Here is a 288358-nt window from a genome sequence, read left to right on the forward strand (position 1 = left end):
ACAGAGAAAAATGTTTGGAATAGAAATAAAAACAATTTTTTTGCCTGGAGACACAAAGCCTTAATATTTTTGAATTGTGACATTATTTTCATGGCAATTAAGCACTAATTAAGTATTAAACAAAACTGATTAAACAAAACAAAAACAGATACAACTTGTGTAGAAACAATTTTTTATTGCTTCAATTGCTAATAAATTTCAGAAATAATGACAAAGAATCTGTAAGTAACGCATTGAATTAAACATGAAATTTTAAAGTAGAAAGACTGAAATAGAATTTTCTTGTAAAAAAAAAACAAACTCTGATAAATGTAATGCATCCTTGCTGAATAAAAGTAATTACTTTAAAAACTAAAAAATGAATCCCACAAGGAAATGAGGAATGCATGCTTGCATTGCGTCATGAAGTGCATTTAATTCAGTATTTCTGCTTGATTTCAAACCGACCTGTCTCTTTTCACACCCTCAGAATTGATCTTATGCATTGCTATCCATTAAACGCCCCACTTGTGTAGAAAGAATCCTTTGTGTTCACATATCTGCATGTGCATAAGGGCCTAAATAATGCATTATTGACAGAAAGAATTTAACAACTGTTGGTTTTTGTGTGTATGTTTTTATGTAAGTGTGCATATATGCAAAATACTCAGAGTTTACTACTCATCACAACAACCACCACAACAAAATTATCATCAAAATAACATCAATCTCTCTCTCTCTCTCTCTCTCTCTATCTCTTTCTCTCAACCACACACACACACACACACACACACACACACTGAACTGGGCCGCTGAGTGCATAACACTCTTGTTTGTTCTGGTTCATGTCACATCAGTTCATTCTTTTCCCAACAGACTAAAACACACACACACACACACACACACACACACACACACACACACACACACACACACACATGCATGGCTGTGTGCTGCAGGAATAATCCATCATTCTCAGGTGAGCGCGGGTTCAGCACTCTTTCTTTTACATGCTTTATACATACAAGCTCCTGGACTGCATTAGCAGATCAGACTTAATCCTTCTGTCTAGGAAAGAGAAATCACAAATGAGATCGTATAGTTTAACATTTAGAGTACAGTTAATACATTTATAATGCTACAAAGGATTTCTATTTCAAATAAATCCTGCTCTTATGAACTTTGTATTCATCAAAAAATTTCCACAAAAATATGAAGCAGCACAACTGTTTTCAACATTGATAATAATCAGAAATGTTTCTTGAGCAGCAAATCATCATATTAGAATATGATTTCTAAAGATCATGTGACACTGGAGACTGGAGAAATGATGCTGAAAATGTAGCTTTGATCACAGGAATAATTAAAAGCAAAAAAAGGCTTTTTATGTAAATTCTCAAAACTTTTGAACAGTAGTGTGTTAACAGGGTAACTTATTTTGACTAGCGTGATTGTTATGCTAATGTTTGTCTTTGCTAATGTCTGCTAAAATTCTTCTTGTGGCCATGCTGAGAATGTGACATGTTTTACTGATGTGTTATAAATTTCAAAACAGAAGAAACACAAAATTAGTGTAGCTGACAACACTTACGTTCACATGTATTTATTTTACATTATGTTTTATGTTGCATTATGTGCTTTAGTATGTTGTTGGCTTTAGAATGAATATCACTAACCAACCCTGCCTCTCTCTTTCTCTCTCTCTTTCTTTCTTTCTTTCTTTCTTTGTCTCTCGCTCATTTAAAATCTGAGAGCAGTTTCAAATAGTTGCCTCATCCTTGAATGACTGCACCAGAGAACCTGTCCTTAAATAACCTCTCAAACACACACACTGCCTTTTCTTTTCATCCTTCCCCACCATCCTCTTCATCATTTCGTCTTTTTCATCTTTTTCTTCTGTCAGTCTTTCTGGAGTTTAATGATTTCACTCGCCGTAGCATTTAGATTTTAGAGCGTGTGTTTCCTCTGCTAGATTCCTTCACTTTGACACACACACACACACACACACACACACACACACACACACACACACACACACACACACACACAGCTCATTAGTTTTGGGCTTGAGCTGCTGTTAATTAAATAAATTCTGGGTTATTGTGTGTGTGTGTGTGTGTGTGTGTGTGTGTGTAATTGTGTGTGTGTGTGTGTGTAGAGGATTGTGTAATGTAGAGGGCGTCCCTGCCTGTGGAGAGAAGCGAATCACACACACGCACGCGCGGTCTGTCTCTGCTTGCAGTTCAGGGCTGATAATTAGCGCAGAAGGAGGAATATTTTACATCTGTTGGCAAACACACACACACAAACTTTCGTAAAGGCCCCTAAATTGGCTGGGATCAAGCATTCCCTTGGTTTAAACAGACTTTCTGCAACAAAACAGCTGCACACACACCAATACAGTATAGCGGTTTCCTAGTTAGGATACACACACTGATGTGGGAGGTGACGTTGGTTAGACATTCTGTGATCTCATACACACACACATAATAGTGTTTAGTTTTTTAATTGCAGAGAGACACACGTGGATGTACAGTATTCAGATGCCCTGAAGCTGGATGAGTCTCTTTTAAACTCACCTAAATCTCACCGCAGCTAACAGGGAACGTTCTCAGAGTATTCCAAGGTTATCTGGTCTTTAATAATGTTCTCAAATCATTAGCACAAAAACATTATTTATGCATCATACATGGAATGTTTTTTTTTTTTTTTATTAAACATTTTTGTTGGACATTTTCAAAAATGTTAGACATTTTTTAAACTCGTTTCAGAATGTTCAGTGATCATTCAAAAGTAACATTCCAAGATGTTTGCAAAATGATACATTGAAACGTTCCATTAACATTCCAAAAACGCTTTTTGAAACATTTTTTAAAAATGTGAACGTTCAGAGAACATTTGTAAATAATGTTTTTATAACTTAATGCAAACATTAGCCAAATGTTCTTATAATGTATGTTTTGTGAGATAATCATAACTCTTTATCTCACACAGGTTTTTTTTTTTATTCAATTCTGAGAGGAAAAAAAAATCAGAATTGCAAGATGCAATTCAGACTTTTTTTCTTCCCAAAATGTATGAGTTTGCAGCTCGTAAATTTACATTCTATTTTTTTTTTTCATTTTCTGTCACGGAATAAAAACCGAAAAACTTTTTATATCTAGCACTTGTTTTTATCCCATGGCAGAAACAAGCTTCCATACCCATCCTCCCTCTCTACACCCACTTATTCATTACTAAGGGGATAAGATACATTATTATTATGAGATACTGGAACTGTAAACACATGAAAAAATATTTTAACCATTATGAATAATTTCTCTCTCTCTCTCATTGCAAGTTCTCACTCTATTTTTAAAACAGTATCAAAGCTGATTCGTCCACGTACAGTATCAAGAGAATCTGTTTGTGATCATGTTCTATCACACACATACACACACACACACACACACATCTGTGGTTATTCATGTCTGTGGTTATATATATATATATATCTATATATATATATATATATATATATATATGAAGGTCAGTGCAAGGTAACTCTGCTGTAAGTGTGTGAATAAGACAGACCACATCCTATCCCAGATGACATTCAGAAAACATTAGATTGATGCAAAAGAGATTTTCACAATATTACAGTTTTTACAGTTGTCACACACACACAAACATATATATTTCACAATTTTTTTTACAGTTTTCACAGTATTTACTGTTTTTTTTTTTCTTTAAAAAACAATAAAATCGTACCAACCCCAAAGTCAATTTTAATTTCTGAATCATAGTGTATTAAATTTAAAAGTAAAATTATTTTTATATTATTACAATTATAAATACAAAAATTTTTTTATTGTAGCCTTGTTGAGCATTTTTTAAAAACACTTTTTTCATCTCGTCAGATCTCGTCAACCCCAAACTTTTGAACAGTAGTGTATAAAATAAAAAAAAAATTATATATAATTTATTACAATAAAAAATTTAAATGATAAATCTTCCATTAAAAATAATTTTTTTATTTATTTAATTCTATTATTTTGTTTAGAATAGTTATGTCACTTATCGTTTTATGATAATAGTTTAATATTTTTTTATAATATATATTTATATATAATATATATTTATTATAATTATTTTTACAACTCTGTGATTGACCGAGAAAATAAAATGCTGTGCATGTTTCTGTGCATGTCTTCGCCTCAGTCCATGCTTTAAATTTTCTCAAATCCTCATGAAGTTTCTCTTTGTCATGTGAGAACAGATTGTGATCTTTTGAAGTTTCTGCAGTGGAATCTCGGCCTGTCATCTCCTCTGTTCCTCTAACACACATTCTCTCTCTAGTCTTTTTCTCCAGCACAAGAGATGATTGATCAGGATGGAGAGACAGACAGAGCGTGTATCAGATTCTCCACAGCAGAGGTTTGACAGCAAACACCGCAGGCGCACACGCACACGCACACGCACAAACACACACTCTTGTTTCAATCACAGACGATGGCCAAGTGCTGAGACTTTCATCAGAAGATTCATCACGTGTGTGAGTGTGAGTTCATGTTTCCTGACACACTGTGATAACCAAGGTCATCCTGACAGGCCTGCTGGGAATGCCCTCCATCTACATATCCGTCTGCTTGCATGACAGAACCGTTCTGATCCGAGACAAAATCATTCATACCTTATACCAATTCAGTCTAACCATAGATCACCTGAGTGTCAGGAGAGATCACCTGACTGTCAGGTACACCGAGCATGAGAGATGATAACGAGGTGGTGACGATGTCAGTGTGTCTGTTGGGTTTATTCAGCTGTCCGTCTCATCAGAGCACACGCCAAACACAACCCATCAAACTTTTCCCATGCATGAAATAACAATATTAATATTATAAAAAAAATTTATAAAATAAAAAAAACTAAAAAAATTAGAATAAAAACAAAAAAAACCTAAATAACAATAAAAAAAACCTAAAAAAAAAAATTAAAAAAAAACAAAAAAAAAATATTACAATAATAATAATAAAACCTTAGCCTAGTAATATTAAAAATTAATATAATAAAAAAATAAAATCCTTCATAAAAAACAAAAAATTAGAAAATGAGAATTGAAAATTAAAAATATAAAAATAAAAGTTTTTCTAAAATTCTTAATATTAGTAAGTACTATAATCCTGCAGTAGTAATAAATAAGTAGAAAACAAGATGTTTTAATTAATTAGTAAAAACTTTAAAAGTATCTAAATAATACAAAAATACACTGATAAGTTCTTAATGAGTGCACATTTTAAAGGAATATTAACAAATGTACATTTCACCCCCTGTTGTTTGGTTCTGCCACGCATTCTGCCATTTGAAGCATTACAGACAAACAGAGATGGTTTCTAAACAATCTGAATGGATTTTTATTTGTCCACATCCTCTGTTGAGTCTCTTATATAAATCCATGCGTGTGTGTGTGATCTGTGAGAGACGGGGATTAAGATTGAGATTAGGCACCGCTGGATTAATCTGACCCTAATGCAGCGCTGACCATGTGATCATGAGAGACGATCACACACAACCAATGCTGTACTACCATATTACTACAAACTCTCTCCTGACACTGATTTCAGTGGCCAAAATATTTAACTTAAAATGCACAATGTACTGAACAAAAATACTTTCCGTTTTCAGAAATTGCTAGTAAAACATACTCCAATTATCGTTGTTTTATTTACAATTTAGAAAAATCATATTTTGTCATTTCACAACTTAAAATATAAAAATGATATATAATTTACATTTTAAAATATTAATTACTACTCTCTGAAATGTTTCTCAATTCAAAAATTTTTCCATATCAAAAACAATTTGTTAATTACTAAAACTTATTAAATAAAAAAAAAAAAAAAATAAACTTTAAAATAAAAAAACTAAAAACTTTAATAAAAAAGCAATACAAACTAAAAATATTAAAATAGCAACAACCCTTAATAAAATAAGTTTGGTAAAATAACTAAAGTTGCCTTAGCAACAACCCTTAATAAAATAAGTTTGGTAAAATAACTAAAACTGAAACTAAAATAAATAGATAGAAACATTAAAAACATAAAAACAAAAAAAGACAAAAGCATATAATAAAATGATTAAAAAAAAATAAAAAATAAAACTGGAAATATACAATTCTAAATATTAATAAGTAATATTAGAGTATCTAAATAATAAGTTGTTTCAATAAAATCTGTTTTTGGACTTACAAGAAAGTTTTGTTTTATTTTTAGTTTTCTGAATCATACATAAAATGTAAAAAAAAAAAAAAAAAAAAAAATTCTTATTAAAAGAGTACAAAGGTAGAAAGCAGTACCATATGAAGCTAAACAGTACATCTTTTACATATTAGTACCTTGCACGTACATATTAGTGCTTAAAACTTTCTTCCTGGGAGTTATCATTGTATCAGATACTCTCTGTAATTTCTCTACTGAGAAAGTGTGATAAATTGTAAAAATGATATTAGATTCTAGACATTTAACAAACAGGAGAATCCAGTTGTGGCTCCCTCTTGTGGTTTCTACTGCAAAATTAAACTCTAAGATTAAAAACTTGAAAGATGCAGACAAAGTTACTATATATGATCAGAATGAAGCCTTTTACAGCCAGAATCCTTGTCCTGGTTGATCACATGACCGTCTCTCTGTCAGTATTGAATGGTGATTGACTGGCATTAGTGTATCACACACATATCCTATGCTCAGAACTGACCGCCGTCCCAGAGAGAAAGTGTGTCTCTGACACTCTGTCTTGTGTTTCTGCTGACACAGATCCATACAGCACATGCTGACGCTGTGTGTGTGTGTGTGTGTGTGTTCTGGACAGCAGTAACCTCACCCCGTCATTGATAGCATTGATAAATCAAAGACAGATTTGTTTCCACGGTAACAGTCTCATGCGGTCAGACACGTTGACAGATTCCACACACTGATGAATGAAACACACAAACACTGTGTTTGTTTGAGGTGGAAGTGTTTGTCTTTAGGAAGAGAATGTCACAAGTAACATCTCTTTAAATATCAGTTGTTTCTTATAAATAGCTAAAATCTACCGTTTCTCAAATATTTCCACAGTAATCTCATATACGTCTCCTCTAGAGTTTCATAATGTCTCAAACTGTGCTCAAATTGCCAAGATCACGAAAACCTTAAAGTCAGAGATCTCAATATTAACATATTTAAATATATCATCAATATTAATACATATGTATAAAATTATTAAATTAAAAACCAAAGCAACAATATATTTAAGTAGATGCCAAAGCAACATTTCTCATTTTCATTCAGTTAAGTTTTTATCTAATATTTATATTTTATTTCGGCTTTACTTTAATTAACAAAAATATTTTTATATAGTTTGTTAACAATAACAACAGTGAGAGTAAAATAATTTGTTACAAAAGATTTCTGTTTCAAAGAAATGCTTTCTATTCATCAAATAATTCTGAAAAATATATCAGTTTCCACATAAAATATGAAGCAGCACAACTGTTTTCAACATTGATAATAATAATTTGAGCAGCAAATCAGCATATTAGAATGATTTCTGAAGGATCATGTGACACTGAAGACTGGAGTAATGATGCTGAAAATTCAGCTTTGATCAATAAATTACATTTTAATATATATTCATACAGACAACCATTATGTTAAATTGTAATAATATTTTAAAATTTTTATGTATTTTTGATCAAATAATGCAGCCTTAGTGAGCAGAAGAGACTTCTTTTAAAAACATGAAATAATCTTTCTGATCCCAAATGTGTAGACGTATGATCGCAGATCACTTATATAAAACAATACATGTAACATCACAATGTCATATCAGTAAATGTGTGTGCATGTGTCTGTCTGAGGGGTTAAAAGTGATTGAATAGTCCACGTTAAACACGTGCCTTTCTAATTAGCTGACAGATTTTATTGAGCGCTAAAGTCGATCAGCAATTGACAAGCCGTTTCAGCTGCTGCTTTGCACAGAATTACCACTTTACACACACACACACACCATTCATTACAGAACTGCAGATGAAGGAGGGATGTGCGGATGAGTGTTATCTGTGAGACTGACTGAGGTTTCTGTTTGAGATTGTGCTAAAAGCTGCGGTAAGGTCAGAGGCTCTTTATTGACCCTGAGGACACACACACACATCTCAGCTGTCCTTTCTACTCTCTGTGTGTGTGTACTGAGTTTAAATGAATTATTTTTTATGAAATCATAAATCCTTTTCACATAGTATTGATCAGAAGTCAATGTTAAGCTGTCCCGGGTTACCAAGCTCTCTCTAGGTTACTGTCTGTGTCATAGCTGAGATTTGAGAACAAATCATCCAGAAATGATCATTCTGTCATCATTTACTCACTCTTGTAAAGCACAAAATGAGATGATCAACAAAAATTACTTCTTGGTAACACTTTATAATAACTGCACACTATTAATCATTAATTAAGCATTAGTAAACAGATAATTCATAATAAAGGAATAATTCACAAAAAATGAAAATTTGCTGAAAATATACTCCCTCTCAGACAATCCTGTAGATGAAGTATTTGAGTTTGTTTCTTCGTCAGATTTGGAAAAATGTAGCAATAACTGTTTTCTATTTGAATATACTTTAAAATGTAAATATATAGATAAATATATATAAATATTCCTGTGATCAAAGCTGAATTTAATAATCATTTACTCCAGTCTCAGGTACACGTATTCATGAAATCATTCTAATATGCATTTTACTGAAAGAAACATTTCTGATTTTATCAAACGTTGGAATATTTTTGTGGAAACATCCCATTGGATTACAACTTCACACTTTAATTTATTTGAAATAATATTTTGTAACATTATAAATGTCTTTACTGTCACTTTGTCTTTGCTGAAAAGAAGTTTTAATTTCTTTAAAAATAATAGTGTACATTACAACTTCACACTTTACTTACTGTTCTGGACTATAATTGCATTGTGGGTAGTTGTTGTGCTTTAGTGTCTTTAGGGTTTGTGCTAGTAACTGAATAGTCAAAATCAAATGACAGAGGTTGCACAGGCTGAGTGTGTGTGTGTGTGTGTGTGTGTGAGAGAGAGAGAGAGAGAGAGAGAGAGAGAGAGAGAGAGAGAATGACATTGGGAGTGTAAAAAGGTGTTGAGGGGAATCAAAGCAGGGCTTCAAAGCTGACCAGAGCGTTCATGGGTAATCTGAAATACACTGCACTAGTAAACCGCCGCACTCTAATGCACAGTTAAAAGTGAGAGAGAGGCGATGTTAAATAAAGAGGAGTGGAGAGAGGTGTTGTGGTTAACTGTTAGTTTGTAAATCATGTCGAAACACATCTTTTTATGTGTGTATGGCAATAAATGCTCAAAGATTTTGAGATGCAACTGCCGTGTAAACAAACTTATCTTCAGCTGAGACTGTGATAGAGGGAGATGATGTTAATAAATATCATCAACAAGTCAGTGCTGAGTATTATGATATGCTTTTAACAGTATAAAGCATAAATCTGTATTTAAAACGCTTATGTAAGTCTATTCATGCTCTAAGATGATGAATTGGACTGTTTCCACATTAATAAACACTGCAGTTATTATACAGTTGTTATTTTGTTAATGAATAATTCACAAAAAATGAAAATTTGCTGAAATTACTCCCTCTCAGACAAGGCTGTAGATTTATTTGAGTTTGTTTCTTCTAAAAACAGATTTTGTAAAAATGTAGCACTGCTTTTCTATTTGAATATACTTTAAAATGTAAATATATAGATAAATATATATAAATATTCCTGTGATCAAAGCTGAATTTTCACAAACAATACTCCAGAAATCATTCTAACATGATCCTTCACAAATCAATAAAAAATTCTGATTATTATCAGCGTTGGAATATTTTTGTGGAAACATACATTTTCAGGATTCTTTGGCAAAGTTCAAAAGAAGGAAACTTTTTGGCAAAGTGTTCTTTACTGTCAAACAGATCAGTTTAATTGATAATATAAATTTATTTTGTAAAAACATTATATAACACCAAAACTCTTTCAACAGTCACTTTGTCTTTGCTGAAAAGAATGTTTATTTGTTTCTTTAAAAATACAGTGTACATTACAACTTCACACTTACTAAAATCCATTTCATGGACTCATAATTGCATTGTGGGTAGTTGTTGTGCTTTGGCTCTAGTTTTTTTAGGGTTTTTGCTACCTAGTAACTGAATAGTCAAAACCATGCTGACACACAGAGGTTTATTATAATACTGAGTGTGTGTGTGTGTGTGTGCTGAGTCAAGCGAGAGAAGGTATAGAGAGAGAGAGAGAGAGAGATCCAGGAATGCAACACGCAGTGTGTCAATAAATGGAGGGGAATCAAAGCATGGCTTCACCAGCTGATCACTAAACCACTCATGGGTAATCTGCCAGGAGGCACTAAACACTAGTTCAAAGCGCCGCAAAGTACCAGCCAGTTAAAAGTGAGAGAGGGAGTAATCAATAAATTAAAAGAGGAGTGGAACAGAGTGTGTTGTGTAACAGAAAAGGACACTGTTAGTGTGTGTGTTTTGTCGAAACACATCTTGTTTAACGGTGTGTCCCGAAAGGATTGCTGCGCAATAAATGCTCAGCGGAAGGGATTTTGGAGATTCAGGAGGTGGGCGTGGGGCAGGCTTATACAGGCAATCAGCTGAGGCATGGAGCATGGTACCCAGGGTGGAGTGGATGGAGTTAGGAGCCATGGAAGCCCGGAGCAGTAGGAGCCAGATGGATATTGTAGAGGCCAGCCAGGAAAGCGCCCATGGTGGAGTCGACGGTTGGGAGGAGCCATGGTGGAGGAGGGGCCGACACAGACCAGGGGGCCGACTGACGGAGACTGAGCCGATGGCAGAGGAGTCCAAGACGGAGCCGAGCAACCGCAGAGCCAGGGTGAGGATCCGGAGGGCCAAGGCGGAGCCTCAGCGACCCATGCGGAGACGGGGGACCGGAAGACCGCTGCGGAGCCGGAGTGACTGAGGATGGATTTGAGCCGAAGGGAAGGAGGAGTGACAGAGCCGGAGGGATGGAGCGACGAGGCGAAGCCAGAGGAATGGAGTCCCGAGGCTGGCGCATGGTCGACGACTGACCAAACGTGGCTAGCCGGAGGACGAGGGAGCCCGGTGGAGCAGGTGGGGATGACCGGGCCACGTTGGAGACAAGGGAGCTAGGAGCCAAGGCGGAGCCGCCGGGTCGAAGGACCGAGGAGGAGTCCAGGACTCGAGGCTGGAGGCGGAGCAGGGAATCCAACACGGCCAGGTGGAGTGGGTGATGGAAGTCCTGCGGGAAACTAACTTCCGCGCCCACATGGCGCGGACTGAGGGTGAGCTGCGGGACTGACTGGCACCAGCGCGGGATGAGGACGAGGAACTGGCTTCTAGGACGAGATGAGAGAGGGAGGATGGGAGGAAAGACAGAAGGATCTGGACTGGACGGAACCAGCGGAAAAACAGAAGGATCGAGGCTGGGTGGAACCAGCGGAGAACCAGAAGGGTCAGGGCTGGGTGGAACAGCGGAAAAACAGGAGGATCAGGGCTGGACGGAACCAGCGGGAGAGGAGCAGAGGAACTGAACATGTCTAGGAGAGGCGGGAGAGGGAGGTTGGGAGGGAACACAGGATTGTCAGGGCTGGGCGAACCAGCGTTTCAGGATGGATCAGGGCTGGGCGGAACCAGCGGAAAAACCGAAGGGGTCGGGTGAATAACCTCCCCAAACCAGTCTATTAGATCCATAAAGTTTTTCTGTATACTTCCCAGAAACCGCATGCAGCTCACCCTCAGTCGCAGGAGTGTGGGCGGGGCGCTCCTCCACGCCCTCGATCTCCACCGATCGTCCCACGATGCACGGGGTTGCCGGCTCACACACCTGGTCAGTCGCACTCTCGAGTTCCTCCTCCCTGTCGGCGATAGGCTCGGGCTCTGCGGCTGCGGCGGTCTCGCGAGCTCCGTGCAGCGGGGTGATGGCTGGCTGGTCTCTGGGTCGGGAGTGGGGCTGGAGATCTCCTCCTCAGCGGGGCAGACGGTGAACGGAGATCCGTTTTGCTCCAGCACCCACTCCACGAACACGGCCGAAATCCTCTCTGGGACCGTTCGCTGGGAGGCGTGCCTTACACCGCTCGCATCAGGCCAGCATAGTAAAACGCACAGAGCGAGCGGTTCGGGAAGTCTGTAAGGCACGCCAGATCGAAAAAGTCCCTGGTATGGTCCTCCAGCGAACGGTCCAGTTGCTCCAGGTATAAGAGTCGGACGCCTGGGATCTCCATTCCGAGAGGGGGCAAACACACAACAAAAAAAAAAAAACACGAAAAGAAAAAAAACGCCGCTAAACTGTATTTGGTCCGCTATTCTGTCAACACCCGGGCTGGCGTGATGAGTCAAGCGCTCGAAGAAGAAGGTATAACAGGGTATTTTTAATAAATCCAGGTAAATCAAACACGCAACACTCAATAATCAACAATCAACATGAACATCAACATGAACACCATCACCTATAACACTAACCACTCAACATGAACAATAGCCGGGACGAGGAGGAAACTAAACAAACAGGGCTTTTAAACACCAGGAAAGTACTCAGAACTCCTTAACCATGCTGAAATCACTGGAATGCATAACTTTCAGAGGCTGCTTGATTTATTATAATACCATATGTGTGTAGTTTCGCTTTGAGCCATTTACACACAAATACCAAAAAAAAGTAATTCTTTTTTCAATTTTTTAAAAAATACAAAAAAAATTAATAAAAATCTTTTTACTTAAAAAAATTATTTGCCTTTTTTATGAATTGTTTTTTTTTTTTTTTCTTCTTCTTCTTCAATTGAGGATGTCCTTGCATGTCCTCAAAGGAAGTTTTTGTCAGATTTAGCTCACTTTGTTCCCTGATTATCGCAAACTAAACCCACACACACATCTTTGTAGGTCACTCAGTATTAACTCACATGAGACCTCCCTGTGTCTACTATATTTACATAAACATACAGCACATTAATATATTCACAGAAAATGCACAAGACAACATTGCATGGAAGCTGGGAATGAAGGAAATGCTGGCGCTGTGTACGTTCAGTTAATAAAGAATGATCAAACAAGTGCATTTCTACATTGACATTATGGAGTGACGCCCGCTGAGATTTAATATTAATGCACAAACACTTTCTCTCTCACTCTGCCATTGTTTCACTCCTTTCTTTCTCATTTTTTGAACAGATTTTTAATCTAACACCCCCTCCAACCCCAAACACCCTCCACACACACACACACACACACACACACACACACTTCTCTTGAGTCTCTTGGGTGCTGGATCTCGCGTTCTCTCTGTTTTGCGTTTTGTTAAAGTTTTGTCATGAAGTACAGAAATATTCAGTCTTTTATCCTCCAGCTGAACAGCTGCAGAATTCAAATGAGCATCAGCTTCGATGAAACGCTTGTTCCATCACTCTTTTGTTCTGCATAATTCAGTTCATTTTCAGAATGCACACTTCACCAACAGTCCTGTCAAATAACAGTTAGTCATACAGTACAGCTAAAGGTTTTAATAATGCATTGAGAATACGTTCATAATGCATTATATATATATGTACTGGCTAAAGCAGGGGTCACCTACAGTTTTTAGGCCAAGGACCCCATGGTGCATTGAAAGATGGAGCATGTTGCATATTATATTTGAATGCATATGCATGCTTTATTTTGATCACAAAGCCATTAAATAATCATTAAAATTACTAAAAGTTTTAACTAAATTTAAAGTGAAAAAAGAAAACATAAAAATGAAGTTTAATTCGAAATGTTAACAAAAACTATAACAGCATATCAATGATGATTAAATAACATTAGTTTGTTGAGCTGTCAGTCATGTGACATCATTCTAATTGACACAAACAGGTGGATTCTAGTGTTTCCATGGAGACCGAGTCAGAATCAGATTGGAATCGGATTCAGATTCTGACTCTGTCACCATGGCACCACTAGAACCCACCTGTTTGTGCCAGTTAAAGATGATGTCACATGACCGACAGCTCAACAAACAGGTGGGTTCTAGTGTCGCTATGGTGACAGAGTGTGAATGAAGAAGTCATGTTAGTGATGGGAACATGACAGAGGTGTAAATGTGTGTGTGTGCGATGTACAGACTCGCTAGAGCATCAAACTGACCCTAACTGGGGTTTCTCAGAGTCTCGATCATTGAAGTAAAAATGTATTATTCTCTAAAAATTCTTATTTTCTAATAATTAAAATAAGACAGTATGCAAATAGGCAATGCAATAACATGCACATACTGTATGTTAAGTGTGTATTCTTTTGTGCAACACATTTATAACTGGGTCAAATTTAAATGTTATTTTAGTATTTAATTTTCTAGCATATGATGCTCATGCACATTTAAATGTGTTTTTTTTTAGGCTCATCAGTTATTATCCTCTATTTTGCCTCTAACATAAATTACATGTATTATCATTTAGATGCAGATTTGAACATCTGGATCAGACATTGAACTTAATTTTTCAGAGATGGAGTAATATTATCATGAGAGAGGAAGAGAGCAGTGACTGTCCCAGGAGGAGATCTGTTTCATTTTTTATTTATCCAGATTAATATTTTGTTAAGCGAGAGAAAGACAGATGTGTGCCTGAAGCTTGTATTTTTAATTTTGTTAATTAGTTTATTTAGTATGTAATATGTTTGCCATTTAGTATGTAATGTGTTTATATTTCACAATTCAGACTTTTTTCTCACATTAAACTTGTAATTACGAGTGTAGCCTAATTGTCAGTTTTTTTCATTATGTTTGGATTAAAAAAAATAAAAAGTAATTGTGACTTTCATAACAATTTTTTTTTTCCTTACAGTAAACTCATACTCTATTCCTCAAAATTGCAAGTTATAAACATGTTACAATTCTGACTTTTTTTCTATTATAAATAATGCGACTACTTATCTCACAATTAATTTTTCTTTACAATAAACTCATAATTGAGAGTTTACATCTAGATAATCTTTCTTTTTTTCTTGCAATTTTGACCTTTTTCTTGAATTCAAAGTTTACATCTAGTGATTTTAATTATTTTCTTCAGAATTCTGAGTTTATAGCTTGCAAATGTTTTTTTTTTCAGAATTTTTCAGCTTACATCTCACAATTTCAACTTTTCTCACAAATGTGAAGAAAAAAAGTCAGAATTGTGATATAAAAAAATCAGAGCAGTGATATGAAAAGGTCACAATTACCTATTTACATTTCTATTCGTGGCAGAAATAATCTCCATAGACCTTTGACCTCCCGACCAGGCAAATCTAAGCACAGTTTGAGAAGCTGTTTCAATCTCTTCTGAAACTCTCTTTTTCTCAGGAGAAACATCTGAAGAGCAGGAGACTTCAGCTTCTTCATGTGCTCTCTTTGTAATCGTGTTGCTGCTGAGGAGAAACAAAGGAGCAGAAAGAGCTGTTTGAATATCATGCTGTGATGATGATGATGATGTCTGCTGATATGTTATTCATGGCTCTGTGATTCATGTGTCCCTCAATAACATTTATTCAGCGCTGTATGTGCATGTGGAGACAGATGGTGTCGGCTCTGGATGTTGCCAGGAATGCTGCGTGAGTGTTTTTTGGAAATGTTTTGAGGGACGTGTCAGTAGAGCACTGCTCAATGCTCACCCTCCAGACACACAGCCATCTGCTCGTCCAGACACGTACGGATCTAGAACCGGCTGGATCCACATTCTAAACAATCCAGAAAAATACCAATTTAAATACAATTCACAAATTAACAAAACAACTCAACACACCTAAACCCCTGAAAACCAGCTAAATAAAAGAATGTTAATTTAAAATAATAAAATAATTGACAATAGAGTGCACAATCCATTTTACTTTTGTAATTTGACATATTTCCCAGTTAAACAGGGTATATAAAAAATAAAAATGTAGAAAAGGATTTATTCCGCATTGTTAATCCATGATGTATCCATGATTTTCAGTTGTTCATTCAGGATTGTTCAGGATTTTTTTACATTTTTAATAACATTTTATAAAGATTGCAAAATTGATTTATAATGGATTTAATATTTTAAAGTTGCGTAACTATATATTTTTTCAACATTTTAATATATATTAACATTATATATATATATATATATATATATATATATATATGATATATATATATATATATGTCTATATATATATATATATATATATATATTATTTTTGTGTGTGTGTGTGTACAGTATATATATGTAGTATATATAATTTAATTTAAATTATTTAATTTGTTTTTGTGTGTATATATATTTATATATATTATTTAAAAAATATTTAATTCTAAATCAATTCAGTTGTGTGTGTGTACTTGTGTGTGTCTATAATAATTTCTGAGGTGGAGCATGTTGATAAAAGTTTAAGAAATTAAACAGTCAAATCTGAGTTCATACTGATTTGGTGCTTAAAATCCTTTTGAGTACTTGTCTGTGACTCAAAACCTAGTGAGTTGTCAGGAGTGTTAGTCATCATTGTCGTGATGGTTTGAAAACACCTGTGATGCCCAACCGCAGTGTAGGTCAGCAGCTCTGTAGGGTTTGAGACACATGTAGCCTGCGTGGGACGGTTATTGTGTGTTGTTGTGTGTGTGTGTGTGTTTGTGTTTGTGTGTGTATGTATGTGTGTTTGTGTTCCTGGTAATTGAACAAACATTAGCAATGAAAAATTGATGACAGAATTGGAAAATAGCATTGTACTGCTCATTACGGATTAACCATCACAACAATAAGAAGAAAACCTTTTAGAATAATATTTTTTAGAATAATAATTTTAGAATATTTTTAGAATTTTAGAATTCATTTTTAGAATAAAAGTAGCTGAACTGAGCAGGATGTTTTTAAAGGTGCCATGAACTGATTTTTTAAATATATGTATTTAATAATGTTCTGTTTGGTCCACTTCTACTGTTGATGAACTTTTTGTTTTTACATCAAAATCAGTCATAATTTAGCAATAAATTCTCTAAATAAATGCCTCTGGTCTTCGAACTCTCAGTTTTAAGGGGCATGTCTCCTTTAAGACTTCAATGTAAACTCCAAAAAGATCAAATTAGATTTCTCAATTCATGACCCATTTAAGTTTTGTTGGAGTTCCATGTTTCCATCGTGTTACTCTTTTATTTCAGAAGTTGAAGGACAAATGTTGAGGATATAGTGGTGTTTGTGGTGTGAGGTTTATTGATTGTTGTGCTGTCCTGTCTATAGCAGAAATATTTATCTGGTTAATTCATTTGAGTCTCTGGTGTGTGTGTGTGTGTGTGTGTGTGTGTGTGTGTGTGTGTGTGTGTGTGTGTGTGTGTGTGTGTTAATGCTAACAAGCCAGTCTAATCAATAACTGCTTAATCAGCCGTTCACGCTGGAGCTGAGATCAGGAGGTCGTGAGAAAGTGCAGGTCTGACCCTGATCCACACATCTGTCTCTCTCTCTCTCAGAGTCTGTCCATCTTTTGCAGTGGATGTTTGTTGCTTTTTCAATTTCTCCCAGTTTTTGTAATTTACTGTGCTCTTGGGGTGTTATTATATTTGGTCTCAATCACATTTTCTTGTAAAATAATGTGAGCTCTTTCTTTAGGAAAGCCGCACTGTAAAAGAAATGACCCTCTGACCTGATCTGACAGTATTCCGATTGAAAAGAAAATTTAATCTTGGAAAAAGACACAAAGTGCGTTATTAAAAAAATGCTAAAGATAAGACGTGCTAGGCTGCAGTGACACAAACACACTGAATATGAGTGTGTGTTGAGCGGGATCAAGGCAACACATCAGTCTACATTAAGTGTTAATCTGTTTCCTGTCAACAGTCCTGTACGTCACACGAGAGGCCGGATTGAAGAAGTACAGTGTGTGTGTGTGTGTGTGTGTGTGTGTGTTTGATGTGTTAATGTGCTGCACTGCTGAGAGTAACCATATAGACTCCATACCACAGAGACAGACAGATTGTTTGGATCAGCATAATAATGTACTACCCATACTATTTCTGTAGTATGTAGTCTGAATGAATATTGCAAATATGGAGATTTTATATAGTTTAATTTTAATTCCTTTAAAAAAAAAAATCTCAATTTAAAAAGTGAAATAAATCACTAACTTTTAAAATGGAGAATTATTAATTATTATATTTATTTTAATATTGCATTTATTTTTATAAAATACAATAATTTATTTCCTAATTATAAAATTGTTTAATTATTCATTTTTAAATGATTTTTAAATGCAATTATATTCATATGCAATTAATGATTTTGCTATTATTCCATCCACCTACCATAAATACATATAAAATAATTAATACAAAAAATAATGAATAATAATTACTAATTTAATTAATAAAACAACTAAAATAATACATTTATAAAATAATTAATAATTAAATAATAAATAATTAAAGCATTTTAAATATGTCCATATATTATGTATATAACATGTATTATTCAGATTGATTGAATAATAAAATAATTAATAATACAAATATAATAAAATAATTAAACTATTTTAAATATGTCTTCATATATTTGTTCTAAGTGTTTATTTGCATTCGTATTTTTTAATTATTAAGCTGTTTTTCATTAATTTATTTTTTCCTATTAAATAATTTGTTTATTAAATAAAATCTTTTTTAATTATTAACTTCAATATTTTTATTTCTTATTTAGTTTATTGTTTATAAAATCTTATTTTATAACTTATCCTTAGTTGTTCAAATATAGATTTTTAGATTAAAGAAAAAAACTGGACATGGTTTCATAAAAGAAGCTGGTGAATGCTTTTACTGTTACATTTATGTATTATTTTATTATTCCATCTACCTAATATTTTTGTCAGTTTGAAAATTATTATAATTATCATCCAGCAATATGAAATGATTTTGTTTTCATTTGAAGTCTATGTACTGCGCAGTAAGTAAAATACTAATAGTACACGAGAGAGAGAGTTTAAAGCGCACACCTCACAGCAGCACACACATGCAAACGAGCGCTGGCCAATTAAATAGTCCTTCTGATTGGGTTTGTGCTGCATCGATTTAAAATAGCAGCGCACATGCAAGACTTCACACACACACACACACACACACACACACACACACACACACACACACACAAGGCTAAAGACAATTCAGTTTCTGCCCCTGAAGGAAGATTATTATATTCATAACTAGCTCTGTATTAGTTGTTGACTTCAGGGAGTTTTAAAATGAATTACAGTCTGTGTGTTTGTTGTTCTGGATGAGCTTAACGGATGTTGTTTTCTTTAAATGAGTTCTAAGTGTGGTTTGGGATAATGGCCACTGTGTGTGTGTGTGTGTGTGTGTGTGTGTGTGTGTGTGTGTGTGTGTGTGCAGTTTTTACAGTGAAGAAACATTTCTTGGAGCACTTTTAAAATGCCATGATAATGAATGTAACCTTGAATCAATGTTATATACATCACACAAATGCCAGTCAGCTTGTGTGTTTGTGTCATTCACGCCGCTGGTGTATCCAGCATCAAGGGGAAACTCTCTCTCTCTCTCTCTCTCTCTCTCTCTCTCCTCATTAAGGCGTATGGATCACAGTGCAGGCCTGTCCTCGTCCCCTCTGCGGTGGTGTTTGTGTCTCTGATGTGGTCATTCACTGGACTCGATCCCTGGCTCACTCACTGGAACCAACACTGAAGCAAAATCCCACGCACACTTGTCCTTTGACTCTGTGCGGTTTGGAATACAATACTGGTTCATTTATTTATTTTGTCCTATTTCCTATTCATTGCTTATTTTACTAGTAAAACAAATAAAATATTATTCTACAAATGTGCTGTATATGCTTTTTTATTTTATTTTTTGCAATAAAATATGAAACATAAAATAAACATTATTTATAATTTATATAAATATAATATATATATATATATATTATATATATATATATATTCTTATATATATATACTTTAAAAATATTTTTATTTATCTTTTATTTAAATCCGTTTGTCTTTAGGATTTTTAATTATAAAAGCAAATTTTATCATTAATTGTTTTAGATTGTTTAGATTTTTTTATTTAGAGAAAAACATTAAAAGTGATTCATTTACATTTTATTAGTAATAGTAGTAGTACTAGTATTTGACTGGACTATCTAAAGACATTTTAACACAAAAATCATATTTCTGTTTGAAACATAAACTGTGCAGTGAGCAAATAGTTTTCATTCCAAACAAAGTTTTATGTTTTATTAAAACTCATTACATTCATCAGGGTATTTTTCACACAGGAGTGTGTGTCTGTGTGTGTTATACTGATGTTTCTTTAATGGCGCTCATAAAGATCATAAATGTTCCCTGAAAAATATTTGTGTGTGTGTGTGTCATAATTGTGTCATCCAGCACAGCAAGTCCAAAAACCTTGATATTTGCCCGTCCTCCAGTCAAACCTCAACCCAAAAACACCCTTAAAAACACCCTTTCTTCTCTCTCGGCCTGTCCTGCACCCATGGGGTTTCTCTGTACTGGTTTCTGTTTTCCTCTAAATGTCATCCCTTCATCCTTCACTCTTGTCATTCTGTCCATTTTGCCTCTGCAGTAGTTTCATCTTTTATTTTGATTTTATTCAAATATAATGTCATATTCTTACCGTCTAGTCATGTAGATGTACTGGCACATGAAACATGACGCAATCCACAGATGGGTACAAACTAGGCTTTAAAAAGTACAAGAAAAAATAAACTTAAATATTTTAATTAATTAAATATAAAAATGTAAAAAATACAAAATAAATAAAAAGTTTTAAATATATTTTTAATTCATTCATTCATTTTCAGCAAAGTGCATAAAAAGCTTAATTTTCTATTTACTTTATATAATACTTACAATTTTTGCAACCCAATCACAAAATGTGGTGCATATCTAAATGCAGTTTTATTTTTGTGCTCATTTTTCAGTAGGTTAGTTATAAACAATTACATATATAGTAATAATTAATTTTATATAATATTTGCAATTTTTAATTTTACAATAAACACATATAAACAATAATATTTTTAAAAAATTTATATATTTTATATAATATTTGCAATTTTTGTAATGTGATTACAAAATGTGCTAAATGCACATATATATATATATATATATATTTATTTATTATATTATACACACACACAAATACAAATTTTCAAGATTTTTTCTTTTTATTTTATTGTTTACTGTTCAATAAACAAATAACAAATATATGTTTTTACACTATAATGCGTGTAAAAATTGAGAAAATAAAATAAGGTCATTTACTTGTATATCTCATAGTGTCAGGATTCATGTCTTATTCCTTTAAATAATAAGAGTCAAGAGACACAATTTATGGAACGTGTCAAAATCAATGCTTCAGTCTCAGTGCTTGTGTGTGTAAGCAGTTTGATGTGTGAAGTGAGAGTCTCCTATTGACCTTATCTGTGTGTGTCGGTGTACGTATATGTATTTGTGTCACACTTGACGGATCATTCTATTTCTTGAGCAGGTTATAAGGATGACCTTTGACCTTTCTGATCCTCTCTTCTTGTGTTTTTGAGGACACGCATGCATGCGCATCAGTCAATATGTCTTAATGCTGGAGGTCAGAAGACAAAGCATTCCTCCATATGAAGTATTTTCATCTGTCTGTATATTTATGACTCTCACAGATTTTGATATTTGTAAGCGCAGCTCTACCCTTCACGCAGACAGACAGGCGGATCAAACAATCTCCCACAGACCCGAGCAAACGCTCCAGCTGAGATATTGACATGAACTGATCAAACTCCCTGCACAGACACATACTGAGAGACGCTGCAGTGCATTTGACTCCATACAGTTCAACTCAAACTAATATAAACATTATACAGAACAACAAAAGGCTTCAAACTGACATGTATGTTCCTTTAGGAGAGCTTCAAGTTCTATTCAATCTCTTTTGACATTCTCTCTGTTTAGAAGAACACTGAAGTTTACTTCTTGCTGCACAAGGAATAATAATAATAATAATAATAATGAAAGAAAATACACACTTATCTTGTTGTGTTTTTTTAATTCTCTTATTCTTTGAAACTGTAAACATTTGCATTTGATTAAGTGTTTTTCCCCCAGTCAGAACAAAAGTTGAAAATGAAAAGCTATATAAATATAGAATTTTTTTTGAGTGTTTTTGAGTTCCAGCGCCCCATCTAGCGGTGAACAATGTAATTGCAGCGCCACAAAATCTCCTCATTAGTGTCTCTCAGCTTATAAACAACGAGACACGTCATTGACCAAAACTAGAAATTATTGAGTTTGTAGCATTTCATTGTTTGCTATTTAATTAAAAACTGTCTTGGCAGCTATATATCACGGTATATCACAGAGAAAGTTATTCACCCAGTGCATACTTTATTTTGAGTAATATTGTGATTTCATAATTTGGCCACTGGATGGCAGCAGATCGCCACACTTCAGATCCTTCAGTGAGTTTTTCTGAGTACACCTGAAAGTGTTCTACACTTAGTATTCTGTGTTATTTTATGTATTTTAATGTCTTGTCAGTAATTAAACTTACTGTAGTTATTTTTTTTAAATAATCTTACTTATAAAATATTGTGTTATTTTACTTTATGTCAGGAAAGGGGGGGGGGGCAAACCAGATAAAAAGTTGTTAAATAGTAACATATCTTTAATAGTAATTGTTATTTACATATTTTGATTACAGATTGTGTAAAAGGGAAATATTTATTTCTGTATGTATGTGTATCATCTCATTTTATTTCATTAAATTAGCATATATCACGTATATATCAACAATTTTGGATCTTTCTAGATATCTGCATCAGTCGACTACTAGCCAGTAACAACAGAAGATGATAGAGAGACTACTGGTTTGCTTACTATGACATAAAAATAAATTAATACGTCAAAGCCGCTTGGACTGTTTTTATTCTAGCTTTTATTTGTCCTTTTCAGAGTTTGATAGCTTTGGAATGGAAAAGAGCAGCGTGAACATTCCGACAAACATCTCATTTTGTGTTCTACAGAACAACGAAGCTAAAATCGCTTATGAAGGACACGAAAGAGAGTAAATAATGACATAATAGGGGTTTCGTTTCAGCGGAAGTGTTCCCGTCGAGCCGACCCCAAACAAGCCCGCTTTCATCCCTGTAGCTCGTGATTCCAGTCAGAGAGCGGCGCTGTGTTCGCATCCCGATGGATTCTCGGGACGGGACTCGACACACAGACACACACATCATCAGCAGGAGCGTTCACTGTCTGTCTGTCGCCAGCGTGTGCATCTGAACGGATTCTTGCCCTTTTTTACCAGGGATCTGCGGCCATACGGAGCCAGTACGTCAAAATGTGTGGCTGAAGAACACACCTCGGGATTACTGTGGTCTAAATCCCCCCTTTCGTCCTCCTGTGTCTGTCCAAGCTGAGGATTTGCTCCGGCCAGCGCCGCGATCATGTCGGGGAAAATAGAAAGCAAGCACGGTAAGCGCGAACCGGCCCGTTGAGTCTGTAGGCCCGGTTCGATCGCACTTTAACAGCTCCTCACTCTTTAATCGATGCATTTAATGCTCTTTTTAAGTATGCACCAAATGCACGGGTCTCTAATGTTTATTTCGACCTATAAATAGGGGGTGGAATAAATAAATCAGTGTCCGTTAGCACGCGCTAGCGCCCGCTGGGGAGCCAGAGCTCGCGCTGCCGCCCGGGACATTTAACCGGGATCATCCCGGTGCTTTTCAACCGAGAGACGCATGCAAACGAGCAGAAACAGTTCTGGCCGCCTGTCTGTGTAATTAAAGATGCTTTTATCAATGCTTGCTCACGTGCAAACAGTGGAGACTCTCTCCAGCCTGCTGCGGGTGTCAGTCTCGTGAGCTCAGGCTGACTGATTTCACACAGACACAGAAATAATGCAGTGTGTAATGCACAGGTTTATTTAATTTTCATGCATTTTACTCTTGTTTAGTGGCTGATTAGGTTGCTCAAATGCTCTTAAAACCATTTAAAGTGTTCATATGTGCATTTTATATTTGTTGTATTCTTGCATTAAAGTTTTGTGAAATTATTCTTTAAAGAACAGTTTATAAATAACATGTGTTTGAATATTACTATATTAGTTAAAATTGGCATGCATGTATAAATTATGTTTAATATGTTGAATTTGTCCGTCTTTTTGGCTTTCTTTGGACAGAGTTGGATGCTGTCATGTTGCATGTTAAGTTTAGGTGTATGACAACACAGACTGGAGACTGTGTGTGTGTGTCTATCTGGTTGTGGTGAGTCTAGTAACGGAAAGCGACAGGAGGTTTCTTTCGGCGGTGGGAAGGAAACTCAATCTCCCTGATCACCTCACCCTAAACAGCTGTCCTGCCCACCCGCACCGGGTCAGGGTTTAGGGTGAGGCTGCAGGGGAAGTTATGTTGTTGTTCAGTGGCTATTGCTGTAATAAAAAGCTCATTTTCGGTTTATAACTGTTACTAAGAATAAACAATGCAGTGTATCAGTTACTGTATCATTGAGCAATGCAGTTATTTTAAATGATTGGTTGCTGGTTGGGTTGACATTGGAAGCAGATGGTATAATTTCAAAAGAATATTATTTAATTAAAACATTTTTTTCATGCATTTATCTAATTGCAACTGTTTAATACTTGAATATATATTGAGATGTAATTTATTTCTGTGATGCGCAGCTGTATTTTCAGCATCATTCCTCCAGTCTTCAGTGTCACATGATCTTCAGAAATCATTCTAATATGCTGATTTGCTGCTCAAGAAGCATTTCTGATTATCATCAATGTTGAAATTAGTTGTGCTGCTTCATATTTCTGTGGAAACTGTGATAACAATATAAAAGTATTAACTGTTACTTTTGATCAATTTAAAGGAATAAAATATCAGTTTATATAAAAAGAAAGAAACACTGACCGCAAACTTTTGACCGGTAGGTCAATCCTAACACTAATAATGTCCATTAAAGTTTTGATATTGGTCCATAACTATTAATTTCTATGGTTGAGCTGATTTCTTAGTGAAATGGGAGTGATCTCCTGGTGGGAAAGTAAAGAATGCGTATCTCGAGGCGTTACGAACCTGAACAGTCCTTTGTGACACACCCGAAAGGCACATTTTAGAATGTGTTTGAGCCTTATGCATCGTGTCAGGGCACTTCTTATTTGAGAATGAACCTAATTTGAACAATATACAGGCATGATTTTGCGTTTCAGAGAGGTTTTGTGAAGCCGCATTCTTTGCATGTTTTGTTCAGGTCCACGTTGTGTCCTGTCTTGTAGCGACCTGTAGGAAGTCTATGGGTATGTGTGCGCTCACCCATGTGCTTGAATACACCCGCTTTGTTTGTTTTGGAGGTTTGTGTGTTTGGTTACCGGGTCGCCTGTTTGTCTTTTGTGCGTTCTGTTGGTCAGGCGAATCGATGGATGGTTTTGGATAAATCTAAAGCCAGCCCGACTCAACAAGATCAGAGTGTGCAGACTGACTCTGAAAGAGTGTACTGACGTAATCCTCGGTATCAACATGTTTCTCTGTCGCCGTGGATACGCTGACCTGATGTAATAATGGCACTGTCATTCATGCCGAAATATTAAAGCCGTTCAGCTGCTTTGAACTAGCCTCCCTCTGTGCCTCTCTCTTTTTCTCTGCGGTGCTCAACAAAACCAGGAAGCTGATTTGACCTCCCTCAACTTCCTTACAACAGTGAGAAAATGAACTTTGGGAGGAAAACGAGTGTGTGAGAAATCTTGAGATCGTGCGCTCATGTCTTGCAGGGATGGAAGAACTTAAAGGAACAGTTCAGTGAAAATGAAAGTTTTGTCATTAATGTGTCTGTGTGGCTTTCTCGGAAGCCCGTTTCCATCACTGAATAAATAATTAAAAAGGCAACTGAGATTTTTATATACAATTCTCATTTTGGGTTTTCTCACAATTCTGACTTTTTTTCTCAGATTTAGATGATATAAAGTCACAATTGTGTGTTGTAAAGTCGGAATTGTGTGATGTGAAGTTGTAATTGCATGTTATGAAGTCAGAATTGTGTGATATAAAGTTGTAATTGCATGTTATGAAGTCAGAATTGCAAGGTATACAGTAGTCAACATTTGAAGTGGATCAAAACCGTTCATCAAAGTTGTCCTAAAACCAAAACAATACCCCTTCTTGTCTTAGGACAACTTTGATGAACTTTTTTGATCCCCTTCAAATGTTGACTACTGTATACCTGAACATAAGCTTAGACTTTTTCTTCAGATATCTCAAAATATGTGAGAAATAAACCCATAATTGGTTCAGAACATTATGACAGTTTTTTTTTATCTTCAATAATTAAAATAAGATTTCAGTAGAAATTATGTCATTTCTTTAACGTGCCCTTTTATATTTGAGCAGTTCTGAGCAATCGTCTGTGTGTGTTTTCATGTGGTTGAGAGATTGTGACATTCGCAAAATAACTCTATTGTAATAATGTGTCATGTATTTGGTGGGTGTTTTGGATGTATTTATGAATAGTTGCATCCTGCCGTTTGTAAATCCCCGATAACAAAATTCTTTATAAGTGCATGCAGATGTGTAGTGCATTCAGTCGGGGTGTGTATGTGTTTAATTATGAATCGTTGCATTGCTATGTGAATCCCAGACAACAAAAGTGTGTGTGAATGCTTGCTCACATGCACATGCTTGAGTCTTAAATGCAGTCTAGCAGTAAACTGAGAGATAACATACTACTGAGACATTCAGACACAACAGATCCAGACTAGTGCATGTCTGGGCAGGATGAGAAAATTGTGTGTGTGTGTGTATATATATACAGTACAGACCAAAAGTTTGGAAACATTACTATTTTTAATGTTTTTGAAAGAAGTCTCTTCTGCTCATCAAGCCTGCATTTATTTGATCAAAAATACAGAAAAAAAACAGTAATATTGTGAAAATATTATTACAACTTAAAATAATAGTTTTCCATTTGAATATACTTTAAAAAAAAAAATTTATTCCTGTGATGCAAAGCTGAATTTTCAGCATCATTACTCCAGCCTTCAGTGTCACATGTAACATCCAGTCTATCACATGATCATTTAGAAATCATTCTAATATTCTGATTTATTATGAGTGTTGGAAACAGTTCTGCTGTCTAATATATTTGATGAATAAAAGGTTAAAAAGAACTGCATTTATTCAAAAAAAAAAAAATTCTAATAATATATATTCTAATAATATATTTTCTTTTCTATCACTTTTTATCAATTTAACACATCCTTGCTGAATAAAAGTATTGATTTATTAAAGAAAGAAAAAAAAATAACTGACCCCAAATTACTGACCAGTAGTGTAAATTGTTATTACAAAATATTTATATTTTAAAAAAATAGCTTCTTTTTTATTTTTATTTTTTTACATTTTATTCATCAAAGTATCCTAAAAAAGTATCACATGTTCTGAAAAAATATTAAAGCAGCAGAACTGTTTCCAACTTTGATAATGAATCATCATATTAGAATGATTTCTAAAGGATCATGCGATAATGATCCTAAAAATTCAGCTTTGCATCACAGAAATAAATGATAATTTAAAGTATAATACATTTAAAAACATTTATTTTAAATTGTAAAAATATATCACAATATTATGTTTTTTTTCTGTATTTTTGATCAAATAAATGCAGGCTTGATGAGCAGAAGAAACTTCTTTCAAAAACATTGGTCTGTACTGTGTGTGTATATATATATATATATATATATATATATATTATATATATATATATATATATATATATATATATATATATATATATATATATATATATATATATATATATTCTTCATGACCATTTTGTTGGCAAGTCAACATTGCAAGTCAAGTTTTAATGTGAATATTTAAGTGGTTTTTGTGAAACAATTTCAGTGGTTTTGCAAATCAGTCTAAATCGAGGTCTAAGTTAATTTTTAACGTCTTCTTTTTAAAGTCTTCATTCTAAAAGGGCTTTGGAGTAAAATTTTTCAATGTAAAAAAGTTTTCAATGCCGATCTAAAATAAAATGAGTTTTAAATGAATCTAATAACTCAAAAGGCTTTATTTGGCTGTAGTTTTGAATCCCTGATGGGTTTTGCTTCAGCGTGCTCCATTCTTCGATTGGCCAGAATAAGTGCAGAATTATTTTAAGTCGTCTCTGGCCACTTGTTTTTCATCCTGAAACTGTAATTTGGGGTTTTAGAGAAATGAGTGCAGTAGATTACTAGAATGAAAAACATGCTCTTACTATCCTGAGCTTCAGTAATTAGATGGTGCTTGCGCTGTGTGTGTGTTTGAGAGAAGCAGGCGTGTGTGCAGGGCTTTGTGGGAATAAAGTGTGGAACGGATAGACATGGATTGAGAATTTAAAGCGCTTCGCTCTGATGTGAGCTGTATTATCTGATGTCTGCAGTTTATTTCTCCTGTAATGGAGGTTTAAAATATAGTGACCGGTTTCCAATGTCTTTTTCCAGATCGGTGTAATTTTGTTTGCGTGTGCGCTGTTTTCCATGCCGTAGGCTTTATCGATCGTTTCTCAAATCAGGTGGTTTGTCATCTGTGGATCTAGACCATCATTGCTCCCTAGTTCCTTTCGGAATCAGGATGTTTTGGCATTCTGACATCATCCGGCACACAAGTTCTCTGCAGTTCTGTTTGAGTTTATTTTTAGATTCCTCTCGGTTTTTATGTCTGAGTCAGGCTGGGTCATGGGATTCGACTGAGGGTGACTAACCGCGAACCCTGAGTGATGTCTCTGATCCCGGATGCTTATTTCTGACCTGGATGTAGATGGACAGCTGGCTCATGTCTTGGGGCTTGAAGAAAATGCCCAATATCACCTCCAAAGATCACTGTTTGAGGTGAATGCGACTGGAAAAAGTCTAAACTAGTTCTTAAGTTCAATAACCAGAACTTGTCCGGGTTCTACATGGGGAACAGCAGTCGGAGAACCCAACCTCTTCTAGGGGACTCGGACTATTTTTATACTGGAGAAGCAGATACAGGTGAGAACAGATGTGCTGAAATTCCATACAGGAAGGATTTGAATTCATCAGGGTCATTGTAGAGCTCCTGTGGAGGCATTCGGACTTTGTTTTCTGATGTAACAGGTGTAATATATAATATTAAGGCAGGATGGACTTTGTATTTGGTCGCTTGGTATTGTGAAGTGTAACATTGCTCTCTTGAGGTTTCACTAGTTGTTATTGCAGTTCACTAACTAGCTGTAGGTGTACTTTGGTTTTAATGACTCTTATTGTGAAGTTGGATTTTGGACTTTGAAGGATACAAATGTTGTCATATGTCTGTCCATTTATTATTGGTTTCGATTGAGCAGTATCTGCTTTAGACATTCTCCAAAGTCCATTTGCTTGTCTTGAAGGTTAGACGTTTGTTAAAGATCTGGATTTGGATGTTTCTGCTAATTTCCTTACATGTATTATGGTATCAGACTGTAATAATATAGTATTTTGATATATATATTGTTGTACAGGTGATTATTACATTTATACACCATCGTTTTGTTACATTAATTGCCCTATTTTAAAAAAAACTAAATGTGCGAGCAAGTTTGTCTCCAACAAAGAGAGTATTTCTGGAAATACAGAAGCGTCTGATGTGAAATTCCAGGGACATTTCTTCCCGTTCCAGTTGTGTGGCTTTTGTCTAAGTGCTCATTTCATCCAGTCCAACTCTGGGTGGATCCAACCCAAAGATGTGCGTCCAGAAACAGCCGTGCAGAGAAAGTCGTTCAGGTTGTGCAGGAGATGAATGAGACGGTCGTGTTAGACTGATGTGTTTGGGTTATTTATGTGTTTGAGTTTCTCTAAAGAGGAAAATGATGGTTTTGAAGCCAAATAGTTGTGATACCTGTATCAGAAACATTGTATTTAACTTTCTACTTTATCACTGAAACATGCTCTTGAATGTTTGGCCTTTGCTGTGCCAGCGTCTTTTAAGGCCCGTAAGTCCAAAATAGGACATTAAGAACTGCTGATGGCAGAACCTCAGATCATATTAAACCATCTGCTATCGAGCTCTGTGTAACTCAAGCCAAACATCTGGGTTCATATTGTGCTATCGAAGCATCCCGTCTGATTTAGAGGATAGAAATTATCGTTTTAACCGATAGTTTCAGTATTCTCATTTCTCTACTTTCCATACTAAAAAAGATAAAACAAATATCACCAAAAACAAAAAAAAAAAAAAAAACAAATGTTACTTTATCTATATGGAAAATAAGAAAATGATTGACATTGACTGATTCAATTACATTTAACATTTAGTAGTTCATTCATTCACACTCATAAAAGATGATTACTCTGTAATTCTGTCTGGAACCTGTATTACATCTGAAATCTAGTGTAATTCCCGGTTAAACAGGAAAAAAAAAATGTAAGAACTACATTTAATCCTTTGACTGGATTATGAAAAGTGGGCGTTGCATTGCAGCATTGAGTCAGGTGGTTGAGGGGGAGGGGTTAAAAAAAGGTGGACTTGGTGATGTCACCACAAAAGGAAAGTTGTTTCCAAGGTTGAGCATTTTGATAAAACATTGCAAATTATGTTTATTTGAAATAATTTTTACTAATGAATTATTCACAGTAAGACCAGAAACTTGTGTTAAAGTGAGTCAGTTCTGATTTCATGGTGAATAAATGGGTCAAAGATGAAATTTGATTATTTTTTTTTATTTTTTTTTGCATTAGAATGTGTCCCATTTCATTTTATTTTTTCTAAGGGAAAAAATAATGCGTAACATAAATTTTTACCATGATTTACAGATTTTTTTTTATTTTTTATTGACAATAGTTTGTATACCAAAAAATCTTGTCAGGCATATTTAGAACAATAATCTTTAGATGACATTAAAAGACTCATTTTAAATCATTTTAAATATTTACCCATCTTTGCCACTATCCTTTAAAGCACTAGGTTTTACCCATATTTCAGCACGTTTAAAATATTAAAAAATGTAGTATGATCCTATATTTTATATAGCAGTTTTAAAAAATACAGGTCAGAATGGGTATATTGTTTCATTTGAGTTACGATGGAATCCATATTTTGAAATTGTATTATCACAAAAGTTATTTGAAACTTTATAATAGACTTGACTTGCATTTAAAATGCTTTTTATGTGTATAAAATCATCTTTGTAAATTTAATTTGACGTGGACACCAAAATGGGACGTCTTGTCTTTGACCTGCACAGCATTGTTTTGAATTCTAATGTTATTCATCTCGGTGCTGGTTGCTTTGGTTCATGTTTTATGATTTTTTTTCAGTGCTCTTGGAGAAACTAAATGGGGAAAACACATCCGGAAATTCTATTAGATATCTTCCAAGGCCAGACAGCGAGAGTTTAGGACCGGAACAGTGTTAGAGAACAGGATGAGGCTCTCTGGAGAAGGTCGTGTGTGTGTGTGTGTGTGTGTGTGTGTGTGTGTGTGTGTGTGTGTCAGAGAGAGATAGCAAGTGACGGATAACGAGTGTTTTGCATTCGGAAATGATAATCCTCATGCATTTCTCCCATTGCTGCGCTGTCATTGGCTCTCAGGCTGCGTAATGCTCTGTTTACCAAACACAAACTATTAAAACCCCATCAGTCCTGACGTACAGTCTGTCTGCTACCTGACACTTTGACTGTCTCGCAGTGACAAGTGCTCTCAGAAACCCTGCAGACTGAAGTGGAGTTTGTGAAAGCATATTCATTATTTTGTTCCCATCACGTTCAGGGTTTTATTGGATATTTCCAAAACATCACAACAAACAGAAATGGCTCATAATGTGTTGAAATGTCACTAGGCACAGTAGTGCAGTTGCATTGTGGGAAAATATGAACAGTCAGAGAAACAGATGTTATTTGATGATGTTGCACATTGTTTCATTGGAATTGTCTTAATATTTAAAAGTAACATTTACAGTAGTTTCTTTTGTTAACATCAGTTTACATGAATAAATGGTTGAACAGGTAATAATTCTACAGTTTTTATTAAGTTTATCTAAGTTAATGTTATTTTTAACATTTACTAATCTATATTTTTAAATCAGAAAATAAAAATCACAAAACATCTTTTAATCCATGTTAACCAATGCAATACAAACAATTATCAAAATGTACTTTATTGTAAAACGTTATCAGACTGAATCACACTTAAATAAAATTAAAAAAATAATACAAAAAAAACCAAATCATGGAAAAACAGGAATTTGAAATAAATGAGTTTTTCACATTTTCTGAAGAAAAAGTAAATGGTTAAAAAAAAGAAGCTTAAAAGCAGTTTTATTTTAGTATTGTTGAGATATGTTTATAGTTTTTGTTGATATTTTGTTGAATTTTTACATTTTCTGTTTCATTTAAATTTTAAAGATTAAGCAATTTTGTTGTTTTAGTCATTTTTATTAGTTTTTGTTGTTTTTAAATATGCCTATATAGTTTTTCTTATTTCTTTATTTAAATTTTAGTTTTTTTAGTACATCAAGTTAAAATAATAGAAATGTTGCCTTGGAAACTAGCTGAAATAAAATAAGTGTAATCTTTTTATACTTTATTTTATTTCAGTTACCAATTTATTTCAAGTTATGATGTTTTTTGTTTTTTGTTATAATAATATATAACTAAATATATTAACATATCAGCCTACATTTACATAACATGTATTCATTGTGCAGCAACTTTGCATTTAATTGTTTCTATAAAACTAAATTTTGGCTAAGAAACTTGACCCCTTTAAGAGTTTTTGTATTTGTTTTGTTAGAGACACTTGCTCAGAGAGAAGACAGAAGCTTATTTCAGCTGACACACGTCAATCACATGTGTCTCTTTGCTTATATCACCATGGCAACAGAGTTTGTGTGTGTGTGTGTGTGTGTGTGTGTGTGTGTGTGTGTGTGTGTGATATTACGTAAAGCAGAAGAGCAGAAATAGAGAGCGTTTGTTTGATGGAATGTGGAACTCTAGATCAGAGGATGACGCCTGTGTGTTTAATCATGGCTGAGCCAAATATATATAAACACAGATAAAAATAGATTTAAAAACATATTTTTTGAATATTTAACATGTATATTGATATTTATATTTTCTTTTTTTATATATATATATTGCCGCATACATGCATAGTAAAATTTTATGTTTTTGAAAGAAATATATTCTGCAACAAGGCTGCATTTATTTGATAAAAAAATACAGTATTACACATTAAAATTGTGAAATATTATTTCAATTTAATATATGTGAATATATTGTAAAATGTAATTAATTGCTGTGATCAAAGCTGAATTTTCAGCATCATTACTCCAGTCTTCAGTGTCTGAAATAGATTTGAAAAATAAAAAAATAACACTTTTATTCAACAAAGATACGTTAAATTGATCAAAAATCAATTTAAAAAAAAAATTGTTACAAAAGGATTTCTATTTCAAATAAATGCCGTTCTTTTGAAGTCTCTGTTCATCAAATTATGAATGAAATGTATCCAAACATACATTGATATCAAGTATTCAGAATGTTTAAAGAAAAAATAAATAATCAAAGCATGTTTTGCACACTGTTTTTGCACTATAACGAATGTAAAAATTATATTGAATCTTTATTTTATACACATCAATATAGCAATACTTAGCATTTTTGAACATTTTTGAGTGATGCCACCAAAGAATCATTTTGAATTGATTAGTGAATTGATTGTTTGAACAAGTTTGTGGACTTTTGTGAATTTTAGCAGCATGTTTGCTACTTAACAGCCTTGTGACATGGAAATGAAAGTTTGTGTCTTAGTTCATGTGTGTTCAGTTTGAAGTCCTGCTGTGTGTCTGAGTATGAAGGATGAGGCTTCATTTAGAGAATGTGTTTGCATTTGTCATGTGAAAACAGAGACTGTCTTTTCTGAACCTAACACACACACACACACACACACACACGACTGAATGGGGTTAGTAAGCGTGTTCAGATAAGTCATCTCTGCGCTGTCTGCTGCTCTTCGGCTGGCATCACACTCGTGTTTTTTCACTTGAGTAAGTCTCTGCACATCACGTCTGCTCCAGTAACCCACTTCACCTCCTCCTCCTCCTCCTCTCGTCTTCACAGCTCATTTATGACTCGCTTGATAGTGTTTCCTGTCATATTGTGTGGTTAGATTCATCTGAAACGCTCACTCACACAAGAGCATGTTAACAAGATCATATTACAAATTTATATTCATGTGCAGGTGATTCTGAATCTAACCTGACAGTATCTGTATCCCTTTTAAACAAATTATACTCACTGTTTCTGAAACTTGCATAGAGAGACTTCACAGTCATAGACATCATTTCATGGTTTATTTATAAACGTGTATATTTTCAAAATATCTTGAATTCAAAATAAATATCGCCATATTGATACATTATTTAAATTAGTTTATCAGTAGTAGTAGTAGTTATCCTGTAGGACTTGTTTTGTAAGATGGACCCAAAAAAAAACTTTTTTTAATTAACTAACACTAACATCTATTAATAAATGCCGCAAAAAATATTTTGCTCATTGTTAGTTAGTTAGTTTTTGTATTTTATTGTATTTGTGTTATACTTTAAGAAACAATTATATTTATAAGGACAGACTTTGACAGACTTGTTTTGTAAAATGGTAAGTGAAAAACGTATTAATTTTTTAAGGTTAATAAATGCATTAACTACTCCTAGTATTAGCATTTTTGTATTTGTATTGTATTTGTATTATACTAAGAGATGACAACCTAAGAACAAAACTACATTTAAGTAAAAAAAGTAAAGTAAATAAAAAGAGTTATGTAAATACAATATTATTTAGTTAAATGTTTGTATTTATTAAGTGTTGAATCTGTATCTACCATCGCTCGTGAAGCTTCAAAGGCAACAAACTTAAGCACCACTACTAATATTAAAGACTTATATTTAGGGCTTTATTGAAATTATTAGCTCTAAATGTGATTACTAGGTATGATTTTGTCCTTAGAAAGCGCTGTTTCAAATAAAAACACTGCTAATAATAATTTTGACTGTAATATGTGAAAAAATATTGTATATTTACAATATTACTGGAGCCAGACAGGAAGTTGATGGGTTGGACTGAGGCTAAAGCAGGAAGTGGTGGCTGTGACCTACAGGTGACAGGAGTTAGGAGACTTGAGTACTTTCTTGTGTACATGCCGAACCAGAGATCAGGCAGTGCTGTCTGCTGCCATGGGGTCGCTGGACAGGAAGTGATGCAGTATTTGGGCGTGGCTTCCTATTCCTGAATTAATTTTTCTAGTGCCTGCCCGTGTGTTTAGACGTGTGTTCATTAGTCTGGACATGGTTTGAAGGATGTAGCAAATTTTTGATGCCTTCCTCTCTGTTTTTCCGTCAATCTATATTATCAGCATTCCATTAAAGAGTGAAAACACTCCCTCGGGCGGAATGAGGGAGGAAAGTGTGCTATAGTTCAGAGCAATACATTAGCCTGTCTGTTGAAGTGTTCTGTATTAACTGGGACTTGATTGACAGAGTCATTTACTCAGACTTAAAGCACAGCTTCAGGGTTACCCATAATGCATCTCAATTAGGCCTGCCACCATTGTTGCATCTTTCCAAATCTAATCACAGGTATTTGTAATAACTGTCATAATAGTGCACTTGAAACTTGAAGATTTTCATATGTAAAATATTATTATTCATGTCATTTTATTTCTATCAATATTTGCCTTAAAGAAACGTGCAATAAATGTATGATTTCAGTGTTTTAGATGCATGTGTATTAAGCTTATACTGTCAACAAAAAAAGGAAATTAAATTAACCAGAGTTATTTGTCAGCCAAGACAGTGACAGTTCTAGCCATAATAATGAACGAACAAGTTGCAACAATAATAGTTGTTGAAGATTAATATATGCACTAAACCAAAATTGTGGTTTTAACTTAATGCACAGTAATTTGTTGTCATGGTAGTGAGAGATGTGTTTTGTAGATCAAGTCTTGTTGTTCCAGTGCTTTCTGATGTTTTACTCTAATTATTTCTAGTTTTAATCTACTAAACCATTGAGAGTTTAGAAACTGGTTTGAGATTTTGTTTGCAATGTCCATCTTTTTGGAAATGTATTGCTTGCTGCCAAAATAACGCACGTAAAAATGCATGTAAATTTTTTGTGTAATGATTTTTTTTTGTTTGTTTGTTCTTAATGGCATTGCTTAATGACATTTGTTTTTTTATTTTTTATAATATGTGACAAAAATGTCACGAAACCAGTCATAAGGGTAAATATTTTGAAATTTATACATCATCTGAAAGCTGAATAAATAATCGTTCTATTGATGTATGGTTTTCACCTTTAAAGCTGTCCAAATGAATTCTTAGCAATGCATATTACTAATCAAAAATTAAGTTTTAATATATTTACAGTAGGAAATTTACAAAATATCTTCATGTAACATGATCTTTACTTAATATCCTAATGATTTATGTCATAAAATAAAACTGTATAATTTTAACACAATGTATTTTTGGCTATTGCTACAAATATACCCCAGAGACTTAAAACTGCTTTTGTGCTCCAGGGTCACATATGTGAGACACTATGTACTATACAACAAGCATTTCTGTTTTGCATCTTTAATTCAGCGAGTGGTGTCCAGTTGTCATCTGATATTATATTTAAAACAGTTTTGTAAAAATAAAAGAGATCAAATGATGAATCAGATTGATGCCACTTCTGGTTCATCTATCACACTGGACATGGAAGGTCAAGTGCAGCATTTGCATTTATATTCCTGCTCCGGTTGCATACTGCACATTGTGTCAAATCAAATGTAGTAGGTCATATAGGCATTCTATGCATACTACATACTGCTTTCAAAAATGAGTGCTCTGCGTGCATCTGTCAGTCCTGGTGGTTGTTAATAGGGTTATTCTAGTTAACTAAAACCATAAAAACATCACTTTTTGAAATAAAATAAACATAAACGGAAATAAAATAATCACAGATACACAGAAAGTATTTCTTATTTTTATTTCGTTTAAGTTGAAGTATGAAACTCAATAAATTAAATCTGGTAAATAAATTTAAATAAATTTCTTAAAAATAAATAAATCAATAAAACAACGACTGAAACATTAAATAAAAACTGAAAAAAGAACAATATTAACAAAAACTATGTAGTTTATGTATGTTAATGATACTAAAATAATGCTGGTTGTTACTCATCACTGCATGTGAAATCATCCTTTAAATTACACAATAATAGGTCTGAGTCATAACTACATTAACTTTGTGTGACACACCCACTTACACACACATTATTACAGAGGTTGACTGGTGAGTGCTGGTGTGTAATATGGATTTTAGTGGTGGTTACAGTTCAAATACTACATTTCCCTCGCTCCAATGCTTTTCCTTTCACCCTACAGGCCTTAATATGCCCACCATGCATGCTTGTGAGTGAGGGTAATTAAGAGTTGTATGTGTGTGTATTAGAGCATAATGGCTCCACCCATGTTAGTTACAATACGACTTTTCTGGTTTACCCAGAAGGCATTGTTCCGAGCACACTCTGAACGGAAAGGCAGAGCCCTTTTCTGCAACAATGGCTGTCAATATACACACCAAAACACACATGACATGTAATTTCCTGCATTTTTATCCCCCCAAATCACACGCACTGCTGTGTCTAGTGTTTTTTCTCAAGAGGTCAGAGTTCAAATGTGTTTTGAGAGTGTCTATGTACTTAGGCTCTCTAGACTAAGTACACAATTCTATCTTGACCATATTCCACCTCCTCTGACTATTTTGTTTGGTAATGGTAGTCATGCAGAAATTACATACTTATATCTTTATTAAACAGTCTGTTTTGCTTCTGTACCTTTAAGAATTCGACCTCTATTATGATTGGATAAACATTTCAAAGTGCCATACATCACTCTGTTGTTTATCACAATGGGCTAAAATTTGTAAATACTGAGTAATTATTGTGTAAATGCAGGCAGTCTCGTGTTAATGGTCTCAATGCTGTGATGTCATAATCATAATGTTTCTAAATGAGCTGTACAGCTTAGTTTGTGTTAATGTGAGTGGAAATTGAGCATGTGAGAGTATTTTTTTTTTTAACAGCAGATCTTTCTTTGAACATGGAGATAAATTCAGAAATACATCAGCTGCTTGTATGTGTCTCTTTCTCTTTCTCTCTATAAATATGGCCTATAAAACTCCAATTATGATAAAACCCCACAAACAGGGATTCTAGATTATGTAATTGCCTGTGGGAGCACGTTTGTTTGGTGATGTTTATCGCCAGTGAGGCTTGTTTATGTTTATTTGTATAGTTTAATTGTGTTGATTATATAAATTGACTCTGATCTTGCATTGATTGCAGGTTGTAGATATCCCACCCTCCTCTTTCAGTGATAGATCATCCCTCTAAACATATCTGTCAGCTCTCTGATAACTAAAGCACTGCTGTGAATTAGACGTAGATGAAACCAGAATGAATTTACTCAATTATCTAGAGTTTTTTGGTCTGTGACGGACAAAAGATTATTTTTTTTTTTTTGATGCAAAAGCTTCTCTTTTTCATTTCTTTTTGTTTGCTTATTTTGTGAATTTATCCTTGGTGGGGTTTTTTTTTTCAGAATCCCAGAAGTCTCACCTCTCCTCTTTCACGATGAAATTAATGAAATTTCATTCCCCGAAGATTAAACGAACTCCATCTAAGAAAAGCAAACAGCTCCAGCCAGAGCCTACGGTGACGACTCCAGAGAAACCTGTCAACAAGGTAGAGCAACTCTATCCACTCCCTATAAGTTCTACAGTTACTCTACTGTAACTCTACATTAATAAACATTAACTTTCCACCCTTCAAACTCTATAGTAACTCTACTGCTGCTCTACCACAGTGAACTGAACTTTCCTCCCTTCTAACTCTACCATAACTAAATACAACCCTCTCAATTGTACAGTAACTCTACAGTCGTTCTATATCAATGATTATCTCTTTACTCTCAGTTCTGCAGTAAATCTAGTGCTGCTCTACCACAGTGAACATTAACTTTCCACCCACAGAACTTTACCCTAACTCTAAACACAATCCTGTCCACTGTACAGTAACTCTGCAGTCACTCTATATCAATGAATATTACGTAACTCTCTACTCACAATTCTGGAGTAAATTTACTTCTCTACCACAGTACACATTAACTTTCCTCCCTCCAGCTTAACTGTAAATGCAAACCTCTCAGCGGTGCAGTAACTCTACAGTCGCTCTATATCAATGAATATTAACTCTTTATTCTGCAGTAAATCTATTGCTCTACCTCAACTCTATTGTAACTCTGTAGCCGCTTTATCACTTCAAATATCAACTTTCCATTTATTGGAAAACTGCTTCCGCTCTACCCCAGTAAACATTAAATTTACTCCCTCAGAACTCTACAATAGCCCTATTACCCTCTTAACTCTACAGCAGCTCTAGTGCTGCTCTGTCTGTAAACATTAACTGAACGCTTTAAATTCTACAGTATCTCTACTGCAGCTCTATCTCTGTAAAGATTATCTCCACACCTTCTTGTCAGTAAAATAACTCCACTGCTGCTCTATCTCAACTCAACAATAAAAACACAACTACCCAACCAATAAAAAAATAAATTTTCCATCATTCCTAATTAATGTACAGTACTTTCAAATCTACAGTAAATCTGCTACTCAACCACAGTAAACATGAACTTTCCACTCTTCTACCTCTACTGTAATTCTAAACACAACTCTCTGAACTGTGCAGTGACTCTATGGCCACTTCTCTACTCTCAATTCTGTAGGGTTAGTTCATCCAAAAATGAAAATTATGTCATTAATGACTCACCCTCAATGTCGTTCCAAACCCGTGAGACCTCCGTTCATCTTCGGACACAGTATAAGATATTTTAGATTTAGTCCGAGAGCTTTCTGTCCCTCCATTGAGAATGTATGTACGGTATACTGACCACGTCCAAAAAGGTAATAAAAACATCTTCAAAGTAGTCCATGTGACATCAGAGGGTCCGTTAGAATTTGTTGAAGCATCAAATGTACATTTTGGAGGTCTCACGGGTTCGGAACGGCATGAGGGTGAGTCATTAATGACATAATTCATTTTCTGCTGCTCTACTACAGTTAAATCTCTACTCTCAATTCTGTAGTAAATCTACTGCTGCTCTACTACAGTAAACATGAACTCTCCACACTCAAAACTCTACAGTAACCCTGCTACCCCTCTACATCAATACAAATCAACTGTATACCCTTTTAACTCTATTGCAACTGTCTGTGAACATTAACTTTATGCTTAAGTTCTACAATAGCTCTACTGAACCTCTGTCTCTGTAAAGATTATCTCCACACCTTCTTAGCTGTAGAATAACCCTACTGCTGCACGTAGTTCTACAGTACAGTAAATCTATTGCTGCTCTATCACTGTAAACATCAACTTTACAGCCTTAGAACTCCACAGTAACCTTACCACCCCTCTACATCAGTACAAATAAACTATATAACCACTTAACTCTACAGCAGCTCTAGTGCCGCTCTGTTAGCAAACATGAACTGTATGCTTTAAGTTGTAAAGTAGCTCTACTGCAGCTATATGCCTGTAAACTTTAAATCACAGCTTCATATCGGTAGAATAATACCACTACTGCTCTATTTCAACTCGGTGCAGTAAGTCTATTGCTGCTCTCACAGCAAAAAATCAGCTTTCCTTCCTGTCTTCTAACAGAAGGTGAGTCGATTGGAGGAACAGGAGAAGGAGGTGGTGAGTGCTCTACGTTACTTTAAGACGATTGTGGACAAGATGAGCGTCGATACGAAAGTTTTGCAGATGCTTCCTGGTTCGGCTAGTAAAGTATTGGAGGCCATATTGCCTCTGATGCAAGTCGAGGCTCGGATACAGCACAGGTGTGTACCAGCAATAACAAAACAATATTAACATGGTATTTCAACATGTACTGTTTTCTTTGCAGGCAGCCCTCTTTCAGTTTTTCTTATATTTAAATCCCTCTCTGTAACCGCAGCTCGGCAGTGTCCTCCTGTCATAACTGCGTCTATCAGAGTTTGGCAAATCTGATTCGCTGGTCTGACCAGGTGATGCTGGAGGGCATCGACCTCGACGACAAGGACACTGTAACAACCGTCACCACGGTGATCAAAGCTGTGCTGGATGGTGTGAAGGTGAGGGGATGAAAAGTGCATTTGTGACAAGGTTAAAACAACACAGGCATATTTATAACCCGAGGGTGTGTGTTTGAAACAGGAGCTGGTGAAACTCACTATAGAGAAACAGGAGCAACCGTCCCCGACGTCCCCCAACAAACCAGTGCCTCCTGTGGTCAAAACTGAGAGGTACAGTCACAAACGCCAAAATGAATTTATCCATTTTGCATAGTGACAGTTAATAATGTTTGTCTCTCTATCTCAGTGTGTGTGAAAATCCTCTAACTGAACGAGAGAAGGCCATCCTGAGTAAGACCACGCCCATTGTTACGCCCACTGACAGTTTGACTGACATGTCAGAGGAAGAGGTTGCTCCGCCCAAACCTCCTCTGCCAGGAGTTAAACTGGCAGAGCACAGGTGAGGGGGCGTGGCTTTGGAAGTTGTTGTTTGTGGGTTCACAAAACTCAAAAAGAATCTTTTCCTTAAAAAGTAGATTTTAATTCTGAGTTCATTTTTCGCACTTGAAATCAAAAGATTGAGCTTGTTGCATTGTGGGATTGCTTTCTCGTAAACGTAGTAGCTCATGGAAGAATTCCATGCATACAGAAAGTTGCTCAGAATACATATTGAATAAGATGCCATTCCAAACAGGGCTTCATATTGGTTGTGTCCCAAATCATTTGATGCCTCACTGTTTCCTTTACAGCTGACAGATTAAGGTAAATATGCTTGTGTACTGCGTAGGATGCATTGATGAGGTGAACATCAAGTACACTTTAGTTTGCGGTAGTTAGTGTGTGCTGTAGTGTATACTCAGGAAGTATATTAGCATGTACTAAGCAGTTGCAGTATGTAGTATCTTTAGTGATGGTAATTTCCCTCAGATGAGTCATGTTCATTCTTAAATCTGCTTTTTTTCCACAAGCAAGCATCTAAATATATTTGAATGAGAACACATTCGATAGACACACACACACACATTCAACAGCATCCTCTCTCGGTGGCGCCTGGCTTCCGAAGCAGAGGTTTGTTTTTCCGTTTACTTTTTGTCTGTGATAAGAGACTGAACTATATAAGAGACATGTAGGAGAAAAATAAGCATCATACACAATTTCTTCAAAGGGGAAATATAGATGGTTGTGAGTTACCTGATGAGAAGAGGTGTGTGTGGATGGTGCATGAGATCACGTTAGCTATTTACTTAAGTCAGAGTACATGGCATATTTAATTCAACATCAGTGAAAACAAGGCTATAGTTCAGAGCTGTATTTTGTTCAAAATATCACACTTCTGCAGGTCACATTTAATTATCAGTTTGTTTTTTTTGAGTTTTTGCAATGGAAATTTGAACAAAAACACAATCAAAAACAAAAATTCAACAAAAAATTCACCAAAAAAAATGAATAATATTTAGAATTTTTTGATATTATAATTTTTTTCAACTTACAATTTTTAATGTCAAGTTCAACTCAGTTAATATTATGCCAAATAAATATAATTTTATGTTGATATTTAATGCACATCTCATTATTATTGTATATAATTATATTTTTTAATATTTTAATAATTTATATTATAGCCTTTTTTAAATAAGTTTTTTTTAAAATGTCTAGTTAACTTTTTAAAATATTTGTTTCTACTTTTAGAAACAACTAAATCATTCATCACTAACCTCTGAAAAAAAACAGCCTTATAAAAAAAAAAAAAATTTTCAAAACTGGTCAACAAATAAATAAATAAACCAATTTTATTGGCAATTTCAAACCTATTAGCAGTGTGTCTCTAATATTTTAATATATAATGGCGTTTTATCGGCCATCAGCCACCTGCACTCAATTTTGCATCAGTATCAGCCAATGTTTGAGTACTTTCATGTACATACATCCAACAAACTCAAATCCCATCCCTCACATCCTCAAAATCAATCATATAAAATTCAGCAAATAATCTCCTCTAATCAATTTATCCTTTTATACACTAAGCTATTTATAAACTAAACCATTTTATTTCAACCAGTTTCTATTTTTCTGTCAATCTCTGTGTCTTTCAATCACACATCGTTCTTTTCTTTCTGCATTTTCATTCATTTTTGTGTTATTTCTCTGGAATCGTTTGTTCATCCTCTTTCTCTGTACTCTGTGATCGTTTGGTTGTCCTGGGACAGGAACAGGATGCAGTTGTGCTCCGATCCTGTTGCCGGGCAGCGGAGGGCCACAGCGATGGAAACGTATGTTAGCCAGTGGTGTGCATTTTGACATCACACAGTTGCACCCCTCGGCCTCCCTGATTGGACGCGGCACTTACCTGCATGTGGTTGTGTGGCAGTGTGCGTCCACTTGGATTACACGTTGCAGAGTGACGGCCAATCAGAGGAAAGCCTGACTGCAGTGAATTTGCATGGCTAACCAATGAAGACTTGTTTGAAAATCCTTAAAGAATGTGAATGGAATAACTCATACAATTTAAAAAATAATTTTCATGTTTTGTTTGTTTTTGAAGCTTGAAAAAAAAAAAACTATTCAAGTATGTTTTTACAAGAAAATACTTTTTCTTTCTACTTCAAAATTTTACATGTAATTCAACTTGTTACTCACCATTTCTTTGTATTTTTTTTTTAATTTACTAGCAAATTCTGAGTGAAAATCTCAAATTTTTTTAGTATCATCAATCATCAATAGATTTAAAATTTTTAATTATTATATTAAAATTTTTATAAAAAAATTTTTAATTAAGATATATTAAAAATTTTAATAGTTTTTATTCAAATTTTTTAAATTTATATTAAAAAATTTAACTAAATATTATTAATATTTTCTTGGCAACTGGCTAAAACAATAATTTTAAGTAATTTTTATTCATTTATTTAATTTTTAGTTTGTTATTTTAATACATTAAGTTAAACTAAATGAAGATGAGAAATGTTACCTTGGCAACGGGCTGAAATAAGTTTATATTTTACTTTATTTCAGTTAATGTTTATTTTATTGAAATTTTACTGAAGTATTGAATTTTTTATTTTTTGAATGGTTTTAGTTTCAGTTTTAGTGTCAATAGGATTATTGTAATTCTCAATAGAATGAAATGCTCCTTTAGTGCATCATAAAATATTTTTTCAGAATGTATCAAATAAAACTCCATTAAAGGGATCGTTCACCCAAAAATTAAACATTTCTGTTGATCACAAAAATTATTGGTAAACAAAACAGTTTACGGTAGTCATTGACTACCATAGTAGAGAGAAAAAAACATCAACTGTTTTGGTTGCCAGCAATCTTCAAAATATCTTCTTTTTTTTTTGTGCTCAACAGAAGAAAGAAACTTGAGGGTAAATTGACAGATTTTCTTTTTTTTTTTCTTGACAGTATTCTAAAACTTAATTTCTGTTTATCTAGTTGTAATTTAATTCAATCCTTAGAAGATTCTAACTGATTCCCATTTGGATCCTTTATGAATTGTTGCAAATTATTCCAAAAATTCCAAATGGAATCCTGTGCATTCCATCAGGATTGTTGACTAGCGCCGCATCCCGCTCTGATCCCTCCCACTGGGTGTTCTATGATTAGTTTATTCTAATGTTTCCATGGTTACCTCCTGGAGCTTCATTGAAGTGTAAAGAATCGTCAGGGAAACCCAAGATTTGAACTCACCGCCCACGCATTCCACTGCTGTGCTACTCTTATGTGTGTGTGCGTGTGTCCAATTAAATTCCAGGCTAGACTCTCACTAATTATGTGTAGACTGTCTGTGCTCATTTCGTTTGACCTCGTTACAGTGTTTGTTTCATACTTGTGAGCTCATTTGCATATTTCTGCATACTGTGCCGTAGCCCGCCCGCTCTGCCTCCCAAGAAGCGACAGTCGGCCACCTCCCCCACACGTGTTGCCGTGGTAGCGCCGATGAGTCGAGTCCCATGTGGTCTCAACCTGCCTCCTGGAGCTCTGAGACAGGTACAGCACCTGAGCACGACCCTTGACCTTTGACCTCGCTGAGATGGCCTGATTATTGATTATTTTTTCAACCACAACAACAACCCTAATGCTGATTTCTTTACTTGAAAGTGAAGTGTGTAATATTGAATGGTGTTTGGATCAGTGTTCGTATCAATAACTATAACTATTAAAAAAACATTTTTGTTAATTGAAATACAGCTGAACTTAAATAAATAAAAAATAGTAGATGAGATGAGAAGTAAATGTGAAAAAAAATAAACTATTTAGAAATATTTTTTAAAAAAGCAGTTAACAAAATTTTATTAAAATAAAAATATGAAAATAAAAATATTAACAAAAAATAAATAATAAATACTAATATAAATATTAACAGCGTTAACTCACAGAGCAGATTTAAGAAATAAAAATTTAAATACTAAGGACACATTTTCAAAAAATAAAAAAATTTATCCTGCTGAAAATATCCCTTTGTTGGTCAAACTGTTGATTAGCAGGCTATTAATTTATTAGTTAATACAAGTTTGATAGTTTTTCTCTATGGGTGCTGTGCAGTAAAATTATGTACTTCAGCATGGCTGGAACGCTGCTTCGACCAATCAACATTCAGGACCAAATTACCTATAACATTCATAAAAAAATATTAAAAGTAATGCTAAAACATAATCTATTAAATTATTTTTGTTAAATATTTTGTTTAATTAAAAGTTGTTTTAATTTAGTTTTAATAGGTTTTCATTTATATCCATTTTATTTTAGATTTTTTATTTACATTATATTTTACCATTTGTACTATTGTTATTTTGTTTCATTTGCATTTATTTTTATAATGCAAATGTACAGTTTTTGTCATACCAATTAAGCTCAAACTGAGAAAAAATTATAATGTTTATAAGAAAAAGCATAAACCTTCATCACAAAGACATGCAATTCAAAACCACATACAGGTTGTTTGGTACTTGAGTTGTTGTTGCATGTTCTGTGTTTAAAGCAGCAGGAGTTTGACGTGGATCTCCTGCAGAGGCGTTTCTCCGGTGGGAGCCAGTCGTACGGCGGGGATTCGCCTCGTCTGTCCCCCTGTAACAGTATGGGAAAACTCAGCAAGTCCGATGAGCAGCTCTCATCTCTGGAGCGAGACAGCGGCCAGTGCTCTCGCAACACTAGCTGTGAAACACTAGGTATGCAAACATTATTACCAATAAAAGTTGAAGATTTTTGAGTACTTACCAGGATGTGATCCTCTCTTTCTTTGTCTATAGAGGGATATGATCCCGATTACGACTTCCTGCATCAGGATCTATCCGTGTCCGAGCCTTTACCGTTTCCGACGGGCACTGGCAGCAGTCTGAGCCCTCTCCCAGAATGCCACGGGGAGTCTCAGTCGTTAAGCCCCGCCCAGGCCCCCGCCCACCCGCGTTTCAGCGCTCCCGTCACCAGTCAGGCTTCCCTGGAGTACTGGACCCCGCCCCTCACACCTGGACGGACCAATAGCGTGCTTCCCCCCGCCCTCCCACAGAAGAAGCGGCGGTCGGCGCCGATCATATCAGCGTACCCTCTTTACGAGCGCCTCCCATCGCACTACGATAACCTGTCAGAAGAGGAGCAGCCCACGCCGCCGTTCCCTCTGGTGATGCCGGCGTCACCGCTGCCGCAGGTCAACGGAGGAGATGACCTCTCACAGTGTACAGACGCCGACAGCCCGCCGCCGCTGCCAGAGAAGAAGGGCAAACAGAGTAAGGGAATTTTTTTTGTATTTTAACATTTTTTTATTAAGAGTCTCTTGAAATACCATCCAGAAAAATATCTGGGTCATAATTCGTAAAACATATGAATATCAAATTATATTTTGTATAAGAAAATGAAGTCCATTTTTTTAGGGTCATTTAAGATTTTATGCATTGCCTAATCAGTAAATTCAATATTTTTAATTAATTAAGACTTATAAATTAAATGAACTATACCTGTAAGTTCTCATTACACTCTCTGTCTCATATAATTACTGTAAATCAAAAAGTAATTTGTTATATAAATTGTATAATATGTATACAACATGGTATTATTTATTGTATGTCTTTATGCTGATTTAAATGATAATAAAATGTTATTGTTTTTTATTTATATAAATATTTATATACATATATAGTATTTTTTTGTGATACAAAAATAGAAACCAAGCAAATACCTGTTTTTTTGCACATTTAACTGCATGTTAAACTGTTAGTTCTGCATTACATAAATATTGTATTTAATAAATATTTTTATTAATAAAAAATGTTTAAATATTTTATTTTCAAAGTAAATATTAATACAATTAATTATTTATTTAATATTTATTTAATTTAATAAATTGAATTTCCTATTATAATTTTTTTTAATTTATTTATTTTTTATATTTTAGTTTTATTTTACCACTTGCATTTGTTATTTTGCTTTATTTGTGCAAATTTAGAAATAAAATTTACACTTTTTGTCATGCCAATAAAGCACACAAAACTGAAAAAATACCATTACTAGAGAGCATAAAACTTCAAAACCACATCTAGAAATAAATCTTATATTTTGCATAAGAAAATAAGCCCATTGTAAGATTTTAATATTTTTAAATTACTTAAGCCTGTCAGGTCTCCGTACCAAAATGCAAACACTTCTCTCTTTCTCATGTTATTAATGTAATTTTTAATGATTTTTCACTGTTATTTACAACAGGATCTGCATTTTCATAGGTTTAAATAAAGTATACTGTAGTTTTTTATTTTATTTTTTATGAAATAGAAATCAAGAAAATGCCTCTTTCACGTGTGTAACTCTTTTCTCTCTGTAGTCCTCCAGTACATGCAGTTTGTGGAGGATTACTCTGAACCACAACCGTCCGTCTTCTATCAGATGCCTCAGAACGAGAGTATTTACGAGCAGCGGAGGAACAAGCGCTTTCAGGAGGTTTACGGCTTCAACGATTCCTACAGCAGCTCGGACTCCGTCCACGAACCCGTCCCACCGCCAGCGCTGCCTCCCAAACAGAGACAGCTGGTGAGTTATGATCCATGTGCATGCGTGTTATCAGTGAGCTGTGCCTGAGGACGCGGAGCATGCAGCAGGGCAGAGGTTAAGCTCCTGAAGGTCAGAGGTCAAACGGAGCTTCTTTAGATTAGGCAACACGTGACTGTCTTGGTGGCCACGTCAGGGTCACTGTAAAGTCAACTGGAAAATACGGATTAGCTATGTTTTTTTTGCTTTTTGTAAAATAGTTACAGATTAGATTGGGTTCCAAAGCCAGAACTCACATGCTGTGGGAAGAATTTGTGCCACAGCAGCATCTTTATCCTATTATTACACATCATCTCTTAATTTCTGGTGCAAATTTAATTAAGATTTATTTAATGGAATTGTTATTTCTTTTCCTAAAAGAAAGTTATATAAACAAATCCTGAATGTTATATATGTATAATTAAGAAAATAAATGTTATATATGTACTTATACATATATAACTTTCAGTTTTTTTTTTTATTCTATATATTTAGATATATAGTAGCTCATAGTTTTCTTCTCTTCTGGTGCGCTTTTCTTCTCTTCTTTTTTAAAGGCAACATGAAAATCCCAATTAACCCTATTTACTTTCTTACTAAATAAAATAACGTTATTACATCCGTGAGAGTTCTATAATATAGTAAATGTAAATAATTAAATACATGATATAGAAATAATGATATATATTCAAAAAAAAGAATGTAAAAGCATTAAATTTCATATTGCCTTTAAATCATTTTCTACTTTTTTTCTTGATATGACTCACTTTGCCTTTCTTTCTTTTTAACCTGATTTCATCTTTTGTTCTTTCTCTCTCTTTTCTGCCCTGTTCCATGTTTCTGTATTACGCTCTAGGCCTCCTACACTTCTCCTCCTCCTTCATCCTCCTCTTCCTCTTTTTCAATTCTCCCTCCTCCTGCTGGGCTTCTGGAGGAGGCGGAGCCTGCTCTTGGTCTCAGCCTATCAGTGTCTAGCTCCTTCCTCAGTGGCCACGCCTCTTTGACCACACTTGTGGTGAGTGTTGAGCAGTCAGGATACGTGACGCGCACGTGAAGAATTACAAAATATATGATCCTCTCTCTTTAAATATAAAAAAAAAAATCAAAATTTCAACATTTAATCTAAATTTTAAAAAGATTTAACAATTACTTCTTGAGCAGAATATTTGCCCATAATGTTTATTGTATGTTTGCTTATGTATCATCTGTTTTCAGTGTGTTCTGGTCATTTTGTGTGTGGTTTGGACACACACGTGCTCTTCATTTTTCACGTCTCATGGTTTTGTCATAATATTACACCATTTTTTTTTTTTTTAAACCACTGTTCATATGGGACTTGAGTTTGTGAGTCCACTTTGCCTCTTTTTTTAAAAAATTTTTTGGTGACTTTTGGAACCAGAACCGAAGCTGAATTAAAGTTTAAGTCTAAAAGCTTATCTAATCTTCATTTATCAGTTTATCTGGGTTTAAGGTTTAATTCCAGAGCTTATGAAAATGCTTTTTAATCTTAATGTAGCATTAAAACTAAGTTTTGGGTCTGTGCTCATGGATGCCCAGCAGATAAGTTATTATTTTACTGACTTTTACTGACTAACTCTGGCCTCCAGTTACATTTGATTAACTAATAACTTCTATTTAATCACTAATAACTTCTAGTGCTTATAAAAGACATTCTGCTCATTGCATCAAAAGAGGTGAAAATTTTAGAAGGTGCCATTTTTTATATGAAGAAAAAAGAGGTGAATTATTTGACGGTATCTTTTTATCTCTAGAATTTTAGAAGGTGCCATTGTTTATATGAAGGGATTTTATCAGTTATTTTCAGTAGTGCATTTGAGCAGATCAGCTCTTCCCGCATGTTTCATGAGTCTCATTATGCCGTATGAAGCTGTGATATTTTGTCTAGAATTTCATACTCTACTGTTTAGCACCACCAGAAAAAAAAAAAATTTCCTGATTAAGCCTGACATGTAATGTTTCTAGCATTAAACCATTGTTCTGTCCTCACTGAAAAAAATATAAATAAATAAAAAAAAAAAATAAATAATATAATATATATATATATATTTTTTTTTTTTTTTTTTTTTTTTTTTTTTAGATATATATATATATTTTTTTCTATATATATATATAATATATATAAATATATATATAAATATATATAAGACTTCGGAAAATATAAAATGACACTTAAAAAAATATTCTTTTATTATTACGAGTGTTGTTATTGTTGACTAAAACTTTAAAATGGTTTTTGTTAATTGATATAAATATTTTAAAATAAAATAAAAATATTAGATGACACTTAAACAAATTTGATATATATATAAATTGAAATATAAATGGTTACAATTATTTAAAAAACGAATTAAAATTACAAAAGCATATAAAATAACAAACTGGAATGAAAACTGAAAATAACAAAAAATAAAAGTTAACTCAAAATAATAATACATTCTTTTAAAAGTACACAAATAATTATAAATGTAAGGAATTATAATACTAACAGAACACTAGTTATTACTGACCTGAGATACTATTACTGAGTTCTTTTCCCTGGTGATGAGTTTTAGGGACTAGTTTGTCATGGTAACGGAATCTGGGAATTGTCCCGGAATGTTCTGTGCTCTTGACCCCTGACCTTAGAGGTCAGAGCAGAAGCAATATGATGTTTATGTGTGTGTGTGTGTGTTAGCCTAAGGAAAAAGTTTAGCATTTTGTTGAGTAGGTGACGTGTGTGTGTGTGTTTGTGTGTGTGTGTGTGAGAGAGATTGTGAGGCACCATATGTAAGTTTTTTTTCTCTTTTCCTCGCTCCTTCCTCTGAGTGTCTGTGGAATGCTTACATTCCAGAATGTCACAGACGGAATAGAATGGGGGATGCTCTTCCCGATCTCTCAGGGAAACGTGTTGGACCATGTTTGGTGTATGTGTGTGTGTGTGTGTGTGTGTGTGTGTGTGTAATGGGATGATTAGGAATGCTGTTGGTGATCCGGGCGAGTCCCTCCAGGTGCTGTAATCCCTCTAAGCCACATCCGGAAGTTCAGCCAGGATTTGACTTGTCCAGTGTTGTGTTGTGTTGTGTCATCTGATGGAGGTTTTCTTTTTATAGTTACAAATGTTAACTTACTGTCCTGGTATTTCACATAAAACAGAAGATTTTTCCCTCTCTATTCTCCAATCTTTTTCCTTCTTTTTATATATTTTTTCCAAACGCTTTCTCTGATTCCATCTTTCCCACCCATTTCTTCTCTTTTCTTCTGTCTCAACCGATCGCAGAGTTCCGACCTGGTTGGTTTGACCAATGCCGGCAGAGCTCTAGATGGTGCGGGTGTCTCTAACGGGTCCTTGACCAGCTCTCTGGTCTCTCTGGCCGTCTGTCCTCCCTCTGAATCTTCTCTTTCTTACTCACTTCTTACCTCTGCGGTAAACACACTCTCAAAAGTCACACACACATTCAGGAATGATCTTATCTTACCATGGACTTGTATGGAATTTCAAATCATAATAGCAAATCATAATCACTATACAATAACCTTGTATTTTGCATTTCTAGAGTTAAAAATAAAGCATTAATGGAGTTGCAGTCGTCTGAAAAGCATAGCTACCTTAGAAACACGTAAAATTACCTTTAACTTTATCTCTAATTTTCCTGAAAATACAATGTGGACTGTCAGATTATGTTGATGTTCTTGTGAATGTGAATTTACATTGTGCAAAATAATGTAAATGAGCGCCATCTAGTGCTCCGTTTGTGTTTCATATCATTTCTGTTTTTTTCTGAGTGGAAAAGTGTGCTATTACATTTTGAAAAAACTAAACAGTTTTCACATGTGGGACAATAAAAGAGGGTCCTGGACAGTGTTACTCACTATTGTAGTTTTTGTTAATATTTTGAATTAGATTTTATTTTGATATTTTCTTCATTTTCATTTTGAGTTGCATTTGTAGTAATTATTATTATTATTTATTTTTTTGTAATTCCTTTTTTCTTTCTTTTAAATATGTCTGTATAGTTTTAATTTTTAGATTATTTAGTTTAGTTATTTTAGTACAGCTTATTATATGTATTCATTTAATTATGCATCCTTAAATATGGACATTTTTAAATATTGTATACCATGTTAGCATGTATAATATTTACATGTGTCTTTATTGTTTTTTTTTATAAATATGCATATATTTTTATGTGTTATATGCATTCTTTTTTAGTTTTGGATTATTTGTTTGTAGTTATTTTAGTACTTATAGACCAGAATATCATAAGCAACCATCTGTGACAATTGTGTTGTGGCAGCACTTTTGCATGGAATAATTTCCTCAGAAAATGTAAATGATTGTGTATTTTATTTATTGCGTTTAAAGGTATTTTGCACAGAATTCAGGTTCTTACTGTCTGTCACCAGAAGCTTTCACAGCATGTGTTTGATGGTGAATATTGAATGCCCGTCTGACCGATCTGTGGCGCTTGTCCTTGTTGTTTTTGCTCTAGAGTGAAAGTGTTGATGAAGGCGGGGAGGGAGAGTATGCTAACCTATAAACCACAAACCGCGCTGTAAGTGTCACGCGTGTCATTGCGTTAAGCTGTACCACACCCCTCACACACCCAACATAAATACGTACGTGTGTTTGAAGTGCAATCATACATTTGTTTGAATTCTTCAGGACCCCACATCATGCGACGATGTGCTTCAGGACCACACCCCTCACATACCCACGTCCAATAGCAAGGAAGCTTTGTCTAAGGACAGGTATGAACTCCAGTCTATGTGCATGCGTGTTTGCTGTGTTATCGACAGCGCAGAGATATGAAAATATTTGTGACATATTTTCTCTCGCTCACAGGCCAAAGGAACCCAGTCATGGTCAGATTGATGATGTTGATGAACTGTCCCTCATTGATCATAATGATATTATGAACCGCATCACACTCAAAGCAGAGGTAATAATACGGTTTAAAGCTTCATAAAGTGTTCATTAAACCACCGTTATGGTAAACCTGGGAATATTAGGATTGGTTTGATTGATTAATTGCTATTAAATTCATATTTATTCACGCTTTTATGCGTTTAGTTATTTATGCATTTATGAATGTATGTATTTATTCATCTATTTATGTACGGTATGCATTTATTTAAGCAATTAAGCATTTATGCATGGATTTATTTGTGTATTTATGCATCTTTCATGCATTTTTATATATATACATTAATGCATTTGTTTATTTATCCATGCATCCATCTTCAAATATGGACATTTTAAAATATTTTATACCATGTATATTGTGTATATATTCAATCATGTGCATTTTTTTAAATGTCCTGTTCGGAAAAGTTACTAAAATCTTAAAAGTCACTTATAGAAATGTTTATAAAATATTGTTATGCAAAGATGTAAACTATTTAATCAGGTAGAAATTGGTCTTGCATTGAGGGAATTATCTATAAAATTATCTAGTAACCACAAACAATTTATTTGGGTTAAAATTCATTGGTTAAAAAACGGTGGGAATCCTCAAAAATTGTTTAGCATTGAATTAGTACTTACTTTACAGATGATAAATCTGTAGAGGCACAAATAGTATGAAATTATGGGTAAAGAATGAGGAATCAGAGAGAAATGAAGCTAATCTGTTGCATGTGTATATTTGATGCATTGTGTTTTTTGACAAGGTCAGAGCTTTTGTCTATTGTCTCCAGTGTTTAGAGAGTAATTTTGTAGTGGTTGATGCGAGTCTAAAACACACACACACACACACACACAGACGTCAGCTGGTGCAGTGCTGCGATGGGCAGCCGGAGCCAAAGTGAGCCGGACTTCAGAAGCCTGCAGTAATAATTCTCTCTCTCTCTGATAGAATGATGATGGTCCTGATGTGAGGGCCGGGTCTGGTGATATACTGTTAGTTCACGCTACAGAAACAGACCGTAAAGGTAATTCACATGCTTTCTTCATATGTCTTAATTATTCTGCATTTGTGTGTTTTCTCTTGTAATTTGCCTTGAGCGTGTCTGTCAGACTGATTTATTCCTGCAGTATTTGTTTGCTGTATATTTTAAGTGTAAATTAATCATATTTGTCTGTTTGTGTTGTAGATTTGGTGTTGTACTGCGAGGCTTTTCTCACCACCTACAGAACCTTCATAACCCCTGAAGACCTCATTAAAAAACTGCACTACAGATATCCTTTCTTCTGTGTGGTTTATTTGATCTGTTAGTAGCAGTCAGTCTGGATGCGTGTGTGTGTGTGTGTTTTCTTAACAGCGCTGCACATATACCCGGTTCTGTCACAGTCCAGACACCTTTAGGAAGCGTGTCAGTAAAAACACGTTCTTTGTGCTGGTGAGAGTCGTGGATGAACTCTGGTGAGTGAATACTTGGCTCAAATTAAAACTACTCTTAATGAACTACAGTCAAACTACTAACAGATGGTAGCTAAGTTTATTATTGTTTTAAGTTTATTTTTGCAGTCAAAGCTGTATTTTATCTGCTACAAACACAGTTGGGGACTTACAACATCATATGCACGTACAAATTTGTTTTGTGTCTAGGTTTTTCTTTTTTTTATATAAATCAGTATTTTTATTCAGCGAGGATGCATTAAATAGCTTGAAAATGACAGTAAAGACATTTATAATGTTACAAAAGATTTCTGTTTCAAATAAATACCATTCTTTTGAACTGTGTAGTCATCAAAGATTAGAGAAACAAAATGCATCACATTTTCCACAGAAATATGACCTGATAATAATCAGAAATTATCTTTAAACAAATTGATGCATTCTGGCAATTTATTATAAAAACAATAAGTAACAATAAGTAATTTATATATATGTATATACACTGTATATAAATAAGCCTTTTTCAATTTGAATAACTTTACTTTATATACATGTGTATATATGTGTATATGAATAACTATACTTTATATACACTGTTATTTATATATTTAGCTTTTTTATTTATATATATGTATATACACTATATATACATAAGCCTTTTTCAATTTGAATAGCTATACTTTATGTACACTGTTATTTAAATATTTAACTTTTTTATTTTTTAGTCTCTTCTGGTCACTAAGGCTGCATTTATTTGATAAAAAAAATTCAGTAAGAGCAGCAATATTGTGAAATATTATTACAATTTGAATATATAGTAAAATGTATTTTCTGTGATGCGCAGCTCTATTTTCAGCATCATTACTCCAGTCTTCAGTGTCACATGATCCTTCAGAAATTACTCTCATATGCTGAATTGCTGCTCAAGAAGCATTTCTGACTATTATCAGTGTTGAAAACAGTTGTGCTGCTTCATATTTTTGTTAAAACTGTGATACATTTTTTTTCTGGATTCTTGGATAAATAGAAAGTTCAAAAGAACAGCATTTATTTGAAATAGAACTCTTTTGTAACAGTATAAATGTCTTAACTGTCACATTTAATCAGTTTAATATGTCCTTCCTGAGTAAAAGTATTAATTTCCTTCAACAACAAACGTTTGAACGGTAGTGTGTGTGATTGACTGCCCTCTGGTGTTGTCTGTGTGTCAGTCTGGTGGAGCTGACCGAGGACATCCTGCGGCAGTTGATGGATCTGGTCTTCCGGCTGGTCTGTAATGGAGAGCTGAGTCTGGCGAGGGTCCTGCGAAAGAACATCCTCGATAAAGTGGAACAGAAGAGGCTCCTGCGACACATGCACATGCTCAAACCTCTCGCCGCGCGGGGCGTCTCTGCCAGGTAAAGGTCCAGTTTCAGGGGTCATCAGGACGCTTCTCATCTCTGTGGGTTTGTGTGTTTAATCAGCTCTTTCTCCAAAGGCCTGGCACGCTGCATGATTTCCGCAGTCATGAGATCGCCGATCAGCTGACGTTGCTGGACGCAGAACTGTTTTACAAGATCGAGGTAACACACACATACTGTTTGACTTGATATAGTAATGGAAAAAAAAGAGTTTGGAGATCTGTGAGTGTACAAATGTAAAAAGTAATACCTGCTGTATCTCTTTCTTCAGATTCCCGAGGTGCTGCTTTGGGCGAAGGAACAGAATGAAGAGAAAAGTCCAAATCTGACCCAGTTTACAGAGCACTTTAACAACATGAGCTACTGGTACATATTTACAGATACCTGCTACACCTTCAAAATGACATATGCTTTCTAAAAACGCACAAACATTTCTCAAAACAGCATGCTTGTGTGTGATTGGCTGGCTTTACACTCAATTTTCCAGCAAACAAAGTTGTGTACAAGTACAAGGTTTACTTATGAGGAAGAACTAGCTGAAATTTGTGTAAATGAATTTTGAAGTTACCTTTTTAAGTGTAATTTCCCTTAAATGTAATGTAGATACAGGGCCTTATGAAATCCATTGTACAGTATTTTTTTGCAAATTCCATTTTTCCGGCTTTCATTTTCTGGATTCCTTTTAAAGGGTTAAATGTTATTACTAAAAAAGCATGAAGCATGAAATCATGACATACAATTTAACAGCAATTTATTGAAAGTATAACAATATTTTTATTTTTAGAGCCCTATTAAATCTTTTATTTTTTTTCCATTTGTTTTATTTTTTTGTTAATTTATAATGGTTTAAACGTTTAATTAATGTGAATAATCAAAAAGCATGTCTTATTAGTTTAATTCATCAAACAATTTAATAATTTATAAAAAAGAAAATAGAAAGAAACAATAATATGCCCCTTTGAAGTTTTATTTTTTCAGAAATTCTGTGTTGTCTGTTGTAATGTTTCTGGATTTAATAATTAAAGTGCCCCTATTATGCCATTTTTAAGGTTCCTAATAAAACAAATGTTTTAAAATTAAAACATGGAAGAAAAATATTCCTTAAAATATTAAATGATATTATTACTATGAAAATTACATAATACATACACCACAATTTCAAGTAAATTTAACTTTTATTTTGACTGGCTGCAATGAAGATCTTTGAGTTTCGGTGTGTATATGATATGACAATAGTTTTATCAAGCTATAACCTTATATTCCAGCCTAATGTCCTACATTTTCCCCCCATACTCGCTCAATATCTCTGTCATCTATGTGTGTACTCAAATGTAATTCCTCCTGTCCACCAGGGTGCGCTCTATAATCATCCAACAGGAGAAAGCTCAGGACAGAGAGAAACTGCTGCTCAAATTCATCAAAATCATGAAGGTAACTAGAGTAACACACACATATGTGAACACTATGCTGTGGAGTGATCATGAATTCTGAGTGATTTCATGTTTCGGTCTCGTTCGTAGCACTTGCGGAAACTGAATAACTTCAACTCTTATTTGGCGATTCTCTCGGCGCTGGACTCTGCACCAATCAGACGACTGGAATGGCAGAAGCAGACGTCTGAGGTCAGTCACACCAGTCTGACTTCCTTCTCACTGCCAAAACTAACTTCATTCATTAGTATCCAATCAAATGAAATATGAAAAGATTGTATATCTAACCTCCGTCTCTATTTTTGTAGGGTTTGGAAGAGTACTGCACTTTGATTGACAGCTCGTCGTCCTTCAGAGCGTACAGAGCGGCGCTAGCAGAAGTGGAGCCTCCATGTATACCATATCTGTGAGTTTGTGTGTCAAACAAAACTAAACTGTAGTAACATAAAATCAGGAGTCAGGAAAACAAGCTCAAATTAAATAAATAAATAAAAATAGCTGTTAAAGCATTTCATGCCAAAGTCCGCCAGATTTGCAACGTTTAAGAGTCAGAGAAGCAAAAAATCCTATCTTTGACAAAATTTGTGAGGTTCATGACATTGAATTTTGACCTGCATTAAACTGCATTAAAAGTGCACCAGTGTTATTTAAGGATTATTTATGTATTATTATAGTAGATATTTATAATTTAAATGACCTTTTAATGTTTATACTTTTATTTAAATTTAAGTTTTAAATTTTAGTAATTTTTTGTGCTTTTGTCATTTTTATAAGCTTTTAAAAATATTTTTATTTAGCTTTAATTTATTTTTATTTTAGTAATTTTTTGTAATTTTATTACTTCAACAAACGTATTTCAATTAGTTGCCAAGGCAACGTTTCTAATTTTCATTTAAGTTTAAGTTTTCCATTTTATTTTTAAACTTTATTTTATTTAATCTTCATTTTATTTACCGAAAATTTATTTTTAATAGTTTTTGTGAGCAATAACAAACACTGACATGCACATCTGCTGAATTTCAACCAAAAAGCCTTTATTAAATAAAATTAAACAGTAACTCATTTCACTGCTGAAAATAAAAAAAAAATAACTAAAATGATATTTAATGCTAATTAAATATTTATTATTAAAAAAACCACTAATATTATTGATAAAGTGTATATTTAAAAAAAAAAAAAAAACAACAACTACTATTATTATATAAAAGTTTAATGTTCCTTTTTTTTTTTTCTGACAGGGGTTTGATCCTTCAGGACCTGACGTTTGTTCACCTCGGAAACCCGGATTTTATTGACGGTAAAGTGAATTTCTCCAAGCGCTGGCAGCAGTTCAACATTCTGGACAGCATGAGACGCTTCCAGCAAGTGTGAGTAATGGCTGGCCTGAAACCCAGAGTTTGACGAGCATGAGATTAGATTACACGTGATTCAAGCTGCAGTCCAAAAGTCTGGTGTAGACTTCGCCTGTAGAATGAAGCAAGTAGGTCGAAAGGCTGTGTTCAAATCAAACTTCACTGTAAGACCGCCACGTAAGAAGAAAACGTTTATGGCATGAAGTCATGAGGCGATGCGGAGTCATTTTGAGATGAAAAGTTGAGATTGACAAAAAACACAATTCAAAGTCATTTATTATGACAGTCATAATTATGACAAGTCAACTTGACAGTTATGACTGTCATGAATGACAAAAAGTCATAATTATGACACAATTATGAGATTCTAAGTCATTATGAGATAATAATTCATACTTTTTCAATGCATGATTTTTTTAGAGCTGGAACTATTTAGTTTTTTCATGTGTAAGATTTCATTAATGCATGTTAATATTAATTCTTACATAATATATATATTTTTTTTAATCATGTTTAATTTAATATGCATTTCATATATATGTTGCTGAATTAAAAAAATGTATGCAATTATTAATTTTTCTCTGTTATTGTCTTTGTAGACACTACGAACTGAAACGGAACGAAGACATCGTCTCGTTCTTCAACGACTTTAGCGATCATCTGGCGGAGGAGGCGTTGTGGGAGCTCTCGCTCAAGATCAAACCACGAAACATCTCGCGCCGCAGGACAGAGCGAGAGGAGAAGACCTAGAGCCTGAAATCTGGAACCTCAGAGACCATTCACGGTGAGACCTGAACCTCCTGCAGAACCTTGGGAACCCACGCTAGAGTTCTTAATCCGGTTCTGGAGATGAAATGGGCTGAAACGAGACACGCAAGCTCCTATTTGCACCAATAGACAGACATTGGCAGTATTTTTTCCCTGACTGTTGACTTTAAAAATACACGAGGGGAATCCTAATTCAGTATAGATACGCACTCGCGCGCACACACAGGGCTGGACAGGACCCCAACGCTGTGATATATAAAGCTAAATCATACAACTTGCTATGTTTGCGTGTGTCTGTGTGTGGCTGTACAGAAAGACACACTCTAAGAGGGCTCGGTTCATTTGATATTAATACACTGTGCCTGATGGAGTGAGTTCATGTTTGTTTGTCCCGCTCGGACGTACTGTCTGACCTTCCAAAGGTCTGATTCAAGCTACGATTCGCCCGTATGGAACTGTGCAACTGGGTCGATTGGGAAACGGGCGGACGTGTGTGCAATCCTATAAGCGTTTTATAAGGAATATTCGCTGATCTGTTGAAATGATTATGTTTTGACAGATGCAGTGAGTAATTGACTATATAGAATATATTCATTTGAAAATTAAAGAATGAACTGGACGTTTGGACTCATTTTTCATGTCGTCTTGCAATATTGTTTTGTGTGTGACCATGTGCAACCCTCATCACAAATGTTTACCCCGTCACAACGCTGACAGCCCCTCGAATCCCATGAAAACCCTCAACCCTGTGCTTTTTATGCCTTAAAATAAAAAGAAAAAATTGCATTGTGACATTATTTTCATGACTATTCTTTTTCATGCACATTTCTGTTTTGTCCCAATTCTCAGTAGCTTTCAAAAAAAATAAATAAATAAAAAAAAAAAATAAAAAATAAATATCGATATATATATATATATATATATATATATATATATATATATATACACATATACATATACATATACATTAAATATTTTAAAAATACATAAATGTAAAAATAGATTAATTTAAATTTAATTAAATAGCAAAGTGCATTCATAAGGTACAAACATAATAATATTGAATTACATTTATGCTAATTTGAAGGGGGAAATGGGTCACATTCATAAAACAAAAAAAAAAAAAAAAAAATTAAAAACATATTATTTAAATTGTTCATAAATCCTGTATGCAAATTTTTCATAAGTTTATGTGAGAATGGTTTATGAAAGATTAAACACAAAAATAATTACATTTGTTCAATACATAAGAAAAGCTTTACAGATCATAAAGAAAAATTGTTGATGCTTTATAAAAATAAGGCTCGAAATGTGTATATATATATATATATATATATATATATATATATATATATATATATATACATATATATATATATATATATATATAACTGTCATGAATATAGTGTCTTAATGGCTTTTTCCCTTTATCCAAAATTTATTTATAATTTTTTGTTTTTTGATTATTACAAAAAAATACTTTACCATTTACCTGTGTGAACTATGATGTCACAGAGAGGGGCGGGGCTCAGTGTTACCTGGCGACAAGCAGTTTGACTGCCTGTGGAGGCTTTTGTTTCTTTTGGGATGTGTATGATATGTTCTGTATAGATGTACATGTACAGATGTGATGTATAATATCTCATCATGTAGAGGGCAGTTACGAGGAAATATATTTTCAAACCAAACGAGTCATACACGAAAATAACATTATGAGGCAAAAAACTCGAGGACTGAATATGCTGTGATCTCTGGGCATCAGAGAGCGCTGTGTGTGTGTGTGTGTGTGTGTGAATGTGGCTTTTCTACAGAACGTTGTTATTCACAAATGGGAGAAGGGAAGCTGAAGCCGCTTTCTTCAGTGTGTGTGTGTGTGTGTGTGTGTGTGTGTGTGATGTTTACCGATTTCTGGGAGATTTTTTTCCTGTTACACCTATAACATCCTGTATATGCAACCACCAATAAAACTGCTCTCTTCGTATTGTCTTTGAATTTTTCCAACACTACATTGAGCATGTTTACACCTACTGTACAAAAAAAGGGCCATACTACTGCCATTACCAAAGAAATTAGTACTTTTATTCAGAAAGGATGCATTAAATTGATCAAAAATGGCAATAAATGCATTTATGTTACAAAAGATTTCTATTTCAAATCAACGCTGTTGTTTTGGACTTTCTGTTAATCAAAGAATCCTGTAAAAATGTATCATGGTTTCCACAAAAATATTCAGCAGCACAACTGTTTTCAACATTGATAATAATCAGAAATGATTTCTGAAGGATCATGTGACACTGAAGACTGGAGTAATGATGCTGAAAATTTGATTTGATCACAGGAATAAATTGCATTTTAACAGATATTCACATGGAAAATAGATATTTAAAATTGTAATAATATTTCACAATAGAACTTTTTTTTATCAAATAAATGCAGGCTTGGTGACTTTCAAAAAAATTTTGAGACCATACAAGTGAACAGTACTGTAATTTGTAGTAATATGCAAATATCACAGTCATGGCCATTTCTTTTAGACATTTTACCATAGTAATACCATTTTCTTTGTGTATGTTTTTTTGGATATTCAGAATCAGTACTATGGTACAGTATTACCACATAGCTAATACCATGTTTCTTGGACAAATACAATTATAACAATCAGCGTGTAAATGAACATTAATTCACTATTAAAAAATCAAAAAAATTTTCTATAAAATTTAAAAAAGGTTTGTACAAGAAAAACTAAAAACACATTTACAAATATGTTAAGTCACGTAAGCATGTTCTCTTTAATATTTAAAAAAGGTTTGTACAAGAAAAATGCAAAACCTGTTTACAAATTAACTATTTTATACTATTTACATTTAGAAACAAATTACAGAGTGATGTGGACAACATAAATTATACAGCACATTAAAAATAAAGAGTCACATCAGTGATAGTGAGAGTAATATTTTAAATACTAAACTATCACTTTAATTCACTAGAAGTATTTTACTTCATCTATTTCACGTCTCATCCTGACCAAACAAGAGTTTATGATCTAGACAAGGCAGGAACACCCATAAGAAGCACTGAAACTTTGTTTCAGGTCTTTAAAATGCCATTATACTTGACAATAGAAACAAAACAAGATTAATCTGATTCGCATCTGACGAGTAATGTAGGACTATTTTATATATACAGCACAGTTCCTCTTTGAGGAAGATGTGACTACAGGTTAAAGGTCACGCTAGATAAGAAGCAGAAGGCATTCTTAAAGGAACAGTTCACCAAAAAATGAAAAATATTCCTTTAAATTCTATGAAAAGTGAGCCTGACAGAGATTGTGTTGGAAGCATGCAGAAAAATTCAAGCTTTTAGGTCTTTTGATCTTATGAGACTTTTTTTTTTTGTTTTTGTTTGTTTTTTTAGTGTGTGTGTGTGTTTTAATGTGGTCGCGTGCTGGGCTCCAGTAGGGGGCGTTTCACTGGGACAATCCCACCTCCGCTAGAGTTCTCATTGTGTTCGGCCACGCCCCTCTTTAGACTCCGCCCATGGGCGTGTCCATTGACAGAACCCCTCTGCCATATGCAGATATCACCGTTGAGGATGTCCTGAATATGCTGCACAATCAGGTTGATTGCCACTAAAGAAGATTAAAAAGCAAAAGTTTTGAAAAGCAAGGCATATTTTTGAATATTTATTGCCTTTTGACTCATATTTACCCATGTTATCGACTCCACGCGGTATTATGACATCTGCATATTTCTTGGTCTGAGAAATTGGAGAGAGATTTCAGATGTCATGAATGCATCACATTACTATAAAACAACTCTCACATGTCATCTCGGCTGTGTGTTTTCTCACCGGAAGGCAGAACTCCTCAAAAGCTGGTTTAACAAACGTGGTGTACTGTGTGAGAATCTGTTCCAGATCTCGACCTCTTCTCATGTCACGCAGAACTAAACACATGATAAACACACTGTGTTTAAGGAGACTTATTCTAATACTTGATGTTTCCATAAAAACAAATTCAAATTTTCATTTTGGCTAAAAAAAACTAAAACCAATCAAAAGTTCGTGGGCGGTAAGATTAGTGGGATTATATTTTTCTCATATAGTTTAAGTTCCTCTAATAAGTTTTATTTAAGAGCTTTATAGACTCTTAAAATGTACTATTTTGTAACTATAACTAATAAGAACAAATGTGGATATTAGAATTTTAAACTAGAAATACAATAACAAATGCGAAACTGAAATGAGTGTGAAATAAAAACAAATCTGGAAAGAGCAAAACCTGAACCTAACAACAATTTCACTGTAATTTAAAATGTTTCAAAGTTATATATTTTTTCAAAACTATATTTTTTATTTTTGCGATCATTGTAAAATGCAAAAACAAAACAACTTGCTATAAACACCAGATGAAAATGTGAAATGTGTATATTACATAACATAAAAAGACACAAGTGTTTGTGTGATCGGTTTGCTTTAACTATCATTTGTGCAGTACCTCTGCGAGACAGGCGTACATCTGAGTCTGTGTCCACAAACAGCTTCATGTGGAACATGTCTCTGACTTCCTGTGTGTAGAACACCAGAATCCCCTCAAACAGCACCACATCAGCGGGATACACACATATCTTCTCTGGCAGCCTACACACACACAACAGTCTGTTATCAGACAGCCACACGTGAAGAGAGAGTGCTTTACGTGTCATTATGAGGGAAAAGCGTGTCTTATTGCCTGGAATGGGTGACGAAGTCATATGTAGGAACCTCCACCACCTTTCCTTCTACGATGTCCTTCAGCGTCTGACACATTAACTCTGTATCAAACGCATCTGAGAGAGAGAAAACATAATAGTAGTGCATTAAACCTACTTGCATTGGTTTTGTGTTTTATGTGCATAAAGATCAAACCACATGACAGCATTTTTATTCATTCCAGTTGTTTTTTACCTGGATGGTCAAAGTTGTACTGGCCTTTCAACGCTTTGGCCTTCTGTTCTGGAGTGAGAACCCGGTAGAAACTGTCCTGGCTGACGATAGTGACCTTCCTCTGGTGATGATCCACCTTATTCTGACCCAACAGCTCCATGATTTTTGCGCACACTGTGGACTGACAGGAGAAAACAGCAGTTAATGACCTGGACTGACAATCTCGTTTGTAATTGCATCATTACAGATACTGTTACAAGTGGGGGCTAGATTTTAAGAGCTTTAAATAGCTTATTCGTGTTAATTATTTACATGTTCTTTCCTATTATTACATTTCGCATGCTGTTTTCTAGTGCATCTTATAGATTTTGATTCTACTTGCATGCATTTCACTTAAATGCAAACATGCACTATATATTAAAGGCACAAAAGAGGTACATGTTGACTATAACTTATCTAAGAAACATAATTTGTAGGTTTGCATGCATTAAAACGCCTGTAACAGCAGTATGCATCAGTTTCCATCATGCATGTAATGTTTCGTACCTTTCCACTTGCTGTTCCTCCGCTCACCCCGATCAGGAAAGGACGGTGACGCGGCCGCTCGGTTTCACATAACAGCCCGGCTGAATTCATGCTTGTACAGTGACAAAAACCGCGTTTTCTTCAAGTATGGAGTGCGGCTGAAAGCATAAACTCGTTCTTTAGATGATCGGGCATCAGTTGGAGGCTGTCTGGGCGGTCTGTGATCGATTTCCGCCTGGTTTCACTATCAGCCACGGTCGATTCAGTACTCCAATGTCACTGTACGTAGTTAGTTAATGTTTATTGCATATTTCTGTCCCTCCAGGGGCGCTCCGTGACTCGGAAAGGCGAATCCCCATTGAGGCACATTCAAATCTAATGACGTTTTTTGTCTTACTGGAGACATTTGTAGATTAGAAAGTATCATCTTTTAAATCTACAAATGCCCGAGATTGATTTCCGTCATATAAGTGCAAACCCCTTCAGTAGAATGTTGTTTTAAAGCAGCCGTGTCTAGTAACTGCTGACGATTGTGAGTGGTCCGTTTAGTGCAGCGCTGAGAAAAGTAACAGGTGTCTTGTGACCATTCTGTCTACGCAGCGCTTCTTTACGGGTCGAGACAATAATTTACAATTGAGAAATGATATTAAGATACTTTGATATATGCTGATCTGAGAATAGATTGTATAGAACTGAAGATTATTTTTATCCTGACCACTAAGCCCCGCCCACCGTCGGATCCCTGTTTCTGCTGATTGCCTTTCTATCGTTTTTTTTTCTATTTATATGCTGTCGCTTCTGAACGTGACTGCGTCACAGCACGCTACGCAAATTCCACGAAACTTCAAAGTCATCGCTTCGAAGAAAGTGTTTCCGAAACATCTATTAATTTTTTTTAAAGAGGGCCTTTCATTTTAAGTTTATTATTATTTTATTACTATTCATTGCCAAATTATATTATTATTATTATTTAATGAAAATATTTTTCTTCCCCAGAAAGACGAATGTCCCTCTTTAAATATTTATTTTTGCTTGTTTTTTTTTTAAATATATATTCTTTAAGTTTTTTTAAACAATGAACAAACATTATTTACCTTTAATTTAAATAAAAAGTAAGATTTTTTTAATTAAAATATACAAATAAAACAAATACATTAATATATACGTATGTAACGCGTGAACAAAAGCTTAAAGGTGTTGCAAAAACTATTGATTTAGTTGTATTCATGTTTACCACTCGATAAAGTGTGATGCAGTTGAAAATATCAAAGGACACTCCAGTGAAATGTTGCAGTGATCACAAGGGGGCGCTATAAACTTAAAACAACTTCTCCAAAGTGATCAGATAGTTGTTTTTAATGCTTTATTAAGAAGATTATTAAAAATATAACAATAATAAATGTCCAGTGATGCAACTGACAGATGTCAATCATGTTTTGTCTGAACCATCGCTCAGATGTGGTGGTTTCTGTTCATCTGGATTATTTCTTGATGCCTCCTTTATTAATTCCTCTGCTACAAATTCCAGGGCCTCGTTTGCTTGAACTCTTCGCACTGATTCTCCTTTAGAAACCAGGATCTCCTCTATGTTTCTATGACAACACAGAACACATAGCAATCAAATGCACAGTAAAGTTTGTGTCATAATGCTTTAAAGTGGGGATTTTCAAACTGGGGGCCTGCAGGACACTGCAATGGAGTACTAAGGGGCACATGGAAAAGTTTAGAGAAAAACAGTGTAAAAAAATGTAAAAATAAATAAGTAATTTAAAATTAAAATAAATAAAAAAATATAATTAGAAAAATTATAATTATTCAATTTAATATAAATGTTAAAATTAGCTAAAATATATATAAAAATGTGATTAAACTAAATAAATACTTTTTAGATGTATAATATTTTTTGGGAAAAATACTTTTTAATCATTTTAATACAGGGCCTGAAAAGTTAAGAGAAAAACAATATGCAAATAAATAAATAATAGAAAAAATTAGATTAAATAAAAATTGATAAAAATAATGAATAATTAATTGTACAAATTAAAATAATTAAAATGTATTAAAAGTTTCAAATTAGATTTAAATAAACCATACATCTAGCAGGGGGTATGGTACTATTGTGAGTAGAAAAACTGTAATAGAAATAAAATATTTTCCAAAATAAATTTCTCACAGTATAAACTGGGCCTTTCTATATGAAAATAAATGTATTATAATATAATGCTTTTTCATTTGTAGGGTGGGGGTCCCTAACATCTAAAAATTCTGAATCCCCTGCCTTTTATTTTAATTATTATTATTGAAATAATATGCATGGATGAACTGTTCTTGCACGAGAACGAGATAAATTACTTAAGAGATCAAAAAAAAGGATATTATAAAAATATTATTATTATTAAAATTAATTTTTAAAAAAAGAAAATCATTTGTCGTAAGAGGCAGATCACAGGGTTTAGTCTTTAGTTATTTTATATTATATATTTTTTTTATTTAGCTTGAACTTTGGTATCCAGATATTTGATTCTTTTTAATAAATAAAATACAATTAAAAATTGTGTTTCTTTAAAATCATCCCAGACACCAACAAAAAGAATCATACACATAAACTTAATCATCTAATTATAACATTTTTATGCATGTAATATAATGACATATATGACAAGGTGATAATTATTAAAATGATTAGGTTGTTGTGGGTGTGACTGTAACATTTCCTCTGCTGATTTCCTGGCTGTATATCTGTTTGTTTGTTTGATTAATTAATTAATTAATTAATTAATTAATTTCATTTCATCTCATTTTTTTTATTTAATGTCCATTTAAATGTCTATCTATCTATCTATCTATCTATCTATCTATCTATCTATCTATATATATATATATACACACACACACACACACACACACACACACATTCATGTACACATATACATTCATCATATTAGTAAATACAGGAAATGTATGATGTCATAGTAACTTAATGTTATTCAACAGTTGTGGCTTAACAGTTGTGTTCTTGCGACAGTTCCTCTAGTTACAATAAACGACCTTCACCGCAGAAGGATAGTCTGCACCGTTCACTCCAGCTGCGTCACGGTCACGCCCGCTCGTGCTGTATCAGCGCAGCTCCCGTCAACTCGCCGCAGTACAAATCCTACTATGGCGAAGATCAGGCTCATAAATATTATGTGACCCACGCTGACGTTGATTAGTGTCCGTCACGTAACTGAATTCAATATTCATGATCACAGCCTTCAAAAGAAAATGCAGATGTGCATGCCGAATATTTATTTTGTTTAATGTTGGAAAAGTCACTAGAGAAAGGGAAAATACTTTAAAAAGAGAGATTAATAACATCATTAAAGAAGAGGACCATACAATAAAATTAAATCGTTCTCTTATAAAAATCGATTATAGATTATAAAATGATATAATATATAAAATAAAATAAACATTTTAATATATTTTATTGTATATTATAAAATAAAATTGCATTTTATAAAATGTATTTTTTAATAATAATAATATTAATAATAAATAAATTATCACACACTAACAAAAATCTCTTTGAACTATATATATATATATTATATATATATATATATATATATATATATATAAAAACTGTAATAAACAGTAACTTCGCAGTTTTTTGGCGTCAGTGTACTCTATTTCCATGCAAATAAAGCTCCGGCATCCGACTAGAAGCCCGTAAAGTCTCTTTCAGCCAATTAGGTGCGTCTACTGCTCCAACGTAAAGTTACGTCATTAATGTTAATGAGCCGAGCCTTCGCCGTAGTAGAATTCGAAGCACACGCGTCTCGTGCGGTTCGGCTGACGCGAGTTCCTGGGCGTGGTTTATCCGCGTTCTTCAACTCTTTACGAGGGCTGCGGGAGTGTGAGGCTGCCGATGTGGATCGTGGACCGGAGGCAAGACGATGTATCGGTTGTGCGCCACAGGAGCCAGAGATCCACTCAGTAACGAGGCCGGTGAGTTGAGCCGGATGTGTGTGTGTTTCTCAGGGCTTCGAGTGTGTTCAGGCTCTGTTCGACAACACAAGATGCTTTTAAGAGACAAAAGAGACCAGCTTTAATTGTCCACCCACGGAAACCCATTAGACTGCAGGCCTAGCACTGAGTTTGTGTGTGTGTGTGTGTGTGTGTGTGTGTGTGTGTGTGTGTGTGTGTGTGTGTGTGTGTGTGTCGCACGCTAAACTTCGTGCGTCTTAAGTTAGTCCATAAATTAATGAGTTCTGTTATGTGTTAAAGTGTTGTGTTTCCTAAGGTTGTGGATGTTTGTGTGTAGCTCTGGATCTGATCTGATTAATGTAACATCTCATTAATGTTTATTATAGGGCCCCTTAGACCAAGGGTCCAGAGACCCACAAGGGAGCACTATGTGAAGAGAAAAAAAATACATTTCATTAAAACACATTGAAAATGGCTAAAACAAATAAATAATATTGTAAATAAAAATTACATCTAACAGAACAGTATTATAGTAAGTAGAAAAATGCAATAATGTAATGGAAACCAAGTATTTTTGGTAATTTTCACAGTATAAATTGGCTGTTTATATATAATTATATAGCTGCATTTTAAATTTTAGGATGGGAGGTCCCTTGCATGATGAGGATGATGATATTTGAGGGTCCGTAGCAGCTAAAATATTAAAAACACCCTGCATTAGACTGTTAGCTTGACATTGATTATACATCCAGTACGGAAATAAAAATGCAAGTGTTTTTCTCTGCTTAATATAGAAATGAAGTGCTTTCAAGACACTCCCTGCTGGGCGTGTTGTGGCTTAGTGGTTAAAAATCTGGGCTAGTAACCTGTTGGTTTTTAGGTTTAAACCTCAGAAGTGTGAAGGGTGTACCGTCATTATGCAAGTGAACACTAACCTAAATTTGGATCTGTTTTTCACCCAATGATGTAGTATGACTTGCTTTTATGATGCTTTTCCTTCATTTGCTTTCATTAAAAGTTAGTGTGTTTTGTCTTAGAACAAGGTATTTGCTTTGGATGAGGGCTAAAGTTGGACCCTAAGGCGAGAGATATGTGTGTTTTGAACAAGTGCGGGCCTGATGTTTTTCCTCCACGCGTGTGTAGTTGTCTTTGTTTAGCTGGAGCAGCAGCATGTGTTCCAGGAAGCATGCTTGATCTGAGCAGGACACACCCATAATTGACTGGCAGCGATGTGGTGTGTAAAACCCAAAGCCTGTGTGACTGCGGGACGCCACACACAACATCTCTGACCCTGTTAACTCACTAAATGCATCCGGACAACAGAACGAATGCACAAACCATATACACGGTCATGTCTTTCTTGCATGGAAGAAGTCAGTAAAAGTAGTTCTTGTGCACTGTATTCCAAGACTTCTGAAGTCAAAAGATAGCTTTTTGTGAGAAACAGATCATAGTTGCATGAATGATTAATTCTTTTGAGTCAGATCTTTTTAGTGAATCGGTTTACACCGGTTCTCAAAATAATTCATTCACAAATTGGATTGATCCAGTTTTTGAGATCTCAGTGGCTCTGCCTGTATACAGTTTATATAAAAGATAAATATTATATGTAAAACAAATTATAACACATTTTAAATGTAAAATATAGAAATAATATGAAATATAAACAATACATGCATTTTTGTTATATGTAAAATTGTATGAAACTCGATATATAATGATATAAAATAAATTCTATAATAAATATAATACTACTATATGCTATATAATATAACAAAAATATATTAATTATAAAACAAAATAAAATTATATAGATTATAAAATTTTATATCAAATTTGACTAAAGTGAGTGTCATAGATTACCAGAAATATCTAAGATTTAAAAATGTGAAAATCAGACATTTTGAAATAATAATAAAAAAAGTTAAATTGCAACATTTTAACTTCATTTGCAGTGCTTTTTGTTAGAAGCAGTATAGTTTAAGTCATTGTTTACAGAAAATCTTGATATCTGCCCTAGCTCTCCTTGGCATGTTCGTGGGAAAAGTGGAGATGTCTGATTCGTGAATGAATCATTCTTTTATTCGGATCAGTGAACTGGAGTGTTCCCTTTCTCAGTGGAAATGTCTCAGTGTAATGTTTTTCCCATTACTGTAAATGCATCTTTTGCTTACTAAGTGCAAAGTATTCTCTGTGGTAATTGGTACCATTTTACAGACAGAACTTTTTATCTCACTTTGCTCTGCTAAAGGTGTGGTTTAATACTCAAATGTTCATGTTTAATTGCTGGCATTTAGGTAGTTTGATTTAGTGATGAAAAATAGCCAGCGTTTATTTCAGTGTCATCATAAAACCGTTTCCGTAGAGGAGACATAGGATTTCAACAAACACATCATCACGGCCGATCTATTGCTCTCATGGTCCTGCGAAGGCAATTTGACACGTTGAAAGCTCATCTCTCTCTCTGTGTCTCAGTGTTGTTCAGCTCTTTTGCTGACAGGACAGAGCGTGATGGTTTTAGGGATGATGCACGATCGTGTGTGTTTGGGTTGCATCCATCTTTAATACCAGCCATTAGCAGCAGATGGGGACAGCATGCCCTTGGGGAAACTAAACAGAGTGAGTTAAACAACAGACCCTTTGTGTGTGTTTGCAAGATGCACCTGGAGTTCACGGGACTCGGGACAAAATGTTTTACGGAAGAAGAGTTTATTTCATTTGTGTTCACTCACAGGCTTCAAAACCATGCCAGTAAGATAAAACAAGTCAGATACAGTCGTGAGAAGTTGTCAATTATATGATGTTGTTTTTTCAGAAAGGCATTAGAACAATGTTGTAGAGCTCTAGGGAGTGATGATCTGTAATATGCTGTGCAGTTTTTCCAAAGTAAGTATATAATGTGCGGATACATGTATTTCTGGTTTTAGATACAGCAAACCAGCATAAGGACCGTTGTGATTGTTCTTGATCGTACCAAACAAGAAAAATAAAAAAAAAACAATAAAAATATATTAAGGCCCGTTCACACCAAGGACGATAACTATAAAGATAACGATAAAGATATAGTTCTAAAAATCGTTTTCAGTATTAAAGAACAGCAGCAACTATAACGATAAAGACAAAGAAAACGATATCGTTGGAATCACTTTCAAAACAATTTTTTTCCAGCTGAAGAACGATAAAAAATTGACAGCCAATCAGAATCCATCCTGTTGTAACGCGCTCGAGAATTTAAAGCGCCAGACGAGCGTGCGCTTAGAATTAACAGAAGATATCGTTCGCTGGTGTGGACGCTAATATCGTTATCTTTATAGTTATCTTTATAGTTATCGTTCTTGGTGTGAACAGGCCTTTAGACTTCAGGTGTTCTAGATCTGATCCAAAATTATGGTTCTTTGCTGTATATTGATCAAGATGTCCCATTGTAGAAGGTTTTTTGCTATAGGCATCAAGCTGCTCCATTAAAGAAGATTCTTTACTGTATAGTGATCGAGATGTTCCATTATAAGGCTTTTTGCTATATATATTGCTCAAGATGATCCATTATAGGAGGTTCTTTACTATATATTGATAAAGACATTCCATTATAGAAGGCTCTTTACTATATAGTGATCAAGATGTTCCATTATAGAAGTTTTTTGCTATATAGTGATCAAGATGTTCCATTATAGAAGTTTTTTGCTATATAGTGATCATGCTGTTCCATTATAGAAGGTTCTTTACTATATAGTGATCAAGCTGTTCCATTATATACGTTTTTTTTGCTATATAATGATCAAAATATCCCATTATAGAAGTTTTTTTTGCTATATAATGATCAAGATGTTCCATTATAGAAGGTTCTTTGCTATATAGTGATCAAGATGTTCCATTATAGAAGGTTCTTTACTATATAGTGATCATGCTGTTCCATTATAGAAGATCCTTTACTATATAGTGATCAAGATGTTCCATTATAGAAGTTTTTTGCTATATAGTGACCATGCTGTTCCATTATAGAAGGTCCTTTACTATATAGTGATCAAGATGTTCCATTATATACGTTTTTTTGCTATATAATGACCAAGATATCCCATTATAGAAGGTGTTTTGCTATATAGGCATCAAGATGATCCATTATAGAAGGTTCTTTACTATATAGTGATCAAGATGTTCCATTATAGAAGTTTGTGCTCTAATATTGATCAAGATGATCCATTATAGAAGGTCCTTTACTATATAGAGATCAAGATGTTCCATTATAGAAGTTTTTTGCCATATAATGATCAAGATGATCCATTATAGAAGGTTTTTTTGCTATAGGCATCAATCTGTTCCATTATAGAAAGTTTGTTACTATATAGTCATCAAGATGTTCCATTATAGAAGGTTCTTTACTATATAGTGATCAAGAAGATCCATTATAGAAGGTTCTTTACTATATAGTGATCAAGATGTTCCATTATAGCAGGTTCTTTACTATATAGTGATTAAGATGTTCCATTATAAGGTTTTTTTCTATATATATATATATAGATCAAGATGATCCATTATAGAAGGTACTTTACTATATAGTGATCAAGCTGTTTCATTATAGAAGTTTTTTTGCTATATATTGATCAAGATGATCCATTATAGAAAGTTCTTTACTATATAGTGATCAAGATGTTCCATTATAAGGCTTTTTGCTGTATATATTGATCAAGATGATCCATTATAGAAGGTTCTTTACTATATAGTGATCAAGCTGTTCTATTATAGAAGATTCTTTACTGTATAGTGATCGAGATGTTTCTTTAAAAGGCTTTTTGCTCTAATATTGATCAAGATGATCCATTATAGAAGTTTTTGCCATAGGCATCATGCTGTTCCAATATAGAAGGTTCTTTACTATATAGTGATCAAGCTGTTCCATTATATACGTTTTTTTTGCTATATAATGATCAAGATGATCCTTTATAGAAGTTTTTTTGCCATAGGCATCATGCTGTTCCATACTTTACTGTATAGTGATCGAGATGTTCCATTATAAGTTTTTTTGCTCTAATATTGATCAAGATGATCCAGTATAGGTCTTTTGCTATAGGCATCAATCTGTTCCATTATAGAAGGTTCTTTACTATACAGGTCCTTCTCAAAAAATTTGCATATTGTGATAAAAATTAAACTTTCATATATTTTAGATTCATTGCACACCAACTGAAATATTTCAGGTCTTTTATTGTTTTAATACTGATGATTTTGGCATATAGCTCATGAAAACCCAAAATTCCTATCTCATTCTTTACTATATAGTGATCAAGATATCCCATTATAGAAGTTTTTTTGCCATATAGGCATCAAGCTGTTCCAATATAGAAGTTTTTTTTGCTATATAGTGATCATGATGTTCCATTATAAAATGGTTTATAAAGTTTTTTTTTTTTTTTTGCCATAAAGTGATCAAGATGTTTATGGAGAAGGTTCTTTGCTGTATAGTGATCAAGATGTTCCATTATAGCAGTATAATATTTTTTATTTTTCGCAATATAGCAATTTAACAATTCCACTATAGAGGATATTCTGCAATATTCTAATGTAGAGATGTCATATATTGTCCTGTATTTGTTGGCAACTCAAGGGAGCACAGACTGTAATGCACATAAATCTAACTGTCTGTTCAGATTCAGAGAATATACATACACAGAGAAAGTTTCTCTCTCAGTAGCTCATTCCAGCTTTTGCTGATGGGCTTTTTTCCGTGTGATGACGTTGCTTTCTGGAGGTTATGAGAGAAGTCAATACTGCTTACGTTATGAAAGTATTTATAACTTTAACATACATTATGAAGGAAAGAACTGAGCTATTTTTGCTGTATGAAGTATTATCATCGTTACGGTGATGAGGAATGGGTTGTTTAGTGTGGAATCCAGAACTCTGGGGAAAATGTCAAGTGTAATTACATTCAAAGAAAGAGGCTTTTATCTCAAGCAAGCACAGAGTAAATGGGGGGGGGATGTGCGTGTGGTGTCGCTAAAGGTTATTATGATGGAAAAGAAGTCTCATGGATGGCCAGCGCTGGTCTAGACTGGATCAGCAGACAGTGTGAGGAGCCAGACGGAGACTAACACTCTCAGCGGCCCTTGTGTTAAAACAACATGTCTCCAAACGCTCCTAAAGGAAAGAAGCTGATCCTCAACACACACACACACACACACACACACACACACACACACACACACACACAGCATCTTATTTACTTTCTGAAGGATATGAGGAAATTGTCTGTTTAGAAGATGCTTTTGAAATCCTTCAAGTTTATTAAAGTGTTTCCAGCTTTGCGAAGGAGGCAGTTTGTGTGTACAGTATATGTGAAGTGTTTGTGTCTGTGTATACGAAGGTTGGTGTTTGTTAATTGTTAATAGACTCTCAGCTGAGACCCGTGAACTCAAGGGACGTGTTCAGACATCTTAGTGTGCGTTTTTCAAAGGAATAGTTCACCCAGAAATGAAATTCTGTTGTTTACTTTCTCTTATGACTCCATATGACTTCTTCATTGGAGCACAAAAGGAGATGTTAAGCAGAATGTCTAAGATGCTCGTTGTCTTATAGATCATAACATGGCTTGAAGCGCCAAATTCATGCACAAGCTATTTTTTTCCAGGCAGTGTCAGCAATTTTTGACAGCTTTTGCTTTCTTTATATGGAAAGACGTGAGGAATCAAGATAATAATATGGTAGTTTGATCACCAAAAGAGTCAGTAAATGTGTACAGTTTTTTTCTATGTGTGAATATTTAGCATAGAGAGTGTGTGTTTGGTAGTTGTGAGTGGTTTTTGCATATTGGTGTTTGGTTGCTATGTTGCAACCACTTAGTGTTGTTATTGTTAACTAAATCTAATAAATACTGGTACTAGAAATGTTTGAAATGTTACCTTGATAACTAAAGTTTAGCTTGACGTACTAAAACTTCTAAAACTGAAAAAAAAGCTAAACAAAAATATTTAAGTAAATTAAAATATATTATAAATTAAAAATAAAAATGAAAAAGCATACAACAAAATTATTAAACCTAAAATAAAATTAAAAAATGAAAACTTACTCTTAACTTAAAACATATAGAAATTAAACCACTAAAAAATAAAAAAAATTAGAAAAGCATGTAAATAAAAAATACTTAAACTAAAATTAAAATGAAAATTTGTAACCTACAAGCTTATCAAAACGGAAATATTTCTAATAATAATAATAAAAAGACAAAAGCATGTAAAAAAATGAGTATAAAATTAACATGAAAGTGTATTGTTTTAACTTAAAAACATCCACTATAACAAATATGAAAAAAATTACAAATGCAAAATGACTTAACTGAAACTAAAATTGAAATAAAAACCTATAACTTACAAGCTGATCCATCTAAACATAAATATTATAAAAAATAATAAAAATGAAAAAGCATGTAACAAAATTACTAGAACTAAAATTAAAATTTTATATATAAAAAGTAATTCAGAATATTAAGAAATGAAGTACTAGTGTTTAAATAACACTAAAATAACACTGTTACTAATAGCCCAAGTCAAAAGCGTCCACTTGCAAGTGTCGGTGATATTCTAGTCTCTATAGAAATGACTTGAGTGTATGAGAGGTTTTTGCTCTTTTAGTAAAATAACTGCACTCTTCTCACCAAATTTTAATTGGCTCATAACTCCTTAAAAGGGCCCCACATAGGCACAGGGCCTGTTTCAGATACAAATGGATATATATATATATATATATATATATATGTATATGTATATGTATGTATGTATGTATGTATATGTGGCTTTATCTGAACTACTTTACCTAAATTAGCAAAACAGTATCTTTAAAAGCATCTGCTCTTTGGCCATGCCGTATACTCCAGTCGAGGATGTTTGGAAACAGAGGTGCTCTACTAACTTGGGAGTCATTTCAGCTCAGCGTGGAATTTTTACAAGGTCTCTCAATAAACAATTGCAGGGGCCTTTTCTGCATTTTCACTCCAGCTCCTGAATCCCAAATGGAAAATTCCCAGCCTTTCTGAGTCTAAGTATAGATGTTAGCTGGAGCGGTTCTCGATCTGTACTGAGTCACTGATTCCAGACTACGGTCTACACTGAAGTTTGTTTGGATTCTGTGGTAGGAAATGATGAATTATCATTATATCTCTTTCTTTTTTCTTGTGCTCTATTAGCCTTTTCCGCAGCTAATAAACTCAACAGCTCTTTCTCCTTTTATCATCCCTTCTCTCTCCCTCTCACCTCCCCTATTATTGGTCTCTTAATGCTTGTGTGCACTATTCATTCCTCTTGCTCTTGTAAAGAATTTCCGTGATTTAAAGGAATATTACAGCTTACATTTTGGTCTGTTCCTCACACAAAGCTTTGTCAGAGTGCTTCTTTTATGGTGCTTTGACATTTTGGAAAATAATTCCTTTTTAGCTTTCATTCTGTTAATGCACAATCCTCCAGAAAGGTTGCACAGTCGTCTTGCACTGGATTTTAAAGAAATGGATACCTTTATTCAGCAAGAATGCATTAAATTTATCAAAAGTTACAGTAAAGACATTTATAATGTTACTAAAAAAATCAAATTGCTCTTTTGAGTGTTTCTATTCATCAAAAAATAGAATATATCACAATTTCCACGAATAATAATAAGCAGCAGAACTGTTTTTTCAACATTGATAATAATCAGAAATGTTTCTTGTGCAGCAAATCACTGAACACTGAAGACTGGAGTAATGAAGCTGAAAATTCAGATTTGATCACAGGAATAAATTACATTTTAAAATATATTAAAATAGAAATCAGTTACTTTAAACAGTAATAATATTTAATATTTTTACCATATTTTTTATCAAATAAATGCAGCCTTGGTGAGCAAAATAGACTTCAAAAAACATAAAAAAAAAATACAAATTTACCAACCAAACTTCTGAAAACAGGAAGGAATATTAGCACATGTGGCAGACACTTATTCAACTTAAATATTTTCTGTAAAATCATTTCATACATTCTCTTGAAATCAAATAAACTTGGTGCTGTTAGCACCATGCTCTGCTTTTTTAAGAAATAATGTTCAAAGCATGAACGGATCCATCAGAAATGGTATTTCATCACATCCTGTTTTCAGCAAACTATGTTTTGGGAGGCACTTTTTGTTTGGCTTATAGCAGACACGGCAGCTGTTGTTAATTCTGAGCTCCAATCTGGCAACCCTAATGATGTTGTGCCTCCAAAACATCAGTCCCAACATTCGGTCCCAAGACAGAAACCTCTGGGCATAAACGGCCTTTATAAAGTCAAGAGCTCTGCTGGATTTGCCCACATATCCCTGTGTGTGTACGTGCATCATACCTTGAAAATGGCTGCTAAAATTAGGCACAGCTTTGATTTTGTGGGACGTGTGTGCGTGTGTGATTTTAATGATGTTTTCTTGTCCTCTGTAACTGTACTCCCACAAACACGCACAGCTGAGGATGTTTTGCCGACTCATTCCAGCCACTTCCTGTGTCCATCATCTGAGCTCTGACTCGAGGCTACTGTAAGAGAAAGACAGGAGACTCCATAAAGTGAAGTGAAGGGGCAGCAGACAGGACAGAACAGGGTTAAAGGTCATTAGACGGCACGTATTTTCTCACACAGTTTAGGAACAGATTTTTTTAACATGAAATCAAAGTCTGTTTCTTCTGTTTACTGTTTTAGCATTACTGGTCTTTCTGAGAACAATTTAACACTCAATGTTATGTTTGTCTTTCAGGAAGTTGAATGTGCTTAATAGTCATGAAAATAATGTCAGACTAGCAATGCAAAAATGGAAAATATTTAGATTTTATTGTATTTTATTTACAGGTAGAAATTAACTTTTGAACAAGAAATTACCTTAAAAAATAATATTTTGCAAAAGGTTGAGAATGATATGAAAGGTATGATATATTAATATTTTATTTATTCATTCAAATTTAAGGTAGAAATTACCTTACCCAAAACAAAATGATAATATAATGAAAGACTCATAGAAATAAAAAAAAAAAAAAAAATAATATAAAAAAAAATAATATATAACACTCATAAAAAATTATATAATAATATATATATATATATATATATGTATGTGTATACATTTTTTTTTTTTAAAGCAGAAATGACCTTTTGCAAAAGATTGAAAATGATATGAAGGGCTGAGAAAAGACCTTAATAAAAAATATTTCTATTTATTTAGGGTTGAGAATCATACGAACGCTTAGAAAATTACCTCATGCAAAATATTTATTTATTTATTTAAATATTTTTTGGGGAAAAATTCCGTTTTGCAAAAGATTGAGAATCAAATGAAGGCTTAGAAATTACTTCATGCTAAATTTTTATTTTATTATTTTACTTTATTTTTAGGTAGACCTTTTACAGAATGTTGAGCATGATGTGAAATGACATAGAAATGACCCTGCCTATGCAAAAGATTTAGTTTTTTAATAAATTTATTTATTTTATTTTCATTTATAAATTACCATTTGCCAAAGGTTGAGAATGAAATGAAAGGCTTAGAAATAACCTAATGCTAAATATTTTTTAATTATATTATTATTATTATTTTTATTTTTATTTTTATTTTTAGGTATTTGTCTTATTAAAAATTAAAATTAATTTTTAATTTGTCATTTTTGACTCCCGCTCTTTGTTTCTCAGGTAAACTGTCATGATTCCCATCACTGAGTTACGATACTTTGCTGATACACAGCCGGCGTATCGGATTCTGAAACCATGGTGGGACGTGTTCACAGACTACATCTCCATCGTCATGCTGATGATCGCGGTGTTCGGGGGCACGCTGCAGGTCACGCAGGACAAAATGATTTGCCTGCCATGCAAATGGGTCATCAACCAGACCTGCCAACAACTCAACGTCAGCGTGCCGCTCAACTCTGAACCCAAGGGCATCCAGTATGACCTCGACAGACACCAGTACAACTACGTGGACGCTGTGTGTTACGAGAACAAGCTGCACTGGTTCGCAAAGTACTTCCCGTATCTGGTGCTGCTGCACACGCTGATCTTTTTAGCATGTAGTAACTTCTGGTTTAAGTTTCCACGGACCAGTTCGAAGCTGGAGCATTTCGTGTCGATCCTGTTGAAGTGTTTCGACTCGCCGTGGACGACGCGCGCGCTTTCTGAGACGGTGGTGGAGGAGAGCGACCCCAAGCCGGCGGGGAAGATGAACGGCTCGATGGATAAGAAAACCTCCAGCGTCAGCGACCATGATGTGGAAGCAAGCGTTCCCATGCTGCAGAGGACCAAGTCCCGGATCGAGCAGGGCATCGTGGACCGCTCAGAGACGGGCGTCTTGGATAAGAAGGAAGGAGAGCAGGCCAAGGCGCTGTTTGAGAAGGTGTGTGCATATGTTTTATTTAAAAGCTGGTCTCAAGTCACAAGCAGCACGTCTAGCGAACAGCACTGTGTTCTAAAAACCTAATGAGATGCCTCTGTAGTGAGCATTTCAAGGCATCATAGGCACACTGTTTTTAAGTGTATTCCTCCAAAATACCTTCTTTTGGCTAAATTCAAAGGCAGCATTAGTGTAGAGTGCAATCACAGATTTGCATTGTGACAAATATCCTTAAATATGAATGTGTATATACAATTTGTAAAAATATACTTTAATTAATAAAATATACCTATTTTTTTCAGCATCAGAAAGGGCGTTATTGCCAAGTGTGTGTTGTCTTGGTAACAGGAGCTTCCAGTGCAAAGAAAAAGTACAGACATAGTGCAGACGTACATATAATAATAAAATTAAATATAACACTAATAATAAAGAGAAGAGACAATAAAAAAATAATAGTAATAACTATGTGGCAAATGGCTGTTTCATCCAATACTGAAATATTGATAAATATTGTTTCATAAATATTTATATATTTAATAAACATATAATTTATAATTTTATTCTTAATTTATATACTACTAAGTAAAATAAAGTTATTTTAGCCTGTGCTGAAAAGTACTGCTAAACATCCTTGTGTATGATATATATTTAATAAATATTTTTATTTAAATTTATTATTTTATGCTCCATATCATAAAATATAAAATGTAGTTATTTCAGGCAATACCAAAAATATTTTTACATATATTTTAATATATACAGTAGAGGTCAAAATTTTGGTAACATTACTATTTTTAATGTTTTTGAAAGAAGTCTCTTCTGCTCATCAAGCCTGCATTTATTTGATCAAAAATACAGAAAAACAGTAATATAGTGAAATATTATTACAACTTAAAATAATAGTTTTCTATTTGAATATACTTAAAAAAAATAATATATTCCTGTGATGCAAACTGAATTTTCAGCATAATACTCCAGCCTTCAGTGTCACATGTAACATCCAGTCTATCACATGATCATTTAGAAATCATTCTAATATTCTGATTTATTATGAGTGTTGGAAACAGTTCTGCTGTCTAATATATTTGATGAATAAAAGGTTAAAAAGAACTGCATTTATTCAAAATAAAAAACATAATTCTAATAATATATATTCTAATAATATATTTTCTTTACTATCACTTTTTATCAATTTAACACATCCTTGCTGAATAAATTTTTACTTTTTATTCATCAAAGTATCCTAAAAAAGTATCACATGTTCTAAAAAAAAATTAAGCAGCAGAACTGTTTCCAACTTTGATAATGAATCATCATATTAGAATGATTTCTAAAGGGTCATGTGATAATGATCCTAAAAATTCAGCTTTGCATCACAGAAATAAATGATAATTTAAAGTATAATAAATTTAAAAACAATTATTTTAAATTGTAATAATACACATTACAATATTACATTTTTTTTTTTTCTGTATTTTTGATCAAATAAATGCAGGCTTGATGAGCAGAAGAAACTTCTTTCAAAAACATTAAAAATAGTAATGTTTCCAAACTTTTGTCCTCTACTGTGTATTTAATACACATTTTATAATGTATACTTTTATACTTCATAATAAAATAAATTGCTACCAATTGCTAAACTAATAAAAAAATTGTTTAATTATATGATAAATATTATTACATTAATATATATGTCTGTGTGTGTGTATGTATATGTGTGTGTATGTATATGTGCATATATATATATATATACTCTGTATATGTGTGTGTGTATATATATGTGTATGTATTTTATAAATATATTTTATTTACACTTACATCATATACTAATAAATAAAATATAGTAATTTCTTGCATTGCTGAAAAGTATAGCTAAATATTATCAAATAATCAATATTTATATATTAATGTATATTTATTAAATATATTTAGACTTTACTGTATGCTTGCTTCATATACTAATAAATCAATTATAGTTATTGATAAGTATTGATAGATATAAATATTTTTATTTTATTTTATTTGTGACACATTGTTCCATTTCAGTCAGGATGCCTTTGAAGGATGCCGTCTATGTAGGTAGTGGACTGCAAAGTAGTTCACTAGGTTTTGGAACAGAGCCCAAGTATTCTGAACATATCATCTCATCCTTCTCTTTTGCAGGTGAAGAAGTTTCGTATCCACGTGGAGGAGGGCGACATCGTTCACCGTCTTTACATCCGTCAAATCATCATCAAAGTCTTCCAGTTCATCATCATCATCTGCTACACCATGTACTACGTCCACCACATCAACTTCAGCATGCTGTGCACCGTGGACATCGAGCAGCTGACCGGTTATCGCACGTACCACTGCGCCCATCCTCTGGCCACGCTCTTCAAGATCCTGGCCTGCTTCTACATCAGCCTGGTGATGGTTTACGGCCTCATCTGCATGTACACGCTGTACTGGATCATCAGCCGCTCACTAAAGCGCTACTCCTTCGAGTCCATCCGCGAGGAGAGCAGCTACAGCGACATCCCCGACGTCAAGAACGACTTCGCCTTCATGCTGCACATGATCGATCAGTACGACCCGCTGTACTCCAAGCGCTTCGCCGTCTTCCTGTCGGAGGTCAGCGAGAACAAACTGAGGCAGCTGAACCTGAATAACGAATGGACTCTGGAGAAACTCAGACAGAGGATCACCAAAAACTCGCAGGAGAAGCTGGAGCTGCACCTCTTCATGCTGAGCGGGATCCCAGACACAGTGTTCGACCTGGTCGAGCTGGAGGTGTGTGGCTTTTGCATGGGTGAAAGTTTGTAGATATAAAACTCCTACCAAGTGCATATTTACAGTTCAAGTCAGACGTTTCAGGTCATGCTTATAGGCCTGATCCAGACCTGCTGAAAGAGGCATGTTCCCTTCTTAGCTTCCACATAAGAACAGATACACCACACCACAAAAAAAAAATTTTCACAAAAAACACACACCCACATCTCTCCAAAAACACAAAAAATCCTCTCTTCTTCTTAGAAACACAATTGAAGATATTTTGGATGAAAGCCGGGAGGCCTGTGACTGTCCCATAGACTGCCAAGTAAATAACACTGTCAAGGTCCAGGAAAGTATGAAAAGCATCGTCAGAATAGTCAATCTTCCATCAGATGTGCAATCTGGGTTATGTGAAGTGACGGGAACACTTTTTGTAAGCAAAGAAAACAAAAATAATGACTTTATTCAACAATTCCTTTGTTAACATTCTCCTCTGTGTCTCTCCATATCACTGTATGCTGCGAATGCTCTTCTGTGTCATCCACGCCACAAGGATGTCCTGTTTCTACGTGTATTTAGCTTTGATTTGAAAGAAAACAGCGCATCCTTGTGGCGTAGATGATACAGAAGAGCATACACAGCATACGGTGATATGAGGAGACTGTTGACAAAGGAATTGTTGAATAAAGTCATTATTTTAGTTTTCTTCGCTTACAAAAAGTGTTCCTGTCGCTTCATATAACCCAGATTACACGTCTGATGGAAGATTGACTATTCTGACGATGCTTTTCATACTTTCCTGGACCTTGTCACTGTTATTTATTTGGCAGTCTATGGGACAGTCACAAGCCTCCTGGTTTTCATCCAAAATATCTTAAATTGTGTTCCGAAGACAAACAAAGCTTTAACGCAATTATAAAAACACAAATGCAACTGAACAAAAAAAAAAAATTTTCATTTTGGGGTGGAGTATCCCTTTAATCAAAACACCAAATCGTGATATGGCTTAGTGCAATTATAAAATCACAAAGGCTGCTAAACACAAACAAAGATATTTTCAAGATTATTGGCAACTAAACCGTTTTGGATCCCATTGACTTCCATTGTATGGACAAAAAAATACAATGCAAGTCAGTGAGAATCGACACTATTTGATTACCAACATTCTTCAAAATACCTTCTTTCATGTTTCACAGAAGAAAGAAACCCAAAATAATTCCGCCAAAATACAACTTTGAGTGTTTAATGGTGGAAAATGAAGAAATTAAGACTGCCATAAATAGTAGTATTGTAATTTAACCTATTTACTGTAATCTAAAGTAATTATAATAATTATACAATTTTTGTATTTATAATTTATGTATTTATTAATAATAATAATATATAAAAAATACACAAAATGATCAAAACAAATGTAATAACTAATATAATAAATAAAATTATTATTTTATTTATTATAATTATTATTATTATTATATTCATATTGATATAATCACAAAAGTTTGGCCTAATTGTGCAGCCCTAAAAACATTTTATTAATTAAATTAAATAATTATAATACTATGAATATATATATATATTTTTATAATTTTTAATTATTTGATTTAAATTATTATTGTTTTATAGTTATCGATGTAATCATAAAATGTTTGTCCAAATTATGCATCCTTACAAATAAAAATAAATAAAAATGTAGTAAATGCTGCTCCATGTGAAAGCACGCACGTGTAGAGATTTACTGCTGATTACAGAACCGGCTTTACTGACGAGAAACACATAAATATCCATCCAATAAACATAGTACATCCACTACAGATTTTTAATTCTTAAAGGCAAAGTGGCATTTCTGTGCCATTAACGTAACCAAACAGAATCGCAAAAATAATTATGTTTCTGGAATAATTTCCTCTATGCAATTGGTCAAAAAAGACAATTCTGTAATTAAAATTAATATGATATTATGTTGTTATGTAATATTATAATTCAAATTCATAACTCCTTGGTTTGGCACAAAGCTTGCCAAAGCATACTACTACTAGTATATATATAATGATATATTATTAATATAGTTCTTAAAGGCAAAATGTGTAATTTCTGTGCCACTGATCTCACGGAATTGCAAAAATAATGAGTTTTCTGGAATAATATCCTCTATATGCTTTTGGTTGGGAAAAGAGAGTCCCGCCCCTGTCGCACACCATTGGTTGCTTTTACTGCAAGTAAGTTTATTCTTGGTGTTTCCTGCAGGTGCTGAAATTGGAGTTGATCCCTGATGTTACGATCCCACCCATAATCGCACAGCTGTGTAACCTGAGGGAGATGGTGCTCTACCACACCCGGCCAGAATCCGAGGCTCCTGCTCTGGCCTTCCTCCGCGAGAACCTCAAATCACTACACATAAAGGTGCAACAGACGGTCAGTCTAAGAAGGAGCAACTCTCACACTAAAACGGCCTCAGGTGAGAGGCAAAACACCAAATCGTGATATGGCTTAGTGCAATTATAAAATCACAAACAGAGCTGCTGAACACAAACAAGATATTTTTTGACGATTATTAGCAACTAAACTGTATTTGGATCCCATTGACTTCCATTGTATGGTTTACAAAAAAATACAAGGCAAGTCAGTGAGAATCGACACTATTTGATTACCAACATTCTTCAAAATCCCTTTTTTCATCTTTCACAGAAGAAAGAAACCCATAAACCCTGCGGGGCTTTCCGCCAAAATAAAACTTTGAGTGTTTAATGGTGGAAAATGAAAAAATTTAGACTGCCATAAATAGTAGTATGTGTATTTAACCTATTACTGTAATCTAAAGTAATTATAATAATTATACAATTTTTGTATTTATAATTTATGTATTTATTAATAATAATAATATATGATTATTATTTAAAATGATTACATTTATTTACATAGTAGTATTATTATTATTATTATTATTATTATTATTATTATTCTATTATTATTAGTATTTTATAGTCATATTGATATAATCACAAAATGTTTGGCCAAATTATGCAGCCCTAAAAACCATTTAATTAAATTAAATTAAATAATTATAATATTATGAATATCTTTTTTTTTTAATTTTTTAATTATTTGAATTTCAATTATTATTGTTTTTATAGTTATCGATGTAATCATAAAATGTTTGTCCAAATTATGCATCCTTACCAATAAAAATAAATAAAAATGTAGTAAATGCTGCTCCATGTGAAAGCACGCACGTGTAGAGATTTACAGCTGATTACAAAACCGGCTTTACTGACGAGATGCGCATTAATATCGTGCCGATATTTATTGTGCATCCCTACAGATTTTTAATTCTTAAAGGCAAAGTGGCATTTCTGTGCCATTAACGTAACCAAACAGAATCGCAAAAATAATTATGTTCCTGGAATAATTTCCTCTATGCAATTGGTGCGTTCAAAAAAACAAAATTTCTGTAATTAAAATTAATATGATATATATTGTTATGTTAAAAGTATTATAATTCAAATTCATAACTCTTGGTTTGGTACAAAGCTTGCCAAAGCATACTACTACTAGTATATATATAATGATATTATTAATATAGTTCTTAAAGGCCAAATGTGTACTTTCTGTGCCACTGATCTCACGGAATTGCAAAAATAATGAGTTTTTGGAATAATATTCTCTATATGCTTTTGGTAGGAAAAAGAGTGTCCCGCCCCTGTCGCACACCATTGGTTGCTTTAACTGCAAGTAAGTTTATTCTCGGTGTTTCCTGCAGGTGCTGAAATTGGAGTTGATCCCTGATGTTACGATCCCACCCATAATCGCACAGCTGTGTAACCTGAGGGAGATGTGGCTCTACCACACGCCGGCCAGAATCGAGGCTCCTGCTCTGGCCTTCCTCCGCGAGAACCTCAAATCACTACACATAAAGTTCACAGACATTAAGGAGATCCCCCTGTGGATCTACAGCCTCAAGAACCTCGGCGAGCTTCATCTGACTGGAAACCTCAGCGCAGATAACAACCGATTCATCGTCATCGACGGCCTGCGGGAGCTCAAGAGGCTCAAGGTCCTGCGGCTGAAGAGCAACCTCACTAAACTGCCTCAGGTGAGAGGAAGTTACTTACAGAAATTCATCAAATTCATACATATATATATATATATATAATATATATATATATATATATATATATATATATATATATATATATATATGTATATATGTGTGTGTGTGTGTGTGTATGTATATAAAAATATATATAATTTAAATTATCTGTAATTGAAATTTTATATATATATATATATATATATATATATATATAATTATATATATATATATATATATAATTTCTAATATAAATGTCAATTATATAATATTATTTAAATATTTTATCTTTTTGAAAAAGGTTTTTATCTATCTATCTACCTGTCACTCTAATTATTTGTATACATTAAAATATTTTATAGAAATAAAAAAATTAACAATAATTTAATTCTGATATAATATAATATAGTATTTTTGTAATGTTTATAATAATTGTATATTGTGTTCAAAATGTATTTTAATTATTTATATAACTTACAATATTTATATAAATTAAATATAAATTAAAATTAACAATTTAATTGATATATTATTATATATAAAGCATGTTTTGTTTAATAAAATATTATATACGAACAATATTTATATAATTATATAACTTAAAATATTTATATAATTGTAATAATTTATATATTGTTGTAGGTCATTTTTAAATATTCTGAACAAAGTGATACAAAAAAAATTTTATATCCAGTTTACTACATTAAAAAGTGAAGATGATATTGAAATTCTAAAACCATCCTAATGTTCTTACCTCTGGTGCTGGTTTTAATCTGAATTTAACTACTGAATGTATGCACACACACACAGAACTGTGTTTTATAACTTCTTTAGGATCAAATAATGATTCTAGCATATCTTTTTCCCCCTGCAGGTGGTGACGGATGTTGGCGTTCACTTGCAGAAGCTCTCCATCAATAATGAAGGCACCAAGCTGATGGTTCTGAACAGTCTGAAGAAGATGGTGAACCTGACGGAGCTGGAGCTGGTGCGCTGTGATCTAGAGCGGATCCCGCACTCCATATTCAGCCTGCACAATCTACAGGTCACCTCAGTCATCCTTTATCTAGCTGCACACAATTCTGCGTTACATACATTGTGGAAAGTTTTATATGCAATTTAAAAGATTCAAGGTTGTGTAATTATTTGCAATGTAAAAGCAGATTGTTGAGTGTCATGAGTATCGTGCTGCATTGTATGAATTTTGTACATTTCTTTGCTTTGGCATCTTACCACAGGTATTTTCATGCTTGTACAAGCCGCTTGGGCTCTGTTCACTTATTCTGACATGCACAACATCTTCTGTCTGTAGGAGATCAGCTTCCAGCATCTCCACAGACTGGTGTGCCTCAAGCTTTTCGTCAGCCGAGTCTTCCAGCATCACCAATCCACAGGCCACTGGTGTGTCCCTCAAGCTCTGGTACAACCAGATCGCCTACATCCCCATCCAGATCGGCACCCTCACCCAACCTGGAGCGCCCCCAGCGCACTACTACCTGAACAGGAACAAGATCGAGAAGATTCCTGCCCAGCTCTTACTTCTGCAGGACGCTGCGTTACCTGGACCTCAGCCCACAACAACCCTGACCAGCCAGCATCCCTGCGGACATCGGCTTCCTGCAGAACCTGCAGTACTTTGCAGTGACAGCCAACAGAGTGAGTTGAGCATAAATGTGCAGACTTGCACCTACACGTCACATCACCTCACCTTCCTGTGAGATTTCATCAGACTTATTTGTTATTTAAGTTTTAAATCTTCTCCTGGAAAATTGCATATTAACAATTTTAAATCTTACAGACTCCAAACTGTGTCTGTCTATCTATCTATCTATCTATCTATCTATTTATATACATATACATATACATATACATATACATACACATCTATTACAGATACAAACACAGAAACATACACACTGTACGATTTGAAAGAAACATAATGTTAAAAAATTTAATTTTATTCAAGAAGTACACATTCAATTGCTCAAAAGTGACAATAAAGAAACATAATGTTAAAAAAAAATTATATTTCAAATAATTGCTATTTTATTAATTTATTATTATTATATTTTTTATTTATTACAGTGATGGCAAAGCTGAAGTACAGCATTTATTTAAAATATATTTTTTTTATAACATTACCGTTACAAATAATATGTAATATTTATTTTATGTGTGTGTATATATATATATGCATGCAATATTTTACAATTAAAATACATTATATATGTGTATAATTATTTGATATATATATATATATATATATAATATTTATATATATTTATGTATATAACAGTATATATATATATAATATATAGTGTATATTATATATATATATATAATATATATATTAATATGTTATATTATTTATATATATACATATATTTATATATATTGTGTATATATTTATTTAAAAAAAAATTAAAAAAAATATAAAATTAAAATTAAAAACTAAAAAATAATAAATTATATAATATATAATAAAAAAAAAAAAAAAAAAAAAAAAAAATAATAAAAAAAAAAAAAAATAAAAAAAAAAATTAGTGCATGTTACACCAAAAAATTCTGGTTCTTTAAGGTCAACACAAGTTGTTTTTTACACTTCAGTACATTATTAATGTGAATGATTTATTAGTGCATGTTACACCAAAGAAGGAAATGTTTTCATAATATTTTATTATGTACTGACTTGCTCACATAGAATTAACTTTGTGGCTGGCGTCACTTAAGCTGCGCAGACACATTGATTAACGTCGCTCATTAGCAAAATAGCCATTTAGTCATTGTTTTGGCTTACTGTTGTAGGTAACGCATCCTTTCTAAAATCATTGCAAAGCAGCCATGTAATGCCAGTTAACACTAATTAAATTACAATTATGGCAATCATAGCAAATACATTTGAGATTTGTAATATAGTGTGCTGCCACTCTGTTCTCTGCAATAAAGACAAACCTCTAAACAACACCACAAACTCCACACCCTCGAACTGAGTCTTACGCATACTTATCCGTGAGAAGCCTTCTGAAGTTTCTGTTTGCTGCTAATTAGTTTAAAATCTGCCTGATTTTCTCAGCAGCTCCAGTCTCTCCACACCCTCGAACTGAGTCTTACGCATACTTATCCGTGAGAAGCCCATCAGAGCTTGCTCTGGGGCGTAAGCGGCATTAGACGGCACCATTGTTTTGTTCAGTCTGGATTCTTTGGATGTGTGTCAGATAAGGAAACAGGGAACATACAGACATGAAGTCCTGGAACATTATGATGCACCACACACAACCTGTCTCTCATGTGTTTTGAGTTTAACATGCACTTGTGGTTGTTTTTAGTAATGGGTGTGTTGGAGAGTGTGTGTGGCATGTTTCTTAAAATAGCGGGTTTATGGGACCTCCTGTCGAGGAGTGTGTGCATTTGTACACACACACACACAACCTTCCCGGATCTTTCATTAGCTCGTTATTATCTAAATGAGTTGTGTAATTTGTGTTATTTGTTAAGAATGAAGGTAGACCATAACTAGATGCACATGTTTCCTTTTTTTTTTTTTTATGTAGTGTGTGTGTGTGTGTGTGTGTGTGTGTTGGGGGGGGTGAAATTAGCCGCTTACTCTGGAGATAATTGGTTTTCCTGTGTATAATATGTTTCCTGGGTCTCCACCCTGCCGAGCGAGTGGCTTTAAAAGGGGCACGTTGTTTATTACGGATGGATTATATTACACGGCTGTCTGGAATACTTGATTCTGATTGGTCAGTTGTGGCATTCTGCGGTCAAATATTATAGCATCATGGAGGCTCAACTGGATAACTGACTGTTTTGCCACACAAATGATTGCCTGCGTGGCTGTGCTGGTTTTGGGTTTCTCATCTGGCCTGCGTTTCTCTCATCAATCAGACTGGTCGTTTCCCCCTTACGTTCTATTCGCAAAATAAACCCTGACCACGACACCTGATCACCCGACTGATCGCTGACGGTACATTATCCGTTACATACTGCACAAAACACACAGATTAAATGAACGGAAATCAAATGAAGACCTATTTTACATTATTTACTCCATTACCAAAAACTACTGAAAATAGTTTTTTAGCTACTGAAACAAAAGCAAAATTGCAATATGACCAAGTATGATTTATCAAATAGCAAAGGCTGCAATTTAAATAAATATGTTTAATATTTTTATTTAGTTAAGTTAATATTTTAGATAATACTACCGATTATTATAAAGTCATTGACATTGATATAAATCAGGGTTATTATGAACTGAAACTAAAGCTAAAACCATAAAAACACATTTTTCTTACTTCAAATACAATACACTTTAAATGAAATAAAATCTATTAAAAAAACACATTTTATTTCAGCTAAAAATAAATAACTGAAAAATAACAATCTTTAATAAATTTAAAAAAAAAAATACTATATAGACAATTAAAAAAAAAATAACTTTAAAATTAAAAATAACTACCATAACTTGTTCAAATGCATAAAATAGGCACTGTACTAAGAAAAACAATCAATTTACATAAACTTCAATAACAGATATTATAAAATACATATGTTCATTTTAACTACTTTTACATAAACGTTTTGTACTATAGTGTCTATCAAAATATCACACAATACAATACATAATAAAGTTTTTATAAACTACATATTTTCTTGTGAAAACAAGAATTTAATGCATGTAATGACCTTTTATTGCAGAAAACTACAGTTCTTCAGAAACACACAGAGACCTGTGCATTATACATAAGGGGAATATTTTATTTATTTATTTAGTGGTTTTAATAAATGTTATGTACATAAAGTGTTTTTTTTTCTTCTGTCATTAGAACCCTTGTTAAAGAGAATCATATGGCAGAGCTTGTGTGTTAACCATGTTTTTTTCTGTTTCAGATCGAGACGCTGCCACCCGAGTTGTTCCAGTGTAAGAAGCTGCGGACGCTGAATCTGGGAAATAACTGCCTTACGGTGCTGCCGTCACGTTTCGGAGAGTTAACCGGCCTCATGCAGCTGGAGCTCCGCGGGAACCGGCTGGAGGGATTACCAGTGGAGCTCTCCGAAAAATGTCGCCTTCTCAAGCGCTCCGGGCTGATCGTAGAAGAGGATCTCTTCAACACCCTTCCGCCGGAGGTCAAGGAGCAGCTGTGGAGAGCCGATAAAGAACAAGCCTGAGTGAGACAGAGGAACTCTTAAAGGCATACTTCACCCAAAAATCTAATCAGGTCATCCAAGATGTAGATGAGTTTGTTTCTTCATCATATTTGAAGAAATATAGCATTGCATCACTTGCTCATCAATGGATGCTCTGCAGTGAATGGGTGCCGTCAGAATGAGAGTCCAAACAGCTGATAAAAACATCACAATAATCCACAACACTCGAGTCCATCAGTTAATTTAATACTATATTGTGATGTTTTTTACCAGCTGTTTGGACTCTCATTCTGACGGCACCCATTCACTGCAGAGGATCCATTGCTGAGCAAGTGATGCAATGCTATATTTCTCCATTTTTGGGTGAACTAAGTGGTCATTCTGCTTTCGATTCATTTTTTAATTCTCTTTATTTGGGCGACAGCGTTTCTTGTCCGTATGAAGGGAAGCAGTACAGTGCCATCTTAGAAACATACACTAACTCAAACACATACACAAACAGTTTTTGCAAGGTCAAGTCATTCATGCACTGCCCCCTACAGGCACGGAGGGGCATGCATATAAACGACGGCTACATGGTGAACATGTGGATGCGAGTGCCTATGTTAAAGCAGCGGCATTATTGGAGGGAATAGATATAATAAGCAATATGTGGTTTGTGCATTATTTACTCAGCGGCAGAGTCGACTGTTTATGAATGTGCCAGCTGAGTTATAGAATATGTAAAATGTACATTTTAGAGCCAATACCCACAGAAGTAAATGCCAAAAAGGTCATATACAAAATCTACTTCTTATATATGCTTTTAAAGACTATGAAGATGTCTTGCTGAAATCTCAACAGACTTTACACAAAGATATAGAAACTACAAACTCAAACACTCGAACGAACAAACTTTTGCCATTTTGGACGGAGTTGCATTTGGATCAGGTGACCTGCACGTTGCACCCCATTGGTCGACTTCTCAAAGGGAATGATGACTGTTGTCATAGCAACGTTCCCACGCTATCATGGCCTTAACTCTCTCTGAGCTGTATGCTGGAGCTCATCTCAAAGATAAAGTGTACATTTTGCGTAAAAAATTACAAAAAAAAAACAAAAAAAAAAAAAAAAAAAAAGAAAACAAAAATAAAGCACTTAGTCTCTTCAATAAAATAATCCAATAAAATAAAAAACATTCATAATGTATCTCTTTTTTTATATGTATGTGTTCATATTATTTTATGATTTTTATTTGAACTTTTCTTTTTGTTCAGAAGTTTGCCTAATGTATGCAGTATGGCTTTAAACAAAACCAAGTAAAGACTTCTGATAAACATTCAAAAGTGTTTTCATATGTTTCTTAAATCACACACATGGGTTATTCTCTGGAAACTATGCCTGAAAACTTTGTTTTACTTTTAAGCATTTGCTGCAATTTGTTTTGCATAACACAGGTTAATTCAGAAATTATTAAAGTGGACAGTAAAACAGAAAAGGAGAAACTTTTGTCTAAATCATGTGGTCTGAAAAAGAGACTTCAATCTGTTGCTTTTTGGCCAAAATATAGTCCATAATCCATAATATTGTTTCCTCATTTAAAAAGTCCATCTCCTGTTGTCTCTCACATCAAAATCCACCCACATATTTGTTTAGATTTGTTTTGGACTCGCTTGTAAACAGTGCTTGATCTGTGCAGATTTCTCTCCTGATTCAGTCCAGATGACCTTTTCACTGCAGAAAGCAATATTATGGACTCAATCAAGACGTAAACCGACCGACGGAGTGGTTTTATCAGCTGTTTGGACTCTCATTCTGACGGCACCCATTCACTGCAGAGGATCCACTGGTGAGCAAGTGTTGCAACAATGCATCACTCCAACAAATCATAAAGAAAAAAAAAAACCCAACAACACCTATGATGTCCTGAGGGTGAGCGCATTTTCAGTTAATTTTCATTTTCAGGTGAACCCTTAAATATTCCTTTCCTTTAAATATAATGTTGATTTGATATATACAAATTGCCTGATTCTGATTAAAAACTAACATTTTAAAGTAGATTTAGTCATAAAATTCATATTGCATTATGCACTAAACACTATCAAATGTATCAATTAATGTGACCAAGTTTAAAATCGTTTTCATAAAATAAAGTCATAGCCTTGTATGGCATTGTTTTCTGAAAAAGTAGACATAGTAGACACATAGGTTAAGCACCACACACACACACACACACCACACACACACACACACACACACACACCCTGTGTCAGTGAACACTGGGTCTTCAAGATTCAAGATTTTTATTCATCACATACACGATTATATAGATCATATATAACCAGCAGTGAAACGTGAGTCAGGTCCGCTCCATGGACAGTGCAATTATTAAAGAATACAACACAGATGAAAATATACATAAATATAGGTATGAAAAAATGAAATAAAAGTAAACAATAAAAATATAAGTATGATAAAAAGTATACTGTAGAATTAAATATAGAATAGAAAATAAAATGTGCACGAAAGAGTATCTACTGTAATCTTAACTATTACGATTACACAGGAATGTGCAAGAGGCGAATGTGCAAACAGGTTGTGACACTGTCAGTATGAGGTAGAGAATGATGAATATCTTGTTATTAAGTGGAGACATGAAGATGTTAAGAGGCTGGTTTTGAGTCCTCAGTTTTTGCCATCAGGCTATGGAAGTGCTTACCAGATGGCAGCAAAGTGAAAAGATGGTTACTGGGGTGGTTTGAGTCCTTGATGATTTTAACAGCTCTGCTTTTGCAGCGTTTGAGGTAGATGTCCTGCAGCGATGGGAGAGCAGACCCTGAGATGCGCTCAGCTAAGCGCACAACTCTCTGCAGGGCTTTACAGTCCTGACTGGAGCTGTTCCCATACCACACTGAGATACACTGAGTCAAAAACACTTTCTATGGGCACCTGAATAGAAAGTTTTCAGGATTGCTGGCCAAACCCTGAATTTTCTCAGCTGTCGCAGATGGTACAGTCTTTGCCTGGCTTTATTAACCTGAGTTTGAATGTGGGTAGACCAGTCAGGTCCTCGGAGATGTTTACACCGAGGCACTTGAAGCTGCTCACCCTCTCCACAGGGGTCCCGCTGATCATAAGAGGAGTATAGGGCTGCTGCTGTCTCTTCCTGAAGTCAGCAATCAGCTCTTTAGTTTTGCTCACATTCAGAGAGAGACAATTGTCCTGGCACCATGATGTGAGTTTCTCTATCTCATCCAAGTATGCTGCTTCATTATTGTTGGAAATGAGGCCCAGACCACAGTATCATCAGCAAATTTGATAATAGATGTGGAGCTGTGGGAAGACACACAGTCATGTGTGTAGAGAGAGTAGAGCAGGGGACTCAGGACACAGCCCTGAGGGGCTCCCACGTTCAGGGTGATGGAGCTGGAGGTGATCTGGCCTAATATCAAAAAATTAAGTCCGACGTTGAGAAAAATCAAGAATCCAGTTGCAGAGTGAAGAATTCAGGCCGAGGTCCATGAGTTTGGAAACAAACCAAAAGCAAACTAAAGCACAGAAGCTGAGCTATAGTTGCCTTACATAGTTCCCATTGCTGCTGTCAATGTGCGTGAGAGAAGAGTGCAGGATTACTCGAGCTGCCTCGGTTGCGTTCAAAGCGGCCGTAGAAAGAGTTTAACTCATCAGCCAGCGACGGGTCTGCTCTCACAGCTGCAGAGGATTTATTTCCAAAGGCACAGATGCCACATGAGCTCCCATTCACTCTCTCTCTCGTTCTCTGTCAGTGAAGTAATGGTCACTTCCAACCAGATGGCAGCCAGTTAAACCAAACTACAAACTCTTAAGTTAGTATGCACTTGAAACGTCTTCAAACACTGTATACATGAAAGTCAGCAAGTCTGAATGTTGCACAGCCATCATAAATTTCTAAAGACAAGAAAGTGTTAATGGAGAACCACTGTCCCGTTAACTGGAATTCTGTTAACTTTTGTCACGTTCAAATGTGTGCAACACTCAGTGAATTGTTTAGTATTTGTCAAATATAAGGGGTCGGAACTGTTACTGTTTGGCTCTCTAAAGTTCTGATGTAGAGCTCATTTGAGATCAGACTTATGTTTGTTACTTAATGCAAACAACCAAACTGCTAGATTATCATCTCTACTAGCTGTCGCTTCCTCCTTATCCTCAGTGGTAAAGGCTCTGAGAACAAAGGCTTCATGTTGACAGTCTGTGGGACACAGGCGCCCCCTGCAGGTAAACAGACAAAATGCACCATAAAAGTACTACTTATTTTATATAAATAAAAGTTGTTGTTTTTTCTTCATACAATTGATTTTATTATTATTTATTTATACAATGACACAAGCATAATAGGCATTACATATTCACATTATTAAAAACAACAGCTGCTAGAAAAAAGTCACATAAATTTAAGTGCTTTTAAAACATTACGTTTTAAGTGCATTTTTTGCTTTTAGTTGGTTCCAAAACATTTATGTATAATTTAAAGTTTAAATTTCTCATGCCTTTTGTTTGAAGATCAAAACAGAGACTGATTCAGAAATGGAGTTTGCACACACTGTATTAGTTCATTAATATGTTTTATAATGCACTGACAATAACTAAATCTGTCATACTATTCATGTGGGATGTGAATCCCAGAAAAAGACACAATCCCAGAAAAAGTATTAATGATTAGACCATTCACGTAGATGATAAATTTTGACCAACATTATAAAAGTGAATAAAGATATTGATTAAACCCAGATACATTGTCCAAAGCTTGAATCTGTTTTGAAATCGTCTTCAATACCCTCTACATTACATGCAATCTTGCATGTAATACTGCCAGATAAACTGATTTCCATCCTCTGCAGGAACAGAGGCTGACCTGTGTTCACTCTTTATCTGAAATCAAGTTTACTGGAAGCACATGTTTACCACTTAGGTTCACCTGAACCCTCAATGACGACACATTTGAGTTTTTTGCAATGAAATGAAAGAGTTACCGTTCAAAATCCAATTAATGCATCACCAAGGTTACACTTTAATCGTATTTGACGTGAGGCAACCACGTGGTTGTTGTTGAGAGAGAGAGATTTGGATGGGACAGACTTCCTCTTATAGCCTTCTTCTCAGTCTGTCTTCATCAGCATGGATGTTTTGACAGATCAAGACGTGCAAAAGGTAAGAAACGCCATCTAAATTGCTATCACAACTCTTAAATGCGAAAGATATCGTGTTTTTTATGCACACGCTGAAAAACGCAGATTTACGAGTACAAGGCATTTCAGTGCTGTTATATTGCATCGTTTTGCTGCGTAATAAATGTTTTCATAAATCAGCGCCTCGTGTATTCCTAGCAAAGAATTTAAAAATATGCACAAAATCGTGATAGCACGTATGATAACTTTTATCTAAATTTGAAGTCTGTTGCGTAATTTGCTAGTAGAATGGATTGTGGCATAATAAGAGGCGCGTGGAAATGGGCGGGGCCTGCAGGAATGGAACTCGTTTCCTATTGGCCGGGACGAGGGGGTCTAGACTTGTTTGTCATGGGACATCTGTTACTTTTCTCAGCGCTGTTAACGAAGGACTAATCAGTCTTTTTGGATTACTTGGATAATGCATTTTAGTCTACAATTTGTAAAGTTAATGGGACGGATTTAAAGCTTGTATATCAGGAATTAATCATTTAAAATGAACAGATTTAAACTCTTTAAGTAAATAAATAACAAAACAACAAAAACGAGATTTGAATGGCGCTCTGTAGTAGTCACTTTTCTGAATCACCGATCATGTGACAGCAAAACGTAAGTTACTGAATCTGTATTTTACTCCAACCTATTCGCAATTACATATACCTAAGCCAATTTTTAAGAATTTTCTCCCCAAAACACCTTAAGTTTTTTTTAGATAGATATCTGCAAGACGAGTGTTTGTTTTCTCATCTGCAATACATCTATAGGACGTTTTCTATTATATGTCAAATAGACGTTTAGAAGATGTCTTTAAGATGTTTCTAAATTAAGATTGTATGTAAAGCTGACGTCCTATAGATGTTTGTACACAGCGGATGCTTTCCAGATGAAGCAGACTTACTTGTGCTGGAAATACCACTGTACATTTAAACATAACGTGAATCTGAATAACTGGTATTACATGCAGTTTACAAAGAATACCATGCCACTACCATGGTACATGTGCAATAATGGTACTTGTTGTGATGTCAGACTCAGGAAGGGCAATGTTGTTGTTGTGCAGTACCGGGATGAGGGCTATCTGGTGCTGGACGGCCTTCTGTCCCCAGAGGAGTGTGATGCTTTACGGGACCGTATGAGTGAGATCACTGAGCAGATGGACGTTCCTGAACACTGCAGGACACAGTTCTCCACTGACCACGACGAGCAGCTTAAAAAACAGGTATAATCCTTCCAGATGAATACCCAGAATGCATCACCAGCAAGCATTTACAGCAGTGTCATCATAAACGTTCTTCTGTGCTTTACTGTCCACATGCAACCAAATGTTTCTGGGTAAAGATGCAGGTAAATAAAGTTACCTTGATTAGTTACAAACCCTGTCGTAACTGAAACGATGTCCCTTGTAAATCCAAGTAGACTCAGAACTGGTTAGAGCAGTCAAATCATGTTCATTTTTGGCGTTTATCCAGGGAAATGCAGACTATTTCATCACAAGTGGAGACAAGATCCGTTTCTTCTTTGAGAAAGGAGTGTTTGATGATAAAGGTTTGTAGTTAAGTTGCTTTGTTTGTCATGTTGAGAGATCTAATTCATCTAATAATGAGACTGTTGCGTTCTCAGGAGAGTTCATCGTGCCAAAAGAACATTCCTTGAATAAAATCGGACATGGTGGGTATTTAAGAAAATAGCTCTTCATATAATTCAGTCACGTTTAAACATAACCTGTCATTTATCATTCATCATATTTTATTCTTTTGCTCCTAAGTATTTGTTTTATCTTTCCCACAGCTCTCCACGCTTATGAGCCGCTGTTTAAAGCGGTCACCCACTCACCCAAAGTTCAGGTAATGACCGAACCTCCATGTAAACAAATGTAAACTGTGGTCTCCTTGTAAACAGTTGTTTCAAAAACTCATTTGATTTAACTGGAAGATTTATGAGAAACTTTAAAACATTTTTAATATCAGACAAACCAGACCAGTGTTGCTATTGTTAACTAAACTAAAACTATTAAAAAACATTTCGGTATTTGAAAAAAAAAGCTGAAATGAAATAAAATATAAACATTAGATTTTAACTTTTTAGATTTTAGATTAAAAAACTTAAAATGAAAATAAGTTGAAGTAATAAAATTAATTACAAATTGAATTAAATCTATATAGAAATATAAATAATAAAAATGACAAAAACAAATTTACAAAAATAGACAAAATGACTAAAATGAAAACTGAAAATATAAAAAATTAATTCTAAATTCAATTTAAAAATTAATTTAAAATATTTATGCTAAATCTAGAATTGAAATAAAACTTAAAGCTATATAGTAGAAATATAAAAAAAGGACTAAAACTAAAAATGAAAACTAAACTATACCTTAAATAAAAATGATTAAAGCATATAGAAATACCTAAAAGTAATAAAAATGACAAAAGCACATGAAAACTTACTTAAAATTATATATATATATAATTTTAAGTAAGTAGTTTCATGTGCTTTTGTCATTTTTATTACTTTTTTTATTTCTATATGCTTTAATCAGTTTTTATTTAAGGTATAGTTTTAGTTTTCATTTTAGTTTTAGTCTTTTTTTATATTTCTATATAGCTATATATTTATATACTATCACAGTACTAATAATAATATATATATATATATATATATATAGAAATAAAAAAAGTAATAAAAATGACAAAAGCACATGAAAACTTACTTAAAATATATATATATAATTTTAAGTAAGTTTTCCATGTGCTTTTGTCATTTTTATACTTTTTTTATTTTCTATATATATATATATATATATATATATTATTAGTACTGTGATAGTGTATAAATAATACACTGACATAGACCAGTTTGATTTCAAGCTAAGCAATCCACTGTTTAATCATCTTGATCTCAGAAAGAAAAAAACCATCCCAAATATACTTTACTCTTTTTATTATGCCAATTTGAATACAACTTCAGTTTGTCATAATGTGTGTGTTTCCTCTCTGCAGAACCTGGTTAAGAAACTCGGCCTGATATATCCAGTGATCCTGCAGAGTATGTACATCTTTAAGGTACAGTTCATATGTCCTGCGTGCTTATATAATGATGATGACACACATTGTATGGGTATATATTTAATCACTCTCCTCTTCTGTGACTGATCTGTCAACAGCAACCAGGGATTGGTGGAGAAGGTAAGACCCGCCCCGTCTTTAACCAATAAGAATGCAGTACAAAAACATATGGTTGACCTTTGATCTGTGACTTCAGTGACCCCTCACCAAGACGCCACCTTCCTGTACACGCAGCCTCTGGGAAGAGTGATTGGCGTGTGGATCGCTCTGGAAGATGCTACGCTGGAGAACGGCTGTCTGTGGTTCATACCGGGATCACACAACGGTTAGGCAGATTCATGGCCTTTTATGGCACTGGTGAATGCATGCTAATTGAGTGAAGCTGAATTTTGCATTGAGAATGCGTTTGTGTGGCTCTTTTCGTGTGTGTTAGATGGGATTACCAGACAAATGGTGCGGACACCTAAAGGCACGTTTCCTCTGACTGATTTCATCGGCAGAGAGAAGATTCACGACGACAAGCTCTTCATTCCCGTTCCTGTTAAAAAAGGTGAATTGAAGCAGTATCTTTGCGTTTTAGTTTTTTGCAGTTCACGGTGTGAAACTACTTGTACCAGAAGTAATATAAGCTGCCTAACATTAGTAATACTATTAGAGGAATATTTTAGTTATATTAGTCTGTCTATATAAGTACATGTATTTATGTAGTGTTAATGTATATGTGTATTAGTATTAATATTTTGAATTAGTGTGTGTGTGTGTATGTATACACACACACACACACACTATATATATATCACACACACACACATATACACACACACACCCAGATATATATATATATATATATATATATATATTAGGGCTGTCAAATGATTAATCACGATTAATCACATCCAAAATAAATGTTTTGTTTACATAATATATGTATGTGTACAGGGTATATTTATTATGTATATATAAATACACACACATAAATTATATATTTAGAAAATATTTCATGTATATACATTTATATATTTATATTCTTATATTTTATATTATATATAAATATATTTAATATATACACATAACATATTCTTCTTAAATCTAGATACATGCATGTGTGTGTATTTATATATACATAATAAATATACACAGTATACACACATATATTATGTAAACAAAACTTTTTATTTTGGATGTGATATCAATATAAATAAATATACAGACCAAAAATAAAAAAAAATATAAATATAACAAAAATATAAATAAAAATATAAAAAAAATATAAAAATAACAAAAAAAAAAACTTAAAAATAAAAAAAGGAAAAATTGCAGAAATGGAAATAGTTATACTGAATTGCAAAATGCAGAAATGGAAAAATTAATAATAATTAATATTAGTTTAGTGTATGTATGTTTTATGTGTGTGTATATATATATATATATATATATATAATATATATATATATATATATATATATATATATATATATATCTATATATCTATATATATATATATATATACACTGCTGCTTGAAAGTTTGTGAACCCTTTAGAATTTTATATATTTCTGCATAGATATAATAAAAGATGGTCAGATTTGTCATCAAATTTGACAAGAGAACCCAATCAAACAAATTAATTGAAAATATGTACTTTGTCATTTATTTATTCAGGAAAATGATTCAATATTACATATCTGTGAGCTGCAAAAGTGTGTGAATCTCTAGGATTAGGATTTTTTATTGAAAGAACAGGGATCTATCAAAGTTTGGTCATGTTTGTGGAAGTGTATCATGGCACAAACAAATGAGATCTCTGAGGACCTCAAAAAAAAGAAGAGTTGCCGTTGCTCATCAGGCTGAAAAAGGTTACAAATCCATCTCTTAAGAGTTTGGACTCCAATCCACAGTCAGACAGATTGTGTACAAATGGAGGAAATTCAAGACCGTTACCCTCCCCAGGAGTGGTCAGACAACAAAGATCACTCCAAAAGCAAGACATGTAATAGTCTGTGAGGTTGCGAAGGACTCCAGGCAAACATCTAAGCAACTAAAGGCCTTTCTCACATTGGCTAATGTTAATGTTCATGAGTCCATCATCAGGAGAACACTGAACAACAACCACGGTGTGCATGGTGCATCCAAAAAAACCACTGCTGCCAATCTGAAGTCTGCTAAAGTTGTGCTGCTTCATCTATCTGATGAAAAGAAAGTTCGAAAGAAAAGCATTTATTTGAAACAAATATTTTACAACATAAATGTCTGTACTGTCACTTTTTATCAATTGAATGCATCCTTGCTGTATAAAAATATTAATCTCTTTTTAACAAAATCAAACTCTCAAACAACAGTGTATATATATATATATATATTATTATGGTGTTTTTGATCACTTTTGTCAAATGTTTTTGGTACTGTAGGTGGAGCGGTTCTGATTCACGGTGAAGTCGTCCACCGCAGCGCTGCAAACACATCTGACGCCTCACGCCACGTTTACACCTTTCACATCATGGAGTCTCAAAACACCATCTGGAGTCCTGAGAACTGGTAAGAACAGTGCATGCTGGGTAATGCAGGACATGCGTATTGGATAAAGGCTGGTTTGTAAAGTGAATCTGTTTTTGTGTCTCAGGCTACAACCAACAGAAGAGCTGCCCTTCCCGTCCCTCTACACCTAAAGACAGAAATAACACTAAAACAGGCCTGATAACGCTCAAGAGATATCAGGACAGTCACGTGACTATCAGCCTTTTTAATGTCTGGACCAACAATCAAAGTTTTGTAAATGGACCAAAAACATCTTTCTTACCATAAAATGCTAATCATTTTGAATCAGCTGTATGTTTTATCTACAACCACAACAGTGGCTTTTAATAAAAGGCTATTTTTTTTTTAAACCAAAGAGTGTTTATTATTTATAATCTGACTTCCGACCTTTAATATTTTAGAAAACGAGAAACATTAAGTTTTATTAGAAATTCAGTTTATTTCCTTTAACGCAACATTCTCTGTGTACCCAACAAAATTAACACAATATAGAAAGGGTATGAACATTTGATAATAAGAATAATCTGGATTTCCAGAGGAAGAAAATAAATGACCAAACTGCAGTTCTCATGTCAATCAACCGGACAGGAAAATCTGAAAAATCATATTTACAGACATTTCTGAATAAAACAACTTCAATAAAGATAATAAAACATGATATTCAACATAGAAAAAGTTCCAACTATTTTTTTTTTTCCCAACAATAGTATAAAAAGTTATTTATATTATTGTTTCATGCTGGGTGACTTGTTTTAAAAACTGGTCTTTTGATGCAAAGTAAAAGCAGTTATTTGAACAAAAAGTATTTTCTGTAAATACGCAAACCATTAAAATTATAATTTACAAAATAAAAATCCAACAATCTTTGTCATATTCCAATGTCAAAATATGGACCATAAAGTAACACATTTTAATACAATTGCCAGGTAGATTAAAAACTAGTTTACACTTAAACAAGAGTGTCATGCAAATGTCGAGTGTCAATTTTAAATGTCCCAGAATGCACTGCAAACCAAACAGGTGATTGACCACAGTTCCCGTGACAACCGTCCATGTAATATCCTCAACACAACACCAATAGCAACAAAAAAAAGGCCTCGGTTAAATATCATGAATAAATTAAAGTATAAACACATAATTTACGCAATCTTGATCAGAGTAAAGACACAACAGCTGAATTGCATACATGCATTTACAAGATAGTGATCTGTACATTAATATCTACTGCCTCCTACACACAGACCCATGCAGACGAACCACTGATAGCATTGAGAGATTCAGAATACAAAACACTTTTTAAGGCGACAAGCTATGCTACCAGTCCTTCGTACTGCATTGAACAAAAAGGCAGATCCTACTGATAGCATCAAAATTATATTTGAGTATTTTTGTTATACAATAGAAATACAATGGTGTTCTTCGATGGCTCAAGTGATGGATATATGCTGTAATAAAAGACTGAAAGGATAAATTACAATTGCATAAAATGGGTGAATCTGATAAAACATGTCAAGGGTCATGTAAAATAAATAAATAAATAATTCTAATTATTGTAATGCAAAATATTAACACTGTTTTTAATATACCTAAAGGTTTAATTAAATATAATAGTATTAAAGTTACCAAATATATATATATATATATATATATATATATATATCTATATATATATATATATATAAAATGGTACTCTGTTAAACTATAAAATTTAATAATTTAAAATGAATATAATAATGTAATACTTAAAATATTAAATATATATTGCATTACAGTAATTATTATTATTTTTTATTTTTTTTACATTTTAAAATTGTAGAAATGTATCAGAAAATTTCGTATTGATGTTCAATTCAATTCAATTTGTACAAGACATTTTGTTGGAAAGCAGCTTTATGGAAAATAAAAAATAAAGACAGACATTTTTTCCATGAGATTCATTTAAATAAAATACACAAAATGTAGACTGTGCCCTTCCTTCAGTGTTTGCATCCAAGATGTGTGTTCACGTGTTTATCAGCAAGTGCAGACATTGTTAAAGGGCGTTACATTTTCCATTTCTTTTTTTAATAATGTGCAACTCAATCCCTGTCATTTACACTGGAGTGAGAGGATTTGAGCGAATGAAATATTAACAGCAACTCAAGACTTCAGAGCTTTCTTTGAGGATAAGACAAAAAAATAAAATAAACGCTCAAAACAACATAATTATCACCTGTAAACCTTGAAAATTTAAAAAGGATTCTGTTCTGGCTCCCATAGTAAGGAAAATAAATACTATGGAAGTCAATGGGATCTGAAACCTGTGTTCTATGTTCTGTGTTTGGCCGAAGAAAGAAATGCATATGGGTTTGATCATTTTTTGGATGGAATATCCCTTTAAAGCTGCCAACATTGGCACCAAACTCGGTTTTCAAACATAGTTGTCATGTGTGAATTTCACCGTCAGACATTTGTTTTGTGCCATTTTGTATGTCGTTTACAATATCAAGTAGTTTTCTAGTTTGTTTTACTCTAATACCACAAGAAACTGTTTATTCTTGAATAAATATCAGTGCATTTCTATTCACTGTACAAGGTTCATAAACACTCTAATTATGTTTCATTATTGCATTCTGCTTTCCAAACTCACAATACACAGGCTGTACCGTATGGATTTAATGCTGTTAATATCTGTGCATTGGCATAATGGTATCATCTGTGATGGGTCTGTTCTCATAGCAGCAGGAGGATGTAGAGGTACAGAGGGAGCAGCAGGTTGTCTATCTGCAAAGTATACGCCTCCAGCATGGCCACCATTGTGATTGAGCCCACGACCCACGAGTAGCTGGCGTTCAGGTTTATACTGCTGTCAGCGATGAGGAACACCACCACGGCGATGATCTGAGCGAAGACGGAGGTCGCCGTGCCCTCGAAGGTTTTCTTAGTGCCGGGCCAGCGGACCTCGCCGACCGCGCTGCCGAAAACGGATGCCACGGTGTCACCGACCCCTACTGCCAACACACCGGCGTAGGGCACCAGGCCACCGGCGCCCCCTAGGCCTCCTTTAGGGGTGCAGGATGCAGGCGTGAACCAGACTGGAAGGGCGACGCCGAGGAGAAGGTAGATGTGGGTGAGAATAAGCGGTCCTGAGTCTCTCTCATCCAGGAATAAAGTAAGAAGGTGTCTCAAGGGTGGCCCGAGTGGTCGGATGCGGAAATAGCGGACGAATTCGAAGAACAAAAGCGCTGAGAGGCATACGACCGAGGCTAGCTGGAGAAGAGGACGGTCTAGAGCGAGTCCAGGTGCGAAGGTAAGCACGGTTAGGAGGTGGAAGTACTTTCGCACGGCCGTCGATGCTTGGTGCTTCTTGCTTCCGGCTGAGCGATGACTATTTTGATGCATCACAACGCCAACTGCTAGAAGCAACAAAGCGGCCCAGAATCCGATCAGCCAAAGGCGAGTGTTGGTTTCGGTGATGAAATGTATCAGCCAGGTGATGGGGTGATGCTGCGTGAGCAGGGTAAGCCAAGGAACCAATAGGCCCAATCCCAAAACGACCGTCATGGTGTGGAAGAAAAGGGATGCTGACCAGGTTTCCGATTCCATGAATACGAAAAGCACGGCGAAGAAGATTCCCAGCAGCACTAAGCCTAACACGGCGACCGGGAGGAAATACGCGAGCGGGTCGGCGTTCGCGTTCCCGGACGAGGCCAGAGAGCGTTTGATGAGCTGGTTGATGATGAAACTGATCCCGCCGAGGATGAGGAGGGCTTCGCCGGGAGTGAAGCAGCGTGGGAGGAGGTACAAGAGAATTAAGCTTAAATACACAAAAATAAGCAACACCTCCAAGACTTCAATCACCTCGGAGACTGTTAGCGTTTGCTTGACTGTGTACAGAATGGCGCTGCCAGCGATGCCGGCTATAACACAGGTGTTTGTGGGCACCGGGCGTGTGATTCCCAACGCGATGAGCGATAGGAAGAGCGCCAACATCATACCGATCACTGTTATGACCATTGCGAATCTCTCCATGTAAACGTTCCCCACAGCGATGCAGCGCCCCCTCAAAGCCAGTCCCAGCAGAGGCAGCACCATGCTGGCCGGTAACACGCCGCTGTTGGCTGAAGGCCGGAACTGGAACACGGCGGCGCCGGTCCGAATGAGCCGATCCCATTTGTGCTGCACGTAAAAAGCCTGGACGGCCAGAGCGATGCAACACCAGGACAGCTGGTTCCACACGGCATAGTGAACACAAATCACCACGCCGAACACCACGCCGGATTCAACCAGCACGGGATCCAGCTGCATGATCGTAGGGTGTATGAGTGACAAAGGTTTCCAGGAATGAGAGACTTTAAATATGGTAGTCTGTCAGAAAGTTCCCGGTGAACACACAAGCATCGTCCACTTCTCGCCCTCCTGCACACGGCAAAATAGACCTTGGAAGAGACGCATCAAATTATCATTAGACACAAACCATAAAACTGTAAACATACATATATTTGAATAAAAATAATTTAATATAAAATATTTTCTCTCGCTTTTAGCATTTTCTCCACACAAAAACACATGATAAACTACAATAAACAATTTTATTATAAAATATTTTCTTTTACTTTTTGAATTTTTCTTCACACAAAAACAATCTAAAATAAACAACAATTAATAATGATAAAATATTTTCTCTAACTTTTAGAATTTTCTCCAAACAAAAACGTATAATAAACTAAAATAAGCAAAAACTAAGGGGAAAAAAGGTATTTTTATTTTTATTTTTTCAAAATGGTACATGATTATTATGAATATGTACTTTAGCAATATCAATCTGTTTTTTTTTTTTTTTTTTTTGCAAATATACCGTGGCAATTTCATAGTGCTATTTTAAGTATCTTGGAGTATATGGATATAAATATCATTATATGGTAACACTATGCTATTATCTGATACTAAAACTCTACCATGGTACAGCATCAGTCATCACTCAATATCATGGTAAAAATTCTGAAAGAAAGAAATTAATTTACTCAATGTTATTGTGATGACACCTACAGACAGGCTGTGTCTCAAAACCTACTTAGCATTTTTGGATCAATAGACATATTCAAACATCCCTAAAAATGCTTCATAGGGAGCTAAGTAGGTTTTGAGAGAGCTTATATTCTCTCACTGCAAATTTCTCAACAGCAGCCAACACCAGCGATCTAATTTCTCAACAGCGTTTGAACTCTAGACACTGTGAACTTTGGCACTGCTGAACAGCCAACACCAGCGATCTCTAAACATGGTAAATTATGAAAAGACAGTGTCACTTTGTCAGCGAAACTAAAACGATCTGCTTTTAAAGGCTGGATGCTCTGGCATAACAGTGATTAATAATAATAATAATAATAATAATAATAATAATAATAATAATAATAATAATATATATATATATATATATAATATATATATATATATATATAAATATACGAATAATAGAGAAAACCTGGCCTGTATCACTAATATTAGTGTTTAAAATATTAGGGTTTTTTAAGCACCCAGAAATAATCTATCAAAAACAATAACATGAATGTGTATATAATATAAATATTTTATAAGTACTCTGAAAAAATGTATTTAAATCATGTAATAAATAATTAATCATATGAAATCTGTAAATAAAATACAAAAGTATAACAATAAAAAAACTTTTGTATTATATTACATTAGAAAATATTATTTTAACACAACCTTATTCAACACAACTTCTGGGTATTCATAAAATGCATTTATATTATTTATTTTAACACAAATTATATAATCGTGTTAAGAACATAATTGTATTATTAGACATAAAATATTATTTTTAACATCCTTATTCAATACAATTTCTGGGTATTCAGAAAATACATTTATATTACTTTTTTACTATTTATATTACTTATATATTACTAAGAAATTATATAATTGTGTAAATAACGTAAATGTATTATTATGCATAAAAATTGCTTGTCACTGTTACACACAACTGAAATACTTAAAATATTATGCATAAAAATTGCTTGTCACTGTTACACACACCGGAATTATTTTCAAGCACATAAGCTTATTAATACATGCAGCTGCACACAAGTTATACATATATTTGATTGTCAGTCTTAAAATTTAAATATAATCCAAGTCCAAACGCAACGCTGATGTTTTATGTTGTTGTTGTTGTATAGGGTTTTGTTACTTAGAAATGAGAGTTCATTCACTGCAACACTAGCTGTTCATTAAACACCCTGCACAGTAAATAAAACCATAACAACAAAAAAAAATAAACCTTACATCTTACCCTTTTTTTGGCGAATTAACGCGTGGCTCTCGAACAAAAGAATATTCCCAATGTTTCGCCGTGACTCGTGCTTTGTACGATCAGCTGCTCGGTGGGAGCGGCCATACCGGACAACCGGGTCACGTGGTGTCAGAATGATCACGTGTCTAACGTCAAAACAAAGTTATTTTAGTTCAGATTTTTTTTATTATTATTTGATCGTTTTAATATTTACATTTAAAAATATGAATATGTATTAAAATACGTATTTTATGAATCTATATGTATTTTATGATTCCATTAAGTCATGTGATAGGAGCGCGCTCGTTTGTGTTAGTCACGTGATCCGGGTGAAGATGGCGGACTCGGAGATGTGTGTCAGGTAAAATGGAAGAAAGAGAAACTTACAAACGTTGTTTTCACAGAGCTACGCTGAAATTTGTAGTTGGATAATGTGCATATAGTTCATACCAGGTATTTAGCCATGATATGTGCGGGTGATATGACTTGGAAATGTCTGTGTATATGACATTCAACGGCCGCACGAGTCGGTCGCGTGCAGAACCGACCCGCGCGACTGCATTTCAAATGTTAATTTTACAGTTTATAACAGCTTTTAAACAACCGTCGACTTCTTAAACATTTTATGAAATTAACATATTACCCTGGATTAATTATGAAAATGTTCCTCTTGTTCTGAAGTAATAAGTGAGTTTTATCGTTCGGAAGTAATGAATGAGTTTTATTGTATGCATGTGTATGTGTACGATCTTATTGTACTTATATACAGGATATTTATTAATATATATATAAAATATAGAGTGTACACATCGAGTTTATAAAATGTATAAAAATAAGTAATTGTTTTTTTATGAAAATAAATTGTAAGCCGTTATGTCGTAAATATGTAAATTTGAAACTAATTATTTTAATGTTGAATGAAAAAAAATAAGTTATGCATGAACTATTTATGTATATATTTTATGGATGGACTTTTAAACACCATAATGACACACTGGGTTTATATTATCAGTTCTGGAAGAATATCTGTCATGTTGCAAAGCATAAGCAAGCAAGCAAACAAACAAAAGTTAATTAATAATAATGGCACGTTTAAAAACTTTTATTTAGGAGCAGCCGAGAGTTGTGGACTATTTTGCTGGGAAGATCTGCACTTCGAGAACCGGTTAGTATTCAAACCAGTCATTTCTGATGTTTTTTAATAACAGCACAAGGACCCAGATTTAACTGAACATCTGTGTATGTGCAAAAATGAGAGACTTCCATGAGGAAGCTGTTTTATTCTTAAACTGTACTCATCTGATGAGGTGTACTTTTACAGTGTATCTCAGTGAGTTCCTGTGGTTTTCTTGTGATTCGACACCACAATAACGCCGAGGTGAAACAACACTAAATAGTATAAAAAAAACATATAAGATGTAAAAATAAATAACCTCAACACAAGGAAGAGTTTGGCTTTATCGAGCCACGGAAATATTGATACATTACAAAATCTAAAAAAAAACAAAAAAAACAGACCTTTCAGAATCTGAAATCTGATTGGATTCTCTCGAATTGATGAAAATGAATCACGGTGTTATCTTTAACTACAACCAAAAAAAAACATTTTCATTGCAAAGAAAAATGTGTGTGTGTATATATATTAGGGCTGTGCAAAAAATCGAATGTGATTTTCATGTGCATCTCATCAGTAAAGACGCTCCTGTGATTAGTAGTTCTGTATATCTCCAGCACGTGCGTTCAGATCAGGGTTGCCAGGTTTTCACAACAAATCCTGCCCAGTTGCTTCTCAAAACTAGTCCAACTCTAGTCCAATCACATTTCCAGGAGGTTCCCCGATAAAAATTGCATCCCGGGGTTAAAATATACGTTTTTTTGGCAGGGTTGCCTTGGTAAAATTCGCATTTTAGGGGCTGAATATCAAATTATTGGTATGGGGGTCGCTTCAACCCACGGACATGAAAAACAACCGCAGACTTGGCAACACTGGTTCAGGTGGAGCGGCATTTACTACACAGAGCCGTAGTCCACCGACAAGCTACACAAAATCACTTTCAGAATCGACAAAGAATTGCCTGGGATTTTAAAATCGATTTTGTGTAGATTGTCAGTGAATTACGGCTCTGTGTAGTAAATGCCAACCAGTGTATAAACGCTGTTATATATAGGCCTGGGACGGTATTGAATTTTTCTTACCGCGGTTGAAAAGCAATAAATTCCCGCGGTATTGCATAAGGAACACGTTTATTTAACATTTATTATTTCACATTTAGAATAAGAACATTTAGAACAGAAATTATGTCTGAAAAAAAAGGTGCTGGCAAAAACGGAAGGCGCTATGGTTTACATCCCAGCCTTCATATATTTTTGCTAGAAAAAACTAGCATGTTCACTTTGTCAGGTTTAAGGGAGGCCTGAAAGACGTAATGACGTTACCTGCAGCACTGAACACACGTTCTGAGGGAATGCTTGTAGCGCAAAGTGGTCATATATTTTCGGGCTACTTTGGAAAGCAGAGGGAATCGGACACTATGGTCCCGCCACCAGACAAGAGGGTCTGCGTGGGAATCCAGGGCTTTCTCCTGCAAATACCTTCTGATCTCTGTGTCTACACGAATTCTCTTGGGGGTCGGAGTAGATGTTTTGTCTTTTTTTTTCCCCAAGTAAGTCAGCCAGATTCAGGTTTTTTTATTACTTATATAATATATAAATTATATTTAATATGATTTATATTTTATATTACATATTTGTACATGTTTAGCTATATTAATATTTATATAGATATTACGTGTGCGCTTTTTTTCTTCAGTGGTTAATGAAGGCTATTTAACGAAGGCATATAGAGTAATATAAATATGTAGACATATAGGCTAATTTAATATAAATATTTAAAAATCTATAATATATATAATATTATTTATATTATATATTTTAACATATTTATATTTATTTAGCCTATATCTCTGTGTGCGCTTTAGTCTCAGAGTGGTTCAAGGCTATAATTTAACAAATGCTATTTAATTTAACAAAGTGTCGTGCTCACAATATTGTGGTTTGTTTTTTTACTTATAAATAAGATAAATATTAAATAATATATTTATAAATAAGATAAAATATAAATAATATTTATAAATAAGATAAATATAAATAATATTTATAAGTAAAAAAAAAACAACATGACGGTATTGTGAGCAGCGACACTGTTAAATTAAATAGCATTCGTTAAATTATAGCCTTGAACCACACTGAGACCAAAGCGCACACGAGATATAGGCTAAGTAAATATAAATAAGTAAATATATAAAATATAAATAATATTTATATATATTATAGATTTTTAAAATATTTATATTAATTTAGCCTATATGTCTACATATTTATATATCATACATATAAATGCCATGTTTCGATGGAATAGTAGCTTAAAGGAACACTCCGACTTTTTGGGACTTTATCTTATTCACAGTATCCCCCAGAGTTAGATAAGTCCATACATACCTTTTTAATTTCTGTGCGTTCTGTGAGTGTTATTTGACGCACCCACCGTTAGCCTAGCTTAGCACAAAGACTGGATGTAAATGGATAATGGTAGCATAGTAATCCCAATAAGTGACAAAATAATGCAAACATTTTCCTATCCTCTTTACATGTTGTGATCAGTATAGTCACAGCGTGTACAAATAACACGGCTATATGAGACAGAGACCATTTTTAATCGTATAAATACTGGGGAACTATATTCTCACTAGGCGTAGGAGCACAGTTAAAGTTACTTGGGCGGAGTGGCTACTTGGGCGGAGTGATTAGCGCAGCACTCGAGACGCCCTGTTGATGGTTCCGTAAACATTTACATTTTTTAATCTAGATTAATCTCACTGTAATCTTGGAATTAATCTAGATTAAAATGGCTCATTTGACTTCTACCGAAGGCATTCAGATGTGAAGGCCAATGTTTTTTTTTTTTTGTGCGGTGTGATGACGGTTACAGGTTTTTAGACCCGCGGTAGGCGTCACGTGACCGCGGTATTGCGGTAATGCGGTAACCGTCCAGGCCTAGTTATATATATATATATATATATATATATATATATATATATATATAAGGCAGCATTTCTCATTTATATATATATAAACGCAACTTGCCAAGGCAGCATTTCTCATTTATTGTAAGCTGAAGTACTTAAAATAAATGAGAAATTTAAATGAATTTTTAATTCAAAATTAACAAGAACTATAATAGTTTATCAGTGATAGTAAAATAAAACTGAAATTAATGCATGTGAACATACCTCATGAAATGTGTCTTCTTGCCGTTGTTGAATATGTAGTGAGATGTGTAAGTGATGAAATGTTACGTGCAGCACATCGGCCGCAGACAAGCTGAAAGCAGATAAAGACACACCACAAGCTCTCAAAGATTTCGGACTCAGGATCAGCAAACTGCTGGTGAGTGTCTGGGCAGGTTGGCTGTATTCTAAAACCTAGTGAGCTGCCTACTTTGACCACAACTTAAAGTGCAGCAATTGATTTTGTTTATCAGAAATGCTTTCTAGGATGATGTCTCACTAGGTTTTTGAACACATTGCACGCTCTCGTTCTGATTTATACATACTGGCTAAGTAAGTCTAACTGGATTGAGACTTCAGGAGTGGACTGAATATTTATGTGTTTTTAATGTCAGGGTTTGGATGAACAGCAAAGCGTACAGATTCTTCAGTGTTACCTCCAGGAGGACTACAGGGCCACACGAAACACACTCAAGGTAAGCTCGGCCTGATGTGGCACACGCATGTACATCTGATGTGCTCGCGAACATGACGAGAGCCAAGTTGTGTGAATAAATAAATAATCCTCCTTTTGTTCCCATCAGGCTGTGCTGCAGGATGAGAGACAGAGTCAAGCTCTGCTGCTGAAGGTTTGAAACTATATATTGCTTCAACAATTAAAAAAGACTGAAAAGTATTGAAATGTGACGCTGATGTTGAAATTGTGTTGTACAGATAGCAGATTACTACTATGAAGAGAGACTGTGCGTTCTACGCTGCGTTCTTCACCTCCTCACGTACTTCCAGGATGAGAGACATCCATACAGTGTAAATAAGAGATCAGTTATTCTATTAGAAACTCAGGTGATGAAATGAATTTAATTCATACGTTCTTTCCTTCTTTCTATAGGCGGAGTACTCCAACTGTGTTAGTAAACTGGAGAAAGATCTGGTGTCCACCTACAGGCAGCAGTTTGAGTCGCTGTCCAAATCAGAAGCTCCAACATGGGAGACACACGGAAACCTGATGGTGAGAAGATAATCTGATTATGTTTGGAGCAGCATCACCTGTAGAATTTGACTCAGGGTCTGTTCATCTCTGTGTAGACGGAGAGGCAGGTGTCCCACTGGTTTGTGCAGTGTTTGAAGGAGCAGGCCCTGCTGCTGGAGATCTTGTTCCTGTACTATGCGTACTTTGAGATGCCACCCAATGAACTTTCCACCTTCACACGGCTGTTTAAAGAGCAGGGCTTTGGACAGCGGCAGACCAATCGGCACCTCGTGGACAAGAGCATGGATGTGCTGGTTGAACGCATTGGGTCAGAACATGCAGTCACCTGATCCCTTTCCTCTCATACACTCACAAACAGTGTTTTATAACGTATGAATTGTCATCCTCTCAACAGCTATTTCAGTTCTTTAATTCTTGTGGAGGGGATGGATATCGACTTTCTGCATAAATGTGCTCTGGAAGACCGAACTGAACAGCATCAGTTTTATGACCAACAGGATATTTGCAAGGTACTGAACACACACTACCATTCACTCTCTTATACTTGCCAAAGTTGCATTTATCTGATCAGAAATACAGTAATATTGTGAAGTATTATAGCAGTTTTAAAAAACTGTTTTCTATCCAAATATAATTTAAAATGTAATTTATTCCTGTGATCAAAGCTGATTTTTCAGCATCTTTACTCCAGTCTTCAGTGTCACATGATCCTTCACCATGCTTCATATTTTTGTGGAAACTGCGTTTTTTTTTTTGGATTCTTTGATGAATAGAAAGTTCAAAATAACAGATTTTATTTAAAACATAAATCTTTTGTAATATTATGTCTTTACTCTCAATTTTGATCAGTTTAATGCATCCTTGCTAAATAGAAGTATTCAAAAAACTTACTGACCCCAAACTTTAGAATGACATTGTATATTAAGAAATTAACTTTTTAAAAGGATAATCCTGGCTCTAAAATCCGAATGGATGAGCAATTTTGTTTTTTAGGATTTGCCTATTTGTTTATCAACTGTTGTGTGTGCAGGAGGTGGATCAGATGCTGTTGACATTTGGTGACATTTCTCACCACGGGCCAGTTCTGTTGGCCTGGGTTCTGCTGCGACACACACTGCGTCCGGAGGAAGTGAGCTCTGTGATCAGACGTCTGGGACACACGACGCTGCAGCTCGGAGTCTTTCAGTATCTCACCAACATGCTGCAGGCACTCGGCAGCACTGGAAATAACGTAAGAACAGCGTTCCATCAACTTGCTTTGCTTAAAAAAAATATTTCTCCAATGGTGACATGGATCTTTACGCATACTGTCGCATTTCTCTGTCTTGTTTTAGTGTACAGCGAGCACTGCACGGATGTGTATTTATGGTCTAATGTCTTTTGTCATCACCTCTTTTGAAGAAGACACACTTGGCAGCCAAAAAAAAACAAAACAAACAAACATACAAAAAAAAAATACATATCTAGCTATATTCATTAATTAACTCACTCATCCAACATAAATAATCATAATACTGTCTGTAGCATCAGCATCAAATCAATGCAGCTTGTGAAGTTCTTGCTGCTCCGAGTCTGGCTGAGCTTTTCTGGGAGTCGGTGAGCAAAACAATTGATGCACATTAAATAAAACACTACTATTTGTAGATTATCGGTGTATTCTCTAAAACGCCGGTGTGATTTGTCCTTTGATCTCTGGTTGTGCTCTACAGAAGCCGAACATGGGTCTCGGTGTGATACTGGACAGTGCAGTGGGTGTGTTTCCATACAAGACTGGACCTTTACTACAGCTGCTCACCGCACTGCTGTCTGACAAATCTACAGCTAAGAAGGTAAAACAAAGTTTAAAAATACCCTTATAACATTTCTTTGCATCATATATGTGTACATGTGCACTTATACGCAATGTTTTAGAATTCATGCACATCTCATGGTCTGTCTTTCAGGTGTATACCTTCTTAGATAAGATGTCATTCTACACTGAGGCCTATAAGCACAAACCCAACGACGTGATCTCCAGAGAGGATGGCACTCTGTGGAGGAGACAGACTCCTAAACTCCTCTACCCTCTGGGTCAGTGCTGAGAACTGGAAGTCGTATGCAGTGTTCCTGTGTTTTTGACGTCTTTTTGCCTGATTTCATCTTTGTATTTAACCATATGTCTTTGTGACATTTTCTCTCGTGTCAACCGGTTCTTTTTTTTTTTTTTTTCAGGTGTAGGCCAGACCAACCTGCGAATGCCTCAGGGATGTTTCGGACTGGTGTGTGAAGGAAAGCAGCTGTCTGTGGGTGAACAGGGTTTCCTGGTGCGCTGGGAGTACTCCTACAGCTCATGGACTCTCTTCACCTGTGAGATTGAGATGCTGCTGCACGTCGTCTCTACTGCAGGTACGCACACCCAAGTCTTACATGTATTTAGGGCCCTATGAAATCTGTTTCCCCAGTTCCATTTTTCCTGTCTACATTTTTCTGCATTCTTTCAATGAACTTATACAAATGTATAATGAAATTTTTAGGGCCCTGTGAAATCTTTTTTTTTTCCCCCAAATTCCATTTTTTTGTATTAATTTAATTATTAAATGAAATTTTAGCAATCAGAAAGCATAATTATTTGAAATCATGAAATTTGTATAATTATGGTTTTAGGTTTGAATACCCCCCCCCCCCCCCCCAATGTCCATCTGTAATTAATTTAATTCATAAAATTTTAAAAAATTGAAAATTTTATAAAAGTAATACAATAATGGGGCCTTAAGAATTGATTTATTTTTTCAGAAATTCTGTGTTGTCTGCTATAATTATTCAAAAAATTATATAATGTAAAGCATAAAAAGTTAAGACTAATCAATAAAAATGTAATAATATTAAAATTTAAATATTAATTTTATTTGTTTAGCAAACAAAGTGCTACACAACAGAGGGTTATTGTCAATAGTCCATATCAAGATTTGATTAAGTATACAGCCCTATTTTATTTATTTATTCAGAATTTCCCAAATTCCCTGACATTACATACACTGTAAATTTTTATGACTGCATCCATTGCTGAAATCATAGAGCCCTAAGTATTTAAAAAAAATGTTTACATTTTGTTAAAATATTGCCAAATTTTCACTTGATATTGACATCGGTCTTGGGCGAATAGATGTGTTGGCACACTGTGAGCGAGTGAAGCCCATCTTGGATCTGGTTCATAAGATCATCAGCACCGATTGGACGGTTTCTGACTGTCTGCTGCCACTCACGTCACGGATCTACATGCTGCTACAGAGGTGAGACACACACAAACATGAAGACCAAACAGTAAACAATGCATTATTAATGAAATTGACAGTGTGTGATTCGTGTTATAGGTTGACCTCCGTTATTAACCCTCCGGTAAATGTGATTACTTCCTGTGTCAACTGCCTTATTGCTCTAGCTGCTCGGCAGCCTGGGAAGGTCAGTGTTCACAGTTGTATTAAGTCAGGATTATATAAAGTGATGATCTAGGACTAAACAACCTTTCCTCCTGATACAGGTTTGGTCCAGTCTGCATCACACTGGCTTCCTTCCATTTGCCGCCACCCCTCTGACTAACATGGCACAGACCATCAGGTGACACACACACACATGCAGAGCCACTGGACATGAATGGCATCATATTCTTTTGTTAAAGTCAGAGAAACCTTAAGAATAACATGTTTGGTGTTTGTGTGTGTTTCAGTGCAGAGGGCATGAAGGCGGGTAACTATGGCAACCTGCTGGTGTTGATCGAACAGCCCAGAGGAGAGTACAGTGTGACCATTGCCTTTTTAAGACTAGTGACTACACTCGTCAAGGTAATGCATTTATCAGTCATTATGACCAAGTGTTAGCTAACCATGCATCACTACAATACACAGTCAACTTTGTAAGGCTGTTCTAGGGCTGTGCAATTAATCGAAAAAACGGTTCATTTCGATTTTGGCCTCCAACAATTATGAAAGACATCTTTTAGCTCAAGTTGCGCGCCTTAACGGTCAAATAGACACAAAAATGTGTCACAAATGCGGCACTTAGTGATTATTTATGTATACCTTTGTCGGTCATGTAATAAATGAACATAAATAGTTGAGAATGAAAATACATGTGTAACAGTAAAATGGAAGCGTGCAGCTCTTAAAGCGACAGTGGGCTATATTCCTGCTGCTGACTGTGTGCTTATTAATCAAACAACAAAAGACAAATTCATAATTACACACTACTCTTGAGTGAAGGACTTTTGTAGCTTTAAGAATGAAAAAAGTTTAATTCTTACAGTGAAGACTGCTGTTTTATTTTACATTTGATTATTCTTTTCTGTAGTAGGCTGTAAACTGCTTGAGACTTGCATAAAAAAAAATTAAAGCACAGTTTGTTTCATTTGTAACTTTTTATTCTATTGTATTTGTCCTTTGCTTTTTTTTATTGCTGACAGTTTAATTATTTTCAATAAATTTGAGGACTTTGTTTGTTTGTTTGTTTGAAATTCCGCTGGTCTTTGCAATGTAGATGTCATAGCAAACTTATTTACAGAAAATACATATTCAATATGTATCACTTTTTTTAAATAAATTACTCATATAAAGTTTTGGTCATATGGCCCCCTCATAATCGTGTTAAATAATCATGATTACAATATTGACCAAAATAATCATGATTATGAGTTTTGCTATAATCGAGCAGCTCAGGCTGTTCATTTAATTAAATAAATATATGACTGCATGTTTCAGTGTGAAGTGTGGCACTGTGTTCTTTTTAATTATTATTATTATGTTTGTTATTTAATAATGTTATTACATAAATAATTTAAAGGGGACATCGGATGCACATTTTTCACAATTTGTGTATCTGCATGTTTTCAGGGTCAGTTGGGCAGTACTCAGAGCAGAGGACTCATCCCATGTGTGCTGCTGGTTCTGAAAGAAATGCTGCCTACGTATCATAAATGGCGCTACAACACCTATGGAGTGCGTGAGAGGATCGGTGAGCGACTCGCACAACATTAGTCTGAATCTTAATTGCTCTCAAAATTACCGGTATTTGCTTAACACTTTCTCTGCTCACTGTTCTCTGTCAGGTTGTTTGATTCTAGAGCTGGTTCATGCTATTCTTAATCTGAGTCAGGACGGGGAGTCAGAGGGCAGGTAAGAGGATGAGGATGATACGTGATTATCATTGATTTATTTGCTGGTGTTTTATGTCCTCACGTTCTTGATATGTGACCTCTGCAGCGCCCCCAGTCTGCAGTCATTGTGTATCTACAGTCTGGCCAACACAGAGGCAGGACAGGCGGTGGTCAACATCATGGGTGTAGGAGTGGACACTATCAACATGGTGCTCGCAGCACAGCCTAGCAGGTACACACTGACTGACTTTAATATAGATTCAGTCTCCTCATCCTCTTTACGTGAATCAGTGGGTTTAAGTTTGTGTCTCTGTCTGCAGTGGTGGTTCTGAGGGACCTGGTCAGGTTTTGATCCAGACAGTAAAGTTGGCGTTCTCAGTCACCAACAACGTGATCCGACTCAAACCACAGTCTGATACAGCCTCACCTCTGGAGCAAGCACTAACACAGCACGGTTAGTACACACCCTTCCGTGCAGTAGATGTGAAATATCAGACTCTATCAGTTCTGTCAGGGATTGCCTGCAATGATAAATACTTAACCCCTCTCAATGATTTGTATGTTCCCAACAGATAATGTTCATGGAACTGTTATGTTTGGCTTGCAGGTGGTCACAGCAATAACCTGATCGCTGTGCTGGCGAAGTATATTTACCACAAGCACGACCCAGCGCTGCCGCGACTTGCCATACAGCTGCTGAAGAGACTCGCCACGGTAATGCTCTTGACACCCCGTTGGGGTTTGAGTTGAGTGTTGTGTGAACTAAGACTATTAAAAATGTTAACATTTTGGTTAATTGTAATAAATGTGAAATAAAATATTATGAAAACTAAATGTATAAACTAAATCAAAAATTCTGGTACTTATAATTAAAATTACAAGCATGTAACAAAATGAATAAAAAAAATAAAATGTAAATGAATAAAAGCAAATTTTTCAATATTATTAAATACTATAATTGTATATAAATAATACTTATATACCACTGGTTTGAGTTACGTTTTGCAGAGAGAAAACAATAATTGGTTTGACCCTTGATTTTAATCCTCACACTGTTCAATATCTGTTCATTATAATTGTTACTACATTAAAAAAAAATATGAAAGTAGTATTTACTAAAACTAAATAAAAAAAAATACTAAAACTGAAATAAAAAATAAAGTAAATTTAAGGTAAATAGAATTATTAAAAATAGATTACAAAACAACCAAGCATGAATAAAGTAAATTAAAAACTGAAAAAGTAAAAATAAAGCAAATTCAAAATATTAATGAATACTCTAATAATGTACACAAATAATACTAAAATAACACTGGTTTGAGTAAATGTATATTAGAGAGAATCCAATAACTGGTTTGACCATTGGTTTTTATACTCACACTGATCAATATTCATTACTAACATAACAAGAAATACTAATAATTGCTTGTAATCATTAATAAAAAAAAAAAAAAAAACAAAAATGAAATAAAAATAAAGCTAGATATAAATGTTCAATAAAAATTATAAAAATGACAAAAGCACAACAAAATCACTAATACTGAAACAGAATTTACTCTAAATTTAATATACAAAAAAGCTATGTCATAAAATTAATAAATACTCTTATAATGTATATAAATAACCCTAAAATAACACTTGTTTGAGTAGAATTATAGCAGAGGAACCAATAATTGATTTGACCAGTTTATTTTATTTGTATTTTTTTTTTAATTGTCATTCAGTGTTCAAAATAAACAGTATCAGTCATTAAAGGCAATTTCAAATAATGTCTTATTTATATAGTAGTTGTGAGACAGGCTAGAAGTCCCACCATGATGTCATAAGAAAAGTGTTTGTGTTTTGCAAGTACAGGTGGCTCCTATGTCTGTTTACGCTTGCCTGGGCAGTGACGCCGCTGCGATCAGAGATGCGTTTCTGACACGCCTGCAGAGCAGAACTGAAGACATGCGTATTAAAGTCACCATACTCGAGTTCCTCACCGTGGCTGTGGAAACACAACCTGGACTCATTGAGCTCTTCCTCAACCTGGAGACCAAAGACGGCAGTGACGGTGCAAAGGTCAGAGGTCACACAAGTGTGTGTGACATGGTGAATGATTCAGAGCAGTGAGTGACTGTGGTTTTGTCTCTCTCTCTGTGTGTAGGAGTTTTCTCTGGGAGAGTGGAGCTGTTTGTCAGTGGTGTTGGAGTTGTTGGATTCTAAGCAGCAGGGGAAGTACTGGTGTCCTCCACTCCTGCACAGGGCAGCACTGGCCTTCCTCCACGCGCTCTGGCAGGACAGACGGGACAGCGCTCTCTCTGTGCTCAGGACCAAGTGAGTCTCGCACATGATGCAGTTGGGCAGTGCTTCTCAACCTTTTTTGCTCAAAGCTCCCCATTGTCCAACGCAGTATTCAGTAGTCTTCCTGATATAAAGTTGCTTGTGAAGTTGCTTGTTTTTATATACAAGCTAATGTTAATATATTAAATTAACCAGCCATCTCCTCTATTGCAATACTCAACTGTTTTTTTTTTTATATATATATATATATATTTTTTATATATATATATAATATATATATATATATATATATATATATATATATATATATATATATATATATATATATATATATATATACAAAATAAAAAAAAAAATTTTAAAATATTAAATTTAAGATTTTTTTTTTTTAGTTTTAGGGTTTTATTAATCAAGGTTAGTCAATATAATTTGGTTTGATTGGTTGTAATTTAGCATTAAACTAACGATGTGATGTTTTATCGTTACAGAGAAAAATTCTGGGAGAACCTCACAACTCCTTTATTTGGAAACTTACCTCCCCCATCTGAGACAACTGAGGTGTGTGTGTGTGTGTGTGTGTGTGCGCATAAATAGCTAGTAATAGCTTGTAGATAAAATTGTTCCCATAATTGAGAAATCTGCCTCCTTTTGAGGACATTGCTGGATGATTTCAAATGGAAATAAGTATTCATAAATATATATCTTAAAAATGCAAAACATTTTTGACAATGCTTAACAAGATTCCATTTGTAAACATTAGTTAAAATTAACTAACAAAGAGCAATACTTCTATAGCATTTATTAATCTTAGTTAATTCAACATTTCTTATTTTTTTAATGTAGTTTTATTAAAATTACAAAAACGCATGACAAAATTACTAAAACAAAATTACTAAATTGCCAAAAATTTAACAAAAAAATTAAAAAAGGGAAATATAGAAATAAAACCTGATTCAAAATATTAATAAAAAAATATAATACTATCTTGATGCTAAAATAACACTGGACCTGAGTAAACGTGAACTAATAATACAATATGACAGTTGTATTTTTATTAACTAATATTCATAAATACTGTAATATATGTATTGATCATTATTAGTTATGCATTTACTAGTTCATTAATGGTAACTAATAAATGTAACATTTTAGAAAGTTTTGGATTTGTCAATAGTAATAACATTTGGTATGCTGTGTCCTCACATAGATGAGAAACATGTATGTGTGAGTTCTGGATAATGACAGTGTTTTATTTTATAAAGTCTTATTGTGTTTCTTTGTGTTTGTTTTTGAATAGCCGTGTGTTCTGGAGTCTTGTGCCTTTGTGATGAAGATAATCGCTCTTGAGATCTACTATGTTGTCAGGTATGATCTACACAAGCATGTAAAGGGCCATACATACAGGATATGCTGTTCCATTCAAAAACAGCCATTCAATGTATCGGTGAAGCTGTAAATACTCCAATCAGCTGCTTTAAAATTAAGTAATTAGTAAAAGAAGTGTTTTATCTTGTTTCTGTTTCACATAAGTTGTCTGTCTGTCTGTCTGTCTCTCTCAGTGGTGTGTTAGATCCGTGTCTGAAAGCGGCTCTGGAGAGTTTCAGCAGTAAGCGCCGCTATGAGTTCTGGTCGGATTACGTTCGTGATCTGGTGTGTGTGGCGTGTGACGGTGAAGAGGAGGGTCTGCGCTCTCTGTCCGAGTCTCAGATGCTCATCTCAGCCTGGAGGACGCTCTTAATACTCTCCACCAGTCATGTGAGCAGCTACACTCAACTTAACACATCTCACGGTTATCCTGCTGGTGTTTATCATAACCTGTCTCGTGTGTTTGTAGTCGGAGGTGATGCATCTGAAGGATGACAGTGTCAGGCAGAAGCTTTTCATGGATGTGTTGGAAGGGACCAAAGCAGCGGTAAGTTCCCTTATACAAACAAGCTCCCACGATTATATATCTAAATATGGACTTTAATGTTCTTAAATTAAGCTTTAATAATTACAATTATCTTAAATCCTGACCTTACTGCTCAAGGAAAATGTATGATCTTTTTTAGTATTGCTATGTCACAAACACACTTATGATGCATTGGTACAAAAACCTCAAACTTCAATCTCTCTCTCTCTCTCTCTCTCTCTCTCTCTCTCTCTCTCTCTCTCTCTCTCTCTCTCTCTCTCTCTCTCTCTCTCAGCTGCTGATGTCTCAGTCTGTCTTCTGTCTGCGTCTGGGGTCCATGATGGTCACGCTGCTCCTCATCCTCCTCAAACAGTGGAAAAGGTGTGTGTGTCTGTTAATGCCTTGCGTAGCTCAAATGATTGCCTCACAGCTTCACATTTGAAATGAATAGCAACGTCTCTGCCAAGTTACTGAATACTGAATAGGTGTTGATGTGTAAATCAGGGTTGTTATAGTAACTAGAACTAAAAGTGAAACCATAAAAAACATTTCTGTTACTTAAATGTTAACTAATATAAAATATTTAAAACATTTAAACTTATTTCAACTAGTTTCCAAAGCAACATTTTATTTTAATTTTAATTTAACTTGATGTAATAAAATAAATAAAAGTAAAACTGAAATAAAAATGAATTGGAACTATATAGACATATAAGAAAAATGGCATAAACAACAAAATTACTGAAACTTTAAATAAAATAAAAAAAGAAAATACAAAAGATGCATAATTTAAAAAATGTCCACATTTACACCCACATTAAGTATCATACTATAACAGTTTTTTATAAATATTTTGAATTGCTTATTTTTATATTTATCCTTTTGATTTTAGTTAGTTTTAGTTGTGATTTGTTGTGTCCTTGCCGTTTTTATTCATTTTTTTTTTTTTGATAATTTTTTTACAAATATATTTTGAAACATTAAAGAATGTTTACTGAAGATAAGCTATGAAAATTGATCACCTAAAAAAGTCATGATGAGCTGTGGAGGTTGTTTCGAATGTTAGCAGTGTCTATGTAATATTTAAAACTCTATTATTTCAAAAGAGCATGTTAACTAATATTGCTGATGTGGTTTGTGTCAGTGTGTTGGTGTCCGCTCCAGCTCTGCTGCCGCCGCTGTCTCTGATGTTGGAAAGCGTTCTGCATGCTGAACAACAGCTCACGGACCGAACCAAAGCCAAACTCCTGTCAGCTCTCATCTTAGCCCTGCAGAATCAAGGACTCAACGGTCAGTCTGCATGTTTGTCTGGGAAAACACATTACACCAGCTGTGTGCATGTTGTTTTTGTTTTAACAGTTGTCTAACAATTTCTGGTTCAGGAGGAGAGATTACACAGCTTCCCCAGCTGCTGTTGTGCGTGTGTGAGATGGTTCAGGACGAAGCCCTGGCGTTGATTGACAGCACACGTCACACGATACAGAGAGGTGACGTTCAGGAGGATAGCATGGAGACAGACAGCCCGCATTTCCAGAAAGACCAGCAAGACTCAGTGAGTGTGTGTTTGTATGTATAGTGTACACAGAATGTAAATATGCTATCCCACAATGCACTGCACTTGACCTGATATTAACAGTTTAAACTATCAAAAAGCAAGAAGTTAGATTAAAAATACAAAACATTTTTTGAATGACTGTATGCCTCAGTTGACATAAAAAAAGTTGTTATTTTTATTCCAAACAAAAAACAAAATTGTGAGATGTGACCTCAAAGTCAGAATTCCATGAAGTAAACTCAGAATTCCAAAATGTAAACTTGGAATTCCAAGATGTGAACTGTGTGTGTGTATGTATATATATATATATTATAGTGAGATGTGAATTTGTAATTGCAAGATATAAACTAAGAATTGTGAAGAAAAAAGGTTAGAATCTGATTTTATTTGAAAAAAAAAATTCTGTGGTGGAAACGAGCTTCCATGACATGTTATTGTGTTAAGTACGCAATGCATACTATTCACACACTATTAATAGGCAGTATATTGTGCAGTATATACAGTATGTAGTTAAGTGGTATCTTTCTATCTCTCTCTGTCTCAGGTGTGTGTGTTAGCTCTTCATCTCTCTAAAGAGCTGTGTCGGGCTGATGAGGATGGTGAGCAGTGGCTGCAGGTGGTCAGGAAGCTGCCAGTTCTGCCGTCGGTTCTCAGCGCTCTGGAGCTCAGCCTGCGTTCCAAACAGAACCTTTACTTCACAGAGGCAGCGCTTCATCTGCTGCTCACCCTCGCCAGAACACCGCAGGTAGAATCCACATACTGATGTTTCCCTTTGGTATTAGTAGTGTCTGATTCACCGGATCTTGCTTTTGAATCAGTTCTTTTTAATAACAAGGGGTCTCTAGATTACTTAAAATAATTTAAAATAAGACAAAATTTTGATTAAAATGAACTAAAACACTTATTTTACAGTTACATTTATGCATTTAGCAGACGCTTTTATCTAAAGCAACTTAAAAAAGAAGAACAAAAGCAATTTGTCAAAGAGCAATAATATTCATAATATACAGTACCAGGTTTATTAGACAGTTTGCCTCATCTACATTTGTCTATCTTTGAAGAACCAGGATGTAGAAATCTTTGATGTAGAATGTAGCCTAATTCTTGTGATTTCTAGACATGAAAAATTCATGTAAATTGATCAAAACTGCATGGATATTTTGTTGTATTTTATTAATATACTTTCCAGTATATTCACAAAAGGCCTAGTTCACCTAAAAATGCAAATTGTCGTGATTTACTCATCATCATGTCTTTGAAGACTTTAGTTAAAACACAAATTAAAATATTTTTATGAAACGTGGGTGGTTTCTGTCCCTCCACTTAAAGTCCAGGTAACCAAAACTTAGAAGATCATAAACAAATCCATATAAATCGAGTCAAAAAGGATATGAACCACTGTTTTTAATACAAAGTGTATGTGAAACTTTAAGGGAGATATGGGTGACATGTTCAAATCATAAACATTTCACTCCAAAAATGAACTAGGACTTTAAAGAACATCAGAAATTAAATCAGTTAAACTACTGAATATATGAATGAACTGATTGGCTAAAATGAATCCATGTGCATTAAGTGTGGTTCCTCCTGGTCTGTAGGGGGCAGCAGCGGTGGCAGGTGCCGGAGTGATTCAGAGCATCTGTCTTCCTCTCCTCAGTGTGTATGAGGGGCCTTCTAATGGAGCCACGCAGGTACTGCCTCACAGCTACAATATCCCGATTGGTCTCCTTGTTTTGAGGAGGTTTAGAGCCTCAGTGACCGCAGCTGTTCTCTCTCTCAGGCGTTTGTGCGTAAGTCTCAGGACGCCCCCAGCTGGCCGGGTGTGTACAGATTGAGTCTGTCTCTGATGGAAAGTCTGCTGAAAACTGTCCGTTACAACTTCATTAATGAAGCGCTCGACTTTGTTGGTGTCCACCAGGAGCGCATCCTCCAGGTGTGTTTGATCGCTGCTCTTGTATTGTCTACTTAGAACTTATATATATTCTTATTATTGTAAGATAGTAATGATGTCTGGACACAGTGAGTTTTAATTTTCTTACTGTAAGATAGTAATGATGTCTGGACACAGTGAGTTTTAATTTTCTTACCAATTATGGTCAGCATAATTTAAAAGCAATACAACAAATACATGCGATTTAAATAAGCACAATTAAAAATATTTATATTGTGAAATAATTATCACGAGTGTCACTTTCTCTTGATTTAGATTTTCCCCCCAGGTTTTGACTGTAATTTCTCCAGCCAATTATTTATTTTAGTTTAATTTTTGGGAGTTTTGTAGTTTTTATCCTAAGTAGTAATTCTCATTATTATGATAGTAATGATCCTGTATGGTGGTCATAGTTATTTATATTATGATCAGCATAACTAAAAGCAATACAAGCACTAGATTTTCAAATAAACATTTTTAATTGTAGTTAATTATCATGAAAATGTCACAGTGTAAAAAAAGTGATACTGGTCCTACAAATAGGCTTCATTTTATATTTATATTATAATTTTATAATTCAACACAACACGACCCGTTTTGACGTGAGACTTGCCACATCTCATTGAGAATGTTGTGTGTTGTAGTGTCTGAACGCGGTGAGGACGGTTCAGTCTCTGGCGTGTCTGGATGAGGCCGATCACACGGTGGGCTTCCTGCTCCAGCTCTCCAACTTCTGCAAGGAGTGGCAGTTCCACCTGCCGCAGCTGCTCAGAGACGTACAGGTGCAGTTCAGCACTTCTGCTTTTTTCCTCTGAAATAATTGAAAAGTGAATGCATTCGAATATTGACTTAAAATCTCAGGGGAGACTTCAAGTAAATAGTTTTTGGCAGCTGAACTCCTCAGACATAAAGTAAGTTGATGTTTGTTGTTTTCAGGTGAATCTGTGCTATCTGTGTCAGACGTGTACATACCTCCTGCACAGCAAGAAAATCACCAACAACTACATGCATGAAACATACGATAGACATTATTTAGTTAGTGATTTATGTAATTGATAGCAGTTGATTTAATATGAGAGTCTGTTCGCTCAGGCCAAGAATGGGGAGGGGCTTCCACCGGGGCCACACCCCCAGCGTGTCATACAGCCCGCCTCCAAAGAGCGGGTGGAGGGGGAGAGAGAGGAGGCGGAGTCTAAAGCGCTGCAGGCGGTTCAGTGCAGCCTGTTAAAGATCCTCAGCAAAACTCTGGCCACGTTACAGCACTTCACACCCGACTGCTGTCAGATACTGCTGGACCAGGTACACACTCACACGTCACATCACTGGAAACACTCCGCTTTCATGGTTGGAGCTTTAAATGACATCTTTCTGCGTGTGTGTGTTTAGTCTATGGACCTTGCGGAGTACAGGACGCTGTTTGTGTTGAGTTTCACCACTCCTGCCTTTGACTCTGATGTGGCTCCGTCGTTTGGGACTCTTATGGCCACCATTAATGTGGCGCTGAGCATGCTGGGAGAGGTAGTGCTGCGCTTTCAGCTTTTCATCTCATGTAAATCATGTTGTGTTTGTTTCTATGCTGATTGTGTTGTTGTATTTGTAGATTGAGAAGAGGAAGGAGCCGGTGGCGGTCTCTGAGGACACTCAAGCACTGAAGTGAGCAGAAACACTTCTGTGATGTTTAGAGTCCGGTGTGGGTTTGAGCTTGATGTCATTTCATGCTCTTTCTCTGTGGTTTCAGGTCTTTGCTGATGTTCTCGATGGAGAACTGCTTCTATGTGTTGATCTCGCAGGCTGTTCGCTGTCTGAAGGATCCTTCAGTTTTGCCCAGAGACAAACAGAGACTCAAACAGGAGCTCAGCTCAGAGCTGGTGAGTTTTTCAGCAGAATAGAAAAAAAAATTGAGGCTTAAGATACAGGTACATCTCAAAAAATTTGAAAATCATGGAAAAGTTCTTTTATTTTTTTGTAATTTAATTCAAAAAAGCAAACTTTCTTATATTCTAGATTCATTGCACACAAACTGAAATATTTTCAAGAGTTTTTTGTTTTAATTCTGATGGTTTGCGACTCTGTTAGGAAAATTTAAAAATTCAGTATCTCAAAAAATATTTTTGAGCTTTGATTTGATAGTTTGATTAATTTTGAGTATAAATACTGGGCACCTATCTGGGATAGTTTAGAACATGAAACACCACATTATGAGGAAAGACTACTTACTTGACAGTTGTCCAGAAGACAATCATCAACACCCTTCAAAATCACATAACATAATTTCATAAATAAAAGACCTTTCACATAACACAGTACCGAAACAAAATCATAGAAAGTTGACTGGAAGGAAAAAGTGTGGTAGAAAAAGGTGCACAAGCAACAGGGTTGACCACAGGCTTTGGAAGATTGTCAGGAAAAGCCGATTCAAGAACTTGGGAGAGCTTCACAAGGAGTGGACTGAAGCCAGAGTCAGCGCATCAAGAGTCACCACGCTCAGACGTCTTCAGGAAAAGAGCTGCAGCTGTCACATTCCTAGAACCAAGCCACTCCTGAACCAGAAAAACATCAGAAGCATCTCACCCGGGGTCAGGAGAAAAAGAACTGGACTGTTGCTCAGTGCTCCACAGTCCTCTTTTCAGATGAAAGTAAATTTTGCATTTCATTTGGAAATCAAGTTCTGGAGTCTGGAGGAAGACTGGAGAGGCACAGAATCCAAAGTCCAGTGTGAAGTTTCTGAAGTCAGTGATGATTCGGGGTGCTGTGACGTCTGCTGGTGTTGGTTCATTGTGTTTTATCAATTCCAAAGTCAATGAAACCAACAGGAGATTTTGGAGCACTTTATGCTTCCATCTGCTGACAAGCTTTATGGAGATGCTGATTTCATTTTGCAGCAGGACTTTAGCACCTGCCCACAGTGCCAAAACCACTTCCAGCCAACTCACCTGACCTGAAGCTCACAGAGAATCTATGGGGTATTGTGAAGAGGAAGATAAGTAACATCTGACAAACAATACAGAGGAGCTGAAAGCCATTATCAAAGAAACCTGGGCTTCAATAACGCCTCCGCAGTGCCACAGGCTGAACGCCTTCATGCCATGCCGCACTGAAGCAGTAATTCCTGCAAAAGGAGCCCCAACCAAGTATTGAATAATACTAATAATTAAACCTACGTTGGAGATCTTGAACATTGCTTTTTTTGTAAATCTTTTTTTGATTGATCTTTGAGAAAATATTCAATTTTTTTGAGATACTGAATTTTTCATTTTCCTAAGCTGTAAGTCATAACCATCAGAATTAAAAATAAAAACATTTTGAAATATTTCAGTTTGTGTGCAATGAATGTAGAATAGCTTGCTTTTTTTAATTAAATGACAAAAAATAAAGAACTTTTCCAACATAACCAATTATAATCAAATTATTAAACAGTAAAACATTATATAAAAAAAATCATAATCAAAATAACTTTATTTCCCATCATCAATAATGCAGTTAAATTTATATTCCCATAAAAATCAATATTTTGTTAAAACTTACACAAATAAAATCACATACCCCATTTTTCCTAAATATTTATTTTTTATTAACATGTATCCCATTCCACAAAAATATTCCCCAGTTATCCAAAAATTTATCATTTATTATATTCAATTTATTTTCATTGCTGTAAGACCATAGTCATCGTTTTATATTTCATATCATTTATTTTTATGAAAAAGTGGGGTTTTTGTCCATCTTGTTTTTTTCGACATCATTCAGATTACACCGTCGACGACACCATTCCTCCATCTTGTTTTTTTGTGTTTTCTTTCAGAGTACATTGTTGTCGACATTATTCCGTTTTTTCCGGCGAGGTTCCCCTTCCTCCCCAGCCAGCGGGCTGCTTCCCTCACTGCAACCCAAACCACCTACACCAGGATCCAAGGCCACGCCGGAGGGCCAGGAGCCCTTCATCCAGCTGGTCCAAGCCTTCGTCCGGCACGTTCAGCGCTAGACGCACACATCCCGCTCTGATCAGAGCTCAGTACTTAAACGCTGATTCAGATTCATCTGAGTCGCAGTCAAAGGGAAACTTCACCACAATGAATCAGTTTCAGTGATTCTGGCTTTGACTTCAGCAGCTGATGAAAACTGTCAAAATACATGTTTGTAGTTACATGTATATAACCAAAACATGTTACAGATGTTTGTCATGATTGGATGCTATAGCTGTTTTGTATGAAAACTTTTTATGTCCCAGTTGCCATATATTTGTCTTATAACCATAATAAACTGTAAGGGAGTAAACATGAAAGTGGTCTGACTTTAAAATAAAATAAAACACTAAAAAAAAATAAATAATTGTAAACAATAAAATATTTCAAACAAAATATAAACAAACATTATATATATCCAAAAAAAAATTATATATTATTTAAAATGTGCTGGAAAGTAGGTTTTGTTAATGAAAAGTGAATAAGATTTTTTTTTAAGTTTCTCCACTTATTTTGTATGAATATAAAAATATAAAATGAAATCTAAGTTGAATCTTGCTATAACAGTTTAGTATTTATATTAATTCTAATGTTGATTAGTCCAGAACCATTCAAATCGGTTTACCACGAAAGCAGGACAGTCTTCTGAGGGTTTATACATTTACTTGAAACACAGTCGGCTACATTAAGCCATGAGCTCATTTAATGAACATGTACCACTCCTTTACATCAAAATGTTAGATCTTAAGCAGGATAATACAGCATCACAGGAGACCGGCAGTGAACATGAGACTGTCTAAAACCAGTATAAAACTAAAGCTCCAAGTATTTACAGGAGAAAATCTCTTCAGATATTAAAAAACATTCCCTTTTAAACGGTTAAATGCGTACTGTATATGTGCAAATACTTCTGAACGGCATTAGCGTACCTCAAAAAAACAGTAATAAATTAAGAACTCAAATTAAAAGGGTGAGAAAACCATAATGTTAAGATTCAACTGTTTTAACAGCTGCAGTGGGAGGAGTTTTCACTGCAGGCTGAACCTCTTCCTGACGCTGCTGAGGACAGGCCGCCCGACTGCTGATTGGTCACTGGCCATTCAGTGGGACGTCCTGCAGAAACACAATCAGGTAAAACTATCAGAGATGTGTTGGGAGGCAAACAATCAAACAAATCCATGCAGAGCATCACAAGCCTGAAATAAAACCCCTTCAAACACAGCATGGAGTAAAGCTCTTCATTTAAACAAACAACACGAGAAAGAGCAGTGAACATGCAGTGATCGTCATGCAACGAAACTGATCAGCATCTGAAAGCACACAAACACACGAGCTGTCATTAAACTAACCTTCCACCTGCAGACCCTTCAGCCCAAAAACATTCAGATAGTTAGACTGAAAGAAGGGTGAAATAAACCACAGCGAGCGGAGCATTAATATCATGAAGAGAAGGAAGAGAAAAGAAAACTGTTAAAAATTATCCAGATAAATGTCCTTTACAAAGACACATTCAGGACAACAGAACATTTAAAAATATATTTTAGAGGTACTTTAATTATGCTGCAGGGGATGTAAAAATGTTTGAAAATAAATGTCATACGAAGCCCACAATATTGTCTTATTGTCTTTTTTTGTTCATATGTCAATACATGTATTCTTCCACCAAAAATTTTTTTAAAAAAATCACCATCAAACTCTCCTCGAATACTTTTGGTCCAAAAATATGTTTCCAAGCATTTTATTCTTTAATGTAATTAAGTTGCATCACAAATTATTACTTTTGATGTATTTCATATATTTTATAGTGTACTATATAACATTGCAATGTGTATTTTATTTAAAATAAATTAAACGGTTTAAACAAAGTCCACTTTTTTTTTTTTTTTTGTGGCCAAATTAAGACAGGTATTAATTTTTTATTGAACAGTATTTTATTTCACATAAAAAAAACCAAATAAATAAAATTCTACTAAAATGCAATTAACCTTTTGAATGATTTTTTCAAATTTATTTTAAATTATTAAATAATAAACTATTTTTATTACATAAACTAAACTGCATTTATTATATTCTGGCATTCCCCCAAAAAGTTTAAATCGCAGAATGACTAAAAATTTACCATCAAACATTAATACTTTGGGTCCAAAAAATATGTTGCATTTTATTTTTCATTTTATGTCCGTTGCACAACATCCTCCATGTGACCATCATGAGCAGCAGAGATTTTTTTGGTCTCTTGTGCTCCCCAAGGCTGCATTAATTTGATCACAAACACAGTAAAAACAATAATATTGTGAAATATTATTACAATTTAAAAAAAATGTTTAAACTGTAATTTATTCCTGTGATATAAAGCTGAATTTTCAGCATCATCACTCCAGTCTTCAGTGTCACATGATCCTTCAGAAATCATTCTAATATGCTGATTTCTTATTATAATCAGTGTTGAATCTGGTAAATATTTTAGTGGAAACGGTGATACATTTCTCCAGGATGAACAGAAAGTTTGGTTTGCTTTACTGGATTGAATGCGTGGAAATGAACACAAAGGCAAACGCACCTCCAGGTTTCCTCTTGCTCTCTTCAGCACGCCATGAGTCAGAGACACTGCAGAAACACACGACACACACATCAGTGTTAGATGACTCTAGATGAGCGTGTGTGTGTGTGTGAGATCGTGTGCTGCTCTCTTACGCTGGTCGATGATGATGCGCTCCATGCCTTCTTTGAGATGGTTGGTGGATCTGAGGCGTTTGACCGCTCCGCTCAGCATCCGCTCCTGCTGAGACAGACGAGTCTTCAGACGACTGATCTCGCTCTTCAGCAGATCCTCCTGACGACACACACACACACAGGTGAATGGGACTGGTTTAATAAACCACAGTACTGCTGGGAATGGTTTTACTTACAAAGTTTCACAATTCTTGAACTTCACATAATCACTGAATTATGAATTATCGTGAGGACTGCTGGTATCAGGGTTTATTTCTTAGTGAAAGACAATTTCATTCCATTGCATTTTTATTTATCAGTCACAACACTTCACAATGTATTTATTTCACCACTGATTTATTTATTAGTCTACATTCCTTATATACTATATTCATTGGAAAGTGTATCTCATTACATAAACTTTTAATTCTATTTTAATAAAATTGAATTAATTTAACTATTTTTTTTTTTAATGAAAGAGTACTCCATAATGTATTTAATTATTTTATCATATATTTAATTTAGTCTCCTATACTGAATTAGATGTATTTGATTTAACATTAAATAAATTAATTTTAACTCCATTTTAATTAAATGCAATTAATGTCACACTATATTTCTATTTAATAACAGGAACACTCCATAATGTATTCAATTATTTTTTCATATATTTCATTTAGTCTACTATATTAAATTAGGTGTATTTTATTTCACAAAAATATTTTTTTTTAATTAAATTTAATTAGTTTCACATTTTATTGTATTTTTATTTTATTTTAACAAAATATGTATTTAATTTGTCTATTACATTATAAAGTGTATTTTACTTCACATAAAATAAAAATTGAAAATTAATTTTATAATTATAATTACTTAATTTATTTAAAATAAAGTAAAATGTGACCATAAATAAGGTGTGGAATTAACTATAGGAAAACTTCATGTATTTAATTACTTTGTCATATATTTAATTTAGTCTATAATATTACATTACAAGGTGTATTTTATTTCACAAATAAATAAAATGTTAATGTCACACCTTGTTTCTGGTCACAATTTATTGTATCTTTATTTAATGATAGGAACACTTCATGTATTTAAGTATTTCATCTCATATATAATTTAGTTTAATATATTACATTACAAGATGTATTTTAATTCACTTAAGTAAATAATCAAATAAATAAAAATGGTATAACCAATAAAACTTTGTTATACAACATCAACATTGTTCTGTGATATTTTTTATTTTCTGTATTTTGCCCATTTGCCAAACAATTAAGTATTTTCCTGAAGAGTATTTTATTTCACATTAAATAAAAACATTTCACACTTACTGATGGTAACATTTCATTATATTTGTATCTAACGAAAGGAACATTTCATGAAGAATTTAAGTTATCTTCCTTTATTAGTCTGAAGTCATTATGTTTAAGCTTTATATAAATAAAAACATCAGATGTCTACCGTACGTCCTCATTCAGTGGAGGGTGTGTGTGTTACCTGCTGAGTGTGTGTGGCGTCTCCTGAGGGTACGGAGACTCTCCAGAGCAGTTTGAGAAGTCGAGCGGCCTCCTCCAGAGCCTGCTGTATGGTGTTCACACCGCCAGAGACGCTCTTCAGCTGATCCACAGCCTGACACACACCACAGAAAACACATTCAGTGCTGAAACATGACCCAGTGTGTGTGTGTGTGTGTGTGTGTGTGTGTGTGTGTTCTCACCCGGCCGCAGTCGTGTATCTGTGTGTCCAGATCTGCAGTGACTCTCTTGGCTTCACCGATCTGTTTGCGCAGGGCATTATAGTCCTCTATCAGACCCAGAACGTGACGCCCGCGTCTGTCCGCCCACAGCCGGTGACCCGGGACCAGCCGGGACGGAACGTGTGAACCAGAGTCCACTGAACTACTGCTGTCTGAACACAAACACAAGTGGAAAATCACCTTTTATTATCAGGGTTTATGAGCAAACTTCACAAAAATATCTTGGAGTCACATACAAAAAAAAAAATAGCATGAAGAAAACTGAAGTCAGTTTTTTGGACCATGATGAATTTGTCATATTATTTAAGCACCAATTGCAATCTCATTACTGTATTGCATCTCAATGTTTTGAGCTTTATTCTCTTTTATTTTGTGATTTAATTCAATCCTCTACTGTAATAGTATTTTTATTTTATTAAAATAAATATATATATACATAATATATAATATATAATATATATTTATATATATAATATATAATATATAAATACACATACATATATATATATATATATATATATCTATATATATATATATATACATAATAATATATAATAATATATATCTATATAATATATACTCATCTTATTCACAAACCCACATACAACAATGATAAATAGTATAAAATAATAACTCATCTTATTCACAAACCCACATAATGCCACAAAAACTACTACGATTTATAAACAATGTAATTGATCATTTTTTACCTATAAACATGCTGCATTTTCTTATTAATTTTCATGCTCTTTAGATTCATCACTGCAATGTAAATCTGTTCATAAACTAAGCGATATCTTTATAAACATACAAACAGCAGAGAAATTCATAGATGCATACCATGTGCAGCACTGGACACGTCTGTGTGCGAGTGAAGAACATCTGATTTACCAGCTTCATCTGAGAAAGAGAGAGAGAGAGAGAAAGAACAAATCACAGAATGACAAAGAAAAAAATGAAAGAACAAATGCAAAAAATGAAAATAACAAAATAAGTTAAAAAAAAAAAAAAAAGAACAGAAAGAAAAATAAATATATATTAAAAAAAAAAAAGGAAACAAAAGAAAGAATTAACAAAAGAGCAGAACAAAACAAAGAAAGAAAGAAAGATAGAAAAAACAAACAAAAGAATGAACGAAGCAATAGAAAGAATGAACAAAAAATTGATCGAAAGAAAGAACAAAAGAAATAATGAACAAAACAATAAAACAAAAGAAAAAAAAAGAAAGAAAAAAAAAAAAAAAAACAAAGAAACAAAAAAACGAAACAAGAAAACAAAAGAAAATAAAAGAAAAAAAAAAAAAAAACAAAAAAACAAATTAAAGGAAAGTCTAGAAAAAACAAAGAATGAAATTGTTTTCTAGAATCTGCCTCTTCTGATCACTAGTATTTACTGAAGACTTGTTATTCTACTTCTGACACATTGTGATTTGTGTTAAAGTGGTTTAAACTTTGTAAAATCACTGTAATCTCATCAGATTTATTGCTTTTCAAATAATTAACGCATTTCAAATAAAGACACTTGTTTGTGATGTGTGTGTACCTGTTTTGGGCAGCAGGTAGTTGATGTTGATGGTTGATCTGGGGTCAGTGCGGGTCAGCAGCTGTTGTTCCAGTCTCTGTCTCAGTGTGGTGTTGATCTGGATGCTTCTCTCCAGCTGAACACGCAGCTGTCTGATCTCAGCCAACAGCTCGCTCAGATCCACTGCTGAACCGCTCTCAGATCCAGAGCCACGGCCCTCACCTGAACACACACACACACAGATATCAGCGGCGTCTCAAACCAGGTGTGTGTGTGTGTGTGTACGCACGCACCTGTGTGAGTGTGTGTGTGTGTGTGTGTACACACGCACCTGTGTGAGTGTGTGTGTGTGTGTGTGTGTGTGTACGCACGCACCTGTGTGAGTGTGTGTGTGTGTGTGTGTACACACGCACCTGTGTGAGTGTGTGTGTGTGTGTGTGTGTGTGTGTGTACACACGCACCTGTGTGAGTGTGTGTGGAGTTCTTCATGTGCTCATGCACCTGCAGCTCCACACGCGCGGACTGCAAGAGCTGCTGGGTGTCACACAGCTGCTGCCTCTGATGACTGTTCTCACACTGCAATCTGAAACACACACATCAGTGCATGCACAAAATAACTTTTTATGTTGTCCTCACTGGTTGCATGTAAAAAAACTAACATTCAGTGCAACAGTATGTTCGATGTCAGATCAGCAAATTGTTGCTCTTTTTAGAAGGTTCGTTTTATTTGAATCAGTCAAGCCAAATTACAAATGAGTCTGAATTTAACAGATTTGAATTTGTCAGACAACCAACTCACTCACTGAATGAGTGCAAACAATTACTGCATTAAAAATTGAATCACTTACTGAATCGGTCACAGTGATTACTGCTCAACTCACTCAATGAATCGGACAGAGTGCTTACTGCATTAATCACTGAATCACTTACTGAATCAGTCAGAGCCATTAATGCATCAACAAATAAATTACTTACTGAATTTGTCAGAATGATTACTGAATCGGTCAGAATGCTTACAGCTTTTAACCACTGAATCACTCAGAACAATAACTGCATTAACAACTAATCTCTTACTGATTCGATCAGAACAATAACTGCATTAAGAACTGAATCACTCAGTTAATCGGTTGGAATGTTTACTGCATTAACTATTGAATCACTCTAAAATTCAAATCAGATTAAAACAGGCTTTTCCCAGTTTAAAAATGCTGAGAGCTTAAATGTTTGTAAGATTTAAAACCGTTCAAATATTAACTGGTTGCTCTTAGTTAAAGCTACTCCGTTGTAGATGTAAATGAAGATGTCGGAAACACTGATGTGCAACAAGTGAAAATGAGTGTGTGTGTGTGTGTGTCCGTAACATGAAACTCATTAGCCAATTACACATTTACCTCCTGGATTACAAATAATTGCGATGATTAAAACATTACACAGGCCCTCTGAGAATGACATATGATATACAAACACGCATTACATGATACCAGACCACTGTGAGTATCTGCTGCTGATCTCTGTTATAAAGAAACACAGTTTCCTGTGGATGGATGTCCTGTATGTGTTACCTATACAGGTTGTCCTGTAGTTGTGTTCTCTCCTGTTTCAGTGTTTGACACTCTTTTCTACTCAGCTCTAGTTTAGCAGTTCGTCTGGCCAAAGTCTCCCTCAGGTGGTCGTTCTCCTTCTGTTTATCTGTTTAAAACACACACATCTGTGACAGCAGCTGGCAGATCACATCCAGTTTTAACAGTTTCGAGACTGTTACCTCGTGCTCCCTGGTTGAGCTGCTCTTTGAGTGTGTGGTTTTGGGTGAGGAGGAAGTGGAGTTCACTGCTGATGTGAGCCCGATCCTCAGAACCAGCGATGAAGATGTTAGTGGCTGCTGATCACACACACACACACATTTTGAATGATTAGAAGATTTGAGGAGTGTCGTGAGCAACTTCAAACATGAATTGAATGTGTATGAGTTTTGTGTGTTCACCTGAGTCTTTTTCAGCTTCCTGTAACTTTCTTTCTAACTGTTCTCGGAGTCTCTCATTGGTTCTGATCGTCTCTTCAAGACGCTGACGCAACGCTCGGATCTCCTGAAGGTGTTCTGCTAACAGGTCTAAGAGAGAGTGAAAAAATAAATGTGTGTGAAGCTAATTCTGCATCTATTTTCATTCTATGACGTTAAAGCTCTCGGACACTACTTGAGTTGATGGTCTTGCTCGTTGACGTGTTCTGCTGCTCTGACTGTTTGTCTTCGGTCGTTTTCTGTGGGTTGTGCTTCAGGATAGATCGAGTGAGGTCCAGTTCACTACGAAGTGTAGCGTTCAGTTCCTCGCTGCTTCTCAGCTGCTCCTGCAGATGACTATTCTCCTGCTGTAGCATTTCGACACTCCCCTCTTCACCATCAGCCACGCCCCCTTCATCAGCCACGCCCCCAGATCCCAGCCTCATATCTGAAAACGCATCACCATTGGTTACCTTCAGCCCTGCAAGAAAAGACAAGAAAGACTTGTTTACAAGTGTGTACAAGAATAATTTGTGAATTTTGAGTACAAAAACATGCTAATAGCAATTCAGCAATTTTGTGAAATCATTTAATTGTATATTAATATTAAGTATGAGGTATATAAGACACACAAGCATTCAACAGTTGAGGGTCTCTTCTGCTCACCAAGGTTGCATTTATTTAAACACAGTAAAATCAGTAATATTGTGAAATATTATTACAATATAAAATAACAGATGTCTAGTTAAATACATTTTAAAATGTAATTTATTTCTGTGATCAAAGCTGTATTTTTAGCATCATTACTCCAGTCTTCAGTGTCACATGATCCTTCAGAAATATACACTACAAATACATTTTTATGAAAGATAATAAAATTAAACTGCTAATTTGACTTCATGTTGAGCTTAATGTCTTACAACACAGTTTCAAATGTTGTTACCAATGTTGTTATCATTAACTAAAACCAAATCATCATCAGATTGTTTTGCTGCTTGATATTGCAAACTGGTGTGTCTTATCAAATGATTTTAATGCATTATCTTAATTATGAACACACTGGTTTGTAGTGCAAACAGTTTTAACGTTTACTGCACTTTGTTATTCGTCTCGTTATTTCTCTACATCGGCTAATGAACCAGAAGTCTCGCACATTCACAGAAAACGGCTTACTTCTGCATTGAAAAAACAAAGGTGGATAGAAATAGTTTTTGGTAATTAAAGCTGAAATAAAATAAAATATAAATATTACATGAAAAACTTAAAATTATAAATGTTGCCTCAACAACTAATTGAAATAAGTTAAAGTACTATGTACTAAAATTACTAACACTAATATCGAAATTATTGTAAATAGAATAATGAAATAAATTCTAAATAGAAATATTAAAAATTATAAAAGCCCATAAAAAATAAAAGAATTTAAAACATTCTGAAAACACAAAAACAAAAGCTTATTGGAAATATAAAAAAATACTGTAATAGTACATATATAAGACTAAAATTACACTGGTTCAAACATCAACTTCTGTTACTTAAGCCTAACCTATAATTCAAGACACCAAGGCATCAGCAGCACTTACATGCAGAACTGTTAAGAAAACATTAACGCTTGATTTTTACCTTCCTCTTTGGTGGCTTTAAGCACTTTTCTCCATCTGCTACGAGAAACGCTGTTATGGACCACAGTTTGTTCACTCATGTCCAGAGCCGAGCTAAATTAACCTAGACCTGGTCTCACTACAACACCAGATGTCAGTATAGATTCAATCCAGTAGAAAGTTTAGAAGAGCAGTAACACTCTCACGAACATTTATCCAGTCTGAACGACAATTCAGCATCACTTAACATGAGACATCCTCGTTTCTATTAACAATGGTGCTAAACAACCTGTAAATACGGTGTAGTCCATCACACGTTCACTGAATACATCTCCAATCTCTTGATCTATTGTGTCCCAGCTGCTGGGAAACCTGAACCAGGTCGCTCTGAAGAGACGTCAGGAGTAATATATTCCTTCTGTTCGCTAGTGTTGTGCTATGAGAGTTACTCCAGCATCTTATGCCAATGCTTTTACTGAAAAGCTAAATCTATCCGTTTGCATGAAACTAAACACTCAACAAATCAGCAACACACTGGCGCAGGGCTCTTAAAGGCTCTCAGGAGGGCAGAGGAGATAACAGTGCATACTGAATAATGCATCTGTAAGGACCAGTAACGGGACACCAGCCTCAGCTCCTGCCGTTTCACTACACAATTCTAATACTCAAGCCTGCAGATTAACAAAAATAGATAAATGCATATTTAATATCAAGACAGCACACATGGGTTGGGCTCGATGTTCACTAAAACACCTCAAAAGATACAATCAGTGATAAATAATAAAGACGTTTTGCTGAAGTATTGCAATTATGCATCGCACCTACAAAAACAATATTTAAAACTCAAAAATAGAATTTAAACTTGCCATGGCAATGGACTGAAATAAGTTTAAGTACTAAAATCACTGAAATAAAATAAAAAATTAAACCTAAATAGAAATTTTAAAAAAGAAACATTACTAAATAAATTAACTACTAAAATTTTATTACTAAAATAAATACTATAAAATTTAAAATAATAATAAATACTATGAGAGTTTAATAAAATAACACTGGTACTACATTTATTTAAAAAACAAAAATATATATATTATATATATATTAATAAATATGATGGTAAGAATTTATAAATAATACTAAAATAACACTGGTACTAAAATTACTAAAACAAAAATAAACCTATATAATTATATATATAGATATATTATAAATATATATATATATATATATATATATATATATATATATATATATATATATATATATATATATATATATAAACACATAGAAAATTACAAAAATAAAAAAAAATATTTATTAAAATATAAAGTAACAGTATATAAATAATACTAATACAACATCAACTTCTGTTACTTAAACCTAACTTATAATTCAAGAACACACAGCATCAACACCACCTAAACGCAGAACTGGACAATTCAGTTTACACAGAATAATATTACATAAGCACTGAGACTGTGAGACTGTGAGAAATCGAACAAGACTTCAGTGTTACAAAGTACCAAAACTCATTTGATCTACACATCTCTCCAGGTCAAGAGGTCACTGTGATGAATAAACAAGAGCCCCATGTGAAGAACTACTGGATAAATAATTCAGCTTGATTTACAAGGTGCTCTGTCTTAAACTGAGATTACATTCATCTTTTACCACAGAGTCCGTTTTAGGCTGCTAAACATTGAAGAACTTTACTTTATAAGGATGTTCACAAACGTTCAGTTATAATCTGGAATTCTAATGTGTTAGTTGAGATGCAATCAGATACATTTAGAAACAAACTTACACCTGATTAGGTGAGTGTTACCTGTGTGAGGTCTGTTGGGGGTCTGCCTGCAGCCAGCAGGAGGGCTGTCGTGGAAAGATGTTGTGCCTTCACTGGACTGCCTGTCACTCATCTCAGAGTCTGAGCACTGGTGCATTCTGGGAACTTGCATTCGCAGTTGATGTTGCAGAGATTGAATGAGACGGTCTTTTTCCTGTAGCCCTGCAGAGAGTCTGTCACACACGCACACACACAAATAATTACAGAGAGAACAAAACTTTCAGGTAACAATCAGAGGGACATGATAAAACAAATCAACCACCAACACAACAACGACACACAAGATAATAAAGAAATTAGGCTGTAAAAGAGAAAGGCCGAATCCCAAATCCTATACTTCTACAACTAGATACTTCTAGCATCTAGTTCAATTAATTAACTTAAAATTAATTTAAAGTTTAAGGTCATTTAAAAACAGCTGCGGCAGCTACTAGTTTAAATAGCATGCATGGATGCATGGTTCAAAAAAAACAAAAACAAAAAAAAAAAACTGTCATTCAAAGTTTTAACAGTAATTAAAAAAAATTTTTTTTTGAAAGATCTCTCTTCTGTTCACCAAGGCTACAATTATTTAATCAAAAATACTGTAAAAACAGTAATATTTTGAAATATTATTGCAATTTAAAATAAGTGCTATGTTAATATATTTTAAAATATAATTGATTTCTGTGATCAAAGTTGAATTTTCAGCATCATTACTACAGTCTTCAGTGTCACATGATCCTTTAGAAATCATTCTAATATGCTGATTTGCTGCTCAAGAAACATTTCTGATTATCATCAGTGTTGAAAATTGCAGTTTTTCTGCTTCATATTTTCTGCTTCAACATTTTATTATTATTTATTCTTTGATGAACAAACAAAGTTGAAAAGAACAGCATTTATTTGAAATACAAATCTTTCGTAAAATTATAAATGTCTATACTGTCACTTTTGAATTTAATGCATCCTTGCTGAAGTGAAAAAAACAAAACAAAACAAACAAAAAAACTTTGAAGGGTAGCATAATTTGGTACAAATTAATAATAATCTTTAATACTATATAATATGGATAGTAAATGAATGGGGATGGAGCCTGAATCTGGCTGTAAAGACCGTCACCCAAAGAGAAAATATAACACAAAACCCAAAAAGATTTCCATTGTAGAGATAAGAAACACTGCACTGCACACATGCCCTTGCAGGCAGCACTCACATGCCAATGTAATGCTGTGTACTAATGGCAAGATTCTGGTTCTGCCTGCACAAATAAACCATCTGTAGCTGCTGCTGTTCTCTGTCGCCCTCTATCTGAGAGCGCAGGTACTGCAGCTCCTCCCACACCCACTCACAATCACTGTCAGAAGGAAACCAAAGACTATGGCATCAAACACCAGCTGGATTAATGGACAATAGCAGCAACAGACTCAAGTGTAAACTACAGCTTAACCATGCAAAATCTTCTATTACATTAAAATTCTTCCCTGAGATTTTATTAGCCGTGATATCACAGCACATCGTTTTTAACCGATATAAAGCTGAAAGCTGTTCCCACCTGAGCTTCATCTCTGACTCTGCTTCCTCCTCATTATCCATACAAGACCCTCCTGTAGAAACTAAAGGATAACAGAAAACACACATACACTTCAACATTTTAGTTTATTTATGGCTATGTTTACAATGGAATACTACCGCTATGCTACTTACAGTACAGTATATACTATATACTATGCTCCCTTCAATTATTTTAAATAGTGTGTGAAACCAGTGTTATTTTAGCATCAAGATACTATTTTAGTATATATATATATATATATATATATATTATATATATATATATATATATATATATATATATATATATATATATATATATATATATATATATATATATCGTTATATTTATTTATTTATTTATTTTTTCAATTTAATTTTTAAAGTTTTTTTGTGTTTTTTGTGATTTTTATTAGTTTTTTTGTGTATATATTTTATTGATTTTATTTCAGTACATTTTTTAGTATATATTTTTTTGGAACTAGCTGGGAATATATATATATATATGCAGATGTACGTTTTCTTGATATGTCGTGCATACAGAAAATCAGCACACTATGCACAATATCCATACTGCATACTACACACTCCATGTTTTGTTGTTCTTATGCCTCTGACATTATTGCATCAAAGATTCCCATGTCTTCCATTCTCTGGTTTCTCTGTGTATTTGTGTATATTTACCCTGCTCCAGTCTCTCCAGCAGGCTCAGGCTGTGATCCAGCTGCTCTCTGAGCTGGGTTCCCTGAGCGGAGTGCATATTATTGGGCTGAAGTAACTCCTCTAGAGCTCTTCTGAGCTCCAGAAACTGTTTACGCTGTTCCACACCCAAGCCACGAGTCAGACGGATCTGTTCCCGCAGTTCACACAACTCCCGGGCCTGAGACTGGACCAGAGACTCGATTCTGCAGAGAGAGAAGATGACATTTAATAAATAAGCCACAAGATGCAGCAGAAATACTGATGATGATCATGGAAAGCCACCTTGATGGAGAGCCTGCTTGGCTGCTTCTGTTCAGGGTTCTCTCTCTTTCTAGCTCAGCGCTCAGCTGGGCGATTTGAGACTTCATCATCTTTGTTTCCTCCTCTTCTTCACCTGCTGTGGGGTCAGAAGTCACACTCAGGAGCTCAGACGACAAAGACTTCTTACGCAGCTGTCTCTGGAGGTGCTGGATGACTTTGTGCTGTCCTTCGATCTGTGACCTGAGCTGCTGGATGTACAGGTTGGGGTCGGCGTGACGGTCAGAGAGTCGAGGGGAGCTCAGGCCAGGAGAGCTTGGGTACGAGGGGCTGGATGCGGTGGTGTCAGGTGAAAATCGGTCCTGCGTGCCCGCAAGGACAGGAGACAGAGCGGGAACCAACCGCAAAACACCGTCCACATCTGATAGTGACATCAAACACACAGAGGACCCACACAAAGAAAACACACATACACACACACACAAAGACATAAACAGGTGGATTTAAGTTAATTATAGAAAAGGTGGAAGGAGGTTACAGTCCTCAAAGATGCCACATTATTTACATTATTAAATCAAGGATGGATTGGTCATGCAGAGGAAGTGAAGCAAACCATGTTAAAACAAACTGAGCATACACAAACACGTGCTAACAAACACATAACCAAGGTTGAAGGATAAGTGCACCCAAAAATTACAATTCTATCACTGTTTACGCACCCTTGTGATTTTACCAACAGGAAAAAAAACAGCACCATCATTCTGCTAAACTTTTGTGTTATGTGGAGTAAAACTTTATACAAGTTGGGAACAACGTGATTTAAAGGAAGTATGTTCAATTCTGGGTGAACTATCCCTTTAAATTACCCAAAGTGTAACACCAGTTTACTATGAGCATGCAGTCAGTAACAGCTTGCAAAGCTTGGATCATTGATGGAGATAGCAGAGTCTGAAATCACCTTTCCATGCAGGAACCCTGACATGCAGTCTTATTAAAAAGAAGAGTTTTCCCCTGTCTACCTGTGCTACTGCCCTCCACCTCCGTCTCACTCCTTCCACTCGTTTCATACCCGAGGTCCTGCGCCTCCACCTGCACCCCTTTATCATCCCGTTCACAAGGGGGCGCTAGAGCACACAGGCAGAGGTGAGAAGAGCAGCCCCCGGCCAAAAAAAGCAACATGCTGTCCTAGTACCACAATACCGGAATGGCACTAAATGCAGGTTGGTATCGGCCAAACAGATGAGCCATTTTTCAATAATACACATTAACCCTATAAAGCCTACTGTATCATATTTGATACACATACACATTGTACTAAATCTACTACATCTTACACCATCTGATTAATAGTTTATAAGCAAGTAAAAGGCCTTTTAGCATATTTGTAAAAATATCCATTATTCTCAAGTAAACATAAGAATGACTTTTATATTGCTATTAATATTTCACTAATATAAACACTTACTGGACTGAAGCAACTTTATCCATACTTAATTTTTTTTAGAAAAATCATGTTCAAATGTGAGTAGCAGATATGATCCATAAGGTTTTTGAGAAACGTTTATTTGCTCATCTCTCAATCATCATTGTATCGCATTGCATTATATGTTTTGAAAATACAGAGTTTTGATCATGAAACTAGGCATTTAATCATCTTACTAAGACATTTATTGGGAGATATAGAGTGACAACTGATATTTTTATCATTTTGTGTTTTTGCAGCCTCTCTAGTTTGAGCATTGTTTACCCTTAACTGAGTGTACTGCATGTGTGTTCTTCTCACCTTTACGCTGATCAGACTGTTTCTCCTTATTTGAGCCACACACTGCAATGACCGACTGAGCAATCGCCAGTTTCTCCTCCATTTTCCGACATGCCCTCTGCTTCTCCTTCAGAGCCTTCTGCAAACTTTCGATCTGGGCGTTCCTCTCCAGACTTTCATTTCCAGGCGCATCTCCACCTCCTCCACTTTGGGCACGCCCACTAACAGCTTTCTCAAGTTCGTTAATTTTCTGAGCACACTCAGTATGAATCTGAAGAAGCATCAAGAGGTTCTTATGAAGATTCTGGTGTGAGGACGCAGGCTCCCGAACATTCTGTTGTGGTTCTGGTTTAGGAATCTCAGGGTTGTGAATGGGTGTGCTTGTCTTTTGTTGGTGTCTCTCAGTGCAGGCTGGGTCCTCCAGAGACTCTCTCTCTAGCAGAGCGCGCTGCAGCCTCTCAAGCCATTGCTTTAACTCTGGACTGGACAAGATCTCCTCATGAGACTGGTTTGGTTTGGAGCAAACGTCTGCGAAAGACTTGACTGCGCCTTCAGCAGCTCTAATGCACTCAGATAGACACTCTGTCAGCTGTTGCAATGACAGGTCCTTTCCTTCTGGTCCAGGAGTGTAATTCCCCTCCAGACCTGTGGGCGCGCTGTTGCGCTTAGCGCTGACAGCTGCACTCAACTTTTTAACAGCTGCTTCTGAAGTCCACAGCTTCTCCTGTAGTTCTGCATTCATCCTGCACTGCTGCAACAGTGACTCCTGCAGTGATTCTACCTGTCGCCGTAGGTCAGAATCAGGTCCTAGCGCTGGACCAACCTCTGTGCTGTGAGTGTCTTTTGACCTGTCATCGCTTTGCTGAGAAATTCTGATCTGTCCAATCAAGTCCTCAAGCCTCTCGCAAAGTGCCTTTGGGACTTTTTGCCCAAGGTCCATTTGGCTGCTTGTAGTGTCAACATTTTGGAGCAATGCAATGGCGGATTCAGCAGAGTTCAAGCAGTCCAAGAGTTGAGCGTTGAGTCTGTCTTTCTCCTCAACAGCCTTCTGAAGATCTGCACAACGTTGCAGCAATGTTACATCTCCTGTCTGACCGATTCCACACTCCGAGTCCAAGCTGCATGCGGTGAGGTACGCAATAGTAGACTCTGCCGCGTGTAGGGCTTCCAGGTATTCTCGGTTGAGCTTGTCCTTCTCCTGTATCTCTGCCTGTAGCTCGTCCCATTCCTGGACTCGTTGTCTTAGGTGGGAGATTAGATCCTCTTTCTCTTGGCATTCTTGATTCAGCAACTCTAATTGTGCCATGAGCTCGGATTCAAGATTCAGGTTCATGTTAGTGTCTTGTTTTGTTCCAGCAGTTGGACTCAGCCTTGCATCTTTAACATGGTCTAAATTGAGGTGTTTGTGCTCAGCTGATCTCGAAGACATCTTGCTGTCCGTGCTATAATCAGACTCTTCCGCCCCATTCAGGTAGTCTTTGTTTCTGGGGTGAACGTGGCCTGAATTCAGCTCACTCAGATCTTCTGAACTCTGCCCAGAACTCCTACTGGGACAAACAGGTACTGGTAGCCGAGATTTTACATATGCCTAAAACAAAGGACATTAGGATTATCTTACTGATAAGACACTTTGGAAAAGACAAAGAAGACTTTAATACAGGTTTGGATGCATCTCCACACTAGAGGTAAGAAGTGGGAAGAAGGGGTGGTGTGTCATACTGGATAATTCAATTCACAAGCTTGCTTTGATTCAATAAAGATTCATTTAGCTATATATCAGGTACAGTATATGTTATTTTTTCTAAAAAAAAAAAAAAAAAAAAAGGGAATAGTTATCAGCTCATCAAAATGAAGATCAATTAAAATCGATAAATTAATATTGTCAACCCAGCAATACAGAACAAAGCAGAGTTGCCCAATCCTGTTCCTGGAAATCTACCTACCTGAAAAGCTCAGTTCCAACCCTGCTCCCAAAACACCTGTCTGTAATTATCAAGTGCTTCTGAAGATCCTACTTAGCCAGTTCAGGTATGTTTAATAAGGGTTGGAGCTGAACTTTGCAGGAAGGCAGGTCTCCAGGAACAGGACTGGGCAACCCTGGGATAATAGGGTTGCTAATCGAATGGTTGCTTGTTCAATTCCTGCATGCAATGAGCTACTACTGAGTCCTTGAACAAGGCACTTAACTCAAGGTTGCTCCAGAAGTTGAAGATTCAGCCATAATTGCTTCTTGGTGGGTTTGAACCCACAACAATTACCAACGATTATGCTAGACTTTCTACCTTTTTCCAGCAGCATATTTGACTGATACTCACTGCATGTCTGGCCATGTGCTGCTTCTGATTCTTGGTGGGTTTGGTGCTTTGACCCTGCCTTCTTCTCTCATATCTCTCCTCCATTTCTTTCTTTTCTTTTTGTCTGTTCTCTTTCTCCAGTGTGTTGGTGTGTCTCTGCGAATCTTCATGATGTGTCTGCAGTTGTTCCATGTTGTTGTCCACGCCGTCCATTATCTTTGGGTCAATCTGAATTCTATCTTTTGAAACCGAGTTCTGCTGCAGCTGCTCTTTTAGCAGTCGAATTATCTTTCGGTGACTTCTGGCTTCTGAGCGGAGCACCTTCACGGTTTGGTGCAAGTCTCTATGGCTGTCACTTTCTCCAGAACTCTCTGCACTTTCTTTGGACTCAGTGACGTTTTCCTTCTTCAAAAATCCACGGAGTTCTGATGCTTCCAAGCGGAGTTTGGCCACTTGCTCCCTACAAATTGCAGCAGTTAAAGAGTTTGTTGTTTTTTTAAAGCTTTGATTTGACATACAACCAAAGCTACAATGTCAATGTTATTCAAAACATACCGGAGTTGAGATACTGACTCCGCTCCACAATCTGAGAGAAGCAATCTGAGTTCTGCTTTTTCCGATTCATCCCTAATGAATCTGGATGTGGGCTGCACTCCACTTTGCTCTCTTTGAGTCTGTGATGGTTGATTACTCTCACCAACATCCTCTGGAGAACGATCTCCTTCATCACATCTCTCCAGAGATCAACAACACATGGGACAACAGTAAATACTAAAACAAGACCACTGGGGTTTCCAGATTGAAAGCTGGGGTTCAAGATTACAAGTATATTATTACCAAATTGACTGATCTATTTCCATAAAATCTCTTACCTTTGTGTTTGGAGGCATTAGTGTCACTTCATCTTCAGAAGTCGGTTTCTGCTGTATCGGTGTTTGCTACAGTAATGGCATGTTTGGTGACACATGACTTAACAACGCAAAATGCCACAATGGAACAGAATATAAAGAAAGTGCACAGTAACGGTAGGATGGGGGCGGCTGCAGGTGATCATGGTTAAGAAAATAAGCCAGAAAGACAGAGAGAGGAGATAACAGGAGTTAGCAGGGACGGAAGAGAGAGACAGAGAGAAAGAACTAGAGGGAGTAAAAAAAACAAAAATAACCACAGACTAGGGGTGGGCGATATAGCAAAAATATCATATCATAATTTTTTTTCAGGAAAATCACAATTCACGATTTTATGTTGGTTTTACTATTTTGCAAGTTTTCTGAGGAGTACAGCCAAACTAATTTCCCTATTTTAAAACAAAGAGTTACAAGATAACAAAAAAAGAATGACAGATATTTAGGCCAAAGTGGGCGAAAATAAAAATTCTGTCACACATTTCAAATACACATAATAATCAATTAAAACTTTTTTTTTAATCAGGTGTAGTATTTAACGGCGCAACATTTTTATTTAACAGTGTAGCATTCAAAGAAAATTGAATTCCACAAATATAAATGAAAAAAAAAAACAAAAACACTATATACACTTCACTGTATAAATTATACATTGATTCTAAATTCTATCCTAATTTATTCATATTTAGACCATCCCTTCAATGACAAGTGACAGCATGTTTAGTACTGTCACTTTTAGAGCTGCACGCATCTAAAATACAGGCATGCATTTGTTTTTCTCTTAACTGTTTATTATCACTTTAGAAATAACCAACTGTTTATATGTAAACCTTGTGTGTTTTTGACAGTATTAGCACAATCAGACGCAGTAATCAGGCACTGTTTGACAGGCTTTTTAGTGTGCGCGCACTTCAGGTGTAAGCGCTCAGAAAAGGCGAATGTCAGAACAGCACGCAAATTAAATAGTTAACCGGCAAGGCTTTAAAGCACATGCAAATAATGCAAAATCTTCAACATATAATGTGTGCTGTAGCACGGTACTAACATAATCCTTAAAAAGAAGATCCAAAACACAAACAAATAATCTGCTGTAGCACGGTACTACGATATTTCTTCAAAAGCAGATCGTGAATACATATTAATTGGCCACAAACAAAAATTGTGATATCACACACCCCTTCCACCAATACATACATAAACACTCATTCGGCAGACAAACATGCTACAGAAACAAACTTCTAGAGAAGGTTCAACCTACTGCTGACTAATGTTAGTAAACTACAAATTCAACTACAGAAAAGAAGTCAATCATAAACGGAACACAAGCACAAAATCGGAAGGTCTGAGGTTAAAGGTAAAGAGGTTAAAGAACATAAGAAGTTGGGCCACATTTCATATTGGCATCAAACCAAATGTCAGCTTTACACAAATGTGACCCTGGACCACAAAACCAGTTTTAAGTGTCAATTTTTTGAAATTGAGATTTATACATCATCTGAAAGCTGAATAAATAAGCGTTCGATTGATGTATGGTTTATTAGGATCGGACAATATTCGAGATACAACTATTTCAAAATCTGGAATCTAAATACTGAGAAAATAGGGTGCAAAAAAAAAAACAAAATATTGAGAAAATCACCTTTAAAGTTTGTCCAAATGGACAACTTTATGGACAATTACAGGTGCACAAAGTACCAAAGAAACAACAAACAGAAAAAATAAAGAGGGAATAATCGGTAAGGAAAAAAAAAAAGTCAATATACCGGTAAGTATCTACAATATACAGGAGTTGGAAAGATTGCTTGTTTACCAAGTCGGAGCGAGAGTGCAACTGTGGTGCCTCAAGCAATCTTTCCAACTCCTGTATATTGTAGATACTTACCGGTATATTGACTTTTTTTTTCTTCTCATTTGGATTATTCCCTCTTTATTTTTCTGTTTGTTGTTTCTTTGGTACTTTGTGCACCTGTATATATATTTTTTTTCACTATTGGATTGTATTTATTTTTTTGGCACTGTAAATAAATTTCACTTGCACATAAGTGCTATTGCGGGCTGAGCCATCATTTAACATCTTTTACGGACATTCACAACGTCTCCTAGCGAGTGGTGGTTCAATCACTATTTCATATATTTTAGGAATGCATATTACTAATCAAAAATTACGTTTTCATATATTTACGGTAGGAAATGTACAAAATATCTTCATAGAACATGATCTTTACCTAATATCCTAATGATATTTGGCATAAAAGAAAAATCAAAAATTTTGACCCACATACAGTGTTTTTTTTTTTTGGCTATTGCTACAAATATACCCCAGCGACTTAAGACTGGTTTTGTGCTCCAGGGTCACAAATGTATATATATATAAAAAAAAAAAAATCACATAAGAAGTAAACCAACAGTATTTCTAAGACTATTTTTGAAAAGATTTCACTGTGATCTTTAATACCTTGATTGGAGTTGAGAGGTTGATTAGGTCTGGTTCTTTCTGAGAGTCTGTAGGATCTTTACCCACAATGTCTTGCTCCATCAGAAGCAGCTTCTTCTGCAATTCGGCATTGACTGCCTGAAGCTCTAAAACCTGAAAATGAGAGAAAAAATGTAAACCTTTCAAATTTTGTTTGACAAAAAGTATACAGCAATCAGTGATTAGGCACTCACCTTTATTCTGAGCTGTTCAACGGTCAAGTGTTGTAGCTCCTCCTCTGGCCCGTCGCCAACACATATACTCATATAGGACGTCTGATCGCCAATCAAACTCAGCGTGTCCACTAAAATCATCAGATTAATTCGATTAAAGTCAAACAAACTAAAATAATTTAACTAATTAAATTAAGAAATGGCCAAATGATACATATATGATATGTATATGTACCAGAATCGTTGGCCTGTCCAACCCCTCCTCCTCGGTTCTGGATCTGTCCCAGTCTGGCTTGCAGAGAAGCATTCCAGCGTTGAGCTTCCTCCAGTGCATCACGCATACTCTCTAACTCTAAAGGGTTCGACCCTGCACACACATATACAGTATACAAACATGCAGTTAGTGCCACTGCAAACATATTTAGTATTTATGTACAACATCCTATTCAAAAATATGAACAACTTTAACCTTGTTGTCTGCATATTGGTCTTTAAAGAACAGTTGAGAAAACACAATAAATTATAATAAGAAGGGGATGGCCAAATTTGTGCCATAGAATAGAATATACACTAAACACTATGTCGACGCATATTTATTTTATGCACATATTTACTGCAAGTTTATTTAAGCATTAAAGCATACAGACTACTCTGTGAGTGGTGAAAATGAGAGCCATAGCAAGACATGGGTTAGGAAGTTAAAAGTAATGTCAATAGAAAAGTTAATTAGGTGCTTTTGTTTTGTTTTGTGTTTGTGTACAGAAAGATGATTGGCATATAGAACCAAAATTCAATTTGAATTAAATTCAAAATTATAAAGTGGGAATAAAATGATCAAATAAATAAGTTTCTCTTGATCCACTTCAGTGTAACTAAAGCTATTAAAAATTTTCAATAACTGAAACAAAGCTGAAATAAAATAAAAAATGTTGACAAAAAATACGTTTAGGTTTAAGTACTAAATATAAAAATAGAAGCTACTTCAAAATATTACTCTCCCTCTATATATACTGTTCATGTATATATGATTGAATATATAAATATATATATATATATATATATAATATATATATATATATATATATATATATATATATATATATATATATATATACACCACATACACACACACACACACACACCACACACACCTACATATACATTCATATATATAATATATATATATATATATATATATATATATATATATATATATATATATATATATATGTATGTGTGTGTGTCTGTGTATATATGTATATGTATATATGTATATGTATGTGTATATATATATTATATATATATATATATATATATATATATATATAGCAGATGGACACAAGAGGATTATGGGTAAATGGAGCAGAAACAGACAGAGCGCGTTTCATTTTCAGCATTCAGTGTAATTGAAAACTGTCTGATCCACCTCTTCTGCATTCATATGCAAATACGGAACTTAAAAAACAGTGAGTATATAAGGCTCTTGTGATGATTGTGAAAGTTAATGGATTGAAAAGGTTTTCATTAGTATGCATAAAAAGGCTGAATAAGGGAAGCCATATACGTGTATAAGGCAGGGTGGGATGAGCTGAATGTACAGATGTTTTAGTGTTGATGAGCCACACAGACATTTAAAACACTTTATTACAAAGAATATTTTATCTATAAATAAATAATCACAGATGAATGAATGAATGAATGAATGAACAGAGCAGAAAACAGACAGAAACAGGAGATGAACAAGATGGACAAGAGTGACAGAGAATTTCAGAACACAAAAGAAAACAGAACAAACATTCATGCATATCAGAAAAAAGAGAAATGCAAGCTTTCATATAAATAGAGCATGGTTATGTGGGGATGAGAATGATGTAAAAGCTGGATGTGCTGTTATTGTGTCCTGCTTTAAACCAGATGCAGGGCTGATAAAAATAAGAGTCATCCAGAAAGTCAACAACCTGATGGGCAAAATATTAAGCCATTAGCTCTGACCTTGAACTGGCTTTAGCCCTGCATCATTGCTTGCTAGAAACTGAAACTGAAAGGTTCTGACTGTGGTATTTTGGGAGATTACAGCATGACATCTGATTGGTTTTCTGTGCTCTCTGTCTGTACTGCACCTTCTCTTTGTTTGGCTCTCTGGATCTCTTTCTGTAGCTGGTCTCTCAGCTCTGTGTTCATCTTGACTCCACTTTCCAGCTGCTGTCTGAGGACTGACACCCCTGTGAGCTCTAGCTGCAGCGCCTGCAGCCTCTCAACACTGAAACAAAACAAAACATAATTAAAATGCAGATTTCAAGTGTGTAGCATCACATTACAACAGTACGACCTTTTATGTGTTAAACGCACCCGTCACGCTCTTTGACAGCTCTGATGAGGTCAGAGTAGAGATGCTGCTCAGCTCTCAGAGCTCGGTTTAACTCCATCTGCTCAGTCAGCAGATCAGATAAAGATGCAACATCCTACAAAGTGGCAAGGAAATCAACATTAGAAATGCTAACGTGTATCAGTTTAAGGAATGCATGCATGTGTTCACATGTACCTGTTGTTGGCGATCTCCTCCAATGATGGTTCTTTCTCTCTGAGGGAGAGAGGAGATGCTGCATTCACTCTCACCCAGCTGGGAAGCTTGATCCCGGGTCAGAGGAAGTCGACTGTCCCCTCTCTGAGACAAACGCTGGTGCAGCTCCTGCAAAGAACCAGAATCAGACAGAAGCACATACCCTAAACTAACCTCAGAGCTTATGCTAGCTGTGTCTGAAAAGTTTAATATTTTACAGTTTTACTGTTTTATGTTTTACTGTCAAATTCGATCAATTGCATCCTTGCTGAATAGAATCATTAATTACATAAAAAAAAAAAAAAAAAAAAAAAAAACATTTTACTGACATCAAAACTTTAAACGGTAGTATTATGTGCTTGTGATTTATACTCACAGTAATGATTTCTTCTTTAGTGTTGAGAGTTGATGTAAGGGACTCAATATTGGCTGTCTGTCCTTCTAATCGTGTCTCCAGTTCGGAGACCGTGGATTGAAGCTCTGCTAGAGAAATCTAATCACAAGCATACACAGTTACTCTATAAGCTTCACATGTAAAAAAAAACCCAAATCCATAAATTCTTAAGATCTTAAATCAAAGACCTTAAGCTGGTTCTCTCTCTTCAGAGCGGCGTTCAGCGCTTCTGTTTTCTGTGTGAGCTCTTTCTTCAAAACCACCACTGATTTCTTACTGACTGTAGTTATATCTAGAGTTTCCTCACTGTTTCGCCTGCTCAGCTCAGCTACAAACACACACACAAATTAACATTTTTCTAGATATAATTTAAGTTGAATTTAAATGATGCATTGTATATTACTGACAATACCTGTGTTTTCAAAGAAATATCAGTTATCTGCCCATATGTGCATCATTACTGCAAAACTGTTTTATTCTTACAGGACTAAAACACTCTCACCTTCTCTCTCAAGTTTCTCTTGCAGCACCTCAATAGTCTGTCTGAGCTCCAGCACCTGAGGAGGAAGAGCTTCACTCGTCTTCATTTCCAACAGGATGCGATCTTTCTCTTGTCCACGGTCTAGCAGCTTCTATAAAACCAACAGAACAACATCACTTGACATTTCCTTACTACAACATAACCGTCTTATGAAGATGTTCGCACACTAGAACGATTCCAGTTCCGGACCGAGCAATCGATCCAAGTGTAAACACAGACTTGTGATCAAAAGATTACAGGTCAAAGTCTCACATTGATGAGGGCGTCCTTCTCCGCCAACACTGCACGGAGTTCAGCAGTCTCTAGGTGACCATCCTGCGTGGCATTCAGTCTCTGTGCGTTTCTGAGCTGCAGCTGTGTATCTGCCAACTGCTTACGAAGATCCTGCAATTCTGCTGTACGATCATTCAGAGCCTGTAAGTGATGCTCCGCACTCTCCTACAAACACAAAAAACAAACAATTTTAAGTGATAGGAAACTGTGCTTAGAAGAACACAAATCAAGCATTAGTGTACAAGTGCATCAAAACCATTAAAAAAAAAACATTTGTTTTCATTACTTCAAATAAAATAAAACTGAACAATAAATAAAAACTAAATAAATAATTAAAAAAAAAAAACAGAACTTGATTTAGTAGAATAACTTCCAACTAAAAAATGAATAAAAACAGACCTATTTAAAAAATTATAATAATAAAATTTGCCAAATTACTAAAACATAACAATCAAAATGGAAAAAAATATAAAAATAAAAAATGTAATTAAAAGGATAGTTCTCCCAAAAATGAAAACTCCCCCATGATTTACTCACCCTCAAGCCATCCTAGATGTATATGTCTTACTTCTTTCAGACGCATACAATCTGAGCTTTCAATCATGGGGTAATTTTTGGATGAACTATCCCTTTAAATTAAATATGAAATTAATTAATAATGAATATAAAAATTCAATTTACAAAACTATAATAGTATCTCAAAGATAGTAAAATAATACTGGTATTCAGTACCTTCAGAAGCTGGTCTTTGCTGCTGATGTTGGCCAGCAGGTTTTCTACAGCGGTTTGGTTCTCGGTCACTAGCCTCTCTCTGTCCTTCACCGCCTCTGACAGCATCGCCTCTGTGACCTTTAACCTCTGACTCATCTGCTCTGCGAGGTCACGACCCTGAGACTCTGATTGGTTCAGAACCCTATTGGCCATCTCCTGCAAAGCGAGGAAAAAACACCTTCACATCAACCAAATTCTGACTCGCACCTGCACCAAAAACTACAGTGTGTGACTTGTACCTCCATGTCTCTCGTTTTGTTGTCCAGTGCTTGCTTTAAGTGCTGTATAATGGCGTCTTTCTCTCTCAGAGCCCTCTGAAGGTTCTGCTCAGTCTCTTCTTTACATCTCTGAAGATTCTTCAGCGAGTTCAATAGCTGCTGCAGCTCGAGATCTCTTTCCTTTATGAGAGCATCAAAACTTTCACACAAAGAGATTTAGAGAAACCATCAGTATCTGATTCAACATTAGCACATAAAAAAACCTTTAACGTGAAGAAATGAAAAATTTACCAATGCAAATTCTCTCTTTATCACATAAACACACACTCTTACATTAATAGTCTCCTCGTTGTGTGAGAGCAGGTTGTTGAGATGCTCCACATCTCTTTCTTTCTCTCTCAAGCTCAGCTGCAGCAAATGGATCTCATTTTCTTTCTCCTCCATTGCTGCAAACTTCTCATCCAAGGCTTTCTGCTCACAGACAATAAAGCACATAAATATATATATTTGTATGATATCTGGACTGACAACTGTGCACAACGCAAACAGAGAAACACAAATCACTGACATACGACCATCTACCTGGATTCATCATCTGAAGCAGGTTGTTCCTGGTACTGTACCTTTAAGAGCTCTGCATAAATATAGAATAAAATAAAGGAAGAGCCACAAACCTCAAGTGCTTTCTCCTTCTCCTTCAGTCTTGCTCTAAGTTTAGCCATCATGGGATCACCTTCCTCTTGGGTTTTGTTCTTCTCCAGATCTTTAACCATGTTCATATAGTCCTGAAAAAAACAGGAATGAGTAAGCGAGCACTGAGAGGTGCTGTATATGTGTGTGTGTGTGTGTGTGTGTGTGTGTTTGTACCTGCAGCTGCTGGTCTTTATGATTCAGGATGGCTGTGTGTCGTTCTATGGCGCTCTGTAGTTTCTGTTCAGCAGCACGGTTTTGTTCTTGCTGTTCTAGACGCTGCTGTTCTAGAGCGTTCTCTCTGTCAGCCAGAGCACCGTTTAGTTTCTTCAACTGGTTCTGAAGATCCTGCAGTTAACAAGCAAAAGTAAAAAATAAAAAATATGAAAATAAATTATTAATAAAAATGATTAGTTCAACATTTAGTTCATCTGAGTATTTTAATTTATGAACCATGCAATTTTCCTTTCTAATGAAATAAATATTTTAAATACTGCTGTTTATCGCAATGCTTTTTGAAAGAAATAAATACTTTTTTGTTTCTTCGTGTGTGTCAGTGTTACTCACGTTAATGGTCTTGTCTCCCTTCTTCTTCTGTTGCTGTAGCTGCTCCAGCTCTTGTTCCAGTTCTAGTTTGGCCTGCTGAAGAAGGCACAGTTCTGAATCTCTGCTGCCGAGCACACGCTGCAGCCTCTGGGCTTCCAGCAGAGAAGAGCGAGCCTCTGCCTGGAGCCGTGACAATTCAGCCTGCTGCTCCAGGAACAGAGACTGCTGGTCTTCAGCGCCCTGGAAAACACAGAAGAAAGGAATGCATACATTACACAAATCCTTCGCCAACCTCCTATATGAGTGATGAGGAGCAACTAATCAGCTCCAGCTGTCAGTCAGCTGTTCAAAGTCACCACTGAAAAGTGAACAATCACACAAACCTGATATTTCTGTAGTTTGGCTTTATGAAGGGCCTCTCGAGCCTTAGCCAGAGCCTGATCCTTCTCTTCAAGATCACCAGACAGATCCTCAATCTGAAGAGAAAGAATTAAGAAAAAGACATAATAGTAAAATAACATTTTATGGTAGTTTTTGTCATCACAATAATTCACTGCTCTGAATAAAATCTAGTATTAAAGTAAAATTACACTACGAAATAAATAAATACCACATTCACCAAAAAAAAAAAAAATAGATATCTTAAATTTAAAGCCAACTGTAAAGTATTTGCTTTAGATATAAAAAAAAAATCTCCAATAATAAAAGCTTTCAAAATCTGCATTTAAATAATTTTTATTTGTTTTCCTCTGTATTCCCGCTTGATTTAATTAATGTTTGACTGGGCCACACCTCTTTCTCCTTCTCTTTGAGAACCAGACTGAGACCCTGGATGGTTTTGTCTCGTTTCAGAGAGTTCTTCTTCTCCGCAGCCAGTTTGTTCTCTCTCTCTTCCAGCTCATCAGAAAGAGCCTAAACACAAAGAGGACTTTAATGCACAAACTTTGCTGTTAATTTAATGACAATGTTTAGTTTATAGATTATGTGTGCATAGAATCCATTTCTAAAATGTGTCATTTTTCATTTCATTATCACTGAGATACTTTTATAGTTATTATAGTTTTTATCAAATGAGTTTTTCTTTAAATATTTTCTGTTTTCATTTAAATTTTGGTTAAAGTTTTCACAATTTTGTTCTGTTTTTGTCTTTTAAAAATAGTTGTTTTTATTTGTATATATAGTTTTTATTAATTGAAACATTTAATTCTTATTTCAGTTAAAGTATATTATTTCAAGTAACTAAATAATTTTTCATGGTTTTAGTTTTAGTTAACTAAAATAACAGTATTTACCTTCATTTCTCTCTCTGTTTCTTCTAGTGTGTGTTTGAGCGTCTGGTTGCTGCTCTTGGCTGCGTTCAGTTCTTCAGTCAGCTGTCTGGTTTTCTGCTCCAATCTGCTCCATTCATTCTGTCTTTCAACAAACACCTGCAACAAAGACCAACATGTATTTAATTTGCTGCTAAAAAACTTAAGCATTGCCCTAATGTCCTCGGCATAATTTGAGAAAATGGAGGGTCATCAAAATCTGTGTGTACCTCCAGTTTAAGAGGTGTGTATTCATCATTAAAATCCTCCTCCAGCTCTTGCAGAAAACTATCTAGCTTTGATTTCCAAGACACACCACTGTGGGTGCTTCCATATGTAAAATGTGGATTTGTTAGTACTGGAATCTTGCTACTGTTACATCGTGGGACGGGCCACACTCCTTGCACACTCTTCAAGAGCTGCAATATATCAAACACCAGCGAGGTCGTTTCTACGGTTACGGGGGTGGAGCCTCTCAGTGGGCGTGTCTTTCTGAGGGGTGAGGCACTGATGAGGGCGTGGTCATACTGCTCCAGGGCCACTGATTGGAGGGAAGTTGACCGTGAAATCAAAGCGCTCTTCTTATTTACGACGTCCAAATAGTCTCGACTAAGAGAACGAGATCGGGTTACCGGCACGCCAGCAGTTTTTGAACTTTGACGTGAAGATGGATTTAATTTTGAACGCTGTGAACGATCTGTTCCTGTTTTACTGAGCGGCTCGAGGCTCACACACCTCCTCAACCGACCTTTAAACTTCTCTTGTTGGCCGTCACCACCTGAATTCACAGAAACAAGCCCTTGACTTCTTCTTAGGGTTTCGTGGACACCGGCAATCCGTGTTTGGTGCTGCTTTGGTAGAACCGGTTGAGGTCACCGAATGCATTGCAGCTGCTTTGGAGTATTTAAACTTGCTCCGATCTGAACTTCCTGTTTAAGAGGTACGTTTCCACCTAGTTTGGTCGGGTTATGTTGGCTGTATTTGTTTGTGATTTGAGCTTTCAGTCCATCTCTCTCATTCTGCAGCCTTTGCAGCTGAGCAGCGTGTGTTTCCTGCAGCTGTCCAATGGCGACATCGCATTGCACGACACGCTCGAGTAAAAACACGCATTTCCCACAGAGAAACTCGCTGCAGCCGTCTCGTTGCAACTCCACGCCCAATACGTGAGAAAGGATGACCGCCAACCTCAGACGGCCACATGCGCTGAACAACCAGCGACACTGACCGCCCTGCAGGCACACGCCACATACACGGCATGGGTCACGCATGTTCATCAGACCAACACTACAATCCTGCTCTCCATCTGCCTCGGAGTCTTTCAGTGCATCTTGCTCTGCACTGAATCTGAACTGACTACACTTTGTCTCTGCTAACACACACACAAAAAAAAAAAAAAAACAGGAAATCCTTGTGATGTGTGCAATGTCTGCTAACACACACACACACACACACACACACACACAGAGAGAGTAATCCACTCAGCTCAGCGGGCGTCCAATGAGAAGAGTTGCATTTGGGCCACTGATGAGGATGTTACAGGTCAAATGCTTCCAATGTTCACCTGAAAATCTCACAGATTAGTACTAAAGGAGGGACCTGAGTCTTATCTACAGACAAGAATATTAGATATTTTAGAGTGGACTCTTTTAACATTGGCCAGAACGCATAGCAACCACCTAGCAATGACTAGGATTGGATAAAAACCACATAAACTATTGCCAAGCGAACAACCAGAATCCAGCATCCAAATTTTCAAAAGGAGAACACAAACAATTGCACACACCTGTCCAAACTGAGCACAGGACCCTGAGATGTTTGATTTCCATGTGCAACAGTCACAGACTGCTGTCAGCCTGTTAATCCATCTTAGCACATTGCCCTTTGACTGGGTTCTCACACTCTTTGAGCTTTACTGTCATTTTTAATTACAAGATTTGTACTAATATTTTTTTTAGGAATTACTTCAGGGACCAAGCTTTTAAATGAAAAGATGTAAACTATTATGCTTATAAATGCACAAAGAAAAACCCTGAAATCTGAATCAGCTTTCAATTGCTTCAAGCCCCTTTCTGCCTTTACAACCATTTTTGTCATGTATGAACGAACCGCTCCAATGAATCACACAGGCCAATATCATCATGCTGGCTTGCTTACAAGTAAATTTTACTCTATACAAGTACTTATGAAAAGGAATATTCTGGTGACACAATGTGAACAGCTGTCTGCTTACCTCTTTGTCTCTTTCTGCATTTCCTCTCCCACGGTCTAGTTCTTCCCTAAGAGCCTGTAAAATAAACAAATCAATACTCAGTGTTTTTGCATGTGTGTAACAAGCACAAAACTTGATGTATGAAAGCTGTTGTGCTTTACAAAACTGACACCAAACTTACACTGCAAAGGCTAGACAGAAGCACTTATGAACTGGCAATTAGACATATTTACACATATCGTGTATGTAATGAGACGACCTTAATGCATTTACACAACCATTTTAAGTGTATACTTTTATACTAGAGCCTAAGGTGAGCCAGAGCAGGTATAACTTAGTCTGGCATTTATGCAGCATTAGGAGTTTTGAGCAGGCACAGAGCAGCCGTTACTCCAGTTATGTAAAGAAACCTTAAGAGACTAACCTGTAACTGACTGTCTTTTTGGCCAATAAGGGAGTTCAGCTGTGCCATCTGCTCTGCCATTGGTTGGTTCGGGTCATTCCTCCGAAGCTCTCCAATCACGGATTCTTGATTGTTGAGTGACACCCGCAGCTGCTCAATAACACTGTGGAAATAATATTAGGGATATGTTAATAGTTACACTTTGTTAATGTTAATTGATGTTTCAGGATTTTAAATCACCTCTCCTTTTCCTGAAGGGCCTGCTGGAGCTCTCTGACCCGTTCAGGGGTGGAGCCTGAATCAGCTGAGGGTCCTGATTGGTTGGCGGCTTGCAGCTCTTTCTCCAATCCAAGATTCTTCAGCTTCTCCTGTTCAGCTATGGTGGCCATGCTCTCCAGTTCTTCTTGGGCAGCTTGCAGAGATTAAGAGAAAGAGAAAGCAATGACTAAAGATTCTCTTGAAGAAAACACATTCTCAGACATTCGTTATAAACATTGTGAGGTTTGTTTTACCTCCTCGAGTTCTTGAATCCGAGCACTGAAAGCTTCTCTGAGGGAGTCCATTTTTCTCTGCATCTTCTCTCTGCCATCATCAACACCTCGACTGGCCAAACTCTCTAATGCTTTTCTAAACACAAACACACCATTTGGATCTGTTTCTTACATCCAACACATTCTACATGCATTCAATTGTAAATATTTGACCTGAAAGCACAATGACCAGGTGTTATTACTCATTACCCATTACCCAGTGTGAAAAACGTATGACATTTGTCGCTTATTTATTTTTCAAAAGAGCTCAAAAAATTTGTGTCTGTTTGCAGTTTTACAGGTTTTCATCACTTTACACATTACTGTCAATAAAACCATTATTTTTAGTATTATAAGCCATGTCAGTAAAATAGTCAAATTGTATATAATTGTAAAAAATATTTTACTTTTTTTTTTAACTGACTGTTTATTTTTTTCTGTACCACTTAGAGCAAAATGTTGCCACTAGGTAATGAATTCACAGCCAATCAATACAATTTAATGTTTAATGGCTATGTTGAATTTAATTATGGACCAATCCAATTTGACTATGGGTGGAGCTACACTTTAAAACTGTCAAACAGAAAGAAAAAACAGAAATCAAGAGATAAAATGTAGCACTTGTTTTGACAAACAAGCATCAAAATGAACAAGGAAGAAACAGGATTTATAGCTTGATGCTCTGTCACATCGGACCAATAATTAGTAAAAATAGGAAGTAAACAAGTGGGCAGGACTTACGATGCGGACACAAGCAGTTCTTGTTTCTCAGCCAGATCTCGTTTCATTGACTCCACCTCCACCTTCAGCTCAATGTTCTACACACACAGACAAACAAGACAAGTTACACACAATAAAAAAAACTGAGATCATCAAGCACAAAACCACTGCTTGCTTTTATATGCAGGAATGAACAATGTCATATTTGTGTACTAGTGTGTTTGTGACGGTGTGTGTCTGTCACCGTTTTGTAAATGTCCTCCGTGGAGTCGTCACATTTCTGCTGCACACGTTCTTCCAGAAAATAGATCCTGAGCTTCAGGTTGAAGTTTTCCTTCTTCAGAGCTGTGATTTGCTGCAGGGCAACCACAGAAGTTAGTCCCAAAATCACACAGACAATAGGGTTAGTTCACCCAAATATTAAAATTATGTCATTAATGACTCACCCTCATGTCGTTCCAAACCGTAAGACCTCCGTTCATCTTCGGAACACAGTTTAAGATATTTTAGATTTAGTCCGAGAGCTTTCAGTCCCTCCATTGAGAATGTATGTACGGTATACTGTCCACGTCCAAAAGGGTAATAAATACATCTTCAAAGTAGTCCATGTGACATCAGAGGGTCCGTTAGAATTTTTTGAAGCATCGAAAATACATTTTGGTCCAAAAAATATCAAAAACTACGACTTTATTCAGCATTGACTTCTCTCCCCGGGTCTGTTATGAGCGCGTTCACCTCACATCCGGTTCGCAAACGAATCACTCGATGTAACCGGATCTTCTTGAACCAGTTCACCAAATCGAACTGAATCGTTTGAAACGGTTCGCGTCAACAATAAGCATTAATCCACCAATGACTTAAGCTGTTAACTTTTTTAACATGGCTGACACTCCCTCTGAGTTAAAATAAATCAATATCCCGGAGTAATTCATTTACTCAAACAGTACACTGACTGAACCGAGCCAGATAACGAACAAAACATTGACTCGTTCTCGAGTCAAGAACCGGTTGCATTGGTTTTCGGATCACCGATAGTGATGGGAAGTTCTGTTCTTCTCCGCGAACCGGTTCTTTCGGACAGTTTGATTCAATAAACCTGTTGCCGAAAACGGTTCACCAGTTCTTTTGGAGCTCGACGTAATGACTTCATTGGCGATGATTGCCCTTGATTCAAGCCTTCGGTTTACCCACGCTCATAACATTAGCACAGAATCGGTTCAGAATCAATGACCAAAAAAGAACCAGTTCAGTTCAGACGCGCTGTGTGTCAGTCTGAATCACCCATGCGCAGTATCATCAGCTCCTCAGTTCTCGAACCGGACGCGTCCGACAGAAACGGTTCTTGACTCGAGAACGAGTCAATGTTTTGTTCGTTATCTGGCTCGGTTCAGTCAGTGTACTGTTTGAGTAAATGAATTACTCCGGGATATTGGTTTTATTTGAACTCAGAGGGAGTGTCAGCCATGTTAAAAAAGTTAACAGCTTAAGTCATTTGTGGATTAATGCTTATTGTTGACGCGAACCGTTTCAAACGATTCAGTTCGATTTGGTGAACTGGTTCAAGAAGATCCGGTTACATCGAGTGATTCGTTCGCGAACCAGATGTGAGGTGAACGCGCTCATAACAGACCCGGGAGAGAAGTCAATGCTGAATAAAGTCGTAGTTTTTGATATTCTTGGACCAAAATGTATTTTCGATGCTTCAAAAAATTCTAACGGACCCTCTGATGTCACATGGACTACTTTGAAGATGTTTTTATTACCTTTCTGGACGTGGACAGTATACCGTACATACATTCTCAATGGAGGGACAGAAAGCTCTCGGACTAAATCTAAAATATCTTATACTGTGTTCCGAAGATGAACGGAGGTCTTACGGGTTTGGAACGACATGAGGGTGAGTCATTAATGAGGCAACATTTCATTTTAATTTAGTTTACAAACAATCAAGACAACAAATAACCCAACACGCCAAACTTCAATTACAGGCGATCTGACCAATCATAACGCAGAATCTGCCATTTTTGTCCAACAAACAAACCAGACCAGAGAGTAGATTAATGTCGGTGGACTTGAAAAAGTGGAAAAGTGGTGTGTACTGACGACTTTTCACGATTGAAACAAGATACCTTCTTATTTTCGTTCATGTTTATTTCATGCTATAACTAGTAAAGAGGAAGAGATGACTGGTTCACGAAGGGGACTGATTTTTGTGAAGGGTCAATTATAAAAAAATAAAAAATAAGAAAAAATCCCCTAATCAACCAATATGTTTCATTTTTTTTTTTTTACAGAAAATAGAAGTTTTCCTGTGACATTCATGAAAGTTCAGATTCATGAATTAGTGATTCTTTCAGGTTAAATGTTTTAAATGATCCAGTTCACAAAACCAGATTGAACGATTCATTCACAGACAGGAAAAACCCTTCTTCATTTCGGTTGAACTGTCCTTCATACTGAAATGTTTCTGAATATTCAGTTCTTCCTCATTACAATATTCAGACTCATTTGTGAATAAACATGAGCAAAGCTGTTCTCCAAATAACTGAAAGAGAGACGGAGAGGGAGGAGACAAGAGCTAAAAGAGAAACAGAGCGACTATAACAGGCTGTGTGGGTCAGTAATGAGGTTTGGCATGAGTGTGTGTGTGTGTGTGTAAGAGAGGCTGGCAGGGCAGTGAACTGTGCGTCATTGTACTCCAAGCGTTTTTCACTTCAACATCTGGAGCAGAAAGAGGGGGAAGGGAAAGAAAGATATAGAAATGGAACAAGAGTCTGGAATAACCACAAATACCACGGTGATGGGCAGTTGCACCTTCCTTTGAAAAATCTGTTGTTTCTACAGCACACAAACACACTTTCTCTCATTCAGACAAACACACATCTTTATCTTAGTACAAAGAAATAAACACTTTTCCTTAAAAGGACAGGCAGAAATTCCATACCAGAATATCATCATTGCCACAGACCGAAAAAATTTGCAGAAAATTTACTCAATTTCTTTCTTCATTAAAAAAATTTTGCAGAAAATTTACTCAAACTCAGATGAGTTTCTTTCTTCATCAAAACATATTTGAAGAAATGTAGCATTAAATCAGTCCCTCAGCAATGGATGCTCTGCAGTGAATGGGTGCCGTCAGAATGAGAGTCCAAACAGCTGATAAAAACATCACAATAATCCACACCACTCCAGCCCATCAGTTAACCTCTTGTGAAACCAAAAGCTGTGTGTTTGTAAGAAACTCTTTTGGCGGATTTTGATGTGCGAGGACAACAGGGTTATTATGGAGTATGGATTCTGGTATTTTGTCCAGAACTGACAGCTTATTGGATTTGTTTCTTACTAACATGCAGCATTTAGCTTCACAGGACATGAATTGATGGACTGGAGTGGTGTGGATTATTGTGATGTTTTTATCAGCTGTTTGGACTCTCATTCTGACGGCACCCATTCACTGCAGAGCATCCAATGCCAAACAACCAAGTATAAAAATAAAATATATATATATAGCTCATAATAAAACTAATTTATATATATATATATATATATATATATATATATATATATATATATATATATATATATAAAAATATATATATATATAGCTCATAATAAAACTAATTTTAAGGGTTTAGTTTCAAATCAATAAAGGAAATGTACAAATCTGTGTTGCTTTGATTATGCTTAAACTGCACGGTCTACTATGGAAAAAAAACTGCTCCTTATTAAAAATAATATGTTTTATATTTCAGAATGTTTTCATTCACGTTTGTGTGTGTCTGAAATGTAACATTTAAAAAGGCTGTCTAGGTAAAAAAGTTCACCAGGTCTCTCTCTCTCATTACAAGAAAACAAACAAAAGCAAACATTCTGATGTTATTGTACTTACATTCTCGTAATCTTTCATAGTCAGAGCTTTGGCTGGAGACATCCTCTGCCCTGGAAACAGAGATGCTGCAGACGACAAGACAACAGACGAACAAATGAACAACAAACAGGCTTCTGTTCACTCCAAAAATGATCACTGTGCCACACATTTTGAGGCTTTGATGAAAATCTGATTAAGACCATGTGGTTTGATACACAAGGACAGACTTCAGAGAGAAAAACAACAAGTGTGTCAGACTGTGTGTCTTCACTACAGAGTTAAAGGTAAAAGGCTGGAGGGAAGAACAAAATGTAACTTTTCATCTCGTTCCTTATAAACATATTCCGCATAAACAGTCTCTATAATTCAACAGAGGCTATAGCGCTAAATGTATTTAAGTAAAAAGATCTACATCCTTATAAGTGTATATATAATTGTATAGGCCTATATGAGTTTCACTTTTAACATGCATGTATTATTTTTTGTGTCAGTACATATTGAGAGAATTCATTTCGAACTGATTTTGTCATGCATCGTGACATACTGAATTGTGACATCGAGATGTGTATATAATGCATCGTGAGGTAGTGAGTGATTCTCAGCTCTAGTCATGCGGCGCTCAAAGGATTATATTACAAGACATGAGATTGTCTGTACCTGTCATGTCGTCCATGCTGAAGTTGCCGCTGTTCAGAGACTCTGGCAGCCTGGAAATACTGCAACATAAACACACACACACACACAACACAAAGAGCCAAACAGGAGTTTAAACATATATTTAAAAAAAAAAGCAAAACAGCAAGAAAAATAAACTGCAACTGCAACAAAGCCCAAAAGTGTCAGCGTTCATCCATGAAGCAGGTGCAAATATCCCACGGTTCCACTTAACACTACAGCGTCTTTTCTACTTAACTATCCAGCTCATGGAAACACACAAAAACACTGAGAGGATGGACAATGCATACGACTGTGGACGCTTTTCATAACCCAACCTCAAGGCATCAGGCATTTGTGTGTGTGTGTGTGTGTGCTTTCATAACCATTTTAAAGAACAGCACTGGCTACGAGCGAGAACATGATGTAAGTAGCCCGTCAGAAACTAATGTGAATGTACAACTTACAGCATGTTTATGTTGTGTTTGTGTGTATTTGCTGCAACTCTTGGCTTCCTAACAAGTTCAATCTCCTTTACTCCTCTGACAGTCACCCAGACCTACGGCAAGACCGCTGGGACACTGGACTTACATAAGACCGAGCAGCTGTCAAACAGAACAGGTCAAAGAATCTGATGCATCTTATTTCAGGCCCATTTATAAGCCTATATTTAAAACTAGTATCTTGTTTTTGCTGATTTATGTCATTTTATTTGAAAATAGCCTATTTCAAACTCTTACATTTGAAAGTATAATTTTCACAATCTAACTTGCCAATGAATAATGTGTATGATTTAAAATATTTTGAGTAAAATAATATCACGAATATAAAAAAGAATGAGTTTATTCATTTTAATTCATACATTTGATTTGTTATTACTAAGTTTGATTATATAATTGATATATCATAAAAAATAACTTTGCTTGTTTGTTTTTCAAATACTAGAGTGAAGAACTCAAGTTTTTATTCATATTTTGAATTAGTTTTTATCTTACATTTTCCATTTTCACTGCAATTTTAGTTTTATTGGTTTTCAGTTTTTATGTCTGTACGGTTTGTATTAATTTTTATTTCAATTTAGTTTTAGTTATTTCAGTATATCAAGTTAAACTAAATGAAAATGAGAAATGTTGCTTTGGCACCTAGCTAAAATAAACATTTTTTTTTTAAGTAACAAAAATGTTTAATCATGGTTAAAATAGATATCGACTGACGTAAATACGTTAAGTTCCAATGTTATTTTAAAATCTATATAAGATACTTTTATTTGGATGTTTTCCTTTTATATTTTCAATTTTCATTGTAGTCAGCTTTACTCATTTTTACTTTAGCTAATTTTAGTAATTTGGTTGTGTCATTAATTTTATGTCTGTATTATTTTTATTCATTTTATTAGATCACGTTAAACCAAATGAAAATGAGAGGTGTTGCCTTGGCAACTAGTTTGCCACATAGCATTCATGAAACCACATTCATGTGGAGACAATAACAGGTGAAACTTTGCTCAACAACAACAATGTTAACAGTGTCACCGCTATTGTTCATCTCTTTATTTTAATCTACAGTATTTTGAGCAGGTTGGATGGAGCCAAACGAAAGCCTACAACACATCACAGCCAAACAACTTCCTCTTCTCACGTTTTCCTGCACCGTTAGCATTGTGCTAGCCACAGGAAGACACACACAAACTATTATACAACTGCCTCATGGGTTCACATACAAGTTAGTCTCAGAAATGTATATAAATTGGTTAAAAGCTCCTCTCAGATGTCAGAGACTGCTATCAGCTTTCGTCTTGTGTTTCCCCACAGGCTCACCACCTGCTTCATAAAGGTGACACTGCAATGGCACGACCATCAGGACAGCATCTTTAACTTGACCGTCAAAGCCAAGAGTCCTTCAACTCCCGCCGTTAGAGACCTGCTGAACTTGACAAAGTCTGAGCTCTGAAATAAAGCAAGGATCTACAAATACACAAACGCATATCTACAGCACTAACTCTACACACAAGCAGAACAGGTGCAACAGAGTTATTATAACCTACCTACTGCATCAGTCCTTCATGTTCACATGGCCAAAGAAAGGTAGAATACAGAGATCAATGCGTCAGATAATAAACAGGAGCGCTATTCCACTATGTGCCGTTTCAAGGAAGGAAGTAATGTGTTTTCTGCTATGAAAGCGCATGATCAACACATAACAGCAGCTGGAGACTCTCTCTCTCTCTCTCTGTCTGTCTGTCTGTCTGTCATCATTGCTCAACAACCCAACTAAAGCCACTTTAGAAACCGAAACTGAATGCAATGCATTACATACTTTCTGTGCAATTAATGCATTGCTCTAATAAAACAGATTAAATAATTCAAATAATAATCTTGTAGCCTGCGTGCATTTAATCTGGTCTGCATTCATTGCATAAGACCTTATTTAGACCTACTGCATTTAATTTAATGCATGCACTTTTGTTTATTGCAAATACATCTAATTGAATGCATGCAACATCTAGACAGCTATATAAAAAAATTGTTGTTAATATAATAATTTAATTATCCCTGTCTGATCACGGTTTGTGAAGGAACAGACTGTCCAAAATATTTTCCCCAAACGCAATAAACAATGTCAAAACAGCCTCGTGTGCCCAGATGCTTGAGAGATCGAGTCCCAGCTATATTTAACTGAGAGGATCATGTGTGTTTTGTTTTTAACACGAAGGCTGTGAGATTCAAACTTCAACTCCACACACACGATCAACAGTATAATAATAATAATAATAATAATAATAATAATAATAATAATAATAATAATAATAATAATACCACAAAAGCTGGATTCAGACTTTGGATTCAATAAAAACAGAACATACCAATGCAAAAATATTAAACATTTTATTAGAAACACATACTTTAATGAACTGAAACTGAATCAAACCAATTAAATTAAATTTCAAAAACTCGTCTCTGCAGCTGTCAAGAACTCACACAAGTTAACTGTCAGACGGATGAAAGAGAATAACAAGAGCATCAAATGCACAATTTCTGAGATAATTCAGAGTAAAAGCATTACGTGGACCACGAAAAACACGATAAAGGTTAAATTAAGACACGCAAATCTAAAACGAATTATCGTATGACTTCGTATGTGCTGTAACAACGTTTGCTCATCTCTATAACTTTATCAGTAACGTTAGATAACAAACATTTTTTAATTCTAATGTTGAAAAACACATTGGAAACATTTGGTAGGGAGTATTTTCGTGCTTATTTTAAATGTTTTCTCCCCTCATGCTAACATGCTAACGCTGCCTGACAGACTGACAGAAATTAAAAAATAAAGCGCTTCACCTCAGATTGATGTCAAACGGCAGCGTTTGATCCTCGCCGACCACGGAATCCATTATGTATCAAAATATGAGTGTTTTATCTGTGAACAACATTTCTCTCAAAACATGATGTCCGTTGTGTTATTTTTGAACTGTGAGCAATAAATTATGAATGTAATTTCAAAGCAGACGTTGGAACCGCCATTTTAAAATCCGTGACGTCACAGTGCGAGCACGCGCAAAGAAGTTGGCCTGTCAGTACTGTGGTGGCTAAGGCTTAGCTTATGAATATTTATTAGATAGTGTTGATGACTCATTTGAGGAATTTATAAATATTAATTAATTATGCTGATATTGCCTGGCAACCTTCCAATGGTAAGGGCTTATTTTGTGAATATTAAAAAGGTTTCGTGGCGATGTGTGCGCTGCGCTGCTGAAGCGTGCAAGATGATTGGACAGATTAGGTCGAGTAGCCCGCCTCTGCTTCACTCCTATTGGCTATCAAGTCAATCGTGAGTGTCAGGTGTCAGGCTGTAAGCAAAGCAAGAAAATAGAAGTTTGTATTCCTCCCGGAAAGTAACTCATAAATTAAATTTAAAAATACTGTCGAATAATTTTTAAATCATGCATTAATAAAACATTGTTTGTTGAATTTAATTGTACAAACCTAATGACATTTAATTACATTAATTGTAGAATAAATTCTGAATAAACTTTAAAAAAAAAAAAGATTTAAAAATGAATATGTGAATAAAACACATTTAAAAATGAATATGTGAATATAACACATTTATTGTGTTTCTAATTGAAGAGCAATAGCAGTACGCATAACAGGAACATTAAAAAAGTCAATGCGTCTATTTCATTTTGAATATATTTTATTTAACTTTCATGTTTGTATATTGTGTGTGTGTATATATACTGTATATATATATAAATAGATAGATGTATAGATATATAGATGTAGATGAAAATATATAGATGTGTGTGTGTATATATATATATATATATATATATATATACTATTATATATATATATATATATATATAAATATATATATATAGATATATATATATATATATATATATATATATATATATATATATATATATATATATATATATATATATATATATATATATATATAAAATATAAATATATAAAATATATGTGTATGTGTGTGTGTGTGTGTGTGTGTGTGTGTGTGTGTGTGTGTGTGTGTGTGTATTTGTATTTGTATTTGTATGTTGTTATTTCCTTTGTACTAGTCATTTTTTTATCTGTGTCTTGTCTCGTCACTGTCATTCTCTTTGTTCTTCTGTCACCAAAATAAAATCCTTGTGTCGTATGTGTAAACATACCTGGCAATAAAACTCTTTCTGATTCTGATGTAAGCAGCAACTGTAAAAATAAATGTATTTTTTGTAAATAGGCCATCTACTGCCATCTGCTGACATGAGACACTTAATACAGAATCAGAGGAACTTTAATGCCAAAGGATGTTTTTCTTCAAAAAAAACGATGGAAATAAGTTTTATGTTTTTTTAAACACTTTTGAAAACCACAGAGTGAGTTCGGTTCGAAATGAAACCATATTTAAATGCATAAATTAACATCATACATCCTGGCATTTATGTGCTATTGTCTTCCGTCCTTTTTCACATTCTTGCACAGTTTTTTTTCCCCCTTTTCCTTACAGAGTTAAATTTAGGAATGATAGTACTGTTGCAATTATTTTATTTTGACAACTAAAAGAATGTTAAACATTAACTGTTTACCTTTTCAGAGTTCATTGATTATATAACATTCAGTATAGGTTGATGACAAACTTTAAAGTTGGCTTGAAAAAGCCAGACCAGAAAGTTTGAAAATGTTTTAATGCCTTTAGTTTTAAAGTTTAAAGTTTGAATGTTTTAAAGGAAGTCTATCAGATAGATAGATAAATTTACCACATTGCTAGCATGCTGTTAACATGATATAACACATTGTTAGCATGTTGTTAACATGATTTAAAATGTTGCTACCATGATTTAGCACTTTGTTAGCGTGCTGTTAGCATCATTTAATGTGTTGTTAGCATGATTTAACACATTACTAGAATGTTTACCACACTGCTAATATGATTTTGCTTGTTGTTAGCATGAGTAGCATGTTGCTATCATATTGATAGCACGATTAGTATGTTGCTAGCATGATTTAGCACATTGCTTACATGATTTAACATGTTGATAGCATGATTTAACACATTGGTAACATGCTAATATTATGTTTCTAGCAATTTATTAACATGATTTAACATGTTGCTACCATCATTATAATTTGTCTAAAATTAATTATCATGTTGTTAACATGATTATCATGTTGCTAAAATGAATTAGCATGAATTAACTTATTGCTAAAATTATTTAGCATGATGCTAGAACGATTTAGCTTGTTGTTGGCATGAATTAGCATGCATTAACATGCTTTCATGTGATGTTAAATGATTTAGCATGTTGTTACATGAAGTAGCATGTTGTTAGCATTATTTAACATGAATTAACACATTGCTAACAGTATTTAATGTGATGCTAGCATGTTGCTAGCATAAAATAACATTGCTAGCATGTTTTAAAGTGTTGCTATGCAGCTGCTAGGGTACTTGAGGTGTTTGCTAAGGTGTTGCTATGTGGTTGCTAGGGTACTTGGAATGACTGGTATGGTGTTGCTAACGTGATTTAACATGTTGCTAACATGAATGAAAAATAGCTAAAACCAGCTGTAGCAACAACAACAACAACAAAACAGCTGAAAAACAACTAAAACCAGCTAAACCCAGCTGATTGAGCAACAAAAACATACAAGACCAGCTAAATTCAGCCTAAGCTAGTCTCAGTTGGTTTAAGCTTGCTTGGTCTTTAGGCAGATCTATCAACTTGACCCACTAAGACCAGCTTAGGCTGGTTTTAACTGTTTTTTCAGCAGGGAGTTGTTAAGCTTTGCTATAGTAACAAACACTTAAAACACCACAAGTCTCACTGCATAAAAATCATCACCCCTCAATGAAAGTCTAAGGGATTTTGGATGATTTTAAAAGTCTGGTTTTCGAAAACTGTAAGCCAGATCAGTTAGAAAAGATAGTGCAACCAACTTCAGACCAGTTTGAAGGTCTGACCTGAGTTTGATGGTTGTAGCTTTAAAGCTTTAGGAGAAGATAGGCTTTTTCAAGCCAACTTAATGAAATTGTAAAAAATGCAGAATGGTTTCTTTGAGTTTTAGGTGTGGTGGAAACTAAAGAGGTCAATGGAAAGTACAACTATGGCCAATGCGGATGCATATGTGTGAAATCTACACTGGTTTGACCTACTTATGCCACCAAAAATGTTTCTTATTGTAGGTGTATTCAGGTTTTGCTACATTATGACGACATAACTGTCCCCCTATTCAATAAACATACTAAACCAACTTTTACTAAAAAAGGAAAAATGCAAAACATTTTCTGAGAGGTTGTAGTTTAGTGGTTTGATTAGGGTTAATAAACATCATAAGCTCAGTATATACTGCAGTGTGCCGTATAAAGCTCTCATGTTAATGTGTGTCAGTGGTTTTGTGGGTTTCACTGTATAGGAAAACACACTTGTTTTCTTGTAAGTCTCTGCACAAGAGCATCTGCTAAATGTCTAACATTATAGGATTATGGTAACGTTGTATTTCAAACATTTAAACAAATACCTTTTTTTATATAATAACTACATATCAAATATCTACTGCACTCCAATAACTGTATATCATGTTTAGATATATGCATATGGCTGATTTTTTTGTTCTTTCTTTGCATAATTAATAATTATGAAATATTTTGTTGTATATTTTTATTATTATTTCAATATGCATGGTCCAAAAGTCTATTTTATTAGTATTATAATTTTTGAATTATCCTACATTTTCAATGTGTTTTAGACCCCAGTGTATTTTTGACGTTCATTATATCAAATGATCTTAGAAAATGAATGCTTTATTTTGCTTAACACAGTCATTTATTACATTCTGGCTGATGTGGAGGGTCTTTGCTGCTGGATTCAGTGCAGCAGGATGAAGAAGAGCAGAGACCAGCAGAGGAACAGCAAGCTCTGAGAGACGCTCTGAGTGCCGTTACACAGATAACCCTCACAACATGTGATACTACGACCAGGTCTTAACCATTTTAGCAGATCATCACAGATGTATTTAGAGGCACATCCTTTTAGAGTGTGTGACTGATTTCCTAGAGAAAAGAAAGAAAACAGACGACATAAGTAAAAACAAGCAGAGGAGACACAGCAAAAACAGTCTACACTGGCTTTGTCATTATTGTATTATAAATGAATAAAAAGGAATTAGAAATAAGACTTCTGATTTTTACTTCATGCTTCTTGGTAATACAAAGGTGCATTGACAAGGGTAAATGTCAAATGGCAAAACATTTCTTTAAGTTTCTTCTATTGCTGTTCTCACTCTTTGCAGTAAAGCAGTAGTCTTCATCCTCCATACAACTCTTTATGTGTGAGCAGTCCTCCTCATCCTCATCACAAGCGAAACATTTCTTCTCATCATGATCATAAGAAACATGATAAACATCATAATCAAAGTAAAAATCTGTAAAGGGAACAATCTTTTATTTTCATTTTATAAAATGTAACATATAATCAAACAACATCAGATCAGATTTAACAAAGGCTTTAAAAAAATCTTAAATCTAGTTTTAAAGGAAGGAATAAAATCTGACCTATATAGGTTATGCAAAATCAGTACAAGAATTATTTACAATGCTTATTTGATTGATCGCCTAGAAATAGTGCTGAATTATCCCACCTCTCCCGGAAGGTCCGGGAGTCTCCCGCATTCTTAAACTGCTTCCTAACACCCAATAATATGCAATATCCCTGAAATCGAGCAAGAGAGAGGAGCTCTGTTATACTATATATTAAAGTTAGTTTAAGCCAAGTTAGCCGTGTTTACAAGTTAGATGTATTTACTGTTTCAATTTGGTATATACATGCATTTCTTATAAGAACATTTTGCTAACATTCTCATTAAGTTATAAAAACATTACTGAATGTCCTGAATGTTTTCATGTCCAACTAAAACAATACAATCTTTTTTTTAAGTATTCATTATAGTCCTAGCATATTTTTAAAAATGTTTTCATGCTGTTGTCCTATATGCATTAGCAATATTTTAACTAAATCATGATATACAAGTCTAGTGATGCACAACATACTGTAGGTTATATCTTAATTATACCTCTAACACTTGGTCATTAGTCATTAGTTAATGGTCAAATGCAGGATGATACCTATGTCAACTTGTTCATTGCACAAGTCGGTGTCGCAGCACTGGATAGAAACTGATTTGTTCCAGTTGCCTGTTGTAATGTACCAAGATTCACAGTCATCTGGTGTTGCACAACTTCTCTCTGTGGTCTCTGTCACTTTGTCTCCTTAATTATACAAAAATATGAATCAATGCAACAGCAGCAAACAAGCAGCTCTTGTTTGTAATGCATAAAATACAAAATATCCTGATGTCAGTTAATAACCAGCACTGTCTTCCACCCTCAATACAATGACTGAGGTGAGACCCTTGAGCAAGGCACCGAACCCCCAACTGCTCCCCAGGTGCTGCAGCACTATGGCTGCCCACTGCTCCGGGTGTGTGTTCACAGTGTGTGTGTGTGTGTGTGTGTGTGTTCACTACTCTGTGTGTGAACTTGGATGGGTTAAATGCAGAACACAAATTCCGAGTATGGGACACCATACTTGGCCACACGTCACTTCACTATTCACTAATGACAAAAATTTTATCAATTTCGATAACAGCTTTCTTTTTAACAAACTGGCCTATTTGTACCAGATTTGGTCTTGGTGTTTTAAGCTTGAAAGATGCTAAATAAAAGCCAACCTTACATTGACTGTAAAGAGTCATAAATTCTATTCATCATGATATCATGACATGCATAAATGGACTGCAGTCAATTATAGAAGTATATTAGTATACTTCTCAAACCAAAGCAGTGTTGGAACAATTGCAGATGAAGTACTGTACCACTACTGTACCTCTTATATGGGTCAAAGATGTGAAATAGTTTGAGTTTTATATAAATAGTTTCTAAGTTAATGTTTTTTGGTATGTAATGCTATCCCAAAAAACAACGTCCATTGGTATGCATCTTATTACCAAAATACTAGTTTCTAGTTGGTATTAATTCTGACGAGAAAAAAGGTAACAATTTCACTTGGTAAAAAAAATAAATAAAATTAAGATAATTTGTGTCATTCACTCTAGCAGAACCAGTAAATTAAAACTGTAGATCAGCACTTACCATATTCTGGGCTGCTATATTCTATTATTCTTTTAGTTGCGCACATGCTATGTTCATCATCACATGTCATATTTTCTTCACAAGGACTTCCTTTTGGACCCTGGCATTCATAACAGACTAGACAGAATCCTTAAATGACAAAGATAGAGAGAGGCATTCAGTGACGTGTATTTACATCCCAAAATATATTAAATATGCTGTATATTTTCTGTACCTCCAGTGAGAAGAATGAAAAGAAGAACAATGGAGACTTGCAGATGCATCTTGTGACGGAACAAAAATGAACAATGTTTCATTTGCCTTTTATGTGCTTAAAAATGGGAGGGGTTTTTGCACACCAGCTGCCCGAAACCTTTCGACCCTCTTCACATACACTCATCTCTAAAAGTCTGACTTCTGCAGTGAACAAATGCTGCATCGTGTCACAAGATCACTGAACATACACATTTGAAGTCTCACATTCAAACCACAGCAATTTATAATTCAGTAATAAATTACAAATATTTTTCTGCCCAGCGAGTTTAATTTATGGGATTTTTCAGCATGTTGCATGTTTTTCTTACACTGTGAGAAACGAATGTGCCACAAAAGATCTAGTAAATCTTGAAATCACCAAGTGGTTCCATGAGAAAACGACTCCAAAAATGCAAAAATTTATTTTTATCTCACCAGAGACATTTCAAGCACAGACGCTCTTCATCAGACTCCCTGAAGGCTTGATCCCCTTGACTGTTTTAAATTGTATTTTTGCCAGCCCCTGAAATGGGTCATCCTGATATTACCCAAGCAGTTGGAGAATAGGCTATAGCGCTCACTTAATGCTTGGACGGAGCAAGAACACTTTCTAAAATGAGCAGATTCAGTCGAGTCATAAAGGAGGGGAGGGGGGTTGTGTGTTGTTTTTTTAAAAAAAATTGTTTGTTTGAAAAGTGTGTCTGTGGTTTTGTGGGTTTCACTGCATAAGAAAAACACACTTGGCTTCTTCCTGGATAAAAGCGTCTGCTAAATGTCTTAAATGTACGTGTAAGCAGTTATGAATGAACTCTTAATTAAATCAGCTCTTAATTAATATTTTAATTATAATATATTTTAAATATATGTTTAAAAATCTACTGCACGCTTGTCTGTAATAACTGTAATGTCACATGATCACTGTACTATGACACATTATTGCACAAACAGCTGCTGATGTATAGTCATGTAAATGAACATTGCCTTATGTATATTATGGTGCATCTATATACAGTTTACACGGTCAGTTGCATAGAATAATGTGCCCACTAGGTGCGCCTTTCTTTGAAAAACTCTATTTGACTTTCACTGATCCTATCTAATTTACAGTTTTTCACATTTGCTAAGACACTAAATCTCATTCTCTGAACCAAATTTTCAATAGCCTAAACCAATTTGTCAAACAAATCACTCTTTCTGCAAAACCTTAAACAAGTTCAGGCAGTTTAGACACTGTTTGCAGATCCCATGCACTCTTTTTGTAAAACTCTAGACACATTCTCACTCATTAAAACTTCATTTGTGTCACCTCACTACTGTAAGGAGTGTGGAGCAAGGAACGAAAAAAAAGACTAAAATCAAACACACACATTAAAAAACCAGACAAAGGCAATAATCCACAATAGAAGCACACGTAGAGAACAAGTAGACCCGACAAACACAGACTAGGACCTTTATACAGGTGATGATTGGGGAAACACAGGTGTAGAGGATGACAATCAAATGAATTAACCAAATGCAGATGATATATATATATATATATATATATATATATATATATATATATATTATATATATATATATATATATATATATATATATATATATATATAATATATGACTTACTGCAATGCCCCCCATCACATTAATGATATATATGTAAAGCTTTAAATAGGATTTTTATCCCATATCAAAATTCTTGACGCACTGCAGTTTCATAATTTTTGTGACCAATTTCAATATCACAAAATATAACACTAGCCCAAGTAAAAAATAAGCTTACTGAAGACAAGTAAACATTCCCAAATTAGGCTACAACAGAACAAAGATCATAAGAAATCGACCTACTTGAAAAACAGAGCAGAGCACATTTTTGTTTATAAGGCACATACTTTTTTTTTTTTAAATGACCGATTATTTCGCTAGATAAGACCTTTATTCCTCATCTGGGATCGTGTTGAGCCATTTGAGGCTGCACTAAAACTGTAATTTTGACCTTCAACAGTTTGGTAGCCGTTTAAGTCCACTATAAGTATAAAAATAAACCCTATTATTTTTACTGAACCTTTTTTTTTTTTTTTTTTTTTTTACTGAATAAAAAAAAAAATTAAACATCCTGGATGACATGGGGGTGAGTAAATTATCGGGAAATTTTAATTTGAAAGTGAACTAATCCTTTAAAGCACTGAATAATATTATGATGTATAAAGAAAATGTACAAATAGACTGAATGGTCTCCACTGTGTATATTCAATATACTGTACATTTATTCTTATTTATTTTACAAAAGTGATTCAGTCAAGGACAGTAAGTGATTTTCTTTCTGATGTTTGATTTACATATTGACACAAATGGCAACAGCAGCTATATTAGGCTGCTTCAGAGGAATAGTTCACCCAAAAATTTAAATCCTGTTGTTGTTCTAAACCTGTATGAGATTCCTTCTGCTGCTGAATGCAAAATAATATTCAGACAGTTGTTGGGCCCCCATGACCTCCATAGTATGAAAAAAAAATACACTATTGGAGTCAATGGGGACCAGAAACTGGTCTTCTGTTATGTTGAGGAGAACATCTTTTACCTTTCTTTGCAAAAAACTCTATTTGGACTTTCACTGATCCTATCTAATTTACAGTTTTTCACATTTTGCCATAAGGGACACTAAATCTCATTAATCGGAACCAAATTTTCAATAGCCTAAACCAATTTGTCAAACCAAATCACTCTTTCTGCAACCTTAAACAAGTTCAGGCAGTTTAGAGACACTGTTTGCAGAATCCCATGCACTCTTTTTGTAAAAACACTCTAAACACATTCTCACTCATTAAAACTTCATTTGTGTCACCTCACTACTGTAAGGAGTGTGGAGCAAGGAACGAAGGAGACGAGGAACAGCAAACACAGACTTTAATAATCCAGACACAGGCAATAATCCACAATAGAAGCACACGTAGAGAACAAGTAGACCCGACAAACACAGACTTTATACAGGTGATGATTGGGGAAACACAGGTGTAGAGGATGACAATCAAATGAATTAACCAAATGCAGAGAATATATATATAATATATATATATATATATATATATATATCATATATATACTCTTCATATATGACTTACTGGCAATGCCCCCCATCACATTAATGATATATATGTAAAGCTTTAATAGGATTTTATCCCATATCAAAACCTTCTTGATGCACTGAAATTTCATAATTAACTTTGTTACCAATTTCAATGTCAGAAAATATAACACTAGCCCAAGTAAAAATAAGCTGCTTACTGAAGACAAGTAAACATTCCCAAATTAGGCTACAACAGAACAAATAGATCATAAGAAATCGACCTACTTGAAAAACAGAGCAGTGCAAGGCACACATTTTTGTTTATAAGGCACATACTTTTTTTTTTTTAAATGACCGATCATTTCGCTAGATAAGACCTTTATTCCTCATCTGGGATCGTGTTGAGCCATTTGAGGCTGCACTAAAACTGTAATTTTGACCTTCAACAGTTTGGTAGCCGTTTAAGTCCACTATAAGGAGAATAATCCTGGAATATTTTCATCAAAAACCTTTTTTTTTTTTTTTTTTACTGAATAAAAAAAAAAAAAAAACTTAAACATCCTGGATGACATGGGGGTGAGTAAATTATCAGGAAATTTTAATTTGAAAGTGAACTATTCTTTTAAAGCACTGAATAATATTATGATGTATAAAGAAAATGTACAAATAGACTGAATGGTCTCCATTGTGTATATTCAATATACTGTACATTTATTCTTATTTATTTTACAAAAGTGATTCAGTCAAGGACAGTAAGTGATTTTCTTACTTATGATTTACTAAAATAACAAAAAAAACAACAACAGCAACAATAGGCTGCTGCTTCCAGAGGAATAGTTCACCCAAAAATTTAAATCCTGTTGTTGTTCTAAACCTGTATGAGATTCCTTCTGCTGCTGAATGCAAAATAATATATTTGGAACAATACTTGTAATCAGACAGTTGTTGGGCCCCCATGACCTCCATAGTATGAAAAAAAAATACACTATTGGAGTCAATGGGGACCAGAAACTGGTCTTCTGTTATGTTGAGGAGAACAAAGAAATTCATAGAGGTTTTAAACAATTTGAGTTTACATATATGATGACAGTATCTTCATTTTTGGGTGAACTATCCTTTTAAGATTTCATCATATAGGCTAATCCAGGATCTCATATAGTCTTACACTACAGGTCCTTCTCAAAAAATTAGCATATTGTGATAAAAGTTCATTATTTTCCTTAATGTAATGATAAAATTAAACTTTCATATATTTTAAGATTCATTGCACACCAACTGAAATATTTCAGGTCTTTTATTGTTTTAATACACTACAGGTATTACACTGCCAAAAATCATCAGTATTAAAACAATAAAAGACCTGAAATATTTCAGTTGGTGTGCAATGAATCTAAAATATATGAAAGTTTAAATTTTATCATTACATTATGGAAAATAATGAACTTTTTCACAATATGCTAATTTTTTGAGAAGGACCTGTATGCACAAGGTAATTTTGGAGTAACAATGAGGGTGGAGCTAATGAATCACTATGACAACAAACTGGGGTAACTATGCAACAAGGGAAACAAGAACTAAAGACAGGAAACAATATGGAACAGAAAACACTTCAACTTAAAAGTCCTCATACCTTGTATATATCAACAAAACTCTTAAAATATCAGATATGATGAATTAAAATAAAGATCAATTTAGTTCTTGTTTTAAAATGTCATATGGTGACTCCTCAAAAACATAATGTCTTTTAAATAGCAATGTGTTTTAATATACACACAAACACACAGCATATATATTTATATATAATTTATATTATTTATTATTAATTTTAAATAGCTATATATATATAAAACTGCAATAAATATAACACATATAAGTTAAAGTTGTAAAATTACTAAAACTGCAATAAATATAACAAGTCATAGAAAAAAATTTTATATACTGTTGTTATTAAAAATGTCATTATATTTTACGCACCTTTTTATATTTATTTATTTGTTATTATTTTTACTATCCTTATATTTGTTAATATATTATTATTCTTATTATTATTTTGGTTTAGTTTTAGATATATTTATATTATAAACTATACTATTGTTATAGAAAAAGTTTTTTAATTTCATGCATTTGTTTATAAATATAACTGTGATTGAATGAATGAATGAATGAATAATATTTTTAATATTTGTATTTTTTACACCTTTATATATAGATAGATAGATAACTGTGATTGAATGAATGAATGAATGAATAATATTTTTAATATTTGTATTTTTTACACCTTTATATATATATATACATATATACATATATACATATATATATATATATATATATATATATATATATATATATATATATATATACAGTACAGGTCAAAAGTTTGGAAACATTACTGTTTTTTAATGTTTTTGAAGGAAGTCTCTTCTGCTCATCAAGCCTGCATTTATTTGATCAAAAATACAGAAAAAACAGTAATATTGTGAAATATTATTACAACTTAAAATAATAGTTTTCTATTTGAATATACTTTAAAAAAAATAACTTATTCCTGGATGCAAAGCTGAATTTTCAGCATCATTACTCAGCCTTCAGTGTCACATGTAACATCCAGTCTATCACATGATCATTTAGAAATCATTCTAATATTCTGATTTATTATGAGTGTTGGAAAACAGTTCTGCTGTCTAATATATTTGATGAATAAAAGGTTAAAAGAACTGCATTTATTCAAAATAAAAATAAAAAATTCTAATAATATATATTCTAATAATATGTTTTCTTTACTATCACTTTTTATCAATTTAACACATCCTTGCTGAATAAAAGTATTGATTTTATTAAAAAAAAAGAAAAAAAATTACTGACCAGTAGTGTATATTGTTATTACAAAATATTTATATTTTAAAAACATAGCTTCTTCTTTTTTTTTACTTTTTTATTCATCAAAGTATCCAAAAAAAGTATCACATGTTCTGAAAAAATATTAAGCAGCAGAACTGTTTTCAACTTTGATAATGAATCATCATATTTGAATGATTTCTAAAGGATCATGTGATAATGATCCTAAAAATTCAGTTTTGCATCACAGAAATAAATTATAATTTAAAGTATAATAAATTTAAAAACAATTATTTTAATTGTAATAATATATCACAATATTATTTTTTTTTTCTGTATTTTTGATCAAATAATGCAGGCTTGATGAGCAGACAGAGACTTCTTTCAAAAACATTAAAAATAGTAATGTTTATGCTTAACAGACCAATAACTAAAAATAAAAAAATATGAAAAATAAAAAAATATATAAATATACATAAATATATACATACATACATAAAAAAAATCTATTAAGTTATATATATATATATATATATATATATATACTATGATATATATACACATATATACATGATATATACATATATATCTATATATATATAGTATATATATATATATATATATATGTATATATATATACATATACATATATACAATGTTGCCTAAATAAATGACAATTAAATTATTATTTATTAAACTGTTGTATAAAATGCATGTCACATGCAATTGTGCCGATATTCTGGAAAATATCACTCTTAATCGTGTGATGCTTAACTTTTAAGTTGTAAACAGAAACAAACAAATAAATAAATAAAAATATAAAATCTCGTACAGTGGCATTTCTTATCTTGAATTTCAGACCTTGCACGATGCTTAGGTTATGCCAGTGCCAGAGCTGCTCAGAATAGACTGCTGAGAGGGACAGACGTACAATCTTTGGTCAGTTTGCTGCCCCCCAAAAAGTGTTATATTCAAAATGTTAGAAAAATATATGATATATATGATATTTTATTCTATTTGGTCAGATTGTTAAAATGACACCACATGACATCATTTCGGTTGTATAATTTATTAAATTTCAGTGTTCTTCTTTAAAATAAATATATGGTAAATAATAATGAGCTAATAAATAAAAGTTAAAGCAAAGTTTTGTACAATCCAAACATATACAACAGAAAGCCCTGCTCACAGGAGTCCCTGGAGTGCATACATTCTTTACTGAACACACTCACACACACAATCAGTGGCAATGTGTTTCTATGACAATCTGATTCTTGAGTGAAAAATTAGGAAAGTACATTAATACTGTCAGCAGCCAGCATGAATACATGAAAAAAGTAAAGATGGATAATACAGAAGCATTGCATGATAAACATTTTAAAACAATGAAGAGTTGAAGGTCAACATCTACACACACACACACACTCAGATCCTCTGTCATGTGTTCACTGCATTGCACTGCTAAATTGAGTGTCACGTATGAACAGCAGCATATGGAGAGGTATGACAAATCAAAAAAACAGACGCGCTCTTACACACATTCACGTGCCTGTGTAACCATAGCAACCATAATTCATAGTTCAAGTAGTGGGAGTGTTGTCTTTTGTTCCTGTGTAAATTAATACTATGGTAAAATCAAACAAAAAAGTGTCACATGCAGATCCCTGCCTAAAAAAATAACACTGAACGATGACGTAATCCTATTAAACATTCATTAACTCTGTCAATCAAACATCAAGCTCCACCCACTTCTGACTTCCTCAGCACTGCTTGTGTCACAGCGCAGTGGCCAATGGGAGCGTGGCAACTTGTGAGCCAATAGGAAAACAGGAGTCCAGTAGGAATGTCGTGGACCAATAGGATTTTAGGAGGCCTGCTCAATAGCAAAACGGCAGTTTAAGAAGGAAATATTATGCAGTGGCCAATCAGAAAGCAGCAGATCGTTCCAATGAGCCAATAGGAAGCGGGATCATTTTCTCTTTGATGTGCTCGGCCGCTTGGCCTGCCACAGGTGACCGTGGATGGTGAGAGCGTCTACGCTGACCGAGACAGACTTGGCGGGGATGACGGTGAACTGCTTGCGGTCAGAGCTGTATTTGTAGAGTCTGTCGATCATTTTGCGGCTGATGGCACGCGGCCCTGTGCCTTTGAGCTTGACGATCTCCTCTGTTTCAGGGGAATATATGTACAGTGCCCTGAACTGACATCCACCGTCACGGAAAAGGATTATGAGGTGGTTGGACTCGCACCGCTCGATTTCCTGTGGAATTATGGCAATAAGTTAATACTTAAACATATCCAGCTGTATATACAGATACATATAAATTTAAGTAAGTGCTCAACAAATTTTTCATTTTTTAGTCTATGTTCATTATGCAATACTGTCTTGATAGTGATAATGGTTCACACTGTATACTATTTATCAGTATGTGAAACAGTGTGAATCATCTTATATATTACATAGTAATGGTTCAGTGCATACTGCTTTAGTTCATAGCATGAAAATGTGAAACATAAAATAAATAAATAATGCTATATAATAACAAATCATGCAAATATACTATGCACAGTATACATACTATGTATTGTATGAGTAGAGTGGCTTGATCGCATAACAGGTTTGAACAGCCTGAAAGTGTGCTGTCATAGAAACTGCACTCACCTCCAGAATGGCGTTCTTCTGGGCTTCATTGACTTTTCCCGCCAGACAGCAGTGAGCGATGGCATTCTGGATGATTGGTTTGTTGGACTTTGCACTAGGCTCCTTGAATAATCTGGGCCCTGAGGACCGAAAGGGAAAATGCAAACTGAGCTAATGGTACGGAAATGTTTTGTTATTTTGACTGATTAAACGCATAATTCGGTATAAACACATTAAAGAAGAGCTAAATGTGTATAACTTACCATTGTATTCTGCTACAGATGTGATAGATGAGGCCGTTGAGCCGTTGTCCCAGTCTCGTTCCATGTTCCTGCTCGCATTTCGGCTCAATATGGGAAAAGATTCCACAGATTCCCCCCTACATTTGGGAATTATGTGTTATAATCTGAAAACTGCAGACACATATCTACACTGGAGGTGACTGATAATGCAATGAGTTACTAATATATATATATATATAAATAAAAAAAAAAAAAAAAAAAAAAAAAAAAAAAAAAAAAAAAAAAAAAAAAGTCTTGGATCTAGGATTTTTAAAATTATATATATATATATATATATAATTTTTTTTAAAATAAAGAAATATTATGAATTACAATACATCAAACAATATAAATATTTAATAAAATTTATAAATAAAATTTATATATATAAATATAAAGTTAATAAATAACTAAACATATATAAATTAAAATACATAAATTGAAAATTATTAAAGAAAAATACATGAATAAAAAAAATTACACTACAAATAAATTAAAATTAAATAAATTAATTAATTAAAAATAAATTTAAATACACAAAGTAGCTCTGAATTAGCTAGTCTGTATCTGTCAACTCAACGTGTGATGTGATAAAATATATTAATAAAATAATAAATTAATTAAAAATAAATAAAAAAGAAATTATAATGACTAGCTCTGAGGTAGCTAGATGGTATCCGTCAATTCAGAGTATCATGTGACAGGGGTGATTTACTTAATAAGAGCTACTAAAAATGTTATTAAAGTTTTGAAAGGAATCACACAGGTTTCTGAGTGATATGAGGGTTAATGATAACAAAATCAACACTTTTGCATATTTCTATCCCTTTAAGTCCAGTAAAGTGGGCTGCACACTGATGATGCCCTGTTCCCGCTCACCTGTGTGAACTGGCCCCTCCTGACGCCACACTGTCGCCTTCAGTAGCAGCAGAGGCCAATGAGAGAGATGATCCAGAGGGAGCAGAACAAAGACTAACCGCTGGAGAGAGGAAATGTGACGTCAAAATCAAATGTAGTATGTATGTCAAGTCAGAAATATGGCGCTTTAAAAGTAAAGCTTTCTTACGAGCAGAACAGGAAGATTCAGCACGATGCAGCGATTTAGGGCGTGGCCTCCTGTTACGTGGGCGTGGTTTGGTCACACCCTGTTCCTCCAGAAGTTCTTCCTGCTTCCTGCGCAGGTACTCCTGTTTGATCAGCTCCCTCCGAGCCTTTTCTTCCTCTTTACGCACACGTTCTTCCTCAGCTTTTCGTCTGACACAAACATGACACAAATGACATCAAATGTATCCCTTCTACAGTATTTTCTCACACAGAGACACACTGGATCGACCGTAACCGATACCTGGCTTCATCTCGTTTGAGCTCTGACTCCACCTCCAGCTGCTGCTTACGTATTCGCGCCTCTTCGGCCTTACGCTGCTGTTTGAGGAGGAACGCCGCCCTCTTCTTAGCCAGCTCATCCTCTGCTTTCTGATCATCCCATACAGAAAGGAAAAATAAAATCACAATAAACGACGCTTCTTGGTGCTGACACTTTCCATTTTATAACGCAATATACTATTTTGTACAATGCATTATAACAAATAGAAACACAGAGTCATGTTATAATAATAGATTTAAAAAATCTAATTTGCAACCAATTTGCAAAAAATGCTCTGGTACCTTAAAGAAGAAGCCCAGTCCAGATTTCTGTTCACCATCAGGTTCTGTGCTAGTTTCAGACGGTTCAGCCAGGTCAGATAGGTCCACTTCAATCAGCTGTGCTTTAATTCTGTTTTCCTCGGATAAACCCGGACCGTTCTCCTTTCCAGAGCCGCTGGACTCGCTCTGTTCCCGGGTCGGATCGACAGGCGACTGTTCCTCCGTGGGGAGTTCGGTTTGGGGCGAGTCGAGGCTGTCGGCGCGTTGGACAGCGGAGTCCTGCAGTCTAAAGGTAGTATTGCGAATAATTCCTTTTGAGCCACACCCACCCTCTTTAGCTCCACCCTCTTCCTCATTCTCAGCCCGGGGGGTCCTGCCGCCCGGTGTCGGAGTGCTTGGTTTCTCTACTGGACGACTGTTTGCATCTTTGCTCAGTTTGAGGTCGCTAGGTTTCATCCGAGGTGTACGACTTGAGCTGAGTCTGGGAGGACGTTTGGTCGCGGTGGAAAGGGTTTCTGTGAACTGCACGGAGAGGTGCGACTTAGTCTCGGTTTGCTCCGGCGGGTGTTCGGTTAAGGGTGGCACAATGCTCGGTTTTGTTTCCTGCGGGGACTGGGTAGTCTGTTTCATGAGCAAGTCCTGCTGGAGAGACAGTTGCATCATTTGCTGCTGTATTGCTCCGATCGCTTCGTTCAGGAGCTCGATAGAGCGGCTACATTCGCCGAGATCTGGTTCTCCGCTCGCACTGCCCAAAGCCCCGCCCCCTCCTGTTACACTCAAACGATTGTCTTTATCCTTCTCTACTGGCGTTTCTTTACACTCCGTGTCTTTTTCTTGGGCTTTCAGAACCTCAACGCATGAGTCATCCTTCGCAAGCAGTTTCTCTTTAAACCCAATTCCGGTTTTGAGTGGGTGTGGCAATGTGTCGCTCCTCCCCTTTTTAACGACATGCAAGAACGCCGCTTTTCCCAGCTGCAGCCGTTGACGAGCTGAAAGGTTCTCCATCTTCTTTTTCTGCATCTCAATAACGCGCCGTTTCTCCTCCAGCTGCATGCGAAGGTGTATGAGTTCAGAGGTGAGGCCAGGTCGGCCACTTGGTGTTCCCGGACTCACGTCCGAGGGGAACTGCACGCTTTCGGATCCATCAGGAGTGGTTGTCTGCGAGCTCCCGGTGCTGTAGCAACCATCGGCGAATCCGATTCTATTCCTGCGGCGTTCTGCGAAACTTGTCATGCGTCCGGTCGACGTGCTGCTGGCTTGTGACAACAAGCTGGGGCAAGGACTCGCCCGTCCACTCGTGTCTTCCTTATCGTCCCGTTCATGCAAGCAAACATCCTCGCGCAGTTTTGCAGACTCCTCTTCCTCTCCGAGTCCCACGCATTTCCTCCCAGCATGCATCAGAACTGCTTTGGAAAGCTCTTGCTCCGGAACCTCTATTTCGTCATCTTCCTCAAACTCTGAATCCGAGGCAATGTCTTCCCAGCCTCCGAGCGGACTGTCCCGCACACACTCCACGTCGTCTTGCAGGAGGAAGCATCCAGGAGATTGCGCTCGAGAGCTTGCTTGCTCTATGCTACCGACTGGAGTAAACGTCTGGTTGAGAGTGCATTCTGTGGGTGTATACGCCCCCCGGCGTCCCTGACTCCTCCCCTCTCCACTCTCCTCCCACTTACTAATCCCCGTTCTCTCCTTATTTGGTCGTAGAACTGCAGGTTGCAACGGTTCCAAGAAGAAACTCTCAGGTCGGGCATCTCTGGATGCAGATGCGCCCTCTGGGTTAATCACAGCCAGTAGCTCTTCCTCTTCTTCCTGGTTCTCATAGTGATGTGTCTGGGGGAAGGGCTGGCCGTTGATGCGGTGTCGTGGAGTAATAGAGATAACGTTGGAAGCTAAACTGTCCTTGCTAATGGATCGAGCCAAGCTGATATTATCACCACATACACGTTCCCAATCCATCTCCATCTGAGAGATCGGCCTGAGAAAACAAGAGAGACAGAGATTTGAGATTTCAAAAGGTTAGTCATTCATTCTAGGACTGGGCTGTGTGAATGGTAAAATGGCAACCTGTAGAGATTTTGCAATTTCCAAATAAAATGAGAAAATAATTATATGAGATAAGGAGATAAAGTAGCTTCATTTGTATTTAATTTACCATTGCAATTTGTGACACTGGACCACAAAACCAGTCTTAAGGGTCAATTTTTTTAAATTGAGATTCATACATCAACAAAGCTGCGTAAATAATCTCTCCATTGATGTATGGTTTGTTAGAATAGGACAATATTTAGCCGAGATACAACTATTTGAAAATCTGGAATCTGAGGGTGCAAAAAAATCTAAATATTGAGAAAATTGCCTTTAAAGTTGTCCAAATAAAGTCCTTAGCAATGCATATTACTAATGATAATAAATCTTTGATATATTTATGGTAGTAAATTTACAAAATATCATCATGGAACATGATCTTTACTTAATATCCTAATGATTTTTGGCATAAAAGAAAAATCGATCGTTTTGACCCATACAATGTATTGTTGGCTATTGCTACAAATATACCCCAGTGTCTTAAGACTGCTTTTGTGGTCACATTTCACAAAATTACTCACCCCATGATATATTTTGGTGAGACTATCCACACATAATTATTTATGTACTTGTATACTATTTATTTTGAATTAGCATTTACTGTATTTTCAGTTTTCATTTTAATTTCAGTTTAATTTTTAGTCATTTTAGTACTTCAACTTGTTTTATTTCAGTTAATTGCCAGAGCAATTAAAATTTTTGCTTTATGTTTTATAAGTTTTTCATCTAATATTTATTTTATAAAATATTATAAAATATTTTGAAATAAAGCTAAATATTCCAATAAATATTTATATATATAAAAAATGAAATAAAGCAGAGTTAAACAATAACAATAATAAAGATTTTAATAGTTTTAGTTTTATTTAAAACATTTGACCTGACCCTAACCTTTGTTTCCTCTCCATCCAGGCGAACTGTGATCCAAACATGAGTCCATCCATACGAGACAAAGAGTTTGACCTGTTCCTGAGCTCTGCTCACAGAATGACAGAGAAAGATAAATAAATAGAGTGGCAACTGATCAGTTTAATCAATTTCATTCATTTACATGCAATATTGTTTGATTAGAAGATGTAGTAACCTGAATTCTCCTCCCCCTGAGCGGGCTTCTGCTGTCTCTGCCGCAGTGGGAGGAGCGGGTGGGAGGGGCTTCTGTTTGTTCTGAAAAAAAGAAGAAGAAATTTTGGTTTTATAAATCAATGAATGTAATGCAATTGTGAAACATGTACTGCAATGTGCAACAGATCATTAGGTACTTCAAACAGTCTTACACAGACAAGGACTCCTCGGGGTGCAAGTAATACCGCATACAACCGTCAGGAGTGGTAGCTGTCGCCAGCGAGTCGGCTGAAGGGGAGGGAGTTAAGAAGCTTCGCTTGGTGGAATTGGATATGGGAACATGGGGGCGGGAACTCTTTGGCTGAAGAGACGCTCTCACTGTCAGATTGGAGCAATGGGTTGTCAATCACAACATAGCATAATAATAAAGAGTGAATGAATCATGAGATGGACATTTTTAGACTGAAACAAAGTGTTTATCAGAATAGAGGTGAGCTTTTAAAGACTCTGTTCTTACCATCTTTAATCTCTTGAAGGTCTCTTGGCTTTACGAAGTCCGGCTTCACTACTTCAAACCACCAAAAGAGCTCAGCAATGAAAACCATCACGTTATGCTGGAAGAACAAGAACAAGTCAAAGACTGTAATGCACAGAGCTGTTTTTTGTAATTTATATTATTCTCAAAGATAATTTTTTAAACTATAATACAGTAAATCCATACTGAAATAGATAATTTTATTAATTTCTATTTTAGTTGATTTTAATAAAAATCTGCATATATTAAAGGCAGTACAACAAATACAACCATGATGTACAAATACTGTAAAATTTAATTAGAATTAGTCTATATATATATATATTAGTATATATATATATATATATATATATATATATATTATATATATACACACACACACACATACACACACTATTATAGTATTTCTTAATATTTTGAATAAACATTTCTTTTTTTTTTGGTATGTGCTTTTGCTGTTTTTATTATTATTTTTTATATTTCTATTTTTCCTTTAATTTATTTTTATTTCAGTTTTTGTTTTAGTAGTACCTCATATTCAATATATATATATATATATATTATTTTATTTTATTTTAGCTTTATTTCAATTAATACGTTTTGTTTTAGTTTATATACAGTAAATATATATTAAAATATAATTATATTATTATTTAATTACATTTTATTTTATTTGACTTTATTTTATTAAAATATGCATATATCAAAGGCAGTACAACGAATACGCCCATGATGTACAAATACTTTAAATTGTTTATCCAATTCCTCAATTGAATTGTATTTTATTTTTTAAGCATGGCAGTCTGAAAGTATACGTAGATATGTTTTCACTGAGCTTGGAGCAATGAATTCTGGGACTGTTTAAACTGAAGAATGCATGCAGTGTTGCCTTATCATTTGCATTTGGTTTCTTAGAAGGTAACTATTGTATCTATACTTTTGTATAACTGAATGAAATATATTTCAGTACGGACCTTCAGCACCGGTGGGCCGTAGAGCAGATCTTCAGTGTGCAGGTAAAAACACCTGTTCAGGTATTCGTTAGAAAACTCCCGCAGCAGATGGATGTTATACACACTGTCCGACAGAGACGGCACCTCCTTCAGACATATATCTAATAGAAAAGACATTTATAATGTTACAAAGTATTCCTGTTTCAACTAAATGCTGTTCTTTTGAACTTTCTATTCATCAAAGAATCTTGATTTAAATTGTTGAGTTGAATTGATTGCAACAATTTACTAGGAAATGAATTGACATGATTATTCTGATCATTTGTGGCACATTATGTGTATATATATACCATCTAGCCTCATGTATTCAGGGCAGTAGAAGTGAATGACTGCTAGCAGAGCCGCTCCATCACAAACACCCTTCATCAGATCCTCCATCACAGCCAGGTGTGGGAACAGATGGCCGGTCAGGTGTTCTCTCCGGTACCGTACCTGAGAGAGAGCAGGCAGGGGCTTATAAAGCGTCAGACACACACACCCATAGTCTCTCACATACTCAATCATACTCCCACTTTAAGTATAACGGTTCACTCAGAAATGAAAATCCTGTCATCATTTAATCACCCTCATGTCATTCCAAAACCATGTTTTTGTTCATACTTAAAATAAAAGACAAATCTTTACCATACAATAAATGTGGGCAGTAATTATGACTGCTGAGCTCCAAAAATGACAAAGTAGTAGTCTGTACAACTTAATGATAAACATATTACTTTATATTAAAGCACAACATTCCAAGTGTTCGGGTGACACATGGTACCTCTGAGGAACAGATTGAAATTTATTTTGTTTTCATGATTATTTGCTGAGAATCTTACCTTCTGCTCAAGCTTTGAATCATTTTTGCATGCTTACGATACATACAGATGACAGCATTTTCATTTTGAGGGGAACAAATAAAAATTATTTTCATGCAAAATTACCTCCATATGTGTGGAATGTGTTGTATGACATAGTGGCTTCTTATGTGTCAATAAATTTCTCTAAATATAGTTAACTAAAACTGACATTAAACAAACCATACAAAAAAAGAAAAAATAATTGTTACGTTAAATGTTAAATAAAAAAAAAACCACTTCAACATTTCACATTTTAATTTACTTTAACTTGATGTACTAAAATAACTAAAACTGAAATAAAAATAAAATAAATAAAAACTACTGACATATAAAAAAACAAAAACTGCTAAAAATGACAAAAACAACAGCAAAATTAATAAAATGAAAATGGATAATAAAAATTAAAACTAAATATTGATTAAAAATTATTATAATAGTATCTTAATATTAATTAGTATCTTAAAAATGTTACTAAATTAACATAATATATATATATATATAATTAAAATTACTAAATATAAATTAGCTGATTTTATATTATAAAAGTGTATATATATATATATATATATATATATATATATATATAATTAAAATTACTAAATATAAATTAGCTGATTTTATATTATAAAAGTGTATGTGTGTGTGTGTGTGTGTGTGTGTGTGTGCGCAAACATACATGTGTAATTAAAATTAGTAAAGTTAAAATTAGTATAATTAGTACTAGGGCTGCACAATTAATCAAATTTCTAACTGTGCCTACAATTACGGATGCCACTAATATGTAATCATTCAAAGGTGCAATTACAAAAAAATAAATTAAAAAAGTACATTAGTTAAAGTTACAAAATGTACATTATTCTGCATGCTTAAGATGTACGTTTTTTTTTCTACAGGTTTTTGTAAATTGTTTTAATTTGAGTTTTACTATAACATTCTAATACCATGAATATTTGTACTTTTTTTTTTTTCAAAGAAATCAAACCAATATATAGTTAACTTTTGAGGCTTAATGCTATAGAAAAGCAATAAAAAATTTTTAATGAAGAGTGTTTTCAGCTTGTTTATTTTCATATAAAAATATGGCATGCAGTTGCTTCAAACAGCTATAAAGCTATTCAAAACATTCAATGTATATAGTGATTATCATAATTAATAGCAATTACAATTTCAAGGAAATAATCAACAACTTATGATTTCTCATAATTGTGGAGCCCTAATTAGTACATATAAACAAAATCTTTAAAATAAAATATATATCATTTTATATAATAATATATAATTTTAGAACGACTGGATTTGTGGATGCATAAAAAAGACAAATGGATGCAAGGAAGAGTGAAGTATTGAAGAGTGTGTATTAGACGCCTGCCAGGCCCCACAGGACTATGATCTGCATCAGGTTTTTGTTTGTCATTACTAAACAAATGCACTGGGTTTGGTATGCGTATGTGAGAGAGCATGAGTACTGTACCACACGAGAGAACTCCACCGGCTCCAGCATGCAATGAGCCAAAGCGTTCATGAGATCAGGCTGAGACAGACAGAGACAGAATGAGTGAGAGATGGACTGACGGATGAACGCGTGAGATGCACACAACACACACACACACACAACAGCTAGTCCCGCTTTTCACGCAGCGCAACATGACGGACGCAGGAGGCGCTGTGGCACTTACAGGCACGAGCTTCCAGTACCATTTTGAGGGAGACTATCCGACAGGAAGGGGCGGGACGAGAGAGACAAACAGGAAGAGCATAAAGGTTAAACGTAGAGCAGAGAAAGAGGTGGAAGGAGAAGAGAACGATCAGATCTAAACGAATGGAATCTGATCAGAGAACAGGGTTAAACCGTGTAGTAAAATGCAACCAATCGACGAGGAGAACACAGGCCTGCATGCTAACGCTCTGGGTGCTGTTCTACTACTGGATGGTTTGGAGACTCGTGATTGGTCAGACCTTCTGATGGCACGGCGAATCCATCAGCGGCTGCTTCATCTTGAGTTCCTTGTCGGAGAGCTCTCTCGTCTTCAGAATCACCTGCAGCACACAAACAGAGATTTAGTTGCTTTCCTCCAGTGTTTTTTTTAGTATATTTGAGATACTACTATTTTTATTGTTTAATTGTCAGTTGTCATTGTTTAAGTAATTTTGTTGTTTTTAAACATTTATATATATATATATAAAGTTTTTCTTAATTTTTATTTCATTTCTAGTTTTAATAAAAATGAGAAATGTTGCCTTGGCAGCTAGCTGAAATAAGTTTTATTTTTATATTTTATTTGATTTTTATATTTATATTTTAGTTTATTTTTAAATAATGAAATGTTTTGTGTGCATTTCATGCATTTTTTCCATTTTATTTCCTTTTCTTTTTCTTTCTTTCTTTCTTTCTTTCTTTCTTTCTAATTTTAAATTATAATTTTGTTTGTTATATTTTCATTTATTTTATTCATTTATTTTCTTGTTTATTGATCAAAAGTGACAGTAAAGACCTTTATAATCTTACAAAAGATTTCTATTTCAAATAAACACTGTTCATTTGAACTTTCTATTCAATCCTGAAAAAAGGAAAATCATATTGCAATTTACACAAAGGTACAGTAGCAAAAATAACATGTTTAATTCTGAGGCTCAGAGAGAGTGAAAATAAAATTAAACTAAACGATAACATGTTTGGTGCAAACCTTGACTAACATTATATTTGAACTTAAACTGAAGAAATAAATCAGCCACTGACCTTGTTGATCCAGAACAGCATGGCGTCCTCCATGTCGAAGGGAAGCTCTTTAGAGGCGCAGAAGGTGGAGAAGCGTTTGACACTCGCCACGACTCTCTCTACAGCCATCATCTCCACCGTATACGCCATCATCAGAGCGTCTATCAGCGGGATATGAGAACTCTACACACACAAACACACAACAATACAACTGAACACAGGATTCTGCGGATAAATAACACATTTACATTCATGCATTTAGCAGACGCTTTTATCCAAAGCGACTTACAGTGCATTTAGGCTAACACTTTTTTGTACTGCTAACGCAATGCTCTACCAAACACACAAACTAATGCACATCTAAACCAAAGCCCTACCACACATAAAAACCAAAGAATGACTAATGACTAAAATAAACATGTCTAAAACATGTTTAAGTGTAAGTACTAAAATTACTGAAACAAACACATAAAAATAATTTTAGAAATATAGAAAAAAGACGTAAAAAATAATAAAATGACAAAAGCACATAACATTACTAAATTACTAAACAATTTTTTTTTTTTTATATTAATAAATAATTAAATACTGAAAAAATAGTTCTGGGAAGTTGCAAATCTGAAAGTCATAACCGTGCTGTGGTGGTGTGTTTCAGTGATTTTGGTCAGAATATATGTAAATAAAGAGTAAATAAAAAAATTAAATGTGTAACAAAAAATCCTGGAATACTTATTTGCAGATTTATAGTAACTGATTATAACAGTATATTTAAAATATATATTTAAATTATACATATTTTCTAATAATATCCAATACGTTTTTTTAAATATTTAATTTATTATATTATATAAAAATATATTAACAATATATAGTTCATTGCTAAATATTATAACATTTACCATTTCTTTTACTTAACATGCATTTTAAATTTGAGAGTGGCATCAGTTATCATCTCAACAAATAATATGGATATTTTGCATTAGATAAAATTTTTGTCAATCTGATCAAATAATGAGTCAAATAGAGAAACATCTTATATCAAACAAGACATTCATAAATAAATAATTGATAACCAATATGGTGTCGATGTACTGTGCATTCCTAGATTATTTTGCTTTTATGAATTATAATATTTTGAATTTATAATTTGAATTTACAGTAGAATGCTAAAATGGTCTGAATAAGAAGTTAAACAGAATCACATTTCATGTGTACAGGAATCTAGCATACTGTGCACAGTACACATACAGCTTACTGACAGAAACATAGTGAGAGTAGTACGAGTAGAAGGCCATTCCAAACACACCCTAAAACAGAGAGAGCAGTTACAGAGTCTCCCATTAAGATGAATGACTCAACAGATTCAACCATATTAGGAGAAGATCAGTGCTGCAGTCTCACTGACACACACACAAACACACACGGCTCTGAGTCACGCTGCAGGAACAGTGTGTGTGTGTCTGTTCACACAGCAGAAGAATGATGCAATTTAATGATGGGAGAGGAGTCAGAAACACACTCTACACGAGTACATAAACACAGACGGCGCCTCAAAGCGTCCTGCTCAAGAAGGTCATTTGACCGCTTCAAGTGCCATTAAATGGGATGCGGTTTTATTTAGTTAGCTGCTATAAACATGGTCACCTTCTCAGCGAAAACCTCTTCAAACTGACCATAGATAGAAGAACTAATGTTGATCTTTGGTTGACCAATCAGCAGAAAGGGGCGTTTCATTCCCACCAACATGTGGAGATCAAATATTCAAGCTATTTACTGATTGTATAAATGATAAATATATGAAGAGTTCATTTTCAAAACAGATAACTCCGTTTTTAACAATTGATATATATATATAAGATATATATATATTTTCAAAACAGATACTATGAAGAGTTCATTTTCCAAAATCCAATTTTTAACAATTTTCAAAAATCATGTTTTTTCATTATGTATTCCAATTAATCTCAGTCAGAGTTCATGAGTCATATTTTCCATGTGATGTGCACTCCAGTGATTTGATTAGAACAAATGGAGTAAATAAAATGTGATTTTTTTTCTTTCTTTCTTGGTGCTAGAACAGCAAACTGAAGAGTAAACGATGTGCTGTCATGTGGTGATATTCACGTCTGCTCATCTCATGAATATAATCATTCTGCAAGTTAGCAATGGAAACTAAATGAAAGAGACTTTGTGTTTGGGTGCATGTTGATCCATTAGAGAAACACTATGGATGTTTCCACTGGCCTACACACACACACACACACACACTCGTCTGGCCGTGGCACTCCATCACCCCAGCAGGTTTTGGACAGATGGTCCTACTGTGCCTGAATTCTGTCCTCAGATACACCTCTCCAAATCACACACACACACACACACACACACACACACACACACACACACACAGATAAAACAACAGAGCACAACAGTGACCGCTCACTTTCAGCAGCTTGGGTTTAGGAAGTATTTTTCTATCTATTTTCTCTACAGAGATTTCAAATTCAATCCGAGATGAATCACAACATTAAAAGCTCTAATTTCAGGAAAAATATTAAAAAGTGAACTACTCTAATAAATCATTGTGAATTAAGTAATCACATAAAAATGACAGCGTAATATAACAATACTGATTTATCGTAAAAATAAATAGTAATAATATAGTAATAACTATAGTAGTAATCATAATAATAATAATATTCTTATATCATTTTTAGACATATATTTAATGTATTTCATTATATTAATATATATTAACAATATCTAGTTTATTGTTAAATATTATTTTTCATTTTTTTAGTATACAAAAACATGCATACCTTATATATATATATATATATATATATATATATATATATATATATATATATATATATATATATATATAAACAGACACACACATATATAGAACATACGTTTTACATATTTTTTATTTCAGTTTTTTATTTCTATTTTTATGGTTTTAGCTTTAGCTAACTATAATAACCCATGTTTGAGCTGAGCTCTTTTGCTGTGTTTCTGTTTCTATGGTAAACAGCAGATTCCCTGATTGGTGGATCTCGGTTTAGGATTATGGGTAGTTTAATTCTTCTGCAATTAAACATGATAATTTAAAAAGGTAGGAAGGTCATTATTATTTAGATTCACTATGTGAGACACACACTGTAGCCTCGGCACTATCTTGAGGTAAGAAGTCAAAGATGGAAATCGCACCATCTTAACGGGGATGGAGGAGAGGTCGTCGTGGGAGACAGGCGTGTCGTCTGCTTCTCTGACACATATCCCGCGGCGTGCGAGCGTCTGGATGACGGCCTGATGGGAGCTGAGCGCAGACGCCTGGTCTCCCTTCAGCAGCAGCCCGCACACCCTGCAGTACAGCTCCGAGGACAGCAGCAGAGACAGCACCAGAGGCTTGATGTGCTCCACGCAGTACTGATCCGTGTAGAACGGGTCTCGCAGGTCCGTCGGGATGTGCTCTGACACACACACAAAAATACAGAATTATAACAATCTGATACAACCAGTATAACCCTATTGACTTAATATTTATATTGACTTAATATAAGACAATATTTTACATTTTCGTTTAGTTTAAGTTGAAGCACTAAAATAACTAAAATTAAAAACTATATAGACATATTAAAAAATAAATAAATAATAATTAATGACAAAAACACACAACAAACTATCTAACTATAAAAAATTAAGACAAAAAATAAAATAAAATTTAATTCAAAAAGCTAAAATGTTTATATAAGAAAAAAATAAAATAAAATTTAATTCAAAAGCGCATATTGATATTTTAATAATTAGATTAAAATGTAATTATAAAATATTTAGATAATTATTAGAATTTGTCTGTGTATATATATATACAAAATGTTTATATAAAAATATAGAAAAAATATTTTAGGAAAAATATATAAAATACATTAAATGAATCATAAAATATAATGATTAGATTTTATTATATGCAAAATATTAGAAAATTATTATAATAATAAATGTAAATATTATTGTTATAATAAATAATTTTTATGTTCCTTAAAAAGGTAAAATATATTTTCTTTTTTTGTTTTACATTTTGGGTAAAATGTGGGTAAAGTGGAGAATTGACAAATCCAATTGTAAGAATTGTATGAAAAAGACTGTAAAACAAAGATATGGAGATGTCGTACAGAGCAAAAACAAAAGGTGATTTTGAGATTAACCACTTACTGTAAATGGCTAACATTTTGCTAGCCAAACCAAACAACCAACACAATCACTTTCACAGAAAGACTCGACATCAGGTGACTCAACGTGATCACACTAATTATAGCTAACTGCTAAGCTAGTGCGGCTAAGTGACGAGACAATGTTTATTTCATTTGTTTGCGTGTTTGACCTTGTTTGTTTGATTCAGACGTGAGAAGAGAGCGTGGTGAAGATGATAAGCAGCTTTAGTTAATTCCGACAGCAATGCAGATGAAAAACAGTCATCGCTTATTATCAGTGTAAGTGCAAAACGCCACTTTTTCCTTTAAATTAACTATTTCTCTCTTACAGGTAGATTTTCTGTTTGTTTGTATATTCTTCCACTCCACCAAGGGTCATTCTGAGGTTTTGTTAAATTAGGAGGTCAGGGGTCAACCAGTCAGATTAAAGCCTGAGGAAGATTAACAGTGGCTGACTGTCTAATAAGCCCTGATGAGATGTGTGTGTGTGTGTGTGTGTGTGTGTGTGTGTGTGTGTGTGTGTGTGTGTGTGTGTGTGTGTGTGTGTGTGTGTGTGTGTGTGTGTGTGTGTGTGTGCACGTATGCAAGTGTGCATTTGACAAATTCTACACAGACAACACTAAATAAATATAGCTGTGGTGTGACGGATCTGTCTGAAATCAAGCTGGAAACCTGGACACTTTCTTTTAAGATACACGCTCAACCACACACATTTCATCTTGCAGCAATGAAGACGTTTGCAAAGAAAATAATCCTTAATATTGAAATAAAATATTTTTTTAAATATAAAATCCATTTTTTTAATTTTAAATATAATTTTTCAATAATATTTTGGATGGTATATAAACATATATATATAATCTTTGGATGGTAATGTACATACAGAATATCCATAAACACATTACCATCCAAAGATTACATAACCACAAACACAGTAATATTTTATATTTTATAAAATTAAACTAATTTAATATAATATATATTCTGTATATACATAATTATAATAATATATTCTGTATAGAAATTATGATCCAAATATTAAAAAAAAAATCAACAAAAACACAATATAAAACAAAATAAAAATTATATCTATATATTATTAAATATAATATAAACAAAAAAAAAATAATAAAAAATCAGAAAAATACTACTACTAATATCTAAAGATTATGCTACTATTTTTTTTTTATTAAAATAAAAAAAAATGTAGTAAAATATTATATTTCAGTATAATACTAAACTATAATAATAATAATAATATCTAAAGATTATACTACAACAAAAATAAATAATTTTTTATTACATACATAGTATTCCCACAGACAGGTTTTAAATCCCGTGTGTGTGTGTGTGTGTGTGTGTGTGTGTGTGTGTGTGTGTGTGTGTGTGTGTGTGTGTGTGTGCACACTACTTCTCATCAATAAATAAAGGCTGACAGTCAGAAATGGGTCACACACACACGAGGGTTTCCCTCACATTGACATCTGAGCACACCTTCAACACTGGACAAAGAGCTTCAGAGCAGAACTCCTCATAAACCCACAATATCACATCAAATATACTTTATCTCTGCTTTAGCTGAACAGGCAGGTTCGGGTTTGAGACCCTGAAAACCTCTGAGAAAGGACAATCAGTCAAATACTATAACTCAACATTACTCTGAACTATTACAAGAGCATGCAGCAACTGAACATTTACATTCAGATTTGTTGATTTAAAAGCTACATTTACATAATGTAAAGCTGTTTTAGCAAATGTGACAGTATCTATAGGGTGTTATAAATAATTAATCTCAAATTGATGGAACTATTTTCCCTCCACATGTTATCATACATGCCTTTTCAATGCATCTGTTTTTTTTTTGTTTTTTTTTTTAATTAATCTAAATGGAGATTGCTGATTTTATCTGATGATCAATGAGAAGAAAGTTTTTTTGTTCTGAAGAAATCACCTCCAGTTTACAAACAGAACTCATTTAGCACCATTCAGGGTTAAAAACGAGACAAAAGTTAGCAGAAGGCATTGCACGTTCACAGCGGAGCTCTCCCACGATCACACACAGCTATTTCAGTCTGCAGACTTTGTGATGTAACAGACGCTGTTATTTCTGTCCCCTGATTAGACTCAAGACGCTCTGCTAGAGGAAACACACACCATCACCATCATCATCACCACCTTCCTCCTGCATATCCAGGGGGTTTCGCCGGCACAAACGTTCATGCATCAATCACAATCATTTATTCCAGAGGCTCTGCTCAACTCCAGAGCACTGGGAGAACGTCCGGTCCTTTCCAAAGCTCTCTTGTGGTCAGTGTGGAGCCGTGGTCATTGTGGACTGTGAGAACTGCTGACTAAGAAGCAACACACAAACACATACACTCTCATCCCAACAAACACAACTTCTGCCACTTCAGAACTATTCCCCCATGCCCGTCAACACATCTCACTGCCAGCATCCAAAGTAAGCAGTTCAATAGATGTCACAGCCAAACAAGAGTGAGAAACATTCAATTCATTCATTCATTCATTATACAATATATAACTATATATATATATATATATATATAGATATATATATATATAGATATATATATATATATATATAATAACTATATATATATATATATATATATATATATATATATATATATATATATGTATATATATATATATATATATATATTATATATATATATATATATATATATATATATATATATATATATATATATATATATATAACACCACAGTTTTATTTATTTAATAAAATAAATAAATGATTAAATAAAATGTGTTGTACATGTTGAGCATATATATATATATATATATATATATATATATATATATATATATATATATATATATATATATATATATATATTATATACTATATATATTTTAATTCACAACATTTATTAATTCATTCATTCATTTAACAATAAAATAATATAAAAAAAAATACTGCATGAGTGTACAGGAAGACTATGAGAACTTGTGGCTATAATTCATTTTCTTTATTTAATAATATTAACATAATTTGCTGTATTGTGTTTTTTTTAAATCAAAATTGTCAATTTAATTTATTTTTCATGTAATTATACTGTATTTGTATAAATTGCTGTATGGTATTTTTTACTTTTTTTAATTTATAGCCCAACTATTGATTTATTCTATAAATGTATACAGCGAGTATAATTTTTGCAATTAAATTTTTTTTTTTCCACAAATAGCATCATGACTTATCGATCACAATCACACAACCGTTTTTTTTTTTTTTTTTTTGGACATGGTACTTCTATAGTTTTGGAGAACTTTTGAGGAACCTGTAAATATCATGATACTGAAATTCAAACTGCATCACTTTTTGCAAGAGGGGGATAGCAGAGATGCACTTACCTTCACCGTACGCTTTGGCGAACAACCAGCGAAGGTTTGCTTCTATCTTGGCTCGGGCCGAGTCGTACATTTCCAGCGGCACGATTTCAAGTCCACCCTCAACCAAATCCGCTCTTCTCGGGATGCCATCCCCACCTGCAAACGCACCTACATCCATCCTAAACACACACACGTCAGGAGTTATTGAAAACATCTTAAAGGAACAGTTCATGCAAAAAATTACAATTCAGAAAAGAGTTATCCTGCAGAATGTCCATGCCGCTCTTTTATATATGATGAAAATGGTATGCACAAAACTTCATTTTTGTCTTCTAGTCCTCATAAAGCCATCATATGTAAATGATTGCATATATATATATATATATAGTCAAATGGACTACTTTATGGTGGTTTATGGTCCATTTTGAAGCTTATGTCTTTTATCTTTTAAGTCATATATATGCTAATTATGCACATTATATGCTAAAATAAAAATAAACCTCTGGGAAACACACACTTTTAATATTTACAGCCTTTCTCTTTTAGGAAAACAGACCCAAATTTTGACGAATCATCCAGGATTGAAAAAAATAAAAAAAAATGCTTTCTGGGTACGAAATTGTAATATATATATATACACACAATTTGTCTAAGAAAATTAAATATGAATAAGTTTTTATGTTGACATGAATAGTTAAAGAGCAGCTTGGTAAAAAGAAAACAGTCCAATAATGAGGTGAAAAACAAACATGATGCTTTTAAAGGATTGAATTTTTAACATAATCTACAAATATGCCTAGATCATCAGTAGCCTAGATGATGTCGAAAATAATTTTAAATCTAAAAACAGGCGCACATAATAAATATCCAATATTGGCACAGAGCAGTAAATACATTTTTAAAAAAATCACTTATATTGGTTGACAAATATGCTGCTGATATATTTCACTTTATATTATTATTACCACTTGTTCTTTGAAAATATTTATATTATCAAACTATAGCACATACTGTATATATATATATCAACAGTCAGAGCACAAGTACCGCTGCATATTTGACAGAAGAAAGTTCTTTGACTGTAATGTACCATGGTAAATACCATCCCTGTACCATGGTACTACCGCAGTGTTTTAATAAAGACAGTTTGCAGTCATTATAGAACCTACAATGTAATACTGCGAGATTTCAAACACCAAAACAGCACAAGACAGGCCCAGACAGACAAAGCAAGATCCAGATCCTGGTCCAGACCAGACCAAACAATGCATGATCCTTATGATGAAGAAATTATACAGAGGAATAATCACCCGACACAAGCCAGCATTGATGAATGACCGTTCAAACGTGATGAATGCAATTAAATATGATGTATATCTTCGCGCAATCTTTACTGCAGGCTCAGCAAACGAGAGATTATGAATGAACGGAGCTGCTTTACTATCACTATCACAGAAATATAATCTGTCTGCTGCACCTGTCAGCGGCCAAAACCGGCGACATCAGAGACGCCGGACCGACCGAGCCGAAATTACCTCAATCCACAGTGCAGCTTTAAAGATGCGTGAATATTCCCGACGCTTTTAATGAAAGCTCTCGCGGGCGTCTTCTCGTTCCCCTCCGCGCGCGGCCTCCGCTACATGACGCGCCGCGAGATATTCAGCAATTGTGACGCAAACGGACAGAACACGTTTGGAAAACGTCCCGGTTCAAAAAGACACGTTTGCTCGCGTCTCTTCTGCCATCCGGGCGCTCGTTCATTGTCTGGCCGCCGTTGTCCTGGGAGACGCCGCGGCCCGTCGCTGTTTTTGTCGCTATGGATATATATGCAAGCTCATGGAAGGACAGTGCGCATGCGCGCGCGTCTACAGGCGCGTCCTGCAATGATAACAGGCCACATGATCGATACATCTCACAGTAATTATTCAAAACTCACGTCCAGCACATATATATATAAAATGTAAAAATATTGCATACTGTCCAAAAAATATTTATTTGATATCTTTACATTGTATATATATAAAATTACCCCCGTCACTTTTCTTTTTCTTGTTTGTTTTGTTGTTTGTTTTAAAAATAAAACATTAAAAAACATTCAATATATAATTAAAATATATATAAATAAATGTAAAAATATTGCATGACTATACATGCATGATATACATAGCCTATATAGCCTAAAACTCCTGAAATATTCAATATTCTTTAATGCTTGTTTTTTTGTTTATTCATTCATTCAAAATGTAAAACTATTGCATGACTAAAGGAAAACAGTGAGAACCTGATATTTAATAATATTTGTAGAATTTGCTGTATGCTGTTTATTTATTTTATCGTGATTTGACCTATAAATCAATAGGCCTAAAGTTAATTATATTTTTACCATTAACGTTTTTCACAAATAGCAACTTACACAAAAAAAGAAGCCTACATCAGTTTTATAACGCATTAGTATTTGGTATGTAAGAACTCGAACTGACATGAACAAAGCTATTCTTATAGTCCCTTAGTTAAGAACATTACATATTAAAAATATCTGTAATTTTTAATTTGCCCAGCTAAAACGGTATTACATCATCATAGTACAGGTGTGCATCTTAAAATGGTGTGAACTTGCGTTTCTCTGCTCTGCAGCGCCGCCTGCAGCTGATGAGAGTCTCTGAGGGCAAAGCAGGACAGCATCAGCTCATCTGACCGGGGTTATCACTGACCAAATCCCTCGTGCATTCTAAATCTCACCCCTGCTGAGAATGCTGGGAACCGTCGATTCATGGCAGGTGACTGATGAGCTTTAGTGTTGAGTGCGTGTGTGAGAGAGAGAGATGATTTCATTAATTACGATTATTACATTGTTTTGAAGTCTGATGCATTGGAACACAATTAGCCAAGTCTAAAAAACAAATATACTGACCATCATTTAAGCCAGTCCATCGGTTAACGTAAGACAGTTACATAATTAAGGTGTTTTTAACTTCACACCATTGCTTCTGGCTAAAACACGAGTCCTCCAATATCCAAAATCCAATATCCGTAATAGCCTATTGCTTTTTCCAGTGAAAAAGACGTTTTCTGAATCAGGAGAGAAATCTGCACAGATAAAGCACCGTTTACAAGCGACAAACAGTCCTAATTAACTTTAAACAAATTTGTGGTGGGTGGATTTTGATATGAGAGAGGACAACAGGAGATGGCCTTTTTCTCTGGAGGAAGCGATATTATGGATTACGGAGTTATATTTTGGTCAGAATTGATGGCTTGAAATGAAAATGCCTTGATGGATTTATTTCTTAGAAAACACATAGCTTTTCACTTCACAAGACGTTAACTGATGGACTTGAGTGGTGTGGATTATTGTGATGTTTTTATCAGCTGTTTGGACTCTCATTCTGACGGCACCCATTCACTGCAGAGCATCCATTGCTGAGCAAGTAATGCAATGCTACATTTTCTCTAAATCTGATGAAGAAACAAACTCATCTACATCTTGGATGGCCAAGAAGACAAAAGGGGTGTTTCAGCAGCACCCACATGCATGGATGAAATATTGAAGCCATAAACCGATTTGTAAACCACAATCAATATTAGCCAAAATCTTGTTTTCCGTTTGTTAAATATTTTTCATTTTCCAGATTGAATGGAATAATTGATCGGATGAGACAATGACCCCTGAGAATCACACACACACACACACACACACACACACACACACACACACACACACACACACACACACATATATATATATATACACATATATACACATATACATATATATATATAATTTTTTTTTTTTGTGAACTATTTCTTTAATGTCTATCCACAGACTGTCAACAAACACTCTCTGATGTATGTCAGTGAATCAGACACTTCCAGTTCACTGCACGAGTATAATCGATTAAACAAAGTCACACAGGAACAAACTAAAAGTCATTTTAATTAATAAATAGCCTGGAAAACCAAAGGTACATGAACCTGTTATTATTTCATATTTAATAGTCTAGTTTTAAGTTTAGATGCATATTCTCAAGTGCACTTTTCCAGGCTGTAAATGGAGAGACACAGGTAAATCAAGAGCATCGTTCAGTCTTCAAATAGCAGAGGTGAAGCAGTGAAAAATTAATTCAGTGGATGTCACAGGTTCCTCTTGAATGTGGGAGAGGCATTTACACTCATTCATCCAGAGATACTGTGATTTTAAATGCCTTTAAAAAAAATATAACCACATAAAATGCAGCCTGTGAGTGAGAAGTTGAAACATACTATGGCTATTTGAAATATTAATACTGTATTTACATAAAACACTTTATCATTGAGGTGAGTTTTTTATTATTATTATTTTGGTTTTATGCTTTCAAATATTATTGAGGGAATTTATATAAAAAAAGTATTTATTTTACAACAAACATACAAAAAAATTACTAACTGATGCCTATAATTGATTATTTTTAAGTAATAATATTTGCTTAATGAAATATCTTATTTATATACCATGACTACTGATTTAATCAATAAATGTATGGTAGCATTTTCCTTTCATGTTTCTTGAGCAAATTGGATCAAATCAGCATATTAGAAAATTCAGCTTTGATCACAGAAATCAATTGCAAATAAACAAATGATTAAACTGCAGTAATATTTCACAATATTATTGTTTTTACTCTGTTTTTGATTAAATAAATACAGCCTTGGTGAGCATAGACTTCAAAACATTTTTTTAAATCTTTTGAACAATAGTTTAAGAAATAATAATAGTGATGCTTTTTTGCCATTCACATGAATATTTTGAAGTCAAATCAAGTCTGACAACACAAGTAAAAGTAATGTCACCAAACGGTGTTTATTGTGTCAAGAAAAGTCACTTTACAAAATCATTGAACAAAATACTTTTTTTCCTCAACAAACTACAAGTCAGTCTTTTTCATGTCATCATTAAAACATTTGATCTGCATTTAATAAACATGTCTGGAAAGCCACAATCACACCTCATGAGCACCGATGATGTCATCACACTGCGACACACACACAACCCCCTACTGGTCTCTTCTCCTTCTCTTTCTCTCTCTCTCTCTCTCTCACACACACACACACACACTCATACCTGTCTCTTCTCTCACACACACACATCTCATCTACATCTACATGTCATAATATGTCCTACATGTCTACAGCAGGCAATAAATAACAGTGAATGCTACGCTACATACGAAAAGCTCCCCAAAACACCTGAAGCAGGGTACCATGGGAAAGAGATTTGAGTTCAAAATTAACTCCGAACAGTGTCTACAGACGATACTCGGTAACATAGCATAAATCAGCCATAATCGGCTCTCTTTCATGTAAAAACACAAATGAACATGTGCAGAGGCATGTCAGAGTGCATGCGTGCACGTGTGTCATACATTAAAATCAAAATATTAAGACTCTTTTCTAAATTTCTTGTTCACAGAAAACTAATTGTTTGGTAAAAAAGGGCAATATAAAATCTAATTAATAATGAAATTTTAATTAAAAACAAAAACAAAACATTCTGAGACCATATTTTTCAAAATTATTTTCTGAACAGTTAATGGTAAAATAAAAATAAAATGCAGTATAAATTAAAAAAAAATCTTATATCTGTAGTCCAATACGCATATAAATAAATACAAAAATGAATAAAAATGGTTCTTAGCATACAAAAAGCAATAAAAAGAGTTCTTATCATTAGTATAAAATTGTCTATTCAGTTCAGCTTCTCTATGCCAATGCCCTGCCTACTTAAAGGCCTCTGGGATATGGTTCATCTGCATACTGGTGGGCGGGCTTGAGATACCCTCTGACCAATCAGACAGGTTGGAATGTGGAGACGAGCTTGACCATTGGTCGGGAGATCCAGGGGAGGGTGTGAGGAAAGGGTGGTCAGGAATCTGCTGCTGGTGGCTGGGCGTGTTGTCCATAGGGTTGGAATAGCTATGTTGAGAAGGTGGGGTCAGAAACTGTGTGCTAGAAATGGGCGGAGCCATGCGCTGGCTATCCTGCGAAAGGATGGTCTGGATGGGGGCGTGTCCTGAGCCGGACTGAAGATCCAGCCCACTTAGGTCACCTAGGAAGTGATGCGAGAGGGCGTGGATGGAGGTGGCGCTGTTTTGGTGCTGCATGGGCGGCATATTCTGGTGGGTGTGGTTGTGAATCATGTGCGACGGGGCGCCGAGGTGGCTGCTTTGCATTGTGGGATAGCCCATGACCTGTGGCATATTGGTGGCAGAGAGCATTGTGGGTATCAGGGTTGTAAAGCCTGCCTGCTGTTGCTGGTGCTGCACTCTTTGCAGCCAATCGCACGCTGCCGTTTGTTGAACTCCGCCTCCATTGTTAGGCACTGGCATATGGGATAAGCGAGGAGGAGGGGCGGAGTCAAACTGCTTCCCTAAACTCTGAAGAGCTCCACCCATGTGGGAGTCAGCCAACCCTTGGAGTTGATTTAAAGTGATGGGCGGGGACTGCTGAAATGGTGATGTCATCGTGGGCGGGGACGAGACGTCCGACAGGTAACCGTGCGGCGACTCCAGCGAATCGACTGGCGAGAGGATGCCCACTTCCGTAATGCCTCCATTTTTGCCCTCTCCGCTCTTTTTCTTTTTCATTCTCATGTCTTTTCCGCCATCCTTCCCTCCTACGCCTTTACCGCCCTGTTTCCGTGCCTTCTTGGCCGTGTTGTTGTTGTTGGCGCCGCCCGGGCTGGGTTTGATGCCCAGGTAGGTGTTCGGCGAGCAGAGAGGGGGCGATAAGGGCAGCGTGGGGCTCTGGACCAGGCTGTATTCTTCTAACAGACGGACGATGTCGTGGTGCATGCGCTCCTGCGCGATGTCGCGTGGAAGCTGGTCTAGGTGATCCGCGATCTCACGGTTGGCCAAGTGATCAAGAAGGACTTTAGCGGTTTCGTAACTCCCCTCACGAGCGGCCAGGAAAAGTGGTGTCTCCTCCTGCAAACCATATTATCATTAATATTTTTGTTAACTGAAATAAAGCTGAAATAAAATATCAGAACAAACTAAATGTAAATTAGAAATGTTGCCTTGGTAACCAACTAAGTTTAAGATGAAGCACTAAAATTACCAACTGGAAATAAATAAAACTAGAACTAAAAAAAAAAAAAAAAAAATTTAATTAAACCTAAATATATAAAAAAATTACCAAAAACTAATAAAAATGCATATAAAATGAAAAAGTTAGAAAGAAAATTTTTAATATAAAAACAAAAGCTTATTAAATACATTAGTAAAAACTATAATAACTATATAAATGAAAACTAGAATAAAACTGCTATAAAAACACAGGTTATTACAATTTTGATTTAGAATAATTTGCACTGATGAATCATGCACAATGCTGTTTTAATTTTAATGTTTAATGTAATATATTAGATGAAAAACTTAGAAATGTTTTCTTGCCAACTAACTGAAAAATTGGAAATAAATGAAAAAAAAAACAAAAAAAAAATTAAATAAGAAATACAAAATAAATTAAACAAATATTACATTAAAAATACAAATGCACATAACATAACTAAAAATTAAACAAAAAGTTGAAATGAAAACTTAAAAAATCAATTCAAAATATTAATAAAAACTACTATAATACTAAAACAACATGGCTTAAAAAAAACTTAAAAAGTTATTACATTTTAATGTGGAATAATTCAAAATAACAGGTTTAATTTTCAATTATAAAGTCACTGACACAATTTTATTTTACTGTAAATGCACAAACCCACCTTGTTATTCTGTAGGTCTTTGTTTGCTCTATTCTTCAGAAGAATGACAGCAGCGTCCACATTATTAACTGCAGCCGCCCAGTGAAGAGCCGATTTACCTACAGAAACATAAAAACAGAATGAATTCGCGAGGACAGCCATGCATCTTCAAAATAACTACCAATGAAAGGTGTTTTGAGAGATTTGGTTGCGCATACAATGTTTGTTTGTATTCATACCAGAATCATCAGTAGCATTGGGATCTGCATGGCAGTTAATGAGCTCTTCCACCATTCCCTCGACAGCCAATCGGGTGGCCAGGATCAGCGGCGTCGTTCCATCATGCATGCGGGCGTCCAGATCCGTCGCTCGGTTTCGAATGAGAATCTGTTTCCAAACACAAAGAAAAGTTTCAAAAATTATTCAACAACCAAGAGCAGCTAAAAAAACCCCATAAAATTACATGGTATACTGCATATGCAAAATTAATTATATCAAATATTATACATTGTTATATTATACATTAAATATAAATTTGATATATTAATTATACATGTATACATCAAATATATGATTAAATTGCGATATTAAAGTCACATACATCCAAAGGAGAACTTAATTGTTTTAATGTATTATGTGCAGTGTTATTTTAGTATTATTTAAAGCAGTTTTGTTTTTTGTTTTTTATTTTATTTAAAAACTTGAACATGAACATGACAGTGCTTTTGCATTTTTAACATTTTTAACAATATTTTAAATATACATCAATACATTAAACATCAAACATAAAATTATACATTAAATATAAAATATACATTAAATACTAAATAAACATACAAATAATATTTAATATTATTATTATTATTATTATTATTATTATTATTATAATTATTATTTTATAAAAATTACTAATTCACATTCAAAAATAATTATAATTAACATTACAATAATATTATAATAATAATAATAATATTTTTTTATTTTTTAAGTTTTAAATTTAGTCATTTTAGTTCCCTTAGTTGCCAAGGGAACATTATTAATTTTTGTGTACATTTAAATTTCCGAAATTTTATTTTAACTTTATTTTATTTTTCAAAATATTTTTAATAAAGTTAACAATAACATAAGATTAAATATTATTTTAGAATATTAAAACTGAAGTAAAAAAAATACATTTTAATAATAAAACTAACACATTGTTATTAATAACATATACTACTATCATTACTAATAATAATATTAATAATAGGGATGTAACGATTAACCGCGAGCCGGTTGAAAATCGATTCAAATGTGTGACGATTCAAATCAGATACAATTAGGTGTAGGAGTTTATATCAATGTGTGTCTGAGGGGAACTAACTGTCTTTAGAAAAATTTAGATGGTATTTTTTCTGTTCATCTTGCCTCTGTATAATGCATATTAAAGTTCATAAGTGCAGCGCTGCTTTGTTTACAGCAGTAACCAAGGAAACGCTTTAAGCTCCACCTGCTGGCAGAGAGTGAATCTGCGTCTCGTTCAGCTCATCTGCCGTTTCTGTTTCATGCTAATATTTCTTATGTATAGTTTCACAAAACTGAAGTCAGACCATTCTGTTTTAGCTTCAAATTTCAAAATTCTACAATCTAATTTAGATTAAAAACTTCTCACGTTGCATGTATGCAGCATCTTTGTTTGGATCACGATTAAAATGGAGTTGTTGCCTCTAATTTTAAATGGATAGAGCATAGACGAAACCTTTGTTTGTTTATATGAAGAGCTTTCTTTTATTTGTGTTACTTATTTATTTGATTTGGGGCTTGTTTTAAAATTTCAATTTAGTTTTGTTATTTACATTATATTTACATTTTGTCATTTAGCAGAAATTTTTATCCAAAGCGACTTACAAATGAGGACAACAGAAGCAATCAAAACCAACAAAAGAGCAATAATATGCAAATGCTATATTAGTATATTATTATAGTGTTATATTTAAATTTCACAATGAAACATGCAGTATTTTGTCCAAGCAATAATAAAAAGACACATTTCATTTATAATTTGTCTTAAATCTCATTTTGTTAAAAAAAAATTTGTGAGTCGAATCGTGAAATCAAAATCGTGAGTTGAGTGAATCATTACATCCCTAATTAATAACATCTTTTATCATGTAGCTGTTGTTACTTTTACACAAATTCATTTAGTTCAGACCCTCCTGAATATATAATAATCAGTATTTTTCTCATTTACCTGGAAGACTCCCTGTGCGTCAGCAGCAACAGCGGCGTGGAGAGGTGTGCGGCCCATGTTGTCCTGAACGTTAGCATCGGCGCACGACTCCAGCAGGCGTTTGGCAGCGTCCGAGCGGGCGTAGCGGGCAGCCAGGTGCAGCGCTGTCTCGCCGGTCCGGTCCGTCTGATTGTGCAGGTTGGCGCCGTGGTAGATAAAGTCGTTGATGACTTCAGCAGAGGGATCGTCATCTGCCTCACCGTTTTCGTTCTCGAGACCGCCGCCGCTGCACGACGCGATCATCAGCGGAGTGAAACCGTCTACGAGAGAAACCAAGGAGAGTTTTAAAGAAAACTCCAGAGCTGACATCAGTAATGTGATTGGAAAGGTGCAAGCGCTCACCAGGCCCGCGGACGTTGACGTCCATGCAGTCGTTCTCGATCTCGCCCTGTGGTGGAGTCGGAGCCATAGAGTTCAGCCGCAGGTCAGCGGCGTCCAGGTGCTGCTGTGTCCACTGCCGGTGATCCAGCTGACCTCTCATGTCCAGAATAGACTGCTCCTCAAACTACACACAAACACACACGGTTACACATCCATCTGGGGTTAAACACTGGAGAAAACTTTACACAGACAGCGGACAATGCTTTAAGACCCACCTGGAATCGTTTAGCCGTGTCGTCTTCTGCCCATTCGCTCAGTTGTTCATCCATCAGAGAGTTTTTCAGAGGTCTGATGGGATGCAAAGTTTTATGTTATCATTAATGTGAGTCATAAAGATGCAAAACAGTTGCGTGCAACTAAACAATGTCTGTTTTTGTGAACTTTAGGGGCAAAAATGCATTTTAGATATTATTAAATTGCATTACAAATATCACTTTTAATAATATGATATACATTCATTAGCAGATATAAAAAATTAAATAAAATAAAAAAAGAGGAGAAAGACAAAAGCACAAAAGAATAGTACCAAAACTTAAACTTAAAAAAAACCAACAACAACAACTTAAACTTAATTTAAACTTAAAACTTATATGACACTGCATATAAGTTTAGGTGCAAAATATAACATTTTACAAAAGTATCACATGGTTCCTTTAATTATTATATTTTTATGCATTAAACATACATTATTAAATTGCATTATAAACATCACTCATGCTTATATAAACTTAATTTTTTTAATGAATTATGTGCAGCATTATTTTAGTGTTTCTAATATACTTTTTACAGTGTTTACTGATATTTAGAATTTTTAGTTTTCATTTAAAATTTAGTTTTAGTAATTTTGTTATGTTCTTTTGTCATTTTATAAAAAAAATTCATATATATTTACATTAAGCTTTAATTTTTTTTCCAGTTTTAGTAATTTTAGTACCGCAACAAACTTATTTCAGTTAGCTGTTAAGGCAACATTTTTAATTTTTTTTTTTTTTTTTGTTTTGTTTTTCATCTCTTTAACCAGTTTCACACACTTACTTGAGTCCCACTGAATCCTCTCCGACTGGTTCCCTTCGTTTCTTTTTGGGTTCTGTGACTTTAAATCCATCTGGGAACCAAAGCTGCCCATGTTCTCTCTTCCTCTTCCTGGAGACCACGACGCCCACAGCTGCCAGCGCCAGAACCGCCAGCGCCAGCAGCACCAGGAACACGGGGTACATCTCTCCTGTCTCTGAAGGGGCGTCCTCACCTGCGCACAGATACAGTTATTAATGTAGAGCTGTGTAGAGTATGTTTCAGTCTGACAGTTAAATAAATCTAAAATTGTTAAATCATTTCCAGTAAATAAAATGAAAGCAGAAATACAACATAATATAAATATTAGATGAAAAACAAATCAAAAATTCTAAAATAACAAGGCACATAACAAAACTAGCTAAATAGAAATATTACCAAAAAAAAAAAGGATAAAAAAATAAAAAATAAAAAAACAAAAATATATATATATATATATATATATATATATATCTATATATATATAGCCTTAAATTATTATTTCAGTTTTAGGTTTATCCATTTTATATATAAACTAATAAAAAGAGCAAAAGAAATAATAAACAAAAACTAAAAATGAAAGCTAAAATAAAATATGAATATTTGATGAAAAAAATGGAAATGTTGTAACTAATTGAAATAAAATGAGTTTAAGTACTTAAAACACCAAAACTAAAATAAAAATAATTTAAAGCTCTCTATATATATATATAAATAAATAAAATACTAAAAATGCTAAAACTAAAATAAAATTAAACTTAAATAGAAATATAAAGCTAAAAAAAAGACAAAAAGCACATAGAAAATAAAAAAAATTAAAAGCTGAAATAAAAAAAGAAAAAAATATTACATGAAAAATGTGAACAAAATTGGAAATGTTGAAATAAATGAGTTGTACAAAAGTACTAAAATTACTAAAAGCAAAACTGAAAAAAGTATTCCTAATTATGAATGTTTAAAAAAAAAAAGAATACTAAAACTTAAACTTTTTCAAAATATTAATAAATACAGTAGTTTAAGTATAAAGTTTAAGTTTTAGCATTCTTTTTTTTAAACATTCATAATTAGGAATAATTTTCACCTCTACATAATAATAAAACCCTGATTTTGGCATAAATGTGGCACTCACTTGTGACGGCCTCGATAATGTAAGGAACATTGAGATTCCCGCTAGAGGCCAGCGCTCCGAGGAAAGCCGCCACATCCGTCGCACTCTGGAAACACTCGTCAGACTGCTGATAACACTGACGGTTGTCAATCTCTAGATACACGATGGACCTGCAGCACAAACATGTAAACGTCATCATCACAGATATAAAGCACTATTATACTGTATGATTAGTTGCATTTACATATATTCAGATTTAACAGTAATTTGCATTCACTCACCCTTTGATCTCCATTTGATCCAGTTCCCGTCGTAGGCGGGGCTTCATGAACGCCGTCAGGCTCCTCCTGGCGCGCTGCAGCAGCTGGGCTGGGTCCGTCCAATCAGAGCGCTTGTGTTTGCTCAGCTCGTGCTCGTTGCCGTAGTACGGGAAAATGAGCATCTCTCCGTTAGCGTCTCGGCGGAACACCACGTTGGTATGAAGCAGTCCACTCAGCTCGCGGAGGAAAGACGAGGAGCGGTTGCGAAGTTCATCTGGTGGGATGTGGACCACTAGAACCAGACTTCCCACAGCCAGTTTCTGAGGAACGTCATCGGCGCAGTCCAGACCGTCCCATTCGCACTCGGCATTATTACAGCCCTGATCGCAGTGACCATCTGCATAGTGATCCCTACAGTACTGATCGTACAGCGGACTGAAGAGAGAGATTGAGGAGGAAGTTGAAGGAGAGGTTAAAAACTAAAGTATTGGCAAATTTTACACTGGTTACTCTAAATGCATGTGTGACATTTTGTAATTTTTAAATATTATTATTAACATAATATATATTTGGATTTTTCCATTAAGATGCATTATCTAAAGTTAGTAAAATACTGCAAAATTTGAAATGAGTCCTTAATGATAAAGCGATTTAAAAATAAATAAACAAATAAATAAAACTGAATTATAAAATTTAAATTTAAACTTTAAATGGAAATACATAATAATAAAAATATAATAATTATAATAATAATAATAAAATATATTAAAAAAAGGTAGAAATAAATATAACAGCAAAAATAAAACAATATGAATAATAATAAAATAATAAAAATAAATAACATAATAAGTGGGTCCTTAATGACAAAGAAAAAAAAACTGTTAAACTGTTTAAAATAACAGTCAATGTTTTATTTATAAATATAATATATATAAATTAACTGTAAATACAAATTAAAGCAGTAATACAAATAAAGAATATAAATAAAAAATATAAAATTAAATTATTGCATTAAATTAAAAGAAAAATTTACATAATATATAATTAAATTATATAACGTAATATAATTGAATTAAATTATACAAAAAAAAAATCACTTACTTGCACTGCCCCTCCAGTCTTTGGCAGTCGAAGCCATCATACAGGCAGCCTGCGTTGGCACACTGTTCATCGCATTTCCCGTCATTGAAGTACCTCCAGCACTGCAGGGCGGCGCTACAGTTCTGCCAAGGGTCGTCGAAATTCAGAGAGCAGTCGCCGCCGTCCCATCCGCACTCGTGATTGTTACATTGGGTATCACAGATGGCATTTCCGCCCCTGCCTTCGCACTGAGCGATTTCACATTGGATCTCCACCCACAGAGGCGGGGCGATGTCTCGGCCTTGCCCTCCTTTGAAGGAGTAGTCAAGGATGTGGCAGAGGAGTCCGTTGAAGTTGACTGGACAGGCGCAGCGGAAGAACGGGGCGTCGTTGATGGGTTGGCAGGTGCCTCCATTGTAGCAGGGGTTGTTCAGGCAGGGCGAGTCCATGCGTGTTTGGCACTCGTGTCCGCTGAAGCCCGGCAGGCAGAGACAGCGGGGGCTCAGGTGTCCCGAGACACAGGTAGCACCATTACGACAGCGCAGGGAGCCGCAGGACTGGGCGTCATATTCGCAGGAGGACCCAGAGTAACCCTGAGAGAGAACCAAAGGATAGAAAGTGCACTTAAATACAGAGTTCTGGCATGAAACTCTAGATGGCGCAGTCCGATAGGTCTAACTCAATCTGACCTAATGACATCATTATCACATGGCACAGCTGATTGGTTCTCTCCTGTATCGGTAGCCAATGAGCTCGCTCCTCATCATTCAACTATATGACTAGTGTTTGCCATAGCTGTGCAGCTTGCTTCAGAAACCCTCCACCTTCCCCAGCTCCACCTGTATAGATCTTCTGCGAGGGTGATTCATGTATGCTATATGGGGGTTATTTCATGTATGTTATATTTGCAGCAGCAATATTTCTTACATGCTAACAGCAGCATGTTGTGGATGTATTGGCAGTATCAAGTCTCTGTATTTGCTCTGCAGCAGAAGCAGTGTAGCAGATCTATTCCGCCAATACCAAATACATTAACAGTGTCATGTACATTACCATGCCAATCCCTCCAAGAGTTATCATGACAGAACGGTGTTTCTAAACTGATCCATCAGCACTCAAGCACTAATGGTGTTTATGTGATGTTCAAATCACAGATGTGTGTTTTTACTCACCGTCTGACACTTGCAGATGTATCCGTGTTTGGTGTTACTCGCTACAGCACACGTTCCTCCATTTTTGCATGGTGTGTCCTTGCAACCATTGAACACAGTTTCACAACGCTTACCTGTGAATAAAAAAAATATGTATATAATTTAAACAAAAATTTCACTAAAATCTCTGGGTCATATTTCACCCCACAGAATGCAATAAATAAATAAGTAAAATATAATAAATAAGTACACTTTATCATAGTGTTTGTTTTACTGAATTTAATAATAAAAATATTATTAAATAATATATAAAATAAATAAATAAAATAGGTTAAATTGTAAAGTATATCTGTAAAGTATAATTCTAAGTATAATCCGTCAATAAAATTAATAAATAAAAATTTTTATATTTTAAATTATACCTGTGAAGTATAGTTATAATGTAAAGTATAATTAATTATAGTAATAATAAGTATAAGGACACTAAATCAGTTAATCAATAATTCAATAAAGTCTGGACAGGATGATTTTCTTTTTATTACTGTTTTACAATAATGAATTTTTTTTCAGCATTAAAGTAATAAGAAATTGAGAGAGAAATAAGCTTAATTGCCACTAAACAAAAATCCTTAATTTTTATTTTCATGTAAAAAATTTATTTTTATTTTTTTATTATTATTATTATTATTTTTAGGCTAAATATAGCCTAATAATTTATTATTTTTGTTTGTGATTCACTAACAGTAAATTATCTAGTGTCCGCTGTATTCATATTTTTCATATTCACTGATATACGTTTATTTTCACTGCAAATGTGCTCATTTGTTCACATTCATGCACTGGAGTGTGTCAAATGCGTGTGTTGTTACCGGTGTATCCAGTACGGCACTCGCAGCGGAAGTCGTTGATGAGCTGTACGCAGTTGTAGGATCCGTTGGGGTCACAGGGGTCAGACAGGCACTCGTTGACATCGCCCTCGCAGCGCTCGCCCACAAAACCGGCCGGACACACACAGCCGTAACCTCCAACGCGGTCAACACAGCGGCCGCCGTTAAAACAGCGCGGCTCTCCGGTTAACGAATCCACGGCCGGGGAACAATCATCGACGTCAATCTCACAGTGAACGCCTGCAAACACAGCCAGAGAAAACAATCAAAATGATTCACCAGCTCAAGTATGAAGTGATGAATCCAGTGTTTGTGAGCGTGTGAATGAGTCGTACCTTGTGTCCCCCGTGGACAGGAGCATTTGTACGTGTTGATGAGGTCGATGCAGGTTCCTCCGTTCTGGCAGGGTTGAGACAGACACTCGTTTATCTCCTTGCTGCAGTTGACGCCGTGATATCCAGGAACGCACTGAAGGAGAGAAACAGACGCTAGACTCGTATAATGATGATGTACAGTGCTGGGTAGTAACTGATTACATGTAATCTGGATTCTGAAAATTAAGTACTTGCATTATAATCAAAATGTAATATAATATAATATCATATTATCAATGTGATAAATGAATCTGAAAGTAATCTGATTATATTAATTATATCATATGTAATGGATTACGTTACATACAGTTTTTGTAATGTAATTTAGAATCAGTAATGGACTACAATTTGTTAGTAATGTGGTCAGCACTGATGATGTACACCGATTGCACAGGTGTGTGTGTGTGTGTGTTTATACCTCACAGCTGTATCCTCCCAGGTAATCGGTGCAGGTGGCTCCGTTCTGGCAGGGGTTCGGCATGCACTCGTCCACCTGCTCCTGACAGTAGCTGCCCGTGTATCCGGCCTGACATCTGCACAGGTGTGTGTTACCCACGTCTACACACTGACCTGCGTTACGACACAGAACCGCCACAGACACTCCTGAGAAAAGGAGACACAGTGAGATTAACATTTGCAAATTATATGATAACTTTTAAAGTGGTGAACATTTTTAAAAAGCAGAATTTTTTGCCTGTTTGTATGTTAGGAGAAAATCCACAGTCTAACCAGGGTCAGAATTACAAATATCACCATAAGTGTTAAATATTTTTACATTTTTGATCAAAAAATTATTTAAATTTATTGACTAAATCTATTTTTTTTGTCTGTTATCTAATATGTAATATAAATTTAAAACAGAGATTCCCAAACCTTTTTTGTCAGTGAAATTATTTTGACCTAAAATATGTATTTAATGTAACCCTGAAATTTTAAGAAACATTAATTTAACAACACATTTGCATGTTTGTGGTTCTCTAATGTGAGTCAATGGTCACACTTTTTAAAATGTACATTTATTTTATGTAAATGTCTTTTTTATTTTAGCTTTTTTATACTTATTTTTATATTTATTTGTTATTTTCATTTATTTTTGTTCATTTATTAATTTGTCAGAAATTACAAATATTGACGAAAGTAATCAAAAATGTAATAATTTTGATAAAAACATGTTAAATTAAATATATTACTTTTTTATCTGTCATCTAACATTTATTGTATTTTAAAACAGGCATTCTCAAACTTTCTCACTGATATTTTACATTAATATTTCAATAATTGAATAACAATCATTTAATAACACACTGTCAATTAATCAAAAAAAAATTTTTTATTCATAATTTACATTTATTTATTCATTTAGGAATGCTGATTGTTTTAAATTATTTAATTTGACATTTTTATGATTAAATTCATTAAAAGCTTTTCATCAACCCCTGCAGTTATTTCAGAAAAAATATTCTATTCTGGGTCTATTAATTTACAACTTCAGTAGAAAAATAGTAATCTCATTATTAGTGATTGTTACCTTGCTGCCTGGCGGCGACCTCGCAGCTGACACTGGGGACGTCACAGTAGATGCCCGTCCAGCCGCTGGCACACTGGCAGGTAAAGGAGGCCCCCTGCTGCCAACATGAGCCACCGTTCTTACAGGGGAACGAGTCACACCAGCGCACCAGACTCAAACGCACAGACATCAGGAAATAAAACATGGACCAAATATACTCTATATCATATATACTACTAAAAAATAAAGAAATGTTTTATTTATAAAAGATAAAAATAATAATATAACTATATAAACTATTTATATAAATGTATATATATTCCTGTAGATTAATTTACTGATTCATGTTCTTTAGAGAGGAGAACAGTGTGTGTTTGTGTACCTGGCAGTTGAGTCCGGTGTATCCGTGTGGACAGGTGCATTTGTAGGTGCCGTATCCGTCTTGACAGGTGCCTCCGTTTTGGCACGGCCTCGAGTCGCACTCGTTAACGTCATGCTGGCAGTAATTCCCAGTGAATCCCGGCAAACACACGCATGAAAACGAGTTTATGCCGTCCACACATGTTCCTCCATTAAAACACGAGCTGGTGAGGAGAAACAACACAGATTGAGATTGCCAGTATGCAAATGAAAAGGAATTCAATGCATTTTCATTTTAAAATATGTTTTAAATTTAAAATGCAATTTAAAAAAATAACGTGAATTTAAAATGCATTTGAAAAAGTGTCGTGCAAGTACCTCTCAGTGCAGTCGGGTGTGTTGATCTCACAGTTGATGCCGCTGAATCCTACAGGACAGCTGCAGGTGTAGCTGTTGACGCAGTCGGTGCAGTTCCCTCCGTTTCGGCAGGGGGCGCTCACACACTCGTCTATGTCCTCTGAACAGCGCTCGCCACGGAAACCAGCCAAACACACACACACAAAGCCGTCCACACGGTCCTGACACACACCGCCGTTACTGCACGGATCTGAGAGAGAGAGAAGAATTACAATTACTGCCATATTTAGTCTTTTTATTCAGTATTTTAATAATCTTGTTTATTAAGGAATGTTACCTCAAAATCTATCATTTTTGTTAATTTGAATTAAATATTTTATTTTTAAAATACAATGACATTTAATAAATTTTCTTTTTAATTAATTGTTAATTTAATTCACATTCATTTATTTTAATTTTACCATTTGCACTTTTTACTTTATTGTACCATTTGCATTACTAAAATGGTGCAAATAAAGCACATTAAATATTTCACCTTTAAAATAAAACTGCATTTTATTTAATTTTCTGTTTTAATTATTTTTGTTTTAATTTAATGTAACATTTTTTAATTCATTTTAATTTCATTTACTTTTTCACATTCATTTTATTTTACCATTTGCACTTGTTATTTTACGTAATTGTACATTTGTATGACTGAAACAGTTTAAATAAAGCACATTAAATGATTTTAAAATTAAATTGCATTTTATTTGTCTGTTTTTTAATTTATTTAGATTTATAATAAATTTTTTACATTAAAATTTATTTTAGCATTCGCACTTGTTATATTGCTTTATTTTACATTTGTATTATTAAAACAATATAAAATAATTTTTTTTAAAATAAAACTATTTTATTTCAATTTTCTGTTTATTTTCTTCACATTTTTTATTTACTTTTTTTACATTTATTTTATTATTTGCACTTCTCCTACTTATTGTAAAATAAAACAGAATTTTATTAAACTTTGTTTTATTTTATTATTCACTAATTATTTTGCTTTATTTGCATTGCTTTAGTAATACAAATGTATAAAGCATATTAAAATGAGGAAAACAAATGCAATTACAAGAGAGCAAAAAACATCACAGAGTGATTTCAAAACCACATATAATAGTTTATTCTTTTATTTGATAATTTTATAACAGTCCTTTAAAACAATGTCTGTTTTAAAACCTAACGAGCTGCCTATGTAGACAGCATTACAGGGCATCAAAAGCACCATCTAATGTTCTATGATGCCCAGAAATACTGTCTAGGTTTGTGCATGTTCTGCGTGTCTTACTTGGCTCACAGTCGTCAATATCGTTCTGGCACAGATCTCCACTGAATCCAGGGTTGCAGCGGCACTTATATCCTCCACGCAGGTTCTCACACACTCCTCCATTAGTGCAAGGATTCCTCACACACTCGTTAATATCCACCTCACACGTCTGACCTGTAGTGAGACGACAGCGGTTATGATGGTGATCAGAGAGAACTTGAAACAAACATGAATTCACACACACAATCTTACCTTGCCATCCAGCAGGACAAGCACAAGAGAAGCTCTGAAAATCCTCCGATTCGACACAAACGCCTCCGTTCTTACAAGGACGCTGAGCACAGGGAGCCAAAACGCGCTCACACACCTCACCTGAAACACACACATTGAGAAAGCGTCAAAACTGATGCAAAAGTTACATACATGCTTGGGTTATTGTTGTTAACTAAACCTAAATCCACCCGTGTATGTGCGCTCTCTGTGCACTGATCACTAAAACATCATATTTCTGTATATTCATGCAGTTGTCAAAATTAATGTACAGCGAGTGTTTTATAATAGATGCTATCTGAAGTGTGTTTTGCACAGAGGAACTGCTCACTAATGACATCAAGACATTTAAAATGGTTTCATTTTTAATTTATATTTTAGTGTGTTTAGCAATTCTGAACTGATCCGTATAGTAGTTTATATGCAGTCCTTTGGCGTCTCCTTGTGGTCTTGTTTGATATGGCAGGCTGACTTGTGCTTATTTGTTAAAGTTACTGTATAATTACTGTAAATATTTTGGCTAATTTGAATATGCTTTCTGCCACCAATAAAAGTGTACTACACATTTGAGCATGTTTAATTCTACCCAGAATTCTACATGTTTTTCTTCAAAACCAGTGCAGAAAAAGCCTGTTGATTCAGCACAGAAGTTTCTTTCTTTGTTATTTCAGTCTCACTCTTCTACTGCCTCAGTTTTCCATCTAAGGCACTTCCTTATCTGTTTCTACAGTGACCAGCCGAAGCAGGAAGTCACTTGGTGTTTCCTTCTATTGTCAATTCTTTGCCTCAACAGGAAACAGGAAGGGGTTAAACAGGAAATTAACCTATTTGAGTAGCCACCCTTGACACAGTACAGAGTTATTTCTTGTCCCCTGACATTTTTACACACACCTCTGCAAAGCTTGCCATTTCAAAACAAGAACCAGCTGTACAATGGCTGTTATGTGTGTGTGTGTGTGTGTGTGTGTGTGTGTACCGGTGTAAGGCAGCATGCAGTTGCACTTGAATCCGGCCACATCGTCGATGCAGGTGCCCTGGTTTAGGCAGGGGTTAGATGCACACTCGTTAATATTTGTCTGGCAGTTGGGACCTAAACGCAAGAAAACACACAGTGTCAAATCATTATATACACTAAATGCAAAAATAAACAAACAAAGGGAGAAAAACATGCTTTTGGGTGTGTAGCTTTACAGTACGGCAGCATTGTGACATACTATGTTTTCTCCGTTATAAAATTGAGTAATAGTAATTGTACGCAAATTATATTGTGCAAAGTTTACATTCACACATTGGCATTGCATTCAATGCTATTTTTAGTAGAAAAAGTGTAGAAAATTGAAGAAGGTTTAAAGTTAACTGTCACTAATTCTTATGTAGTCTTACATTAAGGTTTATTTTATTTGAATAATTCTATTGATAAAAATATTACTGTTATTTTATTTTATTATTTTTAGCCTTAAAAGCATGCATGCATACTTCAAAGTCCACTGGAAACATTATTAATATTAAAATAAAATAAATTATTTTATTTTAATTGTTATTTTTGACATTGTTAGATTGCATTTTATTATTATATTGCAGCAAAATCTAAGCATACTAACTACATTTAAAAAATGTACATATTGTGCACACACTCTGTTGCCGTTTGCATGCAAGCATTAAGCTTTTCCTTATTACTTAACTTGCTTATAACTTAGCTATTTTTAGATTTTGAACCTAAAAGTTATGTCGACTTTGCATTTAATGAGATTTTTAGTAGAAAAAGTTCATAAATTTAAGATGGTTGAATGTGAACCTTCACAAACTTCTCCCATATGTACTGCAAAGGACTTTGTGCAGTATCAGCCCAAAAAGCATGCATACTTTGAAAATCCACCGTAAATAGTATGCAAATGCATTAGACCTAATCTTCCTTACTACTTAGGAAGTATAGTATGTGAATTGGGACACAGCATCTTACCGCTGAAGCCGGCTCTGCAGGTGCACACGTAGCCGCTGGTCATGTCCTTACAGGTGCCTCCGTTCATGCACGGGTTGGACAAACACTCGTTGATGTTGATGTCGCAGTTGCGTCCCGTCCAGCCGGCCTCGCACATGCATCTGTAACTGTTGATCTGGTCCAGGCAGTTGCCATGGATACACGGGTTGCTGGAGCACTCGTCGTGTTTGGAGAGGCAGGTGGCATCACGGAAACCCTCCGGACAGAGGCAGGTGAAGCTGTTGATGCCGTCGATGCAAGTGCCGCCATTATGACACGGATTTAATGCGCAGTCGTCAATGTTGATGTTACACATTGAGCCTGTGAGGAATAACAATACGTATAAAAATGTGTGGAAAAGACGAGAGACATGCAATTCGCTTTTACCTTCTGAAATGTGACATTTGTGAGTGCAACTGAATAAACAGTGGTTAATAATATAGGATGGACTTGATTTGATTATGAAAGCCTCAGTTACGCGAGTTAGTATGATTTTTTTTTAAAATGGTTTTTGAAAGAGGTCCTTTATGCTCAGCAAAGCTGCATTTATTTGATCATAAATACAGTAAAAACAGTAATATTGTTAAATATTATTAGAATTTAAAAGAACTGTTTCCTTTGTAAATATATTTTCAAATGTAATTTATTTCTGTGATCAAAGCTGAATTTTCAGCGTCATTACTCCAATCTTCATTGTCACACTCTTTCAGAAATCATTCTAATATTCTGATTTGCTGCAAGAGAAACATTTATGATTATCAGTGTGGAAAACAGTTGTGCTGCTTCAAATTTTTTTGGAAATCATGACACTTCTATATTATTATATATAATTAAAATTTAGGAAATATGAACAATTCTGACCTCATTTAAGACCGTAAAGGAGGTTAAAATTGATGTTATGTTGTTTCTAAGGTCAATATCACATTATCTTCATAATAATAAATAACTGAAAGGACATATATTTGATTTATATCACATTCACATATGTCGAGAAAAGCCTGTCAATCATTTTCCTCACTGACCATCTGTATTTATCATATATGATGCTCTCATATATCATATATGAAGTCTTACAGTGATCTAAGCAGAAGTCTGAGACGTATAACTATTGATAAGTTAAACTGCATAGTAAAGGAATGTTCCTTGGGACTCAGATGTGTGTTGACCTCTTATTCTTTGTCTGCCTTTGTGTGTGTTTGTGTGTTTGTGTGTGTGGGCCCCATCCCAAATCTCCAGCCCTGCTCCAAATGCACAAAGGATTTCCTCCACCCTCTTGTGCTCTTTCATTCTGTCTTTCAGACCCGCTCACACACCCCTCACACACTCGCTGGGGGGAGGGCAGGTCCTACAGAGGGCTGTTTGCAGATACAAAAGGACAGACCCTATTTCACACACCGCCGAACAACAAATACTCCCTTGAAACACACACACATCCCTCCTCTGTAGGGTAATGGGTAACTGTTTGATTCTCTTACAACAATGGTACTTTATTGCAGTTTCTCTCTCACACACACTAAACAGAGTATAATACTTACTACAATACATATAGTGCTGCTCAAAATGTGTTCAGGTCATGCTTAAAACAAACACCTGTTCCCTTGCAGCGCCCATAGATGCCTACTATTAATCTGGGTTTACATTTTAGGAACTATTTTTTAAATCATTTTATTATATAGCAAACAAGGCATTTTGTGCTAAATAATCTATATACAGCAAAAAAACATGCTAGAAAACATACATTCAATGCTATTTTAATAGGAATAAAATATTAAAATGGTGCTCAAAAAGTGAACTTTCCACCTCTAATGTGCACAAAGGATTGTGGGCAATATGAGCTCTTAATAAAATATAAAATTGCATTGACAATCTGTGTACTTACAGACTTAAGTATGACAATATCGGGACATACTAGGCTAAGAAATTATGTTTTTTTTTCCTCTGCATGCAAATATTAGCATCTAGCAAATTTAATTAGATCAAAACTCTTTATTACTTAACTCTTATGTCCATGCATATAAAAACTGCTATTTTGGCTTTGCATTCAGTGTTATTTCAGTAGAAAAGTCATAAAAATGAAAACTGTCCTCCACTTATGAAGCATAAAGGATTGTGGGCAATATCATTGCTTAATAAAATAAAGTTGCAATATTGGGGCAAACAACAGCATGAGCTAAATTTATTTTTATGCATATAAAAACAACTGTTTCTGCTTTGCATTCAGTGTTATTTTAGTAGAAATCTAATTTAAAAACAGGATTGTGGGCAATATCAGCCCTAAAAAAACTTTTGTTTTAAATTGTGTCCTTAAAGTTATTATAGCTATAAAAAATATAAGGCACTTGATTCCATGCTAAATTGTGAAAGTCCTCCTGCTGCTGTCCTATTTTCACAGTATAGCAGGGCCTATTGTATCTTTTCCTTAAATGCAACATACAAAAGGTCAGTCTTGGGATCGGTCGGGCCGTAGCATTAATGTAAAGCACACCTGTGTGAGTGTGTGTCCCATTTGGGAAAGGCAGTCTCTGTACTAAGTCATATCTGTTATCTGATACACAAGCTCTGCACTTCGCTGGCCACCTGTTCTCTCACTCACACACACACACAGATGCTGCACTGACTCACCTGTGTATCCGGGTTCACACACACACTCGTAGCCGTTGATCTTGTCGATGCACCTTCCGTAGTCACAGGGTTTACTCTTGCAGTCGTCAATGTTTATCTCGCAGTTCATTCCTGCGGATGCAATCACGACATGATTATGTCATCATAAATCCACCGTTATATTTTGCACAAGTGTTTTTTATGTGAGTGCATGTGTTACCTGTGGTTCCTTTAGGACAGGTACAGGTGTACGCGTTCTCTCTGTCCTGGCAGGTGCCTCCGTTTCGGCAGGGTTGGCTCAAGCACTCGTTTATGTTGGTCTCGCACAGGCGGCCCGTGTATCCGGGACGACAATCACAGGTGAAAGCGGCCACACCGTCCCGACACACACCGTAATGACAAGGGCTCGACGCACACTCGTTGATGTCCAGCTCACAGTGAGCGCCAGCAAACCCTGCAGAAATACATTTGAAAAGCCACATTGCAAATTTAGAATGTTGGCAGTGATGCTCATTTCATGTTAGCCAATCAAAATACAGGCAATTTACATACGGAATTATTTAAAGGTTGTGTCTCATTTCAAAGGCTGCCCCCTCTGAAGGCCACATACATCACTTATACGGCCTCATTTCAAAAAAGTAACCATTACATTCCAAAGTAAGGAAGAAATGATAGTAATTTATTCTTATTAGTTTTATAGCAGAAATGAGACTGAATCTTTGATGAGGTAGGCGGCCAACAAATGCGAGCTCGAAAAGGTGCGATCTTCGAAAAAAGGCAGATTTACAATAACAATTCTAAGGATCAGAAATAAGGTTAAATATACTGTTAAAACTTTTTTGGTGAAAAAAGGAAAAAAGAAATAAGATTAAATGGAAAAAAATAATAATAATTAAATACAACAAAAAAAAGATTAAATAAATTGAGATAAAATAACAGAAAAAAAATACAAATAAGATAAAATCAGTTAATAAAATAAAATTTAAACAAAATAAATACAATTAGTCAAAATAAAGCAAGTAAAATAAAATATTAGATATTTAAATTTAAACTCAAAACTTAGAGTTTAGAAATGCTTATAATTTCAAAATAATTTCAATTATGAAAATTACTATAAAAATAAATTAAAGAATTACTTAAGAATCATAATGAAGAAACACTTAAAAACAAAATGACAAACTTAAGCTAAAATGAAAATTAAATCTAATTCAAAATATGAATAAATATATAATAGAAGATAAATATTTCTAAAATAACTAAAATAACTAAAATTCGTGAGATAGAGTTACAAAAACACATTCTAAAATCTAAAGGTTCAGAAAACAAGTGGAATATTTGAACCAAACCTCATGTGAAACTGTTTTTGGTGGAGGAAAAAAAAAAAAAAATCACAGCTAATATTATAAATGGTCTTTAGTGGAGAAAACAAATGTAGAAGTGCAGAATATGACTTAAAAATGTGTACCTGGAGTACATTCACAGGTGTATTTGTTCGGTCCATCTGTGCATTTAGCGCCATTTTTGCAGGGTGTGCTGGCGCACTCGTCCACATCCACCTGACACAGATTCCCAGAGAACCCTGCAGGGGGAAAAAGCATGCCATGTTTATTCTGACTGCTCACCCACAATGGATTTTCATTGCTAGTTTTTACAATCAGATCTCTGAAAATTATAATGCTGTAGTCACCTTTGGGGCATTCGCAGTGGAACGAGTTGATCTTGTCGATGCATTTTCCGTTGTTGAGGCAAGGCTGTGATGCGCAGTCATCAGTGTTTATTTGACAAAACACACCCTCGTAACCTACACACCAAAACAATCCGTCCGTCAGAACACAGTACTGATGCGCTTTTGATGCAGGTCAGTGGTCAAAGACTCATACCTGGCATGCAGATGCAGTGGAATCCACCGATCTGGTCGAGGCAGGTGGCGTCGTTCTGGCAGGGGTTTGACTTGCACTCGTTGACATCCATTTCGCAGCGTGGACCTTCATAACCTTGGAGACACCTGCACTGGAAGGAGCCTTTAGTGTTGAGACACCGTCCGCCGTGCTCACACGGGTTTGCGCCTGAAATGCAAACAGTATTGAAATGCAAAAGTCATTCTGCAATTTATATTCTTTCTAATCTATCATGTTCTATACTTACCAAGCGAGCACTCATCGATGTCTTGGTTGCAGGCCGATCCCGTGTATCCTGGCGGACAGGTGCAGATGGCTTTTCCGCTCACTGGGTTTGTGTCGCAGTTTGAGCCTTTCTGACATGGATTACTGATGCAGGCGTCATCAAGGTGACACAGAAGACCTGTGGGTAACAGTTTTGTTATCGTTAACTGAAATTAAAACTTTTAAAAGTAGTTTTTGGCTACTGAAATTGAGCTGGAATAACATGAAAATATATAAAAGATTTGTTTTTCATAGACAGACATGAAATAAAATGCAATTTAAGTATAAATAATGCCCATAAAATTAACTAAACTGAACTAAAATATTAATATTTACGTATGCTAAGACTAAAGCTATTGTTTTCGTAATTGAATCGTAAACAATGTCCATAAAATAAACTAAAATTAACTTAACTAAAACAAAATAATAAAATAAAATGTAAAAAAAATAAATAATAAATAAATAAAAGCTTTTGTTTTTTTAGACAGAAATGAAACAACTGAAATATAAATAATATCTATAAAATGAACTAAACTGAACTAACTTAAACAAAATATTAAAATACATTTAACAAAAAATATGTCAAATAAAAAATATAAAAAATATTGTTTTCATATACAAGTGAAATTAAATGCAACAAACATAAATAATGCCTATAAAATAAAATAAAATAATAAAATAACAATTGTTTACATAGACATAAATAAAAAAAATAAAAAAAATAAAAGATAAAATAAGATAAGATAAAATCTGAGATGACAAATCTAAACTCTTGAAATGTAGATATGTTGCCTTGGCAACTAAAATAAAATAAGAATAAGTTGAAATTAAAATTAAATAAAATAAGTAGAGGTATGGAAATTACTAATAAACAAACTGAAATAAAAAAAGCTAAAAAAGCCTATAAAAAACATAAATGAAATTATAAAAATTAAAATGTAAAAATCTAAATACTTTAACAGTATATAAATAATACTAAAATAACTGGTATATAAACAAATTAAATGAGTACAAAAATTACGTCAAAATGGAAACTGCACAAACAGACGTACCTGTGCGTCCGTGTGGACACTCGCAGAAGAAAGATGCGACTCTGTCGTGGCAGGTGGCCCCCTGCGAGCAGGCGGCGCTGGCGCAGTCATCGATGTTCTCGCTGCAGTCGTCGCCCGTCCAGCCGTTCACACACACGCAGTGAAAGCCACCGATGGTGTTGTGACACGTTCCTCCGTTCTGACAAGCGTTCGGAGAGAGCTCGCACTCGTCCACGTCCTCCGTACAGTACTGACCTGAAAGAGGAGGTCGTCAGGGGTCACATGTGAAGTGCATGCTAAATATTTATTACACTGTATAATTATTATTATTATTGTGGAGTACAAAAAGCAGTACCGGTCCAGTGTTTGTCGCAGTGGCAGTTGTAGGTGTTGACGCCGTCGATACACCTGCCTCCATTCTCACAGGCGTGCTGGGTGCAGTCGTCAACGTTATGCTCACACGTCTGACCCGTGAACCCTGTGAGAGACAAAGGATTCACGTTCAATACACATCAAAGAGTCTGAGTATGTTTATGTGCTCGAGTGACTAACTGAGTCACTCGTTGAGATTAAATATAAACTAAGACAAAAAGAAGTGTCGCATCCAGACAAACTGTTAATGAATAGCCGAGCACATGCAGGGCTAGTAACGTATGCTGCAACAAAAGCTGTTGTTTTTGCAGACAGAAATAAAATAAAACACAATTGTATAAATTCATTACTTTTTCATTAATTCATATTCATTAATAAAAATTATTTGTAAGATGATTTATTTATTCATTAATTTATAGGAAATGCATTGATTCATTTATAATTTATTTATTAAAAAATTATTTATTCATTCATTTATAAAAATATTTATTCATTCATTTATAAACATTTATTCATTCATTTATAAAATTGTATTTATTAATACATTTATATATAAATTATTTATTTATTAATTCATAAAAAATATTACTTAATTTATAAAAAATATTTATTCATTCATAAAAAAGTATAAATTTATAAAATGTTTTTATTCATAAATTTATTAATTAATTAAAAATAAGTATTTATTCATTAATAGGAAATGCATTTATTAATTTAGAAATATTATTCATTTATCAATTAATTTATAAAAATTATTTATTCATTTATAAAAATATTCATTCATTCATTCATTCATCTATAAACATTTATTAATTTATAAAATTTTATTTATTCATACATTTATTTATAAATGATTTATTCATTCATAAAAAGTATTAATTTATAAAATATTTTCATTCATACATTTATTTATTCATTCATTAAAAATAAGTATTTATTCATTCATTCATCATCAAATTAATGTATTAATTTTTATTTATTAATGTTTATTTATTTATAATATTTATGTATTTATTCATAAAAATATTCACTCATTTAAAAACATTTATTCATTAATTTGTTAAAATTATTAATTAAAAATATTTAAATATGAATTTATTTATAAAATGCATTTATGCATTCATTCATCATTAAAAGGGACTGACCTGGCAGACAGGTGCAGGCATAGGTGGTGTCGCTGGTCTGTAAGCAGGTGCCTCCATTCCTGCAGGGCGAGGGGTGGCACGGGTGGTACAGGCGCTCGCAGTGTGTGCCGGCATACTCAGGTGGGCAGAGGCACAGGTACGAGCCCACCTCATTTTTACAGGTGCCTCCGTTCCGGCAGGGGGAGGGCGAGAGGGCGCACTCGTTCACGTCCTGCCGACACGTCTGTCCATGGAAGTTAGGTGGGCAGGTGCAGATGTAGTGTGACTCGAACGCTGAACACTGTCCGCCGTTGGCACAGGGGTTCGATGCACACGGGTCGGCCTGCTGGCATGTTTTACCTGCGGAAAGACAAAGGTTAATATCATTATCATCAACCCGAGAGGAAGAGCATCTAGTTTGGGTGATATATTTGCAGGCGTACCTGACCACCCAGGTGAGCAGCGGCAGGTAAAGGTCTCGAGCGTGAGCAGAGAGCACGTCCCTCCGTTTTGGCACGGGGAGCCCATGCATGCGTGATTGACGGGTGTCAGACAGAGCGGCCCGCTGTATCCCAACACACAGTCGCAGGTCAGCTCCACGTCATTGCCCTGCGTCCGAGCGCGACACACGCCTCCGTTACGACACGGCGACGGGCTGCACGGGTTCGGGAACTGACACTGCGGGCCGACGAAGTCTGCAGAACACCTGATGAAAAACACGGAACAATTCTATTATCATTTAACAAAACTTTAGGACAAAATTGTCTCAAAAAGTAGATGAAAATGATTTGCAAAAAAATATATATTCATATACAGAAACACATTTCTTTTAAGGTTTATGGGCATGCTAATTTTATTTATATATTTATATTTATTAATTAACTCGTATTTATATGCATTTACAAAGTCTGCAGGACACCTAAAGAAACAAAAAAACACACAGATTATAATATTACTTAATATTTCAAGAACAAAATTGTTTCAAGAGAGCTAAACATGAAAAAAGCTTCAAGTGAAAATTTGTTTTTCTTAAATTGCTGACTGTATAAAATATATATAAAACCTATTTGTATATAAAAAAGGAAGAAAAAACAGATTATATTATAATAAATCTTTTTAACTTTATTTTTTTTTTAGGGTTATGGTAATTGGTTTTATACGTTGTATATATTTACATACATTCATTATTTCATATAAGTATTTACAAAGTCTGCAGAAACACAAAACACAGAGATTATAATAACATTAATTAACAATATGCTGACAACACATTTATCTTAAAAATTAGATAAATATCACAAAACATCCAAGTGAATTATTATAATTTTTTTTTTACATTTTAGAAGTAAAATGTTTCTTTTAGGGTTACGTTCATATAGATTTATATATTAATTAGTCATGACATTAGTCATTAATTGAAACCCTTCAGGTAAAAGAAAATACTTCCTTTTTACATTCTGGAAATTAAAGTCATAATTTGTTTTATATAGCAACAGCAGAAGTCTATGATATGTTCTCATTTAGATGGCCAAGTAAACGTATGTGTGTGTGCATGTATAAAACAGTGTGTGAAAGAAAGACACTGTTTAAACTCATCTAAATTCCTCAGGGCTATCAGGAGCCCACACAGTGTCACATGCACCCTCTCTCTCTCTCTCTCTCTCTCTCTCTCTCTCATATGAACACATACAAACACATCAAATGACACATCTGAACACTTTCTTTAACAGCCACTAAAGGCCATTTTAAAAGTGAAGCGGAAAGTAAGATATAGTAAATGCAGTGTGTTTTATTCATGTGAGTGTGTGTTTGTGAGGTGCAGCAGGTGTGTGCATAAATAAGGGCAGCTGTGCTGCAGGCCCCTCCCACTGCACTCTGCCCCTCCCCCAAAGCCTGTTGCCATGGCGAGTGGCATAAGGTCACTAAGGCAGCTCCCAAGAGAGAATCAAACTCCTGCTGCTGATATCTCACTTTTATCAGCACAGAATCTCCATTGGCATTATTTGACCTCATCCATATTCATCATTTTCATTCATTCGTTTTTCTAAGAGCTTTATCATAAGTCTGTATTGAACATATCATAACCTGGGCTAAACATATCAAAATATTAGCGCTTCTTTCTTTCTTTAAATAAATGTCTAATTTTTATTTGCATAAGTTTGGCTCTTAAGATATAGAAATGATATGTAATTATAATGTAGTAATGTAGTTCATTGTGTTTGTATGAATTCGTTGCACTTTAAAAGTAGAGAAAAAAAAATTAAAACATTTTTTTAAAAGTATATAATAATAATAAGAGATTATTTTAATAATATATTTTGATTTTATAAAATAAAATATTTTTCAAAAATTAAAAAATATAATAAAATGTATATTATACACATATACATAAATTTATAAATAAGCGCAATACTTCTGTAGCACAGTGCATTTTAATGAATTCAGTTGCTCTTTATCAGGAAACAAAATGAAAAATCCAAAAATGTAATTTAAACAAAAAAATAAATAAATACAAAAAAAAATTAAATATAAAAATATATACTTTTAAAAATAAAATGTCCAAAAAAAAGTTTTATTTTTAAATATTTTTTATTAGCTCTTGATATGTAGAATTTTTTTTTTCACAATGTAGTGCATTGTTTTAAAGAATTTGTTTTCTAAAGGAGGAAATAAAAAAAAAAAACTAAAAGTATATACAATATAAATAAACAAATTTATAAATTATAATTTTTAAAGATATCTATATTGTGTGTGTATATGTTGTTAACTTGTAGCCCTTATCATAATACATTTGATTTGCTAATTGACATGCAATAGTTTAATAATAAAGACATCCCATGGCAAACACTTGCTTGCGCAGATGTGTGTGTGAGTTTACTTGAGGCATTAACTCTCTCCCTCTCTTTGTCCCCAAAGACAGAAGCAGAAGTCATCTGCAGCCCGTCGTGGCAACAGGTCCGAGAGCAGAAGTGTGTGAGATATTCGACTCTGAACAGATGCTGCAGTGACCTGTGACCCCTGAGCACATTTGTGACTGCAGGCTACAGACCCCCCATTCCAGTGGGCTGGTCTACCATCTGCTGCTGCCTTCTGTGTCTGTGTGTGTGTGTATGTGTGCGCGTGTTCACACCACAGACTTCCTGCCCTCGGTGTGAATCAAAACAACAAACTTCATTTCGTTTTCTGCGTCTGGCCCTCAGTTCTTACTTCACACCTTTACAAACACAAGACAGTGGGGCCACTGTTTTGATGATCACTACAAGTAAAGAACTGATCAAATATTATGTATTTGTTCCTCATATTTGTTTTGATGGATTATAACAAAACATTTTCTACCATTTTTACAAGATAAATGACTTGATCTCATCAATGACTCATTGATGTTGTCTTAGTAGATCTGAGTCGCTCGCTTCACTTATGTTAAAAAAAAAAAAGTTCTTTTGACATTTAAATTTTTTATTTCGATTTGACTATTTTTCAGTTTTAATTTATTAATTTAAGGTTAAGTTTTATTTATACTGCATTTATTATAGCTTTAATTTTATATATATATATATATATATATATATATATATATATATATTATATATATATATATATATATATATATATATATATATATAGCTTTAATGTTATATTTTTTAGTTGACAATTTAAATTCTAGCTAAGGTTTTAGTCATATGTTCTATTTCTATTCTAAGTTTCTATTTTTCTTTATTTTTTGGTTTATTTTAGTACATCTCCTATTACAACATTTTATTTCATTTAGTTGCAAAGGCAACATTTCTGATTTTAAAGAGACGTTTCTAATTAAGTTTTCAACTATTATTTATTTTATTGTCATCTTTATTTATTCATTTATTTGCCTTTATTTATTTGTCTGACATTTCACTTTATTTGAGCTTTATTTCAAATACCGGAAAAATACAGTTCTTACGTTATGATTTTGAACTCTAGTTACAGGTTTACCGTCACACACATATTTTCAGTTCTGGGACGAGAACAACAAGACAGCACGTAGCTAACCATAAACTGTGCATGCAAAACCACACATTAGAAACAAACAAAATGCATGACATGGGAGTTTATGTGTAATTCTCGAATGCGGAAGTTATACAAGAAATGTCATGCGTCCAGAAGCTGATGTTTCACACAGTTTTGGTAGAAAGTCAAATTTAGAAACATATGGTCTGCATGTCTTTCTGTCACCTGCTCACAAACATTGTGATTCATTCTACAAATAGCTCTTGTAATGCACATAATCACCCCAAAATACATGACATGCTTCTAGTATGACGATGCATTCAAAAAAGCACACACACAAATATATTAGATTAGTCTAAAAATTATGACACACATCAAAAAGCTGTCACCAATCAAACCACAACCAGAGACAGAATGTCATAAAACATTCCATTTAGATGACATCTCTGGAATTCTGCTTCCACACTTCCAATTAACTTCCAACCCTCCAACATTCCAAAACTGATGTCAGGTGCCTTTGGAATGATTGTAGAACACTTAATCATGTTCATAAACCTAAAACTAACAATACACACATACATACATATAAAATGTACATATTAACTGTATTTTTTATATTATTTTTAATTATTTTTATTTCAGTTATAGTAATTTTAATACTTTTTCTATTTTTCTGTCTTCCTATAGTTATTTCAGCTTTATTTTGATTAACTTAAATGATTTGTAAGTTTTAGTAAAGAATGACAATACTGCTGCACATACATAACTGACATAAAGTACATAAAGTAGGACATCCTCTCTTGAAATGTCAGAAGTTCGTGTGAAGTTGCGCTGACCTCAATTCAGGCGCAACAATTCAGAAAAATCCCCACACGCTCACACACACACACACAAACACCAGCCATTTACAAACAATTTCCAAGGTTGAGAGTCGGACCACACAGGAAAGGCATCAAAGTTCACATTAGATGTTTATGGGAGGGATCAAAAAAAGGGATCAGAAATATCTCTGCTCTTCCTGTTTATCATCGGGGTCATCACGACGGGATGTTCAGGGTTTGTCCCCCAGTGAATGCGTCTACGAACCACTCAACAACCAGAGATATGATCTCTCTCATCATTTCTAGACCGATTCATTAATTAATTAGTGGCATTTGATTATGCAGTCGAAACTGTTATTATTGCTCATAATCAAGATTACGGATTTGAACAAACCCCAGAACACTAAAGTACAGTGCTACATATGTGAATGATGCCTCGAATGGATCGGCTTGTTGTAGACAATAAAACAGGTAAAATCCCATAGATTTGCACTGAACATACCAGAATAACAGATCAGCAATCAACCATTTAGAATGACCTAGCAACCATCAAAAACACCCTAGCAACCAATCAGAACACCTTAGCATATTAGCGTGAACTACAGCACAGGGTAACTCTAATGTTTTCATAATTAAAAATGGTGGTTGTAGGGTGGGAGGTCATAGAAATCACCCAGAACACCCTAGCAACCATCTAGACCAACCTAGCAACCATCTAGAACAACCTAGCAACCATTCAGAATACCCAATACCCTAGCAACCACCCAGAATACCCAATACCCTAGCAACCATCAAGAACATCCTAGCAACCATTCAGAATACCCAATACCCTAACAACATGACAGAACACCTTAAAATAATGAGGGCAACTTTTGCACAAGCAAACACTCACTTTTTCCATCACAAAAGGGGGGGGGGGGCATAGCAACCATCTACGACAACCTAGCAATGACCCAAAACAACCACTAGCAACCACTTAGAAAACCCTAGAACAATGGCAACATCTTTTGCACAAGCAAATACTCACTTTTTCATCAAAATAGATTTTCACTAAGGAAAGAAATCATAGAAACCATCTATAGCAACCATCAAGAACACCCTAGCAACCAATCAGAGCACTCTAGAATAATGGCAGCAACTTTTTCACAGGTATACACCCGCATTTTCATCAAGAGGAAAAAATAATTGTGCTTTTTTTATTTTATTTTAAACAGTTTAGGTATAAAACAAGATGTGACATCATTTCCTAGATTAAAAGAAATCATGATTAAATGCAGAACGAGAAGCATGGCTAACAGTCCCACACACTTGTTTGCTTTTAAATTTCCCCCTTTAAAGCATCACACACACACACACACACACACACACACACACACACACACACTGAGGCCTTTCTCATGAGTTCCTGCAGTCTTATTACCCCCTCCGCCATCTGCCGTCCAAAAAAGACACCATTCACACACACACAAACAGCCTAACAAGTGTAAGAAAACACACAACAAAAGCAACAAAGATCGAGAAATAAACAATTTAAAATAAACAAGTTCTGATTTTGATGGCCAAATCATAGTAAATCTTGCTATATGCATCCTATGAGAATAAATGTAAGGTTTATTCCATGCTAAGTGTGTGTGTGTGAGACAATAGGAGGTGAGGGCCAGCTGTTGGGCTGAATGGCATGAATAGACATTGACAGAAGCAGCGTCCCACTGCAGCAGGGCACCAACGGACTACTGGGGGGTTGGTAGGGGGTCTTTTATCCAAGTTTGAAACAGAATGACTATGGGCGCGTGCACGTTCGCACATGCACACACACACACTCGAAAGATGCAGAGTGCTTTGTCTGGTTGCTAAGAAGGGGTTTGGACCTAAAGGTGGAATCTCAGAGTGGTAAATCACAGCTTACAAACAAAAACACAGGTATACACACACTTTTTTAAAATAAAAAAGAACCACTGAGCTGCTATATTTTATAGATTCAGAAAGTTCATAATTCGTTAGGTTTTCAGATTCATGTTTTGGATTGGAGGTTCAGAACATTGATGGTTTTCCACAAGAAAAAGTAATTTTTTTAACATAGAAAGGTTCTCCTAAAGGTTCTAAAACAGGGTTTTCACAGCGATGCCACAGAAGTACCATTTTTGGTTCCCCAAATAACTTTTCATTAAAAAAACCATACATAGAACCATATTTTAAATAACATAAAAAACATCCAAGAGCTCCAGAGAATCCTTTGTAAAATGGAAAGTTTCCATGAATAGTAAAAGTTCTTCATGCAATCATTTATACCAATAAAGAAACTACATATTTGAGAGTGCACTCTTAAAAATTAAGCTTTCAAATGGAGTTTTCACAGTGATGCCATAGAAGAAACATTTTGGTTCCTCAAACATTTTAATGCTCTAAAGAACCTTTTGTACAATGGAAAGGTTCCATGGCTGTTAAAAGTCCTTCATGGAACCATAAATGCCATAAAAAAAGTAACGTACCTGCATGATGCTTCTCCGCTCGGCTTGAGCTCGCATATTCCTCCATTCTGACAGTATTCTGAGCATCTTTGCCCTAAACACAAAGGCAAACATCTGTTAGTGCATCCCAACACACAAATCACCTGCAGAAAACCAGGTCGAACATGCACCCACCCACCTGTGCATCCCATAGCACACCTGTCAATGCAAACACACATGCTAACTCCTCACAAAAGAACCTTGCCACCTATAGACTTCAATAAAAGGCCCCGAGCCCTTTGTTTTGTGGCCCCGATGGAGAGCCACTGGCCTTTTGTTGGGCTGTGAATAACTGACTTTGATGGAGGAATGGAGGGGGGTTCTTGACTATTCATCCAAAGAGATCCTGAAAAATCCAGTTATCCAACACTGAGCCTGGAAATAGCTCCACATCCTTAACAATTCCCTCTCCATGTGGCAGTCAACCTTTAACAAGGGTTTAAACTCAAAATGCAGTCTTCCCGTTTCAGTATTAATATATCAGCTTCACACTACTTTAAGTTCAGCTGACGCTGTTGGGATGTGCACATCTTGACTTGAATGGGTAAGCATTCAGTATGTGTCCATTTAAGGAAGGAAGCCTATTTATTTCGCAGGAGCGTGTATCATCACACTTTAAGGATTAACAGCGCATCTAGGCCAGTCGCTCTAGACTGCAGTTGTGCACTTGTTGAATGAAACCAGCTGCCTGCAGGCCGTCTTTAATTGGTAACGACTGTCTAGAGACAAAGCTCTTGGTCAAAACTCTCAGACTAGTTCTTATTATGGATTAAACCACTAGTACTAATTCTCTTTTTGTTTCTTTAAAACGTTGAACTTCAGTGCACAGACTAGGCCATACAATGGATTTCATACACTTTCTGACTAGTAAACGTAAGTAAATTTTGGCTGAATAAATTAACATGACTTTCTCTGTCATTAATGATTATTGGAAAGAGATTTTTTTTTTTAGTCATTTTTTTTTAGAATTCTTTTAATTTTATTATTTTTTTTATTTAAAGTTAAAAAAATTATATGCTTTTTCTATGCGTCTTTTATTTTATTATATCAAATATTATATTATTTTATTTATTTTTACATTTAATTATCATTTTTTTATATTTATTTAGTTGACTTTAAGCTAAAAATTGCCTGAAATTTTTTCAGCGACTGTTGGTAGCCATGTTTTTGTATTAAACATGGTGATGCATGAATATGAATACCAGTGCATTCTGTTATTCAGTGTACCATGGTATTACCATCAGATACCATTACTGTACCCTGGTACCACCAAAGTACTTCTTATTAGGATATTTTCCGTTCACTTCACTTTTTTACTCCAGGTTTAAATCTCTTTAAAAAGCATTTGTTTCGTTTCCTGTCTCTTCTGTCTAGTTGTATCATTTCCCCTGTCTGTCAGACTCTTAGTTCCTCAATGGGTGCCTGTTCTGGCGGCGCGCCCCGCGCGTGTGTGGAGGTGGGGAGGTGGAGGGTGTTGTAGGGACACACGCGCGCCTGACGGGAGCGCGCGCGACAGCTGCAGAGCCCACGCCGCGCGGACAAAAGAAATCAGAGTCCAGCACGAGCCCATAAAACACTGTCTCGAGGCATTGTTTACCAGCGCACGAGAACAACAGCACAACCCTCCTCACCCTCCCTCTCTCCTTCATTCACGCACAGATCGCTTTCCTCCAGACTCCACACACAATGCAACTCAATGAACACCAGGGACAAGACAAAAAATCCTGCGCACTAAAAAACAACCGCAATAACTTTAGAAATCAAGCACTTACACTGTCATAAAGTTACAGCGATACTTCTGAGGTTACTCAACTTTAGCGTGAAGACATTAATCTGTCATCTTTACGGTTATACATGCATGATAACATGAACAGAGTTACATAAGTGAGTGAAAGAGATAAAATAACAATTCAGATAAAGTGGAAAAACTTTTTATAAGTGGCAAAAGTGATCCAGTTCACCCTTTATGAACTTACACTTTCAATTCAACTGAATCTATAACAATATTGATCACCAATCAATAAAGCGAGTTTAATATATGCATTTCTTTCCAAAAGCCTTTATTTTATTCAAAGTTGATTTTTGTTGAACTGAAACTTTATTTTATGTATTTTCATTGTGTCGACTGATTGTATCATGCAAAAACCATGCAAGTAGGCTACTTGATTTAAAATATTGGAAATGAAAGAAAATAATATTATCAATATCTGGCTATTCTGTGCAACAAGTGACGCTCGAAGTTGCGCAGAATTATCACTACAAGCAGAGCAAAACCAAACGCAATTAAAAGTGTGAAAATGAATCAAGGTTTTACATGCATATCATGCTATTAGAGTTGCACTTATGTTTGATACCTTGTGCCGCCGTCGCGAGCGATGCTGCCGTCAGTAGCGTTAATTTCACCAAGAAACGGTTCATAACTCCGCCTCGGCTTTACAACTTCTTTAAAATCCTTAATGAAGTTCTCATAGATCCCCAGAAGTCTTCTTTAAATCTCCAGAAAGTGCAAAAGAGTTAGAATAAATATCCGTGTTAAGTAATAAATAAGTAAATCCCAGCGTCTCTTAAGAGCGTCTCTCGTCGCCGCGTCTGCCGCTCGTGGGAAACTATCAGCTTGATTCTCCGCTCGAAGCGCGCGTGCGCCGATGTCACTGTCGCGTGGGACTCTGAACGCGCTCCTCGATTACTTCTCACGCTCGGGACGGAAAGCGCCCGCCCCCGTTATCCATCCGCGCTGGCACTGTCAAATTAATGTGGATCTGGGAGAAAGAAACCAATTGAAAAGAGCGAACACTCCCTGCACAGTTTAGTTTCACCGCAAGGGAAGGAAAAAAACACTTTCTCACACTTTCTTCCCAGGGTGAATGTGGGATATACAGGTTTATTCCTGTCCCATGTAGAGGATTGAGGAGGGACTAGGGCGGATCACTGCTTTCTCCTGGCGCCAGTTCGTACCCATAGCAAGGGGGGGTCAAATCAAGACCCAATGCTGAAAGTGTGCGTCTTTTGTCCCTAAATTCTAAAGGAGGGAAAAGTTTAGCCTATCACCGGGAAACGTCTCATGGCTGTTTGGACATGTGCAATGTTTTTTTCTGGCTTGGTACCTTGGTAAAAAACATGGCTTTTTGGACATAGCCTATGGCAATATCATGTACTTATTATATACCATGATATATACAAAAGCACACAAGAAATACATATGTATAGTCTTTGTTCTATTTACAGCCTCAAAAAATCAATAATATATATACTAATATTTATTTTATATTGTATGTGTTTATATATACTGGAAAAAAATTGGTGTACAATTTTCACTCCAAAATTGCTAGTCAATTTCTCAAATAATTAAGAAAGCGCAAGTAACAAATTGAATTAAATGTGAAATTTTGATGTAAAAATACAGAAATAGTATCTTTTTTTAAAAGGTATTACAATAATTTTTTTATGTATACATAATATGTTCAAAAACTCTCTTTTATATATATATATATATATATATATATATATATATATATATATATTTATATATAATAATGTTTTTTTAATATATATATGATTTTTCTTATATTTAGTGTAAAAGTACTGTGTATGTGAACACATCACATTTTGCGAGTGAGTGTGTGTGTGTGTATATATATATATACAAGAACTAAATCATTACCATTTTCATTTTGTTTATACAAACATTATGGTTTTACCATTTCTCAGACACAATTACTGTACCATGCACCACAGTACTTTTCTGTAAATGAAAGCACATTGTTGCTTAGTCATATAGTCTCTTTTTCCCTCTTTATCTCACTTGGACACTTCAATAGTCATCTCTAAAATGATCAATAAGTGGTAAAGATCAAGAATGTCAGAGGAATTCCCCTTTCTATGACCTATAACTGCACTGCTTTTATTGTTTTCAGTGCTCTTTTACGGTTTCGATTTGAAATCTGTGTATATTATTACGCAATTTTCTGTCTTTCAGATATAGTTTTTTTTCATGTACAAGTTTTGTTTGCCCCCCCCCCCCCCTTTTGGGCATGAAAGCGTATATGGTTTCTTCGCCTTAGGAATTATAGTAATGACACATCATGTTTGACAGCATGCACGATATGTGTGCATGTCTGTGTGTGTCGGCCCGTGGGAACATTCTCATTGTGGAATCTCCAACCGCAGGGCATAAAAAAAAGAAAAAAAAAAGAGTTGAATGAAAGGGCGAAAGAGAGAAGGTTTGCCTGTACTGTAACTTGACGAATGTTAAGAAATCAGTTGATGAGTTTAAGAGACAAATAACATCTCACCGTGTTACTGAGGTTTCATTTTTATTCTTAAATGCAAATCTGCAAGTGATTGCAGAAATGTTTAAAAAGTCTCATGTGCTCAGATTTGAGAACACTTCCTTTTTCCTCTGTTCCTAAAACTCCTTTCCTTCCCATTTGAACACACACACATTTTTCACAGGGACAGAAATTTTGTGTTTTGTATGCATAAGGGTTTTTAAGGTGTATTCTTTGGAAAAAAAAAAAAAAAATTTTTTTTTATATGTATGTATATATATATATATATATAATATATAAGTTGAATTTACTTTATTATTTGAGAAAAAGAGAGTGTTCTTAAAAAGAAACAGGCAATCAGTTGCTTGGGTCTAAATACTGATTTTAAATAACTAATACAATACAGTTTAAAAGTTAACTTGTTGTCTATGCAGATTGTGTGTTATCCAGGCCACTTTTTGCATTTGTCTGACTTAAGATGTATTGCATCACATCAAGCACAACCTAGCAAAAGAAAAAGAAGCCCGGTTGACTAGAATAGTCAAGTTAATTTGCGTAGAGGCCTGTCGTGATCAAAGAGTAGCAGAGTTTATACAGCGTCTGTCACCTACAAGTTCCTGAATGAGTGGAGAACTGTAATCACCTGACGAATCTCACACATACACGCTGCGAACGAGTCCTCGCATGCCGCCCTGATGCATCTGTGCCATCCCTCCCCCTCTGAGAGTTTGAATAATAAAGCTTTATTTGCATTTCTAAAGCTCATGACAGACACAACCCCCATTGGAGAAATCTCAAATCTGAGCTGAGCATGCCTTTACTCTTTACCCTGCAGCGTGCATGTGTGTAAACACACATTCAGGGACAAAACATCAGGATTTAAGAGAGACTGGGCTACAGTCGTTCCTCATACACATACACACACACTGTGGGCTGGTGAGAAAGGAGACACTTCAAGCTTCATGGCAGGAAACGAGCCCAGTTCACACAGAACAGACAGAACAGAGATCTGAACAACTGTAAAATCTGCTGCTGACATCCTGAATGTGTTTATAGTCCTCAATGTAATCATGAATGGTTGAATGATGCATAATGGCCTCAATTATCATTTTAACTTTCTTTTAAGACCTTAAAGGAGTAGTTCATCCATAAATGAAGATTTGCTGAAAATGTCCTCACCCTCAGGCCATCCAAAATATAGATGAGTTTGTTTCTTCATCAGGACAGATTTGGAGAAATGTAGCATCAAATTAGTAGCTCACCAATGGAACCTCTGCAGTGAATGGGTGCCGTCAGAATGAGAGTCCAGCCAGCTGATAAAAACATCACAATAATCCACACCACTCCAGTCCATCAGTTAATAACTTGTGAAGCAAAAAGCTGTGTTTGTTTGAAACAAATCCATTATTAAAGCATTTTAATGTTTATTTTTCTCCCTATAACCCATAATAACGCTTTCTCCATTGAAAAAGTCCTTTCAATGTTCGCCTCTCACATCAACATCCACCCACATATTTGTTTAGAACTGTTATGGCTTGTTAAATGGGGCTTTATCTGTGCATATTTTTCTCCTGATTCAGATGACATGACCTTTTCCACTGCAGAAAGCAGTATTATAGCTAGAGGACTCATATTTTAGCTGGAAACAACAGTTTGAAGTTAAAAGGTCTTGATGGATTTGTTACTTGTGGATTATTGAGATCTTTTTATCATCTGTTTTGACCATCATTCTGACGGCACCTATTCACTGCAGAGGATCCAATGCTGAGAAAATGAAGCAACGCTAAATTTCTCCAACACAGCTGTTCTTTTTAAACAAATTAAAGTCATATAAAAAAAAACAAAACCCAAAAAAACACAAAAACACTCTACACATTTTAAAATAAAAGTCTGTTCATCATGCGTGTTTATCAAGGCTGAATTCATCTGATAATCTTCTCAGACAGGTGAATGTGTGTATTTATGTGTACTTGTGTGTTTGTGTGTGTATATAAAGATCTCATATTTCAGTATTTCTGTTTATCTCCACCGAAATGCCAAGAAAAACATCTCACAGATCTGTTTCTCATTTCGGTGTCAAAAGATTCACATCTTTTCAGGTCTAGTCTGGTCTGGTCTTCTCTTGTATCTCAATATACTTTTATATATAGAGCTTCACGAAAGATGACATTCTGACTGTTGAAATATGTTTTGGGCTAATATGGTCGTACTTCCTGGTTCTAGTAAGAACTCTAGCTGCTGTGTTTTAGATCAGCTGGAGTTTGTTTAATAAGTTCGCAGAGCAACCACCCAATAACGCATTACAATAATCTAACCTTGAGGTCATGAATGCATGAATTAACATTTCTGCATTTGACAATGAGAGTCGTAATTAAGATATTTTAAAATGGAAAAATGTAGTTTTACAAATCCTAGATATGTGGCTTTCAAAGGAAAGATTTCTATCAAATAGCACACCCAGATTCCTAACTGATGAAGAAGAATTGACAGAGCAGCCATCAAGTGTTAGACAGTGTTCTAGGTTGTTACATGCTGAGGTTTTTGGTCCGATAATTAACACCTGTTTTTTTCAGAATTAAGCAGTAGGAAATTACTAGTTATTAAATTTTTTATATCAACTATGCTTTCCTTTAGTTTTGCAAAAAATTTTTGTCAGGCCGCAAATAAATACAGAGTTGAGTATCATCAGCATAACAGTGAAAGCTAACACCATGTCTCCTGATGATATCTCCCAAGGGTAGCATGTACAGTGGGTATGGAAAAGAATCACCCCTTTAAATAGAGTTACATTTTGCTGCTTTGCAGCCTGAAATTAAGATGGACACAGTTTTTGTTTTATCCAGCCGTATTTACATAGTGCAACTTATAACATCCAAGTGAAAGATATAACGGCAACAAGTCAGAAAAAAAGGATCACCCCTTGTGTCAGTATTATGAGATTATTTTAAAGGGGGATGATTCTTTTCTATACTCACTGTAAAGAGTGAAGAGCAACGGCCCTATCACTGAGGCTTGTGGTACTCCATACTGCCCTTGTGATTAATATGACATCTCTTCGTTCACTGCAACGAATTGACGATTCGTAGTAGTGAATGACTACACACACACACACACACACACACACACACACACACACATCTATATATACACACACACACACACACACACACACACACACACACATGCACGCACACACACGCACCTTGTGGAGAATCTCCATAGGCGTAAGGGTTTTTATACTGTATAAACTGTATTTTCTATCACCCTACACCTAAACCTACCCCTCACAGAAAACCTTCTGCATTTTTACAATCTCAATAAAACTAATTCTGTATGATTTATAAGCTTTTGTACCCATAGGGACACAAGTCCCCATGAGTTGGTGTGTAATCAAGTTTAAGTCCCCACTAGTATAGAAAAACCTGTACATGCACACACACACATACATACACACACACACACACACACACACACACACACACACACACACACACACACACACACAAATATGTATAAAACATTTATTTTTTATCCCATCTGATTTTTTCTCATTGTCTCACTTTTTGTGACTCTTCTTTCATCTCTTATCTTGTCTTCAGTTCTAGTCTAACTTTATGAGGGTTTTTTTTGGCTGTAGTTCTTATTTTGTTTATTCTTATCTTGCTGCTTCTCTTCTCCTCTTCTCATCTGGTATGTTTGTCTCTTTTTGATATGTGTGTGTGTGTGTGTTTCTCAGCTGTTCGCTGTATCATTTTCTCTAAGTCTCTGACAACTGCTGTCCAGACCTCGCCCTGGGTTTGGTCCTCTCACTTTCCAAAAACAGACTCCTTAAACACTCACGGGGCTTTCGTTGACTTATCAAGCACGTGTTCGGTGCTCTTGCCAGCATCTTGTGGATGTTGTAGAACATTTGGCATAAGCTGTCTCTGTCTGTGCTCTTGTTGAAGGTTTTAGGCTGGTCACTGTTTAGACAATGTCCTTGAAACGAACTCCTGTGCTCAGCGTCCTCCAAAATATCTCACAGCATTCTGCTCATAACAGACCGCATGTCTCTCGCTCTTTCTCTCATCTCCTTGACCTCTGTCTCACTCGATCCTCTGGCATCTATCCTTACTCTCTCTTTCTTAATGTCTCTTTCTCGCGCTCTGAGTGGATGTGTGTCTCTGCCAGGAGTATGTCTATCATATAACATTTCACTTTCAGCCCATCAATAAGACATGACTTCACTACATACTCTCACTCACTCAGATATACGTATGTGTTTATGTATCATTTTCTAGGTTGATACATCAAGCAAGTGTATCTGGTTGTGTACAGTGATGGACAAAAATATTGGTAAAGAATTGTCTGAGGATTTGAGAACCAAAATATAGAAAAGCATGGGCAGTCTCAAGGCTCCAAGGTCATCGCCAGAGATCTTAATGCTCCTGTGTCCACTGTGCGCAACATTGTCAAGAAGTTTACAGCCCATTGCACTGTAGCTAATATCCCTGGATTAGGACGAAAGGGAAAATTGATGAAGGACTGCAACAAAGGATTGTCAAAGAGTGGATAAAGAAGCTTGATCAACTTCCAAACAAATTCAAGCTGACCTACAGGCACAGGGTACAACAGTGACAGCTCGCACTCTCTGTCGCATCTGAATAAAAAGGGATGCTATGGTAGGAGACCCAGAAGGACCCTGCTGCTGACACAGAAACATAAAAAAGCCAGATTGGAGTTTGCCAAAATGTACCCAAGGATGCCAAAATCCTTCTGGGAGAATTTCTTGCGGACAGATGAGACTAAAATATAGGTTTTTGTTAAAGCACATCATTCTACTGTCTTCTGAAAATAAAATGAGGTCTTCAAAGAAAAGTCCCTAAAGTCAAACATGGTGGAGGTTCACATATTTTGGGGTTGCTTTTCTGCCTCAGGCACTGGATTGCTGGGTCTCTGTCAGAGGTCATGGGTCTTACAGCAGGACAATGACCCAAAGCATGTTTCAAAAAGCACTTAAAAATGGTTTAACACAAAGCACTGGAGAGTTCTGAAGTGGCCAGCAATGAGTCTAGATCTAAATCCCACAAAGCATCTGTGGAGAGATCTCAAACAGCAGTTGGGAGAAGAAACCCTTCAAGTCTAAAAGACCTGGAGCAGTTGGCAAAAGAAGAGTTTAAAATTCCAGTAGAGAGCTGTAATAAACTCATTGATGGTTACAGGAAACGATTGCTTTCAGTTATTTTTTCCAAAGGGTGTGCTACCAAATATTAAGTTGAGGGTGTCAATGTTGTCAAGTCCATTTTTGTAGTTCTGTGAAAGAATGTCTCAGATTTGTCTTTTTTCTCTGCGTTTTTTTTTTTTCAATACAAATAAAATAAATAATAGAATACCAAAGCATTTGTAATTGCAACCAATTTTCTGGGAGTAGTGGTGCATTACCTTGCAGAAATGCACCATGTATTTATGCATGCATGTGTGTGTGTGTGTGTGGTGTGTTGATGTCCATCTAGTAACATTTATTCTTGCATAAAGGGTCCAAAATGGACCCTTTTTACCTTTACCTTTAATTATTAAAATATTATATATACTACTGTTTGGAATCAGTATGTTTTTATTCTTAAAGAAATTAATACATTTATTTAGCAAGGACCTATTAAACTGATCAAAAGTGACAGTAAAGACATTTATAATGTTACAAACGATTTCTATTTCAAATAAATGCTGTTCTTTTGCATTTTCGGTTGATTAAAGAATCCTGAAAATTCATGTTTGTACAAAAATATGAAGCGGCACAACTGTTTCGAACACTGAATATAATAATACATGTTTCTTGAGCAGCAAATCAGCATATTAGAATAATTTCTGAAGATCATGTGACACTGAAGACTGGAGTAATGATGCTGAAAATTCAGCTTTGATCACAGGAATAAATTACATTTTACAATTTATAACAATATAAACTTGTTTTAAATTGTAATAATATTTCAGAATATTACTGATTTTACTGTTTTTGATCAAATAAATGCAGCCTTGGTGAGCAGGAGATAAGTCTTTCAAAAAAAATCAACCCCAAACTTTTGAATCTTAATTTCTGATGTAAAAATGTGAGTATAAATAGGTTTGTGTGAATGAATGCGTGTTGTTGTCTGTCTGGATAAATTTATTCTTGTATGTCTGTGTGTGAGTTGTTTATGTGTGTATTTATATGCTAGTGTGTGTGTGAGAGACCTGTTTTAGGGCCACTTGTAGCAGACAGCTGTTGTAGTGAAATGCTAACCACGCTAAATGCTAATGTGTTTAATGGTTAAAGGCCGTGCGTGAGTCCTGACAGTCACCACACACACACACACACTTACACACACGCGCACACACACACACACACACACACACCACTTTCTCTGAATGTAATGAAAGCACAAAAAGTGAAAAATCACCCCTGTTAGACCCTAACTGGAATCCTGATGTGAAAAGCAAGAAATTCAACCACTTCACACAAATTTCAAATGAATATATAATATTTAAATACATATCTAAGATATCATTAATAAATTTAAAAATAAATATAGATAGATGATAGAGCAAATGAAAATAAAAAGAACAATTTACATCATCTACTTAGACTACTTACATAGCAACAGAAATTCCCCATCAATTAAAAGATAAATAAATAAAAAATGTATTAAAATTTTATTCATTTTATTATGTGGGAAAAAGGGAATTAAAACTAGCAGTTAATCACATGAAAAATCATTTAACACATAACTAAAAAACTTACACAAAAAAATCATGCAACTTAACTGTCAAAGTATGAGTGATGTTCAGAATGAAAATTTGTTTCTTGTGTTTGTGTTTAAGGCCAAATTCAGGCAGTGACACTGACCTTTCGCTCTTTGAAAGAGGATTTTGTTTGTATGAGTGTGTGTTGAAGAGAAGTTGGTTCTCATGGTCTGACGTCCCAGGAGACACTGCGACAGATGTGACGTCTGCCCACCCTCTCTCTCACACACACACTGCAATCCTACATTGTCCGTGTTCATGTGTGCATCCTTCTCATACAGGTCCATTTGTTTGCCATGTGCATGTGTGTTTTCACAAGCGCTTGCATGCATGTGCACACATGTCTGTGTTGCAAGTGCACAGTATGTCAGGCTGTGTGAAACAACGGCACAGATAAATGCAGTGGGTGTGTTTGTGGGCATGATTGGCAATGCTAAAGAGCGCAGCCTCAGGTGATCTCTCATAACGGGTGCAGGTTTGGGCCTGAGGCGTCACACTCCCGCTAATGACACGATCACAAAACACCTCCACAGGATGAAGAGATTAGCATCTGAGAGCTTCTCACAGAAGAACAATGAAACATGACACGAACCGCTCCTCTCCACTCATCTGACACCCTGTTTTGTGTCTGGTTCAATATTAATAACTGTTTGTTGTTTAAGTAGGGAATTTATGGAATTGCACGTAACTTAAGGAGATCTTTTTCTGCACCATTTACTGGGAAGACTGCGTATAAATAAAAAACATTTTCTTAAATACAGTGTTTATATTTAATGCTTCATGATTTTCTTCATTTGGAAACACTTTTGATTAATTTAAACGTAAAAACAGACACACAAAGACAAAGTTTAAATAAATATATATTAATATATGTGTTTAGATTTTGTAAAAAATTTACTTTAATTCAACTTATATTTGTATTACTTTTATTTATAGAACTCTATTGTACAAAAATGTAAAATAAAAACCAAAATTTTTTAAATTAATTATACTAAAAGATGTCTGTACTATACATACATATATATATATATAGAGAGAGAGAGAGAGAGAGAGAGAGAGAGAGAGGGACAAAATGTGTTCTAATGTTCTATTATAATCTATTCTTTAAAACTAAAATAATTTATTTAAAAAAAATTTTTTTAACACACTTGGGGCCTGAACATTTCCCCTAACTGAAGAATCACCCGTATATCACAGAGAGAGAGAGAGAGAGAGAGAGAGAGAGAGAGAGAGAGAGCACATTAGACTGATAATGTTCCCTCTTAAGTCCAATAATTCATCACTCCTAAAAAAATAAGCACACACACTTTTCCATGAATTTTTCCTCACACACACCTTGCCGTTCACACGCCTCCCAGTCTCGCCCTCTTGCTCAGACCTGTCTACCGAAACTGCTTCTCTCTGCAGTGTGTGTGTCTGTGTGTATGCCCCACACTGCTGGCACTCGCTCTTATTCCCACTCTCACATGATCATGAGTTGTACTTCCAAATGGACACACCTCACAGCACTATTAAATGTTCTTTCTCTCTCTCACCCACACACACACACACACACACACACACACACACACAACCTAAAACAACAAATGCATTAAACACTTTAATTTCAAAAGGCACCAAATTCACAAAAATATCTGACGTACAAATTACCTTCTATGTAAATACATTGTACATTATAATTACAATATCAACACGTTGCACATTTCTTTATTACTGGATTGTGGACAACTTAGTCTAACTGAAAATGAATTAAATGTGCACAGCAATAATAATGACTAGAATAGCTAGAATGGAGTGACCCCCCAAAAAATGGACACTTAAAGGAGTAGTTCACCCAAAAATTAAAATTAGCTGAAAATGTACTCTTCTCAGGCCATCCAAGACGCAGATGAGTTTATTTCTTCATCACTTGCTCACCAATGTAGCATGCTTCACACGGCATTAACTGACGGACTGGAGTGGTTTGGATTATTGTGATGTTTTTATCAGCTGTTTGGACTATCATTCTGATGGCACCCATTCACTGCAGAGGATCCATTGGTGAGCAAGTAATTCAAAGCTTGATGAAGATTTCAAGCTGATTTCTCCAAATCTGATGAAGAAACAAAAGCATCTACATTTTTTTAAAGGCCTGAGGGTGAGGACATTGTCAGCAAATTTTCATTTTTAGGTGAACTATTCCTTTAAGTCTTTATTCGGTCACTGAATCAACTGGTGTATCTTTCTTTAATAAATGCTACTTGGTTTGATATTTTATTTAATGCAATGACATTCAGATATTTTAAATAGTTTTTGTGGCTGCTGTACAGAATTAAGTAGACTGTTAGTGATCTTCCTTGATGCAAAACACTGTAAGGCAATAAACAAACATGAAAATGAAACGAGAAATGCATGCCTGCATTACAACAGCAAAAACATGATTATCCAAATTACAAAGTTAATTGCATGACTGCAATCAGTTTTTATGCTAACGTTATCGCCCTCTAGTGTCTGATCTACAACAGGACAATCTATGTGTTTGTTACTGCACTGGATAAATAACCCTCTTGAGCTTGACTTCACTGCACAATATTTCACAAAGCTATTTGTATTATATGCAGTGTTCAGACCATAATATCACTGATGAATCTAAGAGCAAGAGCTTATATGAGCGAAACGTTTAAAGTGCAGACAGCTCTTTATAGTCCAATTCTATCATGGCTTTTTGATGTAGTTCTGACCGGTTAAATCTTGTTGAGTTCTGGTGTGTCAGTCATGGACCGGCACCGGTGGGTTTGTACAGGCAGTGCTTCGGGTACGTGAGCCAGTGGATCCGGACGGATCAGGAACCTGCAGAACACAATGAGCACTTTGATTCATGTTTGAGGTTTGATTCTTGACACAGATGTTTGTGTGCAATGCATATGTCTGAGTAGAGGTGTGTGCATCAGGTTTTGATGTCTTTATGAGGGACAAATGTCACCACAAGGTTGCTTAAACCTGACACACACCTGCAAACACACATTAATATGAACAAATGTCCCTATAGAAACAGTAAAACCTGGAATGGCCTACATTTTGGGGATTTTTTGGGTGGTCTTCCTGAGAAAATTGCATGACGCATGACTAAATAATGTCTTTAAAAATGCCAATTAAATCAAATCTAAAAATCTACAAAAAAGACAAATAAGATGAATAATAATTGCAGTTTGGTATGACCAAAATCTCTAGTATGACAGTAGGGATGTTTACAGTACAGTGTTATTTTAGTATCATTTATATACTATTGTAGTAGGCCTATATAATAATATACTATATTTAAACAACTTTATATTTTTATATTTTCAGTTTTTATTTTAATTTGAGTTTTTGTTACATGCTTTTGACATTTTATTAGTTTTATGGGCTTTTTTATATTTCTATATAGATTTAATTGATTTTTATTTCAGTTGTAGTAATTTTAGTACTATTTATCAGCATTTCTCATTTTTGTTAAAGTTTTAATATTTAATTTTATGTCAGTGAGATAATATTATTTTGAAACATTATATATAACAAACATTTAAATTCTATATGTTTTCATGTACTATTATTTCATGCATTTAATGACTAAATATAGTACATTTATATACATTAAATCACAACAATATAAACTAAATTACAGTATAGTTATTAATTCAGTACAAGTTAAACTGAATTAAATAAAATACTAAATTAAATTAGAATGAGAAATGGCTTGGCAACTAATTGAAATAAGTCTTTTTTATAATTTATTTCAGTTCATGTTTATTTCAAGTAAATATTTTTTCATTTTAGTTTCAGTGGTTTTAATTTTAGTTTTACTTTTAGTTTACTATAATAACGCTGGTTTATGTTTAAAATATTTTATTTTAATTACAGAAAATTACTTTAATATAGTTCTAGCTACCAAAAACAATAGCTAGCCCTAAAAAGTGTCTGAATATTTCTGAACAGCTCCTACAATTCGTTTACGAATAACACCAGTTAAAGAAATAAATGTGTGTATATGTGTATCTGTCAGGAGGGATGTGATACATACACAACATCATTGAGCTGCAGCAGCGTGTCGGGGGCGGGGTTTATCAGCACATATGAGATGGAGTTCTGCTGGTCATTCAACTCATCTGCAACGGAGATTGGTGGACACATCTGTCACTCAAACAATATGGGCGTGGTTAATGTTCCACAGGAAAAGATGAAGCACTTTAATATCTTGATAAGAACTTTAGGCTACAGTATAAGGTTTTATAATTTGTTGTGTTATGTAGCATGGAATTCAATTCAAAAACATTGACGGGGAATTATAATGGATTAAAATTAAGTTCTTTAAAATCTAAATATGCCACAAAATCTTGCATAATTTCCTCCCTATAATTCCTGTCTTATCTTCTATATTACTCTCAATACATGTGGAGAGAATACTATGAAAAGAATAAATAAACCCCAGGAGCAAACTATTAATTGCAACACTATAGTAGAGGGTGTTTACCTTGCAAATACCCCAAATTAACTCGGTTCATCACATCACTGTCAGATATATTTATAACATCCACAATAATATAAAAAAGTCAGAATGAGAAAGAGGAAGAGAGAAATACTGCTGATCAAAATTATCTGGAAGTATAATTTCTGATCAAACAAAGGTTCTTCTGACCAAGAATGTAACCACATATTCAGGATTCAACATAAATCAGTGTTCACAACCCTTTTTAATTCCATAATCTGATATAAATTTTCAAGTGATGATATGAGAGAAATGTAGGACAGGAGCTGATTTTATCCATCAGGAATTTGTAAAAGAGAAGGGTTACTAACCATATCAAAACAAACATGATTGGGGCACATCTTCCACAAACCAAATGGCTGTACTTAACCATAAACCTATTATATATATCAATATTATTAATGAGGTAAGGGGCGTGGTTTACTATATCCAGCCGTGTGCAGGCCCAAGTGCTGCATGCGGTTCCTGACCAGTTCTGTAAGCTCCTCCCTTTCTGAGCGACGTAACACGCCCAGACGCTGGTGGATGGAGCTGAGGGAGGAGTCGCACCTCTTCACGCTCCGCCTACTGAGACGCCTCGTCCAGTGCATGCTCTTCTTTCTCAGGAGTGGGTGCTCTAATTGGTCACTGCTGGAGGAGCTCCTGGTGAGGATCTTTGACTCCTCCCCCTTCTCCCTGGTGTCGTTTAACCCCTCAATGATGACAGAACCTTGAAACTGGAGGCGGCTACAATGAGATATATAAAAAACACCAACAAGAAAAAATAAAAACACATCATATTAAAAAAAAAATGACAACACATTAATCATACACTAAACACACACATTATTAAAACATAGACATACAAATGGACATATAATAGAAATAGATAGATAGAGAGATAGATAGATAGATAGATAGATAGATAGATAGATAGAATCAGATAGATAGATAGATAGCATCGATCGATAGATAGATACAGCGATAGATAGATAGAGTCTAATAGGATAGAGATAGATAGATAGATAGATAGATAGATAGAATCGATAGATAGATAGATAGATAGATAGATATAGACACAAATATAGAGAGATAGATAGATAGAGTTAGATAGATAGACAGCCGACAGATAGATAGATATGATAGATTAGAAGATAGAACAGACCAGATAGATAGATAGATAGATGAATAGACAGATACTATAGATAGATAGATAGACTAGATAGCTAGATAGATAGATAGATAGACGAGAAACTACAGATAGATAGAAGAATAGATAGAAGCAGATAGATAGATTTAGATAGATGAAGAGATCGAAGAGTCGTACTACTAGATAGATAGATAGAAGATAGTAGCAGATTAGCAACAACGATAGATAGAGATAGATAGATAGATAGATAGATAGTCGATAGATAGAGAGATAAGATTAGATAGATAGATAGATAGATAGATAGAATAGATCGATAGATAGCTAATAGAAGATAGTCAGATAGATAGATAGATAGATAGATAGACAGATAGATTAGATAGATAGATAGAAGATAGATAGACAGACAGATAGATAGATAGACAGATACTGTAGATCGATAGATAGATAGATAGATAGATAGATAGATAGATAGACTCGATAGATAGATAGTAGATAGATGATAGATAGATAGATAGATAGATAGATAGAACAACGAGAGATAGAATATATAGTAAGAAAATACAGATTAGTAGCATAGATAGTAGATAGATTAGATAGATAGATACAGATAGATAGATAGATAGACGCCGACAGACAGACAGATAGAAGATAGACAGATAGATAGGATAGATAGACAGATAGAACCTACAGAGATCGATAGGATAGATAGAGATAGATAGCTAAAATAGTAGATAGATAGATAGACAGATTTAAAATAGACGACAGATAGATATAAAGAGAAGATAGAAAATAGATCTGATAGATAGATAGATAGATAGATAGAGCAGACAGACAGTACAGCTAGGTAGATAGAATGACAGAATATAGCGCCAGAAGAGTGATGGACAGATCGAGGTAGATTAGAATTATAGATAGTAGATATATAGAGATAGATAGATTAGATAGATAGATAGATAGCTATAAGACGATAGATAGAATAGATAGAAACCAGATAATCGATAGACAGAGGCTAGATAGTAGCTAGATAGCTAGATAGCTAGAATGATCCGATAGTAGATAGATCGATTAGAACACAGATAGATACAGATAGAAAGATAGATAGATTAGAGAGATAGGACAGATAGATCGATAGATAGATCGAGTTTAGATAGATAGGATAGATCACTACAGAAGATAGAGCCCTAGACATAGCTACGCTAGCTATCTAGAACTACAAGATACGATAGATAATAGATAGATAGAGTACGAAAACAGATTTAGATAGATAGTAGATAGAAGAGCGAATGATAGATCGAGATCCTAGATAGGGATCTGCACGGACAGATAGAGAGATAGATGCGTTAGAGATTAGATACAAAAGTACAGAGTAGCTTAGATAGATAGATAGATTGCTAGAACAAACAGATAGGTAGATAGAAGCATAGTACTAGATCGATGATAGAGTAGATCTTGATATGGAAAGAGAGATAGAGAAACTACGATAGATAGATAGATACGGATAGAGAGATAGAAGAAGATAGAAGGAAGAGGAAAAGATAGATAGATAGACTAGCAGCAAACTAAGATAGGTAGATAGATAGATAAGATAGATATAGATCGATAGTAGAGAAGATAGAAAGATAAGTAGCACGACTAGTTTAGCCTAGAAGATAGACAGACCTACAATAGGAAAATAGATTAGGAAATAGTCCGATAAAAACATTAAAAGGGGAAAAAATAGAAAAGAGATCGAAGATAGAAACTGACATAGATCACGTTGAGAAAAACACACAGAAAGATGAAAAAAGATAGAAAGACTAGAAAAGGTAGATAGATAGATAGATCGATAGATAGAGAGAAGGAAGAAGAGCAGAGCTCGAGAAATAGACTAGAAGGATAGATAGATCGATATAATAGATAGATATAGATAGATAAAAACTATGAGACCAAAAAGAATCCACCCTAGAAGAAAAGCAGCAAAGAAAGAGAGATAGCTGATAGATAGAGTCAAAAGATAGAAAAAAGAAAGATAAATAGCTGAATACAATCGAAAAATAAGATAGCTAGAAAATAATAGAAAGACAGATATAAAGATAGAAATCACATAAATACATAAAATAGATAGAAAAACCAGAGGAGAAGATAGAATAGATAGATAGATAGAAAGAGAATAGAGGAAATGATAAGATAAATAAGACTATTAAAACTACAAATAGATAGATAATAGATCCTTGCAAATACCCCAAATTAAATCGGTTCATACCTAGGTGTTTAGATTTGAAACTCCTCTATAAGAGTTTAAAGTCAGAATATGAAAAAGAGGGAAGAGAGAAATACTGATAGATCAAAATTATCAAGGAGAGTATAAAAGTCTGATCAGAAAAGGTTTTCTGACCAAGACTGTAAACCACAGATTCAGGATTCAAGATAAATCAGTGATAAGAACCATTTTTAATCCATAATCTGAGATAAATTTCAGAAGTGCTGATATCGAGAGAAAGGTAGGACAGGAGCTGATTTTATAGTAGAGAATTTGATAAAAGAGAAGGAGATAGAACCATCTCAAAACAAAACATGATTGGGGCACATTAGATAAAACCAAAAAGGATTGTACTTAAGCATAAATCATAGATGACTATAGAAATTATTAATGATAGTAAGGGGGGATACATATGGTTTACTATTCCCAGCAAGGACAAGTGCTGATAGCGGTTAGATTGAACCGAGTTCGTAAGCTCTCCCTTTTGAGCGAACGTTAAAAGACGCCCAGACCGATGGTGGATAGAGCTGAGGGAGAAATAGCGCACTCTTCAGCTACGCCATACTGAGAAGCCTAGTCCAGTAGCATGCTCTTCTTTCTCAGGAGGTGGGTGCTCTAATGATCACTGATGGAGGAGATAGATGGTTGAGGACTTTGACTCAGAAGTCCCTAATGGTGCGAAGTTTAATAGATAGATGAGGATGATAGAACCTTGAAAAATCGAGGCGGCCGTAACAATGGAACACAAAATAATATGAGATATATGTGAATAAAGATGATAGAGCCATGAAAAAAGATATAAGATAATTAATAGGCAGATAGAAAAACAAGAGTAGGTCGATTTTAGCATAGGAAATAGAAGAAATAGATAGTAGAATAGATAGATAGATAGATGAGAAGAAGAAGACGCACAGAGTAGAAAGCATAGATAGTAGAATAGATAGATGATAGATGAGATAGACAGATAGATAGATAGATAGATAGATAGATAGAGAGAACGATAGATAGATAGAAGATAGATCTAGATAGAGAGATAGATAGATAGAGAGATAGATAGAGAGAAGAGAGATAATAGAATGAAAGATAGAAGATAAGATAGATAGATAAATGATAGAAAGACAGCGAAGAGAGACAGACGAGATCATAGATAGATAGATAGATAGATGAGATACGATAGATAGATAGAACTAGATCGATAGGAGATAGAAGGACAGATAGATAGATAGATAGAATATGAAATAGATAAATAAGAAAAGATAGAAAAACAGAAGAAGAAGATAGAAAAGAAAAATCGCGAGATAGATAGATAAAAGAGATAGATAGATAGATAGAGACACAGAAAAAAAGAAAAAAAGCTAGATAGATAGATAGAGAAAAAAAAAGATAGAAGATAGACATAAGATAGAGAGAAAGAAAAATAATAGAAAGAAAGAAAGATTAGACTAGAAGTGATAGATCAGATAGATAGATAGATAGATGATAGTATAGTAGATAGATGTGATAGAAAGAATAATGTAGTAGCGACAGATAGATAGATACATGAGATAAATAGATAGATAGATAGACAGAATAAAGACAGATAACAGATAGATAGTAGATTGATAGAAAGATAGATAGAAGACAGATGAATAGAAATATAGAGATAGATAGACTAGAAAATAGAAGAAAGTGATAGCACAGAATAGACAGGAATGAAGACAGATAGATAGATAGGATAGATAGATAGAAAATTAGATACATAGATAGAGAGACAGACAGGCCAGACAGAACAGACAGAAAGCAGCGCCGATAGATAGAGAGATAGATAGTTAGACCAGACAGACAGACAGACAGACAGTATCGATATATAATAGGATAGATAGTAAACGAATAGATAGATAGATAGACAGACAGACAGACAGGAAAATAAAAAGGGATCTGAAAGACTAGATAAAAAAATGGGATGCAGACAGACTGAAGATAAATGTAAGAAAATAAGATAGATTTAAAAAAAAAAGATAGGAAAAAAAAAAAAAGAAAATAAAAAAAGTACAAAAGATGATGAAAAAACGACAGGACAAAGCAAATGATAAATAGATATGATTGAATAGAAAACAGCAAAAAATGAAAATATAGACGGACAGGAAATAAAAAGATGATAGAAAGATCATAGTATAGATAGATAAGATAGATACGATAGACGATAGAAGATAGACAAGACAGACAGATGTATGAAATGAAAAAAAGACGGACAGAAAAAAGAAAATGGACAGATAGATAGATACCTCAGGTGATGCGTGTGATTCTGTGCGGTAGATTCCGATGGGAATCTCTGAACTAGACGAGCAGAACTTCTGGAAGAGTCTCCCGTATGTGTGGATCCAGAGATCAGCCTCACATACATGCATCCAAAAAAAACAACAACATCATAATAAACAAACACTGACAGATCACAACTCACATCATTCTAAACACACAAACACAGTGTGTTGAGCTCACAGCGCAAACCAATCCTGATCCACAGTCCCATCAACAACCAGCACCAATCTGACAATTAGTACCACACAAACACTCACAAAAAAAACAAACAAAAAAAACAAAAAAAAAAAAAAACAAAATAAAACCAAAACCAATATTACTAATGCATCTCTCTGCATAGGCAAACATCCAGATATGATATACAAACAAAAAGAACTTTCAAAATATTTTTATAAATTTATCAAACAAATAAATTCCTTTCTAATGTTAACTATCCATCAAACAAACAATAAACAAACATTCCACCAAAAATACCAAAAAAAAAAAAAACATCAAAAACATTTCCAAAACTGATAATAATCAGAAATGTTTCTTGAGCAGCAAAACAAACTATTAGAATGATTTCTGAAGGATCATGTGACACTGAAGACTGGAGTAATGATGCTGGAAATTCAGCTGCGCATCACAGAAATAAATGACATTTTACAATATTCACACAGAAATCGTTTATTTTAAATTGTAATAATATTTCACAATATTGCTGTTCTTACTATATTTTTGATTAAGTAAACGCAGACTTGAGCAGAAGAGACCTTTCAAAAATATTTTCAAAAATCAAACTGAGTGGTATTGTATACTTTGCAATGTAAGTCACCAAATGCATAAAATGTTACTATTTGCACCTGTCATGTTTAATTCCTGAGCACAAGAGGGCGCTGTGACTGGGTTTACTAGGGACAGTCCAAATTCCTCTTTGCACACACACACACACACACACACACACACCTGGTACAGGAGTGTGTCCAGCATGCTGATGCTGAAGACTCGACCAGCAGCAAATGGAAGACGAAACATGAAGGCAAGATTTGAGCCTTTGTCACGTTCCTTCTGTCGATCGAATACACACATTTTTCAATATTTCAGCAAAACTACACTATTCCATATTTAAGTAGAACATAAATGTGCTCTCCTCTCTCCATCTCTCACCTTCTCTAGTTTGGACAGGGCGAGAGAGTAACAGTCCTTCGCTCTGAACTGCATGAATCTCATGTTTGATGGGTGAGTCAGTTCTGTGATTATACTGAGACTTGGAAACAACCTGGAGAGACTCAGACAGAGAAAATTAGACTATATTTATAGATTTATATTTACATTTATGCATTTAGCAAATGGATTTATTCAAAACAACTTACCCTGCATTCAATGTAAACATTTTATCAGTTCATACATTCCCTGGTGATACTGAAATTGCATATTACACAATTTATATCAGTTTCTACTCACAGATGCAGGTCATTGGTTCTAGTCTCACCTGAACATGGTCTGCACGTTGACAATGGTTTTGGCATCAGCCATATAGTCCTCCTCTGCACTCATAGTGCTTTCTTTATCCACCACCACTAGATTATCAGCATACAGAACACCACACTGCAATAGGCTGTCCAAACTGTCAATCACACAAACATCCAATCAGATATATTCACATCTAGAGGGATATATTTGAATTGGCTGTCAAAGATAGGGCTGCACGATTAACTGAAATAAAATGAACTGAAATAAAAAAATAAAAATAAAATGATGATATGATTGCAATCATGAAATCACAAAGGCTGTGGCTGAAGGCACTGAAATGATTTATTGTATTATTTTTAACAGTGAAATATAACAATAATAACATAATTTTGTATAATATTTTAATTATAATAATTATTGTCATATATATTATGTTAATTAATTAATTATTTATATTATTTATTTATCAAATATTATATGTAATTTATATATATATATGTAATTTATATATTTATATATATTATAGTGATACACAATTGCAAAAAAAATTGCCAAATTGTGCAGCCCTTTTTAAAATATAAAACACATTTTAAATTACAATCACAATTTTATTAGAAAAATCACTTTCACAAATCATGTTTTCATGATTTTTTTTTTTTTATGGTGAAATATTACAATAGTAATACTTATTATTATTTTTTTAGATTTTATTGGTAATAATAATTATCATCATTATATTATATTTATTATTACTATATTGATTTATTATTGCAACAATTTTGGCCAAACTGTGCATCTCTTTTCTTCATATAAAATAAATTTTTAACCACAACCGCAATTTTTATTAAAGAATCACAATTTTTTTTTTTGCAAATCGTGCAGCCCTAATCAAAGATAACTTTTTTGGTCTAACTGTACTTGTCAATGGTGCCACCCATATAATACACCATTGGGAAGCAGGATATGGCCTCAAGGAAGTGGTCATCAGGTCTGCAGGAAGTAGAAATACATTACTAACACTATTGAAACTCACATGAGGTTGAATGTGTGTGTGTGTTTGTGTGTGTGTGTGTGTGTGTGTGTGTGCTTACAGGTTGTCTAACAGCAGGACTATAGGGTTGAGCTCCCGTCTGGGTCTGTAATAAGCTCTTAAAGGCACTATGAAGTTGTAAAGGCCATTTCCAGCCGTCTCAGCAGAAACAATGATTAGCTTGTTTTTGAAGCCATACGCTTTTGCGTCTTCAAAGAAAACATGCTCACAGCTCTAGAGGAGCAAATATGAGACAAATATGATATGCAGATGTGGTCCAGTGCAATGCATCTTATGAAAATAAAACATTTGGAAGACATCCGTACCACATAGAGGCTGGTGCTCACCTGATCAAGCCGTAAACAGCAGAAATGGGCTTTCTGGGGCAGGAGATGGCAAAGGGTCGGGGAGCTCCCAATGTATGGAGAGTTTGGGGGGTATCCTTTCACAAATCTGAGGAAATTAACATGAAAATACACTCTAACAAGTTAGTTTGCATAAAAACATCAACATTTACTTCATTTTGCTTCTTCAGTGGAACACAAAAGGAGAAAATCTGATGAATGTGCACATGCTCTGATACATGTGCACATAAAAAAACCATACAGCGATTTAAAATTTGATTTTTTGAAAGAAAAACAAACTCCAGATTATATATCAATATGTACAATAAATGAATTATTAATATGCCTATAAAATAATAAAATAAATAAATAAATAATAATTTTAAATATTAAATAATTATTACTCTTATTATACTGTAAAATGAGTACTGTACAATTATTGTACTGTAAGATAAATTATTATTATTATTTATAATAATAACAATAAATATACTAATATAACTAAATGTATATTGATATTATATAAATATAACCACAAAAAATTTTACTAAATAAGAAAGATAACTATTATTACTCTTACTGTACTGTAAAAAAATTCTTATTTTATTATGATTTTTATTACTAAAAGTAAAAAAAAAATAAAAAAAAATAAAAAAAATACTACTATCATCATATTTTACAGTAAAATAAAAATTCTAGTATTTTCTTTTACAATACTACTGCAAAATTTCAAAAATAATATTTATGGCTGTCTTAATTTCTTCATTTTTTAAACATTAAATAATTTCAGTTTTATTTCGACTAATCATGCAGCCCTACTCTTATCTGACAGCTGACAGCCATCAGTGGCTGCAAAAACTCAAAAACAATGGACAAAAAAGCACCATAAAATGACCCTTTTCCTTTTCGGTTTCATAAATCATATGCATAAAAACCCTTATACACTTACTTCGCTTGTGAAGTTGAGATAAACCACTTGAATCTGAATTAGGAGCTAAGAATGAACTCACTCATTAGCTGTTACATCTTCATCTGACTGTCCGGCCTCATCCTCTGATTGGTCGCTGAGCAGATCACATGGCAGTAAGGAGGCGGAGTCAGCGAGCTCCAGAACGGGCGCTATGCTTGGGCGGCGGCTTCCTTGTTCGTTCTCTGGGGGCGGAGCCAGTTTGACACTGCTCTCAGTGGGACTGGTGTTCTGAAAATCCATGGCAACTGTTCCTAATAACAATCAAATGGTTATAAATCGACCTCTCACGACCTCCTGTCTCTCTTCTATCCATTCTCGCTCACCCATGCTAGCGATGATGCTGTGAACAGGCAGGCCAGATGGGCTGTTTAAAATGTCCCAGTGGGCCCGCCCCTTTCCCTGATCTTCTTCCTGTCTGAGGATGAAGGCAGAGTTTTCCTCCTTCGTGATGTTGATGTAATAACAGGTGTCGCTGGCAGACATGATGTGGCGCGGTCCAGGGTTCAACAAGATGCTTTTGTCATCTTCTCTCTTCACGCCAATCAGACACACGCCATATCTACACAAACAAACAAAACAAAATAGCCTGACAGCACAAGCGTAAACATTTAATATATTTCAAAGTGCGTATAACCCTACTTCTTGTGAGCGTGAAAGGCCGCGTAGGTGAAGCTTTTGCTGTTGTACTCTCTGAAGAACATACTGTCACCCAGACGGATATGATACACCTCATTACCCGAACATCGGCCGTACATCCTCTGCCACTGCTCTGGAGACTGCTGGCCTTCTCTGAAAAGGATTTAACATGTTACTGAACTATTTTTCAATTACATTTTCATTTGCCAGGTGATTTTATCAAACATAGGTTAAGATATACTAATTGCAGGTTTGATAGAACTTGATTATTATGAGACTAGTGTTCTAAAGTTTGGGGTTGGTAACATTTTTAGGAAGACTCTTAAGTTCACCAACACTGCGTTTATTTCTTGAAAAATATAGCAAAACCTGTAATATTAATAAATAATAAAATCTAAATAAAAAAATATAATTTAATAAATGTAATTTATTCCTATGATGCAAAGCTGAATTTTCAGCATCTTTACTCCAGTCTTCAGTGTCACATGATCCTTCAGTAATCATTCTAAATATAAATCTTTTTTAACAATAAAAAAATATCTTTTGATCAATTTAATGCATATTTGAAAAAAAATTGACCCCAGTTTCAAGATAGTGTTAAAAAAACATGGTATAACCAGATAAGTTATAAAATAAAGTAAACAAGTTCTTAAAACAAAACTCAATTTATTTAGTAAATAAAACTAATTTTTTATAAAAATTAAATTAAACAAATACAATTAAAAAAATTCCAAAAACAATTCGGACAGTAAAAAAACGTGCTGAAAAAAAAAACAAGGTAAAGACTACAGGTGTGTTTGGGAAACCTGTCTGAAAACAGTCAATATTCCTAGCACAGTAGTGCAGAAATAACACACTTCACTTTTAAGAGCGTTAAAAGAGTCGCGACTCACTGTCCGCGAGATGTGTGGACCAGTAAAGTGATCAGTGTAGAGGTGGCCGGACACAGACAGTTCAGAGCCAACATGGCGTATTTGAACTCTTCTTCACACACTACATGATCTGCAGGAAGAAACAGGCATTCTGCTCAGAGCCAAGATGGCTGACGATTACAAATATGAGTCATCCAAGGGCTTCAAATGATTTAGAGAATGAAAGTAAGAAGAAAACAAATACATAATGCAGAAAGAGTGAACAATATTCAGAAAAATAATGTGGAAATACAGGCAAATTAGTACCTGCAAACTTAACATGGAATTTGTTTTCGGGTTTGAGAATCTGGACGTAAAGAGGGCAGTTCGGAGCGAAGTCTTTCACAGCCCAAGCCCTCAGAATAGTCTGGTGATCCTGTCAATAAATCAATACCAGTCAATATCTGTTTATTACCTCTGTATTTCTAATTTAATAAACTGACTGGATTGAATGCATACCATCAGTAATGTTGTTAAATTAGTTATTTTATTAAGTTATTGTAGATTATGTATGTGCACTTTATTTTTCTTTCTTTCTTTCTTTCTGCATCTTTCTTTTTCTTTTCTGTTTTTTATTGTGCATTGGATTGTTTAACTGCATATTCTGTCAAAAATTCAATACAAATATTGTAACACATGACAGATAAATTATTAAGAATAATCTATGTATTCTAGTGTAACATTATAATCTGTATGACATCCTTTTGTTTTAAAAATAGTGATATGTATAACTTTACTAATACATATGAATGATAAGTAAAAGGTTAGTGATTTATGTGAACACTCACTGCTGCCATGCGATCAGCTTCATTCCTGCTGCTAAGAATGAAACATGCTTCTGCATCATCCATCCTACAGAACAAAAGCGACCAATCACAGAAGCCAAAAAGCTCTCCTTCAAACACTCAGAAAACTGTATTGTATAAAACAAAAAGTCAGATAAATTCTGTGGGGACAGGCTTGGAATACAAGTATATAAGAGCACAGAATCAACTTCTGTCAACTGAACAATGATCAGTCTTTAATACATTTTATCCATTAGTTGTTGCAACCCCATGAAAAACAAATAAGACCATATGCAAATCCACGTATGCATAGGCAAATGCTGTAATTGGTCAGTGAGGCTGTCACTCACTTGGCTCTGAGTAAATCCTGGTTTTTGAGGGCAGAGCCTTGAAGGTAGATGACCCTCTGTGACCACAGTGGGATCTGCAAAATCCTCCTCACCTGGACGTCCACCTCACACGGACACAAGATGACCACGTAATGATCCTAAACATGCACGAACACAACATGCAATCAAACTAGAACGAGATACAGTAAACATCAGACAAATTGGATGAAAAAAAGACATTCTGAACCAATTAAATGCACATAGACAGACAGAATACACACCTGTGTGTGTGGGTGAGCGTAGAATTCATTGAGAAAGTCCATGAGCAGGTCGATTTTGAGAGTACTGACACATAAGACCACATGTCTCTCTGTCTGAGCTCGGTGTCGACTGTAGTTTCCTCCGGATTTCTGCCTTTCCATCCACAGATAGATCAACTCCTCAAACTACAGCCAGAGGAGAATAAAAAATACTTTGAAAGATCATTGGAATAGCCAAATCAGTATTTGAGTAGACAGACAGTAAAAAAATAAATAAATAAAGACAGTAAATAAAAAAGTTTTTTTATGAATTCAATAAAAAATAAAAAATACAAATACAATAAAAAAAAACAAGAAAAATAATCTTGATGATAAAATGGCATGTGCTACAAAAGAGAATAAAAAAAAAAACTTTTAATGTAAAATACATTTAATTATTAATAAAAACTTAAATTAAACTAAACATATACAATTTAATCTTAATAATAAAATGGCAATATTGACATGAAAAATCACCAGTAACATAAAATTGGTGAATGGATTGGTTTGCAAATACTTTCAAAGATTATTGGCTGTTTTAATATTCAAGTCAGTATTTTAGTAGACAGAGAGAAAAGTGTAAAAAAAAAAAAAAAAAAAAAAAAAAAAAAAAATTACAAAAATTCAATTATTGATAAAAATACAATTAAATCAAACAAATACAATAAAAAAGAAAAATAATCTTGACAATTACAATTAAATCGCATTTTCTGGAAAAGACAGTAAATAAATTTTAACTTTTGATAAAAAAAAAAAAATCTGTTATAATAATAAAAAGAACAATTAAAAAATACAAGAATAATCTTAAAATAAGGTGAGTAAAAAATACTCGGATCATTTGCTGTGCTCATAGTCAAGTCGGTATTTGAGTAGATAGAAAAAAAAAAAAAAAAAAAAACATATTTAATAAAAAAAAAAAAAGCAAATAAATTAAAAAATATCTTAAAAAAAAGTCTCCAGTAACCGGTTTGCAAATACTTGTTTTTCTGAAACTACTTAAGTTTTATTTCTTGTTTGGATTTGGAAAATGAGGGTGAGGGGATTTAAATAGTGTTTAATTACCATTGTTCTGATAAGTGTGAAATAGTGCTTGATTCCTCTGACCTGTAGAGGCAGCACCACCAGAGCCACGCAGATCATCACCACCACCAGCAGCTGAGACGGCCAGATCTGTGGTGTCACATCGCCGAAGCCCACCGTAGAGAAGGTCACGATGCAAAAATACAAGGCGTTAAAGAGAGACAGACTCTTCTTCCCAGCACGCTCTAAATGCTGGATACCACATGTGCTGAAAGAGACAGAAAGACTTTAGTGTAGCTGATGACAGACAGAGAAGAAGAAGAAGCAGATGTGATAAGACGAGGAGGGTGATATACCCGTTGTAGCAATAAAATTGGCAGAATTATATATTTTTTTATTGTGGTTTTACAAGTTATGTGGTAGGGAGGGGCTGGTCTTTAAGCTCCACCCTCCTTAGATGCTGTTGCCAGCTTTTCTGCTAGTGCTTGAACTGCTGCTATCAATAGAAGCTATGAAACCGAATTAATAAATTCTCAAAATGAAACTCAATTTATTTTGTAAATAAAATATATATATATAAAAATAAAAGATGTAGTTTTTAATAAAAAATGTTATCAAACAAATACAATTTAAAATATAATCTTTACTATAAAATGATGTGTATTAAAAGAAACCATAAATAAAAATTAAACTTTGAATAAAAATAATTTCAAATATTAATAAGAAAAATTTAAAATTAAAATAATTTAAAATAACAGAAAATAATCTTGACAATAAAATAATTTGCTGAAAGAGATTTTCTTTAATAAAAAGCAACTTCACATATTAGTAAACAAAATCAAATTATATAAAAACAATTTACAGTAGATAAAAGCACAATTGTTAATAAAAAAATAACAAAATCAGTTATCAAGAAAAAAAAGTTATCAAAATAATACTATATATTAAGACAGTAAATAAAAAACTAAATTTCTAATAAAAAAACAAATTTAATTATTAATAAAAAAATACAATTACATTAAAAATACAATAACAAAATAAAAAGGCGTGCTGAAAAAGACAGTATATAAAAATAAAACTAAATGTATAATAAAAATATAACAACCACTTTTGATCAGAAAGTCTCCAGTACCATGAATTGGTGAATGGAGAAGTATGCAAATACTTGTTTTCTAGAACTAAACCAGCTTTATTTCTTGTTTGGATTTTAAACATGAAGTAAATGAGATTTAAACATGTTTAATATAATACATTATATATAAATTTTTATATATATCGCCAAGCCCTAAACCAGATAAAAATGATTCTTACCCAGTGAAAACGAGACATAAGAGAGTGCAGATAAGAATGAGGACCTGGTTGAACATGGCCGAGTGTGTTCTCTGAATCGCCCGGTGCAGATCATTCTGTAACAAACACATATCGTCTGGTTTCTGTACAGCACTGCATAGACGCTGGAGTGGGTTTATTTAGGAATGGTTAAAACTCACTATCATGCTCTCCAGAGCACACTTGGCCAGCCAGCAGTTGAGAAACACAGGGATAAACAGGTTTCTGAGTGGAGGCCAGAAGATCTGACACAGACGAAGAGTCAAAGGGGTCAGATTTCATTATCAGATGTACTTTGGGATTTCGCTCTGAAGATGCTTCTTACCGTTATGATGAAAGGAACAGTATTTAGCATCTCCAACAGGAAAGACACCTGAAATATCTGCTCCCATATATTACCCTGAAAAAACACATGCACTCAGAAACAATCTGTCTGGAACATCAGCAAACAGTAGTTGTGGTTCCACAGTGCTGTGCCAAACAAACAGCAGTAACTAGACACTTCTAGTCTCCGATTCAGAGCAAACTGAGTGTGAAAAATCAATAAAAACATTCACACATTGCACATATGCACAAACTCACCTTGTAGCTGAGGTACATTAGCAGCATGGCCTCCATGAAACTGATGGATGCTACAATCACCTGAGGACAAAAAAATGTGCAAAAACAAACAGCGAAGTGCAAGACATTACACTTACTCGTTTAGATGAAAAACACAAGCATTTTTCTAAACAGAAGCCAAAAATAACTACAGTACTGAATTTCAAGAGCTAACTTGAGTAGAGCAAATGCTTTACAATGTGAAACAGTCAAAATGGTGTAAATGCAACAAGAACTTGTAAACCAATAGCAAATGTTGTCATGAAAATGTAATCTATTAAATGTAATCTGCAAATAATTCAGTAGCATTAAATAAGAAGGTTCTGTAAAATGTGTGTTCTATTCATTTGTAGGCTTTGTTTTGTATGTTATTAGACAGTATTTGTTAAACTAGGTCAATTAAAAGCAATTAAGTAACATTCTCCTTGTTTTATTATACTTGCATAAATATTAAAATTTATTAACTTCATTAAAATGAACCTACATTATAAAACTGACCTGAGATCAGTTAAAAACTATTAGACACTCATTCATGGGTTCACTAGATATTTTTTTAAATTATAAATAAAGATGATTGGAGGATGTTTTACAAAAAATACAATTTAATGTTTAATTCACTGTGTTACTTGCCATTTCTATGTAATTATTTGTGAAATTTACTGGCAATTTCTAAGTGAAAACTGTTTCAATGCCATTTTTTTTTTTTTATAGTGTAGCGGTTTGAAATATTTTGGAAGCAAAGCCTTGTTTGCTGAAATCACATGATTCAAAACAAAAGATTCATAAAAATTTCATAGCTTCATGAAGCAGTGTTTTGAAGGCTAAATAATTACATTTAAATATAAATGGTAATGCTTTACAATAAGGCCTCATTTGTTAACATTAGTTAATGCATTAAATAAAATAAACTAACAATGAACATTATATATTTACAGCATTTATTAACCTTAGTTATTGTTAGTTAATAAAAATGTTCATAGTTCACAGAGCATTAACTAATGTAAACAGACACAACTTTTGATTTTAAATAATGTATTAGTTAATGTTGGACTTAAACTAAGATTAATACATGCTTTATAAGCATTGTTTATATTAATCAATATAATTAACTATGTAATATAATTAACAAATGAAACCCGATTGTAAAGAGTAATATTTGCTTTTCTTTGGACTCACCTGAATGGCCCAAACTGGTACTTTTCTGTCTACCCAGAATATAAGCTCCCTGGGAGAAAGAGGCAGATTAGAGCGAATAAATTAGATGAAATCAACCCTGAATTGCATCTGCATAACCAAAAATAAACCGCAATTTGATGCTGATGATTTGTCTCACCAGCTGATCTCGTTGCTCTGCGTGGTGCTGTTGCAGTTGATGCTGTAGAGAGAGGAGGTGTGGGTCGCTTACTGTGACACATCAGTCTATAGGGGAATTTACTGCAGCATATGAAATGATTCACTAACTTTCTCTGAATTTAAAAAAAAATTCCCAATATCACACAAAAAACAAACAAACTAATCATTCCACATAATAAAACCTAAACTCACAAACATTAAAGGGATAGTTCATCCAAAAATTAAAATTTGCTGTAAAATACTCATCCTCAGACCATCCGAGGTCGTGGGTGATTTTTATCTTCAGTAGAAAACTAAAGAAGAGTTTTGGCTAAAACTGTGGTCCTTGGTGATTCATAAGATGCTAGTCAATGGCTGCTCTCACTTGAGAGTCAAAAAAGCATATACCGGCAAGACAAAAATAATTATGCATTACAGGTAATAATGTTGTAAATAATGTTTACTTTCTTGCACAGACCGATCGTTTCACTTCATAAGACCTCAGTATATCACCAGGAGCCATATTCATTTTGTCTTGCCTGTATTTTCCTCTCAAGTGACAGTAGCCATTGACTTGCATTTTATGAATGACCAAGAACAAAAACTCAGCAGTCCCACACATTATCGATACTTGCACATATTTTATTAACAACGTTTGGTTCTATGACCTTCATCAGGTATACAAAAAGTATTCAGGCGCAACCTCTTTTTAAAACAACAAATGAACAATCACTGCAATGATACGTCATCATTACCAGTCACAATCAATGATGTAACACATCATTATATTAGAAATGTTATTATATAATAATAATTATATAATTATATAATTCGGGGCAAAAATAGAGTCCATTGCAGTGCCACTCAAAGCTAAAACTCTTTTTCAAAACTGAAGCAATTATATTTCACAAAGTACCACCGTTTCAGATAAAAATCTTATTTACTGTTCTACTGAAGAAAAAAAGTCACCTACATTTTGGATGGCTTAAAGGTGAGTAAATTAACAGCAAATTTTCATTTTTGGGTGAACTGTCCCTTTAAGACAACAGTTCTTCTTACCATGTGTGGCGGAGCTGGGCCGGATTATCTGTCATGACTCGTATAATGTAAAGAACACACGTCAAAAGCTTCAGACAGAAGTTAAATATTCGGATCCTTAAACCTGGAGGTGAAAGGTCAGTGCATTAATAGGCCATAAAATAGAAATACTGATAACAGGTTAAAAGTTACGATTAAATGTGTACAGTCCAGGCTGACTTACTGGATCTTTGGTTTTTGATGAAGAAAAGTTTGAGTCTCTCTTTAAACGTGTTCTCATCCACATAAAACTCCACATGGACCCTGCAGGAAAAAAGGCATTTGTTAAATAACCTCAACCAGTGAGCAGCCAACAAATCACTGTCTGAAATCACAACTGAATGATTGTGACATTAGATATATTGTGAATCAAACCCATCCCATGTGTTCAAGAGAACTAAAACATTTGCAAATACAGCACCATTTCCATCCCATGTGTTCAAGAGAACAAAGTATCAGTAATAAAATAATAAAAAATTGCTGCAATAAGAGGAAGCCTCTTTTTTCCTACATAATAATTACTTGCGCCTCAGAGCATGCAGATGAATCCTGCAATAAACGCTGCTGACGAAACGAACGATAAACGATGAAATCTTCTGTTCAGAGGTGAATGCCTGATGTTTGGGAATGCATCTGTGCGAGAAAATTATACCAAATCTTTTTGATGACAGACTTTGGCTCAGTCATTTTAGAATGACTAAAATAATTTTTTTAGATGGTGAGCAATGAGATTGGTCTGCTGGTCAGTCCAGTTATCCAATCACATGATCTGCTGAGGCAAAGACACATGAGTTTTTGTTGAGTTTTTGTGTTTTCTTACCAGATTAAAAAAAAAAAAATCCCTCCAATTACGTTTTTTATGCATATTTTAAGATTTTATGTGCATCTTTCTATCCAGCATTTTTTAGGCAATATTACAAAATCTACATTTAAATACATGGATGGAAACATAACTATTGATACATGGTTTTAAAGTGACTTAAAGTTATTACAGCATCCCCAAAAGGTACTGGAACAGTTATTTACAAAGAACAACAAAACATAAGGTCAAAGACATCGTTTCAACCAACTGTACTGGCAATATATAGGCAGACAAATGGAGAGAAAATAAAAGTGGGAAAAGAAATGCTTGCTTTATCATGAAAGCTTTACATAAGTGAAGGTGGATCTGCCGGCAGTGCTGCCTTATACAGTCAGTGTGGGTGAAAGTGTGTATTCGTGCACGTGGGTAGTTGAAATACTTTTAGAAAGTTGACAAGTCCTGTGGTGTGACATGCTAAACTGAATTTCACAATTATCATCATGCATGCATAATACTAGTACTATTTTAAATGAATTAGTAAATGCAAAATCATTAAAATGGTGACATATGCACACCTGAAATCTTGATGTTATTAAAAAGCAGACACATTATGCATCAAACACTTATTAATGTAAGTGACTACAATGCACAAATATTTTTATACAGTGTCATCCCTATATGTGCCGTTATGTGTGAGTTTTCCTGTGCATGTGGGTGTAAAACTGATCAGTGATGTTTTGACGCATGAAGACTCTTTTTATTCTTTCCAGCACCATGTTTTACTCTGTTTACATAGTTCAGCACTAAGAGCAATTCTCTACATTACAGTCCCAGACATCTTCACTGGAAATGCGATGAGTCTGCCAGTTCCCATGGAGACCACAGGAGCGCTGGTTTTATTTGCTTTCATAAAGTGAGACGAAGCTTTCAACATTACGACCCCTGGCTCAATGTGGTGTCAAAAATATTCCATATGTTTCTGCTAGAAAATTCATGGGTGATTGTATTTAGCGTGGTTTACGTATAAACACTGTAAAACTGGAAATCATGAGAAATAATTAACCTTAGAAAGAATACTAAAAAACTTTGATAACTGAAAAGTGCAGCACTCATCAGCACCTGGAATTCAGATTCAGGAAAACAGCAAATAAGCCAGACTCAGTGAACGTTTCCACCTATTCAAACATGCACAGACTGCAGTGACTCTTAGAGACGTCGTAACCTACCTCTGCCCGGCATCGCTACCGAAAGAGTCCAGCCTCCAGTTGACCAGAGCCGGGTTAACCCAGGACGGCACTGCATTCTTCTCTTCCATAACAGAGAAAACCCAGAGGCTTTCTAGACGAGGATGTGCGGAGATCTGAGCTGAGAGGATTGTTATGGAAGTACATAATCTATAGTGGCATGGTTCAAAATAACCCACCCACACGCTCTTGATTGCAGGTGCACAAGCGTGCGCTTCACTGCCAGAATACTGCTTGGTCTCTCTCTGTTGTGTATGTCTCTGCATTAGAATTTCAATGCACTTTAATTGTCTATTAGTTTCACTAGCATCTCTTTGTTGAATACAGGCATAAGTAGGATGTTTTTGACATGCACAACAGCTGTGGTAAACCTACCGTTATCTGCATTCTGTTAATGCATAAAGCTTATTAAACATATGTGACCCTGGAGCACAATACTAGTCTTAAGTCGCAGGGGTATATTTGTAGCAATAGCCAAAAATACATTGTATGGGTCAAAATGAATGATTTTTCTTTTATGTCACAAATCATTAGGATATTAACTAAAGATCATGTTCCATGAAGATATTTAGTAAATTTACTACTGTAAATATACTAAAACTTAATTTTTGATTAGTTATGTGCATTGCTAAGAGCTTAATGTTCCAACTTTAAAGGCTATTTTCTCAATATTTTGATTTTTTATCACCCTCATATTCCAGATATTCAAATAGTTATATCTCAGCAAAATACTGTCATATCCTAACAAACCATACATCAATGGTAAGCTTATTTATTCAGCTTTCATATGATGTATAAATCTCAATTTTGAAAAAATGTACCCTTATGACTGCTTTTGTGGTCCAGGGTCCATTATATGTTTTTTGTATAGTGAATGATTGTCGTCATAGCAACATGACTTAAGTGTGTTTGTCTTTGTGATGGTGGAAAGTCACACAAGTGTCTGTAGAGTTACCACAATGTGTTTACAAAGAGAACTCTGAATGAAGGAGCAACTCAAAACCAAAAGACAATTTAAATGTCAGTCAAATGAGCAATTCTTTGGCTTATTCCCGCTGTCCACCCTCTCTCTCCCTCCTGTTCTCAGGAAATCACCGATAATAACCTGCTCAAGAGGCTATTTCTGTCGATCTGGAGAGATGTGGCCATGTGCCCACACACACACACACACACACACACACACACACACACACACACACACACACACACACACACGATAAGACTTTTTCTTAACATTCAAGGTTTGCCAGAATCAAATAGCCAAGGAAATACTTTGTCGTTCTCGTTCAGCAGTTAAAAAACATGCAAACATGAGTAGGTTTTTATATTTTCTGTGGTGTATGCTGACGCAAAACTCACCACCATGATCCTAGAACCTTTTGGGTGGTCTTTTTTGCATTTTGCAGTGCAATTGCTTACTTTGCATGCAATACAAACACTCTCGGTGTGTCTGAAATCATTTACCGTCTGAGCAGGTGCTACGTTTGAATTTGAACTTACTTCGCAACCGTTAAAAAAGTATGTTCTATGTAGTATGAATATGGGTGATATGAATCAAATTTGCATGTACCACATCCACCATGTTGATTACGGTCATCTGACCTACAGCGTTAGTTGTTTACTCTCCAGTGGCCTCATAGTAAGTGTCCATCGAATGCACACTTAGTCGGACATCCGGGTACTTTTCGTCTACTGTTTTTCGACATGAATTCGGACAAACTACTCTCCTCCATTACTGTTTGTCACATACTATATAGTAGGGAAATATTACATTTCAGACACAGTGTCTGTCTTGGTGTCTTCTAATCTTTTTTCGTGATGTCGGTAAGTACTTACCAGTTGACTAACCTACCATTCTTGTATTATTTCGTCCATTGTATTGTATGCCAGGTTAAAGCTAAACGAACATTATTTGATTGTATCCGCTGGCCTTCAATGAGTCAGGTATGATGTTGCAGGTGAAGTAATGGTAAAACTGGGTAACAAACAGTGCTGGGGAGATTACTAACAAATTGTAGTTCATTACTGAATACAAATGACAGAATTTGTAGTTTGTAAAGTAATCTATTGGATTACACATATTACATAATGTATTGTGACTACTTTTTAATTACTTTTGACCTAACATATCAGAAAAACTATTCCATTCTTTGTTATCACCATCATGACGTATTAAACATTACATAAAGTCAGCACTTCACAAACCTGCAAACTTGAATTCGTTAATTAACTAGTATATATATTGTTCAGTTCCATAAAACTGGAAGACTTTCCAAATATATATACTCCAAACAATTTTTTATTTTTTTATTTAATATAATTACTTAATCCAGATTATATGTAATCAGTTAGTACCTTGCACTGGTAATAAAATCACTATGCATGTACCTGTCATCATGAAATGTCTGGTCTCCTAGCAACAGGTCTCATAACCGGAAGTAGGTTTGAAGGGATGGAACCACAGATGCTCCAGCGGTCATCTCGAGGTCCTGCACATTTAAGACCAGCCCTCTGCCCCCAAGTCTTGGACTAACAGTAAGAGAAAAGACACAGAAAAAAAAAATCTTATAAAGAAAAGCCTGTGACGTATAAGACAGGTATAATAAAATAAATATATTTTTAAAAAACTGCATTGTCAACGACCAGTATAAAAATTTACCTTAATAAATTTACAACAGATATTGTTACTTTGGAATGTAGTTAAAAAAAAAAAACGTTTCTCACAGGGATTTGGAATGTAGTAAATATATATATATATATATGTATTTTTTTTTTTTTTTTTTAATAAAGTGAAAACGACAAAGATTTTAAATTATGATAAATGTGTCCACTAATTTCAAACTTGGCTCTGAGGACATCTGTGCGCGCACTTTACCTCAGGCGCGCGGTGCGCGTGCTCCCATCATCGTATTCAAATGTGTGGTTGGTGTAGCACGCGCCGCTCATCTTTTCATCCGTCGAGCGGCGCGAGGACGGAAACGTCACTGCCACTGTATCTTCCTCAGGAGCCAGAGAGTCAGGCATGGCGCGCTTTACGATTTGGGGTTCGTGAATGAGACTAGTGGCTGGTGTGTCGTTCCTAAAACTGGAAGACTTTCCAAATATATATAGGTGATAGATTTTTTTTAATTTTTTTATTTAATATAATTACTTAATCCAGATTATATGTAATCAGTTAGTACCTTGCACTGGTAATAAAATCACTATGCATGTACCTGTCATCATGAAATGTCTGGTCTCCTAGCAACAGGTCTCGTAACCGGAAGTAGGTTTGAAGGGATGGAACCACAGATGCTCCAGCGGTCATCTCGAGGTCCTGCACATTTAAGACCAGCCCTCTGCCCCCAAGTCTTGGACTAACAGTAAGAGAAAAGACACAGAAAAAAAAAAAAAAAAAATTTACCTTAATAAATTTACAACAGATATTGTTACTCTAACACGTTCTCACAGGGTAAAAAACTGCATTGTCAACGACCAGTATAAAAATTTACCTTAATAAATTTACAACAGATATTGTTACTCTAACACGTTCTCACAGGGAATTTGGAATGTAGTTAAAAAAAAAAAAAAAATATATATATTATATATATATATATAATAGATATATATATATATATATATATATATATATATATATATATTTTTTTTTTTTTTTTTTTTAATAAAGTGAAAAACGACAAAGATTCTAAATTATGATAAATGTGTCCCACTAATTTCAAACTTGGTTCTGAGGGACATCTGTGCGCGCACTTTACCAGGCGCGCGGTGCGAGGACGGAAACGTCACTGCCACTGTATCTTCCTCACAAGACACAGAGACACACACATCGCGCTCTAAAAAATCAAAAAAAAAAAAAATCCGTTATTCAGTCACCGGTCAAAATGTCCACATCAGGTAGACAGATAAAAACTTTCTGAGGTAAAAACAAAACAAAAAGGTATGTTATCCAAATAACATGGTGAGCAAATGTCAAAACCCTAATATGAAAAAATCAGCGGATCTGACATCCAATCAAGCTTTACTTTGACTTTAAATGATTTTTAAAATAAAAGCCGTGGCGCGCAACTGAGTCTATCAACTTCTACATCAAATAATATTTAGAGGTAAGATCGTCGAGGCATTTTAAAGTGTCAGATACAGCGCCCTGTGCTGGACAGCCTTGAACAGCATCTTATTCATCATGAAAAATAACTATTACTCCGTAGAAAGACATAAAGAGTCTCTTTAGTTGCCAAGGCTACATCTATTCACAGTTACATAGCAACAGAGTTTCAGACTACATCATTGAATGATTTTTATCGAACAAGGGTTTCCACGGTCGTGGGAATTTTAAAATTGGATTCCCCATGCCTGAAAAAGTTATAAAACATTTATAGTTAATATAATTTAACCTAATATACATTTAATTGACCAATAACTACTCTCTGAAAATTGGTCAAATGAATTTCTGAACACAAACTGTACCACTGTACTGCCATATTTGTTTTCTTACTTTTAAAACAATGGTATTGAATGGTTACCGTATTCATATAGCCTACCAATGCAAGAAATTATACAGTTGAATTTAATTTCTGAGGAACATAAAATAATATTTTTTTTAGAGCACACACTCCTCTTTACTCCAGCTTCCAACTACTCAAAATTATACTGTTTACATTTATAGTTGCTAGTTGCACCTGACCAAACTTCCTAAAATGTTTAGGCAGGTGTATAAAAGTCTGAAAGCCATGACAAAGAGATACTGACCTACATATATCATGTCCAAAAGGGTTTGCTTTTGGAAGAGACTTTATTCCTCTTGGAGTGGCTGTGGTTGCTTTGGCAATGACCCTTCGTACTGTGCAGGTTGGTATTATTTTTGATGTCCAAGAGGTCCTCATCTTCTTTAAAGGGTTTGCTGAACATACACACACATAAAAAAGGAAGTTCTGAAAAAGCAAACATACATAAAAACACAGTGGGCAAACAACAAAACACCCATCTGCTCCGTTTATACTACTGCTTTCACAGGGACTTGAACAAAACCATAAACAAAAATATACCAGCAGAATATCTTTGTCAGTCCTGCATCTGAGTTTGCATTTTACAGTTAGGCTACATATGTGTGGTCACTTAAAGGCAGGGTAGGGCAGGCTATCCTGGTTGAAAGTCTCTTCACATCCTGATAGCAATCACTAAGTGGTCTAAATATATTTTTTTATATTGTATGTGGAACACGTAGGACCATGGGCTATGATTTGCATACCTCAGCGCACCCTGTTTGTGCTGACATGTTATGCTATTGCAGACCAAGCGAGAATGGAAGGCGCTATTATTGTAATGTTATGCACTTTGTACTGTAATGTTTTCTTACCAATGAATGAGACATGAGCTAATCTGACAGTCTCTCATCGTGTCGCTGATTAGCCTATGGTCTGCCTGAGCATGTTCATGTGTTTTTGAGGAGGCGTGGCTTTGAAGAGTAATTTGCAAGGAGGGTGGGAACTTATGTTTTCAAAGCTAGATTGCTATTGATAGCCTCTCCAAAATCGCCTACCATACCTTGAAGTTGCAGTCAAACTAGTGAAATTTTGCTGGCAAGATGCTGGCAAATGCTTCACACTCCACTGAGGAATAAAAACTGGTGACTGGCGATAGTCGGTTAGGGCTGGTTTACACAGAACGAAGAAAACCGCGAGATGTGGGCAATGGAATGGGAGAAGAATGCAAGGTCTCAAGACACAGTTTTGTAAAAGTTGAACTTATTTTAACTTGAATGCTGTGTTTTTAGAACGCCATGTTGCGCATGAGATCAACGGTCAAATGTGTCCGTCTAGCACTTCTTTGGAAAATATTGCAGTGGAATGGAAAAAAACACATTCTGCGTGAACATATAGACACAAATCGAATATTGCATGTAATCTTTTATGGGAAGGGACAACTTGAGAGTCACATGTGTTAAAATGCACTGACTGTATGAACCTACATAGACAGTCACTTAAAAGCCACTCCGAAAATTATTTCAGTAAACAAGGCTTTGTTACATCATGAATGTATCTATTATTTTTTGTAATAATTTTAATGGCTCATTTAAGTAATAAATGAAGGAAATGCAGTAGTTAATTGTCTCAAATTGGCCTGATGATTAGCCATGCCAAAACAAGCCCTACAAATTAATAAAAGAAAACATATTATATAGGCATTTCATTATTCATGGTATTTACAGTATTTGATGATTTGAGGACTGCATTTAATAGATTACATTTTCAAGAAAACCTACATTAGGTCACTAGGTTGGCCAGTAGGTTCATCTATTTATTTGTTTATTTTATATATATATATATATATATATATATATATATAATATATATATATATATATATATATATATATATATATATATTATATATATATATATATATAGATAAATATTTTTATATATATATATATATATATATATATCAGAATCACAATTAGCTTTATTCACCAGGTGTGCGCAAACACACAAGGATTTTTTTTAAATATATATTATTTAAATATTTAAATATAAATAAATAATTTTCAGCCTTACACAACAGTGTCTGGTCCAAACTATATTTCTCAATGAGAACAAACCTTTACCGATCAACCGTTTTTAACATACACCAGCACAGTTGTGAGTCACACATGTGGGTGTAAGTCGAATGCCCTTGACTCTGTCTGCTTTCACTGCTCATTTTTTCTGATGTTCTGCTCTCACTCTTTCTTCAGAGAAAGTGCAGTGTTTCAGCATGCCAACAGCTCAGGGGGGTGTTAGGGGTCAGGGGTTTGCTTTAGTGAAATATATCACCTCTTGTCTACAAACATAGCATCACATCGTACATGTCTGCAGTGTGCACAGAATTCTGTCTTCACGCACACACAAGCTGACAAGAGGAAATAATTGCACTGACAATCAAAACACAATCAAGCTCTGACAACTAGGCACTCCTGTCACCCTAAGAACCAATATCACTGTCATATAACTTAATACCATGAAACCCCAAGTGTTAAACCAGTTCACCATACTGTTTCCCAATGCCGATAATGAAATCATCACCCTGGCAGCCAGTGTTGTTACCATGACGACCCAGAGCCGAAACGGCTTCACAACCACTCATCATGGGTTTCTAGCAGATATCACACTCAACCAATGTCTTTTAAAACTCAGAGACAAAGACTGACGGAAATGGGAATGCCCTACGGAGTGTGTCTGAAAGACTGCTGTAACTAGTCATAAAATCCCACAATCCTTTCGCCTGGAAGTGAGCTGAGACACTTGTTCTGGAATGCCCTGATCACTAAATCTCTCTTCATCAGAGGAATACAGTTTATTTATCTTCAATCTACTGATTATTTTTGTTTTTATATCTAAACCTTTATGAATATTCAGGAAACTACAGAAGTTTGTTTCTGCCAAAGAATAATTATTTAAAAAATTTTATCGTGATAAATTTTTAACTCTTAAATTGTGAGTTTATATCTCAAAACTAGTTATAGGATCGCCATAAGGCTTTTCTTCTCAGAATTGCAAGAAAAAAAAACTTAATTGTGAGGTATAAACTCAGAATGGTTAGAAAAGTCTGATTTGTGAGAAAGTATAACTCAGAATTGCAAGTTAAAGTCAAAACTGTAAAAAAAAAAAAAGTGAGATAAAAACTCACAACTGTGAGATATTAGCTCATAATTGTGAGAAAAAACGTCAAAACTTGCACGAAAAATTCAGAGTTGTGAGATAAATGTCAGAATTCTGAAATAAAACATCACTTTTTTTTATCCACGGCGGAAATAAGCTTACATAGGAAATGATTTCCAAAGGAATAAGCTTCCGTTCATGGAGGACAAGTTTATTAAGCACCTTACTTAACAAATATTATTAAACCCCATTTACAGTTAATATTTTTGTGCTTTGCATCAAGATTTTTGTAGTATTTGTCTGCAAAATGATCACTAAAATGTTTCCCATAACAGAGTTACTCTTGTGCTTGTCGATTGTAAACTTAAAGAAACAGCAGGCAAAGACTGCAAAAGAAATTTACCTCTGTACCAGGTGATCAAAAAAAAAGTAGAAAAAAAGATTTGAAATTGTTTTCAATGTATTATATTCAATGTCTTTTCATTAGAATCGTTTTTTATATGTCTTTCTATGGTGAATGTTTATGAATGTACTCACTTCATGATGTTGCTCTTTTCCTGCTGACAGACTGTGTGTCATTGATTATCTTTATTATCTTGTTCTCTGCAGTACATCATGTACAAGACAGAGCCTCACTCATCTCAAGGTTTATTTGTGTGTTTGTGACTGACAGAGAGAGAGAGAGATTGTTTATGTGTGATATGCAGGTTAGAGCTGACAGTGAATGATAAACAACATGTAAATGTGATCGTAGATAGAAAATAGCTCTTCTTCTGACATATGAATCATCACACACGTCTTTCATTTTTACAGAAGACAAATGTTCACTCCAGGAACAAACCATAACACACACAAACACATAAATAACCTCACACGCTTTATGACTGGCCTAGTCTTTATTTTTACATGGTGCTCTGAAACAGTGTTATTTTGGTATCATTGATACTATTATAGTTTTTGCTAATATTATGAATTATTTCACTTAAATTTTAGTTTAGTTTGAGTTCTTTTGTCTTTTTTTGTGGGTATATAGTTTAAGTTTATTAATTTTCATTTTACTTTCATTTACTTAAAATTTTAGTTATTTTAGTACTTAAAAAAAAAAAGAAATGAGAAAATAAAATACATTTTTAATATATTTTTTTACTTATATATATTTTAGCTACAGTCAGATAACGGTCTGACTGTAGCTAAAATATAACCACAAAATACAGCCCATCAAGTTTTAATTTTCAGTTTGCTGTGGCAGCTTACAATTTTTTTTCAACTAAATAAATCAAAAGAAAACCTTTTCAACCTCCTCTTTGGTAACTTTACAATGTCTCATTTGTTAATAATGTCTCATTAATGCATTAGCAGTAACTATGAGCAATAAGTTTTACAGCATTTATTAACCTTTGTTTAAGTTCGTAGTTAATAAAAATACAATCGTTCATTTTTTGTCCATGTTAGTTCACACTCAGTCTATTTAAAGCATTGTGTATGTATCGTGTTTTTTTTTACCTTTAAATATCAATTTCAAAGTCTTTCTGATGGTACAATGACGTCTAATGAGGCGAATGACTTCTGTTTCTTTACCATACGTCTGTTCTGGAAGTAATATATACAAGTTTGGTGAGCGGGTACGAAGTTCTGTGAAAAGGGCAGATTGCTTTACAGCAGCAACAAATGCAATAAATGCTGTTGAAGGATTGTTTTTGTTAGTTCATGTTAACTAATGTAGTTAATGTTAATAATGAAAACTTGCTGTAAAATGTTACCTCCTGAAGGGAAGCACACTTTGTTTTCAGAAAATCCATAATACATACAAGCCTACTATGTAGTCCCAAAAGCATATAAAATGCAATTTATTTTGTACATCTGATATTTCTACAACTCATTACTTTCAGTCATTGTAATAGATCAGAGCATAACATGTTGTTATGATATAGGCTGAGGGAAATATAAGCACATAAGTGTGTGAGTTGCTCTTGAGTAATGTATCCTAACATCATCCATTATTACTGTAGGTGAAGCTGGACATCTTTGCCCAGTGGGGACAGAGCTGTGTTAGGTTACATTACCTGCCCAGTGTCAGCTTACTGCGGAAACAACGTCCAGGTGAGCAGCACGCACACTAGTTCATGGACCAGAAAACTGAATAGGAATTCAAACGGATTTAGAAGTGAAGAAAGAAAGAAAAAAAGACAGCTTAAAGGGACATCATGAAGGTAAGTAAATATTTGTCCTCAGTTTTTATCATTATTCCTCTCCATTGGCACTTATGGCCTATTTGCACTGTTCTAGAATATTCTGGTCTCTATCCAGCATTTTTTGTGTTTAGGATACTGAACCTCAAAATGGACAGGTGGTTAATTGCTTAACTAGCTCAACCAGCAAGACTTTATTTGTCTGCAACACCAGAAATCATGCTGATTAACTAGAATTTACTTGCCCAAGCTGGTTCACTGGCTAGACAGCACAAAAACAACACAAACGATTTCCACGCTGCATGGTCACGCAAGTGGTCTTTTTAGGGATTAGAGATTTAACAGTACGTGTATTTGATCTGAAAATAATAATAAAATAGCAAATGATTATATCAGGGATGTTCATACATTATTAGTTAAAAGAAAATCTAACTTTTTGGTTAAATTAAAAAAATGTGATTGGTAAACTAAAAATGTTATGACTCTAAAACCAAATAAAAATGAATCTATAAATTTATGAATATTAAATTAATTGTAGTTTTTGATACATATACCCTGAGTATATTGTAAAAGTATAGTACCTGACATAGTAAACATAAAAAGTAGTCCTGAGAAATTTTATGTTGTTATTCATATTTTAAATATCTTAAAAAATATCAGTATCTTTACACATCAACACTGATAGCCCTAAAATATTCAAACTAAAAACCAAAATAAAATAATATAAAGTATATATAAATAAAAATTAATTTACTGAAAAATTGAACTGAAACTCAAGCCTAAGTATTTAACTAAACAAAACCACCTAGCAACCACCCAGACATCCTAGCAACACCCTAGCAACCACCAAGACCATCCTAGAAACACCCTAGCAACCACCCAAAACATCCTAGCAACCAAGTAACAACAATAAAAAACACTGAGACCTAAGTTTTGTTTGCGCAAACACCAATCACATAGTTTTCAGAAAATATAAAAAATCCACAATTTTAGTAAAAATACTATTTCAGTGTTCCTACTTCAAAATGTCATGTTTAATTTATGTTCTACTTGCAACATCTTTGTAATTATTTATGATATTTACTAGCAACTTCTGAGTAGAAACAAAAAGTATCAAAGTAAATCCTACACCATATTTTTTTTTTTAGTGTAGTTGTTGCCCTAATTTGGTCTCATTTGTTCCTCTCTCTCTCTCTCTCTCTCTCTCTCTTCCTCTCTCTCTCTCTCTCTCTCTCTCTCTCTCTCTCTCTCTCTCTCTCTCTCTCTCTCTCTCTCTCTCTCTCTCTCTCTCTCTCTCTCTCAGATCTGTGTGTTCCGGCTGCAGACTCATCAGTGGTGCTTCCTGTTGTGTAACGTCATCTTGTTTCACGCGTTGCTGTTTGGTGGTGACATAGTGGAAGAGTTTCTCCTGCAGTCGTCTCCCGCCGCCTACACCGACCGCTTTGTCCTGGAGGTCCGGGAGCGTGCACGCAAACTGGACCTGACTGAGACCAGGCTCAACACTTCACAGCTCTACCCCATTAACACTGAACCCTGCCTTCATCATCAGGACCTCCTCATCCTCACGCTGGTCCTGAGTTCCCCTGGAAAGTCGAGCCAGAGGGAGGCGGTGCGAAACTCCTGGGCCAATCAGACGACGGTGCGCCACGTTGCCGTGCGGACTTTGTTTTTCCTTAGTCCCTCCCCTTTAGGGGTGGAGCTTGAGATGATGAGGGAGGAGTCTGCACGCTATGGTGACATCGTGCAGTTCGAGGGAGGTG

The 288358-nt window shown here is 34.8% G+C and overlaps 11 protein-coding genes and 2 pseudogenes across 28 annotated transcripts in view; 5 read left to right on the forward strand and 8 right to left on the reverse strand.

Moving 5' to 3' along the window:
* Nucleotides 1–23130: 23130 nt before the first annotated feature.
* Nucleotides 23131–60246, forward strand: LOC109065214 (rap guanine nucleotide exchange factor 1-like). 8 transcript variants are annotated; one of them, XM_042778568.1, is made up of 24 exons: nt 23131–23488; nt 38644–38786; nt 40761–40939; nt 41056–41212; nt 41295–41383; nt 41460–41612; nt 43360–43422; nt 45022–45142; nt 46134–46320; nt 46402–46875; nt 47964–48169; nt 52830–52915; nt 53010–53106; nt 54022–54097; nt 54260–54344; nt 54436–54528; nt 55716–55901; nt 55982–56066; nt 56176–56270; nt 57257–57335; nt 57425–57526; nt 57643–57740; nt 58573–58701; nt 59286–60246. In XM_042778568.1, exons 1-24 carry the CDS (start codon nt 23461–23463, stop codon nt 59434–59436), a joined length of 3162 nt encoding a protein of 1053 aa, XP_042634502.1. In that variant the 5' UTR covers nt 23131–23460; the 3' UTR covers nt 59437–60246. The 8 variants fall into 8 exon arrangements, with proteins under 8 accessions (XP_042634502.1, XP_042634503.1, XP_042634504.1 ...); XM_042778569.1 differs by having other exon boundaries at nt 46137–46320; XM_042778570.1 differs by having other exon boundaries at nt 46140–46320.
* A 1978-nt stretch (nt 60247–62224) lies between these two features.
* Nucleotides 62225–65208, reverse strand: LOC109065232 (uridine-cytidine kinase 1). The gene is made up of 7 exons (XM_019082233.2): nt 64924–65208; nt 64399–64558; nt 64184–64280; nt 63950–64092; nt 63304–63398; nt 63162–63210; nt 62225–63082 (listed from the first exon to the last, which is right to left on the reverse strand). The coding sequence occupies exons 1-7, from the start codon at nt 65011–65013 to the stop codon at nt 62883–62885; spliced, it is 834 nt and encodes a 277-aa protein (XP_018937778.1). The 5' UTR covers nt 65014–65208; the 3' UTR covers nt 62225–62882.
* A 3487-nt stretch (nt 65209–68695) lies between these two features.
* Nucleotides 68696–92402, forward strand: LOC109065216 (annotated as a pseudogene).
* Nucleotides 92403–97227: 4825 nt separating this feature from the next.
* LOC109047346 (phytanoyl-CoA dioxygenase domain-containing protein 1) lies at nt 97228–103367 on the forward strand. Of its 2 annotated transcripts, none has more exons than XM_042778577.1 (11): nt 97228–97396; nt 98474–98632; nt 98883–98958; nt 99034–99081; nt 99202–99257; nt 100413–100475; nt 100577–100598; nt 100675–100803; nt 100912–101028; nt 102886–103012; nt 103098–103367. In XM_042778577.1, exons 1-11 carry the CDS (start codon nt 97364–97366, stop codon nt 103141–103143), a joined length of 876 nt encoding a protein of 291 aa, XP_042634511.1. In that variant the 5' UTR covers nt 97228–97363; the 3' UTR covers nt 103144–103367. The 2 variants fall into 2 exon arrangements, with proteins under 2 accessions (XP_042634511.1, XP_042634512.1); XM_042778578.1 differs by lacking the exon at nt 97228–97396 and adding an exon at nt 97824–98022.
* A 1834-nt stretch (nt 103368–105201) lies between these two features.
* Nucleotides 105202–109426, reverse strand: LOC109058815 (dolichol kinase-like). The gene is made up of 2 exons (XM_019076007.2): nt 109308–109426; nt 105202–107430 (listed from the first exon to the last, which is right to left on the reverse strand). Exon 2 carries the CDS (start codon nt 107297–107299, stop codon nt 105725–105727), a length of 1575 nt encoding a protein of 524 aa, XP_018931552.1. The 5' UTR covers nt 107300–107430; nt 109308–109426; the 3' UTR covers nt 105202–105724.
* A 216-nt stretch (nt 109427–109642) lies between these two features.
* LOC109058791 (nucleoporin NUP188-like) lies at nt 109643–131650 on the forward strand. Its single transcript, XM_042711390.1, has 44 exons — nt 109643–109668; nt 110418–110488; nt 111750–111891; nt 113669–113753; nt 113989–114069; nt 114178–114222; nt 114308–114400; nt 114483–114602; nt 114680–114891; nt 114979–115093; nt 115615–115815; nt 115919–116005; nt 116112–116180; nt 116294–116413; nt 116528–116654; nt 116796–116969; nt 117727–117853; nt 117935–118022; nt 118102–118178; nt 118288–118402; nt 119447–119567; nt 119662–119728; nt 119816–119941; nt 120030–120163; nt 120317–120423; nt 121564–121770; nt 121856–122025; nt 122481–122550; nt 123290–123357; nt 123552–123747; nt 123827–123904; nt 124179–124264; nt 125028–125173; nt 125266–125435; nt 125983–126183; nt 127037–127129; nt 127219–127371; nt 128013–128150; nt 128305–128375; nt 128448–128667; nt 128755–128886; nt 128969–129021; nt 129107–129236; nt 131171–131650. The coding sequence occupies exons 1-44, from the start codon at nt 109643–109645 to the stop codon at nt 131348–131350; spliced, it is 5292 nt and encodes a 1763-aa protein (XP_042567324.1). The 3' UTR covers nt 131351–131650.
* Nucleotides 131651–132011: 361 nt separating this feature from the next.
* LOC109058790 (CDK5 regulatory subunit-associated protein 2-like) lies at nt 132012–172126 on the reverse strand. 6 transcript variants are annotated; one of them, XM_042778580.1, is made up of 51 exons: nt 171891–172126; nt 168553–168611; nt 167917–167981; nt 164272–164382; nt 164049–164125; nt 163290–163404; nt 163018–163199; nt 162799–162940; nt 162396–162449; nt 160151–160285; nt 159651–159770; nt 159242–159334; nt 158880–159098; nt 158490–158660; nt 158297–158407; nt 157956–158093; nt 157644–157823; nt 157366–157560; nt 156613–156798; nt 156322–156451; nt 156008–156147; nt 155802–155918; nt 155408–155554; nt 155215–155327; nt 154986–155125; nt 153101–153232; nt 152887–152996; nt 152675–152806; nt 150187–150252; nt 149870–150051; nt 149336–149774; nt 147042–148608; nt 146278–146382; nt 145283–145679; nt 144983–145203; nt 144300–144360; nt 143961–144101; nt 142748–142938; nt 139518–139802; nt 139307–139432; nt 139088–139201; nt 138888–139014; nt 137787–137908; nt 137347–137547; nt 136645–136704; nt 135766–135956; nt 135546–135677; nt 134025–134163; nt 133891–133937; nt 132680–132725; nt 132012–132443 (listed from the first exon to the last, which is right to left on the reverse strand). In XM_042778580.1, exons 1-51 carry the CDS (start codon nt 171941–171943, stop codon nt 132334–132336), a joined length of 8637 nt encoding a protein of 2878 aa, XP_042634514.1. In that variant the 5' UTR covers nt 171944–172126; the 3' UTR covers nt 132012–132333. The 6 variants fall into 6 exon arrangements, with proteins under 6 accessions (XP_042634514.1, XP_042634513.1, XP_042634515.1 ...); XM_042778579.1 differs by having other exon boundaries at nt 139088–139204; XM_042778581.1 differs by lacking the exon at nt 171891–172126 and adding an exon at nt 170594–170744 and having other exon boundaries at nt 139088–139204.
* On the reverse strand, nt 160294–161493 carry LOC122149266 (annotated as a pseudogene).
* A 3635-nt stretch (nt 172127–175761) lies between the features above and the next one.
* Nucleotides 175762–179079, reverse strand: LOC109058811. Its single transcript, XM_019076004.2, has 5 exons — nt 178424–179079; nt 178210–178338; nt 177184–177327; nt 176343–176483; nt 175762–176112 (listed from the first exon to the last, which is right to left on the reverse strand). Exons 1-5 carry the CDS (start codon nt 178503–178505, stop codon nt 175928–175930), a joined length of 681 nt encoding a protein of 226 aa, XP_018931549.2. The 5' UTR covers nt 178506–179079; the 3' UTR covers nt 175762–175927.
* A 6319-nt stretch (nt 179080–185398) lies between these two features.
* Nucleotides 185399–206605, reverse strand: LOC109110547 (calmodulin-regulated spectrin-associated protein 1-B-like). Of its 5 annotated transcripts, XM_042778589.1 has the most exons (19): nt 206061–206263; nt 204772–204929; nt 200372–200634; nt 197183–197344; nt 196402–196482; nt 196122–196154; nt 193897–194038; nt 193568–193707; nt 192576–192672; nt 192271–192436; nt 192081–192160; nt 191888–191972; nt 188933–190886; nt 188613–188749; nt 188334–188521; nt 188147–188246; nt 187250–187365; nt 187008–187126; nt 185399–186605 (listed from the first exon to the last, which is right to left on the reverse strand). In XM_042778589.1, exons 1-19 carry the CDS (start codon nt 206075–206077, stop codon nt 186315–186317), a joined length of 4329 nt encoding a protein of 1442 aa, XP_042634523.1. In that variant the 5' UTR covers nt 206078–206263; the 3' UTR covers nt 185399–186314. The 5 variants fall into 5 exon arrangements, with proteins under 5 accessions (XP_042634523.1, XP_042634521.1, XP_042634520.1 ...); XM_042778587.1 differs by lacking the exon at nt 206061–206263 and adding an exon at nt 206286–206605 and having other exon boundaries at nt 188147–188521; XM_042778586.1 differs by having other exon boundaries at nt 188147–188521; nt 206061–206265.
* Nucleotides 206606–209562: 2957 nt separating this feature from the next.
* Nucleotides 209563–244290, reverse strand: LOC109062734 (neurogenic locus notch homolog protein 1). The gene is made up of 33 exons (XM_042778591.1): nt 243774–244290; nt 241402–241474; nt 234551–234813; nt 234129–234467; nt 232967–233089; nt 232633–232866; nt 231564–231719; nt 231299–231484; nt 231106–231219; nt 230884–230997; nt 229639–229872; nt 229440–229550; nt 226800–227138; nt 225816–225929; nt 224822–224941; nt 224591–224743; nt 223285–223513; nt 222929–223130; nt 222568–222721; nt 221458–221642; nt 221001–221133; nt 220648–220905; nt 219800–219912; nt 218649–219220; nt 217569–217982; nt 217309–217457; nt 216165–216375; nt 215345–215417; nt 215091–215253; nt 214710–215008; nt 212719–212866; nt 212501–212598; nt 209563–211709 (listed from the first exon to the last, which is right to left on the reverse strand). The coding sequence occupies exons 1-33, from the start codon at nt 243835–243837 to the stop codon at nt 210504–210506; spliced, it is 7344 nt and encodes a 2447-aa protein (XP_042634525.1). The 5' UTR covers nt 243838–244290; the 3' UTR covers nt 209563–210503.
* A 9743-nt stretch (nt 244291–254033) lies between these two features.
* Nucleotides 254034–280098, reverse strand: LOC109049267 (potassium channel subfamily T member 1-like). Its single transcript, XM_042711392.1, has 28 exons — nt 279992–280098; nt 274915–274994; nt 274713–274815; nt 273655–273696; nt 273498–273546; nt 272304–272363; nt 272047–272121; nt 271883–271966; nt 271704–271798; nt 270477–270660; nt 269355–269519; nt 269095–269231; nt 268748–268811; nt 268227–268335; nt 267942–268050; nt 267052–267201; nt 266736–266971; nt 266453–266663; nt 265446–265551; nt 265160–265332; nt 264987–265058; nt 264088–264222; nt 263763–263874; nt 263430–263663; nt 262583–262699; nt 257375–257666; nt 256486–256570; nt 254034–255275 (listed from the first exon to the last, which is right to left on the reverse strand). The coding sequence occupies exons 1-28, from the start codon at nt 280081–280083 to the stop codon at nt 255170–255172; spliced, it is 3477 nt and encodes a 1158-aa protein (XP_042567326.1). The 5' UTR covers nt 280084–280098; the 3' UTR covers nt 254034–255169.
* A 6302-nt stretch (nt 280099–286400) lies between these two features.
* Nucleotides 286401–288358, forward strand: part of LOC109048910 (beta-1,3-galactosyltransferase 9-like) — a 2821-nt gene continuing 863 nt past the window's right edge. Inside the window, exons 1-2 of the mRNA XM_042778592.1 lie at nt 286401–286619; nt 287902–288358. The exon at nt 287902–288358 is cut by the window's right edge and continues 863 nt beyond it. Coding sequence (XP_042634526.1) covers nt 286614–286619; nt 287902–288358 — 463 coding nt within the window. The 5' untranslated portion in view covers nt 286401–286613. The remainder of the gene's footprint in view (nt 286620–287901) is intronic.

This window comes from Cyprinus carpio, chromosome A21 (genome assembly GCF_018340385.1).
Source record: "Cyprinus carpio isolate SPL01 chromosome A21, ASM1834038v1, whole genome shotgun sequence".
NCBI classification, from domain to species: domain Eukaryota; kingdom Metazoa; phylum Chordata; class Actinopteri; order Cypriniformes; family Cyprinidae; genus Cyprinus; species Cyprinus carpio.

Excerpts from the sequence above, each read along its gene's own strand:
- LOC109065214 (XM_042778568.1), top strand. The coding sequence starts at position 23,461 with ATGTCGGGGAAAATAGAAAGCAAGCACG. Across the intron at positions 54,345-54,435 it reads ATTAAAAAACTGCACTACAG|ATATACCCGGTTCTGTCACA; the intron begins ATATCCTTTCTT and ends ACAGCGCTGCAC. Across the intron at positions 56,271-57,256 it reads TTTAACAACATGAGCTACTG|GGTGCGCTCTATAATCATCC; the intron begins GTACATATTTAC and ends CCTGTCCACCAG.
- LOC109058790 (XM_042778579.1), bottom strand. The coding sequence starts at position 171,943 with ATGGATTCCGTGGTCGGCGAGGATCAAACGCTGCCGTTTGACATCAAT. Across the intron at positions 158,661-158,879 it reads AGGGAGACAAGACCATTAAC|GATCTTCAGAACCAGTTGAA; the intron begins GTGAGTAACACT and ends TGTTAACTGCAG. Across the intron at positions 144,102-144,299 it reads GAGTCAGAGATGAAGCTCAG|TGATTGTGAGTGGGTGTGGG; the intron begins GTGGGAACAGCT and ends TCCTTCTGACAG.
- LOC109049267 (XM_042711392.1), bottom strand. The coding sequence starts at position 280,083 with ATGACCGCTGGAGCATCTGTGGTTCCATCCCTTCAAACCTACTTCCGG. Across the intron at positions 271,799-271,882 it reads GTGCTCTGGAGAGCATGATA|AATGATCTGCACCGGGCGAT; the intron begins GTGAGTTTTAAC and ends TGTTTGTTACAG. Across the intron at positions 266,664-266,735 it reads CAGCATCATCGCTAGCATGG|GAACAGTTGCCATGGATTTT; the intron begins GTGAGCGAGAAT and ends GATTGTTATTAG.
- LOC109062734 (XM_042778591.1), bottom strand. The coding sequence starts at position 243,837 with ATGAACCGTTTCTTGGTGAAATTAACGCTACTGACGGCAGCATCGCTC. Across the intron at positions 219,221-219,799 it reads ACATCTGCAAGTGTCAGACG|GGTTACTCTGGGTCCTCCTG; the intron begins GTGAGTAAAAAC and ends GTTCTCTCTCAG. Across the intron at positions 217,458-217,568 it reads GATCAAATGGAGATCAAAGG|GTCCATCGTGTATCTAGAGA; the intron begins GTGAGTGAATGC and ends TTTGTGCTGCAG.
- LOC109058791 (XM_042711390.1), top strand. The coding sequence starts at position 109,643 with ATGGCGGACTCGGAGATGTGTGTCAG. Across the intron at positions 119,942-120,029 it reads CTCGCAGCACAGCCTAGCAG|TGGTGGTTCTGAGGGACCTG; the intron begins GTACACACTGAC and ends CTCTGTCTGCAG. Across the intron at positions 129,237-131,170 it reads AGGAGCTCAGCTCAGAGCTG|AGTACATTGTTGTCGACATT; the intron begins GTGAGTTTTTCA and ends GTTTTCTTTCAG.
- LOC109110547 (XM_042778586.1), bottom strand. Across the intron at positions 197,345-200,371 it reads CCTCCATCCCCGTTAAGATG|AGTTCTCATATCCCGCTGAT; the intron begins GTGCGATTTCCA and ends TTGTGTGTGTAG. Across the intron at positions 188,750-188,932 it reads GACTGGGCTTCTTCTTTAAG|GATGATCAGAAAGCAGAGGA; the intron begins GTACCAGAGCAT and ends CTTTCTGTATGG.
- LOC109058815 (XM_019076007.2), bottom strand. The coding sequence starts at position 107,299 with ATGCAGCTGGATCCCGTGCTGGTTGAATCCGGCGTGGTGTTCGGCGTG.
- LOC109065232 (XM_019082233.2), bottom strand. The coding sequence starts at position 65,013 with ATGAATTCAGCCGGGCTGTTATGTGAAACCGAGCGGCCGCGTCACCGT. Across the intron at positions 64,559-64,923 it reads GAGGAACAGCAAGTGGAAAG|TCCACAGTGTGCGCAAAAAT; the intron begins GTACGAAACATT and ends TTCTCCTGTCAG. Across the intron at positions 63,211-63,303 it reads TTGAGGAGTTCTGCCTTCCG|ACCAAGAAATATGCAGATGT; the intron begins GTGAGAAAACAC and ends CCAATTTCTCAG.
- LOC109058811 (XM_019076004.2), bottom strand. The coding sequence starts at position 178,505 with ATGAAACATTGTTCATTTTTGTTCCGTCACAAGATGCATCTGCAAGTC. Across the intron at positions 177,328-178,209 it reads ATATAGCAGCCCAGAATATG|GAGACAAAGTGACAGAGACC; the intron begins GTAAGTGCTGAT and ends TGTATAATTAAG. Across the intron at positions 176,113-176,342 it reads CTACTGCTTTACTGCAAAGA|GAAATCAGTCACACACTCTA; the intron begins GTGAGAACAGCA and ends TCTTTTCTCTAG.
- LOC109047346 (XM_042778577.1), top strand. The coding sequence starts at position 97,364 with ATGGATGTTTTGACAGATCAAGACGTGCAAAAG. Across the intron at positions 98,959-99,033 it reads AGGAGTGTTTGATGATAAAG|GAGAGTTCATCGTGCCAAAA; the intron begins GTTTGTAGTTAA and ends TTGCGTTCTCAG. Across the intron at positions 100,599-100,674 it reads ACCAGGGATTGGTGGAGAAG|TGACCCCTCACCAAGACGCC; the intron begins GTAAGACCCGCC and ends CTGTGACTTCAG.